The following is a 250,933-nucleotide window of genomic DNA, read 5'->3' on the forward strand; positions in this document are numbered from 1 at the left end:
CCATTGTCTGCCTGTTCTGTTTGTTTAGCTGTTGACTTTTAAGTTGATTCTTTCTAACATGATTCAACTTACTGTGTTCCTCCTGGCTTTGTGTCTCACTGCTGTTGATTACTCATCTGCTTTCCAGCTCTGCATGTCGATATACACATAGTATCAGAAGTTGATGGCTGCTCAAACTAATAGCAAATATGTTTAAAAAAAAAAAAACAGCTAGATAATAACTTTTTTGTGTACTTCTCTGCTTCTATTTTGCTTCCTAAAGTAACATGGAAACTTTTCCACAGCTAAATTTGTCAGTCTCTTTCTGCTGGAGCTTCCAGGCATGGGTTGAAGAAGAGGCATGAAAAAGGGAAGAAATCAAAGGAAATAAGGAACATGCAAGAGCAAAACAAGCCCCCAGAATGCCTGGACTGAGGTGTAGCTCCATTCTGCTTCTGGCCCTGAGGTTATTACTTCTACCATGTAAAGCCAAACTCTGCAGGACCCTTCCACAGCCTTGGCTTGATTCTTGTGTGATGTTTTAGTCTGGGTCTTGTTTTACCTCAAGCCAGTGTACCTCTGTTTTTAAAGAACAGTTCTAAAGCAGTTTGGTCTGGTTTTATAGCTGTTCTTTCTCAAGCTTGGACCGCATGCAGATATTTTCGTATCTTGATTCAGTTTGGTTCTTTTTTGGTGTGGAAGAGAGTTACTGCATGTCAGCTGACAGAGGTGGCTGTGTGGATTTGTGTTTACCCATCACTGTCATCCTGATCATAGCTTCATTTGGGTGTTTTAAAACAATGTCCAGCTCACTGGCTGTCTCACTTCTTTGCTGCCTCTCTCCCATGGCTGTACCAGTACCAGCAGTTACCAAAAATTCAGTTTGTAAAACTGCTCTACTTCCTGCCAGGTTAAACTTTACATCCTTGTGTTGACTGGTGTCCGTCTGAATGAGGGGCCGTTGGCATCGGGCCTAGCTCTGGCTGCCTAGCTTGCTCCAAGCGCGATAGTGATCATTCTGTCTGTTCCTTGTAGCCCCTTTCCCAGCCAGCATCTATTTGCTCAACCAGCCGGCACAGCTTGGCATTTGCATATGCATATCTGAGGGCCAGTTGTCTAATTTCACTGCTGGCCCAGTCTAATCTCCTAAGCTTATTTTCAGTGGTGGTGAATGGGGGGAGGACAGAGAAATAACTGAAATAAATGAAGCTGGATGATGCCTTATTTTGGCTGCTGGAAGTGTCCTGTTTGCAGGGATAAAACTCCTTCATAAGCTGTGAGGGTTTCCACTTGCAAGGAAGAGGCCTATGTGGTGGCAGAGAGTATGAACAGTGGGGAGAATCTCATCTTGGCTTTTTGATGATTTTTTTCTTTTTTTCTTGCTGCTAGGTCTGCACCACTGTTTACTTGACTGGTGTTTAACCTAGTAATGCACTTAGCTGATTCTGCAGTTGTTAAGTATTATGTGGAAACAACAGACTGAGAGGAGCTGTCAGACTGACTGTACTGAATTTCAAAATGTCCATGCAGTTACTCTGATACTTTCCCCTGATGGTGGAAAGGAAAGGTTTTTTCCCTGCTGTCAGTGAGTCCTTCAATTTGTCAAATTCTGTATCACAGATAGACAAATTGGGTGCTTAGCTTCCCTGTGGAAGAAACTAGTTTAGAAGAGGTTGATAGTCGTACTTGTTGCCATAGGCATCTTTCTTAGTGACTCCTCACATTTAAATAAAGATGCTGTTCCCTTATAGTTGACCTTGGAAGCAGGTAAAACTCCCAAACTCTCAAATGTTTCTGTTGTCATGAATTTTAAACTAATAATTTGATTTCTTTGCAGCCCTGAAGGAAGTTGAGTACTTAGAAGATAAGACTTAAGGTCAGGAGATGGGAGTTCTGCTCCTGCTTTGACCATTGTTGAAAAATGGGTTATATGCAACTCTGTCTAGAACTTGCATTGGAAATACTACTTGCATTCATTATCTGGATGTTGTGGTTTAACCCCAGCTGGCAACTAAGCTCCACACAGCCACTCAATCACTCCCCCTGCATTGGGATGAGGGAGATAATCAGAAGGGTAAAAGTGAGAAAACACGTGGGCTGAGATAAAGACAATTTAATAGGTAAAGCAAAAGCCACGCATGCAAGCAAAGCAAAACCAGGAATTCATTCACTGCTTCCCACCTGCCGGTGTTCAGCCATCTCCAGGAAAGCAGGGCTCCTTCACATGTAACAGTGACTTGGGAAGACACATGCCATAACTCTGAACATCCCCCCCTTCCTCCTTCTTCCCCCATCTTTACATACTGAGCATGATGTCACATGGTATGGAATACCCCACTGGACACTTTGGGGTCAGCTGTCCCAGCTGTGTCCCCTCCCAACTTCTCGTGCACCCCCACCCCTTTCACTGGTGGGGTGGTGTGAGAAGCACAAAAGGCCTTAATTCTCTGTAAGCATTGCTCAGCAGTAACTAAAACATCTCAGTATTATCAACACTGTTTCCAGCACAAATCCAAAATGTAACCCCCATACCAGCTATTATGAAGAAAATTAATTCTGTCCCAGCCAAAACCAGCACACTGGAGAAAAGACCTCTCACTCATCCCATGCCTTGTTTGCATGTAGAAAACTGGCATCTTACTACACATTTCTATGGTATTTCAGAGTTGCTTTGTGATTGTGTTTGGGAAGTACTTTGAGATCGCTGAAGGGAGAGAGACGCTGAAGAGAGAGAGATGCAAATTCAAGTATTTTAACTTTCACAAGGGCTGGCTTTTGTTTTATCACTGCCTCACGATGACTGGCCAGAACTCCCTTTGGTGTTTAGTTAATGACAATCCAACTGGATCAGCAGTATGAGGTTTCAGCATCTTTCCTTCCTCTCTCTCCAGGAGTTGGATGTACTACTTCATTCAGTAGACCCATGTTTTTATGGGTGGGGGAATGGGATGGGCAAAATGCACTTGGACAGAGGTTGCAAAAGTTATTTGAACAACTCTTAGTGGTGTGTTTCAGTTGTAGGGGAATACACGTTTCACATCACCATTGCATTGCTACTCAAGAGAGCAGAAGTGAACAGGTAGCTTGGTATCTTTTACCCAGGTTAGTCCAATATGCAACTCTGAATGGGCTTTCTCATTCAAAATGAGTGACTTAGTAAGGAGATTCTGCAAATTAGGAAGAAGGAAGAATCATGGGAGCTAGAGGCCAAGGGCGGACAGCTGAGGCAGCTAGGGAGTGAGGGAGCGTGACTGGTGTAGAAGAGGGGAGGCTGCCAGCATGCTGGTCTCCGGCTTAGTACCTTGCCTAACAGTGATTTCTGGCAGGCTGGCAGGTTTCAGTGAAAATGAACATCAAATTGATGAATCATAGCCAGTGCCTTTAAAACAGTCTACTTGCCTCCAGCTGGAGTACAAGGAGAGTTGTGGTACCTCTGTGCTTCCCTACCTTGCTCGCAGGAAGGTGCTTCATAATTTCCCACCGCTGGCCCCCGCTGACAGCACAGCACTTCAGTCACAGCTCTTTAGGCCATTTTCTGCCCCTGTTTCTCCTCTGTTACTTCCATAGCCAGCTCCCAAACCATGGGCAGTACTTCCCGTAAAGACCTTGGTCTTTCCAGGCCTGTGGCAGCTCCAGGGTTTAGGTTGTGGCTGTGTTTAACTTTGCTTTGGAGAAGGATGCTGCAACTGGGCCACACTGAGTCTTTTCTTCCTGCTCAGGTGTGGTGGAGAGGCGGTCTCTGGTAATGGACCATTAGAGATGTTATCTGTCATGCAGGCAGAGAGAAAACCTGCAGATTTTCTTACAGGGCTGAAGTTTTCAAATGATGCTGAATGCGTCAATGCTAATCCTGCATTGGGCAAGATGCCAGAGTCTGCCTAATGCCGTTGATGGTCTGACATTTGAGCCTCCATCCTAATGGATGCCAAAGTGGATCCTTCCACCTCACAGAGACATTAACTAGAGCTTAATGACTTTTTGAGAGAAAGGCCTCGGAAATGAGATTCCTCACTGATAATGTGTTGCATACATACCAGGTAGGCCTGCTTTGGTCAGACTCTGAGGTCTTTTAAGTCAAATGGCCTGTGCTTCTGTTTACAGTATCTACCTTTTTTCCTGCCACCATCACCTAAACCGCAAAATCTGTCCTGTGTAGAAAGACAGCTTTCCCTACATCTGAAGCCATTTGGGGTCTTCTCTGGGCAGGAAATGAATTTTAAACTCTGCTGATAGTGGCATGGCTCTTAAAGTGAGAACTCTCTTTACACCCTAAAACTCTTTTCAGTCCCAGTTACCTGCCAATAGTGGTTTCTATGAATTTTTGCTTTACCTAAGTTGCCTTTGATTGAACAAATAACCCATTTTTCATGGTTTGGTTTGTTGGTTTTTTGTTTTGTTTTGTTTTTGTTTGTTGGGGTTTTTTTGAGAAAACACCACACCCTTCTTCTTTTTACTACACATTGAATTCCGTGTTCATTTTAAACCAGTTTAACTTTGAACCTCCCATTTTCTTGACAACGAGAATGGGGGAGTCTCCAAAAGGCATTGAGAACAGTTTTTCCTTCTTGATTTTGAATGTATCAGTTTTCTTTCATGTATATTCATTAAGAGTCGTAGGCTTTAACCTCTGGCTGTGAAGTGTACTTGTGTGTTGATGGTGGAATATATGACTATGGAGTATTGTGAGAAGTCTGACCATGATTATGATAGTTGGACACTTCAGTATTTTCAATCTCTTTGTAAGGTGATTGGAAATTCTGAGAAGTTTCAGTGGTACCGGTAGCAATCAAATATATTTTTCCAGTAATTTTCTTGAAACTAGCTGTGTACTCATCTACATAATGCTTTTGTCAGATCTCCATTTGGTGTTGCTACAGTGTGGTTAGTATTGGCTTGCACAAGAGTTGGAGGAAAAAACTCTCTGAATTTTAACTTGTTGGCACGGTCATGTACTTTTGCCAGTGTCACCAGCAGTATTACTAACTTCAAAGTGGTTTTCCAAGGATTTAGGTTCAGTTAATGCAACCAAGCCTTAATGGAGACTTGGTTCCTGAAGCAAGCCTATTCCATTTTGTTTTACTCTGGTTGGGTGTATGTATCAAAGGGCTGGGTACAGTAGTCTCCCTCCTAGAAGGCTATTTAGGACATGTTATATGTCAGCTGCTCTAGCTCTTATACCACCCACCCTCTGTTGAGACTACGTAAGAATTTTGAATGTGTAAGCCTTTTTTATTTTCTATAGTTTAGTGCTTCTACCTGTGTTATTTTTGCCAAGCCAGAATCTTCAGTTTCATTATAAAAGCAAACCAAAGATGAAGAAAATTTGAATTATTATGGCTTTACATTTTTTCATCATAGGATTTTTTAACATGAAAGTTAAAATAAAGTTTTTTTAAATGCTTAGACTTAGACTGAGAGTAAAAAATATTTATTTTGAGCTATTTTGAAAATCCTAGTAAAATCTTACAGTTGGAAAGATGGGTAGGAAAAGAGGAAAACCAGAATGTTTTGCCCTTTTGCAGTGTACTTTACGTTATAGATTGGCGCTAAACTTAAACTCATAAAAGATAGCAAAGCTGTGTAGGAGCCACGGGGCATGCATGTCTGTACGTGTGCAAGCACAAGGCAGGGGGCTGATTTACCTAGAAGCAGAATGGGAGCTTTAACTATCGGTGGGAGGAGACAACATTCTGGGATGTTTCTGAGGGGGTCTGCCACCTCCAAAATCCTTGAGGAAGGACATGGAGATACCAGGGAGTTGTGCCTTCTGCAGCCGAATGGTTCCCAGCATCTAATGCTAGGAGTCCCCCTTCTGCCCCAGCACTGCTTCATGATTGCAAGGCTCAGTTTTACTATCATCTTTTCATCTCACCCACCTATTTCTTCTTTTTTGCATGAACTAACCTCTCATTTTTGAGCTTAGGATGCCATAAATTTACCCGTGTGACTCACAGGATTAATGTCCCTCTTGGTGCTCTAAGGAGAAGAGACTGGCAGTACACAGCTCTAAGGCAGAAGGCTGATCGGACATGACTTCATGGTGCATTTGACAGGATGCTGTGGCCAACCCACTCCAGTGATGGCTCAGCACGTGGCTGACTGGGGAGGGGGCCAGTTCAGTAAGGCCTTCAGTTTCAGGCTTAGGAAGCAGCAGGGGATGTCCAGGCTGTTGCTTGCTCACATGCAAGTTCATTAGTGTCGTGGTTTAACCCCAGCCAGCAGCTAAGCACCACGCAGCTGCTCACTCACTTCCCCCCATCCAGTAGGATGGGGGAGAAAATCAGGAAAAAGAAGTAAAACTTGTGGGTTGAGATAAGAATGGTTTAATAGAACAGAAAAGAAGAAACTAATAATGATAATGATAACATTAATAAAATGACAACAGTAGTAATAAAAGGATTGGAATGTACAAACGATGCGCAGGGCAATTGCTCACCACCCGCCGACCAACACCCCACCAGTCCCCGAGCTGTGATTCTCTCCCCCCCCCCCCGCCCCCTTCCCAGTTCCTATATTAGATGGGACATCCCATGGTATGGAATACACCGTTGGCCAGTTTGGGTCAGGTGCCCTGGCTGTGTCCTGTGCCAACTTCTTGTGCCCTGGCTGGGCATGAGAAGCTGAAAAATCCTTGACTATAGTCTAAACACTACTGAGCACCAACTGAAAACGTTCGTGTTATCAACATTCTTGGCATACTGAACTCAAAACATAGCACTGTACCAGCTACTAGGAAGACAGTTAACTCTATCCCAGCTGAAACCAGGACAATTAGCTACAGTAACCATTTTGCTGGCTGCCGGTTTTGGTAGCGGGTTAGCTTTACTGTTTCTTTGGGCTAGGATAACTTGGTGCTGGAATTAGAACAGCACTTGGTTTTTGGAAGCTGAACTGGTTCTAGGACTGACAAACTGTAAGTTTTGATTTGGTGTGTGTATTTATTAAGGATGGGGGACTGATTATTTGATAAGGGTGGTAGATTGCTTCTTACTGAAGTCCCTGTAGATCTTTCAGAGACCTAAGATGTAAGACATGTAACAGACTGCGCTGTTCTCATTAAAATCCAAGAAATTACTGGGGCTCACTTTTACCACATTGATACTGGGTCTATCTGAAATGCAGTGGTAAGCTGTGTCTGACCTGTGGACTCTGAATTTCTCGCCCATACAACGTGAAAACAGGGGAAAGCTCGAATTTGAGATTTCATGGCCCAGATCTATTTTGATGCAGTGATAGCAGTGGGGGCTGTTGCTGTGCAACATTTTGTTTGGACAGCTAGGAATCAAAATCTTTAAATTCTAACTTCTGGTGGAGGGGAGGGAAGAACAGATTGTTTAAATGTACGATTTTAATCTTGTTGGGAAGTGGTAGGAGAGGAGGTGTTGTAAAACCCCAAACTTTCATATGGTTTCATTTAAAGATTGTAGATTTGACCAAATTTCTCTTTCTTCCTCTTCTCTTAGGTTCTGAAAATAATATTTATTTTTTAACTCCTTTTCATAGCTCATTTTATATTTTTCTTTTTTCCAGCAATCCTTGAAAAAATGTTCAGGTTCTGTTTAAAAATGAATGCCTAATATTATCGCTTTGCTGCATGGTTGTAGAACTACAGATAAAGATGTAAGTCAGATCACTTGGAAGGATTGATGTCAGACTGGAAATCTCTAGTACTTTAGATACTATTTGAGAACCCGGTATAACAGCAAGGCTCTGGTGTCAAGGTTGGTTCCTTGAAGGGCTATGGCTGCAGTATAACTGCTTCCTTCAGGAAACATGAAATAATTCCTTTGAGGAACAGAGAACATGAAATAAGTAGCCTGGGTTTCTTTGGTGTGGGGTGGGAATGGTGGGAACAGTTAACTGCATACATACAAGGCCCTAATTCTTGAACTTTCAAATCCCTTAAGCTCAAGGAAGCTGGAGCAGATCTCATTTTAGAGAAGCATATGAGGGAGCATTCACCAGGGACGACAAGTACAAAAAATTAAAAGTAAACAGGTTGCTGATTCCCCTTTGGAAAGGGCATGGAGGCAGGGGCGGGAGAAAAGTTGAGAGAGTAGAGGATGGCATTAGAACAAGGTGAAAGAAGGCAATACACCAGTCAGCACTTCCCCATCTCCGGAGGCTTGCATTTAAGCACATCCATCCAGTGCAGCTGCAGCTTCATTTTAGGAATCAGGAAATAAGCTGAGTGGCAAAGAAAGATAGGAACTGACAGCTCTCACTGTTCAGGCTCTCCCCTTCACACTGGGAGAGCAAGTAGAGAAGAGCTTTTCTCCTGCGGAAGTGTGTACCATTCACCAGCGGGCATCATTGCTTAGCAGAGAAAATGGTAGAGGGAGAGAAGGGCTTTTGGAAGTGTATGGTCCCAGCTGCCTGAGTGAATTAAGCACGGTGCCTACGCGAGTTTTGCTGACTCTGTGCCTCGCCAGGACTGGGGCTGGGGGTGACACGGGATGGGAGAGCAAAAGACAGGTGTGAATCTGCTGACATACTGTTTCTAGGGGCTTTGCCATTAACAGATAAGCTCGTGCTCTCCACTTTAACAAAACCCTTTTAGAGCCCCATTAGTGCTGCCTTTGTTTTTTATAGCTTGTTTCATATATATAATTGTGTCTCATTTATAGAAAATCCTGAGGTGAAGTGGAAGCAATTTCTCTTCATTCCAGGTGGCAGCAGAGTGGAAGCCAAATCCTGCTCACGCCAAAACCAGTGTGTTCCTGAGCCTTCATGCTTCTTCCTTCTTACCCTCCCATTCTATTCTTGCCAGGACCAAAACCAATACCAGCTTGGTGGGTGGTTTGTCTTGAAATAACTGAAGGTGGCCTATGGGCTCTTTGACACCATTTTGAATTGCACTGCCTTTTGTGGAGCCTGAGGCGAGAGGGGACACCTGTATGCAGGCAGATCATGTCCTTGATTGTGCCACAACAGAGTGCTGCCATCACATCTCTGCTCTTACACTAGAGCTTTTGGCAACTGTATGTACCTATGACCTGAGCGTCTCTCCCAGCAACTTCTGGTCTTCCATGATTACTTGTCAGAAGTTTTAAAAATGATAGTGATGCCACTATCAGCAGCCAAGTCTGATTACAAATTATGTTCCCAATGGGTAACAAGTAGAAGTAAGCGCTCGGTGATATCTGCTCCTTGGCTTCTTAGAGCACATATGTGGGCAGCATTAGCTACCTACTAGCTGTCAGCTAGTCCATAAATAATAAACATGTATGGGGCATTGAATGAGGCATTGAATATGCAAGCTGACTGAAGAGTAACCCCTGCCCTGCTAATGCTTAGTTACAGCAGTAACAGAAGAAATACTAGACCTAACACCTTTTTCTTCCTATGTTACAGGTCATTTAGTTGGATTCTGTTAGGTGGTGCCTGTGTAACTTGTGAGTTACAAGGCTCACATGAGGCCAAAGCAGTGTAGTCTGCTCATCATTTGTGCAGTGGTAGTGGGGTGTCTGTGCTGCTTCACTCACAAACCTATACAATCCTGTAGTTTCTAAGAAGGGTTGTACAGAAATTGGCCTATTGATTAACAGTTTTCAAATCCTGAGTCTCATGAAGCCAAACACTGTACTGAAGTAAATTTTATTTTTAATTGTCCTCATCCCCCCAGATTAGAAACAGAAAAATGTTCATTTGCCCACAATGCAATGTTTCATTTACAACAAAGTATTATTTTTATTTTCAGATAATTACACTAAAAGCCAGTGAAATGTAAAGTTGGTATGTCATAGAATTGCCTTATAAGAGATGATTTCATATCTGGTATCTGAGTTGTTTAGGTATTTTCCCAGAACATAAGAGAGAGAGGTTAAACTTGCTCTTCTGGATCAAGGAGATCTGGACCAAAAATTACATTCCCTCCCTTTCTGCCTCTCTCCTCAGTACTGTGTTTCTAAGTGCCTCTGAGTTACTATTGCTGTACTTCAAAACTTTGGGAGTCTCATCTTCATTTAAATGTGATCTGTGCTGTCAAGAGGCTTGCTGACCCCATCCGAATGGCTAGTTAAAGCCACGGTGCAATGCCTTGCTTGTGTGCTGTTTTTCTTTTTCCTTCTAGATTAGTCAATCAAGAACAGTTTCCCTAGTGACTTCACTGAAGCTAAAATCAGGGGAATGTTAATGTAAAGTGATTGAGGAAGAGTGATGGAATACCCTGCAGTTAATCTACTTTTAAAAACAAATAGTCCTCCCAAACAGCCTCACTGCAGCTACTTCAACATCTACTCGTCACCCTGCTTCCTCTGCATTCCTTTGATTTAGCTCTGTTTGCTTCATATTCTCTTGGACTCTAGGAGCATCTGAAGTAAAAGAAAAAACCCTGGATAAAGCTGTGCCTTCCCTTATTACGTCTTTTGTTCATACCTTGCCACCTCTTGTTGCTGCCTGCCTTAATACATTCCCAGCAGATCTAGCTGGGGGGGCAGCTTACCTTGACAGGTACCCTGATACCCCGTATCAAGTCGTTAAAACCGATTGAACAAGAAACAAAGAAGCTTTCCCGTCTTGGGCAGGGAGCTCTGCAAGTGCCTCTAGGCATCACTAGAATAACTAACCATTTCCAGAGAGAAACTGTGTGCAGAGGATTAAACATTTAGACATATTATGGAGACTCCTATACATTAAAAATTGTGCATAGAATGTATAATGATGTATGTATTTGCATAGAGTATTTGAAGGATAGAAGAACTAACCTCCTTAGGTCAGTTGCAGTGCCGGTATACGGGCAAGCACATGTTACCATGTACCTCACCAGAGAGATGCTAGCAGAAGCAAGCTGTCACATAATGATTTTCATTTTCTTCTTGTGGACAAACTGGCTAAATTATTGATGCTTGACCTTGCCACCAGCAGCTTGCGTTATAGAGATGTAATAGCAGATTCTCCTGCAGGTCACAGAGAAACAGATCAAGTAGCTTCACCCTCAAGAGACGAGTTTACTGTTTCTTTCCTTTCCAGGTTATGGTTTAATTGCTCAATTCATGTAGGTGTCTGGTGTGTGTTCTTCTGTTGTGTCCCTGTTATTCTGTGTATGATTTTGAGGGCTATCTTTAAATTCAAAAAACCAGACTCCTTTTTTTGTTTGTTTTGAGAGGCACATGCAAGAGTGCACGAGCAAGAGTTCTGGCTTTGCAGGAGTGGATTTCCCTGGGTTGGTTTTGCTGTGCGTATAGGTATCATTCTGTATTGCTTGCAAGTACACTGGTGTTTGGCTAGAGAGAAGTGTGTGCTGGCATATTTCCTATACTCAGCTTTGCTTCAGTTTTCTCTTTTTTGTGTGATTTCTGCAGTAGTCCTCCCCTTGACCTCTCATCCCACCCTGTATTCTCCCATGCCTACTTGTTTTGCACAGTCTCCTATCAGTTTCATCTCCCATCACAGGTTCCCCTACTCTTGAAAGACACTCACTCTTTCTGCCCACCTGTCTGGTCTTCTCCACTTATTTTAGCTTAAAAATGACCTCTCCCCCAAATAGTTTTGTCTTAATCTCTTGATTATTATTTTTTATGGCTTCACTTTGGATTTATGTTGTGTTTGCTTGAAGTGTTTATTTTTAGTCTGTAATCCTATTCAAGGTGGAAAATATGCCTGCATTTATAACCCACTGTGTAAATCCATGGTGCTATGTATAGCTGATTTTAAGAATTACACAAAATAATCCATAGATTCAATAAAGGAAGGCAGCACAACCACTAGGGTAAAGGTGGCAAAAGAAGTATTCTGCTTCCAAGGCATATGGGCATAAGGAAAGGGACAAAATTTAGTACCTCTGTGCTTTTTTCTCACTTTCATTTATGTTCCTTGGAAGCTATTTAGATTCATGCTACAGCTGTGCAAGGGAAGGATTCAGATGATATTAACATGGTGGTGGAAAAGCAAAAGGTCTGAAGGCCTCTTTTTGCTGCCTTTTTACCTTTACTAATTCATCACTTAACAGATGCCAACTAAGACCCTACACATCTGCACTGTGGGTTGAATAAGCCTATAGAGGAACCTGTGCATTTTTAGGGAGCAGAACTTCCTTTCTGTAAAAGCTCAAGAGTACCTAGGACAGCATGTGCAAGGGATGGATCAGGGTAAGACAAGACCAAGGCACTTGATCTCATTTGGTGAATGATACTCCTTTAGTTGGAGCTCTCTAAGAATCCCCTACTGTTGGCAGCGTACAGTGCATGACGAAAGTTTTCATAGCTGAAAGTCTGGAGCATGAGCTGGGTTATTTAGGATTTGAAGTCTACTGTACTTCCCATATAAAGTGCCTTTTTTGTGTTGTGGCTTCTTGTACTTTGGGTAACCCATCAGCACTACCCACCTGTTCCTCCAAGGCCGGATGGAAAGGGCTTGTGGTTGTCATTGACCTATCCTGGATGTCAACTCAAAATGAAAAGTGAAAGCCTGATAGCCTGTTAATGATCCCCTGGGATGTCCATTTATCCCGTGCGTCATTTTCTAGTCCTTAAACACTTGGAGTGTCACAGAACAAGTCCTGAATGTGTCACTGGCACCACTCAGAGAGGGTGCAGCAAGAGATGGGTCTGACAATTACTGTGGCATTTGCAGCCCTGTTATTGTGACCTAATCCCATGATAATATGAATCATTTTAATGGAGATGTCATCTGCAGTTTAAGCCCCCACCATCCGGTCTGCCCCATCATTACATCCACCAAGTACAGCAACATAACTCAATGATACTGTTCAAATTACACTAACAAAGAAAGATTGAAATGTTGCTCTTGGTTTCTACATTTATGTACGGTGTATTCACCTCCCGCAGCACAGACGTCAGGCAGAAGAGGATATTGAGGGTGGATGTGCTGCTGTTCAAGAGCAATTCACTTTTCCTGGCCAAATAGTAACGGTTTCCCCTTTCTTAGGGTCTTGCACTGCAATTGAAGGACAGAGTTTCAGCTGTATGGGATTGTAAAATATGAAAATTATATCAAAATGCTGGATGCCACTTCTTTTTTTCAATGAATCATTGTGGGTTTTTTTTGCCTGCTTTGTTAAATCTCCCACTACAGTGGAAACTGCAGCAAGTGTTAAAAGCTGAGTGATTATACACCAGTGATGCATTTAAGGTCTGGAAAAAATAAAATAAATAAATGTGCATCAGATAACAGTAGTTAATGTTTGCAGTACTGGGTGTGTGGCTAGGACCTGAGAAGAGGACAAAGTCAGGCTGGAGGTTCTCTGCAGACAGACAAAAGGAAGGTAGCTTAAAGAAAATGAAAAGCAGGATTTCACTGATCTGTGGCAGAATGAGAGTCTCTCTTTTTCTATGTATATTTATGAGGTTAGTTTTTAAGAAGCTGTTCCTTTTAAGGCAAGAGGGAAGCTATGCTTTGATCAGGGAAGCAGGCAGAGGAGAATTGTTCAGCAACAAAGCAAGTATGTTATTTCTTGGCTATTAAACTTCCTTCTCTGAAAATAAATTGAAGTTCAGTTTAACTTTGTGTTGGTCATGTGTCCAGGGAGCTCTTGGCCCACAGTTTCCACTGATTGGCATTCCCATAGCTAGCCTCAGCACTGATGCTGGCAGCTGAATGGGCCTCATACACCAAGTCCCCTGCTCACAGTTCCTGCAGTTCTTTCCCTTGGTGAGGACTGAGGTGTTTTAACATGAAGCAAAGAAACTTTCTCTGATGATTCCTACTTTTAAGTACATGTAGTGGGCACATGTTTCTTGGGAACATCATACAGGCTAGTGACTTGCTGGATATATAGTAATTGGAGGGCACAGGTGATCTAAGGATGAGGCAGCTCTCTAGGGTTTCAGAGACCTTAAGCTCAGTTACTTACTCCACTACAAGCTGTGTTCCTCTGGACTGCCTTGTAGAAATGTTTTGAAGATGACCACAACAGAGATTGCAAAGCATTCATCCTGCAGAATAAATAGTTACAGTCAGAAGTCTTTTAATTAAGAATTGGTATTAAAGAATTGAAAACTATGTAATACACCTTGTTGTGATCAGCCTGGAACTAATTAAAACTTCTGTCCTAGCATGCACCATTTGTAGTTTATATTCCTCATGACAAAAAAAATCTCCACTTCTCTTAAATGAGTGGTCAGGAATGTTGGGAAAATATTTTCAAGGCATTAGAGCTCGGAAAGAAGGCTTTTTCTAAAGGCTGCCTTCCTTTAGGGCAGGCATGCGTAAACAGTGTTAAACACCTACTTTATTATTACTATTACCATTAGTTGTTTTTCCATTCATCTAGCATAGGACAGCCTGAAAGTTGTCTATCCAAAGACAAAGCATGCTGCTTTTTGTTGGGGTCTTTTGACTGTACTAATTTTTGTAAATAACAAATTTCATATTTCTTCCCATTAGCATGAAAAGCACTTTCTAGAGAGAGTGCAGGTCTTGGAATAAATTTATCTCATTAATTCCAAGAACCTAATAGAGCACACCAGGACTGCATGGATGCTGTGGACTGGCACTGGTATTGAGCTGAACACGGCTTTAGGCTGAGCTGGAGCTGGTGTAGCTCCCTCAGACGTCATTTTGGCTACTCTAACTTAATGTAACCTTGTGTCACAATTGTAGAAGAAACTGTTCTGTATCCTAGAGCAAAATCCTCTTCAGGATTCTGACAGTAGCCTGAAACTTAGCAATATTATTTTCTTTAAATCGGATTATTCTTATTTAATGTCCTCAACTGCTGGAGAAATAAGGTGTGGAAAACCTGGCTGGAATCCTAGAGATACTTGTGAAATGGGGTACCTTACCCTAACTGCTTCTAGCTCCTTCTCCAACAACTTTAAGGTGATTGTAATTTAGAGAGTACATTAGAGGTGGTTCACTTGTCTTTGCATTTTCTTTCTGTTTGGTGCATTGTCAAAAGAGAGGAAAAAGATAGAATTTGTTAACATACATGTTAAATGATCAGGAAATGCCCTCCAATTTTCAGGCATTAACTACACCCAGGCAGTTTAATTTGCATCAGTTTAAATCAGTAATAGTTTCAGATTTAGATAAAGGCTTCAAATTATAAAAAGAAGAGGTTAGGAATAGAAGACAGTGATTTCCCACTGTGATTATCAGTGAATGGGACAATTGTCATGAAGCATGGATATACAAAAGATCTGTTTCCTATAGCTGGAAATGCAGAAGAGAGGGCTCTTAACACCAAAAAAAAAAAAAAAAAAAAAAAAAAAAAAGTCAGGAAGGACAGAATGATAAATAAAGTGAAAGCAGCAGGAATGTGAGACAGAGAATGAGAAAGGAGAAAGTCAGGCTGGCTGCTCTGTACACTCCCTATTGCCTTCTTTCCTTCTCTCTTGGTGCTCCGTGGATAGCAAAGAGAGAAAGAAACAGACAATGTAGCTGAAGACTTGGGGGAACTGGCCTGAATGTTGCGATGTGAGGTGCTTTGCAGGATTTACTTCTTGTCGTTTTGGTATGCTTATCTGCTCATGCAGGACACATTATCTTGAGCTGTGGTGTCCTCTGGAGCAGTAGTGTGTTGAAAATGTCTCAGTTGCTAAGAGTTATCTTAGATAAGATAAACACAGTAGATAATTGATTTAACCTAATCTTCTTTTGCTGTGCTTTATTTATTATTAGTGATCCATTTAATAGAGATGTTTAAAGTAAATAAGGATCTTGAAATAGGCTACTGAATTTTGAGATGACCTCTATTTTTATTGCCCCCCTCTGTGTTGTATGAAGATGGGAAGTCATAAAGTATTTGTCAATCTTGTTCCTTTCCATGATAAGGGGAGAAAGTTCTGATGAGAACAAGGAGAGCTGACAACAAGTCTTATATTTGCCTACAGTCTTCCACAACTTCTTATAATACCCAGCCCGAGGGCTGAAAAGTTAGCATATCCACTCCCAAGTGCAGGAAAAGCTGCAGCCATGGTTTCAGCTCTTACTGGAAAATGACAGATCAGTTTTAGCACCCCAAAAATAAGGAGAAAAAGAAAAAGGTGGCAACACCTCTTTAGCTGTACCACTATCGTCTTCCAGAAGGTGGCAAAAAGGTAATTCAGTTCAGCCCCTGCAGAGAGCTAGCCCCTGTATTTAAGCATTTCTACACTTCTGTTTCTTGGTACACCAAAAAAGCAGCTAGGCCTTGAGCTGCTTGTGGACAAACAGCATATTAAATTCTGCTCTAGCGTTGCTTGTGTAAACTAATTAAGCCCATGAGACTGCGCAAGCTGTGGCTGAGAGTACCATCTGATGTACTGCTAGCGTTGAGGTGGCTGTGTGGATGGATAGGATTTCAGGATGATGAGCAAACTGCAACCCTGAGTGACTCTGTACTTTTTGGAGACAAGAAGGACCCTCCAGGTTATCAGAGTCCATCAATTCCCTGCCTTGTTGGCCATATCTTAGCTATATTATTATGGGGATGAAGTCATCTTTTCTTCCCATAGGCTGTCATGTGGATATTTCTGCCCACAAAGTCCAGCAATAAACCTGGTCCAGCTCCCATGGATGCTAATAGCAAAAGTTGAACAGGTAAGATTAAAGTCATTATAAGCATATAAGAGGCAGTGTGTGACCATCCATCTCAATTTAGGCTGAGAAGTCCTATTTCATTAAATTCAAAGATTGATGCTACTGATCTTGATAACTCGTTTTCAAAATATTTATTATGAGCAAGCTTTCTAACAGATGTTTTCACTTGCATGGCAGGGAAGGCAAGACAAAACAGGATGGTATGCTGCAAGTAAGAAAACATCAAGAAGAGTAGCTCCCTATCAGCATTGCTAATTTACATCCCCATCAACATCCAGTCTGGGTTAATTTCTCAGGTCAAGGGAATCTGAGAAATGACACGGCACATGTAAGGCACAGCTCTACACCTCAGCTGCTGGCTCCAGCTCCTCTGGCAGCTGTTGTTACAGCTTGGATTAGGTGCTAAATGTTTACCTTGACAACCCATCTATTCTCTTCCATTCACTGAGCCTCTTGCTCTAGAGAATAGCAGCAAGTGATGCTTCTGGTGCTTGTGTGACTCAAGGCCAGTTAAAGAATTGCTCTTTACAAGATTCGATTCTCCCTAACAACACAGCAAATACAGAAATAGTAGAAGGGAGAGTGGAAACTATTGTTTCTTATGTTTCCTGGATGCATTAATCTCAGGGAAAGGACTCAGGAGAATAGCTGTCTCCACATCTGTATAGAAAATGGTCCACAGAAGTTTCCACCAAGCTCAGCTGATTGCAGTGATGGTGCTTTCAGCTGTCTGCTTTCTGCCTTGGACCTGTTGTGCCAGTGGAGTGGTCATATACCTCACTGTACTCCATCTTACAGATGGGAGAAGAAGCTGCCTCTCTGCTGGCACTGAGGCCAAGTTTGGGCTGAGAGGGCAATTTGTGCCTCCCATCCCAGAAGCATGGTCTGTCTAGTCTGATCTGTTGCTGCTTAGAGTTCTTGCTGCTGGTTGTCCTGCCTAACTTTGTCTGTAATTGGTAGCATTGGATGAATATTTGGGAAGTATTGCTGCCTTAATTACATTGCACTGAAATTGAACAATTGCATAAGCACTGATCTTCTTAAAATAAAGTATATGATAAAAAGTTAAAGCCTGCAGATGATATAAACATTGACTTTAGAATCAATGTCTCTTTAATGTGATCATCAGAAATATCCCCTGATTTAAAAGATCTTTTACAAATTTTCAGAGAGGCTACATCAATTTTAATTTTCATTTAATTTGATTTTCAAAAGGTCATCATATGCTGTGATTTCCTTCTAACTCACTAAGCTCCACTGTGATTCTTTGTGTGCTTTCAAGACTAATTTTAGCTTAATTACTTTTTGCAGGGGAGTCTATATGGACAGGAAAAGGGTCAGAAGGTAGGCTGAGCTGAGGCTTGCTTAAGTTTCTCAATTTTTCTCATTACAGTTTCCTAAAATTGTTTCAGTTGCCAAGAAAATAAAGGAAACTCGGTTGTGCCTGGGTGAATAAAACTGTTCAGTAATTTATGTGCAGTTTGTGCTCTTACTTAATGGGTTAAAGATCTTCGTGAAGAATTTAACAATTGATACAGCCAGTATTAAATAAAACACATGCTTGAGGAAAGCTCCATTCCTTATAATTAAATAAAACCACTGAGAAATGTCACTGCTCATCCCTCTTTGTCATGAAGATGCCTTTAAGTATTTGGACAAATAGCAGAAATATCTTCTAAAGGGTGAAGTCATACACGTGCCTATGAGAATGTGTCTCTCTGAAGGCAGTTTTAATTGCAGTGTGTAGTAACTCGTTAATTTTAAACCTTTCTGAAGAGTAACTCTTAAATGAGTATACGACAGAAATAATATTTTGATATTTGCTAGGAAGAGTTCATATTTCAAGCCCACAGGAGACAGTCTTTTATGATTAAGAGCTAAAATAACAGCATGCATAACCTTTCAGGTAACAAGACAATTGAGCAGAGCATCATCTTAGAAATACTGGTTTAGGGAGAACCAGTCTTTCATAATAGCTTTTGTCTTTTTTATGTGGAGCTCCACTGTCAAACTAGGCATGATACTCAGTGTACAAGATAATATATCAGTTTTAGCCAGCATTGCAGCAGCAGTTCATGGAGCTAACTGTTTCAGTCTCAAAATGCTAAATTCTTCTTTAATGTAGGGGTGGAAGAATTTTCCTTCCTGGAAGCAGATGTGAGATATGGACCCCTCATGCCTAATCTCTGCTGTATATAACAAGTACTTTTAGCAAATTTTCTTCAAAGGTCCACAGTACTGCCCTGTATTTAAAATGTGCAAAAGATGCAGTGGTCAGCACAAGAAGAAGCTTAAAAAGTAGTTGTCTAGAAGATTTGTGCTTTAAATGAGCAGATGAGAATCTTGTGATTGATTGTTTGATTATGGGCATCTAGGAGTAAATATCAACATGGTAGACTGTACAGCAGCTTAGAAGATGGAAAACCTAATTTATTTGTGTTCTGGACACCAATTTTCCATGTGCCTTTGGGGTAAATGTCAAACTGTGGTGCCTGAACGTGCCCATTGCTCTGAGTTGAACTTCACTTTGTACTGGATAAAGCACTCCTTTTCCAATTCAGAATTTGATATTACTGAGCATGGGACAAATATCAGAGTTTAAGGGTAACTTTCTGCAGGCTGGAACACTCTTAAGGTGTTTTTTTTTTTTTGAGGACTGGTTATTGTGTTTGTTTAGTTTGTGTGATGTGCTTTATTTGATGTCTGTAAGCTATTGAACTGTCTGGTATTTCAGCCTCTTCTACAGACACAAACATTATTGAAAAATAATTTAGTGAAACCCCCTCCCCTACTTGTATGTCTTTTGAATGATGTCTGGTTTCTGGCATTGGAATAGTAGCCACTGTGCTCACCGCTCTGTACTGTACCAGAGAAGCTATTTTTTCATAAATGCTTTAACTGCATTTGACATTGGAAGCTGGTGGCTTGTGGAAAGCCTTAGATTTTGTATATTATATGTAGCATTTTTTTTTCTTTTTTACTTGGGTAAGAAGAACTTCTTTTTGATGAATCTTTTATAAAATGTTGATACAAACGTAATGTTAAAAATTAATTAGCTCCGGTTACAAGTATTTCCTAAGGAAACAGAAACAATGCCACAATTTCAAAGTTTGATGTCCATATTTCAGTAAAGAAAGAGTGATAGTGTACATCTCACTTTGATTAAGTGTGGTTAACTGGATTTTTGAATGCTAGCAGTAAGAATAGGTCTTATTGATTTTAGTAGTTTCACCAGGTGAGCATGTGGTCCAGTATTAATAGTTGTCCTGAAGATAAAAATAAATTTTAAATTAAAGAGATTTTAAGTCCTAATTCCCTATAGTAGTTTCAAAGAAAGGATCTGATTTCATTAGGACTGCTTTTGTTGGTAGGGATTTGCAATCATGTCCAAGATATATGTGACTGAAAAAGTGTCCTCAGGTAGAAATATTATTTTTCAGCTCACAAACTTAGTTTGTAATTTAGTTTGATGTTGAACATTCATAGATTCTGAAAAAGTCGTGCATGAACCGGCAGAAAAACAACTGTCTGCCTGTCTCTGGAGCGCAGACTGTCCACAAGGTATTTTGAGAGATTTGTTATGCAAACCTGTTAATAACTTAAATGAGTCACAGATGAAGTTTTAGGAACTACCATTTAACGCAGACTGATTCTAAGGTAAAAAAAGGGGATTTTTTGCATGAGAAACCATGTCAGCATGTTGTTAAAGATCCATTAAGGTCCATTAAGTTTCTTCAGAGCAATGAGACAACTGAATCTGCATCATTTCTGCTTTAGAGACAAATGCCCAGTAAAATGAGGACTAGTGGGGTAGCAATAATATCAATTGCGCAAAATCCTTGCAATTTAACAGACTTTTAAAAAAGGAAAATGTTCAATGAAGGAAATCATTCTATAATGGTGTTGGACAATCTGGATGTACCTTATACTAATAATCATGTATTTTTGAGAGCTACATTTTTCAAGTAATTTTCACAAAGTTGGTAGATGGTTTCCGTTGTCTCTTCTGAGCTCATAATTGCACACTTCATATGCAAATACTACCCAACAGCAAAAGTCACTGGAAGAGGTATGCATTAAATGAAAAAGGTGGGAGGATTATTTAGAATGATAGATTAAATTTTCAGTTTACCTCCTACTTACTGTGAATGATAATGCTTGTCCTGTGCTTTTCACCTGCAGGTGTCCTCATCTCTGTAAAGCACATTTAGATATTTAAAAGGAAAAAATACCTAAAGTTGCAGGCAGGATAAAGCCAGTTCTTCAAACCTGGATTGCAAAGGTTGATTTAAATGCCTAAGGTTTATAGTCCTCTTGTATATATGACCTTAATATGAATTTCCCACTCAGTGAGGGCTCTGGTGGTTACTTGTTATAGAATGGCACTATATTATTTTATCTTATTTTTTCCCACAAACCTGGTGCTGGCTCTGCACATGCATTTGTCAGAGGGAGGCCTGTCTGGAGGCAAGTGAGGTACCTGTGCTGCCTGGCAACTCTGCCTGTTCCCAGAGGCTTAAATGGTCTCTTGTATACAGTGCATAACATAGTCTACATATAGCCTTTTGGCCCAAGCAGTCTTCTTCCCTCATACCATCCCTAGACCTCTGCCACTTAGGGCTGCTACCACAGTGTTTGCCACCATGCCAGCAGCACACACATCATCTATGGCTGGGATTTTTGTCTCAGAGGTGGTGAAACCAACAAGCTTTGACTTAGGAAACTCTGCAGCCTCCAGTGTATGTTTGTGACTCATGAACATCTGCGTGCTGCAGGTTTCTGGGCCCCTTCCCATGGATTCAGGATCTTACTTTTTTTGACATACTTTATTTTTATTTTTTTTAGTAGCCTGAAGTGTGGAAGCTTCTTATTTGAGCAAGGACTCAAAGCCTTCAGGGATTCTGCTCTAACTGCAGGTTCCAGGGCCCAAATTCCTGGGTCTTGGCTTCAGATGTGATCTTTGATTTGAAACTAAGAAAGAAGGTAGGAAACCAGCTGAAGGATTGGTGATGTTTCCCACATGCATAAAGTGATGCATTTTAAGCCCACAAAGATGGAAAACTGTTTTGTGTTTCTAGGATATTTTTCAGTGCCTATTGATGATGAAGTGATCTGTTGAATCCTTCACCTGTACTAACCACGGTCCTCTTCTTCAGAATCTTCTTTGAGACTGCTGCCGTAATCTCACTGTAGTGTTAGATACCTTGTGTTTGCCTCAATAATTCATTAAAAGAAATGGTCCTAAACCAAACTCTGTGGTCTGGGGATTACCCTGTGGATGGTAGGAAAGGGTACAGGCTCCAATGCCTGTGTGTCACTGAGACAAAGCTGTTAGCATAGCTCTCTTTGGAAGCAGGGGTGTTTTCAAATCAGAGGCTTGAGAAAACAAATAAGTTTAGGCTCTCTGAACAGATTTCCCTTGTCCTTTCCGTTGTGCTACTGTATTCCATTACTCCTATTTTGAGTGTGATTATAAGTGCTAAATGTTTTCTGTGGGACTGAGGCACAAGTACACTTCTCTGTGCTTTGCACTTTCCAGAAGGGGAATCTGGAGAGGCAAAAAGGGGATGTTGTCAAGGGACCATTCCCAGCAGTATTGATCAGCTTTAACACTAACCCTTTCATAGTTTCTTTATCCTAGTTAGGAAGAAACATTGTATGTTTGGTGCGAAGAATTTAAAAGCTTTTTTTTTTTTTTTTTTTTAAATGGGCTATAAACTCACGCTGATTCCCTAGTGAAATTTCTTGACAGTATCTGCCCTATCACACATTTTACTTTGTCTGTGGGCTAACAAAAACATACAAGACTGGTTTTTATTTCTGTCCTCTTGAATGTTAACTACTTTTTAATTATGATGATTAGTAAGGTATTGAATGATGAAAGTTTTCCATATCCTTTCTAAGACCTGTTCCCCACTCCCCCATTTTTTAAAATTGCCTCCAGTTCATTCCTCTTGTTTCATTAGAGTGATTTTATTTTTCAGCAAATATTTTATTCAACAGGGAATATGGTTTAGGTTTCCATAAATATCAGCTCAACTCACTATTTGTCTTTGGTCTATAACAAAAGATCAAAAAACAAAGGTTGGACCAGTCACAAACATAAAAATAAAAAATTAAGCCAGGTAGTCTGGGAGAAGAACTAAGCTTTTCAGGTATTGGAGACCTGAGTTCAGATTCTGTATTTGCCTTTGAAAGTATGACGCTGTCTCCCACAGGAGTGTTGTGACAACCAGACTATGTAATATTTGACTTTGTTTCTTTTATTGTTTCCCTGATAATGTTATTGGGAGGACATAAGCTGTTGCCTCCTCCTCACACGTTCTGTGGCTGTTGCTGAGGATAATACAAAGTACACAAAAAGTTAAGGGAGGTCCAAAATCAAAGCAAAACACTTTTGGAGCTAGTTGTACAAAATGTTTTATGCTTCATAAAACAAAAAAGCTTAAGTTCAGCACTATCCAGAACCAATGTTTTCTTCGATGGGAATTGAGGCGGGGTGGAGAGATATTCTTTCAAACAAAGTTAATTCACTATGATGCACCCTTAGAACCACCTTCCTGTGTATATCTATATTACTGCACTCCACTAACTTTTGGGACTATGTTGGTGCTCTGTTTTTGACCCCCAGTGATGTCTGGGAAAGCTTGGCACTAGACTGGAACCTCAGAGCTGGAGTCCTTCCTTCTGGATGGCTAGCCCTAGGCACCAAACCCAGATATTTCTGCAGTCTGGGAAAATGCAGATAGCTGCATCTGAATGCTGTAGCAATGAAAAGCCCTGGTCTACCAGAAGGGTGCATTTCTGGACTTGTTACACCTGAGAATCCTGTTGCCAGAGAGACAATCTTTGCCAAGAAAGTTCTTTTGCATGCTGCTGGCTTGTTAGTCTCCAGTGGTATTGGAAGCATATCTGTCACAGGTGAATCTCTTAGATGTAAAGTTGACTGGCCTGATCATAAAGACAGGTTTTCCAGGGAGGTATCCACTACTTCTTGATGCAGGTAAAATGGGAAATATCACAAGTACAACATTTCTCACAGTGTTTTGGCATTTTTGCTTCTAAGTGCAAAAGCACGTAAAAATAAAATGAACTTATTTGCAAAGATTAATGGAACTCATCAGAACTTCTACAAATGTTTTGTTTAGGATTTGGGTGAATAAACAGCTTAGGTTCTTACTCCAGCTGAGCATTTCTTAAACAGCGAGCCTAATGATTTGGGGAAGTTATTGTGTTCCTTTTGTTCAACAATGAGAAATTAAGAGAAAGCTGGAGACAGCAGAGAGGTAGAAGAAACCCAGTAATTTTTTTTCCTTGCTGGGTAAGACTTAGTTAGATTCAGCTAAAGTAGAACCATCTGTCATATGCTAAACATTCAGAACATGTGGTTATAATCTTGAGTATTACGTGGAAAATGACCAAGAAATAAATGACCAGATCACCTTTCTCACCTAAAAACAATGCTTATAAACTTTGCACTCCTAATAAAAACCCCTCAAACCCCAAAATATTTCCTTAAACATAAGTTTTATTCCCTATTAGAAAACTATGAAAGACTAAAAATATGACAGGAGCTTTTCCATCTTTCCTGCTATTGCTGCTTTTGCATGGGATCCATGGCAGTAGTAGTAGGCTGGAGGCCGATGCCCAAACAAAGTTAGAGATGGATTTCAGAAGTGTCTGTTTCTATATTCTCTTCACTGTCCTTTTATCAACGGTTATTTGAGCTGGGAAAATTTTTTTATGATCTTTGTGTGGTTTTGTGCCCGTCTATATAAATACATTAAAACTATGTACCTAACTTACATTTTCTAATAGTGCAAAGCTTCCATGAAGTGTGAAGTTTAATAATTTGCAAAGAATATACTTGTACTGCATTGTAGTTACATGGGTTATTTGGCGTACTCCTGCAAGAGAACTTCTTCCCTTCTGCCTCTACTGATGTGAAACAAAACAACTCACAGTCTAATTGTTTCCCTTTACTTCCCATAAAGCCCACTCACAAGAGGAAAAAGGAGGCAGATCTGGTACATGTCTGGTGGTTGTTTTTTTTTATCTTGGAGAAATTGCATCAGAAAGAAATTTGGCCTTAGGAAACCCAGGGGCATGAGGAGTAAAAGCTGCAAAGTGAGTTTGTACAAACTTTTTGTATAACCTTGATTTGCCTTCTTTGATTTATTCACTTATAGACACAGACACATATACAACCACCACCACCAGCCTGAGACTGAAGTGGCTATCAGGAGCCCAAATTTCTGGAGCTTCATTCTAAGTGGTGAGATTTGGATGTGTTATTACAAGAGCTGCTGCAAAAGATGTGAGACTATAATGTGAGAAGAGAAAAGCTTACAGAGTAGAAGCAATAGAAGGAGTTGGGGAGGAAACATGGCCAGCTGTTGAAGCCAATATTTTGGGACCATGTAGCAATTAGGTTTATGGGGACAGAAATCTTATACCAAAGTCAGATTTCAGAATAGAGGCCTTTGGTATGAATAAATCTATACAGTAAGAATAGTCCGTACAAAACAAGATGCAATCCATCCTCAGCATGCATGTAAACACCTTGCTAAAGGGAATTGTTTCTCTGCAACAACAAGGAACCTTGGGTACTGCATGCTGAATCAGATAGTTAACTTCTATAGTTCTGTAAATATTATCCACTGTGGTATCCTTCCATAGCAAATTTTAAGGGATTGCAGGAGTACCTATAGTCTTATGCAGTGAAGCACAATGAATCTTCAGAGAAGCTGATGAGAAGCTTCACTCTTGTTTCAGTTAGTCCTGGATTATGCAGCATCAGAAAAAGTTCTGCAAAGCCATCTCATTTCAGCTAGCTATTGTTGAAAGAAGCTTTGCTGTACCGATGCCCTAGGAGTTTCTGCACTGTTTTCTGTGCTGAGTTGATGTTCTCTCCCTTGTCTTTGTTACTTGACCAAGCTGATACCACCTTTAGTATGTTCCTGCAGCTTTCTTCCTCAGACCTGACCTGGGAGATGGTCTTCAGTGGCTTATGTCCATAGGCAGCAGCTGATGCGACCCCTCAGAATATTGTAGCTTCAGATGCTTTAACTTACAGCTGGGCATACAGGAGATCACTTGGCATTGCTTGAGAGGTGTGGATTTGCTACATATTCAGGTGCCATGGCCACAGATATCTTTTCTGTAGAAAACACTTCCCATTTTTTTGTCTGTATTCCTTGTCTGCTGCCGTTCACTGTGGAGGCGTGTCTTCTGGACAAACTGAAGTCTCAGGAGGGCTTGGCCTTTGTAAGTGATTGCCTAAGTGGTTCTGAATAATTATTTTCTTAACTGGCCTGCAATACAGTGTATTGAAGTATCTTCTAACTTTAGTACCTATACTGTATCTAAACCACCGCCTTTTGCACATGACAAGGTCATCAAGAAGTGATAGGGTGTGGGTGCATGGCAATCAAAATGCTGAAGAAGATATAATCCCAAGCATTTAAGGAAACACTTAACCCAGAGTATTGTACCACTAAGAGGAAATATCATTTAAGCAGATAAATAGAGTTTCTGAGGATATTTCCCAATGACTATTGCTTTTCCTAGCATTTAAGACTTAGAAGACAGCACTGTATTTGCTTATTAATGCATGTGCTTCTCCATCTGACTTACCCACACCAGACAGTTTTTTGAGGTAAAGCTATTGTTTGTGGTTCCTCTGCATGAACGATGGTCTGTTGCTTCCTGTTATTCAGATGGTCACCTTTAGCAAGTACTATTAGTCCATGTGTAAATTCAGTGAAACCAAGCTTGCGCTACAGACCCCTGTAACGTCTGTGGGTATGCAGGAAGTTGCTTTTTAAAAGATGGAGTAGAAGCTGGCTTTGCTTTGAGAGAGAATTCAAGGGAGGCAGTGGGGCAGTGGTGCATGGCCTTGCATTCTTCTGGTCCTCAAAAGAGAACACACAGTAACTCTGTTATAAAGTCAGGATTATGCAAATTTGAAAAATAATTTCTGTTGGCTATAGCTGGAATCTATGCCAAAGCATGTCTTGTGCAAGGCATCTTGCTCTCTGAGGAGATAGATTTGTTGAGTATTTGACTCTTGGCCAAATGATTTCTTGCTTTATATTCACAGCTTTTGAGAAAGACTGGCTGATTATTCTGTGCAAAGCACAAACCAGCCTTAACACACATTTTCTACAATATATCTGAAAATGAAGTTGAATGGAAAATAATGAAAAAACAGAAGTTACAACAGAAGTTGGTCTTATGGCCAGCTACATTTTCTTTTTGACACTTAAGCCTTTTCCTGGCATGCTAGAAAATTCTGGAATTTATTTAATGAGCTTGAGCATCTCATTTTGGTAAAACAAGCATGTAAAATATAAACATATGTCATTATGTTCACCAAGCATTTGAAATATAAGAGTAATTACTGGTGTCTCTCGTAATTCAGGAGAGATGGCAGATTGTTGTAATGACTTACCATAAAAATGTGTTAAAATAATCTGTACTAATAGTCAATTCTCCATGCATTTTCAGGTTTAGGAGAGGTATACAGACAATGTCATTATCTCTGAAACCAGACGCATACAATGGAGGACAACAATGGTCAGTGTTTGCAGCTCACTGGAAGAATGATGGCAATTAGCTTTTGACAAAATGGAAAGTTGATGCAGTATGGAATTATCATGGAGAAGAAGGTTGGTCCCTAAAAGTTTCCACTTTATGAATTGTGTGTTTAAACAAAGACAGATACATGAACTGTCAGTCATTTATATTGCATTACAATCTTTATTTTTATATTTATTTTCAAGAAAGCCTATCCTGTGTTATACACACTTGAACTCAAGAATTGGGATCCACAGGGAATGTATGCTCACATAGGGCAGTTTCTCCCAACCAGAGTAACAGGGCCATGAGGGAGTCTCTAACACAGCATAAAGCTTTGGGAGAGCTTTGACAACACTAAAGTAAGAATTGGCTGAGAAATGATTTAGGATTTCAGGCTTGAAATTGAGTACCTTGCTCTTTCTTGACAGCACATTTAGCATAGACTCGTGATACAGCCTGTAGTTTACTAGGGATTCAGCCTGTAGTTTACTAGCTATGTATCTACAGACTGTCTGCGGTTATAATGTTGTAGTTCATCAAAGGGAAAATGGGTGTCCTCAGTAGCCATGAAAACAGCTCTCGTATGCCAGACTGAAGTTCTATGTCACCCCATGAAAACAGCTATCGTACATCAAACTGAAGTTCTGTGTCGTTCAGTGTAATGTCAATGAAACACTGACAGCTGTGTAACAACCAACCATCAGAAATCTGGTGCAACTCAGTGTAGTGGAGGCATACATGACAAGCTGTACTACATCTGTGGTGGATGCTCCTGGCCTTCGTTTTTGTAGCCTGGGTTTTTTCCCCCCCAGTTTAACACAGCATTGCTTGATGGCTGACTTGCCACTTTTCCCTCTATAAACCAAGCTGTTTCAGCCTACCTGTGTACTGTACAGAACATGGACAGACGGAATGGCAGCAGCTGTTAACTGCTTTTGGCTGCCTTCCTTAGCTTGAAATTATCATGCTGCCCTGCATCATTTTATTCTGCAAACGTTTCTTTAAATCTGTTTCTCTATATGCACTTTTATGCTGGTATAGCGCAGTGTCCAAAACAGGGACTTGTCTCTGTGTCATGTTTTTTCCTGCAGTTCTTAAAAGTCTTCACGCTTTTAACCCAAAATACTCTGTCTAGTTTTTTTGAAGCCTAGTCAGAGTTGCAGGTGCTGCTGTATTGGGATGGGATCATCAAAGGCTAGGTGTAAATCATTATGATGTTTGTTGGTGCAGCAATGCCAGCTAGTACCAGCTAAAGACATTAGACTATGTTCTCTGAAATGCTTATTCCAGAGTGGGCTTTACTTTGTGAAAAATAATGATTAGCCACCTGTGAAGAAGGAAAAATGTCATGATGAAAATGCAGAACCAGCTCTCAAACTGCCTCTAGCTAGAAATTAGGTGTCCCACTCAAAATAAAGGCCAGTAGGAATATTTTAGTGCCTAAATCTTTTTAGGCCTGTATGAAAAGAGCAGGGGTTTTGGTTAAACTTCCTCCTATGGTAGGGGAGACTTGAGAAGATAAAGGCAGTCATGCTTGCCCGGTGTTTTGAGCTCCCTCAGTGGAAAGCACCAAAACCAAGATAGATGATAGAAGGTTACTTTGTAATAATGTAAGAATTTGTTTAAAATATTTCAGAAGAAAAAAGAAGGAATGTGGAAGAGGTTAGGAAACATGTATTAGAGGGAACCGATGACAAAAGCTTAAGAAGTACAAGGAGATATAAAGCTATATAAAAAATGCCAAAAGGAAAGAGGTAGGAAAAAGCTTTCTGTACAGCAGGTAACAGAGCAGAAGCCTAGGGCTCCTCAACACTGTGGTAAAAAACAACAAGAGGAAAAATAATGGGAGAGAAACTGCAAGTTAGAAAAGCCAAGGGAAGGGAACACTAGACAAAAAAATATGCAGGGAAATGAACTGAGCAGGTTATCTATTATTTGCTGTTCAAGCCAGCTTAGCATAATTTTTTTAAGGCTGTTTAAGAGGAATTCTGAGTGCAGAAAACCCAGGGATTGTGCAGGTAGCCTGCAAGAAGGCCTTTGATTCCATTCCAAACTCAAGGAGTGAAAAGCACTGAAAATAGATTTCATTGTAAATAGAATCACTGTTTTTACAGCTTTAACAGTGGTCATGGGAAAGACACATCTTCACCATTCATTATCAGCCTAGCCACCTTTATATCCAGCTGGCATACAAGCTTATGCATAGATAGGCTTCTGCAGCATAACTTTTTTGTTGCTTGAGTTCTGCTATTGTGCACTCTCTTGAAAAGAAATCAGTCTGTGTAAACCATGATCAGCCACCTCTTCTACTCTTAGGTGGTTTTTAGGGACTTCCTTTGACCTGTCTGGTCATGAGGTGAAGCTAAGTAGTCATCCTTTTAACTGTAAAACTTCAAGAAGAAGGTCATGAGCATTGCTCTATCTGGGCTATGAACCTCTATCTGAAACAGAAGAAAAAAAGTACTCCAAGCATCAGTTCTTGGAATTAGAAAGAACGTGGAAGTTCTGATTATCAAAGTGTCTTGGGACTTGCCCAAGACTATGAGAAGTTGAATTAGTTCTACAATCACGAAGACTCTTGTTACTTTGAAGATACTTACTGTGGCAACATTTTCAATGCCAAAGATTGGGACATTCGAAAGTTAAGGGCAAAGACTTCCAACCTATACTCAATGACACCAGTTCATATGATTGTGATAAGAATTAAATAATAAAATACAGGAAGAAGGGAAAAACAATCAGGAGAGGCACTGTGAATAGAAGTAAACAAGAGACAGCAAAAATTGCAGGAGCTAGGTTCCGTGGGATTCCCTTTACTGTGGTGTAGGCCATTTCCAACTCATTTCATGCTGGCTAGTTTGATAATTTCCATTAGGTCACTAGACTTTCTGAGCTAATTAACTAAAAGCATGTTAAATGAAATAGGAAAGAATGGACCAGATAAATCATTAGTGAATGTCTCCCTCATGGGATTGCATTATTTTTTTTTCAAAAATAGTAACAGGATTGCCTCTTTCCCCTGCCCTCTATAAAATAAAGTACTTTACATGTCAGCAGGATAAGATCGGTTTTGCTTGCATTCATGGTATTTGGATTAATCTTGCCCAGTGACATTTTGAGATCTAGTGTTTCTATCAGTTAGAAATGGAAAATAACCTAATACTGTAAATGCATTTTACTCATTGTTGCTTACCTGCTCACATAGCCTAGATACTTAGCTAAGCCCAAGGAGGTCCCGTGTAGCCAAGACCACAGACAGCAAGATCCAAGACCATCTCTGCAAGGGATCAATTCTCAGTGTAGATGAGAGCATTTTCATGACCGTACCAAGGTGAAGGTCACCAGAAACCTCTACAGCCCTTCTAACGCCCCATGTCATTGTTGTAGTTGAAGCAGACAGTTTAGGAACCAAAAGGCAACTCTGTGCTACAAGAGTTATGTGACAGAATACACTGATAAAAATCAGTTGTTTTAAAGGTGACTCTGTGCCAGAATCAAGCGTAAAGCCGCACTTATAGACTGCAAAAATAGCCCTGTGTCCAGTCCTATTTTATGGAAAGTCTGTAAGAGATGAGATGTATTCTATGTACTTGTACCTGTCTGTCTGTATGTGTACATGTATATATAATTTTTTGCTCAGAGGGAATGCAAACAACTTAAAGGATCAGTATAGAATATGGCTTTGAGCTTACTTGAAGAGTGACTGAAATCCATTGATATCTGACGTCTGCTCAGTGCAGACAGCTGCACCTTTTTCCATCCTTTATCTTGTCCCAGGAGATGAGCAGGACACATGATGTAACGGCACAGCTGGATAGGATTTTATTCCCCGCCCCTAAATGCATATTTCCCTGGTTTTAATTTCAGGTTGCAGAGGTGTGCCTTGCATTTAGAATGGAAAGTGTAAAACGTATCTATGACTGATTTAAAATGACAGTAACAACCCAATATATTACAAAAGACCACAGCTTTACAGAGTAGGCAGAGAGAGAGGCCAGTGGTTGGATGGACCTAGAGACTAACCCTGCCAGTCACTCTAACAACGTGCCTTATTATCACAAGAGTCAACAAGTTGTAAGATGCTAGTGTTGTTCGAGGGGTAAATCCTTTTCCAGTCCTAGCAACTCTAGAGAGCTGCTCTCTTCCAGGCTACCAATCCAACACCCTTCAGTTCAAGATCTGGCAGAAGTTGGAAGAAATAGGAGTACTTCCATCAGCTGACAGTAGCAACATCTGAAGGGTCCATTTTCCTTGCTTGCCTTTTCTAAGGCCTAAATCTTATTGATATTAATGGAACCACTTCTGTAAACAGTCATCTGTTTGTCTAGGTGTCTAAATGCCTTTAAAACTTGGTTGTTAATTTCTCTGTGCTTTAGGTTCCTCTTTCTTCTAAGGGGCAAGAAAGAACAATAAGCACTTTCCTACTACACATTTAAACACCAAAGTTCTTGAGGACTATGAATATTTCTTCCTATTGGTGGAATGAGGAGGAAAAGAAACAAAGGAGAAAAGAAAAGATTTTTAAGGACTCTGCACAGAAATTAAATCTTTAAAAATGCTTATTTTTATGTCTATGCGGAGAGTGGGCTTTATGATGTTATTGGGAGGTGACTATTGAGCAGTCTGAGTAGGAACTGTTGTTATGATGGGTGCTTAATATAACAGGTGCGTTAACAAACTCTAGGGGAAAAAGCTTGTGAGGGCTGAGAGGGATGTGTGTATATTACCAAAGCTGCTGAAACAATTTGTTTGAGGCAGGATGTTCTAGAGATCTCTAGCAGCCACCTCAAAGGAACCCTTGAAAGTCTCAATAGTAACAGGCAGGCATCGCTGCTAGACATTTTGCTCTAGCTCAAGAGGTAGAAGTGACAAGGAGCAGGCAAGGGCATGACTAATCCTTGCCCTCGCTGCTTTCTGCTGGGCTTTATGTTGATCCTCAGCAAAGCAAGCTGTGAATACTGATCATCTGCCACATCTACCTCTTGGCACAACTGTGCGCATAATAACGTTGCAGCAGATTGAGTGCTAATGACTCGATTACAAATATTGAGCCACACACCTAAGAATGAAGTGGTTAGTTGTCTCCTCATAGCCCAGAAATGAAATACCAGAAGAATTTCTGGAGGAATTCAGCCATGACAGAGGTTAATAAGTATTCTTTAAAAAAATTTTGGTATCAGCCTTGCTTTCTTAGAACAATGCACAATTACAAGCCACTTAGTCACAGACCAGTTCAAAACAGCAAGTTTATGAAGTCCTTTCTCTCTCCTTCTCATTTTTACTACCATCATCGGAAAGTCCTTTTCTGTCTTTTGGTCCCTGATCAGCAGATGCAAGCAAGAACAGCTCTTCCTTGGACCCCAGTGTGTAAGGGTCAGTCACACTCATGGTTGGTTTTTTTCGGTCACGAGAGGCAGACAGGCAGGTGGACTTATAATCAAGAGGGAGAGAGAGCAAAGACTTTCTGTTGTCTGCCTCCGGGCTGGGCTTGTACACCCTTAGGACCTCAGCCTTCCATGAACCCAGGCACACAGCTACTGTATGTCTGCATTACTGGTGATGCTTTGCTATTGATATTCTCACTGAGAAAGTCTGAACTGATAAAGTTTGTTTTGATCAGCAGCTTAGACTTTTTTACTGCTATCCACTCGTGAATAAGCAGAATTTTGTGGGCTTTTCAGTATAGAAGCTGAATCTCATATGTGTTGCTAGACCTAAAGATTGAGACTAAAACCATGGGCTTTAATAAGACATTTAAGGGTCTTAAAGTCTGAGTTAGCAGTCTACTGAAGGATATGGGACTGATGTGATTTTTTGGCGGAAATAATGAGCAATAAAGGAAACACAGTGCTATATTGTAAAGAGCATTTAAAGGAAATACTAATTCTTGTAGCATAGCATTTATTCTTCAGGTGTTTTATTTTTATTGCCTTCAGGTATAAATATTGAACATATATATTCAAATATAATCTTAAATTTATTATTTAAACTTGTAAATATCAGCTTGAATAAATTTTATCTCTTTTAAAAAACAAATTGCTGAAATTTAACAGAACTAGAATTTGAAAGCAGACTATTAAACTATTTTAAAAAATAAAAAAAAATTGCCAATAATCTTCCATTTAACTTATGTGTCTAACAATGCATTATGTCATAAACTTCAGTGCCTACAAGATCCTTTTCTTCTAATTTTAGGATTGTCTTATCCAATGTTTTTAGCACACTGTGAAAGAAAAATAAAACAATGTTTAAGTCAGCACAGTGTTAACATTTACCAGCCTGGAATTTAGTGGAAACTAATGACTGGTTGATGTGTGGCAAGTGGTGGACATTGTCTACCTGGATTTCTCCAAGGCTTTCAATATGGTTTCCCACAGCTTCTTGCTAGAAAAACCAGTGCGTTATGGTCTAGACAAGTGGTCTGTGCAGTGGGTGGGGAACTGGCTGACAGGCTGCACCCAGCGAGTGGCGGTAAATGGCTCCTCTTCCAATTGGCAACCTGTCACAAGTGGGATCCCCCAGGGATTGATAGTGGGCCCAATGCTGTTTAACATCTTCATAAGTGATCTGGATGACAGGATCAAGTGTACCCTGATGAAGTTTGCTGATGATACCAAACTGAGTGGGGAAGTGGACACTTTGGCAGAGAGCGCCAACCTGCAGGAAGACCTGGATAGGCTGGAATAGTGTGCTATCAAGAACCTTGTGAATTTCAACCAAGACAAATGTAAGGTCTTGCACCTGGGAAAACATAATCCAGGAGTGCAGCAGAGGCTGGGATCTGCCCGGTGGGGAGCAGCTCTGTGGAAAGAGACATGGGGGTCTTGGTAGACAACAAGCTCAATATATGTGAACAGTATGCTGCTGCAGCGAAGAAAGCCAGCAAGATGCTGGGTTACATCAACAAGGGCATTACTAGCAGAGAGAAAGAAGGCATTATCCCACTCAGCGCTTTTCAGGCCACACCTGGAATGCTATGTTCAGTTTTGGTCCCCGCTATGCAAAAAACATGTGGAAAGGCTGGAAAGGATCCAGAGAAGGACCGCAAAGATGATCAAATGACTGGGAAGCCTGCCATATGAGGAAAGGCCAAGAGAACAGGGTTTGTTCAGCCTTGAGAAAAGAAGGCTTAGGGGAGAGCTTATCACCATGTTACAGTATTTAAGAGTGGCTACAATGAAGATGGAGACTGCCTTTTTACAAGAAGTCACATGGAGAAGACAAGTGGTAATGGGTACAAGTTGCTCCTGGGGAGGTTCTGATCGGACACAAGAAGAAAATTTTTCACAGTGAGAACAATCAGCCATTGGAATATTCTTCCCAGGGAAGTAGTGGATTCTGCAACGTTGAGCACTTTTAAGATTTAGCTGGTTGGGGTGCTGGGCCATCTTGTCTAGACCATGCTTTTGCCAAGAAAGGCCGGCCCAGATGAACCTTGATGTCCCTTCCAACCTGGTATTCTATGATTCACTTACCTGCTGAAGTAGTAGCATAAGGAATCAATTCAAGAATACCCAAAGCTGGGACAACAGATAAGCCAAGCCTGCTGGAATGTTGGAAATATGCATAAAACCCCAATAAATTATTAACACAGGAGGGTGATAGTACCACATAATCTGAAACTGTCAAAGATATATGTGAAATACTTGAACAGTAATATGACTGGTTATAGAAATGACTGACTCTGAATATGAGTGAAATTTTGTGACTATATCACAGAGAAAAAAGATGTAATACGAATTCCCTTTGAACTCATTTAACCTGCCTAATCCATACTGTCATTCAACAGGACCACTTGGCTAATGTTGCTAATGAAATGCCAGTTTTGTTTATAGTCACTGCATAGTCACTATCTTCACATTTAAATGGTTTTACATCAGGTCTTAACAGTTTCTTTAAAAAAAAAAAAAGTGAGCACTAGCAGTTAGCATCATCAGTGGAAAAGTCTCTCCATTCTTCATTGCTCTTAAACAACTTAAGAGTTGCAACTAAGCCATATTCGCTCAACATGAAGAAAATACATCTTAATTGCTGAGAAGTATTTCAGTATCTTTTAAACTGCAAGGTATAAAGATTACCATCTGCAGGGACTTGCCTCAACTTCTTCATGTATGTAAGGCTGACAAATTGTAATCTTCTCTAACTCTGACACTCTTTTGGTAAATGAGGAAATATGACATAATATCTCGCTACACAAACTTCAAGAAAAAATGATGGCTTACCTGTTGCTTTGTTTGCATGTATGTCCTAGGCAGTAAACTGAAAGTAATTATTCATTCTCATTTTCCATAAATTTGTAGATTGGTGTTGGATCTTCCACAGATAGAATTAATATTTATTAGTATAAGCCCTAATTCATTGACAACACTAATACAATCTTTTTTTTATCATATTCTTTACATTTTCCTATGTTCTTAATGCAGTTCTGTTGCTGTCTTGAGAACACTCAAGGAGATAATGGATTATTCTATTTCAGCTCTGTGCTGACAAAACAATTAGTGCAAATACTGTGATACTCTGTCCCTTGAGAGATCAGAGACTGAAGACAAAAATACTTCCTTTATGCAAATTCTTTAATTGTTTAATTAACAACAGAAAGAGGAGTCAATCTACTGTCTCTAATATATGAAGGTTTTGATTTATCAGGTATATAATCTTTTTATTGATGAATCTCAGGGGAAAATACATACAATTTCCTGCTACAATAATCTGTATGAATACTTACAGATGATTTTACGGTGAATTTCTTTTACTCTGAAGTGGCTACCAAAAAAAACTTTAGGAAATCTTTGCTTTGCAGCTGTGCAGTAGTTACTGTCATGACCCACTTTGTATCCCATCTTTCATTTGACAGTCCAAAAGGAACAACTAAAAAGTTGTTTTCATGTGGACTATGGTAGGACTTAAAATATTTGTTGCTATCTTAACCACTCCTTGAAAAATAATTTCATCACTCCTGCCAGAAAATGTCAAATCTTATCCTCTTTTTTGCTTGGTATAACTGAATGGTGCACTGAGACACTGTAACGGTAAGCATAAATCAGCTAAGATTGTAAATATAATAGTTAGACTCAACCTTAAGTCACAATTATTCTGTCTTATCTGTACTTCATATGTGTTGGGCCAAGATATCCCAAAAACTGTGCTGCTCACAGCTGGCGTTCATGTCATAGTGAATATGTATTTAAAAAGCGGGGTGTGCAAGGTACTTTCAATAATCTATGGATATTCTAGAACTTTGATAAATTGCACTGATGACTGACATCATCTATATGTAAAGTTTGTAGAGAAAGTTAGGATCCTTTGGTTTTAAAGATACAGCTTAAATATATACTGGTTTTGTTTGGGAGGTGCCACACAAGGTGGCTTAGAGAAATTAAATTGCAGATACCTGAAATCCACTTATTCAGAATCTTACCAGGAAAGTCTATACTGACAGCACATGCCAAAAATAATGTTTGATCAGGCAGAGTCTCAAACATGAAGATCACAATCATGCCTTCTACTTGGGCGTGTAATTCAGCCTCAGAGCATCAGAAAGGAACCGCTTTTTGAGCTTTGTGCTTCATCTTTCTTAACTGGCTGGAGTTCCCCAGGCTGAGTCCTATTGTAAAAATGCAGATTCAGCACTTTACCACTGTCTAACGTTGCTCTGCAATGGTTCGTTTAGTTGATTTAACTTTTTTCTTATTTATGATACAATTCTTAAAATAAGGGATGAGTGAACAGTCAGCATAGAATTCTGTTTTCCCCCTTTATCCTGCTTGCAACACAGTGATGGAGATATTTGCAATGAAATTGCAGACTTGGTTATTTTAATTACATAATAAATATATTCCTCTGTAACAGGACTTCATGGTGGAACTTCTTTTGAGACGGATCCTCCTGTCTCTTTTCATTACCATATGGTAGACATGAGAAGGGTTTTCACACTGTAAGGTTATATTAGAATATCAACTAGAAAATGGTGGTTTTGAGACAGAGAAAAATGAGATGTATTCAATCAGATAGATGAAAATTACTCCTCATCCCCACACAGCCTTTCAGTGCCTTTCCTTCAGACTTTCTCTTAGTCTGGTCATTTTTAGTCAGTTTCTGAATTACAACAAAGTCATCAGAGTTCCCTGGCTTCTTAGTACATACCATTTTGCAGCCATCACTTCTGAGGCTTGCTTGCATAGTTTTTTCAACCTGAGCTTCTTAGGGGTCATCCAGTCTCTCCCTATATCAAAGGCTCACCAGTTTGGGGGTCCGTTTCTTTCTGCCTGGCCTGGAATATAGAAGGTTGCCCAGCTCCTCTGCATGCTCATTTTGAATTTATTTCTCCTTTAAGGTAGGGCAGATTGGGTTTAGTCCTGCAGGCTTGTTAGGTGGCACAAATAGCAATCAAAGTCTGCTAATTTACAACTGGAGTTATCTCATAGACTGGATGTCATCATATGCCAGCTGGTAGCTATGTGAGAGAGTATCCTGTGAAAAACAATGTAAATTTGAAAGAAAGAAGTGATATCTGGACACTGGATGAGACCTCTGCTGCCCTGTGCAAGGAAGGAGAAGGATGTTCAGGAACCAGAATGCAGTTTATGTTGCCTCATGGCTACAGATGAAGTTTGTATGGGTATAAAGACCTTGAACTATTTTGTTTAACTCCACCTTGTTTGGAAGAGACTGTAGTATACTCAGCCAGTTTCCTGTTGCTTCTAAAGGAGAGCTGGTGTCTAGCCCTTAAATGCAGAAAGCTCCATGCAGACATGACAGGAGAGTTTCCCATCTTCTAAAGCAATGCTTCTAAAAAGTGCAGCAAAAATAAGCAAAGTGGAAGAGAGTAGTCAGAGAGACACAGAAACATTTTCTTAAGTGGTACTACTGAAAGAATGAATAAGGTATAGGGCATAAATCAGGCCTGTTTGTGGCTGTTGAATCACTGAAAGGATTCAGTTTCTCAGCCTTAACCTGGAGGGTCAGAAACAGCAGCTGGAAGGAAAGACTTAGTAGGAGGCAAGCAGAAATGGAGCACCTGAAATAGATCACAAAGAAGGGGAAAACGGGTGGGAATGCCAGGTGAAGTGGTGTCCTCGTTTAAGAGAAGGGTAAATATCGGTTCCCATGCCATTCTTTTACCCCCCTTACAGCTCAATGAAAAGTTGTTCTGTGGCCAGGCTGTGGTACCTCACTGACCTCCAGCTATTGCTTATACCCGGTTCCTGTTCTAGGTGACATCGGGCCCTTATAGGAAACACCTATAAGCACCTATAGGAAGCATCTCCTCATGAAGTTGCTGCAAGAGCAGATGGTCCAGCCACTGCTGTGGAAGATGGCTTGTGATTTAAACCCAGGATCCCAGTAAGAAACTGCGAGTCATTCAGGTGGTCTGTGAGCCTAAGGTGCTATTGAAAGAAGAGTGCTTTTGCATCCAAAGGCTTTTACGAAATTGTGGTCATATACGTAGTCAGATGGGCTCATTAATTCTAATTGTACACAGCAGGCACTTCAGAAAGCACCATCTCCTGGGATTGTTACACAGCAACTGACTCACAGGGCGGCCTTTTTCTTTATTGGTTCTCTTGTGTGACACACTCCTGTGACTTTCGAACTGTCTCAGCTGCCATCCTGCTGTTTTGCCTTCACAGTTATGAGCTTTCTGTCTTGGGCAAATGGCAGAAGCTCCAGGTACTCCAAGTAATTTTTGGATTGCTGTTTTTCTTCATCTGTCTCCTTGAATATCTACAGGTCCCTAAGGGCTCTTGACATCCATTTCTAGTAGCACAGCTACTCTAGTTTTCAATTTTCCATTGAATGAAATGTCAGCATATGACAAGCCATGCTTTGCTGGTGCCATGCTCTGGTTTAACAGTGCTGAATGTGGCCTCTATCATTTTTCATTAGTGGGTGCTTTATTATTTTGACACTGCTTTCTACCGACCTGTTGTACTGGAAATAATGGGGACTTGTAGTGACATGCCTCATACGTACTTCACTGCAAACTGCTAAAACTCATGTTCGTTAAAAGTGTCCTGTTGTCAGACATTACTAACACAGGTACTCTAAAATGCAGCAAGGATAGTTCTGACATGCACAAATGACTCCTTAGATATATTTTCTTCTACGCGGCAATGAATTTGATAGTCTGGGACACAAATAAGTTGGTTTTCTCTGAGCCAGCAGTGACAAATCTATGCCTACATTGCTCTAGGGGATAACTTTTTTCTCCCTTACACCACGTACATCTTTATCTCCCCTTCTGGCCTATGCAACAAGCATAACATCAACTTCCTCAAACTTGCTGCTTGTCTGAGCCTGGCGTAAAATGTCATTGGTCCTACTTTTAGATTTGAAATCCCTAGAAGATTCTGTGCATGTCGTTTCTAACACTTTTTTTTTTCCTGATGTCTGAGGATTTCATATGTATTGAAACAAAGTCACATTTAAAAATTAAATTTAACCCTTTGTTACCTACTAGAATTTTAAGGGGTAAAGCCACTCTATTAGCTATTATGCACCATTTGGAGCAAGTAGCGTTATCTGCGGCACTGGCCACAATTACTTTCTGCAGGGGTTTGCCCTCAGCAATGTCTGCAGCAGGATAGATACTGCTTTTAAAGAGCACGTGTGTGTAACAGATTTAAAATATAGTTCTGGATATTTTTGCTTCATAGCTCTTTTGTCAAGTACTCCAGACACCATGTGTCTAACCATCATCAGATCTTGCTTAGTTTTTATGCAACATTGCAATCATATATTTGGAACCAAAATACTTCTGTAGCCTTTTTGCTTGTGGGAAAGGTTAGGCTGAGAATTGCCAGGTCCCTTAGGCTGTAAAGAGTTTTATGATCAGTTTTAGCTCGCACGGTTCTTCCATGCATGAAGACGTGAATCTTTAGTGGCTATGGAGTAAAGCCAAAGCTTCTTTATTTATGTACTCTAACACCCAATTTCTTTTATGGATAAGTGACTGCTCTCCAAGTCTGACTATACAACTTCGAAAAAATTATCAATATTCTCAGTAGAAGAATCCGAGGACAAGTTAATTTTGTGCTTAGATACCATATCTTTGACTGGGCCATCTTTGGTTAATGCCTTCAGATTTCCAGATGGTTTTGTAACAGTGAAATCCTATGTCTGTTAGACTGTTTTGTAGAGCAGCATTCAGGATGCTGAGGCAGGTTGACTGAGCACATATTTCTTTACATACTTTGTGTTTCAAATGAGTCTGTATTCCTTCATCTTAGTGTGGCCAGACTATATCATCTTGCCACATTCACCTTGCTCTGCTGGATATGATTTCCATCGTAAGGAATTTACATGGTATTTGTTTAGCTTTTGCCCTACAGCAAAACCTTGCATGTTTTCCATGCAAGGTTTATGAAGTCTCTGACTGCATTTTTCTCATATTTTTCTTAGATCAAAATGTCACAATACAAACTTTCGTACTGCATATGCTGTCAGAAATGTGCTGCATATTCTATGCAGTGCACAGCCCAGAAGGGAACAATATCTCCCAGAGAAGGTGTTGAAGCTAGGTGAACATTTGCTTTGCTTTGTGTCCCATGTAGAAATGCATTTGGTATCAATCACCCCTTCAGTGCCGCTTTCTTGTATATGGGGAATTTTTTCCACTGTTTAAAATTTTTGTTGCCTGACTGTAGTGAAAACTCCATCTTTTTTTCTGGCAGTGATTAGACCCCCGTTGTGGAGCTCTGCTTGCTGTGTGGGTGAGTGCTTCCACCTCATCTCCCTTCAGTTCTGAGGAATTTTCTCGGTAGCATGGTGGGAACTTGTCTTGCAACCCTGTTCTGAATGTTTTTTGAGATGTTACAAGCTTAGACCGAAGTTCTGTGCTGCCCTCTGTGTAGTGTTTGCAACAGTGGACAATAATGAATGCCCTCAGAAGAACATAAGAATAGGACAAGCATATCTGCTTCCCTCTCCTGGGCTCCAGTAGGCTGTTCCTGAGTTGTATCATTATTTAAGACCAGTGAGTTTTTTCAATAGCTGGTATCCAGACTCTGGCAGTGCTCTAGCTTGTGCATCAGTGCCCAACTTAAAAGCATGTAATTGTCACAGTTGCTTCCAGACTGATAGTTCAGTTCTCTGCTGATGCAGCATTGTCCATTGCTCCCAATTACTTCTACAGAGATTTCCTCAGAATTAGTGGTGTTGCTGTCATTCTCTTGTTGGGTTTTGTCTCTTGCAGTGCATGCTCTTGTACCACTTGCAAATTGTTGGTGAGTGGCATTTGCTTGTAGTTCATGCACCTATTGCCATATGCTGAGCATTGTTCTGACTTCCGTTGTTTTCACATTCTGCAAGTCTTCTTGGGGTTTTCATTGTGAAACATTTGGTTTTTCCGTGTCCTGTCCTTTTATCTTTAAAATCTTTGAGTCCCTAAAGCATCAATTTTTGTCTGGATTGGGTGATTTCCTTGGCTTGACAGATGTGGATTACCTCACCTAGGATTAACTGCAGACCTTCCAGTAGACCAAGGTTTACTTTTCTGAGCCAGGAATTAAACCATCAAAACTGGCTAATGAGCCAGTTGTTCAGAGATTAGTCACCTTCCCCTCTGCTTTTACTCTGCTTAAAAGCATCACGTGCATCTCTTTAATTTTATAGAATGCCTCACATTTCTGTAATGAGCCTCAGAATTCATCTGTCTTGGCCAAACTAACTGAAAACCATGGAAAATATGAACTGCTTTAAAACTGAGTATTGTCAGAAACAGTGTTATTTCATCTGTCTCTGCTGCTGCTACCAGTTCCTTGCAGATACAGATTTTTTACATTTCTGTTCATAGGAGGGAGTATTTAGGCAAGTATAGAAATTCCCGAGGTGCCTCTACTTTTTTACCAATTGGTGGAGTAAAAAATTACCTGCTTTGTAGTCCCAGAACCTCAGCCAAGAAAGTTATTTATGAAGAGATGGAAAGCTGGCAGCCTTTTTTTGGGGGGGGGGGGGGGGGCTTGACACACAGTGTTCTTGGTCTATTACTTTGCTTGGGGGACAGTTTATATAAACTTAGTTAATAAGCAACCAATAACGTCTGTCTGTCTTGCTACCATGCTTTTGTAATTGATGTGGCCATAGAGGAAAGGCTCAGAATGATATTTTCTTCCAAATCATCCAGGTTGCGTTGAGAAATATGCGTCTGTAAATCTGTTGGAAATAGCAATATGTTGCTGAACAAAAAGCAAATTCGGAGATCCAAATATACGGTTATGGTACAAAAGCAAATTCTACCCTTGAGCAGTATGTACTTTTCATAGATACCAGTGGAAGATTCAGAGAAGGTTAAGTAAATCCACTAAATTTTTAGTCTAACCTATGAATGATAATTAAAAATGGAATGCAGGCCTCTGCCTTGAAAGCACCAGACCCACTAGGCCTATCAGGGTTTTAATTCATGTCAGCTCTAAATTTCTCCAGTGCCTACAGCATGAACGATATTTTACTCAAGACTTGGGTACTACCTGTTAAATTCACTGTAGTTTCCAATCTGAATTATTGCAGCCCACAGCCACAACAAATTATGTTAATATGGACTAAGGCACTCCTAATGCAGAGTAAGGGTATCCACATGGAGAATTAATCAGAAAGCATGTATTCTGATTATAAAAAGAACAGCTGTTTTAAAATAAACTCCCTGGGAAGGAAAAAATCCACATGCAAACAAATTGAAGGCAGAGTGAACCAACGTAATATAAATGCTGATGGACCAGAAGAAAAAGGAGTTTAACAAGTAAAGTGATTAAAGGGCAAACGCACAAGCTTGCAGGCAGAGTACCTATGCCTTACTGCGTTGCAGGTCCCAGTCGCGTGTCTCGCCAACTGAGGCAGTCTTGCTCGGGAGTTACGTGGTTAGAAGTGAAGCTAAGGGAGAGAGAGGCGGGTATGTAGGCTGTGTAAACAGGTCTGATTTCTCTCTCTCAGGGCAGTCAGTGCAAGGACTTCCAGGCCAAGGGAATCTTTGCTATCATCTTCAACAGGAGCCGAGTTCGGTCCAGGCAGCGTGTGCGACTCGTGTATGTCATTGAGGCAGCTGCAAGGGAAGACTCAGGAGGGGGAACAACCCAGCAAGATGCTGAATTCGGCTTTTCCTAGTGAATACTAACGCCTAAAAAATTTATAGATGGATGTGCTCGCGTCTGAAGCGACTGCCTTACGGATTTGCTGACGGCGCAGGAGCGGAATGCAAAAAAGGAGGAGGAGGGAAGGCGGGGAGGGTGGCTCTAGGACCCAAGCGAGCCTTCCTGAGCAGGAGGTGGGAATTCTCTCTCCTCCAAGGCAGCAGGAGCCCGAGCCCAGCCTCAGAGCTCCTGCGGAGCCCGCAGGAGGAGCCGGGCAGCTCCCCTCCCGAGCCGTGCACCCGGCTGGGACCGCCTGCACCCCCCGGAGCCATGGACAGGCTCCCGCAGCTGGTGCTGTGGGTCACCGCAGCCGGTAAGGAACTTACTTTTCTGCCCCCGTCTTCTTTCGGTGCAAACTCCCTCTTATGCCCGGGGACTCAGACTTCTTTCGTTGCCCCTTCCCTTTTACCTTTAAAAGCAGTAAAGCATTCTTTTCAAAGCAGTGGGGGGGAAAGGAGGGGGGAGAAAGGACTGGCATGAAACGTACATAAAGTGCGTGACGTGTGGGAAGATAAATCTTGATGGTTATTGATTCTAAGTAAATGTTGTTCACTGGAATGAATAGGTGATCTGTAGTTTCTTTAGAAAGGCTGCTGCTGACCGAGGCTTTTAAGCTGGAAGCAGGCGCTGCCACCGTACGAGGGTTCAGCATGAAATTAATAGCTATACCCCCCAGACCATTCCGCTTCTCTGATTGCTGGATTACTTTCTCTGTGACTGTTTTGGAGAGGTGAGTGAAAGTAATGCTTCAGGAGCAGCGAAGGTTGCTTTACAGGAAAAGGTGTAGCCTGGAGAAGATGCTTTGTCTAAGGAGAGAGGTGAGGGAGACAGATGGAGGGAGAAGAAGGTATTGGGACTATGAAAGATGGAGTTATGAGCATCCACCCACAAAGTGGTGCTCAGGCTGAGTTTTGAAAGGAATCTTTGTGCCACTCTGGCATTGTCAGCTTTGGTTCTGAAACGCAGCAAGAGGAATGAAATAACAGTAAGAGAGAAGGAGGGAGATGTTAGGAGGGAAGCTGCAGTAACAGGAGACAAGTTGGGAAGCAGCAGCAGGCACACAAGCAACGATGGGAGAAGGAGGTAGGAGCGGGACACATTTACTATATGTGCACAGTGGCAAGCAAACTCGTTATGAAAATTAGGAGAGAAAAACCCGCATTAGGACATGCTGAACTTCTCAGAGAGCTGAAGTTACAGTAGTACCCCCAGTGCAGAGACAAGACACACCATCTTGACCCTTAGACAAGGATCAGGAGGCACTTCTGTACTTCTCAGGATAACAAATCTTATTACTTCTAGGCAGAGAAGGAGGTAAGGCAAACAGGTTGTTGGGCACTACAGCTTGCTCTTGCTAGTGCAGTGAAATTCTCTGTCCCCAGCTAAATACTGAACCCGTATATATTTTCTTTTATATGAAGACATGCTGGGACATCAGTTTTTAAGCAGGTTTCATTATTTATTTCTATTTACAACTGAATGCCAAGACATAGCACGGAGTTTTTGATTTTGGGCTTTTTCTGGCCTGTTATTCTTATTGGGAGGAGGCTGCTTTACTGTCAAAGGGTCCCAGGTTAAGTGTACCCCATGCAAGCAGAGCTGTGTGTCCCCACAGCCTCAGTTCTCGTGACGTGTGGTCTCATCAAGAGCTGTGAAGTATCATCCCAGTGTTTTTTGGTGGAGTGACTTTGAACATGCAAGTAAGGTTGGTGTAAGGAATAGCCATTATCTCCAAGTCTGTGATTTGAAGCATGACTGTATTAGGACAGAGATAAAAAAAAAGGTGTGTTTCAGAGAGAGCAAGTAAAGAGCTGAATGAAAACAAACGTACATTTTACAATCTCTGTCCAATTTTCTGCCAAAAATAATCTCAATCACCTAGGGAGAGACTTGGATGCATGAGCATTTAACTGTGTAGCTGCTGTCACAATCTTCATATGGGGATTGCTTGTCTCACTGGGTTATTATGGTCAGCTCTCAGGCTCTGCAGTCAATTATTTTAAAAACCACTTATGTTTCCACTGAGGAAGTTTTCCTGGAGCATATTCTGCGAGTGGCTTTACATTTGCTTCTTTATTTGGAAAGCCCAAGGTCTTGGTGATAAGGGAATTTACAAGTCCACTTTTATCTCTTTTGTTTTACTGGCTGGCATATGCCTTTCTAATGAGCTGTATCCTAAAAGGAGAATTTCAGAGTTCCAATCCATTGAAAACTTTTGGCACACCAAAACACTGGAGGAGGTTGGAACTCCTTTCGGTGCAAAAATTAAGACTCTATGAAAATATTCAGAAAGTTGTATAGAACAACAGCAGTAAAAAAAACCAAACTCAGAAAGAGAACCCCTGAACCAAGAAAGGACTCGGTGCACAAATGTGCATTGTTCAGTGTCAAAGCAACTTCACAGTCATTTGGAGGCTGAGGTCGCACACTGGCCTCAGGTCTCAGGAGATGGCTGGGAGGAAGGTGAAAAAAACCACCAGATGAATGTGTGGGAGAATTTTCTTTCTATTTTAAGCACCAGCATTGCTTTGAGTCTTCATATTGGATGATTTTCCTTTGATTACTTGAGCTTGGTGGAGGGGGCTTGGTGGAGGAGGTAGGTCAGTCCTTTTCTCCTCTGTGAAAAACTGGGTCATGCCTGGCCAGATGTCATGTTCTTGCCTTTGGGTGTGGAGGGCAAACTATATGCAAAATTACAGCACAACGTACGTCCCAACCTCAAACACCTTTTCAAAAGTGCAGTCATATGTCTATGCCGTTTCTCAGAGTTTAGCTATTGAGTATAACCACAGTTCCTGAGATAATATTAGTACAGGCATTTTATCAAGTCTTTCTTTACAGCCCTTTCCACTACTTGTAGTGGAGCTGTCACAGAATAGGATATCTTACGTTTAATTTCGTCTTGAGGAATAGTTATGGTTTTGGGGTTTTTGTTGAATCCTTTCTAAGGCAGTGAGGCATAGGGAGGTTGACGGCAGGTTTAGGAGTAAGACAGCCAGCCTTTTGTTTGTTTGTGGAATGGTATATCAGCATGGCAATGGTGAATGCCCCGTTCCTGGATGCTATTTCCTCCTTGCATTTGTCTAACAAACTGTTTTCAGAAGCCCCGAAGGTTTTCTTCCTCTCCCTGGGTTTTTCTGCCTCTCAAAATTGAGCTGGCCAGTTTCAAAGAGTAACATAAGCTGGTTTAAGTTTAATCAGTCCACACATGCATGAAGATGCTCAAATAGGAGTACCTAATTTTGTTGTAAGCCAACTTAAAATAAACTCGTGCATCTATCTCACTTAGACAAACCTTTACCGCTTCGTGTATCCCTTCTTCTCTCTAAAGAAAAGCATGCCAAGAGTGGAAGGGATGGGGCCCTACATTCTCTTTTGCCTCTTCATTGAAGAGCTTCTCTCATTTCCTTCTTCTTGTGCCTATCTCCGCTCAGTTAAAGTAGTACACAAGTACAGTAGTGGTTTCAGTATTTTCACTTAAATAGTTCCAACCAGGACAGCACCAAATGAGCCTTTAAATTTGTCTTAGGAGTTAGGTCCATGGTCCTTTACTGTGTAAATAACAGCATATCTGCAGGCACTGTGCCCAGCCTGGATATGCAATTCAAGGCACTATGACTGTCACTGGAAGTCAAACATTAGGTGGATGCCTTGAAATGAAGAAAGAGTTCTTTGTAAGTCACAGACATTACAAAGTTGAAGACCCTTTGAAACACAGTGGAAAAGGATAGGATCGATATATGGGTATCCAACAGTAAGGGAGTACATGCAGACAAACACTGGGGATTTGTAAACTACATCAAGTGGGAGGACTAAGGTGGAGGAGGATGAAACCAGGTAGGGAGCCGTGTGTACTGTTACTTTCGAGCTGAAGACAATGTCGTGTGATCAGCCGTAGGAGAAATCCATCTTGCTGTCAGTGTTACATAGTTGCACAGATTCTAATTAGTCCATAAGATCAAAGTTGGCAAAAAGGATGCCCTGCTCCAGCAGTGTTTCAAAAGCATTCCTCTCCCACCCCCCAGAGTCCTGAGCAGATACACAGGAGGGTCCCTGTCTTCAGCCTGCTTGTACGTGTGATGGGGTGTGCACTGGCTGTGCTGGTGTGTTGAAGTGCATCTGTGATGTCTGTGACTAGCGTGGAGAGAAATTTTAATCTTGAATTAATTATGGTGAAGAATGCTGGTGTGGTGACACTAAAATGCTTTATAAAGTGGTCTAGGTTTAGAGCTGTTATGCCTGGAGGTTTGTTTTGTGTGTGCACCAGTCAGTTCATATTGAGACACTCAAGTGAGTCTAGCTGTATCAAGTCTATAAACTTTTGCTTAGAGAAGTCCTTTCTTAGAAAATCTCAAATGTTTATTTAAAAAAACTTCAAACATGATTTAGTATCAAATGTTTAGTTTTGACATGAAATGTTATAGTTCAACACTCCCTGAAATGTGTCAGTCTTTGCAATTTTATAAAACTTCTGAAAAATTTTCAGGTTGGCCTGTGACAGTTTTCTTTTTTAATTTCTTTGGGCTTGCCAGTAACTTGGAAAATCCTGTATTAAAGCTGCCTAGTTATCTTGTAATACCACATACCGATTTGTACCTGGATTTGTGCATGCAGGTGGTTGTCCTCAGGCTGATGTTCATTACTGCACGTATACACAGTGGCTGTTACTGCTGTTTGTAGCTTGGTATTGGATCAAATTCCTCAGAAATAAAGGAAACGAAGATAACCTGAACTTTTTGTAAACCTTTAGGAAAGGCAGAATCACAAAACAACTGCTGAGAGGAGAGGCAGGTGAGCTCTTTCCAGAAATAAATGGAGAGGAAGGAATCTGTGGGGTTCTTAGTTAACGCAAATTGATGGACCTCTATGGGAATACAGTTACAACAGTGCAACATCTTGCCCTCTGTATCTGGAGACTTTTATCCGAGACTCTTACGAGTAAGCATGATTTCTGTATTGAATGCTTAAATCAGAGGAGGAAAATAATGACATTAATTATGTTAATTAATTGGATCAGGCTTATAGTCTTTTCCTGTCTCTCGGCATCAGTCCTTCCTCTTCCAATTCCTCTTCCTCCCATTCCATTATAATTGCTCCCCTGCTTCTCTCCTCTCCTGGCATGTAACAAACCCAGTGCTTTGATGTGGCCTGCTATCAGCAGGACAGGGTGTGCACAAAGATGAAACTCGTGGCAGGTAGCTTGGAAAAATGGTGAGTTGAGATGTTTGGTAAGAGGTGACTTGCAGCTGGTCTGACAGATGTGATCTGAGTGAATAGGGAGAACCAAGATCTCTTGTGAGAGTGGTGACAGACACCAGTGGGTTATATGCACGCAGGAGGAACATGTAGAGCCTTTGGTTCAGATTGTGACTGGTTTGGCGTCATTAGGGGTTGGAGAGGCTATGCCTGGGGAATGCCAGGTTCCTGTCTTTTTTTGTGCTGGATGTGCAAAAGGGGAGCTCAAGGTGTAGGACCTTTACAACTGAGCAAATGTGGCATCAGGACCTCCCCACGTCTCTGCACTGCCTGAAGGACTACAGCTCTCAAGCAAGTGACAGGGTGTCACTGAAGCATTTTGCCTCCCTCAGGTGTGCTGTTTCCAAGAGCTTTCCTCAAGGTGGTGCAACTCTGCACTGCAGCTTCTTGTAGTGAGTATGATACCAGCACAACCGGGCCCATGAGGAGTAATGAAAACAGAGAGAAATGACATAAAAGGAAACAGAGATGACCTTGCAGTTTTCCTCACCTAGAAAAAGCAACTCTGTCGTATGCACTGAGGAAATAAAGAACTCAGAATTTCAGTAAGGTATTCATCCACAGGCCAGGTTTTATCTTTTTAGGAGAATTTCAGGTTGGTTTTCTATATGTGCTCCTTAACATAAATCTGGCTGAAAAAACATGAAACATTACACAATTCTGTACAACCTTGTCTTCCACTTGTTGGTGAAAACTAGTTAAGATTTCTAACTGACTTTACATTTATTTTAGGCAGTTGGACTACATGATCATTGTAGGTCCCTTCAAACTGAACTATTCTATTCTGTTCCGTACAAATGAAAGAAACTCCCTGACAATGGCACTAAGTTTAAAAAAACAGAAGAGACACCTATCGACAACAGCAGGCTCATCAGAGTTAAACATAGTCAAGAACGAGACTGAAATACAGAATTAAAAGCTGAAGTCTTTCCAAAAAGCACAGATCTAGCCTTGCAACTCAGCTTAACTTTTGCCCTATCTAGTGGGAGAGCCATGTCTGTTAATAAGACATCACAGATTTTCAGCTAATTGGTATCTGAAATCCCATAAGGTTTGGCATATCAGCCAAGAATGATGCATTTATTCATGCATTTCAGTTGCTCACTTAGGGGTTTTTTTCCCAGTCTGTAGCACAGCATGTGTTTGAAGGCATGAACAGCCAAGCTTTCTGGGGTTACAGCATCCACACCTCTCCCCTGTGTCTATATTTATGGAGATACATATTTATATATTAAAAACATAGGAGTGATAAAGTAACTGAGCGAGAGCCACACTAGAAAGTGACATGGAGGAATGTGATTGTGTTTTGGTGCACTGAATGAAGTGCAGGAGGTGAGAAGTGTCTGTTTCTTCATTGTCATGGTGAAGAGTTTTTGTGCTGGAGGCAAACAAAACACGAACTGGAACTTTATTCCTGCCTTGAATCGGAACCAACCCAATAATGGCAGTCATATTGGAACTTCAATGAGAAATGAACTCGACAGGTTGCTGGATCAGAGTCACAGTTCACCGAAATCTTGCTTCCCACAGCAGAGATGCTGTTGGCATGGGAGCAACCTCAAACTGCGGTGGGCTTCTGAGCAGTTTTGCATCCAGCTTCCACTTCCCCATGGGACCCTCACAACCGCCTGCTTCCACATACCGATGCAGAGCTGGTTCGAGTGGCTCTGCGGCGGTGACCGAGACCTTCTTCTACATGCTGAGGGTGATCTCGGGGTGCTCGGGCATTCGCCTTTGTAGCTCTGCCTCACAACTTCTGCTCTGCTTTCCTGGCCTTAGGGAGGCAGGAGGAAACTGCAGGGATACACAGAGAGGATGGGAGGTGGCTAGGGCTGGGCAGAGGAGCAGGATGGAGGAAATCTTTTCCAGTGGAGACCATGAGCCCAGCCAGCGTGGTTTGGGATTACCAAAAAAAAGGTTAGCAGCTCTCAGCCTGAACCTGAGAAACCTCAGGCAAAGCTGAATTCAAACTGGAACTGAACTGAAAAACTCCTTTGCTTCACTGGATAGTTCATTTGGCAGTTTTGCAGACCCTGGTGTCTTGATTAATATTTTAGACAATGTAAGGGGCATGGATGATTATCCTTACACACTTCTAATATCTTAGATGTCTTGGGGTTTTTTTCAATTTTCTGCTTCTATTGATATATTTAACTGCAGTTTTAATTTTCCAAGTATCTGCTATTTATAATATCTTTTTCCTGCTGAGCTCTGAGTGATTAATACATATTTGCTACTTTGACTTTGGCAAATAGAATCATAGAAAAGCATGACTGCTTGGAATTTCCTTGGTCTTTAACATGTTTTAGAGTTTGCTTTATGGCATTTTGATGTGTACTGTGCTGGAGTTCAGATCTCTTTACATGAGTAACACTTTTAAAGTATGTAATTCACAACAGGAGCATTTTCTGTGTTTACACTCACTACAGGAGCCCAAATAGTATTTAAAACCTCAGAAAGAAGCTCTCTTTAACCCCATGCAGGCTAACAGTTCAGCCTAGATTTTAATAAGACACTGGACTTGATGAATCTTATAAGCCCTGATAGCACAGTCATTGCAAAATATTTGCTATTACGCATTCTTTTTTTTAACTTCCCTGAAGTCCTGCATGCCTCCTGGCACTTCAGGATCTCTCAGGTTCTTAGAAAAGTTTAAACTTTTCCAGAGTTTGACAGATGGTGTTTGTCAGTCTGTTGCAATCCTAGAGAAGAAATTTGAAATTCAGTAAAATTTGAAAAAAATAACTTTGTGAATTAATTATAAGCAAAATGACGTGAATAAACCAAGCTGGCTTTTATTTAGTTATTTCAAAAGGCCTTGTATTCTGCCTATTCAGGTGGATAGAAAAATGAAAAACTTATGCAGATCTAGCTCTTTTCATCTCATCTAGAGCTGTGCTAGATTGGTCCGATTAGACACAAGGATTTAGCTTCCCCTCTAAAAGCTATTTTCATTTCTTATTTCCTGATAAGTTTTGGACAGGGCATAGCTTTTTTTATTTCTTCTCTCTGCATTGTAATTTCCAAATATTTTTTTTCCTTTCTTGTGTGCCTTCCTGCATAGATATGCATGAAAATTAATGAAAGGAAAAAATATGGAATTTTTTTTATTTTTTTTTCCTGAAGGAGAATAATTTTTTTCACTTATTTTAGGACCCGAAAATATATGGAAGAAAGCTTTACTTTAAACAAGCTGTCTTCCATACTTTCCTCAGTGGATGCAGTTATCCAAAACTGTGCAATACTCAGGGGTTGCTCGTGATTGTTTGTGATAATATTCTAATTATATATTTAATAAGTAGATTACCATTTTGCAGGGACTTACGTGGCATGTGACTGTACAGGCTATCAGCTACGGTAAATCTAGCTTATAGTTATTTTTTAATTAAGCTTCAGCAGAATTTACATTCACTGCCGCACCAGGGTACATGCAGAGTAAGCAGATAAGTTATTTCATTACTGATGGAAACTGCTTTGTGGCTGCAAGAAGGAGGACTGACAAGAAGCAACAGCCCAATTAATAATGTTACTGACATTCTTCCACCGAGAATGGTGGGGGGTGCCTTGTGTCAAGTAAATGTAGAAGTGCTGATTATTCCGCTGGATTTCTTGGGGCTCTTGAGACTGAGTGAACATGAAGCAGGCCAACATTAGCTCAGCTCTACAGCGTTCATGCCCACCTCGACCTCTCCTGCCAACCCCCAAGTGGCAGCATGGTCTTATTTTAGCTGTGTCAGTCAGACCGCAGGGATGCTTTGAAATTACCTAGCTTAAAAGCTAGCTTTCTTTTTTGCAAATCATTTTAATGGTCCAGCTACTGTGTGACACTATACAGCTTGTGTAGGTACAATTGAGGACATGGTGATAGCTGAGGAAGGACCAGAAGGGCGTCAGTCTCCCAGTGGGGCTAGAGGAAGGCAGAGCAAGGCTCGGGAAGGAATTGTTTCGGGAAACTCTTAAGCTGTTGGGCTTTCTCTGAATCTCTGCCCCCAGACATTGAAATAAGTATCTTGTGAAGTTCAGCTGTACGGTTAGATACCTGAACTTAGACTATGTGAATACACCCTTATTGAGCTTAGTGATGTCTGCTTTCCATTCTCTCACAAGGAAGCAAGTGCTTGACGTCAACCTTGTCAGCTAGATGTCAGTGAGCTGACGACCTCCATATCAATTTGTACCACTGTGAAAATACCTACAATCCTGTTGTACTAAATAGAAAAACTTTGTTAGCTATCTAGTTCTGTCTATGACAATTTCTTATTTTTGGACCTTGTTAGTTTTTGGCATCTAGTTATCAAAACTTTTAACAGTTTTAGGGGACACAAAATTCAGACTATTAGTTTGAATCCTATCATTGATGCTACAGTAGTGAGGAATAAGAGATGCAACATGTTGTTGTGTGGCCTTCAAGTGTCCCCTTAGCTCTTCAGACGAAATAGTCTGTTTTCAGCTTTAACCCATACCATGTACAGACTGCTGTTAGAGAAGCTGCTCTGAAACAATTAAAGATAGGACTGAATATGTTCTGAAGGTGGAGAGCTAGGTTTTACATTTATCATCTGAAAGGGAGAGAGTAAAATAGTTTTTGCCCAGGCTTAAATTTTGTATACAAAATGTTTTATACTAGCATGCACAGAAGTGCTCCCATGAGTTTTCAAGAAAAGGTTAGCTACACTTAAGAATATTCTTAAGCATGTCCAAACACACAATGGAGCAAGAAACAAAGCTGGCAAGAAGTGACAGCTGAAAGTACCCTGCTTAGTTTTTCTGAGCTTGGCAAAGGGTCTGTGTATAGCGCGCACCGTTTTTCTAGTACCTAAACTCTCCAAGCTCAGGTTTCACTTCACAAGATAGGGTTAAAAATAATCAAATTAAAACAAACATATTTATGAGCCATCTGGTTTCTGAGTCTTTCCAGTTTGTGTTTGCTATCCTGGGTAACTATTAAGCAATTTTTGTTGCTGTAATTTTGATGTCATTACATAGCTCCAGAAACTACATGTTTAAGAAAAACACTGTAGAGAACTGAATTCAGAATAGAATTATAAGTACTGGCAGCACTGGAGACGTTTGTCATTCTTTCAATTGTCCTAATGTACTACTAAAAGTAAATGTACAGAATAAATCCATTTTTCCTTTTAATCTGACTTTAAGTTAAGCAAAGTGAACTGGAAGGTTGTATTACCTAGCTCTTTTACAATATGCTAAGGGGAGTCAGATTTCCTAGGGCTGGTTTCCAGTTCTGCCACAAGCCTTCTGTATGATTTGGGGAAGGCTCCTTAGTCTTGGTGCCTTAATCCTTGTCCTATTTTACCTATTTTATCTCCCATATTCAGATGTCGTGAGACATAAACCAGTATGTTCTAGTTTCTTGAAACAGATCCAGTGCACAGAAATTGGGGGGCGTGGGGGGTGCTTTTTTAAATGAAATGTAATTAAGGAGAATCTATAACTCAATTTCAGTAGAAATTTAAATGTGTTGCTTTGAAAAAAATAAAAAAGTTTATTCTTTCACATTGAATGTTGGGTTACTGATAAGAGCTTCCTGACAGCATTGGCTTTTCCATTGGTGGAGGAAACAAAAGTGTTCTCCTTAAAGGTGTGCATTTGTATTGCTTTTCCATAATGTATCCTTATCTGCTCCTGAGAAGGCACAGCACTGATGAATAGATGTAAAATTCCCTCTTGTTTCTCTGGTGACATGATTGATATTCTTCATGCTAGCTTGATCATTTGTGACACTGAGTCAATTTTCAGAGTATAGTTTCATCTTGGGAAGAGAGGAGAGAATATAGCTATAATTGCTGGTGTTGGGTTTCTAGGTGCAACCAAATGCTGGTGCTGTTTGAAAGTTAACACGTTTTGTGAATGCTAACTAAAGTACAGTAATCAGCTTCTCTTTCTCCATCTCCCTCATCTTTTTCACAGAGCTGTGTGCTGAAAATTATCAGTTTTTCTAAGTCAAATTTGGTTTTATGGGTCTTGGAACCTTTCTGACTATTTTGCCTGCTGTGCAAAGCTATTCCCGATCTCCTGCACCTCATCAGCCCTACTGCCACATCTTGCTTTTCCTCCTATGGCTTGGTGTCTCTTACACACACTGGGTGGGAGCACCTGGCAGGTTGAGCTCAGTGAAGGATGCGCTGGTGGCTTTAGGTCTTGTAAGAAGTACACAGCTTGTTTCTCTGCTTCTGTTACTCACACCTGGCATGAGCTATAAAAGAATGCAAAGCAATCACTTGGTGTCTCTATGCCTTTAGTTGCAAAGCCCAGATTCTCAGATGCATAAAGAGGAAGAAATAAGTGTATGTAAAGAATAAAGTATACATTTTTCAGGGTGAGTGTGCTGTGGAGGCGAGCATTGCTTACAGCAGCAGAGAACGCTAGCCATGATGCAAGGAAGACATTTGAAATCTTGGCTGCCAAACTGTTGAATACCCTGCTGAAATTTGTGCCCGGTTTCGCATTCCACCTTCTTAGCCTCCTCTGAGTGTTTATTTGACTGCTTTCCTCTTCTGGAGTCCAGCTGGCATTGAGAGCCTCAGCTGTTAGGAAGCCCATTTGGGAGGCTCAGCTGGCACTGGCAGACTCCACACGCTGCTGGAGCACTTGCAGGCAAAGCTGTGGTCCCTATCTTGGAAGCTGGCAACAATTTCTAGTTGAGGCTGTGAGGAAGATGTTTGAAAGGTGTTTGACTCTTGCCTAGAGCTGACAGCGCCGTGCTGGGGAGACGATAGTAGGGGTAGGTGTTTGTTCACCTTCAGTGGCACAGTAACCACATCTCTTCTTCAGAGACACACGCCTGGGCACTGCACTGTGTCTTGGCGTGTTGATGTGGAGGTATAGCAGTGGACACGACTGCCTTCAAGGCCAAGTGCAGGCCTCCCTGTGCCCGACACGCTGCAGCCTGCTCCCTCTCAGGGCCTGATCAATGAAGCCTGCCTTACTAGTGTCCTGGGAACTGAACTGCCTTTGCATCATGCCTCAGGGTAACTTTAAAACCTAGTCTTGCTCTGAGTAGAAGACAGTAAAGTAGGAATTCAGTACCCCAACAGCAACTACTCTTTACCCAGCCCTTCTAAAATATAGAAGGATACAGTAACAGATTCTAGCTTGGATACTTCAGATGTGGGTGTGGCACTATGGCAGGTTACAGGGCTCTCTTTTTCTTAATGCAAGATGAAATTACTTCTTGTCAAAGCCATTCCTAGGTGCAGGGTAATGCAAATAGAACCATAGAATTCTAGAAGCATTTAGGTTGGAAAAGGCCTTTGACATCATCGAGTCCAACCGTTGGTTAACCTAACACTGCTAAGTCCACCACTAAACCACGTCCCCAAGCACCACGTCTACACGTCTTTTAAATATCTCTGGGGATGGTGACTCCACTGCTTCCCTGGGCAGCCTGTTCCAAGGCTTGAAAACCCTTTCAGTGAAGAAATTTTTCCTAATATCCAATCTAAACCTCCCATGGCACAACTTGAAGCCGTTTCCTCTTGTTACTTGGGAGAACAGACCGACACCTACCTTTCTACAACCTCCTTTCAGGTAGTTGTAGAGAGCAACAAGATCCCCCAGTGTGCCTCCTTTTCTCCAGACTAAACTACCCCAGTTCCCTCAGCTGCTCCTCTTAAGGCTTGTTCTCTGGACCCTTCACCAGCTTCGTTGCTCTTCTTGAGACACGCTCCAGAACCTCAGTGTGTTTCTTGGAGTGAAATTCTTCAACATCTGCTTCCAAAAGAATATACTATCTACTATCAACTGTGCAGTTTCCTCAGAGTGCATGTGTTGTGCATGCTCTGTCATGCTTTCTCATTACTGTACATAAAGTGGAATTCATCCTCTGCTTGCGAAGAAACAGTAGCTTTTATTGACCAGGTAGCTGGCTGTTGTGGTGATAGGAATTCTTGGAAGTGCTTGGGACGCTTCTGGTATTTACAGCCTCATTTGCAACTTCCTGATGCAGAGGAGTTGAGGCTTCTTCAGGGGGAGCTGGCACAGAAAGGATGTTTTGAGATGTGTGATTCTGTGAGAGCTCTGGAAGAAGCTCTGTTAAGCACTGATGGGAGAGTGAAATGACACCAATGATTTTTCCATATTGCTGTCCTCCACTGGGATGATATCTAGTGGAGTATGAGGTGGGCAGTGGGAACTCTTGACAGTCATATATAGAAAAGTACAGTGCTACTCAAATATGTATTTGGTCTTTTCCTCTGGATGATAATCTGCTAATTACATCTACAATTTCAGGCTGTTTAGAGCTGAAAAGGTAAAATGAGATGCTGGATGAGCAGTCCAAGAATGATCTAAATGTACAGAAACTGTGACAGGTGTGCTGCATTTGGTGGGCACAATGAGTCCAGGAACGCATGCTTGGTCTGGTAGCTCCTTTCTGGATGTCAGAGGAGTGCGCGCTGAAAGTGTAGGAATTGTGTGGAATTAAAGAACCTTTCAGGCAGTACCTGTGGTAACCCTTAAAAGCTACATGCCACTGTGAGGCATTTTGTCACCTTGCAAGCTGCCTTATGTAAGGGACTCCACATTGATATACTGCGCTGGGGGCAGAGCCAGGTTTGCTTCAGGACTTGTCGTGTTTCAGGCTTTTATTGGGGGCCAGCAGGGAAGAAAACTGCACAAGCTCTTGACCTCATGTTGTTTGCTTTCCTCATTGTGCTGGCTCATGCATGCTGGCTGGTGTCCTGCAAGCAAAGAACGAAGGCTGTCTGGTGTTCGTCTTAGCTTGCTCATTTGAGGGCTGAGGAATAGAAACCTCGTTTTTCTCCCTTGTGTGGATAGGTCTGGAGTGACCCCTTGCCAGCAAAGAAACCCTAGCCACAGGCCGGCAGTAGTCAGGCACTGATCTGTAGGGAGTCTCTACTGGGATATGAAGTCTTTTTCATAATTGTCTAATAAAGGCCTGGTTAAAGTGAGTAGTTACTGAAAGGAGCTATGGTCTCATACCATTTCCCCACTGATCGCTTCCAGAGAGTGAGTGCTCTTCTCGGGATTCTGGAAGAACTTACTATTTCAGAAGGTAAGTGGTGGTGGAGTAGGCCTGGACTCCAGCAGCCACAGAGTTTCATGAATTCACTCTAATGGAAGATGGTTTTATTTTCTCTTAACAAACGTAAGAACTTGAGTTGAGATATCTAGAGAATTCAGCATTCATGTGTTCTGTTCTGTTTGTTTGCATCCAGTGGTTTTTGTGCACTTGTTTCTCGTGCATATTGACACTTTTCAGATATATCCAGAAATGCATCCAGTTGTGTTTCCAAACTGCCTGCAAATGAAATAGCTCAGGACTGGTGGGAAGGACTGTCCCCAGTCATTTTCTTTCAGGCACTATTTTGTTCATTAGCATTTAATCAATTTATCCATGGTCTGAAAGGAAGTCAGAATTTTTCCCAAGAATCTTTGTTTCTTTGCAGACACTCATTCTAGTTTCTTCTGCTTTGATGTTCTTGCACTGATTTCACACTGGGGTGGAGGTTTTTTGTGACATTCTCATCTTCAGCGTGAAGTTTAAGACAGGCTGAAACATCTTTGAAAGGAATGAATGAGAGAGGCCCCCTTGTCTTAAAATGGATCACATCTGTGCTGGTATGGTCTCGCTATCAGTCATTTGGGTTTTCTACTAGTCATTCTCTTCCATAAAGCTGTCTGGATATAAGAGCTGGGGGATATTTTCAAAGCACAGGTTTTGGGTGTTAAGAATATCAGAATAGCCATGATAGTGTTGGCTAAGCCAGTGCGCTAGAGTAATTCATAAAGTTGTCAAACCCTGAAGCTCATCCTTGCAGTAATGAGAGACAGTAACCTGAGGCCCTCTTCCTTGAGAGAAAAGAAATTCCAAATTTCACCATTTCTATTTTGGCACTGATCCTGAAGGGGTCCTTTAAAGGAAAGGAAGGACTCATTATATTTAAGGACTTCCTGTCAGAAGTAAAATAAAAGCCTTCGTATGAAATATGCAACCTTAGCTGCTTTTCAGTTGGTAAGTGTGGTATAGTAGCCCAAAGATCTCCTCTCTAAACCACACTTCACTCTCTAAACCACACCTTACTTTCTTGGAAGCCAAAAATAAAATAAAATGCCAAGATAAGGAAGTATCCTTCTAGTCATAGTTGTTCTTTACAACACAACTGACTGTCTTCTGTTTTATGTGTCCTGAGAACAGTGGGATCATCTGGCTATCATCCCCACTTTCTTCTGTGTTTCTATACTGGAGGGGAAAACAAGTGAAAAAGATCAAATGCAGGTGACCATTCTTCTGTTTGCAAAGTCAGTTTCCTACCAAAAGTGGACTGGAACAATTAATAAATCTTGGTTATGTTGTTTTAGGCCGTGAGCAAAAACTGTGTCGTGTTTTTTCAATCCAAAGGTGATTTTTTTTTTTTTTAATCCAAAAATAAAGTGCAAATCTTGGCACAAATGACAGAAGTGTCTTTGAAAATAAAGAAACAATTTGCCAAACAGCCATAAGGTAGTCTAAGTCATCCCTGACTTTTAGTCCATTCAGGAAGTCCTGAATACCAAACCTCTCCCATCCACTCAGAATCTGTTACACAAAGTTCATTGCTCACAACAGTAATCCCAATGCAGTTTGAAAAAAGATTCTGCACCTCTTACATTGTGCTGGCTGCAAGTTAAGGTATTCATACTGGAGAGTCATCTTGCAGGTGGCAAATATCTTGAACAGTGTGAACAAGCTTAGTCCTAATCCTTTCCATCAGAGGAACGTGCAGATCTTAGGAGACTGCTCAGACTCACCTTCCTCCAAAGGCTTGGCTTTCCTGCTACTCTGAAACAGTAAGCACTGAAAACATTAGTATTTTTAACGTTCAGCATACCATCAGGGCTCCATACTTATTAAATTGTCTCATTATTAAGAAGACTGTTTATATTGGTGCTGTGATTTGAGTTAGCATCCTAGCCCTATCCGCACAGATTGATTTCCTGATGACTACTCCAAGTCTTTCCTTTTTTTTTTCTCAAGGTCCCTGATAGTTCACAGTTTTCTTTACAACAGAGCTTTTGACAGCCTCATACTTACTATACCCTAGAAAGTGCCTTTCTTGCCATGCCACTGTGGCCTGTCAGGCCTCACTGACAAAGGACATCAACTGTGATCTCTAAATCAGTCTCCCACTTTTTTTTTTTTTTGTCCTGTTGCTGTTGAGGAGGCCTTCCTCTTGGTTACTGCTGTCCTTCTCTGAGACACTCTTCCCTCTGGGTGAGATCTGTTGTCTGCCTTACTGGTTTTTGACCTCTTCAGTCTGGAAATGGTGCCTGCCTGCCCCAACACTCTCATTGTCTTCAGTTTTATCTGCATTGCTGTTTGGAGTCTGAGGTTACCTTGTACCTTGGTGCTCCCGTAATTGCTGCCTCTCGCCACTGCTTTCTGTAGCCTGTTTTGTAGCTGTGCACAGACCTGCTCGCTTGCAGACAGTAAACTTGGGTACACAACAAGGCTGTGGCAGCATAGCTTCAGACAGCTTGTGTACCCTGGCACTTCCCTTTTTTAAACTCTCCTGGTTCCACCTTTTTTCCCTTTGGACTGCAGCACACCATGTCCGTGGGGAGCAGCCTCAATACATTGAGCCCACTGGTTTCTGTTCTCTACTTCTAAAAGGGTGTATTGTGATTATACTAAACTATCAACTAGTAGCTCCCCCTGATCCTCATATCTCATTTTGCCTTTTGGTCATTGGTTTCTTGTCTCTCTAGTTATCTGTTGTTTTTGGAGTACCTTTCTCCAATTCTCCCTTGCAGTTAAATCTGCAGCATTTAGGACTAATGTGGCATGGTATGCAATTTATTTGTGGTGCTTTTTTGTCAGTTGTGCTAGACTGTGAAAAATATTCCTCCAGCTTCTTAATTATAATTCACGTAAATGCATCCACTTCTGGAGAGAGGCTGGAGTAGCAGACCATGGTGCTAACATAATTTTGGTCATTAAAAGTGAAAAAAAAAATAAATCCATTCTGACTTTTCCAAGTATTGGGTTGGGATTTAAAGAGATTGTGAACTGTCCTTGTTTGACAATTATATTATTTGCATGTCTTACATTGTTCCATTTGTATCTTTAATTAAACAAACGCGTGTTTATATATATACACACAAAATTGGAAAATTAGTCATTCCTATTAAACTTCAAACATCTCCTCTCTCCCGTTTCCTCCCTTTTTTCTGCTTATCTTCTCAATTTACATATTTTGGTTTAGTCATAGCCTACTTTGTGGGATTCCTTCAGAAATCAATAGGTCTCTGATCTAGGGAGTCTCTAGTCTAATTTTCAGCTTATGCATGTGTGCTTAGCGTTTGCATCTTCGTGTGTCTCTGTTAATTGTCATGACTGGGTTTCATGATCCTGGCTTGTCTCTTCCTTGACATAATTTCCACCTCCTTCTCTTCATTCAATAAGCAGCAATGTCCTGGGCATTAGGTGGTTAGGGGTCAGTGTAGATTAACTTGAAACACTTTTCACTGCAATTAACCTAATGATCTACCTGGTCATATTTCAGTGGATGTTATGTGAGCTATTTTTCTTCCAACTTTGCTAATTCCTTCACTGGAGGCTGTACCAGTACTGATAAACCCCTGCATTTCCCTGGGCTACATGTAGAAATCTTTTTTTTTTTTTTTTAACTTCAAATTACTTCCTAGACATCTATTTCCTCGGAAACCATTCTTTATGCCATATGAATGCTGGACAGGGTCTGGTCCTTCATCTGCATCTTTCATCTTCAGGATTATTCTTCAAAGTTACTAGTTGATGCCAAAGTTCTCACCAGCATAATATAAACATCCTTTCCCTTTTCTGTGTCCTGATTTTTTTTTGTGGGGGAGGAGATGGCATGGAGAAAAAAATACAGGATGTGACCCTGAAGAACTTATAGGAGACACCAAAGAATGAGCAGGATAAAAAGTTCTTCTGCCTTCTTTTTACAGATGGCAGCCTGGGCAGTAACAGAACAGACCCCAGGTAACACAGAGTGTTAGTAATCTACTGAGGAATTTAATGCAGGGTTTTGATCATGAAGAATACAAGGGATACTGGCCAGAAGATTCAGTTTTTAATCTTGTACTTTTCTCCAACCTAGTTTAGCCACTGAAGGGCTGATCCAGGCAGCAGTCTTTCACTGTCATGTCAGAGATTTTTACCACATGTTAAGAGGCACAAAGTGAACTCGTGACAAACCAATTCACTGCGTGGCACTTATAGTAGGATTCCTTTTGGCCAACTTGAGCCATTTAGTAGGTGAGTGGTTTAAGCTAGTCTTCTAGACTCTTCCTGTAACTTTTCTCTCTCTGTTAACTAGCTTAGATTTAACACCTAAGTACCAGGTGGCTGAAGTCATAAATCCCACTTCTATGTATTTACCGGACAATTTATGGTAAGAAATAGTTTAATCTGTTAACAGTACTCTTGTACATCCCACCTTTTCACAACTTCTGCCTATGAAAACTAAATTTTGGCATGGAGCAATTGGAATCTCTCCTTCTGGAAAGGAATTTGGCAGTTACTGAGAGGAGACTTGTGGCAGTACTTCCATATTTTCCTGGCGGTATTGAAGAGAAATTGGAGAAGATGGAATCTTCCATGCTGCTCCATATAGCTGCTGCCAAGGTGCTGGTGGTAGGCATACTGCTAGATGGAGTTTAGCAAAAAAATCCTGTATTCATAGTCTCATATGAAAATGTAATTTGAGAAAGATGGCTCTTTCTGACAAAGGAAAACCACAAGACCACAAGATCTGATACAGCTGCATAAATCTGATCTGTTAACTGGAAAGCTAAATTAAAAATTGAAATACTTGTGGTGTAAGTGAAAAGTAGGATGGAGCAAGTTACTGTGAAAAATAGGCTGGGCACTAGAAGAAAAGTTAGCTGTTTGTAAGGCTGGTATGAGCTGCGCTTCCCTGATGTCAGAATCAATGGCACACCTATTAATAACCTGTGCCTGGCACACAGACTGTAAATGAGAGTACGTAAATGTCAGTGATCAGATTGTTGCAAATATGATGGCAAAGAGTCCTCTCGAAAAAGAAACAGAAAATGTAAAGGTTGTATGCTTCTGAAACCTGCTCTCCATGAATAGACCTAGAAGGTCGCTTCAAAGTACATCAGTTTATTATTCTTTTCTATTACATGCAAAGAAGCTGAATATCACTGTGGAAATCGGGACCTTGCTGCCCTAACACTTCCTGGTCTATTCCCTGGACACCTAGCATGTTCTTTAATATCCGTACCACACAGTGGATTGTAAAGAATGCAATAACAACAAATAAACTTATGAATGCCATTAAAAAGAAAAATCCATGATGGAAGGAAGGATATGTTTTCATACAGATTTAGCCAAAAAGATCTTGGAAGTAATTTGGAAAGCTGATGGAGTATGTCCTTGTCATTAGAAAATCACCAGCTGCAGGTGTGGTTTTAAATTGATGGGTTTGTTGCCACTTTAGGGTGTTGGAAGACTGACAAGAGTTCGGAGCTGTAGGGAATGTTCATGTGGACAATGCCGTTATAGTCTTCAAAGAATAAGGTGGGTTTAAGACAACTTTTTATTCCATGAAACATTGTCTTTTTAACTGTATTCCTATTGTTAATTAATAAAAGGTAATACAATTTTTCCATTATTTTGCTCAAGATTGTGATCAGGATCCAGCATATCATTTGGTTCCCCTTTTACCCTTTTTAAACATCAAGAAAACAGTCGCTTTCTTTTCATACTGAGATGCTTTCAGCATTCTGAGACATTCTAAAGTGAGTGTTATGGCAGAGGTACCCCCAGTGATTTACCCCCAGTGATTTTAAGGACTCTTAGTTTCAAGCTGTCTAGAGCTCTTAATTTTTAAATTGTTTATGCCTGAGGAGGTAGTGCTCTTACGTTCTTATATGGCACACATGTACTGTGTCTTTTTTTTCCCCTCGTAAATACAGAATCTACTCTTAATGGAACAATTTACCTTTTCAGCATCATTATTGACAACCTTATGATTTCTATTTAGTAAATTTCCATGTCTTTATTCCCTCTTGTACTATGTGCTACCTAATATTAAGCCACGTGCATTCAAATCTTGCAGGACTGAGGTAGCAGTGGTGTAATATAGTGTCAATGATTCATCTCTTCTTTTCTCTAATGCAGCCTGTCCTTCCTATGCAGATTTATAATCTCATAGCCACTTCCCTTGTATCTCAAGGGTTCTGGAAAGGTGTGCACCCAGGAGCTAATTACAGAGACAGATACACCAGTTGCTGGTTCATTGGATATCTGTTAATAATTCAATACTTCTAACCTGGCTGAATGACCTCAGATTCTCTTTCTTCTCTGTATTAGAGAACATCTGTTCACTTCTTTTATTTCTGTACTGTGGTTATTTTATTGCTCATCTATACCTTTGTGGTTATCTGATAGGTATCACTGTCATATGAGAGTAAAAACATCAACCATGACTTCTTAAAATCAGGTGAGGAAGTTTTGTGCATACATCAGTAAAGAAAAGGGTAAGGGGTTAATAAAACATGTTGGTAGATTTGAACACATAGTGCTTACAGCTGTTACATATGTGATCAAATAGATATTGGAATTGTGTCACAGCCACTGAGGTGCACCAAAACACCAGGTGTCTGATCACTACGAGCTGTGTGAGATGGAAATGGATGTTAACTCTTGACTGATGTGAAGAGTATGAATGTTGAATTCTGCTCTGTAGCATGCCACCAAAAAAGCTTTAAAGTGACTGGGAATGGTTAGACAGCACCTGCTATACTTTGTGACAGCAATGTTGCAAAAACGATGGAGTTTACATGGAAGCAGCTGAATTAGCAGAAAGACCTTAAAAGGAGGAGACAACAACACAGTGCATGTTAACATCTAGGCACGTTCATTCTTAGGTTACCATAATTGAAATTCCATAGCGAAGGAGTTCAGACAACACAGGAAGGCTTTGATGTGACTGATTAAAGAAAAAAATTAAGTGATCTTTTTATTATTTTTCACAAAACCTGTGGAATGGGGTAATTTTGAAATTAGCGGAAAGCATTGAATAGGTGATAGAGTATTAACTGTTTACTTCTTCATGAAGACCGATTCTTTAAGCATTGACAACAGCAAAATAGGATTGTGACCAGAGTGAGGAAAGAAAGCTTTAGAGGCTAACTGATAAGAGTTTGTTTATGGGTAGAAATCACATAGCAATAAACACTTAAAACCTGTGTTACAGATACTGTAGCAGCATCCACACTTCAGAAAATGAACATAATGTTGCTAAAGTACTTGCTAAGAATAGAGATTGTAAGTTTTCTTGGAGACATGCTTGAAAAGAGATAAGCTATTAAATAATGAAGGGGTTAACACAAGTTTGAACGTGGTGGTTGAAAGGGATTAGGCTGCCGCCTTGCTCCAAAGGCATCATGTTATGAGGTGTGCCCCATCCTCTCCTTCCCAACCCCCAGGCCTGCCTCCCCCTCCCAAAATAAATCTGTCTCTGAATGATGGAAACAAGGAGTTTAAATAGAAGTCTTGGAAATAAGGTTTTTTCCAGTAGTACCCGTTTCTGGAGAAAATGGCAGCATAAGAAAAACAAAATGATCTAATATAGAAGTTTAAGAGAGTATTTTATACAGCCGGCCAAACTTCTAAGCATAAAAATGTAATGTGCATAGCACTATTAAGTTGCTGAATATTTAATAACAACATACATATGATTGTGTGAAAACATAATACAGCATGCAATCAGAAATCTCATATCTCAGCTTCAATGCCCAAGTTATTACTGAGAAAAAGACAGAAACTTCTAACTTTTGTCAGTGGAGCTGTTGCCATTGTAAGTAAATATCAAGGTTAAGAAATATGTAGACAATTTGGGGAGATACATTAAATTCCTAGCAGTGTTAGCCCATAGTGGGTGTTAGTCTACTTGAAATAAACAGGAAAGATTTCTTTTAGTAGCTGTTATTCCAGTTTATTTGCAAGTGAATTGGAATAACTCCTATCCAAATGCATCTGGGTAAATTTTAATTTTCATAAATTAAATGACACACTGAAAAAGTTGAGGGCAAAATTTATTCTCATGTAATTCAGATGAGGCTTTGTCTACTTCCCTCATTTTCTCAGGTACAGTGATAGGACAGTGGTTAAGAGGTTTGTGAACATGCATGTGGGTTTTTTGGGGGTGTTTTGTTTATTTTCAGAGCTGCTAGTAGACAGTATGAATTTGGGTGAGGAATGGAAAGCAATGGTTCAGCTGTGAGTTACGGCTATGAAGATTCTGGGATCCTTTTAAATGAAGTTGGTACTGTCTGTACTGTCCAACCATTACCGCAAAGAAAGGAGGAAAGGAGCATCCTTGACATTGTCTGCTGTTCACCCCAGCTCAGTAATGTTTTGGTAACATTCACCATTGGCTCTTTTGATAGTGTCATTGTCATCAGGGTTCTCTGTGGTGACACAGGCCAAATTTTGAAAGGCAAATGCCAAAGTACTGTGGCTTTGTTGTTTTTAAATGCATTAAAAAAACTCCGTCTAAGGTAGCCAAAAGCATGCATCTTACAAAAGAATTAGACCACACCGGCTATTTCTAGGATGGAGAAGTCACTTAACTCTCCCTGGATTTCTGATGTAAAAGGGTCCCTGAACCCCTGAGTAAGTGGAAGTCCATGCCAGTCCTGATGTTTTTAATTTATTTTTAAGGGAAATAATATGGTTATTAGGAAGAGGGGCTCCTTCTCATGATTCACCAGTCCTATTGAGCAGAAAAATATCTCCAGTTCACTTTTGAGTGGCTGGGAAGTGAAGATACTTCTCCTTGGCTATATCAGTGTAACAGCTCAGTCCTGAAACACTGGGATTCATCCCAGCTAGGCTGTCCGGAGAGGATTCAGTGCTGTCGCTAATCCATGACTGGCAGACATGCAATGAACTGCTGTCTAGAGGTACTTTTCTCAGTGTCTATACGGGGAGCTCCTAGACAGACCATGTCTTTTGGACACCTCTCCATTTAGAGAAGAGTAATCTCATTTGACCACTAGTTTTTGTTTTGTTAACAAGCTACTGCATTGCTTGGTGCCAGTAATCGCAGTCATCTGCATCAAAGCTTCCCAGATGGCAAAGCAAAAAAACCCCCAAACCTAAGTGTCGTTCCCTCTTTCTTTAACCTTGAAGGAAGCAAACTTCCTTGTTTGTTACTCTACAGAATGTGTAGAATATGGGCATGGTTGAAATGGTGGGAAATAATGCTGTTACTAGTTCCCTGCATGTAAATGAGAACTGGATGAGACTTTTTGAAACTAAATAAGCTGGTGAATAAGCGTTATTCAGAACTAGTACTGTGAGTTACCAACTTGTTTCAATAATGACTTCTGTTAAACAGAAGTCATTTGGGGGTTTGTATGCAAGATCAGAAGTAAGACTAGTGGAGTAATAATAGTTTGTGTAACAACAATGTGATACAAGAAAGAAGCTTGCTGCATTCTCTTGAAACTTGTTTAAGGGTTTAAAGTCAGCCTGGAATGTCATGTCCCGCAACAGCTGCACCAAGACCACTGTGCTAGATCGGAACCAAGGAGCAGCTTCAGATCAAAAGAAAACAGCCATCACTTTCAATCTCTTGGTAAAGGATTGATGAAAAGCAATTCTGTCTGTGTTAACCTTGTGATTTGATTTGATTAGCTGATGCATTCATTTGATGATTTCAGAATTTGATTATTTAAGACATCACCATTAACCCATTTGATTTAGTGATCCAAATTCTTTGTGACCTAGACTTGGCTATAGTTAGAATTTAATTTAGAGAATTTAAACCAGTTTTGGCCTAGTGATATCTTGGTTTGTTGTTAATATTTCCTTACTAATTTTTAGAAAGAAAATCTGTGCATAGTATAGATCTATGTTTTGTATATGCTTTGTTCTTTTAAACCCAGAAGCCCTCAGGGAAAAAATGTAATTTAGTGTTGGTATTTGAAAGATATTTGGCTCTCTTTAAATTAAATCCTTTGTTCCTGTGTATTGCACAATACTTCAAGCAGCAGCGAAATAATACCCTGTAAGTTGCAGTTTGCTCATTATAAGATCCAAAATTAACTAATAACAGGTAATTATCCACAAAGTGCTAGTCACTCATTTCAGCAAATCTCTTCAATACATCAGTTCACACACTTAAAACCAGGTCTTTACTGTACTGTGAACTGAGTTAGCAGAAATGTCCATATAAATAGCAAAAGAAGAAAACCTCTAAAACCCCCAAATTTAGTTCCACTGAAATCTCATAATATTGTTCAAAATGACTCATCAAACTCACATATTTGGAGACCTGGTTGGATGTCAAAAGCTTTTATATTTAACAATCTTCTTCAGTGAAAGTCAGTTAATGGTTGTAAGTGAATACAGTGTGCTAAGGAACTAGAATACAGGGAAAGCTACAACATCAAACCGTGGGTGGGAATCTAGACTGGATTTCAGTAGAGAGGTGAAAGGCTCCTACAGATGAAGGTCTGTTCTGCAGGAAGCAGAAATATGTGAAATATCTAAACACAACCCAGGAGGACACCTTGACCCTCTATTGCTTGAGAATGTGCAGAACACTGTTGAAAAACATTGCTGTGTCACTGATGCTAAAGCAGCCTTACAGCCTGATTTCTTTATGGATTTTTCTCTGGTTTGGTGTTCACGCCAGAGTACTTAGACTTATGTAATGGTGTTGTAAACTGCCAAGGCAATGAGGAGTCAAGTATGTGACTTACTGACAGCGGATTCACTTGAGCAGCCAAGCATGCTGCAAACAACAGAGGACTATAGGACCAGTTGGGTACCTTGGGTTATTGAGTACAGCCTGCCACAGTTCTAGGCAGCCCTGTCATGGAAATTTAGATGAGTAAGGACCACAAAACATTTACCCTGTGGTGGGAGTGCTTGAAACGCAAAAAAAGCAAGAGCTGACTGTGATGCTAAACTCTCAAATCTGTGGCAACGGAGCAGAGCCATCTTACAGGCTTTCTGACCCAGGCCAAGTGTAGGAGCCAAGGATTAAGTCTGATCTCTTTTCCATGTGCCAGTTGCATCATTCCACCTGAAAAAGATACTTGCCTCATTAAATGATGGCTTGGTTTGAACTGTATCACAAGGACTACTTGCAGTATTGCAGGAGTATCAAACTAAAGTGGGTAACTGAACATATGCTCTGTCTAATGCTTGTAGGAGCAGCAAAAAGTAATAGTGTAAGTCCTTTTCACTAGCTTGACTTTTCTAAACATCTGAAATCAATTTTGGACAGCTTAAATAACAGTATCCCACATGCTAAGATTCTTCCTGTTTAATGGAATATGCTGAAAGGAAATTACTTTGCTTAATTTCTAAAATGCTGGTTTAAAATTTTGCAAGTAAGTTGCCCTATGTACCAGTCCTACCAGCAAGGAAATGAAGTACTAACAATGCAGCATGCCTGCTGCCCTGATTTTTTGGGGTAATAAAGAAATTGGGATCATCCTTCCTTGCTCCTCTGTAACTCAGTAATTAGACTGATTTCTAAAGAAAGAGCAGAGTTAGGTTCTAACACCAGTAATGATATTTCTTATGGATGTCTCCACTAATGGCATAATGCAATGTAAAGGTAAGATGTGCTTTTAGGGTATTTGCTGATCCCCTTCATATGAGCTGCAAGTTCAATTGGATGTTCACTGACCTGCCTCTTTCCTTCCCAGTCTCAAATAGCCATTTTACTGGGAATGGCAGAAGAAGCATAGGTAGAAGACACTTTATTCAGTCTTGGCTTATTTGTTGAATGCAAAAACCATCAAGACAGGTCATTTTCCACAAAGTCTTACAGACACCAATACATTGTGACTTTCCCAGTTTTGTCTTAAAGGAAGGGGCCTCTCTTGTTTCTAGTCCATCTAACACTGGTGTGCAATTCATGAATTCAGCAGATGTGCAGAAAGCTCTCCATCATGGGCTCCAGGACCTTCTTTCATGGTCATTGCCTTTTCTTCTATGCTGATGCACAATAACAGAGCTCACAAACTGGGTGGGAGGGGGCATCTTTTTGAGAAGATACAGGATACAATGTTGACTCTATTTTTAATTTCTTTCTTTTGCAACACCTGCTACTTTCCCTGTCTTCTGGAAAAAAAAAAAACAACCCACCTAGCTAAATGAGAAATAAAGCTTTTAAGGTTTTCCTAGCTTGCTTGAGGGGTTTTGAGCCTAAGACATAACGCAATGGGTTTTCACACACACGCATGTTGGGAAAGGTAACTAAAGTAATTGTTGAGTGTATATAGATTGTAGAATGACTTTAAAACATGCTTAAGAAAAAGAAGAGAGAAACATGATCAATTAAAAGCATTATGGCTTCAGAGAATGAGGGCAGAATAAGGGCTGCCCTTTTCAGGACAGGGAGAGAGCTTCTTGGCCTGTCAGACATGTGATGGACATTAGCGGCAGGAATTACAGACAGTGCCCTGAAGAAAGAATCAAATTGTCTATTGAAGAGGGGGGTAAAAAGTATATCCTTTCCTTTAACAAAAATAACTGCATTTTTCCTCCAAGAAATCAAGCAAGTCAAGTGGCTTCAGTGCTTTTTTATTATTATACATGGCCTAAACCAAACTTTCACAACTGGGTGTAAAACTGGGAGACATTTTCTCACATGATCTAGGGGAGTGTATCCTGTATATTCCTTCTTCTTTTGTATTCCTGGGGGAGCATTTTCAGTACATAGTGTTGGGCAGATTCTGAATGTGTTTGGTCATGATTTCAGTCAAAAAGAGAAATGTGATTGGTACCTAGGACCACGGTACTTTGCATGCAGGTGATTTTTCCTAAGATTCCTGGTAATGGTATATCCTTTTCTCAGAGCTAGGGTAAAGTATCCCCGGCAAGAGCAAGTCTGTCACACTTCAAAAGTTTGTATAGCCATCAAAACTTCTCTGCTCTCTTTCCCCCTGCACAGTTCTTCTGGACTGTGCTATTCATATTTCTGCTTCATTTCTTACATTTAGCGGTATCTGGGCAAGCTTTTGGCAAAGAAACTTTTTTGGGGGCATATACTATTTCATATAAGGAAATGTTGCAGTCTCTGGCCCTTTCAAAAGAGCAGGTAAGTTCTTTGGAGCAGACAAGAGCAAGAGGTAAGGAGAATATGCAGTAGAAAAAAGAATTATTCTCTCCCCCTTGTGTGTTTACAACTTCTAAAATATGATTTTACAATATAAAAAACTTATCTCACCTGTTAGGATACAAACTTTCTGAAATTCAGTCCTTTCATTACCCTTTGCCATTTCTACGTAGAATTTTTGTCTGCTTTTTTCTGCTTTTGCTTATTTCCTTCAGAGAAGTAAGCTTTTTTTCCTTGTAGATTCAACAGTCTGCCTGTCAGGCACACTGGGGCCACGTGGCAGGTAGAACAGCCAGCAAGAGTGTGTGGGGATTACGCTAGGGTGGTGTGAAAATGTCTGAGGAGATCTGAAGCTGTTACCTGAACTCACAGCAAGACTTAAGTTGTAGTGACGTGTTTAAGGTCTAAGCTTCTGGTCACAAAAATGCCTTTTAGAGTTTTAAAACATGATCAGTAAGGCTTTCCTAACTCCAAAAAAAAGCATTGCATTGCCACAAGAAAAGTCAGTTTTATCAGTTATTGATTGCATGACTGAAATTAGCCTCTGCATAACTGCATAACTTTCTCTTTTGCACAAAGCAAATGTAATCAATAATGTAATGTAATGTAATCACTAATATACGCAGACACACACATATGTATATTTACACACATGCTCAGTGATACCTCTAGATAAAGGCTATAGTATTGTGTGAACTGAAGTATCAGTATATACTCAGATACTGCCGCCTTATGTGGAAGCCCACCATAATTATGGCGTGGTATATTTTTCATTTATCAGTGGGTTTAATAAAGAGTGGTGGGTGGGGCTTCTGAGCAAAATAATTCTGAGGAAGTCAGTATTTTATGGCAAAATACAAGTGCTGCTCCTCTAAAAAGGCATAAGACTTATACTCGCCTACGTGGTTACCCCAAGATCTAGCTAAAGCCTTTGGCTGCTCCCGAAAGGAACCTAAAGAAGTAGCTTTGCTACAATGTAGTAGTAAGTTTTGTTGAGTATACTTTACCACTAACAGTCATGTTATGTTCTGTAGTTTCTAGGAGATACTATATCTAGTTTTCTGCTTGGTAAAGCAGGAACTGACAGCATAGCTTGTGAGAGCTGAATACTCACTTTGGGAGCCCAGTGATGTATTCTCAAAACAATGGGCACTACCTAAGGTTGATAGCTTATTTTTCCAAGTTCTTTAAAAAAAAAAAAAAAAAAAAAAAAAAAAAAAAAAGCATTCTAGTATTTGACTGCAATTCAGTTGTGTCTGTCTCTTCTCTCCCAGCATATGTGTTTATTCCTCTTCTCTCCATGCATCTTTATTTGCTGTGATGTTTCTTAATTGTCTCTTGTCTGAGAATGTGAGGTCTTCTGAGCTGGGATTTTGCCTTCCTCTATATTGGATAGGGCCTGGTCCTATTTATCTGTGTTATCTATGTGGAATGTAGTATTTATCAGAGCTTCTGCTACCTAAACCGTTAATAATCAATGGAAGAGCTGAAAATGGGATGCTGTTCTTCAGGTCTTGAGGGTTTCTCTTCCCACCCTGAATTTCATAAAAGATGTTTCACACAGCTCTAAGAAACCACAGCCTCATATAGCTTAAAAAGAGGTGGCCAGCAGCCAACTTTCAAATAAACACTCTCTGCTCTTTCATTAAAAGAAAACATTATCATAATATTACATTACAAGTCAAATGGTGAAGGTATCTTTCACTGTGTACAAGACATTATCCTTTGAAGTCACAGAACCCAGAGTCATTTTCACATGAGGGTGACCAAGTAGGAAAAAGCGAAAAAGTAAATAAAACAGTAACATTGGTTGTTTTTCACATTCCTCTCCTGGTTATAGAAACACACGTGTTTGGATAACAAGTTTCTCGTTAACCACATCTTTTTTTTTTCACTGAACTTTGGTGCCCCTTATTCTTTATTTGTTGTCTAGGATGTGTTACCTTTCTGGTATGCCTCTCCATGTTGATGAAAAAGGCTAACATTGCCAGCTCTACCTTTGCGAAACATTTTGAAGTCAGATATTTTTTTCAAACTCTTGAAGCTGTTGCGAGAAAGAGTAGGAAGCTTGCCAGTGAATCTAGCTGAGATAAAGGAGAAATTTCATGAAAGAGCTGATAAAAGGCCAATTTTCATCCTCGTCCTAGATTACAAGCCTGTTAGATGAAGAGACTACTAACAACTAATCCTACTGATTATTGCTATTTCACTTCTTTTTAAAACAATGCAAATAAAACTTCTCCCTCATAGACTAGCACACTAGCACTTTGTAGAATGCAGATCTGGATGGTCAAGATGGGAAATCAGGAAAGTGACCAGCATGTGAATCTGCCTTGTTCTACATTTGCGCCAACAACTATCTTTGAACTTTGTGATCACACAGCTTCTTGTGCCCTGACCCCTTCCAACTCAGTTGGGGGCTTGGGGTTTTCTTTGGCAGCTGCTGACTGGCCATCTCTATCACCATGTATCACAATGTATTTAGCATTCTAGATGCTACAAAGAAACCAAAACTTTGTTTCCTCCTTGAGTTTAGTTTGGATTTTTTGGTTCTGAACTCTTAAGGATTCCAGACACTTGCTCTTCACACAAATTGTACAGCTGCCACCCATTAAAGTTTGCTATTAAGTGTCTCTTGGAAATTCTGATGTTCACTTCTGCTAGCTGGGTGACGTTCTTGGTAAAGTCTTGCTGTTCTGGTTTCCTAGCAAGTTAGTGTTTTAAATACTTGCCAGTTCATTTGTCTTTAGGTGTAAAGACATCAAACATAGGCAGTAACAATTGCATTGTCCTCTCTTTTGTGAATCTGAATTGGTAAGTGATGAATGATATGTTGCAATAACTATCATGTCAAACTATTTGCTATTTGTCCAGCTCACTTACCTTGATATGTTTGAACTTCTTCAAATTAATTAACCAAAATGAGAGCTGTAGCCATAACTATAGTAATCAAAATGCAGTTTACAGTGTTTTGCTATATTATTACTGTGAAACTCCACTTCAGAAGAAATGTTGATTGCAGTAGCTCAGTAATAATACGTGTCATTTCTGAATGGATCTAAATCAGCATCAGACCAAGGACAATCAGGAATACCATGGTTCTAGCAAATGTCTCTCATTCTACACTCTATGCTCAGTACATACCGCTGAAAAAGCCTCTGGATTTTTTTTTTTCCAACAAGAGTATTTGTGCTGTGTTAAAATAAGATATTTGAGCCTCATTCTTACACTTTCATACTCAGATCAGTACTTTAAATCACACATCCTGCTTCTGATACCAGACTGCATTTCAATACTAGGAGAACAATAACCAGGAGCTTTACCTGCTGCAAGAATTTTTGCCTTCTTTACAGAGGCTCTTTGTGTACCAGCACAATATTAGAAGTAGCGATGTAACTGTAAGTGTCCTTATATAATTGATGGTTTAACAGCATTTTCCGCAGTCTCCTAGGAAAAAAAATCAAATGGCTGGTACCTATGCATGTTCCCTCCCTTATTAACTACTCTGCTCAAGTTGTATGTGGGTTGTTTGCTTGTTTCTTTTGTTTGTTTTGTTTTGTTTGGTTTGGTTTTTTAAGTTGTTTTGGAGGCAGGAGTGGTATCTTGGGTTTGATTTATTTATTTATTTAATGGTGAATTTGCAATACCTATGGGTTTTCTTTTTGATAGACTTATTTAGACTTTTCCTAATCCTTTGCTCTTCTTTGGGTTGAGATGAACATCATCTCTGGGGCAGTCTCAGAAGTGATGAATAGAGGTGAGTAGAGGCAACTAACTAGCAGGCTCTTTCAGCCTTTTGTCTTTCCATAGGGGTGGTGTAACTTTCTTCTTCCCTCTTTGATTTTCAGTAAAAGGAAGCTGAGAGCAGAGACCGTTTTAAAGAGAATAGGTAAAGGCGAGGATAGCCTGATCTTCTTAACAAAGCAGTCAGTCATTAATAAGGGCGTTGAAAGAAAAGGAGCTAGAGGATGTTCACAGTGTTATATGTTTACTACTGATTCCACAAGAAGGATTTTGTGATTTAGAAGAGAAAATACAGTGTGCCCAATAGCAGGAATTCACAAACAGTGTTCTTAAAAATTGGTATGGTCAAATGACATTATGTGTATTAGACTGTCCTTTTTTGCTTAAACACGATTTTTTTCAGCTTTAAACATGGCACCTGGTGCTTTCCCAAAGTGGTAGTTTCATTTTTTTCTTCTACATTTGTCACTGCCACATCTTGGAAACAACTGTATATATTGAGCTTGCTGGGTTTTTATATCCTCTATTTAATTTAATATCTTAGTGTTTTCTCATTGTTACAAATGGATGTGGCAAAATATTTTTCTTGTTTCGTTGCTGGGCAGACTGTTGTGCAAATGGCTTTGTGTGTGTGAATACTACATTTGTGTGTGAGGGCACAGTGCACAACTGTGCGTGCTCTCTTCAAGGCAAAACTGTATTGAGAAGCACTTTACATGCAGTTTGCATGGGGCTTTAAGTATTAGCATGGAAACCATCTGGGAGCATGCAAGTTTTTAGACTTTTCACAGAATTCACTGGTAGTCAGGTGCTCTTCAGCAGCAAGTGGATTTTGGTAGGTTTTAATGAAACTAGGAGATGAGATTGTTTCTGATATGAAATTGCAAAAGGATGGAATTATCTACCGGGTATGGATTAGTTTCCAATCCCTCGATAATCTCCTAACAGATTCCTACAGAAGCTAAGTGTTGGAGAAAAGCTTGTAGGATTTGATGGCCAAGGGTCCTGGAGAAGGAAATTGGCATTGGCTGTGATGGTTCTTCCTTCTCTTTTAGGTGAACCGAGAGGGTCGATAAGACAATAGTAACCAAGTCTTTGCATCAAACTTTCCCTTCGTTTTGCTAAAAGCACCTTCCCCAAGAGGCTGTGATCCTACAGTGACTCAGAGGGCTAATAGCAGAGTGGAAATGGGAACTCTGTCCTGGGTAGTGTCTCTGCTAGGCACAATGCGGTGGCATGAGTGCCTCTGTTCCTGTCCGGGAAGAGTTACCAGAGAAGGGTGTGTATCTAATAAAGCTGCTCTTAATGATGCATGGAGCTTCCTTATAGCTGACTTCTGCTGCTATGCAAGGGTTAAGTTCTCAAAGGGGAATCCTTAGATGATGAAGAGCTGTTGGCAGTGATCCTTGTGTCAAAAGTAGATCAAAGAAAAAAGAAGTGCAGGAAATGTGCCTTTGTGCTTGGATAGCCTCTGTGAGCAGAGCAGCCCCTGAGGGATTCTTGGAGCAGTGCATACTTTTAGAGCATTCCTAAGGCTGTTCCTAGTAAAACAAGGATGGAAAGGAACATTAAGTAACCTCGAAGATCAAGGGAGCTCAAGGACAGCTTTAAGTCACTTTTGTCCTCTCCACTTAAGTTATGTTGTGTGAAATCAAGTAATTGAAAATAATTTTCTTTCTACTAAATTGAATTCTACAGGATCAATTCCACATTCATTGTAATAATTCAATCAAAACCTGGATCTGAAAATTATATTTCTTTCACTTTCTTGCTGGCACACAATTTCTCTTTTGCTGCAAAGTGTTGCACTGCCGTGCCATGGAATCTGAAGGGCAGGGACACAGAGCTCCTGCCACAGGCCACAAAATGCAGAGGCATCCTGAAGCTGGTAGCTGAACATCTCCTAGAGGGCAACTGTCTAGCAATTATGCCTCCCATTTCTCTTTTGCCTAATTTTATTGGTCGCTCTGGGTAGTTCACAGAGGGGTTTTTTGGCATCTTAGCATATGAGTTTGTTGAAAACTAAATATTCTGTCTCATGGGAAACCAATTTTGGACATCGTTTCATTTCTAGTCATGATGAAGACTCAAAATCTTAACATTCCTTCCTTCCCCCCAAATTGTTCCAAATTTATGCTTTGACTTAATCAAAATGAGTCATTCAGTATGGCAAACAGTCTGTTTTGAAAGCATTGAAGTGCTTCAGCTAGGTATTACACCTAATGGGATGTACTCATGGGAAACACCTAATGCATTTTACTGCATTAATGTTACAAACTCTGAACTCAGAGCAGACTACAGAGTAAAGATGACATGTTTCAACCTTAAAATGCTATAATAGTTTCCATGTGAATATTTGGAAGATACTACTATTTCCCATTAAGTAATGGAACTGGCATTTTCGTATAAAAACATGCCGTGAGAAAATAGTCACTGCTTAGCATTTTATGGTCATCAGCAGAGAGTGAGGCTACAGGTAGTCTTTTGAGGCAGCCCTTCCCTTCTTTCTAACTCTCTCTGCATCTACAGGCTTTATATCTTCCTTCACCTTCCCTTGTGACTAATTATGCCTGTCACATCTACATGTGTGAATTCACACATGCATATCTCCTTTTAAGCTGCAATTGAAAAACCCTATAATGAGTGCTGTTCTGAAGGAATAAAACAATTCTATTTCTTCCTCTAAATTTATGCACAAGAGCACAAGAGTTTTGAAGTGCTGTTCCCTTGGAAGGCAAAATGTATTTCCATCATGTATTCCTTCTTGCTTCTTCTTTGGAGCTGCTTGAAAACCTCTATTAAAAGTTGGACACATCCTCCTTAATTTTATTCATCTTGAACTTATACATTTAATGCAAACCAGTCATCCAAGCTATGCTCCCTCTGTGATGATGGTTCATTGACAGTTTGTTTGAAAACAGGTATCTTAGGGTGCAATTTCACATCCCTTTCCTCTAATGACAAAGCCAGCTTGAAAGGCTTGCATCCTTCCACTTACCCCACCTTGTCACCCTTCTGGTTTTGGCAGTGTAGCCATTTGTATGGCCTGACTGTAAACTAGATCAATAATATTGCAAGGTTAATCTAGAAAATTTAGCTAATGGAAAAGGAAAAATTTTCCTTAAGAATGGACAGTGGTTTTATTGCAGAAAAATGGAAAAGTGTTTTAAGGTTTGAAAAGGGAATAAAAGCTTTCAAAGAATAAATTTTTTTTTACACTTTTTGGTACATTGAACACGTCTGATATTTTTTTCCTCCCCCCCCCCCCCCCCCCCCTTCTTTTTCCACCTCTGTTTTGGCCAGTTTTTAGGAACCCAGAAAGATCAATATTCCTTGTGACAAAAATACAGTTATGCCTCTCTTAATTTATTTTAAATTTTTCTTTCCCCATTAATGTGTATGGAGGAGCAAGGAAAGAAAATGCACAAGATCAAGAGTTCAGGACTTGGATTTCTGCTGTCTCCAACACAGATGCGATATAAGCAGCAAATGTGGTTTTTACATGCCATCACCCCAGGAATGGCCAACTTTCAGATGCAAGGCTGTAGCTCAGACCAATGAAATTCTAGCAAGAAAAACAGAAGTTGATTGCTAGTGAAGCTTTAGGTCATATAGACAAATCTCTCTCGTTCAGAACCAACACCGGTACAACCTGTGTTAGCTGTCAGTATCGTGTCTGTACACAACTAGCAGAAATGGAGTAGATGCCTCTTCTGCAAGCAATCACCCCAGCCTGAACAGAGAAGAGAAAGTAAAAAGTGGAGCAGAATAGAGAAAGCCTTGTGGCTTTCTGTGGAAAGCCTTCGGACAGTTGGGTAGCATATGATTGATTCCTGGCAGCTTTAATACAGGCGAGACGCGATGCAAAACCTAGCCCTTATTATCTGTGAGTAAGAAGCAGTTAGTACTATAAAAATAGACATATGAGTAATGAGCAGCTGTGCTATAAAAAGAGAAATCTTTCAAAGTTAATGTGACAATATGTGCACACATGTGTGTGCGCATGTATACACTACACAATTAGTAGATTAGGAGAAGGCAGTAGATGGCATATTTTGGGATTTCAGTAAGTGGTTTTGGCATTCTATTTCTCAACTGTAATTAAAATAGTCATTCAGATCTATTTCAGTGGATGAACATATACACTGAAAACTGAATAAGAAATCACAATTAGCAAGTTGCTATTCAAAGGCAATATGCCAAGTTAGGGAAGTAGTATCAAGAGGAGGACCCAAGAATTCCATCTTGCATCTTATCTAAGAGGTGAGTTTTGTGAGAAAAATGTAGATGGCATGGGCAAAACTTTTTCTGGGTGAGTTCTGTCTAATAGCTGTAGCACAGTGGTGGAAAGCTGCAATGTACTGTATTTTGTGCCGGAGCTTAAAGAGTCTTTTTTTTTTTTAAGTGCATTGTAGTGATTTTATTAGAAACAAAGATTTGATGCATGAAAGGATGAGCATGCACTCTACAAAGCGCTGGAGAGGATAAAGAGTAGTTGGATAACATGATTCAGGAAACATCACTATCCAGGGAAGGAACTGGCCACTGAGTGACCTAATAGAGAAAGTGAGGAAACGAGAGACAAAGCAACATTTTGTGTAACTAGGGGCAGCCAGGAAACAGGCATGCCGTGAGCAGCAGGAAAGAGGACTGTAGAAATCTTGTACAACTGTAAATGTCTAGTCATTCTGTATGTCATGGAAACTGCAGATGATCTTTGGCAGTCCGAGTGAATATTATAACAGGAAGTTGCTCAGTGTGTGGTTGTGAGAAGCTCTTCAGACTGATCCACTTACTACCCTTCAAGGAAGATTCTTGTCAGCAGTCGGCAGGCGGGCAAGGAGGTGGTGTTCTGTCTCTTGTGGATGGGATACCAGATAGGACTCCAACAGCTGAGTAGGTTCTCTGAAGTAAATAAGCAAGGACCTACCAAAGATAGTCCATACTAGTGCAGAAGACTGGTTTTATTTTTGCTGAATATAACTAATTTTTAGAAATCTTCTAACGGTGCCAAAGAAGGATGTACAAGGTATATTCTTAGATGCCATTCATGTTCTGCACATAAAACAATACAGAAAGTTAAAAAAAAAAAAAAAAGAAAAAAAAAAGAAAAAGAAAATCTGTAAGTATTCTGCTAGCCAGATATGTTGTATAAGGCTTGGGTCTATGAAATGCATGTCTATATCCTCTGGGGAAAAGAGACTGTGTGGTTTGACTGGCCTCCAGCTCACTGGAGGGGAAGCAACCTTCCAGACTTGTTAGGCCAGATTTGTTTGGATGGTGTTAAATTAGCAACCAAGGGAAATGATAGAAAAGCGAGGAATAAAAATCACTTGTTTATCAGAAACTCAAGGTGTCAAGAATAAAATTAATCAAGGCACCAAGGACTGAAAGAGGAGTTCTTTAATTGCGTACTGCCAACGTGATGAGGTTGGCTAATAAACAAGTGGGAATGGAATGGAATTACTGATTTCTAAACCTAAATGCTAATAAGCTTGGATTTCTCAGACTAGGAGGGAGGATTCCTGTGGCTGGAATCAAAGGACCGAACTAGGTTGGGAACAGCATCGCATGGCAAAAATGACATTTCTTCTTTCCCCAACCACTGAACCAAATGATCTTGAAGGCCAAAAGTTTAATTAATACCTAAAATAAATGTTGATCTGCTTGCTGATGACTGCTATAGGCTGTCAAATCCAACTAAAGACCTGGATGAAATACTGACTAGGCTGTTGTGTGTAAAGGGAGAAAAAAAGCTTTTGTTTGTGTGTGTGTGTGTGTGTGTGTGTGAAGCCTTCAATACAAGTGGCATATTGGAGGTTTCATTCTTTCAGCATGAAAGCATCTTTGCAAATGTTGAGCAGATGACAATATCTGAATGCAAATCCTTTTATCACATATTAGGATATTGTCTTACACCTATTCTCAGCAAAAAAAGATTGAAGGTAAGGCAAGAACTGAGCTTAGAACTAAACCCAGATGTTATACAAGTGAAAGCGATTGTGTCCTGAATACCCACTGAAACAGAATAAAATCTGAAGTGATCTGATATGTACTTCAGCCTAGATATTCAAATAAATGGACTTTAGTGCCTAAGTAACATTTGAAGTGCTTGGTACTTCCCTAAGAGTTAAATCTCACAAAGTTTAAAAGAGTGTCACACTAACACAGTTGAAAGAAAGGCTGTGGACAGAAAAACACAGATAATAACTGGCTTGTTTGTGTAAATGGCTAGAAAGCCACAAACCTATAGCTGAAAGGGGAGGCTATGCTGGTATAAAAAATAAGGAAAAAAGTACATTGCTTGCAGTAAAAGGAAGTTGAAAACTCAAAAGTTTAGCAATAGATGAAGGAAGCAAAAGGAATGAATAAGAAACCAGCAGCAGAGTTAGGAAGTCTAAGGAAGTTTTCCAAGTGCATTAGTAGCAAAAACATCTCAGCAATGATATGAATCTGTCATAGATGTGTGTGGTAGGTTTGTCAGTAATAGAGACAAAAAGGAAAAGAGTTCAATAAATATTTCTTTTCTAGGAAAAAGAAACCCAATAATTGATGTTTCACTGTCATGTAGAAATAATGCAATAGCTTTCATAAGATCACAAAGATGTTGTGAAAAAGCAGTTATTAAATTGCCCAGTTTGTAAAGCAACTGGTCAAGACAGCTTGTGTTAAAGAATTTTGAAAGAACTAACTAAGGAACTTTAAAAGACATCCATATTGAATTTTTCAGTAAGTGTTGGGATACTGAAGAAATTCTTGACAACTGGAAGAAAGTTAATGGGTAAATGGAATATGCTGGATGGGTGTATTTAATTACATGTGCTGATATACTCTCTACTCATGTGAATAAGACTGCTTCGTAATACAAAGATTGCTGCCTTAACATCAGTCTGAGTAAAAATATCAAAATACTTGACATAGGATCAAAGAACTAGAAAAGGGTTTATAATTACATGTCAATCTAAAGGGCTTATTTGAAAAGACTTCTTGTTGTGGTGTCATTTTTTTAAAATGAGTTTACAAGTTTGACAAAAGTCATAGTGTGGATGTAGGACATTCTGACTTCAGTCATGTACCTGAATTGGTAACTCTTGATACGTACTTCAGTGTGTGCCTGGGCTGGTATAAATCACTATGTCACATGTAGGTTTAAAATGAAAGTATAAATAGGAATCGTTGTTGATTAACTCTACCTGTAAGTTTCCTCTAAGGGTAAGTTCTGGGCTATGTGCTATTTAACAATTTTAGCAGTAAGTCAGAAGGCCATTTAAAAACTGTGCTGATGATCTGCTGATAGCATAAAGATTAAGATAGAAAAAATAAGGCAGAGTCCTACTCACCAATGCAATAAAACCAGGTATATGAAAGGGAAATAATAGATATGGATGGTTGGGAATACCTGTTCTGGAAGGAAATATGCCAGAGAGAGACTTGATGTCATGGTGGATGATCAGCTAAGAGGATTTATTTTGGTCAAAATGACTGATGAGATTGTTGCACAGATAAACAGGGAGATCTCAGGAGGGAGCAGAATGGCTATTCTGCATAGTATGGCATTATTGTGTGCTGATGTCTGCCCTCCAGCACGAACCCTGAAAAACTGGAGAGGGCTCTAAGAAGATGGTGATGTATCACCTTATATAATAAGCTTTGGCAAAACTACATTTTGTCGTTACCTGCAATCTATCTGGACAGAGTACAAAAAGAGTGATGAAGTAAGCAAGGGACATGGGGACCAACCAACTAATGAGCAAAGAATAAAAGAGTTTAATAGCAAGCAGCAGGAGATCACAGTGACATTTTCAAGGTGAAAGTTTAATAACTTAAAGCTGTAAATACTCATGAAGGAGAGAGATTATTTATTGAGCTGAAAGTGGAAGGTTTAGGAGTAATTGAATAATCCTAGGATAGGTAGTAGACAAAGAGTCTTCTTTTTGCCTTGTCTGACTTCCTGACAGTCAGATCTATTAGTCTGTACATTAGTTTATCTTCTCAGAAAAGTAGTGAGAAATATTGAGCTGCTATTCTGATATTAGATGGGGAAAAACACTAGAAAATGCTCTAAAGGGAAATTTGGCAGGAAGATAGCTTGGCTAACCTGGAATTGATTTCCCATCATGAGTTCTATAAATATTTTCTGCAATTTTCTTCTCTTCTCCAAAGCAACATCAGGATTCAGGAAAAATTTCAGCCCTGCAGGCATCTGAATGCTTTTTTTCTATAAGATAGTGAAAGAAATGGGATTACTTTCTGAGTGCTGGAGGCTTCTGGTTTTACTGTGTTTGATTACAGAAAAAGCGATGGATTTGTGCTGTGCTGTTAAAAGTTCCCATATTTTTGCTGTGACAGTTGAATATTGTTACATTCACTGTTTCTTCCTGAACATTTTGTGTTCCTTAATGGCAGTTAAAATCATGGATCTCCTTTCTCTCCATCTTTTATTTCTTTTTACTTAAATCTTTTTTACAAAATGCCTTTTGCTGATCAAGACAGAGAAATCATGTAGTTGGTAAGCAATCGTCTTTATTAGTTGTTTAATGCTGAAAGTCATGTCATTACATTGAATTACATACAAGCGTGTGTGAGAGGATATGATGTGGGGTTATTGGAAGCATCTCTGCAATTACCAGTTTCAAAAGAAAGTGAAGTTAGTGACTGTGTGCACTAGATTTTCAGTTCAATCAGAGAGGTTGAATGAGTGAGAGAGAAAAATAATTAAGGTATAAAGTAAGAGTGTAGGCTGGACTGGAGTGTTACAAAACCACTATCCAGATCTCGTGCATGGATCATCATTCTGTGAGTCCTCTTCTGCTCAGCCATAGCCAGAAACTCTTTGCTATGAGGAAATAAATGAATGGGGGCATATTTCTACGTGTGCATATGAACAAATTCCTTGCTGTCACTGAGTCTGGGATCTTCTGTCCAAGTATATTTGGTCTGTCAGTGAACTCAGCTGTAATGACTGCCTTTCCTTCCTCTCATATGCCCAGTTCAGTAAGTGGCACCTTCCCAGAGTAGGTGCATAGGGTTGTTACCAGGCATTTGAATGAGCCCGCTCGGCTTTTTGCCAAAATTGAATAGGATGTTGCTGACAGGCTGCACGGTGGATAATGTAATTAGCAGATCAAGTTTCATGCAGTGCTCTTTGTGACAAAGCAGTAGTTAATAGTGAACTTCATAGGCACTTATCTCAATGGTGCAAAAAAACCCTTTTGTACCTTGTTTGTCTCAACCATCACCAATGGCAATGGATTTATTTTTTTTTTCCACACTAAAGCAGTAAATTCATTTTTCAAGTAGCTTAGGCCTCTGTTCATGGTAGTCTGCCACTGGGACTTGTGTTTGCTAATGAGAAAGAAGAGGAAAATCCTAAAGGTGTTTATGTAATTAAGTGGGGAGAGGAGACTGCAAGTCTCTAGCATAACTTCTGCCATGACTGTACTATGCTTTGTGGGTCCCATGATATTCAGGCTAGTTCCAAAATATATGAGCAGCTTGGAGTGTGTGAGGAGATGAGTGGGTGGAACAGACTTTACAGAAAGCCCCGAGGGAGGTAAATACTGAAGCTACAGCAGTGCTTAACAAAGATGGGGAGATAATAGAACTGAGCAACACCTCAATAGACACAGAACATAAGTTGGGAGAAGCAGACTCAAGTTGTCAAAAGGTCTTGTTCTCTTTCCACAGCAGAATTTCTTTTAATATGGTGAAATAGATTTGTTTGCAATATGTGATTGATTTTTAGCATGGATTTTTCATAAGGCTGGCCAAACTTTTGCCAGCTAAGTGCCACATAAGAATTCACATTCTTTTTGAGGATTTCACGCCATTATTGAAGATACCTTACTTAGCAGACCAGTGTCAGTGTCTTGTATACAGCGCAGAATCAGCTTTTCCAACATTAATGTCCCTACATATTTGAACACATAGGAAAAAATGTAGTGTTTGACAGCTGGATTGTGGAGACCACAGGTCTGTCATAAGTACAGCATTTGTCTGCAGTAGCATGATGCTGTTCTGTTCTAAAGTTATCATTTCCTTGGAACCCCATGAAGACTGATGGCTGTCTTTAGTACTATAATAAAAGATGGAAAGATACAGCATTCTCATGCTATGAAACTTTTCACAGCATTTTACTCACTGTCTGATGCACATTGTCATATATATTAAAATGAAAATCATTTCAGCGGTTTTAAATCAGACCAGATATTGCTGAAAAACTAAAAACAGTGGTAAGTTTGAAAAAGTTGAACATATGTTCAAGTTCTGGGGTTTTTTTGGTTTTCTTTTTCTAGATCCTTCTGTATGTTTTCATAATATTACTGTCCAAATTGGTTCTGCTGAGAATATCTTAGCTGTTATCAATGGCGTGTATGCACATCTTTGTCTCAACTGCAATTCATGTGAATAGGATTCCTGTCTCCTCTGACATGTTTTCGCATTTTTATATTGCTGAATTCATAACCCACATGGCTGAGGTTTGAAAGCAATTCATTGTGCATCTTTCTGTCTTTGAACACCTTTTGAAAACAAATATGTTTGTTTTAGTCAACTTGTTTATGATTCCTAGGAAAGGAAAGACCAGGGACAATCTTTAATAAAGATCACTGCATGCTTAGTTTGGGACTTGTGTATTTTCACATGCACAGGTTAAATAAATGAAAAAGCCATTTTTGGTATGAGTTGTTCCAAAGAGAAGTCACAAGGTAGTGAATATTTAATTGTCAGAAATACTACAAGGGATAATAAGTTTGGTAAATTTGTATTACTTTGAATAACAAAAATTTGATCAAGAAGAACACCTTCATTTAAAACCAGCTAATCTTAGCATGCTGGATTTACTATTCATATTGGTGAAGTAGAAAATAATTTCTATGGCCTTTTGTATCTTTTGAGATTTTGGTCTTTTTTTCCACCACAACGATCTCAATAAAAATGATCAAATGTGTGTGTATTAGTGCCATAATTATGATTAGATGTCACAGTTACCAATGAAGGGTTTTATAGATACATGACAAAAGGATCCCTGAGATAGAGCAGTGCACGGGGATTAATAAGAAAGGTATTGGAGAGAGTACGTATTACTAGATATCAGATACAGGAAAGTTACACAGACTATATGCCTGGTGGTAAGAAAGAAATCTGTTCCCTGGATGTGTGCAGTGATGCAAAGGTTTCATTAGTGTTAGTTTCGGATGGGCTGTTCTTGTGTTGTGAAGGTGAGAGCGCTTATGCAGGTCTTCCCATAAGATAAATCCATGTCATGTATTGTATAGATAGCATATATATTACAGTTGAACTCTTATTCTAATCATAGAATGGTTTGGGTCAGAAGGGGCCTTTAAAGATCATCTAGTCCAACCACCCTGCCATGGGCAGGGACAGCTTTCCCTAGATCAGGTTGCTCAAAGCCCCGTCCAACCTGAGTGCTTTAGAGGTGTAGTTGTTGGCAGGCAGCTAGATGTACTGTTACTGCAACATGGGCACTACTGGAATATACAGTGTCTCTTCGGTGGTTATATACTGGTAAAAATGGGAGTGGATAAAGAATAGTAAAGAACATACTATTAAGTAAAATATTTTGTTGTTACATATCTGGGAAGCGGTAGGGCTATTCTGAAACATCATCAGGACAGTACTGCACCAGTACACTGTAACGAGGGTGAGTGTAATATAACAGGGCTTTGTTAAATATATGTTCATGCTTAACAATATGGGAGCATAGTTTTGTATAGAAACATCAAACTCTTCCCCTGTTCTTTTTGTTTTGTTACAGTTGTTGTCTCCTGTTCTGGATCACATGAAGAAAACTCTTCACCAAATCCACCTCAGAAGCTCTCCCTGATAAAAAATAGGATGGTTTCATTGCATCAGCCTTCTAAACCAGGTACCGCAAGCCCTCTTCCTTACAGCCTCTTTATGTCTACTTCAGAATCTATGTGCAAGATATGTGTTGGCAATCACAAGGACCCTTTACTAGAAAGCTGTGCCACTGGATTTCTGACTGGAAATGGAGCAATGACTCAGAAAGGCCAATGTAACCATAAGGGAATCCCTTACTTACTTATTTAAAAAAAAAAAAAAAAAAAAAAGTGAAAAAGAAAAAAAAAGAGATACAACAGTAAAAAAAAAAAAAAAGGTGAAAGAAAAAGAATAATCTTCTCCATCAGCACAGTGAAATCCACCAGATTTGGGGTTGGGAGTTCTTGAAATAAGAGCTGCTTTCCAGCAGCTATAGAATAAACTGCATTTCTTGGTATCAAATGAAGTTTTTCAACTGGAATTTTCTTTTTCTAGGCATTGTAAAAGCCCAGTGAGCAGGAAAAAATGCTTCTGAGATAGGTAGGATGAATTTGGTCTTACTGTGGTGCCAAGATAGGTGTAGCAAACACTGTGCTTTATAAATGCCTAAAAGAAATGAGCCAGTTATCAGTGGTGTGGAAGCTTGGAAATTGAAGTGATGCCTTTTCATTTAGTGAAAAAATCACAGAATGGTTGAGGTTGGAATGGACCTCTTGAGATCATCTAGTCCAACCCCGCTGGCTCAAGTGGAGTCAGGTAGCGCAGGTTGCCCATGACCATGTCCAGATGCTTTTGAATATCTCCACAAATGGAGACTGCACAGCTTCTCTGGGTAACCTGTTCCAGTGTTTGACCACTCTTACAGTAAAAATGTGTTTTCTTGTGTTCAGATTGAATTTCCCATTTTTTAAATTCATGTCCATTGTCTCTTGTCCTGTCAGTGGACACTACTGAGAGGTATCTGGCTTCCTCTTTGTTCCCTCCCATCAGGTGTTTGTATACATTGACAAAATCCCCCTGAGCCTTTGCTTCTACGGTCTGAACAGTCCAGCTCTGTCAACCTCTCCTCTTATGACAGATGCTCCAGTCCTTCAACCATCTTTGTGGACGTATGCTGGATTTGTTCCAGTAAGTCTGCATCTTTTTTGTATGGGGGAGCCCAGAGCTGGGCACGCTACTTCAGAGGTGGTCTCACCAGTGCTGAGTAGAGAGGAAGGATCACATCTCTCAATCTGCTGGCAATGCTCTTCCTAACACGGCCCAGAAAGCTGTTGGTGTTCCTTGTCGCAAGGGTGCATTGCTGGCTCATGGACACCTTGTTGTCCACCAGGACCCCAAAGTCTCGTCAGAGCTGCTTTCCAGCCAGTCAGCCCCCAGCGTGTACTCACGTGAGGGGTTATTCCTCCCAAGGTGCAGGACTTGACATTTCCTTCTGTTGAACTTCAAGAGGTTCCTATTGCCCCATTCTCCAGCCTGTCCAGGCTGCTCTGAATGGCAGCTCAGTCATCTGGTGCATCAGCTGCTCCTCCCTGTTTCGTTACCTCCATGAACTTGCTGAGGGTGCACTCTGCCCCCTTGTCCAGGTCATTAATGAAGATGCTAAACAATAAAGGCAGGCCTGTGCATGTTAAAAAGTCACATACGTTCCTCACAGGAGGTGGCAAGGTGACCTAGCCTTGCCAGAGAGGAGTTCCTTATAGTAACATCTTGGAGACAGTACCTAATTCTTTAAAGGGTGATTCTCCTTTCTGGCATGCCCTGGACTGTCCATGAGCTTTCTTCAATCTAAGCTTCTTCAGAGCACTTTTGTAACATCTTAAAATACATCCTTTGCTGATTGTAGTAATATAGATATATTTCTCCCTCTATTTTACTTTTTTCCTTTTCATTTCTGTCACATTTTGCCTTTCTGAAGTTCTTAGGTGCTAAGCAGAGCTGGATATGAAGCATCTGTAAGGTGGTACACAGTAGTATCAGAAGTTGCAGCTTTCAGTACTCTCTTTCACCGTGACCCCATGAGTGTACCCAGTTCTTTTGCTCTGTGACTTACGCTAAACAACAGTTTCTTGTTGATCAATCTTTCCAACACAAGGCAATGCACGTGATCTGTTGCCAGAAATCTCAGAGTCCTTTTTTTACCGGATGTCAACAACTTCCCTGATCTATTTCAGACTCTTCTTCCAGGCATTCAGATCCTCTCAGGCCTCAGGTTGTGGCAGATAGGCTTTATGCAGCCCGGACAGTACGGGAATTAGGTGCTTTTGAAGGATAATATTGTGTTCTCTTATCTGAGCTGCTAACTGCTTTGTTATGTGAGGCACGTTCAAAGGATTAAGCCTGCATTGGTACAGTCCTTGCTACTGCAAGCAGGGGTATTGGTTAGATTTAATGAAATGATTTTGTCATAAATATTAGTTTCAAGTAACCCTCTATTTAAAAAAAAAAAAAAAAAAGGAATTTTTTCTTTCCTGAGCTCTCACTTTGCTTTCTAGCTCTGTCAGCTGTTGTGAGAGAAATTGCTTTCCGTGTTATATGACCAACTAGATTTTTACCTAATAAAAGTATTACTACTACTGACAATAAGTCTGTGAGTACTGAGTTAACCTGTCAAACTTTAATAAACTTGAAACAGCACAGCAGGTCTGGATCAGGACTATGCTTTGTCTCATAAAGCCATGGAGTTTCTGAGCTATTGAGATCCCTAAACGAGTTTTACTGGATCATAAAACCACAGCCTGAAGCTGTGCACAGACACCTTTCCCTAGATCCAGCAGAGCCAGGAGAGTGGCTGGGGCCCTCCTTCCTGTGCCCTGCTGGAATCACACACACTCACACACACTTAGTTAAAGTATAGCCAGTCTTCTGGAGGCTCTTATGGTTTTATTTCTGCCCCACCTGTGTTGCTTGTGCAACCACCTATCCTTGTTATATCTCTGACCTTAATTCTGTTCTTTATACCTGTCTTTTTTCCTCCCCAGGAATAGGGCTACCAGAGGGATAACATTGTGTCATTCGTGTTTGCAAGGTCTGAATACCGTCTGAACATTAGGATCCCAAATACGAATGTTTAGTCTCTTATTATTTCTCATATGGCCTGGGGGGGTCCTCCAGTTATTACTGTAATATTATTATTACTACCGAAAATAAATATCATGCAAGTTAATATCAGCTTACCCTATCTATTCAGCACCACTCTGTGTGGGAGAGCTTTGTGCAGCTAACATCCCTTCAGGGAGTTTATATTAGATTGATGAGAGAACAGTGAATTACTTCTTGTCTGGTTTCTAATATGCTGATTATGAAAAATTCTGGCCAGGATGATCTAGTGTTCTCAGTGCTGTGAATGGACTCTGGAGTTTGTTAAGAGGGTGTTCTTGTCCATTCTGTTGGAGGAAAGCAGAACTGTTTTAAAAAAATAAATTTTAAAATTAAAAATATAAAGCTTGCATTGCTCAGCAATTCTGCTTGAGAGCCTGTCAAGCTCTTTCTATTGCTGAGAGAGGGTTGACCTTAGAGTTTAAATTGTTCCTCTCTGCCAAAACGCTAAATCCAAGCAGTTTCAATATCCTTGCTGCACTAGGTATTATTCTCATTCAGGGTTTTATGTACATGCGGGCTAGACCTTCCACTGATGTAAATTCACTGTTGATACCAATGGGAGGATGCTATTTACACCTGCCAAGAATTTGCAGGGTTGTTTTTCATTCTGGCATGTTCCTTCACCTGCCCTGGGAGAGACTCTGTTGTTATGGCACAAGACAAACTTTCTTTTTTCCTTTCAACTCTTCCATTTCTTGGAAGGGAGAGCCCCTGTACACTGTACACGTGCCCATTCATGTGCCTGCATCACACCTGCCCCTTGAACTGGGGAAGGCCTCAATGAAACCTTTGGTTTCTCATAACAGAAATCTCTTGTATCATCGGCTCAAGCTGTTCATGGGTGACGTCTACAGACAGTTTTGGAAAACCGGACTGGGTGTTATCTTCAGTTGGTGTCCTGGTGTCTCAGGAGAGGCAGCAGCTGCTTCTGGAAAACAGTTCCTCCCGTGGAGATATTGAAGGTAGGCAGAGTTACAGTTCCCCTCGAATGGACATCTGCTTTCTCCCAGCACCGGTAGCAGCTGCGGGTGGCAGCGACAGGAGCCAGCAGGCTGAGGCCTCAGGCACATATCACTAAAAATACTGCAATATGCTGGTTCTGGTGCACAACTCGTGTGCTGTAGGTGCCCAAGAGTCACTAAGAGCCATATAACGTATGTGTACTGCCTGAGTTGTGTATGTATGTAGCCGGTAAACAGCCAGCTCCTTTATACTCATTTTGTATGCCCCTGTTTTAGGATAAGCTACTTTTGCTTCCAGAGACTGGATTTTTCTTAGGAAATTCAATCCTTTACAAGCCATGGCTGGCTCCACATGTCTGCCGTCTGACTTGCAAAGTCTTTGGCTTTTGTTTTGTTGGACGTGTCTTCACTCTGCTTTGTTTGGTTTCTTCTCTTATCATTCCTTCTACCACTTCTTTACTTATTTCCCCCATTTTTACTTTATTGTCTTTTCTCTACTGTTATTTTTTGGGTTTTGTGCATAGTCCTTTCCTTTCTTCTCATGATTCCTTTCTTCAAACTCCTTATCCATTTTCCTCTGATTATCTGTCTTCCATCCACACTGTGTGTCTCTTCTTTTTTTTTTTTTTTTTTTTTTTTCCTCACAGGGGACATTTTCCTCCTGAACACCAGTAGGCTCCCAGATAGATGTGAGTTCAGCCTGCATAGCCCCATCCTGCCTGGGAGTTTGGACTCTTGCTTGCTGGAACTGGCCATATGTTCACAGGATGCTGTCCCTCTCCTCCAGAGGTTCGCAGTTGAAATCAGATATGTGGAGACAAACAGAAATATAATAATTTCTCTGAGAGTTGGCCATGAGGAGGATGCCGGGTAAGACAATCAATTTGCAGCTGTTTAGACTTTGAATTGCAGGGCAGCGTGGAGTCCTCCAGGCCACTGTTTATCAGTGTCTTCTCCCTTCTTGAGATCATTGCTGCTGTTACAGCAGAAAACGAAGGTAGAACTGAAAGGACTGAAGTGTGCAGCTTCCTGACAGGATGTCTGTAACAGTCCCAGGTTTTGTATGTCCTATTTGCAAAGAACACACTTGCTTAGGCCTCACTCTTTTCCCCTCACATTGGAAGGGTCAGGAGTGGTTGATTCTCTCACTGATGCTAGGACTACAGCTGTAAAATCCACTCAGTCCAAAGACTGCCTTAGCAACATGACTGGTATCTCTAAATATTCAAGGGGTCCTATCATTTTTTAGAAGAGTCACATTTCTCATTTTGAGGTAGGGTTAACATTACCTCTTTTGTAATTTCCTCCTTCTGTCTGCTAAGTTCAGGAGCATCCTCTTTTGCTTTATTTTTAGAGTTCACGGAGGTGAAAAGCAGAGGCTAGAGGTGAAAAGAGGTGAAGACAAAAAAAGAAAGTGCAGCAACCCTGGATCTTGTCCTGTATTCTCTTCTCTTTGATCTTCCCAGTGGTTTACTTTTCCATTCCTGCATGTAGCAGAATGCAGTAAGGAGGAGAAATGGGCAAAAGGAATGAATCACAACAGGAAAAGTAGGAGAAAAGTCCACGTGTCATCTGATTTTGCCACTTTCCATGTGCTTGTTTTTCCTTTGCTGCAATATGCCTTGTAAGAACCTGGGCCAGACACTCAACAGAGCTTTTCATTTCCATCACCTGACTGACTCCCATGGAGAACTTAAGCAATAGATCCCAGTTCTTGTTTTCTTTGAGTCCTTTGGCACTCCCCAGGCTGCCATGGAGATCTGTAGCCAAGACTCCTGGTCAGCCAAAGATAGCAGAGTTTGACTAAAAAAAGGTATTTATTTTCTTTCAGATCCCCTCCCCCCTCCTGCTTTTAGCTATTGCTCACTTCCTTCCTGGCTACTCCTTCCCCTTCTTTTTGCCAATTTCACAAGGAATCTGTTGCATTTTCTGGGATCAGTTTCTAATGTCCTTTTTTACTTATAACTGCCCTTGCTGCTCTGAGTACTTGACAAGCCTCTGCAACTGCAGCCACAGCTCCATTCCCCTCTATAAACTCAAAAAATACTCTTTTGATATATCTAGCTGACCAGACAGGCTTTGATCACAATCACTGCAGCATCTCTGGAATGGATCAGATATGTTGTTTAACAGCTTATTTGAGCACTGTAAAACAATTCTACATGAAATCAAGGATATCATCTCTCTCAAAGTGATGGCATTTAGATTTATTAGAACTGAGTTAGCTTTACTGGAAGTTGGCATAGAGACTGGTATTACTTTTTCTTAGTGAGTGAAATGAAGCACTGGTAAGCCTAGAGGGTTTAGTATTAAGGTTTTAAAGACAGAAGGTGTCTGAGTCCTGTTCTAAATCAAGATGGAAAGGAGGGATAGAAAAGAGACAAAACAAAGTTAGGAACCATGTTAGGCCAAATACCCTTCCTTTTTCCATTCATTACAGGGAAACTTTTAAAATCTCTGCACAATTCCAGAAAAATCTGAGCACACAGGCAGGACAAAAATTTATTTCTAACACAGTGACTGAGCTGCTTCTTACTAGGCAAGTAGTCTGAAATGAACATTCTCTCCATGATTAAGATTTTAACAACATTGGTTGTTAAGAAGAGACACCATCCTGAAGTGTTCCTGCTTTCCAGGGGCTTTCCATAGGGAGTGAGAGTTCTACAAGCTTTTCTGTGTTAACCAAACACTGCTGCACAATTTGGAGCAGAACAAGGAGGAAAATGAGCAAATGACCTTGAGATAGAAACCTACGTGCAGCACATAGTTTAAACATTGACAATTACTACCAAGGGATTGTCTTGAGATCAGAGTAGAAACTTAGATTTAGGAAAAAAGCTAGGTGGCACTTCTTCAGAAAATCCTGCTTCAGTCCCTTTGTCACTCCTCGATTCCAGGATCAAGCTATACTTCATCACAAATTACAGCTGCACCAGACCACTTCAGTGAACTGTCCTCTTTCTGGACCTAGAAATCTTCTCCTGATGGCGTTTCCTCCTTCAGGATGCATCAGCTACATGGCTCCCAAAAGCTTAGATATATGTCATATGTGAGAGAAAGTTGCTGTCCTGTCCACCTCACTAACTACTAGGATTTATCATTAAATTGGTAGAATTGAGGCTGACACTCGTTTTTTCACATAAATACCTTAGTGAAAGAACAAAGAAACAGATGGACCTTCAGATACCATGTCCTCTGAACAAGTAGGGCAAAGTCGCAGTATTTATTGTTATACACCACATGTACAGAGTGTGGGTATTCTGAGTTACTACCATTTGAGGAAGAACCACTGAGGGAGTGAGGTGTTTGAAATTCTATATATTTACAAAAAATACATAACATTATATTTCTCATTATCTCCATAGAGCTTGAACATCAAGAGCTTGTAGCTTTGCTTGCAAGCCTGAGCCTTCTTCATCTGGCACTTGGCTCACAAAGCTGTCTTCATTTTCTCAGGGTTGCAGTTACAGTGCTTGTTTAGGTCACATCTAATGTCTTTTTTACTATTTCGCTTATCCCACCTTTTGCTCTTTACCATGCAGACCCAGAAACAGTCACAGCTGAAAATTCTTCTGAGTCGGTGTGCTTCTGTTTTGAATGGTTTCACATGCTTGTGTTTGTTGTTGACCACAATTATTTCAGTGTTGTCAGCCGAAACTGTTTCAGTAAAGGGTTAGTTTCTTTCACTCTAAGTACTCACACTTCAGTGAAAATAAAAAAGCATCACCTGGGGCAGGGGTAAACTTTTCCCTTTCTGTGGTCGATAAGCCAAGTTGATTTTGTTCTGGGTTTTTTTTTCTGAAATATAAGGCACTGGCCATGGTGGTCTTGGTAGGTCAAAAAGCAAAAAGTTCATGGCCACGTGCACGCATAGGTTTTCAGTTAGCCGACCTCACAAAACAATTATTGCTTAGTTTTCACATCTTCCCCTTTTTGGGGGGAGTGGTGGTGCTAAAATGCCCTGCCATTCTCTGAGACACTTGTAGAAACTTATCATCTTTGACACCTCTGTTCTACTAATGTGGTTGTTTTTTATCCACAAAAGTTATTTAACTCCTACTATCGTACATGGAAACATTGCCATATAGCTAATCTGAATGTCTAGGAACACGTATGGTGATTTGAGTTTCATAAATTAGGTGTCCAACCACATAAGCCTTTGAAAGGTAGTAGTCTGGTAAGCGTCCTCAGAAAATGCCTAATATGTACTGACAACAATGAGCACAGTTATTTCAATTAAAAAATGCAGCTAGAAAAGGAGAGGCTGTCCAGCCATTATGTAAGGCCATGATTTTTGAATGCTAATCTGGGAGTGTTATTTACTGTCCCTCATGCTTCTCTTGAAATTGGACCCAAGAATACACTGGGTCACATAAGAACCCACTAACTGGTTGGTGAAAGCAAGAGGGGTAGGCATGTGTTCTGCTCTCTCATCTATTTCTTTTTAAGTCAAATGTCTAGAAATGGATGTTTGTGAAGACTTGCAGGAAACAGTTCCCTGTATGTAGAAAAGTAATGTAAAGCCTCTAATTTGTATGTTCACTGATTGAGCCTAGAAGCATTTAGCATATATATCTTTGTGCAATAACCCATGCAGTGAGTCCCCCTAATTCAGAAAAGGTTTTAGCTTTCCTGTTCAGCTTTATTGAATTTTTCACTCTTAATGAAGAAATTGTTGTTCTTAATATTAAAAGTCTATCTTAAAATTAACGATCAGTTACCTTTGTTGGATAGGGAAAGGCATGGCATAGAAAGGATTGGTAAGGAGGGGCAGGAAAACTTTTGCTCAGCAGAGGAGATTCAGAGGCTAATGAAAATCAAAAGTTGAAATTATAGGTTTGCAGGGTGAATCTTGAATTCTCTTGCCTTAAGCATCAAGTTGCTTGCAACTCCAAACTTTCTACCCATGCAAATTTTTCAAAATTATGTCAGACTGTGATAGCCCTTCCATATATACAGATCAATTTTAACATCTCTATTTAGAAGAAGAGTAATATTACCTCGTTACTTGAGATCTAGTTTGACATAAAATCAATAGTAAAGGTATTGCCAAGCTTGGCATATCTGAAAGCCTGCTGCAATGATCCATCTTCTGTTAGATCGACAATGGTCTTCGTTCCTGATTCCATTAAGAAAATTAAATTGGCTCTGACTAGCCCCTGTTTGGATAGTGGGACCAAGCAAAGACAGTGTAATTATTTACAGCATTAGAAATCTTGCTGCAGTTGGATCTTGGGGGCGAGGCTTTCTCTGAAGGGGAATACCTTGATGATGATGAGACTCCATACACAGAAGTATTTTGGGTGATGCAAAGCTACTTGTCATTTTTGCAGTCTCTGAATGCTTGCCAGCTTTTGCTGTGGTGCTATAAATGGAGTCAAATTTCAGTACTAGAGATATTTTAGTGCAGAACTAGAATGTTTTATAAGACCTTAGGGCTCTGACTAAGAAGAGCTGCCAGTTCACACAAGTAGTGGTTTAAGATAGTGGCCTTGCTCTTCTACCAGATGCCACCACTCTCCCAGCAGAGATGGCAGAATGGACAGTGTGTCTTTCTCAGTTGTGACATTTCAGAGGTTGGTTTATTGACTGTTCTGGGTTTGTGTGGTGGGGTTTTGGTAGCAGGGGCGGGGGCCGCAGGGCCGGCTCCTGTGAGAAGCTGCCGGAACCTTCCCCGGCTCCAAGTCGGACCCGCCGCTGGCCCAGGCCGAGCCCATCAGTGGCAGCGGTAGAGCCTCTGGGAGAACACATTTAAGAGGGGGGGAACCTGCAGTGAGTAGTGGGGTTGGAATGTGAGAGGAACCCCTCTGCAGACACCGAGGTCAGCGAGGAAGGAGGAGGGTGAGGGGCTGCCCCTGCAGCCCGCGGTGAGGCGGCAGGCTGTCCCCCACAGCCCACAGAGGGGAGCGGGGGAGCAGATGCCCACCTACAGCCCGGGGAGGAGGACACCAGAGCAGGGGGATGACCCCCAAGATGGCCGCGACTCCATGGGAAAGCCTGCGCTAGAGCAGTCTGTGCCTGAAGGGCTGCAGAAAGGACCCATGCCAGGGAAGTTTGTGGAGGAGTGTCTCCCGTGGGAGGGACCCCACACTGGAGCAAGGGAATGGTGAGGAGTCCTGCCCCTGAGGAGGAAGGAGCGGCAGAGACAGCGTGTGACGAACTGACCCCAACCCCCATTCCCCGTCCTCCTGAGCTGCTGGGGTGGGAGGAGGGAGAGAAAATGGGGAGTGGGGTTGAGCCGGGAAGGAGGGAGGGGTAGGGGGAAGGTGTTCTAAGATTTGGATGTACTTCTCATTACCCTTGTTTTGATTTGATTGGTAGTAAATTAAATTGATTTTGGTTTTTCCCCAAGTTGAGTCTGTCTTTTGCCCACGACCATAAGTGGTGAGTGATCCATCCCTGTCCTTGTCTCAACCCACAAGCTTTTCTTTATATTTTCTCCTCCTCATCCCACTGGGGCTGGGGGGGGGACGACTGAGCGAGCGGCTTCATGGTGCTTTGTTGCCAGCTGGGCTTAAACCACGGCATTGACTTAGATCGCCAGTGGTTTTCATTTATTTTGATATACCAGGCTATAAATGGCAAGTTCCAAAGTGTCTGGTTCATAAACCATGGAGGATTCAGGTGCAGCAGCTGAACTAGTCATTGTTTTCAGCTGTGGGGCAGTAATCTCTTTAGTTGCTACTACTAAATATAACACTGGTTGTGAATCAGAGGCTGTGTGCTACAGGTTCCTGCGCTCAGGGGTGTGATAACACTGGTGATACTGTGATGCCTCAGCTGTGGGGTGGGTTGTAACTTGGTGGAGGTACTAGAACTATGTCTCAGTGCTTGAAAGGTCTAGTACACTTAATAGGTAAATTCAAAAGATTTAAAGATTGTTCTTACCTTCAGTGGCTCATTGAACCAATTTGATTAAGGCCCGTTGATTTTTGTGGCCAACAGGATGCAATGGAGTGATGAACAAAGCTGTGTCATGTAGCAGAAGTGATTCAGTTCTGTGTCAGTGCTGAACGGTCTCAGATGCTGTGCCACAGTGTGGCGGGGGGATATATTTCTAAGTGTATTTATAAGATACATCTATAAGTGCCAGACATTCCTGAAGCTGCCCTGTAATACAAAAGAAAAGTAAAGCAGTCATTCTCCTTTGTTGGACAGTAGAGATGGTGCGGTTGTGGTTCAGGGCTGGACATTTCTGAAGCTGACTGAAATTATATTGAACTATTGAATATGATACGATGGGACAGGAAACAGGATAATTAGGGTCATCCTGATGAGAGGAGCTCAACTTCAGATGAGTATAGGGTATCTGTGGGTATTTATGTGTGTGTACAATGGTGAAAGTGGAAGATGGGGGTATGCCATAGAAGAGATAGTAAGAAACTCTCACCAGAAAAAGGTACATAGCTGATTTGTGGAGGGAAGAATGAGTAAGATAACAAATCAGTGGCAAGCAAAAGCAGAAAGGGTGATAAAAAAAATTAAAGTTGCTTTGGGTTTTTTGCAAGTTGCAAAGCAGGTGATCTGTGACTTTTAGGTTGTGTCCAGCAGAGATGTGTTTGTTGTCCGGGTGTTGCCTTCTAATGTGTTTTTGGTGCAGGACAAGGACTAGATGGTCGCTTCATGGCAGCTGAAGGCATTTCCCAAATGAAAAAGTAATACTAGGATCAGAGCCTGAGCCACCTATCTTAACACTGTGGCTTAGTCTCCTTATCATCCCACTGGCACTGACTTAGAGTCACTCATCCAGGGTGGCCCCAGCAAAAATGGTAGCATGTAGCCTGTGGGTAAATTTATCTCTGTCTGGTACTCTTTTCAGAAAAGAGCTTAGAGCAAGGATTCCTTTGTCACTATCCTTGCTACAAACCCTTTACAAAATAATAACATAGTTTTAACTGTATTTTATTGTCTTGTTAACATGAGGTAGTAGGACAGTCTTAAAAAAATAATAATTTTTTAAAAATATATTTATGAATCCTGCTGGATTTTTTTAATGACACCTGGATACCCTGACTTCCATCAGACTGATTTGAATTAAGTACTTTGAAAATTCCTATTTGATATCTCTCTCTAGCTTTCAATGCCTAACAACCATCTTTAATTAGAGTGCGTGGGACCATCTGTCTTTCTCTGAACTGCCACAAGTGCTGCACAACTGAGAAACCTTTGCTGTATAGGGTCTATGGCACTTGTTCAGTGGTGAAATGTAAATTGCCAGAGCAATCTGCATTTTCTGGAACACCACTTCTCTTCTTCCCCTTGCTTTGTGGGTGCACTCTAGTTGTTAAGCCAGGAGATTAGACAGAGAATGCACAGAAAAAGGTCCTCACACTTGACACAACCAAGAAACATTCAGGGCCAGACACTTACTTCCAGGGCATACAATGTCAGTGTTAGCTTGAGTTGATCCAGAGACTTGTGCAGCTGCTTGGTTGATCTGTACTTGCAAGAACAAACAGAACACAACCATGTATGTGGAAGGCACATATTGGGGGCGGGGGTGTCCAAAATTGGTGGTAATTCAAGCCCCATTTTAACCTAAGAATCATTGGGAATGCTTGGATCTTTTCATCATTAGCAATAGGATCTGCAGCAAAGATAAATGAGCATGAGCTTGTTAGACTGAACATCACTTTTTTATATTAATATCTGTTTGTTATGTTGGCGCTTACATTCATCAACCTATTCCTCATGTGGATACTATTACTTCTATTTGGTACAGTGCAAAATCTTTATGCTAGAGACTCCATGGATTCCAGTGTGCTGTGTGTATGTCTGATAGCTCTTTGATGTCTTCTAGGATGAAATGGAAATACCTGATAGCCCAGATTGGCCGAATAGAAAGACCTTTTAAAATCACCTTGCTGTATTCAAACTGTGGAGCACAAGATGTTGCGGTACTAGCAGTGGGCTCCTTGCAACTCAGGAACTGCTTTCATGGTATGTTGCAACAGTCAGGTTTGGAATAACCAAATGCAGTCAGAAAAGAGCAGCATCCTCACCAAATTTGATGAGTGTGATCAGGGAGTTGGACAGATGGGATTTAAATGAAAGCTGAGTCTCCTCTGGGGTTTCTGGCAGTGCTTACCTGTCAAGGCTCACATTTGCCTGTGTTTTATGTGTGTGCACACATATGTACATGCTCCGAAGGCAGGGCTGAAGCTCAGAATTATAGAACTGATTTAAGTCATCCTCTCTGCTTTTCGGCTTTGCTTTGCTTGATCTTTGTATGAGAAAACAACAGGGCTTATGCTGCATCCAGCAACAAGGAGGGAAAAAAAGTCTTTGCCTAGATTATTTTGCCATTTAATATTTTTCTTTCTGAAATAATCAAGAACAAAAGACTACCCTGTGTCACTAAAGCCTTTTCCATACTGGGGCTCTATCTTCCAAATCTATAAAACACCCCAAACATTGATCTACATTGGTCCATGGGGTCTGTTTGCTACTGCCAGGCTGAGAACTTCTGTCTAAAATGAAAATAATTGGCATGTAATTATTCTTTCCAAAGTACTCCGAAATCCTCAGTTTTACCTGGCACTTGCAGTCCTGTTGCGAATGTTGTGCAAATGATCCTCAGTAGCTGTGCAGAACCTTGCTAATATCATTTAGGCTTCTTGGAAGTATAAGAGTCTGTCGGCACAGGCAGCCTGCAGGTTGGAGACATAATCACCTTCACTTCCTGGTTTTCATGCATTAATATAATGCTATTGCCTCCATTTTGCAGACACTGTAGAAATAGGTTGGAATGTAATGTGAAAAGAGAATACTGGTTTCACAGAGCTGTTTCATAATATATCATGAGACTGGTTTTGATCATATTAGAGATTTAATTTTATTGTAGTCATTAATCTTTTAATTTAACAAACATTATCTTTTTAATGTAATGAGTTTTTGACAGTCATGGAGTTTTGAGGAGATGCATACAGCCTGAAGGACTATGCTAAACACTCAGACCCTAAATAAGCTGATGCACGTACCCAGCACAACACAGTGACATGAAGAAATACTATTTCAGACTGTGTACCTGGATTGCTGCAGAAGTGTCCTTTTCTCTTTCTTCTGGAATTGGTTCCCTAACTTTTGCATTTTTTTCCAGAGCAGTAACTATCCCAGTGGAACTTCTGTGCAGAGCTCTGCTTAAGGGGAGCAGGTTCAGAAGAGCCCTACACAAACCTGCAGGTCCGTAACGGACCCATGCGCGCACACATCCACAGGACAGGCTGGGTGCATTAAGAATCATGCTTTTGGGAAATATCAGACTTAAAAATTATGTTCAGCCTGGTCACTGAGTACTTGTGCAGTCAGTCAAATGCTCCCGGATTATAGCTGACTAGACTAGCTAGGGTGCATGAGTAAAGTTTCTGCAAAGCGAGTCGACTTGCTGGGGAAGCAGCTATCATCTTGGGCTGGATGCCGCAGAGCTGGCACAGAAAAGCGTCAGCAGCATGAGTGTTAGTTAAGCCTGAGTCCCAATAGGGCATAGCAATGTGTCTGTCAGGACCAGAGCTAACTGGGTATCTGCCTCCAGCAGCAGAGGGTCATGCAGCATGCCACGGCTGCCTGCCAGGTGCACAGTCATGTGTGCAGAACTGAGGAGCACGCCACAGTAGGAAACTGCAAGGTCCTTCATAAAAAAAAAATCCAAAAAGTGATTATCTAAACACAGCAGAAGACAGTACATGAGAGAAAAAGTAGCAATAAATTTGGTCTCCAAGAGAGCTGAGGTGATCTGCAGGAATGTCATGCTGGATAGACATCTACATGGTAAAAAGCAGAGATAAGTATCATTTGTGACCCAAAGGACACTTTTTGACATCCTACATGTGAAGGCTGATACACGTGAAGGGTCGTACACATTCTGCCAACTCATGTCTGGGTTTCTTTAACTTTTTTCCTTTAGATAAAGAAAACCAAGATCTTTCTATTTATGACAAAGGCTCCACCTTCCCCTGCCTTCATGGAGGCTGTGTCAGCCACCTACAAATCTGTGAATTCCTCAGTGATTGCCCTGCCAAGGAGCAGGAAGGGGTGAGGTGTGGTGAGTATGTGGCATGGCACTTTGTGGGAACCTTCATCCCATTAGAAGAAATAATTTTGAATGAAAAATAAGTTAAATTGATTCCATCTCTAGATTAATTCAATGTTTTGCCTCCTGAATTAATTTAGCCTATTTACATTAATTGGATACCAAGATTCCCTTTGAAAATTCACCCTTTATAGGACAAAATGGATTTGGGATGTTTGGTTTGGGTTTTTTAAGCATTTCAGTAAGGAGCTCAATGACGTGCCTTTCATAGTTGCTGCTACTTCAGAGGAAGGCAAAACCTTATTTACATGTCTGCAGCTGAGTGAGAAATTCCTTCTGGACCCGAGGTCTGAACCTCCCTTCAGTGGAAAGTGCTGGTCATCTTTCTAGTGCCAGCCACAAACACGGTCATAAATCTGTCCCTCCAAGATCCCATTTAAGAGTTCTTCTTGCACTTCAGGACAGAGAAATCCCCTGACTCAGTATAGGTGGTGCTAAGAAGCATTATTTAGCTTTGTTGCAAGTACAGTGGCAGAGATCTAAAGCAATCTGTTGATTGGCCTTCTTTCAAGTGGACACAGAAACTTTGTGATGCCTGCAATTTCACATGCAGCAAGGCCTTTACAAACATATGGCAGTGATTTACCATTCTTTAGATTGTGGGAACTGCAGTTTTGTACAGTATCTAGAGCAGGACAGAACTGCAAAGTCTCCAGAAGCAAAGTGCTGGCTTTCTAATGGTGACTCTGGAAATAAACAAATGAGACATATTACTATTTTGACATTGAAAAACTGTGTAGCATACGTTGGATAGCTTAGACGACCACAATGAGTTTTGAATTCTGCTGCTGTTTGTGTTCTTCTGTAATCAAGTTTCTCCTATTTTCCTGCTTTTTCTTATTCTCCATTGTAGACAGTCTTCCAGAGGGCTCACATTGCTCTTTTGAAGAGGGTCCGTGTGGCTGGACACTGAATGAAACTGCAGCATCTCCTTGGTCTATTCGGGGCTTTACTGATATGACTCAAGATGACTCATTTGTAGGGTCTACCTTGCAAACCACTGGTGGTAGGTTCCTCATAGTTTTCTCTTACTCTGCGTGTGTGTGTGTATGTATATATACAATACCCCTGACTTTAGTTTTTTTAAATTGCTTTAAAATTTTTGCCATCATTGGCAAATGAACTTTAGCATTAGTATTATCTAAAATGACTTTAAATGTAGCTAAAGGTAACTTTTGAACATGGTTCAAAACTTTATATGAAACAAGTTCTGCAACAAAGTTAACACAACTGTTGGAGACTAGGGTTCTCCTTCACGTTAAAAAAAAATATAGAATGAATTCTTTTTTCTCTGTGTATACTTCTTCCTTCCTTCTTCTTCTTATGAGCTATGCAACTGCAGAGTACTTCAGCAGCAACATACCTGCTGCATCACAAAGTAAAAATTGCCAAACAGAACTAGGCAGCTTGTAGAAACAAATCTTTTGCAGACTGTTGCCAGACTCTGCCAGTGGGTTAGGAAGAGCATCACGTGTAAGCGTATCCCAAGACCAAGTGATCATACACATTCTGTGCCATGGAATACCGCAATAAAAAAAAAGTCACATAATTTCCAGAACTGTCAGCTTGGTAAATAAGAAGAAGGGATGCCAGACCCTCACATGTTCAGGTTGAAATTCAGAAGCGTTAGCACAGATCAGTCTTGCCTCACAGTTCTCTGTCAAAATGAAGGGGGTTCATGAGTGTCTTGTTTGTCTCTTGAGAGCTTGTATAAACTGTCCCTGGGAACAAAGACTACAAATAAGCTCTTCCAGCCAAGTGTTTGTCTCAGCAATAGTCATTGATGCTAATGGTGTAAGAATTAGGGCTGATCAAGAGTCCACTGTAGATTGGTGTGAGCCCCTGTGTGGGAAGATACTTGAATGGTGTCTGAGGTTTATGCACTCATGTTGCAGGAAAGGGTTTGGGATGTTGACTTTTGTGCTGCTAAAATCTACCAGAGCGCTTATTACATCCTCACTAATAGATTTGCTCCCAAGCCACGCTTGTCAACTTACTTACATTGTACTTCAGCACAATGATGTTAAATTATTTCAAAAGAGTATAAAAAAAAGCAAAACATCATCTTGTCTTTTCTGACTCACTTTTCCCTTCACAGGACACTTCCTCTACCTGCGAGCAGACAGCAATCAGACAAGCGGTATGGCCAAGGCTTACAGTACCAGTTTGCCAGCCAGTATTGCCACTGAAGACTACCAGGTATATCACTCTGTCTTAGCATCTTTGTGGAGTTAATCAACAGGCTGTAGGCACTGCTTGCACAATTAGCCAATTCTCCTGTGCCTCTAGACTGCACACTCTACAAAACACTGGAAGGCAGGAGAGTTGGCTATATACTGCTTAGCTAGCTACTTGTTGAAAACTGGAAAGGAGACATGAGGTGCATCCCCAGCAAGTGTAAGCAGGAGCTCCAAATCGAACTCCTCAGTATGGAAAACTCCCCAGGCTAACTGTAGCTACTATTCCTCTGAAGGGTACCCAGCACCTGAACTGTATGGGGTGGCCTTGGTTTATAGGAAAGGGACCTGGCTGTCTGGGCTGTTGAGCCATTCAGTATACCTGCTGCTGAGACTTCTCTTCAGAAATTCTGCAATACTTTCATAGGAGTTAACAAACTTGGCAGTTTCACTGAGAACAGGAGTGTGAAGTTATTAGGCATTAGATTTTTCAGGAATAGATGAAGATAATAAACTTCTGTTCACATTCTTTAGGAATTTCAAAAGGTGAGGGCAACCTGGCATGGATAAAATCATATAACCTGCCTTCAGCCCAAATCTCTACCGAGAATGAGGGGAGCTCTGAGGTGCTGGAATTAAAAATATTAAATAATATTGTACTCATAACACTTAGGAAAATTAAGCTGCAAGTTTGAGCTGGAGTCCAGCCCTGCTAGGGGAACACAGAAAACTTTGATGCCTCCTAATTAGAGCTGGCAAAAGAAATACAGTGCAGGTGCCAAAAACGTAACTTCAGCATTTATATTTATTTATAAATGCAGGTCAAGTTTGCTGGGTAGTTCCAACAAAATAAAATGTGCTTGGAGCTAGGTTCACAAAACCAGGAGGAGGAGAAACGGTAACTGTTGGTTATGGTGTACAGGTCACAGGAGATCTGGACCCGTTCTCTCCTCCACTGGCAAGGATTCAACCCATATTTCAGGAGCAAGGAAGTTCCCGTGGTTGTCCTTTGCAGTGCATACATGTGTGTTCTCCCTTTCCTGCTGGTGCTGGTAGTCTCTGTAATATAAAGAGCAGCTGGGCGCTCTAAGCAGTGGTGGAAATAGCAGTTCTCTCTTGCTCTGTGGCAAAGTGGAAGTGGTCACTACAAAGAAAGGGGAATGAGTCCTGCTTCAAAATATTCATTGGCCTGGTGATCAGGTTGCTCACCTGTCATATGGGTGCTATGGTCCAGATGGTGCCTATGACTTGGAGCAAGTATATGGATTGAGGTTTCCTGACTCTAGAGACAGCCTAATTCCTCATTTCAAGTGCATTTGGGGCAGAACAGCTCTCTCCTCAGGGTACTTTTTTTCCCTATGTAGTGCCTGGGTATAGCTTCAGCTATATCAGTGTGACATATTAACCTTGGTAGTTACAATGGAAATCCTTAAAAGATTTAAACTGTGGTTCAAACCCTTTCACAGGAATCTTTAAGTTGGTGAGAACGCTGAAGAGGAATGCAGTTAGGATTGTTTTTCTGCAATAACCTAACTGTAGTAGAAGCATTTAATGATAAAGTATTTCTTGAGTTTAAGCCTGTGTTCCTCTGCTTTACTACTTTTTGCTCCTGAAGGAGATAACAAGGAAACCAGTGCTTTCTCACCCAGATGGTCTCTGGGTCATGGATATTTTTGCCAGTGGTTGAAGAACAGCTGCCCAATGGGAATGTCATTCAGGGTCTCCACCAAGAAAATTCTATGCTAGGAACAGCGATGCATCATACGCAAGCAATGAGGAGGCCCTAGTGGTGTGCGTGCTTACACAGTTTGATCCAAGATCAAAGGTTTGGTGTCTCAAATCCCCAGGGAGGGGAGAAGTGAGTGCCTTTCCCTTTTTACCACAGGATACCATTCTTTTTCTCTTCTTCCTCTATTACAGATCCAATTCTCAGTGCATGTTTTTGGCAGCTACAATGGTACCATCTCCTTCTCAGTCAGGGAAGAGATACAGGAAGCTCCAATCACCTTGCCAATGTGGGAAAGGGCAGGGACCTGGAGTGACCACTGGTTTCTCATCACCTTACCAATGCCAGTGCTTCAGAACCGGTAAGAGCACCACTGGCAGCATCCAGGGTTATCCCTAGAGATTTAGTAAACTGTTACTGTCTTTGTTGTGAAGCATCACTTTCATTCTTGCCTTCTTCCAGGGCCACTTCTACGGAAAAAATTATAGGAGTACTGCAATTCTGCCTGCTGAGGAAATATTGTCATACGTACATATATTCGTACACATACACAGCTTAGCTCAGCACAAGCCCACACTGTGTGTCTTCACTTCCATGCGGCCTCAAACAGTGCTTAGGTATTAGGAATAGCAAGTGTCTGTACTAGAACGATTTTACCAATCTGAGAAAGCTAGTACACTCACAGTGGCAAAGTGCTCCCAGTAGGGAAACAGCTATGTTAGCATAGCTGCACTTTGTACTCCCACAGTAAAAACAGGCATGTGAGTCAAATGAGTGGTAAAACTACAGTTTAGCCAATACAACTCTCTAGTCTAGGATCTATACCAATGCAGCCTAGGCAGCTGGAGATCATTCATTGCCACATCACTGATGCAACAACATCAGGAAAAGACCATTGCCCAAATCTGCCTTGCACTAAAGTTTTCACAGTTTTAGATGTGAAAATACAGCGTGACATTCGTTTTCAAATAAAGTCAAATATTGAAGATTCAAAGAATTTCAACCCAATCTAATTTTAATCTAGTATTTCTCCTCCCTCACCCAGTGTCACTTGATCTCAAGCCAGGTTGTTGGTGTTGGCAGCAAGGTGTTTTGCATGACATAAATGGTTTTTAAATTGCTCCAATCTGGTTTTTTGCATCTTCCTCAGGAAGGCCTATTTCATGTGACACTTAATACAAAAAAAATCTTCAAAGTCTATACAGTGAATATTACAAATGGAAAAATATCGACCTGATATTGGCAATAAATAATGTCTCAAAACTTTACGGATTAGAAGGTGTGAGGGGATTCCTTTTAACTTCAAATATGCTCTGCATCTTTGTATAAAAGGCTAAGTGATTTGAGTCTGGAAGTGATAGCAACTCAGACCCAAGCAGCAGAAAAACTCAGACAGAGAGAATATTGTTCCACCCTCTTTCTAGTTTAATTTCATTATTATCTTTGGTCTCAGCATTATCATGTGTTCACCATACGTACCTTTGCCATGAATTATTCCTTTAGGATAGGCTAGGTCTGCATGCTGGCAGTGTATTCAATATTCATGTCTGACACACTCTGGAGCCCTGTGGATTAGCACCTGTTTAGTTCTACATATGTAAAAAAGTATGACCAGTGTATTTGTCCAGAATAGCTCTTTTCCCCAGGCACTTTCATGTGGACCTAACCACAGCAGAGTCATAGACTCATAGAGTGGTTTGGGTCCTTAAAGATCATCTAGTTCCAACCCCCCTGCCATGGGCAGGGACACCTTCCACTAGAGCAGGTTGCTCCATCCAACCTGGCCTTGAACACTGCCAGGGATGGGGCATCCTAGTCCTAGGGCTCTTCAAGGTTTTTAAGACCTTCTGCCTCCTCTGATACACTGTCCCTTATGCTTGTTCCCTGAAGCCTCTGATTTCGGCATCAGCCCTCAGTTCTGAAGCAAAATGGGTCTTCTGTGGCAGGAGGGAATGGACAGCAAGGGGCTTTAGGGAGCACTAGTCAGCACTGCATGAAAAAAATTGGTATTCAAATACTGTAATGTTTGAAAGAGTTGAGCACTTAGACTAAATGAAAGAAGTATGTAGGTCAGGCATGCATGTATTATGACAGTCTGTTTCAAGTAGTTCCATCTCGTTTCACTTCATGTAACCTTTCTGTATGCCTTTAAAACTGATGCGGCACAACAGTGACAGTCACTGTGGGTGAGGCTGGAACTGTTCAATCTAGCAAGCAGACCTGTGCTACCTGAGCTAGCCAAGTGACTAACAGAAATAACAAGCTGTCATTTGCTGCAGTAATGTATAGCAGAAACAGAAGCAGCACACACTTTACTGGAAGATATTGCAGCTATTTGCCCCACGTGAGGAAACCCTGGTCATTGTGCTCCCAGGACTTAGGCTCCATCCCAGGCCTCTTGCCTTGTTCCTTCCATGCTCTGCTCTTTCTGTTCTGTCTGACCTGCTTCTGTGAGCACTTAGTGCCTTTCTTCCTTGTTTTCATATACTCGGTCTCTCTTCCTTCTCCTTCAAGCTCCCATTTGTGAACCCATTTTATCTGTCTCATGCTTCCAGTTGTAATTTCCCTTTCTGAACTCCTCCCTGCTTCTTGTTTCCATCTCTCTTCGAGCAGGTGCTATGTCTCTGTGTGTTGGGTTTTTTATTAAGTCTGACTCCCTTCCCTGCACTTCCATTCCCTTCTCCTCCTAGTTATCTCTTGTGTGCTTTTATTTCGATGATCCCAGACCTACAGTAAAGGTTTATTCCCAGTCTTCCTGTTTGACTGGCTATTTGTTTCTCTCTGTAGATCTCAGGCCCAAACCCCCTGCACAGCAAGTCAAGCTCCCCTGCTGTAAAGTTCCCAGGGAGCTCCCCAGCCTCTCCAAGATGCCACTTTGTTCACTCTGGATTCAGTTTAGGCAGCTTTTTTCTCCTATTTGGCCAGGATGAGCAAAAGAAAGAAGGGTTGGGGAAGAAAAAGTGTATTCATTAATCTGGAAGCGCAGTTCTCACTTCACATAGCTGAGGCAGGACCTGACACAGTTCATAACAATACTGCCATGGAAAGTACCATTTAACCCCAGACTTGAAGATATCCAGGGAAGAGGAAACTGCAGGATTATAAAAATTCTACCAGCCATGGAAGTGTCAGGGATTTTACATTTTCAAGGACATTTTACTAAAATTTGAATAGATTATCATTCAAATGGGAAAAACCCCTCATCCCTGCCATGTGAGTCTCTGCCTCACAGATGTCAGATCCCACTTCCAATACCTGGTAGCACAGACCAATGAAAAGTTGTCAGCATTTTCGAGCATGGTCAAAATGATGAACTCCTACATTGCCTCATCCTCAACACTGGCAAGACATTTTGACTGCTAGGCAAGTCATACCAAATCACCCAAAATAGAAAAGTTCAGCCTAAATTTGCTTAAGTTTGGTGAAGTTGCAAACAATTGTAAACAGAGGCATATGGTGAACGTTGCTGTACAATCTTAGTACAGTTTGGTATAAAGCTCCATGAATTACTTTTCTGTATATCTGTGGGTGCTGGCAGCTTTCCTTCTTAATGCAAACTCCAGCAATTCTGCGTTTAGGGAATTTTTTAGTACAGAGTTTGGGCTGGCCTGGCATGTCATTTTCCTGTATCCTGAATCTTCAGGAAACTCCTGTCCTTCTCTTGCTAAATGAAAGGGCGGTATTTTTCCCTGGTTCATTGAAACAATGAGAGCCAGTAGCAAAGTAGGTGGGAGGGGACAGATCACACAAGGAGAAGGGGTAGACATGAACTGCAAACGAATAGTTGCTGTAGCAGGACATGAACTGCTTCATGGGCCCAGAAGTAGAGAAGCCTTAGCGGATAGAAGGAGGCAGCCATGGAGGGGATATATAAGTAGTTTTTAGCAACAGCTTTGCCCAGTGAATTTATTTCTTAGGAGAGAAGGAAGACAAACTACACAGTTTGCTGATCAGCCTCCCAGCTGGGCATCTAGCTACTTGGAAAACTGCTTCTGGTGATCAGCTGGCAAATTCACTCACTTGGTTCACACAGGGAAAAAGGTTGCTATCAGAAGAAAATCAGACAGGCAGAAGACCAGACATCAGAGAGCTGGAGAGTGTAATATGCTGAAGTCAGCAAAATGAGCTCAATGAGCAGGAACACTGGAAACCCCCCTGGCTCACACAGCACAGAGTTCAAAAGGCAAATTCCTCCCCCTTTTCTGAAGTTATGAGGAAAGGGAGGCATACAGAGCCCAGAGCTTATGAGATGTCTATTCTCATGCACTGGAAGAGGGGGGTCATTCCCCAGGCTCCCACAGGTACTCCGCTGGAGAAGAAATCTATCTTGTAGCACAGTGCCGTGGGCCTTCTCCTGCTCTGACTCTGTGGATGAGATGCAGCAGATTGACCTGACCAAGGGTACACTGCCACATGGGTGCTTTAACTAAAGGGTAGGCTGTGGTGCTGTATCTATGGCTGTGGGCCCTTGAAGTGCCCTAGTCCTGGGCTCAGGGTGCTGTGACTTTCCCTTCCATCAAAAGGCTGGGGGAATTACTGTCTTGTGTCAGTGGGCTTATGTACAAGGTCTCAAAATGCAAAAGTATTGCTCAACCTGCTAATAAAGAGGCCGGTTTCTGTAGGAAGCGGATCTAATGGCAAATTCCCCTGCTAACCCCATAGCTAAGAGAGTGGTCATTCAAGAGACCCTTGATTTGCATTTGCTGCACCAACATTTACTCCCAGAGTGCTCAGATGCTGTAGGTGTGAATGCTTTCATTTAAGCACGAGGGGCCATTCTCGGATTGAGGTAAAAGAAGCTTATCCCTAAAGATTTTGGTGCAGCTATGCAACATTATATTAAATGTGGATATGGACCAACATTTGGCTGGTGGGTGGAATACGCACATGTACTTTATTGCCACTAATTTGGGACAAGTGTGTTTGTAGGCTGAATGATTAATGTGTTAGGCAGGTCAGTGCTTGATCTCTCATAAATCATTGAGCTTCACCAGTGATAGCAATTGAGGTGCTCTCTATATGCTTTTAATAAGCTCTAAATGGACTGGACATCAGGCATCTGTTTATTTCTGAAATTTAATGAAAAACTATTCAGTCCTATCCATTAGAAGGAGATCCTTCAGTCCATTTTCTTTCTTCCTTGTGAATTCAGAATGTGATAATGCACGTGGGATATGACAGACCTCCTAGATAAGTAGGTAAACACCTGGTCATGGTGGGAAAAGATGAGACACACAGAAAGCGAACACTTCAGGGAGTTATGGATGAAATTTAAAATGTCCTGACCTTCAGCTGAAATAAACTCATGTTACATTGGCTGAGGATCAAGCCCAAGATTCCTGTCCATTTGGATATTGTTGTTCTGTTCAATTTTTATTCTGGCTATCTCTTTGGGGATGGAAAGGAGGAGACTCTTTTTTCCATTCCCTTTTGCACATGTCTAATTCCCTGACTATTTATAGCAATTGAATAAGGATGGTTGTCTATGTATAACTATTAGTGAGGGACTGTAGCTTGTGTTTCTACATGTGTGTGCAGATAGCAGGGGAAGTAGGGCTCTAATTCTTGTTCCCCGTGAAATGTGGCATTATATGAATGTTGGTTGGTCCTTACTAATGGTTGATGTCTGGATAAGATTTCTATCAAGCCCTTTTGGCTGCTCAGCAGGGCTTGTCTAGAGGAAACATTCTAAATATTGATGATCATGATTTGATGATAAGGGAGCATTGTATTTTTAGGTATTGGGGTTTTTTTTCTCCCCTGCCCCTTTGTCTTCTCTAAAATTTCTATCTTATTGCAAAGGTTTCAACTGCAACTCCTGGCAACCTGGGGCTGGAATTCCCAAGCTGATGTTGCTATTGACAACATTACATTTGGCCTTGACTGCTTCACTGAAGGTGAGCTACAAATATTGCAGAATCCGTTAAAGAATTTGGGTAGTGTAAACAGCATCCCACAGATCCAGGACACACACAGTCTGTTCTCCCCACAGAGCGTGCATGGTTCGTTTGTGTTAGCTTTTACAGCACAGTGCCATTTTACCTCGGACTTACTGAAGATTGCAAGTAGAGGCAATTTTGCAGTGTGTCAAAGTCTCACAGTGCTCTTTTTTTTTCTAATGTGGGATATCCTGTATCACAGAGTTGAGACCTGACTGTGTGTCTTGGCAAGAAAAACTAGACTCATTCCTTAGCCCCTAAGTGGAAGGATTACATCACACTGTTCTTCAGCAGTCCCTGCTGACCTGTGCACTCTGGCAATTGATAGCCAAAGGGAATTTGTTGAAATCAAAGGGGGAAGTCACCATATTTTAGAGGAGGAAAGGAATAAAATGAAGGAATAAAGTGACTCTCTGTCAGTAAAGTTTAGATTATTGAGACAAGTTTGTTTTACTCTGCAAGAAGGTACATCAACTGTCACTGCCAGATATATAACAGACTTTATATAACAGACATGCTTTCCTTTGCTTCATTACTGCAAACGTGACTGATGACAATGTATTCCACTGAAAAACAGAGCCAGTGATACCCTCTGAAGCATGTTAGCAAGAGTTGGATTTTCTCAGCAGACAAGTGGAAAGAGGTTGGATACTTGAACCACTTGTAAATATTAGAAATTGCCTTTTTGTCCCTGGGGAAAAGACCTGTATGCACTGTTGTAAAGGAACTGGAGAATATGCAGCACTTGAATTGCAATTTCTGTTGCAGGCAAAATGTGCATCAGTGGTCCTGTACCACTCTTCATGTGTCACCACACCTAGTCTGTCAGCATTTAGGGTAATAACATGTCCCTGCAGAGACTACCTGTAGCCTAACATAACATATGGGAAGGCTTATGTCGGAACAGACATGCGTTAAAAGTTCATCAACAAAAGACCTTGTTCCCTCCCACCTTTGTCTGATTCACTCTCTTGTTCTCTGTCCCTTTGTTCTTTGGGCATTGAAACCACCGTTCTATAAAATGCTGAGCGTGCACATTTTCATTTGAAATTAAGAGGAAGAGATGTTCCTTGGTGGTAATGTCATTTGTTCACTTCAGCTCCTTAACACCCTGGCTCCCAACACTTTGGGACCTCCATGCTAACACTTTGTTTTGAAATCTTTTGAGGAAACTGAAGGAAGTGATTCCAGATGCTCTTGTGCCAGCTGATGGTGCACCCAGCTGCTGGAGTTTACTGCCCTTCTGAGAGCAAATACAGCCTCCAGTTTACCCACAGACATTTTGCTGGCTCTGGTGTAGGGATGTATCCTTTGGCAAATAGGTGGGGCATAAATGCCACTGCAGCAATGTTTCTGGAGCTTGTCCATTAGACTGCCCAAGTTACTCCTCATTTTCAATTAGTATAAATCACACTGATGTCCAGGAGCAGCTGGCACCTATCCCATCTGAATGCGTGACCCAGAGATGTGTGACTCGGGCAGAAGACAGACATCACAAAGGAAACGTATTTCTCGGAAGCTCTGCGCTTGGTGCTGTTCCTTGAATCCTCTTTACAAATTGACGTTTTCTCGCCTCTGAAAGCAACCCCCTTGCATTTGTCTTCTCATGACTTTAATTCAGTTAGGTTGCAGAGAAGCCCAGCAGCTCTGTTGTGTTTTCAGTAATGAAATTATTTCTCCCTGGCAAGGAGAGGTTTCAGATGTCAGAGACGGAGCCAATTAAGATCCAAGCAGTGAATTCTTTGCGTGAGGGCAGCAGGAAGGATATATGGCAGGAAGGAAGAATTTGCTGCTTGCTAGGATGTAAATATTATTTTCTCCATCTATTTCAATCCTGTAGTTCAATTGCTCTACCAAACCCAGCGCAGACTCTGAAAGCACTGCTTGTCTGTATGCAAGCTGGGAAAAAAGGTGAGGTTTTCCATGGACCTCAAAATCAAGAGGAAAGATTCAGTAAGATTTAGGAGGAAAACAAGTGGGTAGTGAGGGCAGCTCAAGGGACATCAATGAGGACAAAAACCAAACAGACCATTCTTTGGATGGCAGCTCCTGGGCAGGGACAGATGTTCTCCCTGCGAAAAAGGTGAGATGAAACAACCTTCTGGTTCATACAATCATCTTGTGTACGACGGTGTCACAGACCGGGTGACATGGGTCTAGTTTGTTGTGAGAACTTTTCGGGGACAAGCATAAAGATATTTTATCGGTTTAGTTAACTAGTGCTTTCATAGGAAGAGGTCTGGATTTTGAGTGTTTAAATATGAAAACGTGGGCTGTCATGGCAAATAGAGTGCTGATTGTTGCCCCCCTCAGTGTTTATGTGCTCACTGCTTTTACTATTACCTTTTGGTGCTCCGAGCATTATGTTTTTCCAATTAAGATCACAGGTCTGCAGTCTATTAAAGTGTACTCTATTGCCCTGGCCTAGGGATTACATTTTGTTCTGTGCATCATTTACAATATCCCAGAAGACTGGTTTATAAATGGCAAGACTGTCCAAAGAGAGCTTTTGTATGGCATATTTCTAGTTCTTGACTTTGAAGTCCCTGACCCAAAAAGGTCTGGTTCTGTTGATCACCAGTCTCATTGCTTGAGGTGAATGGCGGGGGATGGGTCAAGCCTCATTACTGCCTCATTTCCCTGATTTAAGGTGTTGACTGGAAATGCAATAGATCAGCCAAAGGGATGCGGTAGAGGGAAGCTGGTGCAGCTTCCTCATTCTTTGTCCCACTCCAGGACAAGCTGGAGAGGCTTCCAGAGTAGTCAAACCTGCATCAGTAAGGTGGGATCTCTGACGAGACCATGCACACTTTGAGGATCCTGTGGGGCACCCTACTCCGATTAATCCTGGCCACAGGACCACTATATCTTTTTTCATTACAGTCCCAGAGACAGAGAAGTAGGAGTGAGTTACTTCAGCTATTTGCCTGCAGGAGATGCCCCATATTTCTTCTTTACTCTTCCCTCTCTCCCTTTTTAGTGTGGAAATCAACAGCATTAGCGAAATCCTGGAGAAAGAAGTCCTGTGCTCTTCATATTTTTCTGATATAGGTACAACTTAATATGAATTAAGTCTTGTTCCCTTCCGTTCACTTACAGTCAACATGTTGGCTGTCAGAGGAGGAAGTGGAAGCTAAAATAGACTGGAGTACCAGCCCCTGGATCCCAGGGCTACACCATGTTTGTAGAAAACGCCACCTTACAAATTCATGTCTGACAGTGCATAAAACATCAGCCTTCTAAGAGTTAACAGCTCATGTGGACAGGGTGATGCTGAGCCTGTCTTGCAGCTTGTCTGCTGCTGAGCACAGAAGAGACAGAAACTTTCTTCTAGCACGTGAGGGCTTGGGACTGTTTGGACAAGGAGGAAAGATTGTTTGTTTGGAAACGAGGCATTGCCTTAGGATACTCAGTTGGGATGCTGCAAAAAAATCCATGCAGACACACAGACCGATTCTCTATTTCAGAGAGTGATTTACATTCCTTCGTTCTGGCAAACATAACCAGACTTCTTGTACGTCTCTGTATCTGAAACTGTTGTGACCTTTGGGATTTGTAATTCAGTGCAGGCCTTGGGAGACCAAGCATCTTTTCTGGCCATGCGTTGTCTTTTTCATTTGGTTTTCCTTCTTGTCTTTGATCTAGTTCATTTGTTTTGGGTTAATTTCATTTTTCGCTGGCTTGACAACTTCATCCATTGAAGTTCTCTATCTCGGTATGAACAGAGTGTGTCAGTACAAAGCTCCCTTTTACTTCCATCCATCAATGTGCTTTCAGTCAGACCTGGGGGGAATATTCTCAGGAGTAAAAGCTCAGCAAGGTCTCCATGCTTCAATTAGTTATTTGGCCTTTCTGACACAGCTAACAAGGGTGTTAATTATCGCTATTTAGAGCAGTGGCTTTGCAGCAGAGATAATTGTCCAGCTGGAACTGAGTGAGTCTCTTTTGAATAGAGCATCAAACAGCTGTTAGATTCTCACAACTGGAACAAATTGAAATATTTGTAATGTTTTTCAACTGATGAAAAATGCTCAGTATTACATTAACTGAGGGCTCATAAAATGGAAGGAAGTCTCTCCCTTTTCTTATAGACATTTTCTAATCAAAGATCTGCATAAAAATGGGTAATTTAACTATTGAAACAGGATGCCTACAGATTATAAGGAAAGGGTTCAGTTATTACTTTTTCCTGTTGTAAGGCAGCTTTGGTTATGTGGTTCTCAATGCATTCAGATGCTTTGGATCAGCAATTGCTTTGAAGTCCCTCCTCTCTGAGAAAGGGCTGATTTTTAAGGGCCTGTTTCACTGGTCAGAAATGTAGTGGTTTTGCTCTGTGTTTTTCAAAAAGGTTTGTCCAAAGATTTACGGCTTGTGTCAAGGGCATGCAGCTGTTTCTTAGCTGTGTATGTTAGTGAGACGTTTAATTTTATTTAGTATTTTATTCTCTAAGCAAGCTCTGAGGTGCTCAAAGTTGGTCGCTGAGAGGGGAGCGATCTGTAAGGCTGGTTCACTTACCATGACACCATTCAGAACCAAAGATAACAATTTTTGCTATGTCTCTCCTTTACACCTCCACTTGTTTGCCTGTCCAGAATTGTCACCCACCCCTTTGACCAGCAGGGCATCAATACCTGGTATCTGTTCTCCCACACCATGTTTTTCCTAAAGTCTCTTGTAATCACAGCCAGTGCAATTTGCTGGCCAAGGAGCTTATCCTGCAGGTGAGCCTGCATGGGATAACATGGAGAGTGTGAAAACCCACTGACTTCAGCACAGATACAAGTAGCTAACACAAGACATGGGCCCAAAAGAATAATAAAAAATTATGATTGTTTGAAACACCTCTTGTGTCCAAGTTATTGTTTAACTTATTTTAACCAAGTGGTTGTACTTTGTTCATTCATGTGATCTTTAGATTTTTCCATCTCTCTTTTCTACCATCCTCCAATCTCTCTCATCCATTCTACAAACTATTACAGGAAGACAACGAAATCATTTTGGTGGGAAGCGCCAGTACCCACGGGAGATCAGTATCCTCGATGATCATCTTCTGATCCCCCTGGAAGAGCCCTCCCTCCCAGGTACCTGATTCAGTACTGAAAACCTGCCTCTTGGCTATAAAAGGTGGCTCCCTTCCCATGTCCTGTGTGTGATCAGCCTGCCCTATAGCAACAGGGCAACTAAATATAATCCATCCAAAGATGTGGAGACCATGTTAGGTAGTCTCTGTTTGGCTATAGGGCAGCAGTTTGCTGGAGCCCAACTCACCGGTCCTTAAATAGCAGGACCTCTTTAAAGAAAAGCAGAAGCTTTAAGTAAAAGCAAAAGCTGCGTGACTCAGATTTGGAGTGCACAAAAGCCAGCTCAGGAATGAAAGATGTAGACCAGTACAGAAAGATGTGGATGGAAAGAGATTTACTGGCACTTGGTGAGCAGCGAAGCTGAACCTAATGGGTAGAGAATAGGGGTGTAAAGATGAAGATCTAGGCAGGGGAAGTAAGTGAGGATCTGGAAATCCACTGAGGAGAAAAACTGGGTGAAAAAGTAGGAGAACAGGGGACACTGGGGACCAGTTTACTGGTAGCAGTAGAGACTGCCACTCTGGAGGACAGATAACAACTGTGTGGGTGAGAAGAGCTGTCTAAAGGAGGGCCTGAGGAGGGGAGGTTGTGCTTGAGGCTGCTTTGCTGCCACCAAATACCTGTGTGTGACTGCACCACCTCCTGAAGACTGTGTCCACCTGAAATGTGAAAATCTGTGCTGCTGTCAGTTCCTGTTAGCTCAAGTAGCCGTTAGCTACCTTACAGAGATTTCTGTAAGGTAGCTAACACACTTACCCCGGTGATCCATCTGCATGTTTGCAGGATGACATGTTGGAGGTAGTTTTGCTTGCCTTATCCTTTAAATAAGATTAGAATTTTTCTTTTAAAGGTTTATGATTTTTACTGCTATTTTAAGCATTCAGCTCTTAAACGGTTCTACTTCTGACTCTGGCCCTTGTGCATGCACTGCGTCGTACAGTTTTTAGATACATTATTGAATAGTTTTATTTTTAGGTCCCATCTCATTCACTGGAAATGATATATATGTTTGGGTCTTGGACAAGGGTCGTGAAATGGAGGAGATGGTTATCTGCTGCATTATTGTAGAAACAAAAGAATAATTCTTCATGAGAACCAGGAAAAATTTTGCTTGGAGGAAAAGGGCCCCTACTGAAAGTAGTAAGAGGCTGCCCTCCTGCCTGTTGCTGCTGCCACAGGATTCTTCTGTGAGCCTGAGACAAGTCACTTAAAAGTTTCACCATGTTTCATAGATGGTCACTGTAATGGCATCTGTAATGGCAGATGTTTTCAACCTTTATTTCTGTGTATATGCTTCAGTTCTCATCTGGAAAATTGAATAATATCTCATTGCTTCATACTGGCACTGAGAAGAGAAATTTGATAAAGTCTGTGAGATATTTGGATAAACATCTTCTCGAAGTCCTGTTCCCCCCTCCCTGCCCCCCAATTGATGGGGTTTATCTGCAGCCCATGATTTATTAAATATTGTGCAGGAAATAAGGTGAGAGGGGAAAAAACCAAACAGTGACTATATACAGAGCAGTAGTTGTGCTATGACTAGAATAAAGTTGGGATAATGTAAGTACTCTGTGATCTTATAATTACAGGTGGTATCTTAGTGGATTGTATTACAGGGGAGCTGCATTAAAGTTGAACAGATGAAAGCCAGTACATGCTAAAGTTATTTTTAAGTCCTCAACATTGTAAATGCAAGTTTAAGCAATTTTTGTTATGACTATAATAATAAGCATGTGATCAAATAGATGTATTGAGTTTTAAAGCCCTGTAGATAGCATATACTGCTGCAACATCGTCTTTCTCTTGATCATCTGTTTTTTATCTAAAAATCATTCATGTTCTTTGTGAATAATAATAATAATAATGTGAATTTTGTTATCAAGGATCATTAAGGAAAGATATCAACGGGAAAAGTTGTTTGTTTTGATGACACTTGCTCTTTGCTTATACAGTTCTGTGAGTTATTGCGCATGTCTGAGAAATAAAGGGAAGCCCACATCTGCCCTGACTCTTGCTGTTTTGGTCACAGGGGACACATCTGTTGTTCTCTGGTGGTTCACAACATGTGGTGCCAGTGGTCCACACGGGCCAACTCAGGCTCAGTGCGATAGTGCCTATAAGAACAGCAACGTGTCGGTGACTGTGGAGAAAGAGGGCAGGCTTCGGGGAGTGCAAGTCTGGAGAGTGCCAGCCACAAACCGATATAGGTGAGTATCAGTGTGTGCTGGAGAGGCAGCCAAGTTTATCTACTTCTTGTTTGTGGAGCCTCAGCAAGCATAAGTGTGGGACCATCTGTACTGAGTGGGTGGAGGGGGCAGTGAAGTAAGAGCGAAATAGGAGCACTAGCTGTAAGGATCTGTGTCTGAGCTACTGCAAAGCATGGAAGGGTAGAGTGGTGACTTAAGAGATCTGAACAGGAGTGAGTGTGGGCATGCGGTCAAGTGGAAGTGCTGCCATCATTTCAGTCCCGAAGCCTTGGTCTTCTAGATTTGGCTATACCAGCTCATGCTGTTTGCTCCTAAAGTCTCTGTCTCCAGTGGTCTGGTGCAGAGTTGGTTTATCCTCTTGAGCAGCCTAGATACACAGGTCTTGTACAAAGAATAGCTATGAGATGCTGCAGTAGAGGAGCCTGCTCTGAAGCAATGCCTGTTTGGAAGTGCAGGCTGGGGGGAGCTTGAGGATGGAGTTGCTTTGGATGGAGAAGTGTGAGATTTGTCTCTTTAACTACTTAATTTTTTTCTTCCAGGATTTCTGCCTATGGAGCAGCTGGGGGAAAGGGAGCCAAAAACCACAATAAGAGGTCCCATGGGGTCTTCATCTCAGCCACCTTCCAGCTGGAGAAAGATGAACTGCTGTATATCTTAGTGGGGCAGCAGGGGGAGGATGCCTGCCCTGGGGTGAGGGCAGCACAAGCACATGTGGGCAGAGATGTTGCAGATACGATTCAGTGGGTGGCTTGGGGTTTGGTGATGAAAGATGGAAATCCCAGAATCCAGCAATGAAATCTAGTCAGGAGACTGGGAGAACCAATAAACCAAGTTAGAAGGAATCTCAAAACAAATATAAAGAACTCTGAAAAGAAAAACAATCCCAAAATGCACAAACAAATATGAAGCCCACAGGAACTTTGCTTTATGCTCCTGGTGTTTGAAATAAGTTCTTCTCAGCTTTCGTCTGCTTATTTTAAGCAGGGAGCTAGTAGGTGAGAGTTGCATGCTCCCTCTCTTATTTTTCCACAGCCTAGGTTTCTTTCTCTTTGCCAGGATTTCAGATAATTTACTATTATTTATGGAGTATCCAGCAGCATTGTGGCTGCACTGTGTTAGATACTCTCTAAGCTTCGAGGCTAAGGTCTGAATCCAAAGCCTATCAAAACCAGTGGGAATTTTCCCACTAACTACAGTGGCCCCTGGATTAGGCATTTGTAATGACAAAAAACCCACTCATGAGAAACAGAAATTGATGACGTGAATGCTTATTATATATGTGTCCTCTAATGCTAGACCCAATGATTTGAAAGTCCTTTTATCACTTAGGCTCAAAGTTGCCTCTTTTCAGCACGAATTCTTTGGTATTGCCTCTTTCCAGAAATGTGATCTGTCAGCCCTTGCCCAGGAACAAAGCTGTTTTCTCTTTTCCTCAGAGATAGACTGCTGAGTTTTGGAATGCATACACTATTCTTGTAGGCATTCAAAGTTACCATGTACCTTGCCCAGAGCATATGATGCCTTACCCAGATACTGCAACAGATTCTAAAACCAGCCTTTTTTCACTTTAGATAGGACAAGAATTGTATCTATCTAAATAAAACATACATTTGTATATCTGCAGTTCCCTCTCTACTGCACTCTCTAGGCTTAGGTCATAGTCTTCAAAGTTGTCCGTTATTCCCTTGCATTTCATGACTTGTTCTCCAAATTACGAAGTATAATCCAGCACTAACTACCTCCCTCTGGCAGATGCTATTGGAAGAAGTTTCTATGCATTTTTCCCCCGCTTCCAAAGCCCAACTTTCTTTGGCTTTGGAAATCCTGATGAATCTATATGTTGGGTAACTGATTTTTTTTTTCCTTTCTCTGAAGAAGTTCTGCAGCTCCAAACGTGCATTCTCTCTCCTTAGATTTATACCAGTTGCTTTTCCCTGGTTCTCATCTACCTTGTCATCTCTTGTCCTTTTCTTTGAATGAGAGGACACAGGCAGTAAAACTGGCACCACGCTTCTGGCCTGGATATGTGACATGACCCACACAAGTAGGGATTTCACCTGCACTGAGGCAACATAGCAGTTTCTGAAATCATTCAGACTTCATCATCTGAGTGAAGCTGGGCAGATTTACAAAGTCATTGAAACTAATGAAACTCAAGTGTCACCAAAAAAAAATATCCAAGATGGCCAAACAGTCTTCACTTTTTCAGCCTTTTCAGTGTTCTCTAGTATTTAGCAGGAATAGGAAGCTGGGACTCCATATTTCTCTTCTAAGATGTGTCAGTAGGTCACTCTATGTGCAGGTCACCTCTGTCTGCTTTATGCATTTATGACCTTGAGAAATACCTAACAAATACAGTAGTAAGGAAGTTCTGAGAATTAATCTGTAATTCAACACATTTTAGAGTTCTTGGGTATAAGATGTTCTAAATATGCAAAATATGAATTATGTGATATCAATAATGACTTATTGCTGTATTGCTTTGTTTTTCTGCGAGCATTTGTATTTTCACTTGCGTGTGTAATGTGAGTTTGCAAATTGGAAAGAACAAATTTGTCCCTCAGCTGTTTATCCTTGTAGAAGAGTTTACTTTCCACGAAGATAATATATATACTGATCTATATATGCCTGATGTATGTCACAAACAATACAAGATTATTATACTGAGATATACAGACAACCATCAAGAGTTGGACTTTGCTGATATCTGAGTGCATCTCTTGTCTCCTTTCAGGGCAATCCTGAAACCCAGAAGATCTGCTTAGGGGAGTCATCTCTCATTGAAGAAGATTACCAAAAAAAAAAGGACCTGAAGGACTGGGCTGGAGGAGGTGGAGGTGGAGGAGGAGCAACCTACATCTTTAGAGTAAGTATTTCTTCTTTACATCCTGCCTGAGCAGTGTCCAGCAGAACAACTAGGTTTTATGGTCAATCATGGTATATGATACTCGGTTCTTAAAAAAAGGTGATGAAAAAGGAGTGTCTCTCTCCCTCTTCTCTCTTTCCCTCCCTCCCTCCCTCCTTTCCCCCCTATCCTTCTGTCCCTCTTTGTCTTTTTGTCTTTCTAATTTAAATGCTTCATCTCTTTTCATATCCTTGATCATACTGTCACTAAGCTAGCTGAACTGGTTCCTCAGTTCTCGATGGCTCAGGTCTGGGAACCACACCAGGATCCCACTTTAATACTGGCAGCAGTCCTAAAAAAAAATAAATCCCAAAACTTTGGTGTTCAGTTAAACAGTTACTTTTGCACACATGACGCAACATGATGTGAAACATTTTTGTAATGAACTTAGGAGACAATCAGAAGCATTGCCCTGGCCTTCGGCCACTCTTCTTTGGGATGCTTTCGGGCTTTTTGATAAGTTTATGTGAGTTCACATATCCAAGGGATGTGAAGTTTTTCTGATGTTTGATGGGGGGTTTTCCAGCAGAAGGATGGGATTTTCGAACCTTTGCTCATCGCAGCAGGAGGAGGAGGAAAAGCCTACCTGAAGGCTCAGGACAGCTCACTGGATGACGCACCCCTGGAGCAATTTGAGAACAGTACTGCAGTACCTGGAGTCAGTGGGAGGACTGGGGCAGCAGGTGAGACACTAAAACCACACAAGGTCTGAATTAGATGGCTGAATACACACATTGTCCTGCATGCACGAAGTGAGGGGCTTCCTTTTTGATCTTTTGGAATTTTTCTGTGGCAGTAGTTGTTAGAAATATGCTGGTAGTCTACAATGGATGTCGTCTTACATGGTATGTCACCAGATAAAAGAGAATGCATAGGGCAGGTGATGAGTGGTCCAGTAGAGGCTATTCTATAGGACGACTCCTCTCTTCTATAAAACGTCTCAGTGAAAAAGATGTTCAGGGGATGGAGCCCACTCCTTCGCACTGTAACAATGGCCTTTGAAGAGAAGACTTTTTCCCTGTTACTTCCCTGAAACTCTAACAACAAGAATTATATTATGGGAATTATACCAGAAATGGAAGCTTATTTATAGTCTTGTAACAGCTGTGCCTAGAATCCATTCCTAAGAGACAAAAAAATCCAGTGGTTCTCCATCTCCTGCTGGAACAGCCTTATAGAGGGGCCACTAGAGGAAGACAAGGAAATCCAGTTAGTTATTATTTCCTTGGGGAACACAGCATCTCACACGGCTGAAAGCCCTAACCAGTTATCCCGAAGGGGAGTGGTGGACTCGTTTCTCTAATGCCACTGGAAATTGGTGCTAAGGTGCTGGTTATGCAGGGCATACCACAGGCTGTGCATTACATTTCCACTTTCTTATCGCCCATGGCAATAAGGAGCTTGTCTGTATATTCTCTTAACCTTAAAGAAAAAAGTTAATTTGAATGCAGGCACTTAAGAAATTAATAAGGGCCAATCTCTGTCTCTGTATAGTATCTCTCCGGCTTTCTTCTATCTGTGCTTCCCTCACCTGTTCTTGTTTGGTTTTCTCACTCTCTGACTGAAGGTGGAGGTGGTGGCTGGCAAGATGAGAGTCTGCTTCCTCAGGCTGGGAAGTCCCTTCTGGAAGGCGGAGAAGGGGGTCAAGCTTGTCCCCAAGCACTAGCCAAGCTCCAGTGGGCCACCTCCGGTGGCTTTGGGGGGGGAGGAGGAGCTTGTACTTCTGGTGGAGGAGGCGGGGGCTACAGAGGTAAGTCTGCTGGAGGAATAATCATGATGTCTAACTTTGTACCCTTCAGAGCACCTGCAGTTAAGGGCTAGAGCTCTTAGTGCAGAGGTACACTGCTGCGGAAGGTGATTCACAGATACTTCAAAGCTGAAAATTATGAAACCCTCCCTACTCTCCACCATCTCTTTAGTCGGGGAAATCAAGGTTATAGAAGTGTTCCTATTTGATTTAGTATTTGGAAGGTGTGCTGAATCATCCCTTCATTTGTTCCCAAGTTGCCCAGGGAAAATGTTCCATTTCTTTCTTCTGTTTGAAGCAAATGTATTTTTACCTTGCTGAACTGAGAAACCTACGCTGGAATAAGTCACTTCGCTAACCTTGGTACTGGCTGAGTCAAGTGAGCGTTTATCCATCAAGGACATTATATATATTAATATCACTGGAAGGTTGCAGAGTGGCCCCAGGTGATAAGAGCCAGGAATGAATGCAACACTTCAGAGGCATCGCATTTTTTGCAGCATGCAGCACTGATCAGCTAGCCATACTCTTTCTTTCCCCAGGGGGGCATGCCTCTGATAATGATGATATCACAGCTGGTGGGCAGGATGGCATCTCTTTTGTGAACCCCATTGGAGAGATCTTCTTGCATCCCCTAGCAGGTACAATATACTTCTTATTCCTCTTAGTTCTTTTCTTCTTCCTTTCCCCTTCTTCCTCTCTATTCCCTCTTTCCTGTTCCCTCTCCTCCTGTCTTTGCTTTTTATGCATTTCGTTCAGGCATATTTCACTCTGCAGGTCAGATCTTTAGCTGTGGTAATTTCTTTAAATATTTCTATAGTGCTCTGGGACCTTTTTCCTCTCAATCTCTAAAGCAGAAGAGACACCAGTCATCAAGTTCAACTGCCCATCCTCAGTCTCAGACAACTCCAGGTCAATTCACTTCAAGACCTCTCTGTTTGCCTGAGGGACCCAATACCCTCTTCCCTCCTGGCCCCCGTCAGGTTTCTGATATGTCCACACTGTGTTGGACTATCTGCTCTCCTGCAGAGAAGGAGAGAAGTTGTAGGTGCCTGCTGCGTTTGAAGGTTTTTTTCCTTACTGAAACAAGATGGGAAGAACTAAACTAAGCCCACCTGTTGTGTCTGATTCCTTGTTCAGCCATGGAGAGTCACGGTGAGGTAGAGGTTCAGATCTATCTTAACTGCAGCCACTGCCACTCAGACAACTGTAAGCGGGACCCTGACACCAACCTGCCAGTCTGCCAATGTGAGATGGGGGCTGTGCTAGCCAATGACAATGTCACCTGCACTGGTAAGATGTGAAATTTTATCCTCATTGGATAGCATTTGTATTCTTTGTATTGTTTCTTCTCCTGGCTTTTTTGATGGTCAATTCCCCAAGTTACAGCTAGTGGCTCTAGTGAACACAGTGTTATGAGAAATGTCAGTCAAACGTATGACTGAAATTTCCCGATGTCCTTTCCTTACACACTGAGCTGCATCTCTGTCACCATCTCCAACATTCAGGTTTGGATTAGGTAGAAAGTAAAATATCTGTAAAGAGACACAGTGTAAATTTCCTGAATGGGCACAGTGTATCAGATATTAAACGTAAATACCTCTCCGGTATAATGTACCACCTACTGCTGAGTTATTTAAGCCACAAATCACTTCCTACCACAGCAGTTTCCCACTGTGCCTCTTCAGCTTGATGCCTGGTATTCACTGTTATTTCCTGACACAATCTCTTGGAAGTCCAAAGCATGAAGACTGTAGAGAGTTTCCACTTGTGAGCAGTGATGTTACCCATTTATAAAAAAATTGAAGAATGGATACGAAATCTGTGTTTTATCAGTTAGTTTTCTATCTTCACAATGTTTTAAAAATTATTTAGGTATTTTTTTCCACCCCCAGGGCTGTAGAGGGATTTGCTGTAATTTTTGTAAGGCCGTGATCTCTATATTGTTTTCTGAAATAGGAGCAACCTTCAGAGGGACACTTTACAAGCAGCTCTGGTTGCTTTCTGATTAATGCACCTCTATTTTTCTTTTTCCAGTGCCCCAGGGTCCTATCCCAGAGAGACACCTGCCTCTCCCACTCCTCCTAGCTGTGGTGGCTGTGATTGTGGTGCTTGGAATGATCCTCACTTGTGGCAGCCTATCTATCAGTAAGAAACACTTACTCCTTATCAACCTTTGACTTGGCTTTTCCCAGTTAAATTAGACAAAAGGAGACCGCCCAACCACATGCCACTACTTTTAATATTTGGAGACAGAGTGTTGTGGTCTCCCAAGTGGATCAGAGGGACGGGGAGAAAGAAGTGATAGAAAACATCCCCACCCCACTGTTAGGCACAAGCAGAGTCCTAAAGGGTAAGGACTGCTCTGTCCTGGTATTTGCTACAGAGAAAAGAGTTTGGAAAGCCCTTTTAGCAGGCATTTCTTTAGCAGTCACTGCTATATAGGCTGAAGTCACAGTCCGTAATTAAGCATATAATTCATTCAGGGAGATAGTATGCTTTTGGGGACTTGATGCCAGCAGGATGTCTTGTGGAGCACCCTTTCCTTACCCAATGTGCAAAGAAGAAGAGGAAAGCAGAGGAAACCTAAGTTGCTCCCCGGTGATTAGGACTCTGCAGGAATAAGACTGTTTGCATATCCAGTATTAAATCACTACAGAGCATGGAGAATAGTGTGATACTGGCAAGCAAAAGATGTTTCTTAAGCACTTACAATTATGGAGTTGGTGTCTTTCTGTTCTGTGTGGCCAGCATTATCTTTTCTCTCTAGGTATTAATCTTGTTTGTGCATTTTTATTTGCCTCCTCACGTGCAGTTTATCACCTTAAGAAGCAGCAGCTGGAAGGAGCCAGAGCACGACTGCAGAGTCCAGAATATAAACTGAGCAAAATCCGCACATCAGCCATCATGACAGATTACAACCCCAACTACTGCTTTGCAGGGAAGGCTGCCACTCTGAGCGAGCTGAAGGAGATCCCACGGAAGAACATCTCTCTGCTTCGGTAAGACTTGCTGCAGGGGTTGCTCTCTGGCACAGGAGAGGAAAGGCAGCCTGAAGCAAGGGCAGAGGTAGGGCTCCCATGCTTGTTTTACTCAGCATCAGGTATGCAGGACAAGAAAACAAGGGCCACCTGCCTGACTAACTGGAAAGCACCTAGTCCAAGCCAGCCAAAATATGATAGATGTGACACTTACTATGTTCTCTAAGATATTTTGATTCCATAAATTTCTCAAGAAGTAGTACAAGTTCATGAGTCTCCTGTTCCATGTTCCCACACACAGCATAGGGTATTTCACCTCTGTGTTTTTATAGGATGTCCTGGATTACACTTGTCACCTGGCAGTAACTCCCCTCCAAATCTATGGCAGTATTTCTTTTTCAGCATTTCCCGTCACAAGGAAATTTCCTGTTACAAGGAAATGCATGCTAGGTTGCTCTTGGGCTCCACACCATCCAGATGATACTGACCAAAGTTATGTAAACTTTAGAAGGAAAAACTTGATCATTCTTATGTGCGTACACCATCTCCTGAAGACATTAGCTTGCAGCTCCATTATTCTGTTGTTCTCCAGTTCTTTCTTGCCTTGCTATTGCCATACTTGGGGGTAGGACCCTGAGCAGGCTGCTTTATTTGTTCAGAACCATTAAAGATCCAAACTCCCTGCTTTAGTGGCAGTGACAGAAAATATTGAGAAGTTATTTTCAGAAACTTTGAGATGAAAACAAAACTCTGTTGTTGATTCCATCTCTTACAGCAGGTTCTATTCCTGTTCTTGGACTGGATGAAGAAAAGAGCTCAGCCAATGCTGGATCCAGGGACATAGTAACATCTGTTCTCTCTCTTTTTAATTTTTTTTACTTCCAGGGCACTAGGACATGGTGCATTTGGTGAGGTTTATGAGGGAACCGTGGTAGGCATTGCAGGGGATCCCAACCCTCTTCAAGTGGCTATCAAGGTCAGTACCCACAAACTTCTTATACAACAATAATTACTTGTAAGAGCCATATTATATTATTACTATTCCAATTGGAGATTCACGTTTACCACGTGCTTAATGACATATGCATGTGCGTGATGCGGGTTTCCACAAATTGCTGCATCCTGGAATTATAAACTTTGATTTTTAAGCTCTATGGCACTAGCAGCAGTTTGAAGGTAAACCATCTGTCTTATTTGCTGCATGCCTAATGGCTGTAAATTGTGATTGAACTAGGAGGAGAATCTAGAAGTGCAATCTGTTTTGTAAGCCCAATTCCCATTGCTCAGGAGGTATCAGTGCCCTCCGATGGGAAGTTGTGTGAATTAGTCACCTGGAGACTGATTAGTTAAAAAAAAATAACAAATTGTCTATCAACATACATAAATACAGCTCCCTTGAAATCAACACAGAACCATCAGTTCACCCCAGCAGGTAATCTGCCATAATGGCTTTTCTGGCACAATGATTTATAGATCTGAGTAGCCAAGAAAAAAAGAAACTTAAGGGGAAAAAAATAGCAACAAACAGACGTTTTGGGGACATTGCAGACTAGAAGAGGATTTCTAAATCTTGTATAAAGAAAAGAAAGCCTTGGCAAATATTAATATGAAGCATTTATGTGACAGCAAACAGTAAACATTTATAGTAATGTTTATGTATTATTACTTCTGCATTTCAGTGGTTTTGAGTGCTTTCTCCTAAGTTATTCACATGATGTTACTGTATTTAAAAATTTGTATTGTTTCTCAGTTACATTTCCTTTATACTGAGAGTAGTGTTTGTCTACCATATGTGAAACTTCCAGGTAGTCTCTTATTATTGCACAGTGTTAAATATGCTGCTGTGAATATATATTGTGATATCATCCTAATTTCCATGTCATTAATGGCGAGAGATAACAGGCTGGTTTTCTGTGAAATTACTGCTGTTGCCTCAGGATTTGTCAGTTAGCCCTGAACTTAAGGATGTTCATAGCCTGCTTTTGTTCTTTTATAAGCTTGTGACTCAGAGAACCAAATCTACTTCTGTAAGTTCAGCCCAAAACGTAGCCTTCATTAACAAAAAACAGTTCTATTGTTATTCATCCTGTCTTTCAAACGCCTCTTTGAAAAGATCATGCATTATGGCATTTAGTTATGAACTTACCTGTACCACCGAACGAATGTGCGTGAAAACCCAGAACAGACACTAGGAAGCAGTTGTAACTGCCCAATCCAGTTTCACTGTCCAGACTGGAGGAAGCACCACAGCACAGTAGGAAACAGAAGTAGATCGGCATGTTGTTCAGTCGTGATAATCCAGTGAGCATGTCGCCCACTTTGAAAGTCTCAGCAATGATGGCTACTTGTTAGGGCCCTGTCTGCCCACCTGCCCACTTGTTCGCCCAGTTCCCTGTAAAGTGACCCCCCGAACATCACCAAAATGCTGTTCTTCTCCCTGGCTGGAAACTGTAGAGTATCCATGGGGCCCAACCTGTGACCATGCTCACCTTGCTTCGTGATGGAGAGTATCAGGCCTGATCTGAGTTTGCAGAAGAAGCAGGTGCAGGCTGGGAATAAATTAAAAAATATATTTGCAGCGTACTCCACATATTGCTTGTGGGTATTCTGCCAGTTTAATAGATCATCTGCACTGTCCTGTGCGAAGCAATCACTTATTTCAGATAGCAAAATGCATCCCTCTCTTCAGTAGCCCACGCTACTGATGACAAGAACTGTTTCCATGCCAGCCTTGCCACACTGAGCAGTAAACATCCCACTTCTCTGCGTGCAGTTTGGCAGCGGGCACTACACACAGCTGTGGCCAAACCATCCCGTAACGTTAAAACAGAGGGCACAGTAGCAGGTGCTGCTTCTACTGCTGCCTGCACTCTCAGTTCATGTTTATCAGTGGCAGATGCTGTCCAAATCTGCTGGCAGGAAAGCAAGCTATAAGGCCATGTGACACAATTGTTTAAATCGTGTGGCTGTATGTGCCGTTTGACCTGGAAGCGTGTGCTGCAATGTGGACATATAGAAAAGGGAGAATAAATTAACACCTGTCATTTTAAAGTGCTTAGTAGATCTGTAATTCCCCACCTAATACCTTTCTTGATGTATACCTGAAGCTATTTTGCTCCAGAACACTGTATATAGTTAAATGCACACAACAAATCTCCAAGTAGGTCACCAGTTTCCTGTTCTAACTTTAACTACCAAATGGGTCACGTGCAGCCCAATAAACTGGGCACTGAAAAGATGAGCCCCACCTCATAGGTTCCTGGAGTCATTCACATGCTACATACTCATTCTTTTTTGTTTCTTTTTCCTTTGGTGGTCACCTAAACGTTCTCAACTCTTTGGTGGGACGGTCTTCACTGTCTTTACCTCTCAACAGACCCTGCCGGAAGTCTGTTCTGAGCAGGATGAGATGGATTTCCTGATGGAAGCACTGATTATCAGGTATAGTTTAAGGTTTTTATACTGATGGTGGGCAGGGGGGGAAAGAGTAATGCAGGTAATAAGAGTAATTTATCCACTTGCTTGGGTTCAGAAAAGAAATCCAGCCTTATTTTTCACCAGATGGCATTTTAGTAGCATATGAGTTACTGGTTTCGGCTACTTGTTCCTCTCAAGGTAACTGAAGTTCTTCTGTTGCACATTTGTTGTGGTTTAATGCCAGTAGGCAACTCAGCCCCACACAGCAGTGGGACAGGGAAGAGAATCAGAAGGGCAAGAAAACTCATGGGTTGAGATAAAAACAGTGTAATAGGTAAAGCAAAAGCTGCGTGTGCAAGCAAAACAATGTAAAGAATTCATTCACTACTTCCCATTGGCAGGCAGGTGTTTAGCCATTTCTGGAAAATCAGGGCTTCATCATGCATAACAGTTACTTGGGAAGACAAATGCCAAACTCCGAATGACACCCCGCCCTTCCTCCTTCTTCCCCCAACGTTTATTGCTGAGCACAATGTCATATGGTCTGGAATACCCCTTTGGTCAGTTGGGCTCAGCTGTCCTGGCTGTGTCCCCTCCCAACTTCTTGTGCATCCCCAGCCTCCTCGCTGGTGGGGTGGGGTGGGGTGAGGAGCCTTAACGCTGTGTAAGCACTGCTCAGCAATAGCTAAAATATCAATGTGTTACCAACACTGTTTTGATCACAAATCCAAAACATAGCACCATATGAGCTACTGTGGAGACAATTAATTCTATCCCACCCAAAACCAGTACAACATCTCAATAAAAAGTTCTGCTGGTTGGTTTCACCGGTCATGTTCAGAGGAGTAAAAAGGCACAACATTTTTCTACAAATACGTGCTGTGTTTGAAATGTTTTCCTTTTCAAAGAAATCCACTGCCCTTTTACTAAGCATAAATCATGTCCCGAAGCCCTTGCTAAAACAAATTTTCAAGGATGAAATGAAAAGCAATAGGAAAGCTAAAGATGAGAGCCACCTGTGCAGTGACTCAGAAGTTCAGCCTCTGCAAGACCAGCACCAAGGTGGTACAACGCAGGCTCTGAGCCAGGAAGGTAAGTTTTTAGGTTTGGGTGCTAGGGGTTAAACTATAATATCTCTTGCAAATAAGAGTAAAAGTTTTTATAAGAGCATGTTTTGCAGTTGAAGAAGGAGAAAGTGTGAAAAGCTTTTCCCATTGTGGCTTTCAGTCAGTAGCTAAGCATACGGGCAGCCTTTTTGCTTTTCCTATCTGTAGAACCCTTTGCTGTAAGTTAAGCGCTCTTTGCAGTGAAAGTCCTAAGCTTTTACGCTTTCTTTGCACAAAAATAGCTGAGTGAAACACTCTGAAACCTCTGTAGGGATAAAGTAGTGAATATGGCTCTCTGTGTGTAGCTTACACAGATGGAACACAGCCCTTCTCCCTGTGTGGCCACTTCTCTTAGACATGTTCTGGCTTTTGATGCCTTTGCAAGCTTGACAGAACCTTTATAAGGTCTCATCTGCACGACCTTCTGACAGTGAACTATGAGATCTATAAAACCTCCCTGGAAAAGATAAGACAGCCATTCCTATTACGACCTGTACTTTAAGTATTCCAGTCTTGGAATTTACTTCATTAACCCAAATCCATAACCTTAAAACAATAGTATAGTCAAGGGTGACTTTAAAATAATAGTATAGTCAGGGTTGATTGTGATCAGAATTTATGCATTTTTAATTTGTGCAACATGAAATTCCTCTTCTCATTGTCTGGCCCAACTCATATCTGCTATTAAAGCATGAATCTCATGACATAGTGCCACTTCCTAAAGTCTGCAAGAACTTTGGCAGCTGAACAGGAGGTAACACTGATGTATGTTTTTTTTAAAGAGCAATTTCAATCGATTACAGAGTGCTTTGATTCACTTAGTAGCACAGGACTCTTTCTCTTCCACAGCTTCCTTTCCATTTTTAGTTCCTGTATTATCCAGGTAATCACTATCCAAGGGAAGATGCTGCTTTCTAATGACTGAGTCTTACTGAGCTACTTGACAATCTCAGCTTTCTGTTGTAAGAGACAGAAAGCCATCGCATAAGCAGCTGTTGCAGTAGGTATTAGCTGAGTCCCTCTTTGGCAGACTAGATACTGAACTGAGTCCAACAAACTAGAGAGCAGTATATTTAAAATAACCAATGCTGAATTAAAATCCCCACCAGTCAGGATTTTGTTTCACAAATGCCAGTAATTTTTTGCATATTTGAAGTGCTTAGCTTTCACGTCCTTCTCATGTCACCCCTATCTTGCAGTCAGTGCGTCCATTAAATTCTCTCTTCACAGACAGAAGGCTTTGCTTTGCTTTCAGCTTTTCATACATTCTGTTGAGAGCTTTTCATGGGAAAAGCTAGGTATAACCCTCATCTTGGGGCTGTCATAATTCAGAGAGGCATTTTGATATGGCTGAAGTAGGAATTTATTTGGTAACTTGCACTGCATCAGGATTTGCTTCAATCCAGGTTGTCAAAGCTCAAGTCACAGTGAGTGTGATGGATGTTGGCCAGGTACTAATGCTGTCTTTCTCTTCCATATTGTTGTGATCTTGGCTTTCAGTAAGTTCAATCACCAAAATATCGTGCAGTGCATCGGTGTTAGCCTACAGACTCTGCCTCGCTTCATTCTGCTTGAGCTCATGGCTGGAGGAGATATGAAGAGCTTTCTTCGGCAGAATCGACCCAGGGTGGTGAGATAACTTCTCTACTAGGCTTGTGGTTGATTTTAGTATGACTGTGTTTATTATTTTTATGAATTGGATAAAGGCACTGAAGAAGCCAAGCAGGGCGGCGTAGGTGTCCCAGCTCCTATAAACTTCTGGATGCGTACATCTGTTTGCTTGATGTAAGCAGATGTCAGTGAGAGAAAACGAAAGCAGTGCCAGTCGATTAGTAACTGAGGGGGAAAGAGTGAAATCCTGTCCTGCCATTCCAGAGTTCTCTGTCAACTGCACTACAAATCAAGGGGCTTTCTTTCCTCAATGTCTACCTTGTTTTCTGTGCACTGTGATAGTGCGTGAAGAGCTGAAGTTAACACTGATATGCAGTGGAATTTGTAGCACTAGGTCCTCAGCAGGTGTGCATCAGCACCATATGGAGATGCACAGATTTATACTAGTTGAAGAGCTGAGCCTGTATGTAGCAATGTGACTGGGACTTAAAGCAATGCAAATGAAATTATCAAGTCAAATATTTCTGTTTAAAACCCCCTCACCTTTATAAAAAGCTGTTATGAGTTTTTGCAAATTATCTTTGATTTTTAATTCTATATTGATGCCAACCAAGTACAGTGACTATTTGGAATTAATTAGTTTCAATGTTCTTACAATGAATAGCTGATTCCAGATACGTGTTCTTGCTTCTTAACAGTGTGATCCTGGGCACCTGTGTTAAATAAGTGTATCTCTCTGCTTGAGTGGAGACTTAAAAAAAAAAAAAAAAAAAAAACAAACAAAAGAGGCTTGATTCTACGTTATTTCTTGTTGCATTGAGGTGCCTATGCTGGCTGCCTACAGGGGCAGGAGGAGGCTGACTGGTGCCTCATACTTCTATGCCACGTGATGCAGTTACACAGCTTCTCCTCCGCTCACACATGCACCCCAAATAGTTACGGCAATGTAGCTTCATGTGTGTATACTCTTATGCCGGTATTAACATGTTGTTGAAAGATCGAGCTTAATCTCTTCTTCATACAGGAGTAAATATACTAATTAAATGCACTTACAGTGGTATAACAGCACCCAGGCGGAGGAGTTTGTATATCTTTATTTTTGGCATTTATAGTGAAAGTGGTCCAATTTTTGTGAGTAGATGAAGTCTGTGGGCAGCAGAGAATATAATAAGTACTCTTATTTGAATATCAGGTATAGTTGTAATGAAAAGAACAGTTACTTTTTAAATATCACGTGAAAACAAACCTGCTGCTATGTTAGCTGGTATGCTAGCAGATAGCGACTACAATAGTTGAAGTCCCCTTAGTACTCAAAAAAATGTCCCTGTACACCTTTTCTGAGAACAGAACTAGCCTCATCGTTAATGTGTTTCACAACAAGTTTCCCTGGCTGCAGAGAAAACGCATGTCCATCACAGTCTTCTGACAGAGGAATCCCAGAGCAGAGGTCTGGGATTCTGTAATGCTGTTTCTCTTCCTCGCCTTTCATCTCCTCTCCAGAAATGCCTACTTTGTAACTACAATAATTCTCCCTGGCAGATGTCCAAGAGCTTTGTACAATAATTAGCCTAGCCAATAAAAATAGTGCTCAATGGCTGTAGTGTGTGTTATGTGGTTTGAGCATGAGAAATTACAGTGATAACAGCATCCAGAAACAAAAGCAGCTTTAATAAGAACAATTTTTTTGATATCTCTCGGGCTTTTCATCAGCAGTGTAGTTAATTCTCCCCACCCTTCCTGAGAGCAATACAGAAGTTGCTGGAGAAACACCAAGGAAGTTGCCCTATGGGGAAATAAATGATGGGATGAAAATACGCAGGGCTCCTGGAGAAAGACTTCTTTCTTGTTCTTAGTTAGGGAAGTGCAGATGGTGAAGGGCTAGTACCAGTCCCAGAGTCCTGTGGTAAAGCATCCCATTTTTGCATACTGCTCCTGAGGGTAATCTCTGTCCTTCCACAAGAATGGATAAGTTGATGAATGCTGACTGCTGGTGCAGAGATGTGCACTCATGCGTCTTTGCTCTCTCTTTGAGCTCATGTGCTAATTTCTGTTGGTAATTTAACACACTCTTTAAAAGCGGGTGGGTTTTTTTCTCTTCCATCTCACCTTTTAAACCTGCTTGTCTTTTGTTTTCACGAAGTCCAACACCAGTAGGGAATAGTTCTCTCCCACCCCCTTTACTGGGCTATTCAGGCCAGTCCATAAATCTCTTGCCAGCTTGCACTCATGCACTATGCTCAGAAGTAAAATCTTCTGAAAGTTTTGTGGCTTAAATAAGAGTTTACTCATTTTCTAACTCTTTACTTTGATCTGCTTATGTTCCTCTTTGCTCCTGACTCATTTAACCCTTCCCCCACCCTGTATGTAATGTCTCTCCCTTTCCCTTCTTCTGTTCCTTGCTGATTATCCCCTGCCTGAATTATATTCTTCTACTCCACTATTCTTCCCTCACCATTTTCTGTGTGTCCTTTTCTAGAATCAACCATCCACGCTAACAATGCAGGACCTGCTGAACATAGCTAGGGATATTGCCTGCGGCTGTAAATATCTGGAAGAGAATCATTTCATCCACAGGTGAGAAGAAACAGTCCCTTCTGAGGTATCTCAAGGTGTGTGAAGCTCACACAGTTTCTATTTGCAGTGGATTAGACAGAACTAATCTCCGGGAGAGAGACAGAGATCTCCTCTACCAATACAGGCTTGTGCTTAGATGTCAGGGCTGGTCTCACTGGGTTTTGGTAGGAGTTAGGCTCTGCACTGCTCTTTGCACTGCTGGGGAGAAAGGAATCTTCTGCTCAGAGTGACCGTTTCCAAGTGTTAACTTTCAGGTGCCTGCAATGCAGACACATTTGAAATTAGCCCTGTAGTCCACTAGATGGTAGTGTCACTCTGTGTTAGCTTGTAAGACTATAAGGTATCATTTCTCTCTTTTCTGGTGTCCCAGTCTTGACTTAATGCTTTCCCTATCTCGTCAGCACAAGACAGCCCATCATATTTGAGCCATTGAGTACAGAAGTGTAGAACAGGGATAATAGGAGATAAAAACACGACTCTAAGGCTTCCTTCCCAGCTCAGCGGCTGACCTGCTGTGTGGTCTTGGGGAGCCCGTATTTCTCTGTTCACACCTCTTTGTAGAGCAAAAAAATGTTGCTATGGTAGGCTTCAAATAAGAATGAAATATTGTAGAACAGGTAAAGGTGATTATAGGTAGCCTTTTAAAATTCCCAGTTGGGTATCAGACTCCTTTGCTTCTGATTAAGAGTTGTTTCAGTTCATAACGTTCCCAGGTATAGTGTGCAACTGAATTCTTTCCCGAGTATGAACTCCATGCTGAGTTCAGCCCTTGTGTGTAAAGGAAAGAAGAGGCCTGCACACAAGAGGGTCACACAGGCTTTAACTAAACCGACATGCAGCCCGGAGTTACGCAAGTAGACAACTGATTCACCCACATGCACAAGCACGTGTACGTACACATGACATCGCACGGAGCAAAGAGGCAGAGCTAGGCAAGAGTGGGTAGCGACTGGAGAAACTGAGGGAAACAAGTGGCAAGCAGCAATTGGAGCAAAAAAAACATGAGATTGAGATATGAGATATGTTACGGCTTTATGATTAGAGCATGAGAGACAGTTTTCAGTCTCCTTTATATTGGAGCAATAAATAAGTTCCTTTGAAAAAATGATTAGAGTTTTCTGTCATTAAAAAAGAGCAGTAAGAGCGTGCAATAAGTTTTGGCTCTTGGATCTCTTAATAACTACATGAGAGGATCTGTATTCTAATTGGAAACTTCAGAGTTATGCACTACAGCATTATTTTTTAAAAATCCTTACTGTAATAGTAATAGCCTTCATCAACCTCCACCCACCCTGATCTACTGAATTTATGTGAAGGGCCAATTTTTGCTTGTACTGCAAGAAGGCCAATAGAAACTCAACAGAAATTTTCTCCACAAGTGTTTTATAAAACCAATTTTCATATCTCCTGCCAGGTAGCTGTTCCCTGGTTTTCTTATCATATGTCACTGAGCCCAGCAGTCATCACATAAAGCTTCTAACATTTATGTCAACAAATGGGACAGGCCAGCTGTTAGCTGACAGCACAAGACCAGTCTCCATTTCAGGAGAGAAATGGAAGAAACTAGTGTTTGATTCTTTTAACAGCAGCATATCACTTTTAAAAAAACTCTCAGGGTCAGTTTTTGGACTGTTAGATCTCTAGTATAAGCAACCTCGGAATAGACTCATTTTGTTTTAGCCAACAATTCAGGAAATCAGTATAGAGGGAATTTTGTTCAGGTTCCGTATTAGTATTTTGTCAGTGATGCCAGTATTACTTAGAGTGGGTCAGGAAGGGAAGATTATCCTTACAGATAAAAGGTATCCTAGGGGGAAAAGGTAGCGTAGTGTGGTTGTAGAGATGTCATTAAGGGCAGTTCTTGTCATTAGGAGTCACAGCTGATGATGGCAGAGAAAGCTAAGCTTGATTTCCAAATCCTGAGGGATTTTTTTAAGGCTGGCAGTGGGAAGAAACATATGAGTTGTTCAGGGAGCTCATTTTTCTTGGCAGTCAACAGGACCCCCACAGTGCTATGTTTTTTAATTAGTTCCTTTGCAGAATGCGTATTTAAAATGAACGCAAATCCTTCAGTCTTGGCCATGCAGTCATCACTGCCATTTGTCACAAGCTAAACCTGCACCCAGCAAACGGCTGCTCCCATATGTAGCTTTGCTTGGCTCCACAGGAGATACCCAGAAGCAACAAAGCAACAGTTTACTGAATCTGGTCCTACATTGACTTCTCGAGCATTTTACTAAGACCAACCAATAGCATCACATCTGTAACTGGTGGAGACATTGCTGAGTTGCCACTCTTTAGAAAAAATAGAGCAAGAAAGAAATCTATCATAATGTGGTTGAAGCAAAAGCGGTTGGATCTGTCCCTGGTCTGACACTGACCCTGTTTTCTGCCTTAGTGAAAGGAGATGGGAGTGGGGAATTCTTGGAAAACATGGGGAAGAAAATGTAATGTAAATGCAGTTTAAGAATTGTGGTTAATAAAAATGATAATGTAGCTGGCATTATTTCTTATTTTTAATAAGGCTCTTTTCATTTGTGTACAGATGACTCAAGGCTTGCAGGACTAATACTCTCTTTATTCCTTTAGCTACTTAAGAGTTTAGAATTAGAATTAATAATTTTTATTTTTTTTTTAAAGAGATATAGCTGCAAGGAATTGCCTTTTGACCTGCAGTGGAGCAGGAAGAATAGCCAAGATTGGTGACTTTGGGATGGCTAGGGATATTTACAGGTAAGTGAAAGGCCATTTCAGTCCTGTGAATAACTTGATAATCTGTATCATTTTGACCGGTTTGAACTGTCTCATGGAATCTGAAGCAGTGGAACTGTCCATTATGTGTCTGAATTTGATTACCAGTTAACTAACTGGAGTTAACAGACTATAAATTAATAAATCTATGTCTACTAGCCAATACCCTTCAACTGTATTTATTCCAGCCTAGGCCTCAGGGAACACTGCAAACGCATGTGGACACTAAACCAAGCGTAGACAAATTTATTAGCTAGTTCATCATAAATAATGTTAAATTTTAAAAAAAACCCAACCATAATTCTCAGTTTATGATGTCAAGATGATTTGCTGTATCAGCACACTGTGCTAATCGTTGGCAAACACAATATCTTCAGCTGTGCACCTACAACATCCTCAGTTTCCATCCCAGTTGCAAAGAGAGTATAAAATACTGCTTCAATGCACTATTTGTGTTGATGACTTTTCCTTTTTCTCACTTGGCCCCCATTGCCACCTGTAATCCCTAGCTGCTGTTGCTGTGGTGATAAGATCTTTTACATATCTGAGGCCTTTCAGATTGTGTGACATTCTCCATGCTTTTTTGTCTTTCCTAGAGCAAGTTACTACCGCAAGGGAGGAAGAGCCATGCTTCCTGTCAAGTGGATGCCACCAGAAGCTTTTTTAGAGGGCATTTTCACCTCCAAGACTGATACCTGGTAACAGATGTCTTTTAATCACTTCTGCTACTCAGTGGTAGGGGTCAAGGAATGTATTCCTCAAGAAAAAAGTCTGCTCAGCAGGAACCTTAAAAAATGTCATAATTTCCCAGAAAAATATTAGAAGTCTTCCCTTGGCATTCAGTAGAAGCATGGCTAAAGAATTCTGAATAAGAATTTTAAAATCTAATGTAAATGAAGGTAATAAAAATTCACTATACATAAATGCAGAGTATCCCATAAAGGCAATCAAGAAGTGAAAAGAGAAAGCAGTGTAGATTCCCAAGGAGTCTCAGTTAAAAATCCAGACAAATACCATCAGGTGCTTCACTCGACCCTCAGTATCTGCCACTCAGTTTCTATCAGTGACAACGCCTGCTTCTATATTTTGTAAATGACTCTGTACGACCCAGGATTACTCTTTTCTATAATTTTTTCTGTTGTATATAAAATGACAGCAGATTTAATTAGAAGTCCTTGCTGGTTGCTGAGGAAACAATATTTATATGTTGATTCCTCATGTAACTTGATCTTTCTTTAAAATAAGCACCCCCTCAGCAGTAGAACATTCATGCACAGGTGCTGGGGAATGGAAGCTTTCCAGTTGCTTAAGAACGCCTCTCTCTCTGTACAGTAGATTCTTCAATATACTGTACTGAGACATTCCCTTAAATGCCACACTGACCCAGTTTCCTGAAGTTGTTAGTGATGCCGGAAGACAAGGGATTGCTTATCAGCGCCTAACTGTGAGCAGCCAGTACTAAGTATTTTGAAGGAAAGTGCTACAGTTCCTGTAATAGGCTATTATAAGTAACATGCATGTACTGGAAATTTCTTCCACCTTTGCAGCAAATAGTCAATCTTACAAGTCTGACCCTGCTGAAGTCCTGGCAGAACCCTCTTGACTCCCCTGGGTCTAAGTTATACATTATTTTCAATGGCATTGCCTAACTAACCTGTGGATGTAAAAAAGGAGAGCAACCGTATCACGAAAAAAAAAAATGCTGCTGCCTTTCAGTTTCACTGAATGTCTCTTACTTGATTTTATTCTTGAGCATCCTGTTCCCAAATACCGATTCAAACATCTTGAGCCTTCCCAAGTAAGGTAGGCATCACCATGCCAGATCTCACAGTTCTTTTCAGTTAGAACATAGATAGCAAAGGGTGCTCTGGGATTTCCTGCTCTAGAAATAATAAATGCAGCAGAAAAAAACCCTTCAGAGTTATTAAAATATTTTTAAACGTCTGTAAAGCTAGTTTTGGAGCTTGAGCAAAGGCTTTGATTGATTGGTTTATAATATCAAAGTTGACTCATAATCACGCTAATTGCACATTACTGTGGTTGGCCTACAGCTTCGAAAGGTTGTTGCTGTGGTGTTACCTACACAGCTTCATGCGAGCTTTGCGGAGCGCAAACGAAACCTAATTGGTATTGTTGGCTGGTTTCTGACACAGGTCCTTTGGTGTGCTTCTTTGGGAGATTTTCTCTCTAGGCTACATGCCCTACCCTTGCAAAACCAATCAGGAAGTGCTGGAATTTGTCACCAGTGGAGGAAGAATGGATCCACCAAAAAACTGTCCGGGACCGGTGTAAGTATTTCCTTGCTCCCACAAGCCAAGGGATAGTGGGTGTCAAAACAGGTTAGACAAAGGCAACTAGACACTTTTAGTCAGGGAATGGTGATTGCCCCCACTGTTAGGTGGGTATTACTGAATGTCTCTTGAACTACTGTCTCTTGTATACAGCTTAGAGCACTATAGGATTTACTTTAACTAGTGGTCCCTTAATAGCTTAGGATCCAAGGATGCGGAAATGACATGTCTGCTTTTGCTCTCCTCCTTTGGGCCATGTACCAAGTGCAGTCCCTCTGGACCCACGATCACTTCATATTGAAACACATTTTACATAATTATCTTTCTTGATTGATACTTTCCCCCCCCTCCCCCCCTTATTTTAAGGTACCGGATCATGACACAGTGCTGGCAGCACAGCCCAGAGTATCGGCCAAACTTCTCCACCATCCTGGAAAGAATCAAGTATTGCACACAGGTACTGATCTTTGGTATCCAGGTGGATGATAATCCATGGAATGCCAACTATCCAAAGGCACTAGATTTTAGTGCCCAAAACAGGTGAAGAGTCCTGACAGACTGATCTAATTTCCCAATTGTGGTGGTGCCGTTGGCTCATCTGCTCTTTTCATTTGGGTTTTCTGGTTATCCACCCTCACTCTCCCATCTTCAGCCCGACCAAAATGAGGTTATACTGTTCCTGTGCAAGTGGATGCTTTCAGCTCTCAGCTTGTTCAGTAGCAAAATATCCTTCATATTGTGATGGAAAGGTATTTAGAATCTCTTTCAAGGTCCATATTCTGACCTTGCCTAATGTTGCTCGAAAGCCACAGCTGAATTGGTATGGAGCAGAGGGGGGCGAATGAGATGGCACAGTGAGTTCACCATCTGGTAGCATTTTACAGCTACAGGCCTGGATCCAACCTCCCGAGGGAGAAATTATGTGCTAGTGACCCCCAGCTTAGCCACTGATTTCAATAAAGCACAGCCTCTGCTCAAAGGAAGCACGTAAATGAGAAAGCTTTTTTGCAAGTCCTAACAGCATGCGATATCCAGATGGCACATAGCACCTTGTACAACATGCAGGAATATTGCTCAAACCCCATGCCAGCCTCTGCCAAAATCTTTTTCGCTCTGCTAGCTATTTCTCTTAAAATGCGGGTGTGACAGTCACCCTGGAGGTGCTCAGGGTGTAACAGATTCTTGTATCTCTTTTTCAGGACCCTGATGTGATCAACACAGAACTGCCCATGGAGTGTGGCCCCATGCCAGAGGACGAAGGGAGTACAGTCACACGCCCAAACATTTCCAGTGGGATAGTGCCCCTGTTGGTAAGCCCTTCTCTCACACCTCAGACAATGCCTAGAACACTGGACTCCCACAATGCTGGGCACAAACTTGTACAATGCCCACAAGAGCTACTCGTGGAGAATCTGAGCAGCCGGACTGTTCGAGGGCCCAGCCTGCCATGCCTCAGCGATTTCAACAGTGGGTCCTGGTTCCAGCAGACCTCAAACCAGAAGCTGGAGCTCAGCAATCCACCAACCCACAAACTTAAAAACGAAACCAAAAATCTTTGGAACCCAACTTATGGATCGTGGGTGCTAGATAACATCTGTCACTTCAGCCCCAGCTCCAAGCTCAAAGCAACTCCAGAGCGGGAAGATTCGGGCTTTGATGGGAATTGCAGTTCTCCTCCTAGCTCTCGGGCGTCTCCAGCATCTCCGAGTCGAAGCAACTGCCCTCACCTGGATATCAGTGGGATTGAACTGGTGAAACTCCAGACTTTCCCCTGCGGCAATGTAAATTATGCTTATGATGACCTGTGCTATAGCACTGACCACCAGCCATCAGTGTTGGCGGAGGTCAAAGCAGCTGTGCTAAGGAGCTCCAGTCTGCATAGAGATGAAAAGCCTTTTTATAAAGCAGAGAAAACATCGAGAGAGAGGGACTCGGGTCTGTCTTTGTCAGATGACCTGAGTGTTACCCCGGTATAACAGAAACGGTTTTTCCAAAGATCAGGGAATGTGTGTGTCTGGAAGGACTGCTGCTTATTTCACTTACTTCCTCCATTTAAGTTCCTTCAGATGGGTGATGTTTCAACATCAGCAATGTTCTGCTTCCTCCTTCTGTGTGCCAGATCCTCAGATCGTTAAAGACAGTTGCATTTCTATCTCTGTCCATCAAATGTGTCCCACTGAGCCAGCTTAGAGGTGGAGAACAATGGCATTGCTGCTCTGATTCAGAATACAATAGTTAATGAAAGGACTCCTTCTCAATCTGCTCAGGTGAAAAGAAACAGACCTACCATCCAACCGCAGCATTTGGATGGAAATAATGATCAACACAGGTTGTGCTTCTTTCTGACCGAAGAAACCAAAATCACATGCTGTGCCAGCAGCAACCAACTTGCAAAGGCTGCTATATTCCTGAGAGCTTTCTACAGTCCTGATGACTTACTAATGATGCTCATGCACTGTAAGGGAAGCAAATAAATAGCAGCCACATTTGCAGCTGTTTTATTAGCAGACCCTGTGGAAAAACATGAAAACAAAACTACTGCTCAAATTGGAAGCAATAGAACAGATGAAAAAAAAAAAATAAATCCAGGCTCCTCTGAGCATGTGCTTTGAAAACAAGCAATGAAGAGGAAAACAAATTTACTATTAAAAACCAAACAGTTGGTGGAGCTGATAGTATCCCTTTAAATAGCAAAGGAAATGTGCTGCTTGCCTCATGGTGTTGCTTTCCTCACAGCTCCCGGCGTGGAAGGGGCAGGTGGTTTTTTCAAGAAAGGGTGAGCTGCATGGCATGATGAGAAATGGACTGTCTTTATCTTTTAATGGACTTGGGATGAACTTCATTTTTGTAAGTACTTTGATATTCTGCAGTAATTTCCTGTGCTATGTTGGTAAGCATTAAGCTGAGGTTCTCAGGTTACCTTTGGTGCACTGGAGTTCTCCTTGGTTTTGGTACCTACTTCTCTGAGGTAGAAACAAAGTAATCTAAGGGAGGGGCAGAGTGAAGGGAAATACAAACGCTACCTTACAGTGCCCTTTACACAGGAAGGTAGAATATCTCAACCATTTGAGAAAGCTAAAATCATGACTTGGCTTCACGCACCTGAGCAGGTCGTCATTTCTTCTTGTCTTGCAAGCATACAGACTTGCTGGCAAAGGTAGTTGTCGTTTGTTTTGAAGACAGCTCATTTCTAAGACTTTCTTCTGTTGCTTAGGGTCTAAACGGATGTTTACTGGTTAAAGCCTGAAAAATAAGGAGACTGAAAAACTGAGTAATTTGGATTAAGCCTAAACAGTCTCAGAAGCATTTTGTCCACGTCCCACTCCTGAATGTTGCACTGCCAACCTACAGTGGAAAATTATGTGCTGCCTTCATGTGTAATCAAGTTGTATGGTGAGATGTCAGTTGTAGACTCTGGTTCCTTTCTGGGGGAAGAGGTGCCCTGGTACAAGCTTTACCCTTGGTGATCAGCTGCACGTACAGTCTGAAGATGTGGGCTGGCAGGAGAGGGTTGCTTTGACCAGACTTCCTGCCCTCTGCATCATTCGGGGATGGACACTGCTGAGATGTGGTACAGAAAAGCAGAGTGAAGTCTCAATTCATCTTGAGAGAAATGCACCTTCAGCCCAGGCTTATACTTTGTTGGTCTGACTTTGTATCTGTTTGTTCCAAGCTTCTTATAGTTTTAGGCCCTTTGGCTTTAGAATGAATCGTTTTATATACCATCATTTCCAGACTTGAATGGTGATGATGGCCACCTTTCAGCAATGACCCATAGGGTATGGAAATAATTCCAAATCCATGTTGTGAAACGACAGACAGTCAGAACAGAGGGGTCCCCCTGTGCATGGACAAATTCCAGGAGTGATGTGGGGACTGTCGGGCTTAGTGACTAAGGAAGATGGTTGCCCTTGCCTTATGCCCTTCTTCCCGTTTCACCTTTGCTTAAGCTCTCTGGCCTTTCTCATGTTTAGCTCATTGCCTGTCCTATCTTACATCCAGGAGCTGCTACAGCCCAGTTAGATGAGGCAGGAAAGCCCAGTTAGTTAGCAAGAAATTTCTTCATTCTTTCCTCTTGCAGAGGCTAACATTTTTGGTCATGTTTCAGGCTGGCCACCTCTGGAACATGCTAGTCAAGAATAAACACATCTAATCTTAGCTAATTGGAATAACATTGGTTTATCTTCACCACCCTTACCTTTCAGATATGCATAAACCATAGGACTAACGTAGAGTAGTTTTTTCCCCAAAGGTAAGCTATCAAACTCTCCAACAGTTGTGACTGGGCATCAGCAACTCAGGCCCTGCATGTGATAAGGCCACAGGCATATGTGATAAGGCCACAGCAGAGTGTAGCAGCCCTAGTTCAGCTGCAGTGACCTAACACCAGATTGCCTTACAAACCTTGTTTGTAACAGGCTCTACCCTGAGCAGAGCACTGGTGGTCATGACCGTGCTTTTGCAGGCGTATTATGACTCTGCTTTCAATTCTCCTTAGCCATCAGCACAGGTGGGAAATTAGAAGAGTGAAATACTGACCTGTTCAGAAGCCACGGGATGTTAACTATACCACCTTTTCTTCCTGCAGACTTTTTATAGCAGGCACAAGACAGTTCTTCATTTTTTTCATGTGGGAATGACTAGACAATACCCTGAGATTCCAGTGAGAAGCAGGTAAGATCCCTGCTGTCCGTGCAGTTAACCAGCTTGAGCTACAACTGTTTTACCCATACACAGCACTTGCCTCAACATAACCTCACAAATTTTGAAAGGCCAATAGTGATAAAACTAGGTAAGCCACTGAAAAGTGAAGTGAGAGAAGAGCACAGTTCTATAACCAATGCCAAAGGCAGTCTTGGCTGCAGCTATGCCTTCATTCTATAAACAAAATAGAAGTTCTTCAGTCCAGCACTTTGGACAATACTGAATAGCTGCATCAAGGTACTTAGTTACAGGAAGAGCATAGACAAAAGCTGCACTGAGCCAGAATAAAACTCCATCCTTCCCAGTATCTTATCTCATAAGGTAAGACCAATAGTCAGGTGTTGAAGGGCAATTGTAAGAGTAGAGTGAGCATGTAGTGTTTATTTATTTCCTAGACATACTTTGCTGGTTTACAACAGCATATACAGAGCCAGATGCAGTTGTCTTCTAACAAGACAGAACACGGAGCTGCACATACCAAACGGGCACTAAAAGAAAGAGCTGGGAATTTTAAAAGAATCTGCATTAGCAACCTACATTTTACATAAGCTCTCAACTCCCTCAGATGGAACTAAATGTAAATGATCTTCTGTCAGCACAGTTGCCATGAATCTTTGACCTGTAACAGTTTTTCTGTGCATATCTGCTCTCTTAGCTTCTTTTTAAAACCCCTCACAGATAATGAATTTTTAATTAATATCCTGGAGGAAATGATGCTAATATTGCTCCTGTTGTGAAGCTAGAATGCTATATGCTGTCCAAACCATATTATCTAAAAAGAAAAATAACAATCACAATGACACATTCTACAACCTTCAGTCCTACAATTCCAAGACTGAAACTTATTGTTCATACAATCACAGATTTCATAGCGCTCAATTGCTACCATTTCAAAATGTAACTTGCTTGAAACTGTTTTTTAAGGACACACTTTTAGTGCATAATCAATGAGTTGAACCCGTAGTATCAAAATCAGATTACTTTGGCAATTGAAAGCCAAAACCTGGTTTTATTTCCTAGAGGAATGACATGAGCTGGAGATCTGGCATTAATTCAGTCCTGTAATCTATGTGAAAAGCCTTCCACCACTTGCCCACTGGAGAATCAGCCATTTATAGGATTATTATAAATTGTTCTTCCTGAGGGGTGTCCGTCTTTTAACATGTTACCAACTTGTCCTTAGGTTTGTGTGTATATAGTTGTTGGGGTTTTTTTCTTCTGGGCTCAGCATTAGTACTTTATGTTGCTTCATACAACCTCATACCTACATTTTAAAGAGGGAATGAATAACAAAAGATGAAATAATAATGCAAATTTCAATTTGTCTTTCTCTGCTTTCTTTTCATTGATATTTCATTGATATTTCATTGTTGATATTTGTGCTTCAAGATTTTTTTGTTATCTTTTCTCTCCTCAACTGAAGTGTTTTGTATCATCATTTTCCCTTTCAAGAAACAGAATTTTTAACCGCACAGATTTCAGGTGTCCCCCTCATATCAATCCTTTTCCTGAGGTAAGTTCTCCACTGATTTGCCAATGGGCAGGTATGCACTAAGAAAGCTTTACAAGTCTAATGAAACAGTTATGGGCTTCTGCAAGCATACCTTATTCCACCTCCAATACCCCTACTTACCTGAAAGAGAAGAAAACGCTACTGCTGGGAGTACAGTTTTCCCCAATGGATTTGCATCTCCACCGCTGTGTCAGCCAGGGACCACACTTCCTCAGACCCTTGAGCAGCAGAGCTCTGCAAGGCAGTTTCTCCTGTAGACATGGCCATGCTCTCTCCTCCCAGTTGCCCACCCTTTTCAATCTGAGGCAGAGACCTTAGGCATGACATCACTAACATCTTCCCATCTTGTCATGTGACTTTTTCATTTAGTTGAATTTGTTTTGATTTGTCATTACTTCTGACCATGGCAGCAATTCTTGCCAACTTACCTTTCTGGGTGACTACTGTACGTAAATAGATGACACACCTGCTTCTATGCAATTTAAACCTGGACAAGTGTATACTTCTATATTTGCAACACGAAATAAAGAGACACTAACAGTGGCTATTTGTTTCCCTCTCTGCGAAGTACTCTGCACACAGGTAAGAGGACTGTCTCTTGCTTAGAAGTGTTGCCAGTCCTGGAGGGTTGACTGCTTCTTCCCTGGTGCCACACAAAACTGCTGCGTGGAACAGTTAACTGCTGCGAGTCTGCCAAGTGCCTTTTGATGTACAATGTTTTGATAGACTGTAGGCTGTGAACTGAGATTTTTGAGACAGCTTACCTCTAAGGAAGCTTTCAAGCTTCGCGTGGATCAGGTTCTAAAGCAAATGTACCTAATGGGTTTTGGAACCAAGCTCCAACATTAGCTTCTAGATGCCTTGAAACTGGTTTTGGTTTAGGAAATGTTAGATGCTAAAGACTAAAAGTGCAAGAAATAAATAGTTTTTGTCCCTTCTCTAAGGAAATTCTTGGAGAAAAGATATTACTGTCCTGTGACCAAATCACAGTGGATGTGTTTTTTCCTTCAGTCTCATTTATTTAGTAGCATACACACTTCAAAGTAACAAACACTCAACCAGTACAGTCAATGTCAAACGTGACCATGGTCAGCATTGCATTGTAGTGTTCAGAACGGATGCATGTGGATGATACAGGCCATTTGATCTCAGTACCTTAAGAATAACAAATAATAACACCACCAATTTAAAAAAAAAAAAATAGCAAGAGCCCTCTGAGATACTTAAAGGTTTGGTCCAACTCCCATTGAAATCTTTCCCTATAACAGGAAATGGATCAGATGTTAAGTGAATTCCCCCGCTGTGTAAAATTAAGAGGGATTTGATTTTTACCACTTTGGTTAAATTTCATCCATATTTATATTCTTGTGGGGCCCCAACACTCATCATTTTTAAATTTAGCTGATGTATCTCTTTCCTTGTGCATTTCTTTCTATATTGCACCTTCCTCCAAAGAATCTCACAGCATCTTGCAAGCAACAACGAAGGACAGCCTCACACCATTCCTGTGAGGTAAGTAGGTACTACTCCCATCTGTGAAGTAGGAAAAAACTTGAGGCCTAGGCTAGTTGTCCAAGGCCAAAAAAACCAAGTCACTGACAAAGTTGAGGGAGAGAAGTCCTACTGCTAGATTCACACAGGAATGCAGCAGCTACAACAGTAAGCATTGCTCCATCTAACGAACTAGTGAGTTTAAAGACCCTGGTGCCCAAGTCAGAGGTTAGCTGTTCAGCACCAAAGTGCCTCTGGGCCAGCATATCTTACCATGCTGTGGAAACACATGTGCTCTTGGTGTCTCCAGAGTGAGGCAGTATCTCAGCAGGGGCATTAAAGAAAGAACTACATTCTGGACTTGTACGTGAACAAGTACCTTGGTTATCATGCATCAACTCATCTATGTTACATGCCTGTGCAAAGGCATCGTGTTGACTCTCTAGTAAATATAAGCTTATTCAAGGCAACTTACTCCATCGTGAAAGGCAGCGATGCTGCTTCCTCACACTAGCAAGTGAGCATACACAGACAGGCTCTGTTGCAGTCCTACACTTGCAGGTTGCCAATGAAAAGCTGCCTCCTTTTCTCCTTCCCCAGAACAGCAGCAGCCAGTTGTGGCTTCTTCCCTTCTAAGCCCTTAGCAAGCCAAAGGGCCATTTCAAAACTAACTTGCTAGAACTATTTATCATGTAGAATGAGTTTGCAGACCAAGGTCTGCTATAGCAGAGGTTTTCTTTTTTCCCTGACCTTTTCAACTACTGCAGAGGAATGGATTATTCTCTGCATTTCCCCCCCCCCCCCCCCCCGCCAAGACCACGTACTGCAAAACATCCAGGTGCTAGCAGCAGTTGGTTTTTTTGAAGCTACTGGTACCACATTGCTTCTAGTTCCCCTTCAGAAGTGGACAGTCATTCCAGAGGTTTGTCTCAAATTCTCACCCGACATTTGAGCATCAACTTTTACCCTCTAAGTCTCCCCTCTAGAAAATAAGTGCAAAAGATTCACATATGTGGTAAAACAAGAAAGAAATTTAACTCTGAAGACTAATTAGGCAAACTACTAACAAACTCTATCACCTTAACAGTCTCATTTCTAACTTTTCTAATTTTATTACAGTAGGACTGCTTGCAATTGCAGTTTCATAGAAAAGGTATTGTTATTAAAGTCCTCCCCCGTGAGACCTATTTACTTCCTGTTCTCCTTAAGCACTACTAACCAATGGCTTACCTGCTGGCTGCAGGAAAGGAGGAAGACTTTTTTTTTTTTTTTTTTTTTTTTTTTTTAAAATTGTATGGAATTCACCACAGATTAATTTGTCATCTCATAGCAGTTCAAAAGTTAGGAGGCATCTGGAATGATAATATCTATGCACTCTATTGAAGGCTTGCTGTCACTTAAGAAAAAGGTGTAAACTCTCTGAAACATCCAAGTGGAAAACTCATTAACATACTATCATGAAAATAAAACTGAGAGGGACTCTGGGAGGCCACAGAAGAAGTCTGAACTGCAAAAATAATTACCAGTTTCAAACAACTTCTGTTTTAGGATGAAATGTTTCCAAGTGTCATTACTTCCTACAGAATACCCACTCTATGTCATCTTTTAGGTAACAACTAAGCTTGAATTTTTAATACTGCTGTTTTGTTTAGAGATGATGAAAAAAACATTAAATCTGACTGTGTGTTATCTAAAGGAACTCCTTTTAGAAACTATTTTAGGCTCTCCAATTCTAATTACAATTGTTATAGCTAGATTTCATTCCAGATCCAGACTCTACAGTCTTTTTTGGCTCATGATCATGATTATTACTGAAATAGCAGTTTCCCAAAGCATGGAGTCACCTTCATATATCCTAAAGTTCTCAGAATCTCTCCTGAGCACAGGACACGACAGAAAAGATTTCTGATCAATGTGCATTACTAGCTTTAGATGTTGAAAGGGGTATTAACAATCAAATAGTAATATAAGTCTTGTCCTCATTTTGAAAACTGCATCATCACATTATTAATGTTAAAACCTGGAATGCTAGTGAACATGTGAATACTGATAGTATTTATACTGCTAGTATTTAAAGAACTGTTCAAGTGACTAGAGGCAACCAACAGAGAAGGTATGTGAAGTTATTACAAGAAATCACATCAGTCTTTCTTGATTTTCACCAAAACACTGTGAATTTTCTGTGGCTGTGCCTGGGCCACAGCAAAAGAAAAATGAACCACAGGTGGCCCTGTGATTCCAGATGGGGACTCAGGGATGTGATATAGTGACATTCCTTCCCCCAAACTGCCCTGAGTTAACAGCTGATACCATGGAGGAAGGATGCCTGGGAATTATCTCATCATTAGTGTAGTGCTGTGAATGGAGAAACATTACCTTCCCGATTGCTGCACCAGTCTACACACTTAAGTGGCAGCATTGTATTTGGGAACAGGAACATGGCTAAGAAGTCACATGCATTAGGAGACAGTCAAACCATGACCTTAAGAGATCACAGTGGTTGCTGGCTACTAGTGCGTGCACGTGTATAGGGGTTTTATCTTCAAAAATAAACAAACCTTGGAAAAAACCCTTAGTTCCCTGGTCCGCGTGCGAAAGAGTCATTACCGATTTTCAGAACTGCAGTTCAGTTGCAAGAGGCCAAACTTGCCAAGCTAGGCACTTTTCCAACAGCCCACCCAGTCTGAAAGTCAAATGTTTTTGGAGACAATAGGCTGCTATTCTCTCCCTAGAGTATTTGTAATCTCCTGAGAGGCTACATAAAAAGCAAAGGCTGTTCTTGGACAGAAGTGAATCGAGGCTAGGATAGGGAAGAGGAAGAATGGTCAACAGCAGTTACCACATCCAGCCACTACAAATCGCTGTCTCCCTTTGCTCCAGGTTTCTTGTGATTATCACACATTTCCACCTTGTGCACACTGTAACACAATGCAGCAGAAGTTGTTGGTCCAACCTACGGTGTACACAGGAGCAAGGAGACTTGGAATTAGGGGAGAAAAAACCACTCTTGCTGGTTTCAAAACTATGCAGCTCCCTGAAAAATTGTTATTCCTACCCCGAATCCCCAAGCACTTGCTCTGGTTCACTAAGAGGTAATCTGGAGTCCCATCCGTTTGCCAGAAATGAAAATCATTTTGGTTTACCATGTAGACCTCTTGACTCATGCTGGTGTGATTCCTGAGTATGGAGATCTTCATTCTCTGAGGACCAGTCTGAAGTTAGGCTGGTGCAATACAGACCAATCTGGAGTTATTTAGGTTCATAGAGGGCTGATGCAAAGTCATTTTGATCAATAACTGCTGGGTTCTGGATGCAGCTCCCTCTGCACTGATGACCTCAGGAGTTTGGAGGGAGTTAAAGGTTTCTTTCTGAGTGATCCCAGTAGAGCAGAAAGTTACAGAGAAGCCCTGTAAGTTTTGTGCTAATCTCAACTCATCTTTCAGTGATGCTTTCCAAGATTCCAATCAAATTATCCAACCCCAACAAGTACCCATCCTCCCTGTTGCCTTCTTGCCAGGGGATCCTGTGATCCAGTGTCTGCCCATCAGGGAGAAGAGTGGTCTTTCCAAAATCGATCAGCCAGACATTGGCATTCCCACTGCCATCATGTACAAAAAGTAGTGAACTTCCAACAACCTGGAAGACAGATTGAGATGATGTGGTTAAAAACACATCTTTAGCTCTCCCCATCACTTAACACTTCCCACTAAGAAGATGACTTCCTCTAATGACCTTCTCACCTGTGACCCAACAGACTTTTGGGCTGCACTTATACATTGACAATTTACATGCCCCATTTGTATAACCATATCAATCAGTAACGTATAAATAGGCATGTAGATGGGAAAAGGGACCCAGCAAACAAAGGGAAGAAAAGCAGTTCTCCAGCTCACTTGGCAGCAGATCTCAATTTGAGCAATCCAGCAAAAGCCAGTGACTACTTTCAAAGAAAGACCATGACCCATGATTAACAAAAATGCTTCTAGCAACAAGAGGAATTCAACAAGGTAAAAAAAAATGCCTGATCTCAAAATCTTGAGCGGTAACAAGCAGAACTTACAATGCTAGTGATGCCTTCTCCGCAGCAAAGCATACAAGGCGAACATACAGAGCAGAATTATACAGTGTTTCAATGTAAATCCAGTATAACTAATAAAACCTTCATTGTCAAACTATAACTGAATGCTACTGTACCAAATGCAAGCTTCCACTTTACCATTCCTCTGTAAAGATTCCCACTGGAACGCACCAAGATTAGAGAAACCACAGGAAACTGGTAGTAATAAACCATACCCTGCAGTGGCCCAGAGTGCTGGGATGTTACAAAGATGGGAGGATTTATTATTCCTCAACTGGTTTAATTTTCTATATCGTTGTGGTGGAGGGTTTGTGGTATCTGTGTTGTTAACATATATTAGTTTTCTTCTACCGCAAACTCCTTTCTTCTAATACAGCAGGCTATTCCGAGGTACATCTGAATTGCCAAACAAAGCAGCAATGCACCTCCACAGCATTACACTCACTGCTCACCTCATGTCGCTTGAAGAAGTCTGAGGATTCAAGAATGATATGAATTTCCTGCAGACGCCTGAGGTATTTTTTCTGGAGGAAGAGGGAAAAAAAAACCCAACCCATAAACATTTAAGTAAAGAATGAATGAAGTCATATGTTTACAAGAGTCAATATAATGAAGAGATGATGTTAATTTTAGGCTAGAAGTCCTTCAAAACAACAGGTTCATCATTTGAAAGTCAATCTGAAAATACACTTCAACAGGCTTTCATAGGGAATGAACAGACTGGAGTTCCTCTGCTGCCTGTGTTACACCAAGCATACTTCTCTGTCTTGCTTTGGATGCAGTGAGACTTTCTGCATCCCTTTTGCTTTGGATGCAGTGAGACTTTCTGCATTCCCCCCCCCCTTTTTTTTTTCTTTTTAATAAAGAGAAGAAAGTTTCAAGCAATTAAAATTCTTTCAGTTCTCCACAGTGAAAAGAGAATGAAATTGTGTTAGAGAGACAAAGAGCTCCAGCCAGGGCAGGGTGGGGCAGGTGGAGAGATTTAAAAAAAAAAATAAAAATCAAGGCCTAATGCATAAAGCTTTAGTATACATGTTTAATGCTGCCCTGTGTTACCAAGCGTGCTCCTTCTGGAGGGCTAATCTGCCTTCATAACAGCTTTTACACTGCAGCAAAACACTATGGCATCCCTTGAAGTTCCAAAGACAAGGTACATGTTATGCCATCTACCATACGCCTGCTGTGCTACCTGTGAAGCAGCATACAGGAATTGCTCTTTGAGGCAAGTCTCACACATCGGAGCACAGCCAGCCACCGATCTCACTTCCTGCCCCCATGCTCTGGTTTTATCCTCTCCAGACTGAATTCCCAAATCACACGTTTTCCTGCCAACACAATACTTGCTTAGACATCATCATCCCTCTGATTTATCTAACACCCATGGTCGAAGCTGATAACAAGCCATAAATTAGCTTGACTGACATTTTGCTAGCATAAGGAACTTGGGGTGAACTCATGGCAAGAGCTGACAGAACTGGTCTCAGCCAACTACTTCTCACAGCCCAGCGAGTCCCCGTGTCCACTCCATCTGCTGCATGGCCCTGAAGCAAGTTCATAGGGTCAAAGATCAGTGAACCTGAAGAGTTCAGACTCACCAAAATAGTTGTGTTGCCCTCAATGAATTCCACAAAAACCTGTAGAACTTGCTCCTGTGTCTTCGTAGTTTTGAAGTTTGTGTTACATGTTCCATCTGCCTTCTGCACAAAAACGCACAAAGACAGAGACTGTTATACAACACACATATCATTCCCCTCATCAGTCAATCCTCTTGAGCCATCAACAGCTCAGCTCTTGCTAACCAGATGAAAGTGAGCAGTTGCACAGGAAGAGAGTAGATGAACCAAGCAAGAAGTGGAGGAGAAAAGATACAAAAGCTGATTGGATAACTTTAAACGACACTTCCTTTCCTGTTGAGTGCAGTTAGAAAAAACACAACTCATGATATTACCAGCTTGCAGGAGGGTTTTCTCACACAGCAGTACTAGCAGTGCAAAGTTCAATGGGGCAAACCACAGTGACCTCTTTGGTTGTTCTCTCATCTAGCTTGGTGTAGTCAAACCCTGGCTAGGGGGGTAAGAGGACATTTTCAAACCCAATTTTACTAGCTCTTTTTGTTTAGTTTTTATTTGTTGTTGTTTTTCAGTGGGGAAATCAAAGAACTGTGGTTAAGACTCAGTTCCCAATATACCTTTGCACATTAATGTGACCCAGAAGTCACAGAACAGAAAGCTAGTTGCAGACAAGACAACTCGGGATTTGCAATGCTAGCAGTGACACAAATCCTAGCACTGACAAAGCAGGTGTGTGAATTTTGGCAAAGGACAGTGCAGTCATGCTTGTATCCAACTGGGTCCTGGAGAAATTCAGAGTATTTTTGTTCTAGCAGTAAGGCTTAGGACAGAAGCATCCTGCTACTGAAAAAACTAGTCTTTTTACGTGCTAATAGTGACCAGTTCGTGCTTGTGGAGCTACAAGTAAGAACAGTGCATGAATCAGAGGTATCTGTCAACATAGACTATATGAATATGCATTTCTCCAAGAACATCCCTGTTGCTTCAAGAGACACAAATACAAGCTTTCAGGACACGCATGTAAGATACAGCAATTATTGCAGTTGGTAGCCTGTATCCACTAAAAGCCTGCAGGATTATCAAACTGTATTCCTCTCCATTGTATCAGCCCAATGAAATCCCTCATTTCCATTACAAGAGTAAATCAACAGGTCATCAAAATGTGCTCCCTCCTACGTGTTAGAAGTAACTGCACCAAAACTGGGTAAATTCAGCTCCAGTCTCAGCAGGTGAAACACTATTTACTCCACAGCAGAATTCCACTCCTAGTATATACACAAAAAAAAAATCCGATAATGCTAAATTTCCAGATTTATCATGCAAGAGAATGAACTGACTGAATGGCAAAGCCATGCAGAACAGCCTCCCACCTACCAGACTTTCTAGCAGCAGAATAAACAGAATTTTCTTCCAAGGCTGTGGGCCAGATACAAGTGTGGCATGTCAGCCTGATGAGATGTGTAAGTTATGCAAGAGAAGTTCAGCAGGTAGGCAGTGAAAGTTAGGAGCCATCTGATCTGATGTGTGATAATACTCAACAGCACATCGAAATTTGGAACTTAGTCTGATGCCTCGTACCTCTTCACTGGAGTAAGGTTGTTTTAAAAATAGTTTCTCCCCATGCCCCAAATCCCAGAACAAAGTCTGGAATAGCTGCTCTGTGTACCCTTTTCATCCTTTTTTGTCTGGAAAGACCAGTTGCTTGCTTCCCTGTTGTTTACAAACACTTTTATGATTTTTTTCCTTTGCTGCTGCCTGTCTTTACTTGCTGTAAACAACGTCCAGATTTTGAATGACACCACCCCTCATATTCTATCCCAGGTCCCTGCAACAACTCTGGATGTGCCTCATCCCCAGGAGGCGCTTGAAGTTGTACCCTTGTCAAGGCTTCCACATACATTCCTGCCCAGCAGAGCAGTCCATTGCACAGTGCAGCTAGAGGGCCACCTGCAGCACTTCTCATTAGATGTGACAGTGACACAGCTAGCAGGTTTGGTGGCTCCATAAAATAGTGCTACCTATCTTAACCTGTGTGGTCTTGCTCAGATTCCTCTGCAGACTTCCCTTAGAGGGCTCTGGGTTAAGGTTGTGACCTAAATGGATTCACAAAGATTTATGAATCAAATATGTCCTCCTGGGAAAATGGCTATCCCTGATATACAGCTAAAGGAATGGTACCAAAGGAAGAAGTAACTTCCAAACTGCAGAGAGATTCAGTACAGAATGGGAAACCAGAACTCCTGATTCTCAGCCCCATGCATCTCTGCTTTGCAAAACTATTAGCTTAGTGTTGTAGAGACAATGTTTGTGATGCCTAGCCTTTAGACAGCCCCTTCCAGAGAGGAAACCTGCATTCTGGATCTGACAGGCACAAGAGACTGAGTGTCAGGTGCCAGCTGTAATGAATCCCAACAGTTCAAACTATTTTTGATAAGAGGAAGAGTGACAAATCCCAAAAATGAACCTGACTTGATTTCAGAGATATGGAAGCAAGGCAAGGAAAAGAGATGGATCAACCTAAAGAGAAAAGGTACACGAGTGATGAAGAAGGAGTGCATATGGCGAATCAGATCTCATTTATCGGCAGCCACTTCACAGAATGGCTTCTATGATTTCACTGTCTTTGCTTCCGCTTCTTACTCCAGCAGCCACAGGGCAGGAATATTTCTGAATGACCAAACCCAACATATCTGCTCAGCTAACTCCAGGAGTTATCAGTGCACTCAGGGAGAACAACCCCCTTTTCTCATCAACCACTAGCTGGCACCACTGATCCTTACAGGCTCTCCTCTCAAAAGTGGGGTCTCTGCAGCATGGCTTTGCTTTTCTGCAAATACACAGAACTGGATGTACAGTCTAGCTATAGTGAAACAGTGTAGGGAGTACTGACTAGCTGTATTGCTTGAACAACACACTTTGTCACCATTTCTCCATGTAAAAAAATAAGAGAATGACACCTACATCCCTCATAACAGCACATGGAGATAAAGGAAAAGGTAACGTACTGCAGTACTCTACAGCATTTCCTGTGCTTAATCAAGGATTAAGTATTTGTGTCCCGTTTTGCACAGTTAACAGCATTATCTCAACAGAGGGAAATATCATGCAGTCTGTGTGCCATACTGCTCCTACCCACCTCTGATAACCAAACAAACCACAAAGAAAAAGCCAGGAGGTTTTACTGGAGCTCCTCTGCGCTCCCTTAGCTCAGTCACTCTCCATGACTCAACATAAATCTGTACGTCTTCTACCCTGACCAACTAACTATCTTTCCAAGAACATAGGTAAAAGGTCTCAAGATCATCCGAGTTTCTGATTCCATTACACAGGGCATCCAAAGACCTAAGTGGTATAGGAATAAAACAGATATCTTGACAACATCATTAGATGGCTAAAGGGTAAGACAGGAAGTGTCTTGGCTGGATGGGAGCCAGATCATCTACCACCCAGACAGCTCCTGCGTGAGGATGCCTGTGTCTAACAGCCAGGAGTGGGTGGCACAGCGTACAGGGGGCCAGCACAGCATGAGCTGGAAGCCCTAGTTCCTGTGTCACAGCAGGAGAATCTGTGAATGAGGAAGGGAGAAGACAACACAGGGAAGCAGAGAAGAAAGGGGTGTTTAAAGAGCCTCTGCTTGTCAGCGTCACCCTCCTTTACCCCTTCCTTCTTCCTATGTGCTTGAACTATGAAACGGAAGCAAAACTAATCCAGATTATAATTTACAATGTCCTAACATACCTAAATTAAACATATATGCTCTGGAAACATCCCAAAATCGCACAGGGTAACCCACACTAACTTCTTCATAGCTGTCCCATCACGGACTTCAGGTAACAAATACTCATCCAGGGTGTAGGGTGGGTTTGGGCAGCTCTCACCATGCTTGGTGCTGCTACAGGTACACCACTATCTAAACCCAAGCGGACTAGTTCAAGGCTAGCTATGACAGGTCTATGCAAGCAGAAAGCACGCTTCTGGATTCCAGCAAGCGTTAACATTTAAGTAACTGAGTCAGGTGGCTGATATTCTGAGAGTATGGCCTAATGGGCTTCTAGGTAGGTATCTGACATTGCCATGGGGCACAACAAATATAAAGAATTAATGAGTATGAAAGAAAATTGCCAAGGTTCTTCTCTGGCTGTAAGGTAGTATCCTAGGAATGGTATAGGGGCACAGACTTACCTATCGAGAACAGCAGATAGACTTTGTTGACAGAGAAATTTTATTTTTGGTGGTTTTTGCTTTATTCCAGCTCCATCTATACTGGATATTGTCATGTATTTAAAAGGAAAAGGGGTTTCCTCAATCCTAAGACTATCTAAGCTAATACTTTTAACATGCCTTGCAAATAAACATAACTGGAACAAAACCACTTTACTGTGATTGGAATAAATATGTATAGTTCCTGGATAAAAAAAAGTAATTGCATGGGGAGAGGCAGTTATTTCTTCAGCTCTGAATTCTTCCTTATAACAGTCTCATTTTCATTCCATCTATGCTGTGCCCGTGCTTGAGTCCTTCCTGCAATGTCTCTGTGGTTGAACCAAGTATGGCTGATGTGCATTTGATGCTTAATTTCATTGACACTGCTCTATTGTAATTACAATGGATGCTTTAAAAACACAATACACTGAACTCTGTGGTTTCAATTAGTGCATTTTCACATAATCCTTTGGAAAATCCGGCTACTGATGTGCACTAGCCTTTTGATTAATCAACAAATCAAACAAAGCTTGGTCTCCAAGAACAGGCAGAAGTGAAACTATTACCTTAATCCCTTCAATCCTGAAGCCCAGGTTGGCACTAGAGCTGATGGTTTCCCTCCACTGCATGTATCGGGGTTTGGTGACAGCATGCTGAGCGTTCTCTTCAGCTGTGGGAGCAAGAGGATCCACTTCAATCATTTTCTTGTACATGTCCTTACGCAGCTTTGGTTTCTCACGGGCCTTAGTCAACTCTTCCTCCAGGTATGTCCTGCAAAAACATCACATCCCAACAAAACTATAAGGACTCCCCGAACATTTCTTTTTACAACTTATAAACTGGCCTCAAGAAACATCAACCAGGAAAGTGAGTGTTATCATTACCCCAGTTTTGCTTATGGGAAAAATAAAGAACACAGACTAATGACTATGCACGCATATTTAGTGAAACAGACGCAGGAATCGGGAATTGTGTCATTCGTTTCTTGTTCTAACCATACCTTAACTTACTGTTATATGTTATTGTTATGTCCAGTTTACAGAATGGGAGAAAGCTGAATTCCTACTGTATCATGAAATAGAACTGTATTTTAAGAAAACAGTTAAGAGAGATCACTTGCAATGAAATCAAAAGCAAATAAATAGGGCTGCTGAAGTCTTACTGTCTTCTCTCTCAAAAAAACCCCACGTAACGTGAGCCATGTGTGATTTTTTTTTTAGGCCTTAGTATGCAATTAAGGTTTTACTTAATGCATCACAGTGATAGACAGAATCATTCTTCATACAGTAAAAATTAAAGAGTAAAGCAGATTATCTCAGCAGTTCCAAACCAGAAGAGGTTAACTAAGAACAGGAAGGTGAAGGGTGACAAACCTTCCACGTTTTGCTGTTATCACTCAACCTGTTAATCTGGTAACCATTAGAAAGGCACTATGCATGTTCTCTACATTCCACTGGACTCCTAAAGCTTGCACTTTGTCAGGTGCCTGCAATGTACTTTTTTCATCACAGAGTAATAAACCAGGCTGGTGTTTAGGAGATGCTGTCACTCATTACCAGAATGTCACCTACTTTGAATAAAATATGTACTGATGCAAATCCTTCTCGTCTTTCTTCCGGGCATACCAGTGCTGTACGTTTCTACTCTGATTTAGCTGACAATTCATTTAAGGTTTTGCATCTATTTGAAAAGGCATGTCTGCAGTCCTGTAAGTTGAATAACTCATTTATGACAGTAACTTCTGAGAATCTGAGCTGGCAGCCAAAAGATTACTATGACAGTTCATACCTCTCTGTACTGTTACTCCAGGCTCTCAACAGATTCCTTATCTCTTTGTTATGCTTAGATAACATTTTTGAGGTTTTTCTCTTAATCACAGACAAGATAAGGAAAAGAAAGTGAGAATTTGGAGAACAAGGCAATAGCATCATGGAGATGTCAGAGTAGGGAAAAACACAGGTCAGTCCTGAGCAGATGGTCAACTCTTTTCTTTACAGAATAGATCAATACCAGTGAAGACTCATTCAAGCGTTGGAAATGGGCTTTCACACTGCTATTCAGTCATTTGCATTTGGAGATGGGAATTTTACTCTTTGTGAGATTTTTTTGAATCACTGCATACACAAAGATTAAATGAACTGGCAATGAATGAATCATGCAATTTTTTCCCACGTATTATCAGGCCACTGCAGAGAAACTTTGTTTTAAATTGCCCCTGAAAATTTCTTGATGTGGATAGTTTTTGAGGCTATAGATCAGTTAGCTTCCAGAATCCATGTACAATCAGGCTACAGTAGGACATACTCTCCCTCAGGTTGTCCAAGGTGATTGCCATACCAACACCAGGTTGTCTGGAATGAATCCCAAGGCTCCAAAAACATTACCAAACTCCTCCAGACAGATCACATCCCCCCTTCTTTCAAATGCATTTGGGTTAGAAAGCACTTTCTCTTTCATGTACCCCACCTGATCCCCATCTTGCAGTCCATCACACAAGGCCCTTCAAAATCAGTAAGCAAGTCATCCAGCTGAATGTAGCTCTCGCCATCTCTCTCCACCACTCCATGGAAGCAAGGGACGCAGGAGCGTAATGGGTCTTTCATCAATCGCTCAAAACACTCTTTTTCATTCTCTGAGAAGCGTTTGAGAATCTTCCCACTATCAGCTGCCTTGAAACTCCCTAAAAAAGAAAACCAAACACATGCTGACAAGACTGACCTGCAAAAAAGAAAAACACCATCCCCCACCACTCCAGCTTCATCCACCTCGGCCTCATGACACCAGTTAACGATTTCTCCTGAACAGAAAAGATAACATGCCTTTCATAAAAAATAAAATACCCAGGACAAACACAGCCCTTGGCAGTGAAAGTCCGTTTGGATACATTCCCATGTCAGAATTTACAGCTTTAAGGAGTGCAGCTGCTCCAGGCCATCTTTTTTTTTTCCATGCTAAACTCTTTGTTAGGATATTAAAACACTACTATACTTACTAAAATGCACAGGAAGAAGCCACAAGCCAGAATTCATTAATCCTCTGACAGGCTATTTTAAAGCTGCATAACACTGCCAGTGTTGGCTTTGTCCTTAATCCTCACATAGAGTATACCTGCTCAGCGTGTACATACCGAGACAGAACGGTCAATCAGTGATCGTTAAACAGCCATGAACAGGCCAGAAGCCAAGCACTGCCCTTTCTACACACACATACACACACACACACTGTGACTGCGCATGCCTGTACCTCCAGGTACTGCCTCTCCTCCGGAGCCCTGCTAATCTGCAGGTACAGCCTGTAGTGCAATTGGTTTTTTTACAACCCTGTATCTGAATAGTATCCAGTACAAATAACAGCCTGCACAGACCAAGATTGGAAGTAATTAGACTCCAGCTGTCTAGAATCTCCTGCCCAGATGCTCTCCTGTCCTGCAATCTGCCAATAACATCTGAGGAAAGTACACCTTTCATTCAGAGGTACTCTTTAGTCTACATGACACAAAATAGGTGCCAAAGTAGGAGCCTCATTAATCCTGGGGTTAACGCTCAACTTTTACTACAGCAGAATCCTTCAGCCTTTGCAAACTGGTTCTTCTCTGACAAATCCTAGAACCGCCACTGCCTCAGCACAAGGGCAAAGGTGGTGATGACCCAGGTTTTAGGTTAGAAAGAACTTGTCATATCAGAGAAGAACAGCTGCAAAAAATATGGACTAAATGCAACCACAGAAAACTATCTAAAGCAAACTGGAGCAATATCTCTCCTAATCAACTTCTAGTAACCTCTTAATCCTCCTCTTCCACCCTAGTACACAAGCCTCCAGAAGGGTTATGATGACTAGTGCATCACCCCACACAGATCAAGCCAACCCCATACATACTGTGATAAAAACTGCAATAAGACTGGGTCATCTTGGCACTCTGCGTGCTACAAGTCAGCCCCACCAATACCACTGTGCAAAACGCAGCTACTCCATTTCTAGGACTAAATAAGTTTCTCTGCACAGCTTTAAAGTGCACCATATTAGTGCATTAGCATATAGAGAGGTGGTTCAGGTACTGCATTAAAGCACGATGCAGCGTAGGTGCCTGCCCACATGTGTACTAATAAACCCCACACTAGCACTTTAGGAACAAGGACTGCATAGGAATTAAATGAAGCATGAGAGAAGCAAACCTGATGACTTCTCTTTGTTGTTTTTTTTGCCTTACCAATGAAACAAAGCCTACATCAGGAGCACACTTACCAGATTCTATAGACACAAAACTAGAACCAGTTGACTGAGCTGTTCCTTGCACTCATACAGTGAACAATGACAGACTCACAATGCAAACACCTAGTCAGCAAGTCAATTTTCACCAGGTTTGTTTTCCACCCAAGCGTTTACATTCAGATGAGGGGTTTGGGGCTGGTATTTGAAACACTGTCCTTGCCAGGGCTGAGGCACATACAGGTACAGGCAGTAACCCTTCTCTCTAGGGAACTAACACACATTGGCTACTCAGTCAAGAAAGATGATCCCATACCACAACCAATAGCAACAGATGGACTGGGGCTTCAACTCCCCAGTCCCTCTTCTTTCCCTCTAACACATATTTTACATATATCACCTTACAAGGATGCATCAGGAGCCTGGCCCTTCCCCACAGTCTGACCATTGCTTCTTTGCTCATCTCATTATTCAGGTATATTGCTTCCCCTTCCCTATCCCCACCACAACAGAAAGAAAGATGTTCTAGTTCACAGATTTATGTGATACTGCCTGCTTCCTTTTTACGTGAAAGAAGGAAATAGAAAAACACTGAAACACTGTCTCCCTTGCTGTTGCCATCCTGACTCAAGAGACAAACACATTGAAGATATCCATCTCACCTGTATGCCCAGCCAGCTGCACCCATGAGTAGCGTTTCTTGAAGGGGCTGATGACTGGCAAGTTAACCATGGTTTTAATTGTATGCCATGCCTTTTTCTGGAACACAAGGAAAAGAAATATTAAGTTGGGCAAAAGCTGACATCCTGACATGCCACAAACATACCACATAGCTTCATACACAGTGAATTGTTCCTCACTAATTTGTAAGCGCTCAAAGGTGGAACCACAAAACAGATGCTATGATCATCGTTGGAAAAGTATGCACATAAAACCAAGAACAGACAAATAATTAAATATAATGCCCTACCATCCACAAGATAGCTGCCTGCAAGAAATTTAAAAAAAAATTTTTAAAAAATCATACTGCACATCACAGGCCTGTTCTTAGCCACACCTGACCCTCCCCATGTCTGAGTCATGCAGTATGCAGACAGCGGATGCTGAACACACACTTATGCACATTTAAGTTTCCGCGAGACATGAACATGAGCTGTTTGCCACTATCATCAATACTTCCTTCATCATCACCTCATGATTAACTGCTTTCTCCGAGTCAACAGGCGAGTCTTACTGTGAGAGATGCATAGAAAATGGATCTCCAGTTAGACACGGAGGTCACTCAGGTCCCTCAGCACCCATTGACAATGTGCTGTAGAGTCTACTCCAGGTCACAGATTTTCCTGCTCCCTTCCCTCTTTCCCAGTCTTGTTACTTTTTAACAAAGCTGGGCATTGCTCTGGCCACTTTTGGCTGCCCCACAGTGCAGCTGTCTGGGTACCCCTGCAGGCAGATAGGGAAACAGAACAGCTGCTCACAAACAGCAGCTGAGTGCTCTGTCAAAAAGGCAGAAAGGAAAAAAAAAAAAAAAAGTAGAATGTGAAAAAAAGTCTTGTGCTCTGGAACTGAAACCCAGGTAGGAGAGAACCACAGCCCACTGGCGTTCATGTTACACTCAGGGATCCCGAAGTGCTTTACAAACAAGGACAGCAGGCCCATCTCTTCTGTCACTAGAACATGATACCCTGCTGGAGAAAAAAAAAAAATGGAGCTGCATAATATTCATGCACAACGTAGTGCTGAGGCTTTTTTGCTGAGATCAAGTATAGTTGGGGATTAGGCTGCCTTTACAGAAGTGCTTATCAATGGCCTAACTGGGATTCACCAAAATCAATGGGAGGCATTGATTTCACTGAAAATGAATTTAGGTCATGCTCAACACCTGAAAAATCCACCTTCAAAACAACCACATCTTCTCTAGCAGAAATACTAATCTGACAATTTAGGTGCTTAGGATACCCAATTTTTATTGTCTTCTACACTATACTGCTACAGAAGTAAAAAATACAAAAAGTGAAATTGCAGGCAATGATAGACAGGCAATACATAGCTCTCCAGATCACACTCTGCCCTGGCCATGCTTCCCCAAACCTATTCACTTATATCACATTTCTTACAAGGTATCCTCTAGCAACGTTGGTCACTGTGTGAGGGCAAAACCCTGCAACTATCTTAGAATGTATCAAGAGAATACGTGAACTCATGGATGCAAGTGATCTTTCTTTTAAGGATTTGTCTTCACAAGAAAGTTTTAAGTTATGCTGCTGTCATAACAATATAATCACCATATGAGCATACTTACTCTGAAATAAGATTGCTGCTTCCTATTTAACTAACTTTGGTTTTGAACGCAGTTCAAACTGAAATGAAGTCACTCTTAGTCTGATAGAAGTGCCCCCATGCAGCAGTAACACTTTTGAAAACATACTGTGACAGTGAGAGGAAGCATCCAAAGAAAATCCTGGATGTTTGAGACTCATGAAAACTCAGTTGCACTTACTGCAACTCCACAGATGTTACTAACTCTAGCTAAACTCCAGTTTCATAAATACCTTCTACAGGTTTAAATGACCCTTTCATATTCTATATTATTTGCCTTAAGTTGTTCTAAACTGCAACCCTGCAGAGCTAAAAAGTGACTTGGCTCTACCACAGAGCTGGCTGCTGTTTAGTGAGGATGAGACACTCTTGTACACCACTTATAAATGTCCATAGCCTCCTTCTGCAGGAAAGTGCAGTATAAATATTCTTATTCAAGTAGCAAAGATAAATTACATTTGTATAGTCTATTTGCCAGATTTAACTGACAGCAGAAGCCCTTTAGTCTACTCTGCTGCTTCTACTCCAGAGGTACACAGCCCTAAGTTATTTAAAGAACAGTTGAAAGTAAACACTATTCTAAATTAAAATGATCCCTTTGAATGTTAACTCCTGCCAAAGATTTAGTTTTTGAAGATTCCAGCCCAATTTTCAGGGTAACACTGATTTTTTTCCCATCCCTTAACCAGAAGTCAGCATTGCTCCATAACTCTCTCCTAAAGATCCTATACTCTCATTATATACCACTCCTAACAAACTGCATCCTGTCTCCCAACAACTTGTCATACTGCTATATCCAGAAGTGATATGAAGCACAGGCTTTCAAGGAATGGACATCAACTGTTAATGCAACACCACACTCCAGTGGTTTTCCTGCCTCCCAGCTAGCCCTAAGAAGCTGCAGGTTTTATTTGTATTGTGGGTGTGAAGGAGAGACAAAGGGCCAAATTCAGCCCCAGCTCAAGTGGACTTTGGCTGCTTAGGTTACAGCTCCCTTGAATGAATATGTTTGAACTACTCATCCAACAAGCAGACACAGCACTTTTTTTTTTTTTTTTTTTTAATTTTAAATAATCTCTTCTCAAATCTTCCCCCCCCCCAAGACAGGGCAAGCATGAGGCTCAAGCTAGGAGGGAAAGAAGTGCTTCCACAGACCCATCCCATGGGGTGTGCTGCCACCAGCAGGGGTTCAGCAGTTGCATCTTCCTCTACCGAAACTTCCAGTCTCCCAGCTCACTCAACCCCGGATGCAAATTGCCAGGAGGCAAACAGGGCTGCATGCTGTTGGAGCAGTGGTGTGAGTGGGATGATAAAAACTTTGTGTGCCTGCTGTAGGAGGAATCTTTCTCACTTCTATTTCTAAAGCAAGATCTCTTCCCCTTTGTTAGCAATAGTATTATGTGCTTTTCAAATCACTGCTTTATGCTGCAATGGCAAAGAGGACTGCTACCACTGCCCATCAGCATGTGCAGTCCGTATCTCCCTCAGTCCCCGTTTGTTCTAGATTGCTGCTCAGTCTTCCTTGATCTTTTGCTCTGCTTGGGTTTCTCCAAACCCTCAATTTCTTCTAGATTCCCAGCCAGTGTATGCTATTCATATATATGCAGGGAAAACTCAAGATATCTCTGCATCAGGATTGCCTGAATCAGATGCCCTTGACATCACCAGTGTTGGTTTATATGCTTCTTGAGATCAATATACTCAAGAGTTTTCCAGTAGGAAAAAGGAAACCATTCCAAAAGGGCCAAGAGGCAAACGTGAGAAATACTAACATTCTTAGATCCAGCATGTAAGTTACTCAGTGTGAACCGTAACTGACACACTATATATATATCTTCCTAAGAGATAAAAGGTGTGAGATTCTAAAGAGGGGAAAAGCTAGTTCCCTGCCAATGGGTCAGCCTGTGTGATGGGCTGTGCCACGAGTATTGTGTCCCTGGTAGCAGACAAACAAAAATTCAGGGGAAGAGAATGGGAGAACTGATGCCTGCAATACAGCCACAACGCATACAAAGGATTGTGGCTTGGTATCTGACATTGATTTGTGTTATCTGGATTACTCTTTTGAATCACTTTTCTGAATTTGAAGCACAGCACTGAAGAGCAGCACACACATCCATGCAGCAGATGTGGCAGACTTGCTTTGTCTTAGCACTGGCATATGCAGACAAGATGCTGGCCAGATGATGTATTCCCAGCCTACTCAACCCTGGATAAAGGTAGCTGTTGCCATCATATCTATCCATTAAGAAACAGCAAAGACAAGCAGCAACTGAGAGCCACTGGTTCATGCAAGTGCAGCTTTCTCCGGGCCTTTTCTTATGATGAGAGCACAACTTCATACTTTACTATTATGCAGAAGCACAGCCACGATGATCCCTCAAATACACCAGTAGGACTTTGCTGATGAAAACCCACTAAACTCACTGGGAGGCATTTCATCCATTTTAAGGGGTTTTAGCTCAGGTCTCACTGTCCCCAAGAATTAAACCCCAGGAACTACCAGGTTTTCCTGAAACCCTTCCACTTTCAGGACAAGGGCTGTAACATGCTAATAGCCAAGCTCACTGAACATATTAGTGTAGACTCCTCAAATGGGGTGGGGGTTTTTTGGTTGCTGTGGTTGTTTTACAGGCAGTATAGAACAACTGAAATATCTCTCTGAGCGTATGCTGAATCCCTCAGGGACAGGAAAGCCACTCTGACTGCTAAGGGAAACGGGGGATCGGGACCTGAACCTTCCTTCCTCTGCTGTTCTGTAGAAAAATAAGTACAATATCTCCCTTATTCAAGGGTAAAATGAAAACAAAGATTCAGTTCTGTGAACACCTTAAAGACATGTAACTACCCTCAGGCAAGCACTAACAGGTAACATTCACAGGAATCTGCAGAATTGAGTCTGAAGTGCCGCAATTAGAATAATTAAAAACACCAATCACAACTAAACTAGTAAGTATGGAGGGACAGGTGAAATAAGAAAAACGTTTTATTCAGAAAAATCCCATCAGTTTTAATAATCCTAGCATGTTACTTGAAACTATAGTGAGTTAAAGAAAAAAAGTCCACTGAAATATAACAAAAATCAACTAGGTCCCTAAAAAACTGTTCATTCTTCCATCAGCAGCAGAGTGGAGGAGTAGTTTCTTGCCTGAGCTGGTAAATTTTCATGGAAATTCTGCTAGACTATAGTAAAATGATGACCCTTGAATCCTTTTTCCAGGAAAATTTCAGCAGCTGCTTTATCCAAGATCCTGTTGTCTTTTTTTGTGCACTAGTACAAAGCCTACGCAAGCCTACAGAGAGCTATTATGACAGCAAGAAACAAAAGGATAGTGAGAAATTTCTTTGTAATTTTTTTTTTCCCTAAAAGGCTTTAAGAAAGACTACTTAATTGTCAGTCATCATAATCTACTGTTCTCTTAAAGTCTTTACATCATTTAGGCTAAATTCTGCCACTCTGGGACATGGGGGCTGAAATCTGATCTGTAATGCTTGCTGGTTGCCACTGCCTGCCTAGTGTCTCACTAACTCCTAGAAGGAACAAGGTTCCTCCACAGACACTCGCAGGGAATACAGAAAACTATAATTATCAAAAAGTTACTACATGTGTTTCAAAATAATTCTGTAAGAGCCATGTGCCCAAAACACAAAAGCCCTGAGCAATACCTTGCCTGGCCATCTCAACCAACGCAGTGCAAATGAGCAAATGTGAGAAGGTGATGGGTGTTGGCCTCTGTCAGGACACAGTAACCAAACAATAGTGACAGTAAAAGTAACACCTGGGAACCCATCAGACCATTAGCTGGAACTGCCTTCTGCAAGCAGGCCCCAAGCTAACACGAAGCATTACTAAGCTGGGTATCAGCTATGACTTATCCATGCACAGTATTAGTCACTCTCCAGTAGTTCACCTTTCGGCTGTGATCCCCACCACCCTTCTCTTCCTTCTTCCTTTCTGGGTCACACACTAGCACCTGTATTACTCTTTGAATTATACAACAAGTCCTCGTGAGGTCTGTAAGATTATTCACAGAGCTGTCGTAAGTATCAGTGTGAGCAGGTGGTAGGGTCTAGTCCTGCAAATAGCTCTCTGTCAATATTTGTTCCTTCTAAACTCTGGGTATGTTTTATAGTTTTATTATTGTTTCAGTTTTTCTTTTTATAGTATACACATTTACTTAACTCAATAAAATGTTTTTAAAACCCTAGGAGTTAATTTTATCTACAAAATCTTTGACTGTTTTATTTACCTTAGTTTTTTAAAACTGAAATAAACTAGCTTGAAAGCTAGTTTGTTTTCTTAACTCTTTATGCCACTTTACTCAATTATTTAATTCAATTTGGAAAATGAAATTAACATTCAGATTTGTTCTCCATTTTCAGTACTGTTTGTCATTTCATTTGAATTGGCTTTGACCTGACATATTGGACCTGCACAAAGAATTTAAATGTAGGTCCAAAGCTACTAACCGTATTATTTTAATGAACTAAGCCTAGCCTGAACAAAACTTTGTTTTCGTCTGCCTCAATGCAGCCACTACCTGCCATTACCACAAAAAACTTCCATAAGAAATCATTCTGAGTGGACCACAACCAAGACAATTACTAGCCTAATTTAATTACCTTGTAATTAGATATGCTTCTCTTTCTGTGTGAATGTAACCAATAACTAAAGTAGTATAATTACAACCTATTAAAAAAAATAAATCACAAACACTTTAACAAAGAATCTACTGATCTGTCCGAATCACAGTATTCTACCAAGACAGGTTATCAGCGTTATTTCCCCCAAATCATTAAGTTTTGCATGAGTGCAGCTTCACAGCAGCCGGCTTCAATGGTTACTAGATATTTAATTTTTTCAAGGGATTGCAGCTCTGGGACAGCCAACTACATGGTTTCTTCTTGTGGAGAGATCTGGGGATTTGAGTGATGTTATATAAAAAAAATTAATTTTAAAAGATAGCGGGAGTTGCTGAGCAACATGGTATCTTTCCGGTTACAGTCACAGAATTTGCCTACTGAGGGATTCTGGTTTTGAGTTCTTTCAGTTTGAGGCTTAGTGTAGTTGTCTTTGCAGATCTGAAAGAAGCAGGCAGTTGACTTGGTCAGATCCAGATCCTGGAACAAAGGACATTTTAATGCCCAGTATAACCAAATTATAATTATCCTTGTTTTTTCTTCTAGTATATACAGATGTGTATATATATACACACACACATGCACACTTTTAAAATATGTAAAGCAGGTAGTAAAAGCTTTTCATTGCAGTCAATCAAAATTCCATGACTTTTTTTAGTTGTCCAGAATATAACAACTCCTAGGCTTGGGATCATTTGGTGTTTGAAGAAACTTAGAAGACCTAACAAGGCATTGTACTGCAATGGAGAAAGTGAGACATATGTGTCATTTTTCCCTTATTTGCTGGGAGAAATATAACTTAAATATCCACAAAGGCTCTGTGTAGGTAAGCAAGGTGCAAGATTTGCCTATCACTAAAACAAAAATGCCCCAAATAAAAAAATCCCTGAATTTGTCACATAAGGTACTTACTTTATACTTTCAGCAGCCAGTTACTGTGCTTTTGCCCCTTATTAAAGGTTTCTGGAATCCTCAAACTAAGGAGATTCATGCTGCCAAGTCTACTACCCACTTGGCTGAATCAGACATGAATCACAAATCGAGACAAAGATCTCAATGGGTGGGAGGTGAAAGAGCAAGTCAACAAGAAGAATGCTCCCAAGCAAGCTCCAACAGGGGTATGTGAGCAAACTCTCACACAAACCTTTAGAACTAAGTTTCCGAGTACACCACCTGATTCAGCTCCCAAGATGGGATGAGCCTCTTACAGCAACTGACTTAGCCCCTTTATTACCGCATTTCATCTTCTCTTGTCTCTGGGCAGTAAACAGGTTCCTGATGCACACAAACACTAGTCTGTACAGTAGTGATTGTTCATGACTAACAAAAAAGCTATTTAGGGCCAGAATCCAAATGTTGCTCTATGATAACTTACATCAATGGGTAGCACAGCCCAGAGTCTGGAGATTTAAGCATAGGCTTTAAAAAGTCTGTGCACTGACCTGATATGCAACAGCATCATTCTTCAGGCTGTCAGAGGTGCTATGCCAACCAACATCAACTGACAATTTGGCCAAATCACTGCAACTGGCCTTCTGCCAGGGCAGCTGTGTTACTTCAAATGCTGTCAGCTGTCACTCAAGGTATACAAACAGTGTAACCATGTCCCTGATCAAGGAAATCACTGAGAAATCTCCACATGCCAGACGCCTTGGGAGCCTTGACCATCCTTGTATCTGCTTCAGTCCCCAGGGGAACTAACACTCACTGCTTTGTCATGCAGTTGATCCTCCTTTGGTGTACGAGTGCCAGCTGGAGCTGTAAGACTGATGATCAACAGCACGGGGAGAACGCACGCTCCTAAATAATGGCAGTTTGCATGCTAGAGGGGCAACTTCCTGATCAGCACCTCTCATCAGACCTGCCAGGCAAACCGTGACTACACCTTCATCTTTCCCTCCCTCTCTTTCACCATCCAGCCTCCAAACCTTTGAGAAGAAACGGTGCTCAGCCCGTACTTAGCCCTTGATGCTTCCGGCTCTGCACTCAGCCATGGGTGAGGGCCACAGCTGCTCAACCAGCACTTGGCAGGTGTATCCTCTGACTGCAAGGTTTTCGTTTCCTGTTTGTACCACACTCAAGATGGGCTGAGCTAAACCTCCAGGGTCATGAGAAACACTTAATGCAATAAGCAGAAACAACACTGCAAGACAGAAGCCTCAGGTTCCTCTGTTTTCTCCTCTGTCATGCCTCACCACTCAGTGGGATGCATACATCATTTGGCTTCACTGCCCTTTCGGATACTTGGTGAGCTTGCTGGATATTCACTGTGTCTGGACTAAAAGAAGTGAAGGAAAGAGAAATGGATGGTCGTTTTCAGACTGAATTACTAGGAGCACAGAATCCCATGTCCCACTCCACAGTTGGATTCTACTCATAATTCCAGCAGCAGTCCCTCTCCAAATCAGAGGAAAATGAAGTGCAAAGAAGTAAAAGCATTGCTTGCCTTTCTGCAAACAGCATCAAGAGTCAGTCTGCTGACTATTCTGCAGGTATCAACGTTAGCATCCTGTTTCCGATCAAGCGAAATACCTACCTTTATGCCATTCCCAGGCCAAAAGCCAAAAGGACCAAGGAATTAGTGACTGTCACAAGGGTTTCCTTCACTTTTCCCACAGAGATGTTGTAAAAGCCAGTACTGTTGACCGAAAGATTTTATTTTCATAAGAATCAACGTTTTCTGTTTTAAGGGATACCGAAATGTCCACCTTTGATAGCAGGCATTAAACGTGGCCATTATCTCTACCTTCGCAGCTTGTGCTCTGCTCTGAAAGACGCTGGTTCTCTAACAGGATGGAGCTCTGCCACCTGTCCCTACCAAACACAGGAAAACTGAACCAAAGAGGTTCTGCCCCTACCAGGGTTCTGCCAGAATATCAGTCTTGCTGGAAACTGAAATGTTATTATCCAAGAAGTAAATGGAAAGTTCCTCACTATAGGAGAGTTGACTCACTTTCAGAGCCCAGACATTTGAGATTTATCCAGGCTGTCCATCACCCAGAACAATTTAGTGGTAAATCAAACTCGCTTTCACAGATGGTGTGGCAGAAGGAAAGAAATCTTTCTTAACCTCCAAAACAACTGCAGTTTAAGTCTTTGGAAACTTCTTATGCCACGGTTTGGCAATTTGAGAATTCTCTACCCATCCTCCATTTATTCTCCACTTGTCACAGGTCACTGATTGACATTACCAGTCATGAGAAAGGGACATCTAGAAAGACAACACTCTTCAGATGAAGAAATGAGCCCAACATCCTATTAGGTAGGGCACAGAATTACCAGTTCCAAACAGGATGAATATTTGGGAATATTTGAAACCCAAACACATCCACACTTCTCTATACAGAGACCAATAAATAGGTTCAGTCTAAAACATAAGCACAATTTGTTAAGGCACAAACGTGTGATTTGTGAACTGTGTATGACCTCAAATTCAAATGTACTATGACAAGTGCCAATCCATTTAAATCACGTGTAGTTTCTGCATAACATCAAGAGAGACTGTGTTCTGGCAACAAGCCAGGAAATAACTTCAAGAAGCTAATCTGCCCTGAGTGAACTCCAGGCACTTGGGAAGGAAGCTGAGCATGCGCTTCATCTTATTTGCTAAGGTGGTGCAGACTGTTACCTAGACACATAGCTCTATGCTACCTGCCCAACAGTTCAGGGCTAGGCTCACCACCAGCTTAACAGCCAGTGATTCAGTGGCCACAGAAGAATGTCCAGTCTGAACAGATAAAGAGAAATGAAGGAAATTTTAATGCTTATCCTTTATTACACTTCCCCATTCACCACAAACCACTATCGTCAGACAGAAACTGCAAAATTGTCTTCTATTAACTGGTCAAAGACTCCTCTCCTCCTATCCCTATCAGCTTGGGTTAGTGAATGCTTGTTGAAAGCTTACCATGCTTACAACATATCCTCGTGCAAGGGCCCCAGAAGCCATATCCCATGTAACTTTGAGATTCTGCCTGAAAAGAATGTAACACTGTAACAGTGGAAGACTATGGTGCTATAATTCATTTTTTTCCTGTAGGAAAGGATAAGAAACACAAGGACAGAGTTAAGGTTGCTGTAAGAACCTACTGGTTATCCGTGATGATTGTGCTCCATTTTGATCACTATTCCATGAAAGTTTTGGCAAACTGGAGGAAAGTTCAGTGACAAATAACAAATAGCATATCACTGAGGCTGAAAGAATTGTGTTTGTTTATCCCAAGAGGACCAACTATCTTCTAATACACAAGTTTTCATAACTATAAGAGCAGTCAATTGCTCTCCATGTCCACTGGGAAGGACAAGAATAAATGGTTTTAATTTGCAACAAAACCAGAACATTCAGGTGAGATATCACAAAAGGGCTTTCCAGGGCTATCAGTGAATTTTCAAACAGGCTTGACAAATGCCTGTAAAACTGTGGTCTAGCTCAGTCACAGAGGACACCTGCCACCAAGATAGAACTGGGCTGATCCCAGTGTCAATGAGCTATGATACTTTTAAAGGAGTTCTAGCCACAAGCACCAGGCTGGTTCATCATCAATGGTCTAAAGATACTCATCTCCTGCAGGACAGAGAAGAAAGTTACATGATCCCTTTCTGTGCTTTATTTCCATTTCCTAAAAAGTAGTAAAACATTCATTTAAACAATTAAGTCTCTCACACCAACACTTGTCTGCAAACCAGGATTTCTGAAATTACTGTACACATGCATGTACATATACACATACATATAAAGAGATTACTTAAAGATATTTATTTTTAATATGTACTTACATAACTTTTTTCCTTCCTACCATGATAATTCAGCTTCTAACATCCTAAATTTGAATTTGCTCCAGTTCCTACAACTGCAGGCTGTAATAGCTCCACTTCAGAACACTGTTGAACACTAAGTAATTAACGTTTGTAAACTAAAAGCACTCAAATAAGGCATTCAAGTACTCAAATAAATAGCAATATAGTGTTAAGTGGAAAGGATTATTAGAGTTTAAAAATTTGTCGTAAAAAACGGATCAGACATACACTAGTAACAGTTTGCCATCTGCTCTTCTAATCTATCGCAAGACAAGGTCCAGTACTCCGCCTCTTCTCCTTTGTCTCCTCCAAACTCACACCTCCATTTTCCTCTAAAGAAGCGTAAGTAGTTACTGCTTCACCTATCATGTATGCCACTGTTCAAATACGGCCCACCCTTTGCAATGGAATGCAAGTGTCAACATGCGATAGGCACTGTTATTTAGCAGGGTGTGGTATTTACCTAGGGGAAAGCCACATCCTTCAGCAACCACTTTAATAACTCTGAGCTTTAACATAGTAACTGTGAGATTATTCCAAACCACTGTGTTGAAAGGATTTAAAAAAAACAAAAAAACAACACACAACCGAAACACCAAAAAAAAAAACCTCCACAAACAAAAAAAATCCCACACAAACAAGAAACACACTCCTATTTGGGTTAGCATCAGAACAAAACAAGTGAGGCCAGTGTCCCAGATAGGATGCAAGCCCATAAATGGAACATGGCAATGATGGAGAAACCCGGAATTATATGGAAATGGAGACCCTTCACGTTCCCCCAGAGCAGTGAGAGGGCCTTCAGGTTATGAGGTAGCTGTTTGTTTTTGGAGCAAACCTAAGATTAGAGAAACGCTTCCTGCCCCAAGTCAGCACTAGGAACTATGTAAGGAATCTGGAGAAAAGATGACTTCTCCCTTGAGCAAAACTACAGGATCAAAAGAGAATTTCTGTTAACAGAACACCACAAGAAAGGCAAGTTGAATTCCTCCTCCGTATCAGAAGCAGGTAGTCCCAGCAGACAAGGGATTATTTAAGATTTTAATTTCCATAATGTAGCCTTAAGAGAGTCAAATTCAGACCTTACATAAGCAGGAGTGACTCAACGAAAGACTGAAACTGAAACAAGGCATCTGCCTTCCTGAAGAGTTGTGGGTGTTTGAACAATAGTGAATGTGTTGTACAGAGTATGTTTCCTCTACCCTGAAGGTAAACAAATGTGTTTACAATCAAGGTCCTGGAGATCCCACCTTTTTAGAAGCACAAACATCAATTGCCAATTATTAAGACACAAACCCACCTAAAAATAAAATAAAATAAACCAGGGTGTAGTTTATACAGAGACCATTTATCTACCAAAACTTTTATCTCACAGTAAAAGAGACCAAAAAAACCCATAAAACTTAAAAGAATCTCGCACTGTTGCCTCCTAGCAACAGAACTGCAAGCCACACTCCCGTATCTTGCACAACCACCTACACCAGCCTCCTGAAATATGGAGCAAGCAGCAGCTTCTATGCCAGCTTGGACATAGGTAACAGAAGCCAAGTGACCAACACCAATACACCAGGGCTCAGCAGATAAAGAAAAGACAGACATTTGAAATGTCATTTGCAGGTGGTTTCTGGCTTATGCTGCACACAGGGGAACAAGCCATGCAGAGAAGTTACTTCACAAGCCAAGACTGATTTTGCTTCCCTGTCTGCTCTTTTTCTTGAAGAATGCAATGTAAAAAGAAAATTGGCAATTTGACTACATTCATCCTACAGCCATCCCCTGTCCCAGACAGGATCGCTGCCTATACAATCAGAGGACTGAAAAGGCAGACTGGGATCAGACACACAACTACGGCAATGGGAGAGGACATATTTCTAGAGATAATGCAGAAAATCCCAAGGGATAAACAGGGATGGGAAAAAGATAATTAGTTTTCTGTCATTCCAGTTTTAATATTGGAATGGGAAATGATGCTCAGGACATCAGCCAGTCCTGCTGCTGGAAAAAGACTTGGAGGCTGTTGGTGTAGTGATGAGCAAGCACAGGGCTGTTATAGCACAGGACTTCCGTCCTCCCTCATCTCATTGCTGAAGTCACATATCCTCTTTGGTCTTGCTATAAACTTTGGGAAAACAAGTCATGAAACTGTTACAGAGGCCTGATTAGTGCCCAGATTCATGCAGATTATCAGGCCAGAGAGAACTCCAGAGACTCAATTCTTCCTAACTTATTTAGAACATGGCTTCATTATTTTTTCTTCCGAATGCCTTTGCTAGCCATAGTGGCATCATGAGCAAGTGATAGGCAAAAGCTCCTGGAAGTCAGGAATCTCTACTTTAAAATCCTCTCATAGGATTTTCAACAGAATGGCAAGATCTATCCTGAAAGGAGTACCTTGGCATTTAATTGCTTACTCCTTCTGGGTTAATACAAAGAAGGCAAAAAGTGTTCCTTATCTAAATTCCATAGAGCAAGACAATACAAACAGTATCCAATTATCAGCCCCAAATTCTGACACTCAGCATTTTGCACTATGAAAAGTGAAAGCTGGAGCGTAGGAAGGTTTCCTAGTTTCTTCAGATTACATTCTTTTCTGAACAAAGCTGACCCTTCGTGGAACTGGTGCTGCTGTTCCTACAGAAAGTGCATGGGTGGGAATGGCTGAGGAGGGAGCCCACAGCAAGCAGAGCTTATCATGATTAGAACATTCAGGTCAAGTGCACTTAGCCAACAACCCACTCAAACCCAGCAAAAGATAACAAACAGCCAATCTGCACGCACGAACACTGTTCACAGATTTTTATCCTTTCTATCACTGCTACCACGTAAGCATACAAGCAATGGAGAAAAATACAGAGGCCACCTTTTAAGACTTGCTCTAGCTCTGCCTCTTTCAGAAGATCAGGGTCTCAAAACCCAGATTTCCTGTACAGCCACTAAAGCACAAATGCACAAGAAGTCTTTCTGTTTCTGTGTGTCTCTTTTTCCTGAGAATTGCTCAAAGTTACTCACCTCAAAGAAGAGCAAAAACTGTTTGCTTCAGACTGAACAATTCCAACTAAACTTCAGCCATTTCCAAGGCTGGAAAAAGATACAAATTGATCCTACTACAAAATTTCTGACGAATCCTCTGAAAAGCTTTTTAACACTGAGTTTTGAGGAAGGAGCCTGAAATTTGGCAAGAAGAGAGTTTTCAAAGCAGAAGTAGGCCATGGGAAGAGCAGAAGTCAACCTGACCAAATCTGGCAAACTGTAAGATCCTCAAGTTAATTTGCAGTAGACACTTTTTAGTCTTTAGAAGTTACCTTCTGTGGAGATTTCTGGGCACAGCCCACACAAGGGACTGATGGAGCTCGGCTGTGTGGGGTGTGCTCAGCCATCCCACTCTTCAGACACAGGCAAGCTTGAGGAGGCTCAGCTGTGCACAAGGCAGCTGTGACCTAGGTTTGCCCAATGTAAGAGGGCCACCCCTCACTGGGCCTGAAGAGCCTGTCCAAGTACAGCACTCCCTTGAGTGCCCTCTTCAACACAGGCACGTTAAACAAGCCAGCCAGCTCACTCTGCAGCACACACTTTGGAAATGAAGGGAGGATGAGACAGCGTTGCCATGTGTCGGCGCCTTCCACTACTGGAACGTGTTCAGATGCAGAATTATGTTTGCACTGGAATGCAAAACTGAGAACTCAAAGGTTAGAAATTTTCAGAATTAAAGTTTTTGGTGCAAACTTAAGCTATCATCTTTACGGCAAAGCTAACCCTTTTCTGCAGAACTTATGATACAGTCTTTAATTATATAATAACATATTGTAGTTCCTATTCATTCAGTGTAAACAAACAACTCCCAATTCTATAAAAAGCAGGGGGTTTTAATTCTGTCCTCACTGGCTTTACCATTTTTACTTCACTTCCTAGAAATCTACTGTAAACATAATTACTAAGTTGTGTGTGGTAGTTTTAAGACCGCCATCACTGCAGTAGTAGAGTGCTTTCCAAATTTTAATGAATTTGTTTTCACAATCTCTATTATGCAAACTGTTTTTTTCATATCTTATAGGGAAAATACTGAAGGAAAAATAGGCTAATATGAAAAGTACCCACTAATTTTGAAAGCCCAATCTGAGGTGTCAATTTTTGCTTTTCCTAATATCTAGTGTTATACTATACTGTAGAATAGCATAGAACAGCTCCCATTAACTTCGGTTGCGGGTACAAATGTTCAGCATTTCTGCTACTAAGACCCATACTCTCAAGTCAGTCAATAGGAGAATGAGAAAAATACAGTTAGTGGCTATGGTGGAAGTCTGCATAAATAATCTGCCTAGTCTCTCCAAGGGACACTGTGAAAGGCAAGCAGTTCTCCACATCAGCATTCAGCAGCTTTATATCTGGAAATCAGTCTTTCTCTTCCTGTGATCTGCCTGATTGGCTGCATACCTATCTATGAAGAAACAGAGGTCCTGCAACACATGGCATCAGTCACTATGGAACTGTAACTTGTCCTTTGAGTTGATGAGAAATATAAAACAGCTGCTTATTAGTTGACAGACATGCATTCTGTGCATCAAGTACTATACCTGCTCATAATTAAAGACAGTAGAACATTAACATACACACAACGCAATCACTGTAGTTCTTTTATTTCATATATTGTTCAATGCTTGACTGAATGATGATTTCTTAATATAGTTGTCTTATGTTCTCCCGATGTGGTTTTTTTGAGCATACATTTTCCTTAGTTTTTAAAGCAATAGTCTGCTTGCTATTAAGTTTTGATCTTCTGTCTAGTCTTTCCCCTCGCATTTCCAGTGGCATTTCCCAACCAGCTCCAATCACTCCCCCTCCTGTTAGCCTGTACATATCCTGTACCTAACACAACCCTTTTACCTCCCTCATCTTCAAAGTTTTGCTCTTGACTAGCCTGCGTTAGAATCACACAGCTTCCCGTTGCAATGTGCCTGCCCGTTAAGACGGGTCATTTGAAAGCACAAGAGAAGACCACTACCTGTGCTACATGCTCAGGGGTTCTTTGAAGATTTTCAGCAGAGCTGGTGATTTCAGAGCATCTGAACACGTTCCAGTAGTGGAAGGCGCCGACACATGGCAATGCTGTCTCATCCTCCCTTCATTTCCAAAGTGTGTGCTGCAGAGTGAGCTGGCTGGCTTGTTTAACATGCCTGTGTTGAAGAGGGCACTCAAGGGAGCGCTGCACTTGGACAGGCTCTTCAGGCCCAGTGAGGGGTGGCCCTCTTACATTGGACAAACCTAGGTCACAGCTGCCTCGTGCACAGCTGAGCCTCCTCAAGCTTGCCTGTGTCTGAAGAGTGGGATGGCTGAGCACACCCCACACAGCTGAGCTCCATCAGTCCCTTATGTGCACTACATACAGACCTTGACTACCACCAGCACCTCAAAGGTGAGTAGAAACCTACATTTGATTCAGCACTCCACCACAGAAAGCAAAGAAATTATAGCACAGAAATAACATGCTGTCCACAGAGAACATCACTGAGAAGAACCACTGCAGTGTTCTGAACTATATGAAGCTGCTTGAAAAAAGCTAAGACACAAAGAAAGCTGTGTTTTCTGTAGCAGGTCAGAGTAGCAAAGGCAACTAAAGCCAAGAGCAGATCATTTTATGTCAGGACGTGGCAGAGATCAGGGGACAGAATCAGACTAACAATGAACGATGATTTCCTACCATCACTGGAAAACAAAGGCATTCTCTTTCTCTGCAGTGTTCAATGTAATTTACCAGGAGGTATTACCCTTATCATATGAAAGTTGCATGAAGACTACTGTGGTTAGCACCCTCCTCTGATACATCACAAGTGAACTGTGCCATTGCCACTAGCTTTCTTACTCACACAGTTCTGCAAGATCCCAGCTTCCTGCTAAACAGGTAATCATTTAGTGCACTGATGAATCATACACAGTGCCAATTACATGCAGACATAACATGTATCTATACCTATTCTTTATCACCTGTAACCACACCTCTGTTATCAATGTGGCTCAAGTATGGACAAGGTCAGAAGGCTGATGAAGAATGGCAGGTTGAAGTTGAATGTGAGTAAAATAAAGGTGATATCAGTGGGCTGGGGTAAACAGTTTGAAGAGTTTGCATTCACTGCACCACCTTACTTGGGTATTTCAGCCTGTAGATAAGGAGTGTTCCTGGATTCTGGGTTAATGCCAAGCTCCCGCAAAGCAGTGTCTGTGTCATGCTTGCTATAGTCACCAACTGCCTTGGAGATTCTGTCCCAAGCTCTAAATCTGGATCATGCCAGGTCTACGATATTGCTTCAAATGAGCTGCAAATTGATCTTTGAGCTTGCCAAGGAATAGAAGGTTTGGTAACAGGCAATAATAGCCAGGCCTGATGGGTTCAGGGTAGGTTTCTATAGCATCAGTCTCACACTTCCATGTTTTGGAATGTAAAGGCAAATTTCACCCCTTGTGGGAAGCTCAGTGTTTATCATACAAAAACCCACCCAAATGCTGCTGGCTATGTGTTATCCCAGAAAGCATTCTCCATTACTAACAAGAATGGATCAGTTAAGCAGTGGAAACAACACACCAATGTGTTTGCTAGTCTGACACTGGATGAACAGGTAGCCTCTCCCCTTTCCCTATGCTTTTGCTCAGAATGAACTGATGGAGACTAACACCTGCTTTTTTTTTTTCTTGCCCTTTTTTTTTTTCTTTCTTTTTTTTTAAATGATATTTTTCCCCAGGTATGCTATGCTATGGGAAGACAATGCCATCTTGCCCAACTTATGAGCTTTTTAGAGGAAGCTCTGTTGGTAGAGAAGGTTGAGAAGAGCACTTAAAAATGCAATCTAAACCTACGCTATGCAAGTTCCAAATTAACATGGACTGACAAGCCAATTCTTTCTGCCTCAGCCCCCTTTCTCTGCAAAAACTACACTGACAGAGAAGGTAGAAGAGAGACAGTGACTCAACTGGTGCTGTACATAAGACAAGATCACTTTTTCCTTCCAAGATGTGCAAGAATAATATTACCTTTTCTGCCATCACATTTTATAGATAATCACCACAAAGTGCTGTATGATGATCCTTAGTTCTCTCAGTCACTGCTAAACAAAACAACTATCTACCACATAAATATTATGTGCATTCTCAGCTTCCAGAAATATTAGTGGTATTAAATTGCATCACATTGTCAGCATCTAATCAAACTGATTCACTTTAACACATCCCATTTATAATGAACCTTACATGTGATATGAGAAGTTACTTTTGTCTATGATAACTACCACACGTTCAATTAAAAAAATGTTGACCCTCCACAGACCAGTCTAATAGGGCCAGAATGTCAGAACCCAAAAGTATACAGATATGCACAATTTCCAAACTATTGCTCCAGCCACTATCCTTATTCCTTTTGAGACTGGCATGAGTTTTCACAAATAAATCTTCAACTCTGCTGAGTCAATGATAGCTCGAGAAAAATCTGCTTAGGTATGCCCTCTTTAAATATGAATGCATCACCCGATGGTGAGGAGTTGCTGTTACTTTCTTTCCCTCTTTTCAGATGTAATAAGAATTATAAGGAGGTTTGAACTGTAGAACATACAGAGAAGCTTCTGCTTCCAACAGGTCCATAAGAAAAAAATTATAATAGAGCTCTTTCAATTTTAAACTGTACACCCAAGCAATACGTCCTTTAACATAAGTGAAAACTATCAGATGGAAATTGACTCAAAAGAGAAAAATCTTGTAATCTCTAAGTCACCATTTGAGATGTATCCAGGAACAGAAGCTCTTAACTGATACGACATTTAATTGCCCCTCTCAACTGATCTGGTAAGAGCTAAATCATTTCCTACTAGACAAGAATCCACATTACTAATAAACAGTGACCACTAGAACTGATACTGCTGATGTTTTGACATACTCCACCACCACTTGAGTATACAGTGGAGAAGCAGCCATCCTCAAACTGAGAGAAGGCTCCCAATAACTGTGTGGCATGGAAATGTGGAATGTACTCTACTGCTGTTCACCTCATATTTGTTCAGTATACAAAAGAAAGATTTCAGTATACAGGACTGTCATTATAAATCAGCATTTTTTTTAGAACCATGAAACATATTCCATTAAAAGTAGTTGTTCCATGAGCAGCAAACTAATGAAGCCTGGTTTCTACTGTCCTTCATGCTTATCAGAGTAACTACAGCTTGTCACTGTCCTCTATAAACTTGTGCCAAAAAACCTCCAATCCCTCTCATATTTACACACACACCATCCCTCAATTTCCTCACCTTCCTCCCCTGTTCCTCAGCTAGTGCCTTCCACATTCCCTAACCTCACCAGCTCGTAACACTGTATGGTCCCTCCCATACTTTCTCCTAATTATCCTCAGCACAAGAGACACTACCTGCTGCAGCTGGCTCTAGCACATAAGCACTGATCACCCAGCCAATACACACATGCCAATTTGCTAGTTAACAAGCAAAACACAAGACAACTGTTGAACTCATCTTGCACCTTCTCCCCCTGAGAAGAAAAGGTATGCACTTATTTTGGTTTCCTCTCTTCCACCCAGAAGGTGACCTTTGTGGAACTTTAAAGAGCTCTTGAAGAAACTTGCAGATGTCTATGCCGCTGACAAATTCAGCTAAAACCTACTAAAGCTGTTAAAATGGAACTGATAGCGTGATTACACAAGCTTTCTTTCCTTTGGAAAGTAGGCTAAAAACCCATTAACAGTCTTACTTATGTCATCCCTTCGTTCCCATTCTTCACTTAAAAATAACAATTCTATTCTACTGCATTAGCTTATGTAACCCACCCCTGAGCTGAAGTAGTTGAAACTTGCGGTCTGTATTTATTAAGTGTGTGTGCCCCTCTATACGTTTGTCCATTTTAAGGTGCTTGGTATTATGAAAAATAATGGCAAGACGATCAGTGAAACCAAATAAGCCTTACTAACAGCTATCCTCCAAAGTTTCTGGACTGGTATCACTGCAAGCAAGAACTGAACTGCCTTTTCTCTCGCAAGCTGTCAGCTGTTCTCATGGTTACAGATCTAGGAATTTGGAATGACAGGTCACAGTTATGAGAACAAGTAGATTTGGCATGTTTCTATCTAGTAAATAACATTCTCTTATGAAGAGGACAAGAGGCTGCTGTACATTATCACGGTGATTATTCTCTGTGAAAACCACTTTTTAAAGTCTCTGTCCCAACAAAGAAGGTGCTAACCAGACTCACGTATTTCTTAAAATTGCTCACTCACAGAATGAAGACAAAAATATATAACTCTTTCACTCTCTCCATTACTATAAATGGACCACTGGTGCTTTCACTGCAAGATTCAACTGTGTACACACACTTCCCAGATGGCATGAAGCAAGGGTAGAAAAGCACGCTTCCCATTTAAATGCAAGGGAAGGCAAGAATGTTAACGGTTGTCATAGAGTAAAATCTATTCTGTCAATTGGCTAGTTGAAAAATAACCAATAATTTTTTATTAAGTTAACTGCCAAGATTTGTTAAGCTCCAGCTATGGCGTTATGCAAATTACATTAGCACAGCTATGCACAATTGGTTTTCACAGAACCACAAGTTCAGCTAACAGGACAGCAGCAGAACAGGCTTCTCTCACACTTCCAACTCTTCATTGCTGGATGGGTCTTCCTCTAGGAAAGCCAGGGCAGTCCAGTTTCCAAAGCCTCTGTTAATTATTGCAAAATTAAATGCGGAACTTGTGCAGAGGACCTGGAACACCACCCACTGAGCTTCTCTCAAAGGCGGGCTTGCCTAGATGCAAACAAGAAAGAACAAGTGTTTTGTCCCTGCTGAGCCAGGCTGGGACTGTACTGTAATCGTCAGTCATTGGCCCCAAGGTATTCACTCCCCCCAACAGGGACCCTAACACTCCAGGGGCATGCCCACATACTGCACTCAATAAGAAACAAAAATTTAACGCTGTCATGATGTGCCAATTCCTCCAACCCAGAATGCTCTGTGAAACACGTAACTGAATCGCTCATCCTCTTGGAGAGCTCTCCGTTTGCCTAGTCAGCTGTCAGTGAGAACCATCCTTCGGGGGCACAGCTGGAGACAGCACTCCCAGGCTTACCATCCCAGGATTTAAGGCCTGATAACTCCATGGCGACAAGCTCTGTACACAGAGGAAGGGCTCCAGAGTTTTCCATCTCTCATACAGGCCTGCACAGGTAACTTGAGAGCCCACAATATTGCAAAGACCCAACTGGGTCTTGATTTCCGGGTCAACAGTAGAGAGGCCTCCAGCCAAGAGGCCTGGGAGGGCCTTCTTCAGCTTAGGCCTCAAGTTCCTGGGTCTACAGATGGAAGCCTTGAAGCCCTGATAACAGGAACATTATCGGAACTTCTACTCCCACAGTTGAAGACCTGGGCAAGTTTCCAAGGTCCCTGCTAGGCACTGGGGAGTCTGGTAGGCTTGACAGTCCAGCAGTCCTCTGAGCACTGGTCTGAGCTTAGTCATAAGGTGCCAGGCTCCAAATTAATTTCTAACATTTCCGAAAAAAAGTCTAAAGGAAATTCCAATACAAGGAAAATTTAAAAAGTCACCATTTCCCTCAAATCGGGAAACAGCAAGTTTGGCCCACCTCTGATTTCCGTTTTCTTCAGAAAAGTCTCTATGCTTTGTGTTCCACTCTGAGAACAAGCCTTCATCTATTAAAATACATACACTACAACCAATAAATATGAACAAAATATGCCAATTTGCTCCTAAATAGCATCTTCAAAATATAAAACCATTCCTTGGGTTATCCTAAAATTTCTAGTTATTTTCACATGTACATGCCTGCCTTGAACCCAAAGCCTTCCGTTCTAAAACACACTTATTCATCCTGCCTCAAGATGAATTAGTAGAAAGGACACATGCCGTAAAGCTGAACCCACAGAGGTTCAAAGCACAGGCTCCTACTTTGGCATGCTATGTACTCACTGCTTCACTGTCTGTGAAACAGTGTCTGTGAAGACTGGACAGCTGGCCGTAGGGATCACTAGTATCACAGCATTGTCCAGTACCAAAAGACCTCAAACACAAGACCAAGGCTGTCCTGGTCACCTCCAGGTATCAGCAAGCACACAGTGCAGCCACATGAGATGAAGGGCAGTGTGCCTGACCACCAGGAAAAAAGCAGATTCCTGGGATTCAAGCTCTCGGTGGGTAATGCAGCAAGGAAAGGGAGGGACGAACTACCTGAGCACACACATTAAGCAGGTGAAAGACCTGGCCCACTTAATTTATTAGGCAGTGTCATGAAGTTGGTGATACCTAGTTCTGCTGGTTTAGAGTCCTAGATACCAGTCCCAGCTCTGGTTTGCCAACCAGCCACAGAAGTGATTACGAGATAAAGAATATCAGTCAGAATGCAGGCTCTTGGTGGGCAGTTTGCCCCATCCTCCCCTACACTGCAAGTATGGAAAAGTAACTCAGCCTTTAAAAACAAAGTATTTTAGCAGTTAAGTGAATACTTACTTTACCAATGAGACATTAAAAAATCCTGCAGCTGCATTAAACCTGGGAAACGGGCAAAAACTTTTTCAAAAATTGAATTCGCATAATACTATTAAAGTTTTGAATTTCCCACACACCTAAATGAATAGAAAATTCTCTCGGAGTTTAAAACATTCATAATACAGCTATTTTTAGTTTGTCTATAAATCATTGTTAAAGACCTTCTTCTTTACTTTTAAAATTTTCTTTTCTTGTAATTAAAAGGTGACTAAAGCCTTTTCCAATTTTGCAGTGCCTAGAAACTTCATATAATTGAAAAGAAAGTAATACCACTCACATCCACTTATTCTGTAGGGTTTAGAAACATTAGGACTCAATATTGCATACAATACCAATGACTTCAGAGATGCAAAAGCAAAACCTTAAAGGTAGCACGGTTTCTTGTCTGAATTGGTTTTGCTTCAGTCTATATTCACAGACAAGTTAACCAGATGCTACAATGCTACCTCATCATTCTCCATATTACTGAAGTGTTATCACTAAATTCTTGTTCCCTATTAACCACGCAAACAGCCCACTGCAATAGCAGGGATTGAGTCAAACAATCCTATAGCCCTTTTCCATCTTTAATTTCTATTCTTCTGCTACTTTCACAAAATGCCCACTAGCATAGCATGTATTTTAGAAAAGAAAGCAAAACAGTAGTAATTGTTTCCCCTACACACCAGATTCTCTCTCAGGATCAAAAGTACAAATTAAGTAGTATTATTATCAGTTTCTTGATACGCAATATGACAAAGTACAAAACCTCTTTATTTTTTCTCTTCCAAAACCAGGCCGCAAGTTGATGCAAACAAAGCCAATATTGCGCACAGCATTTTAGCTCCTGTACTATGTGTCCTCTAAAGTAGTAAACCCACAATTACCATGAGAAAAGTCCAGCTGGAGGTATCACCTACAAGTTGCATTACTTCTTGCTTATACATTTTTTCAAAACATATGTTCTGCTTGAAAACAATTCAGTGCCAATGAGCTGGCAGCAAAACAACAATTCAAGTTGTGGTCTCAGGAGGGGGAATTTGCTAAAGCAACATACTTCAGTTACAAAACCCCAAGAAGCATACTGTAAGGAGTCAGGCAAATATATATTAAAGATCATGAAAAAACAACTAACTATATGCCTTTTAAAGCGTACTTCATGGATGAAAGCTGCCAAATTACAGAGGGGATTTACTGAGAAGAATGTGTTACTGCCAGAATGGACAAAAGCATGCATTCTACCCATTCCAAGCTCCTCCCCATCTCCTGTCATGCTCACAGCAAGCAGCAGCTCAAAAATTGACAACCACAGACCCCAGGATTGGAAGAGACAAAAAATACCTGCTGGTAAATGCCTGGAAAAAATTTATTTTGAAGATCTGATAAAGGAGACTGGAAGAAAAAAAAAAAAAAAAGAAAATAAAAAAGCCACACACACAAAAAAACCAACCCACTTATGATCAAAACACGTGCCCCCACATTCTTGGGACATCAAGCACAATTTCACTGCAGAAAGGAAACAGCGCACACCTGGCCGGGTTTTAGAAGAGCCGACGTGCAGCAGCAGCGTTTTTCAAACAGGCGCATCAACCTGCACACCGTATCGCACTGCTGCTGGCCCCACGGCAGGAGTTTGCCCGGAGTTTGCGTGGAGTTGGGTCACGGAAACCTCGCTCCAAACGGGAGCGCCTGGTGACCCCGTGGCCCCCGGGGGGGGGGGGGGGGGAACCCAGCAAGCCCGCCTGGCCGCCCCCCGGCCAAGCGCCCGCCGCCAGCTGGCGAACCGCCTCCCCCCCGTCTCCGTACCTGGTTGGTGTCCTCGCCGTGCTCCAGGTGCACGATGCCCTGGCTCCTGCCCTCCGTGTCGCTCAGCACGTCGTCCTCCGAGTCCTCCAGGAGGGACGAGGAGCCGGTGGAGGAGAGCGAGGAGGTGGAAAGCCTGCGGGACTGCAGGTGCAGCGAGCTGTCCGTCCTCAGCCAGCCGCTCTCCGGGTGCGGCGGCTGCGCCTGGGGACTGCCCTGCGCCTCCTCGCTCTCCTCGGCGGTGACGGTGAGCCGGGGGATGACGGGCGGCAGCACCCCGTTGGGGGGCCGGCAGCCCCTTTTCGCCGGGTCGGGCAGCTGCCGGGCGGCTGCGGCGGCGACGGCGGCGCAGCGAGCCTCGAAGAGGGAGCGGAGCTCCCCCACGCTCAGCCGCTTGGCCCGGCTGAGGTCCGGGCTGCTGTGCAGCCCGGCGCGGGGCTCCATGGCGGGGTCGGCGCCGGGCGCCTGCCGGGCAGCGCCCCAGGGCCGGCGGCCGGGGGCGTGCATGGGGGAACGCCGCGCCGCCGCCGCCGCCGCCGGGGAAAGTTCTTTGTGGCTCAGTCTCCGGCCGCTGCTCGGAGCCCGGCGGCGAGGTTCATGTCCAGCCCGCCCTCCCTGGGCAGCTCTGACTCACCCGCGGCGACAGCCGGAGGCGGCTACCGTGCCCGCTGACCCGCCGCCAGGGCCATGAGGGAGCGCTCAGCCCGCTCGCCCGCCGCCACCACCGCCCCGCTCCGCCTCGGCGCTGAGGGGAGGAGCGAGCCGAGCGGCGGGGAGCCCCTGCCCGCCCCTTCGCCGCCGCCGCCGCCGCCGCCTACCGCCCTTTTGGTTTCGCTTTCCCCTCAGGCGGCCCCCGGGCTGCGGCCTCGGGGTGTCCCCGGCGGGGCGCTTCCCGCCTTCCACTCTGCGCGCGCCGCCGCCCGGCTCCAACGGCCGCTGCCTCGCGCCCCCCCCCCCCCCCCCCGCCGGGTAACGGCTCCCCGGGCACGGCGGCTGCGCAGCGCCCGCGGGCCGGAGGGGCGGTGCGGCCCGCCCTAAGCCCCCTACCAGCTCTGAGGGGGGGGGCGGGGGGGGGGGGGGAGAGCGGAGGGGGGGGCGGCTTTTCACGCCCTCACGGCATTTCGACCCCCGCCCCCGTGGCGGTCTGCGGTCCGTGTGTGACACCCTCACCCCCCCCCGGTAGGTGCCCGAGCTGCCATGGCGGGACCCCGGGGGATGCCTGGGGGGTGGCTGAGCTGGCCCCGCGGGGGCTGGTGTGCGAGTTGTCACCGACCCGCCGTGGAGCGGGGTGGATTATTTGCGAGCGACCCGCGTAGCGAGTCGGGACGGCCGAAGTGCGCCGTGAGGGGTGCGGTGCTCCCGCCTCGCTTGCGTGGGCCGCCCTCGGTGCCTCAGGAGCGGCGCAGGAGGTTCCCGCCGACCGCGGCGGTCGGGTTTCACGTCTGGCGTGTGACATCCTCGGGCGGTTTGCGAACGGGCCCGCCTGCCCGTGGCGGAGGCTGCAGGGCAGAGGCGTCCTCCGGTAAAGCCTGGGTTTTCCGTCAGTCAGCGCTTTACCTGCTGAGCTGCGCTTAAGCAGGTCGCCTTAAGCCCCAGGTTGCTGAGATAGCCCGGCCACCCTTACCGAATGGATTTCTGCAAGCAACAGCCCCCACCTCGGGACTTCTTGCCTGCCTAACTCCCACTCTTTACCTAAAACGTACCCCGTGCTGGGCTGCGGCATGTGTTGTAATCGTAGCTATTAAGACCTTTGGAACAGGAAAGGCGTCCTACCGTTGGGTTACATCAGCTGAGATGATTAGTAAAACTAATAATTTTGGAACCAAATGCTAAAGTCTTCAACTTAGTTTTTGCTCTTTTATCTCATTGTTTCTTTGTACTCTCCCATCTGTCTCTCGCCATCTGTTGTCTCTTGCCTGGTACTTGGGCTGCGAGCTCCTTGCAAAAGCGGCTGTGCTCACTCAACACGTAATGCAGCGCAGCCCGGGCCGCAGCTGGGACTCCTTGGTCCTGTGATACTATAAATAATTTGTTAATCTGCCTCGATTCGTTCAGATTATTTGGTTGCAGTTGACTCTTTTACGGCTGGATCGTGCAGGTAGTCTTGAAAAAGTCTGTTTCAACCGGCACCACGTGACATGCCTTCTCGTGAGGCAACTGCCATGCCGCTCGCAAAGCCCACGGCTTGCAAATGCCCGGGAGCAGACACGAAGGCAGCTGGGGAAGTTCATAAATAAAAATTCAGGCACCTTCAGATGCTTTTCTAGAATCTAGTGCCTAGCCAGGAATTTGGGCAGTCTGTATTTCCAGCTTAAACGGCCAAGCCTGTGGTGGATTTAGTTCTTTGTGTAGAAGCAGTTGTGGGAGTTGTCCCAAGGAGCTGCCAAGGTGCATGTGGTGGGTGAGGTACCGCCAAATTATGTAAAAACACTAGCAGTAAAATGCAGAAGAAAATGGCTGGTAGTGCAGCTTTTCACCGACAAGACAGAGAGAAAACCAAATGGCCTCTAGGAGGGTGTTCCTTCATGGTGGACCATAACGGCTTTAAGTTCTTTCTGAGAGAAGATAAGAGTCACCGCTTTTATTACTAACTTTGTAATTAGTTTCAAATTTTATAGCGCAGAAAGGCAGTCTCAAAAATTTTATAGTGCAGAAAGGCAGTCTCAAAACGTGAAGACTGATTAGGCCTAATACATAACTAAAGTCATAACAGTTTAATCAAAAGCATGATTTTATAATTGATGGTTTTATAAAAAGACTCACAGTGATAAATTTACAGAGCAGAAACACAGAGGCCAGGTTTAAACGGGTAGCCAAGATTACACACACACAGGTTGGACCCATTTAACTAATTTGTGCAGCTGTGGCAGCTTCTGTCTGTAGACAAGCTAGATAGAAAAAGAGTATTCACAGGAGAGAGGTTAAGTGCGAGCTTTACAGGCCAAACAGGAACTCCTTCAGGGAGCCCTGCTGCATGTGGAAGGACATTTCGGTTTCCAGCCTCTTTTAACTGTTGCTCTGTCTGCTGATTCCGCAGTTACGGTATTATGTGTGGTCTATGATTAGGAAACCTTATTTAAAATGCTTCCCTATTTAGGAAACCTTAACCTTAGCAATGGTTCTGAGACCACCAACGCACTCCACATACGACTAAGATTAGTTAATAGTTCAGTTATAAGTTTAAAGGTTTTACTTTCAACTAATGAAGATAGAAACAAAATATGTGCAATACGTTTAACTTCAATAAATTAATACGAGTATAAAAACAGAAAAATGTCCTTTTAATAATATTGATTAGTGGTGATTGGTTGGATAAGATTAGATAGGTTTGATTGACTGCTTTTGTAGCATATCAGCTTTAGAGAGCTACTGATCTCTGAAGTTTATGTAAGATTTAACTGGAAGTGTTTCAACACTACCAGGAGAATAAAGAGATTCTTCAGTCAGTTGGGTATCACCACTTTGGCTTGTAAGCGTACAACTGTTTTAACAAAAGGAGTGGTGCTCACGTCCTGGTGAAGTGGTAATGACTAGTACTTTCCACTTGTGAAATCCTGCATTCCTGACAGCAAAGGGCTGTCAGCATCCATTAATGATGCTTGGCAAGAGCTAGATCTGATAAGGTAGAGATATGTGTGTCTCTATTTTACAGATGGGTAAACCGGTGTACAGACAGTACATGAGCTGACTACAGACATACGGTGAGTCAGGGGCAGAAACAGACGCTTCAGATTTGCTCTCTGCTACTGTAACCACCAGATCACGTTCCCACCTCCAGGGGTAAAGAGTTTTGTTTATCGCAGTCATTCTGATTCATATCGGTATTGCTTCTCACTGCCGGGGTTTCACATTTCACACACTTCTGCTACATAAAGAACTTTCTGCCTTTATTTATATTGGCAAAAAAAGAAGACTATTTCATTCCCATGAAATCCCTTTCCAAACATTGTTATCACTAACATGTTGCTTATTTTTACTTCCTTTTGGTTTGCATTCCCATAGGGTGTCTAAGCCTTGACAATACAGAGGCAAAGATGCTATGGAGACTTCTAACATATTTGAAAGTTCTCATGTAGACAACAGTTTAAATATGATCTAGAGGGGAGCTTTGGGGTTAACTTGGCCTGCTTAGCAAATACAAAATACTTCATTGCCCACATGAGACTTCTCAGAGGGCTTAGAGCGTGACAGCTGAGAAACACCGCGTCCTTCACTTCCAACCTGAGCATGACCTAAGAAGAAAAGTAATTGAGAGTTGTGATTCACGTGTCTCTCTTGGATACAAGCAAGATAACGTTTATAAGTAGTTATAATAGCTCTTTCAGGATGTAACTGGGGGAGGAAACGGGTACGATTTCATATAGGAAGGCCCTTTTTCAGAACTCGAAGGGAGGTACGTGGGCCTGAGAGCTGGTCGGGCCCAAGGGAAGATCCCCCGTCGCCCACAGCCCTTCGTGACTAAGACTAAGGTTCCCCCCAGCGGCTGAAATGAAGATCACAGCTCCACCTGGAAAGGGAAAAAGAAAGGCCGCCGGGTGGGCTGGCTCCCCGTCGGGAGCGGCGTCAGTCAGGAGCAACTCTGCGGACAGGGGACGCTTCTCTGCACGGAGAAGGTGGGAGCAGAGCAGGTCCTGGGCTGACCAGCTGGCAAGCCTGGTGTAGCTGGCAGAGTAGCAGTGGCAGTGAGGGTAGACAGCTTCATCGGCTGGCCACCGACTACAAACGGGCTCGGGACCCCACCTGGGTCTTTTAGGTGCTCTCTCTTTGCTGCTCACTCGATTAAGTGAGCAAGTAAGTGCGTGTTACATCCTTTTTGTCATACAGACATAACCAGATCAAATTATCCAAGTACATAGCTACTGCATGCAAGAGGAGAACGACACTCCAAACCTGGGTTATACGATGTGAAAGCTATTGCTGCAACAAATGGGAGCACTTGTTTTTCAGATTAAGTTTTGTAGGCTATTTGCCAAATTCATCTATGCAAGAATTGGAGTCTTTTTGATACAAACTCTGGAAAACTCTCAATGAATGCCATATGAAAAAAAAAGATTTAGGAATCTTCTTCTACCTAAGAAGCAGCATATCTGTAACTCAGGCAGCAGTTTTTAAAATCATACTGTGGCTGGATTATTAAGATGTGCAGTGACACAAACAATGCTTCAGCTGTCCCCTGCCCTGGATCTCTGGCCCAAACTCTGTGGATTAGCACATGCAGAAATCACTTTTTCCATTCCCCAGCCTTGCTGTCAGCTCAGCTGCTAGTACCCCACCCATAGTATTACTTCTGAGCAACCCAGAGACTGTGGAAAGTTGGTGACATGAAAGGGGAATCCAAAGCTGCTGGGGAAATAGGAAAGACACTGTTAGGTTTAAGCAGTGGAATAAAGTTGGGTGGAGATTCCAAGGATATGACAGTTGACTCAGCAGGAGATACTGGGTTTTGAGCAGATCCTCAGCTAGGAGGGAGATGTAGTATGTTGGTGGAAGTGAGCATGGTTGTGTAGATCTCAGTGTATGGATCAGATGAACCTGCAGGAAAGAGACAATAAACTACAAAGGTCCCCTCGTAGCTGGAATTAAAATTATATTTCAACGTCATATACCTGAACAACGGTACCTTGAAATATTCAGCTACCTCACATACTCAGATGCAAGAGCGGGAGCTAGTGGAGGAGACAACATACTTCAAGCACAGCCAGATGCCACTTCCCTCTGGGAAAAGGGGTTGCAAGTGCTTGAGATCATGAGGTGACAGTCATGACAGTGAGAAAAGACACAAGGATAAGGCCGGGGGGAGGGAGGAAGGGTACACAGTACCCCTGCTACCAAAATGACTCACAGTAGTCTGCTAGTATGTAAAGCATAGGGTTACTCCATAGGGAAGGGTAGGAAAGTACTATGGGAAGTAACAGCTACAAAGGAGGTAAAGAGATGGAAGGTTGCAACAGAGGGGAAAACACCTGGGAGAAAAAACACTTTTCTCCCACATCTGCCCCATCTCATGCTGCAGACACTTGCTGTTCTTTCTTATGAAAGGGGAAGAGTAAGGCCTTTTCTTCCCACTTCCCTCTCAGCCTGTCACCACAACTTTTCTCCCCTACAATTTTACTGCTGGCCTGGGGGCTAACATATCCAGGGAGCAGAATAAAATAGGGGAGGAGAAGGGGCCCCGGGTGTGCTATTCCGTGATGGGAAGTGTGTGCTGGAAGGAGCAGCCAGGTAGCAGCATCACTGGCTGCAGGTTGTTAGTTTGACATGTGAATTGTGTGCTCCCTCCTCAAAGTGCCTGCAGCTTTGTAGAAGAGCATCTGAGATACTCTGAATTTCTGTTTGTGTTTTGCCTGTTCTTGGCTCACATAAAAGATTCATCTTCCACGACTGTCATTTTAGCAGAAAATCCACACAGAAATGTTGTAACAAAACAAGAGGAAGTTTTGCTGTCATGCGTTTGAGATGATTACAGGTAACACTTTTCCCTAACAACCATGTTCCTCACAGTTCCCTGTGAGCTGACGGTGAGAACTTCAGTATGAAGAATTGATTTGAAGGTAATTACTCCAGTGAAACTGCTTATTAGCTTTACGCTTTAAGTAAGCACAGCTGTTATTTTTGGCTAGCCATTTATAGCTCCTTAGAACATCAGGACGTATTTGCCTGTGCCTAGAGTGATGCTTACCTTAAATTCTGTGGGTTTACTCCTGTTTTATAAGAGTGTAAAAAAGAGCAGGATATGTCTCACTGTGTATACCGACAGTTTCTAGAAGTTTAATTTCACCTGTTCACCCTGCAATCCGGGAGTGTACTTAAAGAACAGATGATGCTTCTTCCCTATCAGAAGAGATTAAAAGACATCTCAGCAAGAGGCTATTCCACTTTTAAAACACTTAAAAATCTAAATTATAAAACCACCTCCAGATTATGGAGAAAACTGAAAGTCTGAAGTAACTAGTTCAGATTTTAACAAAGATTAAAGCAGAATCTAATGTTTTCCACAGAAACCGTCACTAGTAGTATTTATTACAACAATGAATCTGGCATTGTAGCTGAATTGAAATAGTCTTTTAAATGAAGGATGTTACTACACAAACATGGTCAAAAGTTTATATCCCAACAGTCGCGGGCTTTTATTTCCTTTTTCAAGAGGGATATTTCTGGAAAACTCTTAAAACTTCCTACTGAACAATAGAATAGCTGGGGGCAGTTGGGGGTGGGGGGGTGGGGGTGGAGCAGCGGAGAGAGGTTTAGTGTGTTAAAGATTTATTCGTCCACACAGCTTGCTTTGCCAGTTCATTTGACAGTGCTGCACTAAAAATCAAATACATCCTGGAAAGTCATAGACACACTCTAGTGATATGAGTGATGCCACGTGAGTGCATTTTGAGGAAAAGGTAAGCCATAGTAATTACTAAGCAATGAGCAAGCAGCTTTGTTTTAATGTAAGGGTCTAGTTTGCACTTGTGCAACAAATTACTCAGAATGTTTTTTAGAGTTTTTTAGGATGGCATGACCTAATTGCAAATTAGTGCCGATCTGTCTGTAACAATGCTCACTTTTTCCTGCCTGTTGCCAGCATGCCTGTTGATCCACACACTTGCCCAGCTCTGTAGACTAGATCACAGTACGATGAAGAACTCGACAGGGATTTTTATTCACAGGACTTGATGATTCGTGCTCTGGAAGCAGCTGAAATACAGAGTGAAAATAGGGATACAAGACAGAACTAAAATGAAAACGATTTGCAAAAATATTCAGGAAACGTTTTCCCTGGGAGTTTTTTGTTGTTTCATAAAATTAAACGCCTGGATGCTTTTTATTTATTTGCCTGTGAGAAGTACTTACTGACACACGCCTTCTGTACCCGAAGTGACGGGAAGGACTTTAGCCCCCGATGTCACCGGCGGGCGCTCCCCGCCCCTGCGGCCGCGGCGGGGCCGCCGTTCAGGACCGCGGACAGCTCCCGAGCGGAGGGCGACCCCGCCGGGTCCTGCCGCCCCCCCGCGCCTCGGCAGAACCCCAGGCAGAGCCCCGTCCTCCCGGCCAGTGTCCGTACGAGCCCTGAGTAGCTTCCTTTGGCAGTGCCAGGCATTGCGAGGCTATTGGTACCGCAGCAGCAGCGCTGCAAACCGAAACAGAGCTTAACGTTCCTACTGAGTTACGCTCGTGGTTCCGTCTTCAGAAGGGAGAACACATATGCTCGTGTTGTCCCCACAACTGCTTCTACCAGTAATGCCTCTAAAAAGTGCCTGACAGGGTTCTTAGACAGGCAAGCAAGGATAACGCCGGCTGTGTAACTGATCACAGTGGACAGCCTCTTGCACTAAATATTGCAAGAGTAAATCAGTATAAGAAGTAGATTAAAAAAACATGTAAAAGGTATGCTTGAAGTCTGGTTCTTCCAAGCTTTTCCTGTGGTAATGTGTTTGAAGTTTTAATTACCTTTTTTTCCATATTATTTTGAAAGCAAAGCAGGGAATAGGCTGAGCGGAAAATAGTCTCTGATTTTTGCGTTAAAGAAATATCAACTCTCGATTTCTGCTGAAGTAAATCAATGATGGGGACCATGAGAAGGTCTACTTTCCCTAGGGCCATGGATATGTCTTTTTCATTTGTAACTTTTTTTCATATCAGAATATAAATTGCTCTGCTTTCTTCTTCAGCCTAGTGGATAAATTCTGAGATTTCCTACACCATTGTTCTGATGGGATTCTTTGATTCTGTACATGAACAAACTACCCAGGACCCTGCTGCAAAAGTTAGTGCTGCCATATCCTTGTGCTGAGCTAACGTCTGGCACTTGTCTTTGCTGTTTCTGCCATTGCTAAGAGCACAAAGAGTTCTCTTCTGGGATTGCAGATCATTAGATTGGGTTTCCATCTCTGTTTCTCTTTCCAAGACAGCAGATTGCTGGGAAAAGACACTGAAAGCAAGACAGGATTAAACCATCCGTTCTTCCTCGTGAGGAACTACATTACTGTATTATAAGGCAGGGGTGGTCAACCTTTCAACAAATTCTTCTGATTCCACTGACAGAGTAGGTGGCTCAGCAAACAAGCATTCCTCCAACCTCCTGAACTCATGGTGCTTTCCACTGTTTCATCTTTTTGATGGGACTAGTTGCACAATTTGTCCCAATAAACAAAATAGCCCTGCAAAAGTACAAGGGGAAAAATACTCCACGCTTTTACTGGCATAAAAAAAACTACTAACATGATCTTTAACATTATGGGGAAAATAAGCAAAACAAAGAAAAAATGTCAAGGATATTTTACTCATGCATCCAATACATTGTTGCCTTAGGTAAGTACAATTTCACAAGGCTGCATGATGACCAGAAAAGAAGCAAAGAAAACCACATCCTCTTTGAAATTGCAAGGAGAAGACCTTTTCTTCCTTGGTGGAGTTGTTATCAGCCTGAAGAAACACTCTTGGTTTTGGAGGGGGTTTTTTGTTGTTTTGTTTTGTTTTGTTTTTAATGTTGGCAAGGGTGACTATTAATTAGTTATGATGATTACTAACTAAAACTTAATGGTTTTGTGGTTTTTTCTGTAAATCAGTTGGAGGAGTAATGAATCCTATTTCTCTTATAATGTTATCAAAGTACTTGCCAAAGAGTTTGAGAAATTGCTTTATGAGGACATCAGCACCTTCAGATATGGAAACATGGGGCTAAGCTGATATAGGGACACTGATATCAAGTGTCTAGAGGTTTGTTTGCTAGATTTCATTTTCATTCTAAGAACTGCTTTTCCCTCACAGGCTGTTTTTGGTCATTTTCATTAAATCCTTTCCCTTTGATACATGCACAATGTAGATTCCTGGAAAACAATGTTATCTGCAGATTTCATCATGTAAATACATCAGCAGAATTTTGGCTGAGATTAGTAATAGAGGTATTGAGCTGGACTTTACACAGATAATGCCTAATGGCAGGTCAGATGTTCATACATAAGCATACACCACACCCTGTTTTTCAGATTGTCACATGAAGATCAAACTCATAAAGAGATATTCAAAGAGGGTGAATGGATAAAAGTCTCCCTGAAAAAATGACAGAGATTAATCAAAGCACACAAAAGAAAATGCCTTTTCAAATGCAGGCAACTGAAAATTAACTGTCTTCATAATTCATTTTTATATAACATTGAACCATAAAGTTCAGTTAGAGCTTAATGAGGGTGCTGATAAATCAAATTGATAATGCCATATATTCCTGCCCAGGTGCAGGTCAAAAAAAAAAAAAAAAAAAGAGCTAGTAGGCTTTCACCATGGAACAAGCTAAGTGCAACACAGAAACAAGAAGTTCTTGCTGGAGCAGCACAAGGTAATTTCCAGTGTCAGAAGCTGGACAGTCCTCACATCTTAGCAAGTTAGGGAGGAATGTTTGTGGCAAACTGATGAACAAACTACTGGGACAAGAAAGCCACTAGTGGCCAAGCTGAAACTGAATTCTTGTTCCAGGGAAAGAGGGAGGTAATCAGAGGGAGAGGGGGAGAGAAGCAGAGGGAGAGAAAGTACAGGCATGAGAGTCTGGAGATACAAGACTTCAAGTCAAAAAAAGAATTGAAATACATCAGCCATCAAGTCCCTCTTCGGGTAATCCTCTCTTGCCTAGTCCACACGTAACCACCAGATGGCCCCATATGAACTTGGATGAATAATTGATTACTCCTTCAAAGACATACGGCGTTTAAATCTGTCTAATTTCCAAGCTGCCAAAAGAAAAAAAACAAAAACAAAAAAAAAAAAAAAAAAAAAAAAACAAAACCCGAAACGTCCAGAAGTCTGGCCATATGAGGTTGGAGAGTTTCAACAGCTCGAGGGTCAAAAGCTTGCATTAGAATCCACGTCTCGAGTCCTGGGATGCTTGGATGCAATATCATGGTCCAGTCTTAGAGACACAAGAGGTGAGGCAAGGGTGACACTGAATTCACAGTACAAATGGGAATGTATTATATTGTGACATACCTGAGTTCATGCTTTCAATCCATGCAGCACTTGTAAAGTCACAGGATTGCACCCAGCTTTGGGCATCATGCTTCAGGAGAGGGGGAGGCCACCTGGCACTGGAGAGGATTCAAAGGAGAGCAGCAAAGATGAAAAAAAGTCCTGCGAAACATAACCAGTGCTGAAACAAAATGGCTTGCTAAGCTGTTTGATGAAGAGCTTTGTCGGCCAGTTGCAGGCAGCAGCTGGCATTGTGAGCAGGACCCCGAGACAAATCGGGAAGTTTAGCGGGGAGCTAGGGCTCTGGTGCCATGAGCTAGCAAATGGGAGGTAACAAATCCTGGAACAGACTGCCTCTTGAGGACCCCTTCAGGTTCATTTTCTAAGATGTCTAGGAGATTTCTGTGCAGGGGAATTAACAATTACACAAATCCACATTCAGTGGAAAAGTACTGACCGCTAATTTCAACACCTGCAGGAATTCCACCAAAAACTTTTCTAGAAAAGGTGAAGTACAGTGTATCTGGCACCCCAGGCCTTTAGACAGGGGTAGGTCAGATGAATGTGAGCTTAATTACAGAGTGGAATTTAAGAGGCAAGGAGTCCTTGATGAATCAATGTTGACTGTGATCAGCCCCACTTCAAGTTGCAGCAGTGTTGTGCTGCAGTCCCCTGGGTTCTTGTTCCAAACACTCAATTTCTGGCCCTTACTGGTGTCCCAAAGGTTCTTGCACACTTCAGTAAGAGGATTCAACTCAGCCTTCCCAGTCCTTCTCTTCCAGGTGCAAGGTGTTGTGGAGACCTCTGCTAGCCCTTCATTTCTTGAGAACAAAACACCATTGTTATACTTGGTAGGTAAACACTAGAGATCAAAAGTACAGTTCTTCTAATCTCTCATCTGTATTGTTGGAGCCAAGCATTTCATGAATATATTCTCATAGATGCTTGAATTCCTGCTGTGGTACTTTCCAAGATCTGTATTTTCTCCTGCCTATGACCACTTGAAATCTCCAGGCTGGACAAACCTGAGCTCACAGCCCTTGAGGCTTTCTTGCTGGTCAGTGTGCATAGGATACATCTGTCCCACAGATAAAGGACTGTGATTTTCCTAAAACTCAACAGTCACAGCAACCAAATCCTACTTATCTTTTCAGACTGGAGTATTAGAAAAACTTTCATCTACTGTCCTCTTTAGCCTTGATTCAAATGTGGAAAGCACTACACAAACATAGCTGTAGCATGAGTCATGTTCAGTCCTTGACAGGTTGATATAATGCCGTGTAAGCATCTGAACCAATTTGCTAATGCATACCTTATCAGAAAGTGTTGCCGTGCTTTTCAGAGTTCATGTGTCACCCACCCCAGAACAATGTCCTGTGGAAGTCTCCATAGTCCAGATAGGAACATGAAGCACTGCAGTACAGCCCTGTGAAATATTACCAATAACTGAACAGTACATCCCTTCCTTGCATTCAGATAGAGATGCACACATTGGCTATGCCTTATCCTGAGGGAGACAGCAGGAAATATTCATTGATGTACTGGTTTGTTTTTATATTTTATCCTTCAGCTACCACAAGATCACTATAATCAATGTAGACACCTTCCCCTTCAATGATAAATTTCAATTGTTAATTGTTACTGCAGGGTGTTGTATGTGCCCAAGTTATGGGCCGTGTTAGGTAGACCTGATTACACCTTTGCCTTACAGTGTGCTGCCCTGAAAGGCAGAAAAATATTCTAAACTCACAAAATCCAAGGTGTATTAGAAAACAAATTAGGAAAAAGATAAAGCAAAGCAAACAGGAATTGTAATACATGATCTTTGCTAAGGCTGCAAGACTTAAATGCATATAAAGAATTTATAGAGCAGTTCGCAATTGAAATAAGTGGTTTAAAAAAGCTATTTCAGGGCTATATTTATGTATATTGATACAATTTTAGAGAGACTAAATACTCTCATCAACTCCTAAACCTGCAGTTTGCAGAATGTGGAGGCCAAATCTGTTTCAGATACAAACAAAATCCCTAAACCTGAGTAGAATGAAAAGCCTTGGCAGAGGCTGTAACAAATGCCTGACATGTAGCGCACAGTCAGCTTCCAGCAGTGAGACAGGGTAGTCCTGAGAGTCCCACGGCATGTAAACCACAGCAACCGGAACTTAGGGAACAAATTCAAATTCTGACATGGTATACAGCTAAGTGGGTCTGCTCTGCACAGCAAAAAGAATATTACTACAAATGAAAGCATCGCTGTGACCCTTTGTTTAAAATTACAAAACCTAAAGGGCTGTACCTGTAGCAATAGTTGCTGTGCAGCAAGACCCCTAAAAAGCCAGTCCCATAATCTCAGCCTTCCAGATAGGAATCTGATAAACAAAGACCAAAAAAATGTACGATTCAGTTACTGAATACCAAAAATCTTCAGGATAATAATTTGTTGATATTAATTTAATTGATTTTCCCCCTGTTTTTGTTTCTTACCTGTGCTGTCTTTCTGGAACAGGATGGACCCAGAATCAATTGTTTAATGTTCAGGTGTCAGGTGGATTCTCTCCCAGCTTCACCACTCTACTTTTCCATGCTTATCAAAAGCCAGAAATCTCGAGGGGCTCCTTGGCCAGGTAGGCACTCCTGGGGACAAGTCTTAACATATTGCTGGGGCTAAACAAAATTTAACCCTGCAGAGAATGATGGCCCCTCATGAGAGATGGTTTCCTGTCTCTTTTGGTTTATAATTAACAGGGGCCTCTGAGACTTGATGTTGATGATCCCAAAATTAGCTTTCCCCCTTACCCACTAAACCTATCTGAATGGAAGATGAGTTCATTCTTAGGGAGGAAAATGCCTTCAAAATGTCCTTCATTTTATATTCACATCTCACCCTGTAGTAATATCTCACTCATGGAGCAGGTGTTTGAATGACTGTCTCACACAAAAAGCCTTCTTACAATAGTTGCAATACATCCAGCACCATGCACCTGGTAACAACCTGTGCCTGAATAAGTAGGTGTCTGCAGCATCTGTTTGGTGGCCCCTAACTGTGGGAACTCAGCAGGAGTCCATACATGCAGTTCAGGTGAATACTGAAGAAGGGATCTGGGGAAAAAAGGGGGGACAATGCAATTAGTTGAGGTGGGAGTCTGGATATTAGTCATAGATGTGTAGGTAAAAAGCTTTCCCCGTACTTCTGCTAAATCGTAGAAATATAAACTGGAGTATGCCTACCTGCCTATGGGAAGTTCTTCTCTGAGCTCCAGTAATGGCTGAACGGTTGTACCTTTGGTGGGACACCATGAACAAACAATGTATAATCTCATTAACAATGTCTCTGCAGGGTGGGATGATGGGACTTTTTGAGAAAGTCCTTTCATCTTGCTAAGCTTTGGTACATCTCCAGAAGAAGCTACAAGAAGGATCCTGGTGGTATAAAGAAAGTGTGAGCAAAAGTGAGGCATACATGGATAGTGCTTAAACAGTGTTGAACTGGTTCCTTTTCACAGACCTGATCCTGTAATGTATCACTCATTTTTGATCTGATGATTCATTGGAATTTTAGACTCAGTATACGGACTGAGATTTATGATCACGTGAGCTTTTTCTTTGAAAAATAGTTCTTTTATTATTATTAATAGAAGTGGCATTGTAACTGCACAACCTGTGTACATTCGATACCCAGTCAAAACTTCCAAGAGGACTTCCTGAAATTGCAGGCACTTCTATCGGGTAAATTCTCTGCCTGTTTTGATTTTATTTGGTTTACATTAATTTATGTGCATTATGTAATTGAATAAATTTTTGTTTTACACTAAAGCATGGCCTAGCATATAATTCTGGAAAGAAGGGAGATAAGAAGTGCTGTGACAGGGAGAAATCATGCCAGGCCTACGCCACAATCACAGAGCATTAGTGTCTTTTTCTTTTCTTGTTTCCTTTTTCCTATTGCTTTTCTTCTTCTACCCCTATGACAGACAAGCAAAGAAAACTGGAGACCATAGAGGTAAAAGCTTTTGATGCATTAAGAGTCTGAATACAGAAATAGAATCACCTTCTAGCTGTGATCCATGAGGGCTGCAGTTTGCTCGATGTGTAATGACTTGCACAGGTCGTGTTTCCTCTTCTTCCCCTTGGTCAGAGGACACTTCTGTGGAGCAGCGAACACTCGAAGTTTCGTTGCTCACACCTTTTATTCTGTTCACAGCTGTCCTGCTTTGGGAAGTTCTCTGAACAGGAATCCAGTGTGCTGGTTTTGGCTGGGACAGAGTTAATTTTCTTCACGGTAGCTGGTATGGGGCTATATTTTGGATTTGTGCTGGAAACAGTGTTGATAACCCAGGGGTGTTTTAGTTACTGCTGAGCAGCACTTAGACAGAGCCAAGGCCTCTTCTGCTTCTCACCCCACCCCACCAGCGAGCGGGCTGGGGGTGCACAAGAAGTTGGGAGGGGACACAGCTGGGACAGCTGACCCCAACTGACCCAAGGGATATTCCAGACCATAGGACGTCATGATCAACATATAAAGCTGGGGGAAGGAAGAGGACGAAGGGCAGGACGTTCAGAGTGATGGCATTTGTCTTCCCAAGTAACTGCTACATGTGATAGAGCCCTGCTGTCCTGGAGATGGCTGAACACCTGCCTGCCCATGGGAAGTGGGGAATGAATTCCTGGGTTTGCTTTGCTTGTGTGCGCAGCTTTTGCTTTACCTGTTAAACTGTCTTTATCTCAATCCATGAGTTTTCTCACTTTTACCCTTCTGATTCTCTCCCCCATCCCACCGGGGGAGAGTGAGCGAGCAGCTGTGTGGGGCTTAGTTGCTGGCTGGGGTAAAACCATGATATCCACTAATCACAGTTTACCTGTTAAGACTCACATTCAAAACTGTGTGAAAAATTACAACTGCTTACAGGCAGAATCATCACCTTTAAGTGGAGGAAACGTCTGCTTCAAGGAACAACTGGTGACATGGTCTCCATTGTTGACATACACCGATCAACTATCAGATCTGTTACACTTTCATGAAGAAAGTATGATGTCAGTTTTGCGGACACCTGTCCTGAAAGGATGTGTGTGTGGATATCCATGAGAATGGAAAAATTCTCTCTTAGTTCCTCACTGCTGATTGATAGATTTGTAGGAAAGCTGCAAGCTTGACTTTGCAAGATTTTTTTGGTTTTCCTCCTTTCCCCGCTTAGCTCCATCTTTTCTCCAAACAGGAACACTCATAAGTATTTGCTAATTCTTTCAATTCTTTAAAAGTCCTGTGAGACAGCTTTATATTAACGTACCAAAACAGAGCCAAATGGCTTTGTATTTATTGTTGTCTAATAGAGGGTGGTCTATGTTACAATTTGGTGGAACAGCTCTGAGTCTTGAAGGATGAACAAATAGATTAATGTGTTAACTCACTACAGTTTATTACAGTAATTAGAAATGAAACATAGCAACAGTCATACCACAGGCATATAACAATAAATCAGAAGATTAATTATGGCACCCCCTACCCTTTTAATTCACCCTGGGGCCCGAGCCCCAAGTCAAGCCATGCTGCTTCCACCCCTGCTCCCAACTGCAAGCACCCACTTTCCTCCAAGGAAAACATCACCCAGAGTTAGCACCCAAAGGAGAGAAGCTCCACTGGGGGTTCTTCTCTAGGCAAAGGCAGGAGGGAGGCCAGCTCAGCTTAGAGCCTTTGTTCCGGACAGTACACTTGTAGGGAAGACAGTATAGGAAATCTCTCTCCCAGGCCATGAAGAGACAGTCATCTTATCACTTTCATCATAAAGTTTACAGGTGTTTTGCAGTTCTTGTGGGCTGACTAGGACAAGGTCCAGAGCCTTCATCAACTTTTATTACATTACAAGATCAAGAATGAAATAACAGTAAGTCCTTTCATCAGCAAACTTATAAGGCTGTCCAGTGGAATGAGCCCTGGGTTGACCTGGGGAATAAACAAGGTGGTACAGACCCTACTCTGCTTGGGGCAATGGGCTGTCGCTCACACATTAGGAAGTATTATAGAACAGAGTTTTCTGCAAGCATTGCTGCTTGACAACTACCGCTAAAAAATACAGCCAACTCAGTGCAAATACTAGAGACCTTGCAATTTTCTCCTGCAGACTCATTTTTTCAGCTCAGTCCAAACTTCCACGCCCATCTTCACAAGCTGTGAAAGCTTTTTACAACCTATAGCAAGTCACCATTGTTTTCATTAACTCTGAAACATATTGCAGAGCTCTTATGTATTCCTGCACCACTGCACAGCAGCTCTTGGGTGAGGGTGGTGTTAGGAAGTATTCTCAAGCTCACAGAAATGGAAATGCAGTAAATTGGGTTAAACATGAAAAGATGCCTGCAGGGGAATTTTACAAGATCCTTTATAAGCTAATGTCTGTTTTTTCTCTTTTCTAACAGATATCAACCTGTTATTCTCATTTTGCTAGCGTTGGTAATGCACAACTTATACTGTTCTTGCATGACACTCCTTCCTAAAACTGATGTTATATGTGCACATATGCACATACATGTCCTCTGCAGGTTTTTTTGTTGAGACCCACACCAGCTAAACAGCATTATAGCAGCCAGTGGCTCCAGGCAATGTGCTACTTACAGTTTCTTATAGGCAAATGTCAAATCTGAAAGTCCATTGTGAATAGTTACAGGGATTTTTCTGCATCAACAGACAGCCTTCTGCTACTGACTAGTGCTTGTGATGAATGAATTAGCCATTCGTTTTCTGCCACCACTGTAGGAAGAATATGTAATCCTGTGTGAAAGAGGAAATAAGAATAGAAAGCCACTCACATCTAACAGCAAGAAACTGGAGGGGAGAGTTAACACTAGAATTCTGACAGCAAAGGCACCTATCAAACTCTGCCAGCATAATTTCTTCAGAGTTTTCCTAGGCTGGCTGGTGGTGCCAGAAAGTGGAAGTATTTCTGCTGAAGCTTATAGCTCTACAGGGATCTATCATGTAGAAGCAAGTTATGAAGCAAGGCTTATTCCCCTCTTCCTCTGCATGACCTGGCAAAGAAAGTAGGAGAAGCACATAGCTGGAGAGGGCTCTGAAAGAGGGAGAGAGAGACTGCATCCCTCTGCATAGCCTTAACTTTGATGGGAGTAATTTCCAGCTTCCTCTGCCTCAGCACAATTAAAAAGTTAAAAAAAAAAATCCACGTGAACTCCAGGGTTGCCAGGATGACATGAGCAATCCAGTATCAGGGGATAGTAGGACTGTGGGGACACCAAATATGGTGGTGGTGAGGATAAGATCCAGAACCATGAATCACTCCACATAAAATCACAAGCTATTAAAAACAACAAATAATTGTTTCGCTGTTCTTGCTTGGTCTTCTCATTTTGGACCTCTCCCTGTGCCAAAGCTGCCCCATTTATGGAATAGTCAGCCATGCAGGAGCTGCCAGATGTACTGAATGGTAGTCCTGGCTTTGTGTACCATCTGCCTTCAAGAAGGGACACAGAGAGTGTCTTCCTCTGCCTCCTTCTGTCACCATGGTCTCATCAGTGTCTCCAGCTGATGTCCAATATATCACTGCATCTTGCCTCTGGTGTAGACCACCCCTGCATCCCACTCCCTGCACTGGGAGCTCTCTTCACAGCCCTCATGACTAAAATCTCATTGCATCCATTTTCCCCAGTCTCCTTTTCCCTCTCCCTTGGCCATGCTGCTGGCGGCAATGGCTATACAGATTGGTAGCTGCAGCATGATACTTCATTGCTCCCCTCACCATAATGCTGCAAACTGATTTGCACCCAACCTCCTGTGAGGTGAGAAAGCAACAGGCAGAACAAAGGTATTACCTGAGGTTAACCCAGCTCCACCTAAGTTCCATGCTCCGGTAAGTCCCAAGGGCTCATGTGCTCCAGCAGGCAAAAATGGGGAAAGCCCAAATGTCCCCTCTGTGCTGACTGGCCAGTCAGTTGACTGGGTGGTAAGCGCTTTTGGAGAATGGGTAAGAGTCACCTTTCCACTGAGATTTTAGATCCTGCACCACCCCAGTTGTACAGTTTAGAAGGTATCTCTAACAACTTCTCTAAAAAAAGATACATTTTTCAGACCTTCCCTCTTAAATTAGACCATAATGCTCTCAAAGGTGGTGAAAGTGTTTGCAAAGTCACCATGAACACCAGACCTGCTCACCAGAAGATTTTGAAGAGATACAAGGGAAACCTTGGCTGGTGAACAGATACAAGGGAAACCCTGGCTGGATTGCTGCCACTTATACTGCTTGAGGGATGAGGCCAGTGGACTGTGGTGAGAGCACTGCTAGAGGGGAATATAATCTGGCACTAAGTTCTGTGTAATGCAGCTTCAAGCATTTGAAGTTACTTGCTCCTTTCCTACAAGATTCATGATTGAGGCTCTTGCAGACAAAGAGTGGTTTGACTCTCAAGCAGATTATTTATTGCTTCATATGTCTAACAAAAAATTAAAATCATTTATATAAAAAAATGGTGTTCTAAAAATATTCATTGTGAAAAACAACATTCTTCATCCTTCCCCTAACTCTTATCAACAGACTGAAATCTACAATTTATAAACAGTCTTCCTAAAACAAAGATAGGCCATTAAGGATCAACAGGAAGACAATAATTTCATACAGGTAAAATACTGCACAGTACAACAGATCACACCAGGGATTTGCTATAAGAGTGCTTAGGATGATAAACAATGTCTCCAAACACCAGTAAAATCTCAGCAGCAGTCAGTCACCAACCCATCTATCAAGCACCCATGAGGACAGGTTCAGCCCATTTTGTACAAAGGAAACTGTTCTTTGTTTAACCTACATTAGTCATTCAGAGAAAAATAATCCTCATATTTCATAGTATAGTTGAACAAGAAAAAATCCATTTGATACAATTTTTTTATTTTCTTGATTTGTTCTGAGTTCAACTGTCTGAGATATTCCAAGGTGATATCACCATTAGTTCGTTTCTCTGAGCCATACCTCTTCAAGCTGGGGTAGTGTAGGCTCTCTGGTGCTCCAATGACCTTCAGAACATGCTCAGAATCTAACCCAAGGGTTTCATACTTACCCAAAATATCATAGTGAATGTTGCAAGGATCACAGAGCAAAAACATTGGTTTCCAGTGAATGTCAAGACTACTAGGCGGCTTTGCTATAATGAAGCTGACAAACTCCTGGAAACTTACTTTTTCAGAAGAATTTTTGTTTTTCCTGAACATTGCCTTAATCTCATTAGCGACAGTGATACTGTAGAATGGCTCAGAGTGCAGCAGTTTGTCTCTGTAAGCTGAAACCAGCCGTTCCAAAGGATGTCTGGTGAACATCACTTTGGTGTAATTATTCAGAAATTCCTTTTGTATGGCAGGAGGGTAAGTCCCCAGCTTTTTGATCAGCGAGGTTTGGTGGATGTGATCATGCTCAATTTCAGAAGCTTCTGCATTCAGGTCTGCTTGGAGAAGAAAAATAGTTCTCTTCCAATTGGAGCAACCTACCTTGGGCACCTCACAGTAGATAAATTTATGTTTGTGCTCCACAAAGAGCTGGTTTGCAACATGAGAATCTAATTTGCTTCTCAATTTAAGAAAGTTATTCTTCAGGCAGACAGAAGCCAGCGTGCTTTTGCGATCATTTTGAATTGCCAGCCAATCTACAGTGGGATCAGGAAAAGCACCTACAGCAAAGGAAGAAATTTAAACCATTAGTGTGAAACAGACTTATATAAGTCTCTTTCTTTGTGACAATTGTAGCACTCAATCTATCTCCCTGCATACAAAAGCTAATGAAGATGCTAAAATCAATTTTTTGTTTACTGTCACCGGACTCCACTACGGCAAACATGCAATAAACTATCCTGCTTAGTGCAAAGTTTGTTAAACTAAAACTTTCAACATGTTAGCAATATTACTCTAAGATGGATGTTCTAACACCTCTAATGTCAACTGGCTTTTGTAGTGCTCTTCCTCTCATAGATTGCTAAGATAGCTATCACAGTGACAGGGCCTTGGATATTTTGATAGTACTGTTTTATTGCTTAGGCTCCGTAGTCACTTTCTAATACATTTGGGAAAGGTGTCCCTGGTTCTAGAAAACATTAAGTCTTTCTGTTGGTAAATTCTTTACTCACCTGTTAGGTTTTTTTGTCTCCTACAGAAAAACCCCAAAAGAAATATCCCAAAAATAAAATTTGGGAGAAGGAAAACTAACACCTTCTGGTTCATATTATTTTTACAGGAAGGAGGATGACGTGATCTCTAAAGTGGAAATCTGCCTTTCTGTCAACAAGGAAAGATAGTACAAGTTAGATTTTGTATGACTGATATAACAAAGATAACATGGTATTCTCTTACAGAATTTATGATAGCTGAAAGACCTTTCAAGCCCTATAAAAACAGGCTTTGCTAATAAGTAAAAATTCTCCTATGAAAAAGACTCACTACAATTATACTGTTAAACCAAACAGACAAATAATATGACCATTTCAAAGTATTACAAAATTTCCCCCTTTCTCATAACAATGAACTGTGTATGAGCAAATACTTCTCCTTTCTCCTCATTTAAAGCTGGTCTTCCTGCCAAGCAAACATTCTCTCCCTTCACACTGTGTCATGATTACCTTATTTAGGATTACACAGATGTATTTTTTTTTTACTGAACCTTACTTGGAGTCTGGGAGTACAAAGTTTTTTGTAACCTGCAACAGGCCTATCCATAAGCCTATGATGCGTTCAGGATGAGATTCTTTCCATCTCTTGCCCTGAAGCTTTCCACTTTGTACAAATAAATCAATATTCACTGCAGGAGAAACTCTTCCACATTCCAGCAGAGAATCCTAACTACTAATAATAAATGGATTCTTCCATTCTCTCTCTCCTCAAGACACTGCAATGTATATACGTTTGCTGCCATTGCTGCTGCAGCATAAGAGCCCCCAGATGGTTCACTATGGCAGGAAGCATATAGAAGCAGCAAAGGAAACAACAGAAAAGATGTCCCTTGTTCACAGACAAAAGGAGAGAAGGCCAATGCAACATATTTCCTCTCCTGTGCTCACTCATTCTGTCCTCTTGCACTTCCAGGAGAGAGAGCTCTCTCAGTCCTCTGTGCAATCTTACTGTGTTGCCCCCATTAGAAAGCTCTTCATCAGCATGATTTTAATCACTTTTTATTTGAAGTAGCAAAATTAAGTGCAAAGCCGTAACTACTGGCAAACACGACATTCTATTTCTGTCCTATAAAGTCTGCACCATCAAAAAAGTCAAGCAACACTGTCTTCCTTTTCCACTGTTCAATTTTTCACCCTGAATCTGCTGGCAATAAAAACATCATTGCCTGGATTTCTTGTTTTGTTTTTACAAAGATACAACAGGACCACTCTGGAAGTTACTTGTGGTGCTCGCCACTCCCCAGCAGTGTGGATGTACATAAACCCCAGCTGCCATATGGAAACTGGTCTCCTGTGTGTTCTGAGACAGCAGTAGAGACAGCCCTAGTTAAATTGCTGAAAATGTACTTGCACACAAGGTTTCTTCTTTTCAGAGCTGACGGGTGATTATTATATCACACATCTTTACCAGAATATCTTCAAACTCATACAGTTAACAGCATTACTAATTATTAAACCTCTCTTAGTGTAGGCATGACCTGAGAAATGGAGAGGGATGCCTGTTCACTATCTCTGACCTGTAAACATCGTTATGAACAAATCTGCAGTCACACATATTAACAATTTACTTGTGTTTACATTATACTGTTATGATACTCATTCAAATGAATACAGTATTTTTACACACGATGGCATGTTGCCAATATTTTTGCATTTTCTTGGCTGTGAAGACCATTACAAAGGCTACAAGAAAAAATATGGGTTGATTTTTGGCCTTTAACCATTTCTTCACTGCACGTCAATTCTTCCTTCACTGTGTGATCTATTGACTTCTAACATATCAAAGGCTGTTCTCAAGGCCACCTAAAGTCAGTCAGATTGTTCATTGATCTCATGAGGTCCAAGATTGAGTGATCCCTTTTCATTCTTTTTCAGAAGTGGTTTGAAGACATGATTTCACACTGTGTAGCAATTAAAATAAATATGACACTAAATAATTCTGTGCAGGGACTTCTTGTTAGAGTATGCTTAGGAGAAAGAGGTTGGGCTTAATTTACCTTAAATGCTATCACTTCAGGGTAGTTACTGTTATCATACCTGTCTCAGGAATCAGAAAAGGAACTAAATTAATTTACCCTATTTAGATACTTGTATCATATATATTTGTTAATTAAATTACTGGTACAGAATACAAGGTCTGCCATAATACACATTTCATGTTGAAACATGTCAATGAGTCACCAGAGGGAAATGGAAGAGACTTGCTTCCTTGTTTATGAAGCTGTTTATGAGCCAGTCAAACACAGGAGACAACTCCTCTTCTAAAACATTTGCATATTTGTGGAAGCAAAAGAATCCTCATTTTAATTGAGGAGAATGGTCAGATCATAAGAAGGGATAGACAAGGTCCAAGGTGAAATCTGTCTGGACCCCTTAGAAAACTTCAAAGTGCAGAGTGGCTGTAAGAGCTAAAACATCCATCAAAAAGTGAGGTCAGCATGATGATTCAGAGAAGCTACCTAAAGGTGAAGTCCAAAGGCTTCTTCTGAAGATGTTTTCTGATGGAATACCCCAATACGGAGTTCTGTGTAATACACGTTCTCCAACGATGAAAATCACCTAAGAGCAACCTGAGGAATAAGAGGAAAGAAAATTGAGAGCCATTTTGTCAGAAGAGGGACAAGTCACCTGGAAATTAAAAAGGGGGGAAAAAAATCCAAAACAAACCCACTTTTGTGATACATTCATTGTCAGTAGATCAGATGAGCTTTTTCTTCTATTTCTTCACTTATGTCTTCTCCAGGTATTTGTAATTGTGTTGTCTATTTTAGATGTAATGAATTAATACTTCTATTTGCATTTTACCTCATCCTACCTTGAATAAGTGTGATTCAAAGTGACTTGGTAACTACAAGGCATTCTTCAGTGAAGGTGTGGTGAGTCTATTAACACAACAACTCCATAATAAATAGTTTAGTTCTGCTGTAACCGAAGGGCAGCAGAATGGGGTCCCACAGGCAAGGTGGAAAGACAGTACCACAGGACTCAAAAGAAAGGCAGAAATATCTTCCAGTGAAAAGTAACACAGCAAGGAGTCAGAAAACTAAATGTCTCTTTGGAACTAACATATTCCCAAAGAGAGTAGAAAATACTAAAAATGGGGCATTAATCTGCTTTGTTCTTGTTACACATAGTTGTGGGGGTTTTGTGGACTTTGTTTTTTGCTTTTTTAATTTTTAATGAAGCATAAAATCTAGATAACAGCCTTATACCGCACTGTTGGTTTTTGCTTGTTCTTCAGATCACATCATGATATATCAACCATCATAGCTATGGCTTAATATTTTCAACTCTGCTTGTCTTACTGGATTCTGCAGATTTCATCAGAAATAATTTTATGACTTTTTCTTGGACATTACTAAACAGTAAACCAGGCAGTAAGAGGAAAGATCCTCATAGAACTCTTTCTTGCAGAACCCTTTCAGAAGGATTTCTATCAGGTGATGAGACCTTTTGAGGCCTGACCGTTAACTAGTGTTTAATTCCTTCAATGTTTGTCCAGATGATTTGATGGCTTTCTAGCCTCTTAGCTAAAACATGCTGCAGTATCAAGTTGAATGCTTTATACAATTCTAAATCCACTATATCAATGTTATTACCTTAATCAACCAAACCCAAACAAAAATAGTAAGTTGGTTTGGTGAGATCCATTTCCTGTAACATAATCCAAAGTTTCTATGTGAGAGCAACCAGAGCAATTGCTTAAGCCAGGAGTGGTAGCAAACAGGGAACAGATTATTGGAGAAAGTGGCCAATCATCTCATGTGCATGAGAGATGGGAAAAAGGCCTGAAGCCCTCATTTTATGAGAAATACTTATTGAATTCCAACCTTCTTTGCACTAGTGGTAATTCTACCATCTCCCTCTACCAATCCATTGTTAAGAATCTTTTCTTCCCAATATATACACTCCTTATAACACAACAAAAAAAAGTTGCATCATGTTATTCCTATCTTTGTTCTCAGGTTTGCTGAAGATAAAATGTTCTTTCCATCCTTCTGTTTCCTTCAAGAAATTTATAACAATTTTCTGGTTTTAATTACTTTTAACATCCCCATTTTCTATACGCTACACTGGGTATGGAGGAGTGGCTGGCAACTTACTTGCACATCCCCTGTATGTCAGGCTAGATCATTTGACCATTTTTTTCTGTGAAGTTGCTTTCTCTTGGTTCATTTCTCTCGTACTTGCTGTCCATTTTGTGATACTAGACCTTCTGCAACCATCCCATACATCTGTTAGCAGACCAGACCTTAACTGTTCGTACCATATGTTGCTACACCATGACCACTCACACTTATCCAACCACCAGCTTTGGTTTTGTAATGAGTTCCTTTTCCCCTGACCAAAATGAGGTCTGATACAGAATGTCTAGCACTTTTTCAATTAGGAAATATTTAGAGTGTCCAAAGATGTTTTAATGATAAAGTCATATGAGTACATGACCTAGCACATCACACTCAGATTGAAGTTCTCCCTCCTGCCATGTAGTTTTATTCCTAGCACAGGCACCAAAGGAGTAGATTGCGTTGCCTTGAACAGGTATCATTGGTACATCATTCTGTCCTTGAAGTGCTGAAACAATGATTCATAATACAGCATTCCCTAGTCCTTCTCCTGGAACTGCTGAACCATTGCAATTGAAAAATCTGCAGTGTTTTAAAGAAGTATTAAAAAAATGAGTCTGAAAAAACCAATATTTTGATACTTTTATAAACTATTAGAAGTCCTATAACTGGAAATGTTGAATAATGATAAGTCTTTATGTATGCCACCTATTACCCAAGTACAGAAATACATGTACACACACTTGTGTGTGTGTGTGTATATATGTATATGTATTTCTGATCTATATGCATGTGTACATATATATACACACATATATGTGTAGTTCAGAAACACATTAATATCAGTTACAGCATATTATTTGTTCCAAGTAAACTAAGTAGGTTGATAAGGATTTAAAGTCTCCTGGTGATAAACTTACTAAGGTGTGTCTCAAGCTAATTTTTAGCAAAGACAGACCTTAGTTACAGCTGAGCATATGGAGTGATCGTCTGCACCCTACTTGACGATAAGTGGGACTTTCAGGAGTGAAAGAATGAAATTACAACAATACTTATTTGTGTTCCTGATACATTTGAAGCCAGAAGTAGAAAAAGGTACCAACGGGGCAGCTCAGTGGAAGGTAGGGAAAATCTCTGGAAACAGATAACATTCTCAGTTGCTGAGCGCCATTCTGTACTTAAGGCCTGTTAATCCCTTCAAAAAGACACTGCAAATACATACACACTGATATGTACATAGGTACATAAAAGGTGAGGAGGAGATGACGTGTAGAAACACCCCAGGAACAGCCAGAATAAAAAACGAACAGGAAAAACAAGCTTTGCTGGATGCAGTTCTGAGTGTGCTGTTCTGACAGGGTGAATTGCACCTTTAGAAGCAAGACCCTTGCTCACCCAAATCTGCAGTACCCTTGCTCCGGTACAACTTGCTATGGATGGACAGGAGGGAGGGAGACCCCAGAAACTGGAGTCTCAGGAAGCAGGCTGGCCAGCTCCATGAAGTGGAAAATCATTAGTGGTTTAGGAACCTCCAGCAGGCTGCAGACAGCCAAGGGCTAGAAGGACCATCTGATTTGGGTCATGTTGCCAACAAGAGCCAGGGTCTGACATCACCTCACTTGCAGCAGCAAGGGCTGAAAGGTGTTATGCAAGAACGGGTACAAGCTCAGAAGGGAGACAACATAGGAGCTAAACTGGGGGCTACCGAGACAGAGGCTAACAGATGTCCTACAGAATAGCATACTTCACAGCAGTGAGGTGGGTACAAAGTCACAATTTCCAATGTAGGCACAAGCTAAAACTCTTGTTCCGTGCAGTGGTCATTTCAGCCCTCTATTACTGCATCAGATTTCTTTCTGGTCTCAGCAACTGTAGTGCTACCTTCCTCACTGCCATCATTAAACTGCCTGTTATTCTGATTACACCTTGCCTGTCTTTTATCTTCTCCTTCCCTATTTCATCCCATGTCATCTCTCTATCTTGCTTTTCAAGGTTCTTCTTTACCTGTCATTTCACATGCAGCTCAACTTTACTTTCTGATCGCTGATACTGCTAGCCCCTGCTACCATTAGCCCCTGCTAAAAAACAAATAGCTTCTGCTTTCTCCTCTGCTGCTCCCCTTTTTGGAAGAAGTTTCTGAAGCACCTACAGAGCTATTACATTTTTCACCTAAAATCACTCCTTAAAATCCTACTTTTGGGGAATGCCAACACCAGTTAGCCTGCCAGTGTGCTAAAACTGTTACCAACCAACCCACAAAAGAGCGAGTGAAAGGAAGAGCCAATTTGGAGATGAAAAGAACCAAAGTGAGGAGAAAAAAAAAGGAGTACATGGGAAAAGGCAGCACAGAGTCTGACAGAAAAAATGCCAGAGAGGCAGGGAGCAGCAACCTGAGGACAAGTGGTGGAGATGGGGCCAAGGGAAATAGAAAGGCTGTGTAGCCTGCTGAAATGATACTGTGGGAAAAGGAGTTTGAGAACGGGAATGTAAAAAGACACAAAGTATAATTCAGTGAAGTAAAGGTGGAGAAGAACAAATTCAAGGAAATTAGTATAGAAAGGAATAATGCAAAACTATCCAAAAAAATTACCACAGATGTTTAAAGAGGAATAAGATTAAATACACTGCAGTCACACTCTGGAACGCAACCCTTACTATGTGATCAAACTTCTGTCTGTTTTCCTTCCTGTAGCTGTAGCCAGAAAGGCCACAGCCTTCTGATTTTAAGTATGGCCACTTCGCATTGATATTGTCAGGGAGCAGTGAGGGACAGGTCTTCCCTTTGGGATGGGGAGCTGGTAACCAAGTGCAATAACTACACGGCCAGTGTGGCAGAGGCCTACCAGCCTGGATTCATGACCACCCCTGAAAGGTGAAGACCTGGAGATGGTGGCCAGGTTCAGCCAAGAGACCAGATCATCAGGCAGAGCCATGGTGACATCAGCTCATAGGTGGGCCCAGCCTGGATAAGCCATTGGGATTTGGAGACCAGCCCTGCTGCGGCATCACTGGGGCAGGGACTGATGGCACTGGGGGACTGAAATGGTGTCCTGGGCTGTAGGCAGGGTGGGAGAAGACCCACGGGGCTGGGCAGGGACGGTTGGTGCCCTGTTAGTGCTTTTGGGGCCTGATAGATAATATGAGAACAAAGTACACCCCCTCTGCTTGGTTACCTGGTAATGGGCTGTGGGGCTTTCTTATCTAAATGCTTAATTCAAAATCCAACGCACGTATCAACTGCCATTTAAACCACTGCAAAACCAATCATAGGAGAGCAGCCTTCACCACTTGCTTTTAGGGAATCTAGATTAGCCCAAGAAACTTGGAAAGGAGGAAGAAACAGAGAAAAGGGAGTATGAAAGAAAAGCTCAGAACATGATGCACGCCTACCACGGTGGCAACGAATGACCTCCTCCCAGGCTTGTTTCATGGAAGATGGGGCCTCACAAAATTCCTCTGCTTTTCTTATTATATTGATAACTAGGTCTCTGGGTTTTCATGTGTTTTAGAGTTCCCTCCCATATTTCTCTTCTCAGTTACTGTCGGTAATAGCAATGTTATCCTTGCCATTCAGGTCTACCCACCCTGTCTCAACCCCTGACCGTCTCTGTCCCCTCCTGATTCTCACATGCCTGTGTAAACTTGTTTCTTTCATTCCTGCCATTGCACACCAAATAGCATAGCCAGAACTGTCTGTAAAAGTCCTGGTTGCTTAGCACACAGCCCCCAGGCAACCTCCTGGCTGCTGTTCACCTCGTTACATCCTTTGTGTATTTGCTCCACTAGTACCCCTCCGCCATAACTGATGACAGCCGTGATCTCTCTTTCTCTTTTTACACTCCAGTGCAAACAAAATGTCTCTATTTAAATTCATTTCCTTTTTGCTCCCACCCTCTCCAGCTTCTTCTATCATTCTACGCCAGCTTTTGACCCTCATTTTCAGGATCCAACACCGTTTGGTCCAAAACCATACCTCTACTTTCATTCTCCCCAGTTCTTTCTTTTTTATACTCCTCCAAAGGCTCCTGTACAGGAATCATGAACAAGTCCTTACACCAGTGTTTTGGTGCCTGCTTTTTTAAAGAAATAACCTCTTCACCTGAAACGTCCTGACACTTACTGACAAACTGTGCATATGCATTCTTCTCTCTTCCTACATGAATCTGGACCTATTTTTCCTTTCCTTTCCTTTCTGGTCTCCTCTGTATTGCAGGACAAGCTGTTGGCAGAAATGCTATGTTTAAAGTCTGTTTTTACGAAACATGTTTTTACATCATACTATGGCACATGCAGTATCAAATATTAAGAAGTTAGAAAATAGTAGGATTAAAGTGGTGCGTGAGCTAAATCAGAGAGCATAAGATGAAGTATCTGCTGGCTTTTGAAACTAAAGAGCTGACATTTCAGAGTATTTAACGTTACAGTACATTCTAAGTTTCAAATAATCTTGCTGATTCAGTTACAGATATGAATGCTCAAAAAATCTGCAAATCTGGTTTCCAGAGCCTGCTCAAGTACCAGCAAATGGAGAATGGACAGTCAATGAGAGTCTCTGGAAAGGTGGGCGCCCCACACTATGTGGTATTATTGTGGCAGACAAAGAACCCAAACTCTCATCCTAAAAACTCTTGCCTGATTCACTGCACACCTTCCCTCATCTGCTGTAGATAGTGGACATCCTACTGCACAGCCCTAGAGCATCTCAAGAGCAAGTCCATCCTGTGGGCTGAGTGTCAAGTTGTGTGGAATACCTTGTTTCTTTAAAAACGAAGTGTTGGAAAACTACCAAAAAATGTATTTGTGTGGTATCATAACAACATGCACAAAAAATCAGTCAGTGGTGAAACATTTAGCTCCATTGACTGATCTTATGATACTCACTCTAATGGAATAACCAATAGTGGCAGCGGGCTGTTATCTTCTGAACAAACCCAGCACCAACAACAAGGAGACCCAAGCTCCTCAGACTTACCTGCTGACAGCAACAAAGTGGCAAGACTCAGGCATGTGGGATGCCATTCCTAGCACTAGAGGAGAATGGTCCCTAGCACAGCTTGTCCCTGCTACCCCTGCTCCTACCATCAGCATGGCCTGCCCAGAATCTTGCACTCCTACCCCCAATACCATCTCCTTGCATCCTACTCTCCAGTAGCTCTCCAACACCGAGCTCCCCTCCTGCTGGACATATATTTGCATGGGCATCAGTACTTTTCCCTCAGTGCCCACCCCAGGTGTGACCCCTTTTTTCCGAGTCCCTGCTTCCACTTCTCAGGCAAAATTTTAACCCAGTCTCCAGCAAATCCTCACCTCACCTCCAAAAGCCATCGTATCATTCGCAGTCAGCTTGCCCAGCAAATCCTGTTTTCCAGCTTCCCAAATGCTCATCAGATCTCACCCCGATTCTGCTGTTCAGCCTTCCCCGTGCACAAGCCAGCTCTTTGCTGGCTCCCACTGCCAGACTCCTCCCTTAGTCTCCTCAGTCAGCCTCAGAGCCCACCACACCAACCACGCTTCCGAGCCCTGCTCATCAGATCTGTCTCTCCTTCTTCCAAACCTCCCACGCAGACCCACTGCTTCTTGCTCTCAGCAATGTACTCAGCTAGTCCCAGGCTCTGCACTTCAGCTCCTCTAGCTATTTTAGTATCTCCCAAACTACACTGACACATTTTCCTTTCCTTTCCCTCCCACATCAAATTTCACAGTACTCATCAAGGCACAGTGTCTTCCTGATGATTTCATTCCTTGAATCTGTTTTGCCAGTGATCCCCAACACTTCCCCCCAAAAAATCTTTCTCATGCTTGCCTTGTTATATGAAATGGGTGGTTTACTCCCCTGTGCCACCTCAGTCCAGCAGAGGTTTCAACTGCGAATATACAAGGGGAATCCCCTTAGCCTCATTTTTCAAATGCTTTTTCCAAAGCCTGAAAAGTACCTGAACTTCTTAGAGGAAAGGTCACCAGAACCATTTAAGATGAGAGAAAAGAGCACAGTTTCCAAAACACCCTGTATAAAAAGCTATAAACTATTTTTGCTCAAAGACTTTTAAAAATCATCCTGAGGCAGATATCTAGCATGGAAAACTTCTGCTTAAACACTTGAAATCTGACAAAATCCTGTGCAGCTGCAAACTGTATTGAAATGAGAACAGTGAAGATACTTATTACCCTTAGCAAAGCCAGAAAGTGAATGAAAGCCTCTGTCTCTTCATTGCAGGCACCAGAATCCTTGTAGCATCAACTTTTAGCTGTATGCTAAATTCCCTTGTTCTTAACTGAGGAGAGCTATAGCAGTGAAAAATAGACTGAAAAAAAATCCTCTGTAGAGTCACTTCATCATGGTGTGATTCCAAAAGCTAAATATTATCTCAGGTTATTTCTTGAGAGATTTGATGGCAAGTTCTAAATAGACAAAAAAAAACCAACAAAAAAACAACCAAGTCTCCCCCCAAAAAACCCACAACCCTTGTGACAAAGAAATCTCTCTTTGTGGAGATTTGACTACACTATGAAACTCATGGTAACATTAAAAGCTACTAACAATCCAATTTTATTCACCAATCATACAACCTCAGTGGAGATTTCCCATTCCTCTGAGTGATGGTGAATAGAAAATAAAGATTTAGACAAAGAAAGATCAGTCCAAAGAGACATATTATTTTAATTTTATGTCTAGGTCTGCAAAGGAAATAGGGAAGAGGGTTTTGTCTTTTCCTTACCTGGACTTCAAGGCTGGGCAAAGTGTTTCTGCATCCACACAGATGCTTTCCCACAAGAGCATCTGAAACACTCTGTATACATAGTATTTGTCTTTGTTTTGATTAAATGCCTAGCTAAAAGATGCTAAAAGATGCAAGTGTTTCCCTGTGAATGTTTAGGTGAGCATCTCCAGTTGCACATTACAAAGCAGTGTGCTGTGTCTGTCTCCGGGTATAACAAGCAGCATTTAACCACTCCCTGCCTATGGTCTACAGCAGCTGTCAGAGCCTGCCAAGTACTTCAACAGCAGCCTGCCAAGAGGCTGCCTGCTAAGCAGCCAAGGAGGAGGATGGTTGGGAATATGAGGGTAAAGGTAATTTGGTTGAGAGCAACTGTGATGTGATAATGTACATTATTTTTAGATGAGGAACAAGAGGAAAGATCAATTCAAACCCAATGGACTCTATACAAGACGACTCCAATAAACCCTGGGAACTGGAAGGTAAGTTCTCATGGGAAACATGGCTAAAGCAGAAGGAATTCAGTAGAGTTGGCAGTTTCTTAAAGAAATGATGTTTAGGGTACAAACACAAACAATCCCACACAGTAGGAGGATAGGAAGTATGGTCAGAGATCAACTTGGCTAAGCAACACGGTCTTCAGTGACCTGAAACACAAGAAGGAAATGTACAGAAAATAGAAAGCAGGTCAAACTCCTAAGGACAAGTATGAAAGAATAGCACAAGATGCTGAAACAAAGTCAGAAAGGATAAAGCACAAATTTAACTGCAAAAAGCAATGGACATAAGGGATAGCAAGAAAACAAACCTGTAAGGAAAAGAAAAACCTAGTGATAGCTCACTTGCAGAAGGCTGAAGTACATTTTCCATCACTCTTCATAAAACGGTGATCTGTAATTACATGACTAATAACTAAACTCGTAAGAAAGAATCCATCTAAAATAAGGAAAGAACAGGTCTGAGAATAAATTGCAAATACTGCAGTTCACCTCATCCTCAAGTATGCCTCCACAGCATGTCTCCGGAAGAGTGCTCTATTAGTCATTGACTGTACTAAGTCTCCCTTGACTGTGATAGGAATGTACACCCCTGCACAAATATAGATGGCTATTTTAGAGGCAGCTAAAGTTACATGAAGTGAGTCCTATCCATAGTGACAGCTGGGCCTGAGGAAGTGCACATGAAGATACCTTGAGAACAGAGAAGCAAGTTCAGAGCTGTTGGCTTCCTCTGAAAACTCTCAGAAGTTGTGTGAGAAATGTGTGAAGAGTGAACACAGTGGTCATCTTTAAAAAGCCAAGGAATGAGGAAGAGACCAATTCTGGAAAAATAAGTGAAAAAATAAATTATTCATAAAAGGTTAGAGATAGTTAAAAAAGCTATATTGCTTTACATTTTTAGCACATTGGCTATTAATTTCTGTAAGAGGGCAACACGCCTCATAAATAGAGAAGCAGTAGGTCATGTAATATGTTTTAATTTTAATAACGTTATTGACATTAACTCATAAAATTTTCAAAAGTAAATTAAAGTGAAACTACTTCAGAGTGCAAAACTATCGGGGGGGCATGTGGGGGGGTGGAGGTGGGACAGGACACGAAAACCAACCAAACACACACCACGGACTTTAAGATTAGTTTTTAATCATTCACTATCAAACTCAAAAAATATAGTCAGTGAGATTCTAGCTGGGTCTGTTCTGTGCCAGTTAATGGCCCAAGTCACTAATGACTTGTATAAAGGAACGATCCTTCAACCTTGTAGATAACAATAAGCCCAGATGAACAGCAAACACATTGCATTATACATTAAGTTCAGAATGCTCTTGACAAATAAGAGAAATTATCTGTAGGAGAAAACATATTGCAATGCACTGGTGTTTACAAGTGTGAGGTTCTGGGAATAATAGTTGTAAAGATGTAGGATTGGCAATGACAAATTAGGCAGCCGTTCTGCCAAAAAGGGATAAGAGGGGTAGCAGTCTGTCACAAGCTATACATGAATAAGTAGCATTTTGCCATATGTGTACAAGAATATAAACTGCATATTAGGAAGATAAACTGTTTTGCTTGTACAATACATTAAGGAATACCTCCTATTATATTTCTGGCTAGCACAGCAACCAGTGGCACTGTGTCCTGTTCAAGCAAAACTGTTTAGAGAGAAGGTAGACCAGCTGGAGAGAGTCCAGAGAAGAGCAGAGAAAATGGTCAGTTGTCTGGGGAAAAAAAATCAAGAAAGAAAGATTGAACAAATTGGGGTTGCTCAGTCTAAAGAAAAGAAGGCCAACTGAACACGTGAAAATTATCATCTACGTAAGTTACCTGAAAAGAGGTAAGAAGAGATTAAATTTATTTTATCTGTAGTGGATATAAAGTGATGGGTTTAAACTATGACACTGAAGATTATGTTAATATATTAAGAAAATCTTATTAACAATAAGGATAATTAAATACTTTTTCATTTCTGAGGTACAGTTGATTCTTTCTTGGAGCTTTGAAACACACAAAATGAGGGCTTGAGATCTTTTCCAGACCCCTTTTCTGTAAGTCTGTGATTCATCCTGTTGTATAATTTAGAAGCTCCATCTTACCTCTCTAGCGAAGCTACATTTATCAAAGTTTTCATGCTAAATTATACAAAGCCAGATTGTTGTTTCAGGATAGTGACTTGAAACCAGCAAAGACACTACAGGGCTTACCACAGCCCAGACTGGCACGATGCCACTTTTTTTTTTCTACTGTACATCCTTTTAGCTGTCATAAGAAATGTGAAGAGTTGTGGGAAAAGGACTGCTATTTTCCAGAGACTGGCATATCTGATATTTGATGGTTGTGCACTGCTTTTCCAAATGTCAGAAATGTGCCTGCCTCTTTCCTGGTGATTCCTATTGGAGTCTGTTAAAGAAGTACTCTTATCTGCTGAAGCCTGCCCTTCTCGTGAGCTACTCCACAAACCACTAATAAGACATGGAGCTCATTTGCCTCAGGGGGCACTTATTAAGATGAGATGGAAGAGCACTAAACTGAGTGAAGTGAGATGTGGGCAGAAAATATGGAGACATACTTTGTTAGAGGGCTGCAGAATCAGGTTGCTTCATCTCTGAATTTTTTCATGTGCTTGTTTTTTGTATTAATCAAACTTCAGGATCATATGAATTTAATAAAGTATCCTCACTGGGCAGAAAAGATTCAATTCCTTTTGCGTGCCTGGCAAAAGAACTGTATCATATGGATGACCAGATGAAAGAAAATCTCACAGAGGGGTCTTTGTTGTACTAACGCATTACATGAGTTCCTAGGACACATGAGTCTATTGCCAGCAAATACCAGTGCTGGTCATTACCTACATTGCCTCTGCAATTCACTTATGTAGACATGTTCAGGTGATTTTGTACAGGAACAAACTCCTTAAAACAGTTTTAACCTTGCAGAAAAATCACATTTTTCACATTTTACAAACTATTTCAGCCAGGAAAAATCCACCCGATACTGCTTGCTGGCTTTCTGAACTTCTGTTGAGCACTGCATTTGTCTAAAATACACAAGATAATCTGTTTCTGTGAGACATACTTTTTAAACTGAGAGTAACAACATAGCATGAAATTCATGCTTACCTAATATAGAATACTACAGGAGTTATAAAAAAAATATTGTTTTCACAAGGTCACTATCCTATGATTTTTCTCTGTGTAGGCTTTTCACACTTTGCTGAAGAAAGGTTTTGGTGAGGGCTAGGTATTTTACCTTGAATAAGGCTGAGAAGAAAGTTGTTCAAAGGAACAAATAAACTAAAGCATTCTTTTATTCTACCAGAGTTTAAAAAATTTATAAAAACAGGGAATAGCCTTACATCTGAAGGCAATGTCTGCCTTCCTGCCTGAGCATAGACCTTTCAACTATAACCACATCCATCTAAACCCACTATGCAGTATCAGTGACTGAGCCCCAAAGGTAAATGCCAACAGCTGTGCTCCTGAGCCCATTTTCCAGTGAAATTAAGTGGAAGATATAACACAATGTTTGATAAACTTAAAAAGTCCCAAGGTCCAAGTTCCAGTACCTGAACTATCCTGAGGGAAAAGTCCTGGTCCTTTGAGGATAAAAGATGCCAAAGATATTTTCAGATGCGAAATAGATTTTTATGACACTGTGGGATTGTTGTATAACATCAGTATCCTTATAAGGCTGCAAAGATGAGAGATGTTAATTTAAACCATTTTAATTAGTAGCAAGAGTATCTAAAACTAAGTAATAATTAACACAAACCACAGCTTTCCCACAACTTTCACTCCTCCAAAAAGAAAAGAAGTAATAGTAGCATCTGGATTTAGGATAACTAGTGTAGCCTTGGAAAAGTATATCTGCGTGAAGTCCTGCAATGATACCCTCTAGAAAGATCATCACTTTTTAAACTATTGACTCTTCACTGATTTTTTTTTTTTTCCCCCACCAGATCCTAGTTCAGTAATACATAGTAATACAAAGAAAATATGGCTTTTAATGGCCCTTTTTGCAGTTATTTAAGAAACAGGACATGGTATCATGTTGTATAACCATAATACAGGTTGTACAAATGTGACTGACCATAAATCTGCCCAGCTATGACCTGGGGCTCACTCGCCATAGCAGAATGAAGAATGTCTATATAAATGAGAGAGGAAGACGGCAGAAGTACTTTGTACAGTCACAAATAAACGGCACTTTTAGAGATATCTCTTGCTTCATCCACAGAACACATGGATGATTAAATGTATAAAACTTACATCTGTTTTACATTTACATGCTTGCTCAGAAAATCTGCCAACACAGTTGACAACAATTTCTAACCAGTGGAGCATTCCTAGTAAATGTGAAGGCTGAAGGGAAAAAAACCCAAGGTAATCCTTCATTTCAATTTTCTTTGTTTCAAATTTAGAACTATTAGTATCCTTCAAAAGGCCAAAATTAAAAAAATATAAAAAATAAAGCAGAGTGTGACATAGAAATAAAAGCTAGTAATTAATCTGTATTCTCAATAAGCCTTGGCAGCCCCCATTCAAATGCTGCAAGAGCTGAAAAACAAAGGCAGCTTACTATTTCCAAAACAGTGTAGTAGAACTCATCCTACAGGTAAAAGTGCTCAAAAGTTTAGAAGTTTTATTGTGGAAACATTACCAAAGCAGCTTCAGGTTTTGACACATAAGAATGCAAAAGGAAAGAGTATTCTGGAAATAATCTCAATAATGAAATGACAGTAAAAGAAGACACTTGTGTGCACTCTTGTATTCTCTGTGTGTTTTCATGAACAAGAGTCCTTGCACTAGTATACAAATAGGTTTATGACACCACATTGGTAACTAAAAAAATTTCATAAGTTTGAAAGGGCAAAATTTCTTGTGCCTTAGGAGGATTTTCTAGGGGTTTGCAGCTGAAAGTTTTAGATATCAAAGAATAAACTAAAGATGCTAAATAAGACTGTGTCCTGGTATTAATCAGACAGAAAAAAAATACAGAAAGTGTAGAATGTAATATCCCATGAAGTTTAAAATAGTCTATAAATAACATCAACATTTCTTCTTACTAGTACTTTAAATCTGTTGTCTACAAAATATTTAGCATTTTATCTGATTCGTGCATCTCCTTTACACTGATAATTACACACAATATTTCTCAGCTAATAGGAATTAGTCACTGGACATCTAGCTAAAGTTTTGTGTATTTATTATTTTCTTTTCACTGCAATTAAGGCAATGTAAAAAACCCCCCAAAATCTCATCAAGGCATTAACAACTGCAAAGTTATTTCTGCATCTGAAGAGATCAGTTGAAAAGCCTTTGACATCACTAATCCTAAAGTCAGAACTCAGTATCTTTTAAAACACTAACAGAGAATACAACTGCTTTGATTTACTAGCAAAACACCTAGAAGAAAAAAAAAACCATACTAAAATTCTAAGAGAAATAGAAAAAGAGAAGAGAAAGTACCTCTACAACATTTTCTGCCTCTGGAGCTTCCTGTCTGGGTACAGCCTTGCACAACTCTGACTCCAGTTTGCTTTCTGTTTACTTAATGCCTTAGCTCAAATAAAAAGAAGGTGTACCCTTGAACACCATACGTACAGCACAATCCATTGTGGTCTTCAGCAACAGAGTTTGAATTTTTTTCTTAGCAACATTAGACCCTAGGAAAACTTGGAAAAAATATTTGGGCTGAGTGAATTTTACCTTAATTTTTAACATCTTCTTTGATTTTAAAACTTTTCCTTCATCCATGCGCTATCCCTGCATTATGCAACCTGTCAATTTCTACTTCAAAAAGGGTCTGACTCAAAGCTCACAGAAGTCTGAGATGTTTCAGACACTGCTGTTAAATACATTGATTTCTACCTCTTCTGGAGTGGGTACATATTTGAAGTATTCAAAGGGATGTGTATGAAAGTGTGTGTGTTGGATTCATCCTGAGATTCACATTTGTAGAAGGAGAGAGGGATCTAGGAAGGCAGAAAAAGGAATTCAATACCTTAATACTATGCATCTGGAAATCTTTTTCCAATATCTGTCCTTACCTCTCTTACCTGACTCATTGCCTGCTGACACTAACAACAAGTTGAGCTCACAAAAGCTTTAGGTCTGATTTGGGACATGGTAGCTCCTTGTAGTTCTGCATCAGCAGCTCTGCCTAGGCTTGTCTTTTAGTTCATTTCACACCCTCATTTGTACCTCAAAACTGAGACTCTGCAGTCTGCAGTAGGGTTAGGTGTTTAGTTTGGGAGATGAAAATCAGACCACATTGCTAGACCACACTGACAGCCTAAAGATATGTATCACTGGTATTCACCTATCCAAAGTGAAGGGCAACACTCTAAGAACCAAGTCCACAGCACGAGCCTGATATGTTCAATTCCTGTAAAGCCTAAAAGTGGTATGGTTTCTACTAAAAAATGCAAAAGTGCAAGTGGTTTTCTTGAAAAGTTGCTGATTTTATGCTTTCTGCAGGAATAGCACTATGTTAACTATTGTCCATTTAAACAAAAAGGAAGAAAAGCCACAGAAGTTCACTGGAAGTTGCTCCCCAACACATTTGTTCGTCATCTGTGACTTATTCTGCAATCTATTCATCCTCTGATGGATGATGGACAGTTATTGACTATTTTGGCCAATCACAATTTAATAAGCTTTTAAGATTGAATAATTTCCAGGTAATCTTTGTACTGTACCCTGTTAGGCAGAGCAACACCTTACCAGCTAAATTACAATGGAGCACTGCTGATAAAACAAACAGATCCTGATAGAGTGTGCTAATTATTAGGGAGCCTAAGCAGAAGCCTCCAACATATCAGGATAATTGGCTTTGGTATTAGACAAATAAGGGGTTTTTTCTTCCTTTATCTTACTCTCATGCTTTTATTAAAAGCATGGAGAAATATATTTATGGTGCAGAAAAGGCATAAGCAGATCACAAAAAGGTGTTTTAACAGGCTTCCATTTGCAGATGTGAGAGAGATCAGCAAACGCTGATATTATTGCAGAATAACATGGTGCAAACTGAAGAGAGTTTTTTAATCTCAGTCTTTTAAAAAACTTAGCTGCTCTCTCTGGTAGAACTTTTTTTTCACTTCCATTTCCACCTGTGGTGGAAAAAGGAGAAGGTATAGCAAAGGAAAAAGTGCCCACGTTTTCAATTGTGGTACCCTGTATTTTTCAGGGGTTTTCAAAAAAGCACCCAACCTTGATTAAAATGTTTTTAATGATAAGAAATCCATCCTCAGTTCTTCTATCTTAACTCACCACTGCTAGTGACTTTCCTAATAAAAATGTTCACCTTTTTCTGAGCCTGAATTTGCCTAAACTCAGACACCAGCCCCAGAATCTCGTTAAACATTTCTCCAGCCAGACTGAAGAGGCTTCTGTCATCAAGCATTGTTCTGCAAAGTGGGAAAAGACAGGAATAAAAACAAGCTAAGAGCAGCTGGTGACTTTGAAATGTACTCATTATAAACACATTTCAGGTATTTTGTTATTCTTATGACCCTCCCCAATCTTCAATACCATCTGTAAAGTAAACAGAAGTACTGGAGCTGGTGCCAGGAAAGAGCACATATCAGTAACGCAGAGAAAACATTCAGCTTCATTAAGTCGGTGTTTGAAATGCAGTATTTTCCCAAAATGTAACACACGGGAGCCTAAAGGGCTGGCTTCATGCTCTTTTGTCATACGACGGCTTGTAGCAGGCATTAGTTATTACTCTCTTTTATCCTTCATCTTCTAAAACAGTGACCTGCAACATAATACACTGAACTTGCTTTGGAAATATGATATAAATTCTAGTTTTAATTGCAAAAAGTAACAACTAAAAATCAAACTTGCACATTTTCAATCTGAACACCTGAATTTGGGAAAGATTAGAAGTAACAAACTCTTACAATGGAAAATAGTTGTACAACTTTAAATGTAGAAGTATCTGTACGTGGCACCCTTTACCTCCATACGTGGATAAACATTAACGCATATACTCACGTGGTAGTTCAGAAGCATAATAATATCAGTTACAGGCAAACCAGTGCATTATTTGTCCCAAGTAAACTAATGAAAATGGGTAATAGATATTTAAATCTCCTGGAGATAAATTTGTAAGTGCAGGTGTGTCTCAAACAAACATTTGGCAGGGAGAAATCTTGGCACAGTCACACAGGGTGATGTTCAGCGCTTGATGTGGGGATAAGATTTTCCATATAAAAAATAAAATTACAATAATACCCATATATGTTACTGATATGTTTGAGTGCCAAGGCAAATAGTTGAAGTGACAGGGTTACCTAATAAAAGGCCAGCAAGACCTCTGGAAGCAGATAGCAGGATTAGCGATTGGACTGCATTCTCTGCATAAACTCTGTTAATCTCTGGATGGTTGATATGCCACCCAGTTTTTCCATAATTCAAAACGATTTAAATTTGATAATTTAAATAACCAATGCAAAATAAAGTTTGGTTTGGGTATTTTATAATCAAATTCCTTCAATAGTCTTAAAAGAAACCCCAAACAAACAAAACTGCTGATGCTCTGATCTGGGTTTGGAAGAGATATATTTTCTCTCCTGACAGGGGAAAGGAGGGAAAGTAACATACACTTGCTACACATGAAAAAGCAATATTCAGTAAAGAACATAAAAAAGAAAAGAGAATATGCAGAGAAACCTTCACAGTCCCTCAGTTAATATGACTCAAAAAAAATAAAACTTGTAATTAGATTGTTGCCCTTCACATATCAGTTATTAGCACTGCCTCTTCTCAGGCCTTAATAAATGCAATCTTACCCCACTGTAACCACCAATTCAATAGTCTGTCATGCCCCATCCACTCTCTACATCTCCTCTCCATCCTACATTTCCATACCACATCACACCATACATCAATTGCTTGTTTTTGCTCTGAAGACCCTGTATGTCTTTACTGTGTTCATCAGAAGTGCAGCTCTCAGCTGCAAGATTTTCAAACTGGAACTATATTAAAGGTTGTCCTGAAGTACAGGCAAATTAAATCAACAGCATTTCTCTTAACTAGATCATTTCTTTTATCAAAGTTATCAGATCAGTACAGTGTGCTCTACCTTTGGAAAAATGCATGTTCCATTTTATTGTCCTGCCTTAATTACTGCTTTCCTTTAAAATCTGTTCTAAAGCTTTGCACACTATTGAGTCAGACTAATGGCCCTATTGTTGTGTGGATCAGTTTTACTGCCACTCCTGGTCCGTCTTTAATATGGGTACAATATCTGCTAGAAGAGTAACTGATAGTCCTGTAAAATGCATGATCTGAAGTAGTCCAGACCTGCAGCGGATTGAGCATGGCCCATTCTCCACAAGCACTGAAAGAATTTGTATACTAGGATCTGGGTATCTAACAACCATCCGAATAACCAAGCTGCAGTTTTTCAAAGGCTTATTTGATCAAAGTGAGCAGTTTCCATTCATCACAAAAAAAAAAAGTCAAATCATTCTCCAAAGCCTTGACAGTACTACAGCTGTTCAAAGAAAATTCACTATAACTTTATTTTCAATGTGGGCAAAATGCCTGCATTCCCCAGACTTGCGCTCAAACACTTGAAGCGTTTCGCTGACTTGAAAAGAAAAAATAACGCATTCTTTCTTCTCATTTGAACTATTTAGTATAATCAAAGAGGCTTCTATTTCTGATTTTCTGCTTTATTGATCTTCAAAACAATTTGGTGCGTTGGTTAACTCAGTGATGAATTCACTTAGGGGTAATATACCTATACACAAAGTTCTGCCATTCCCTGTATACACATAGTAAAGGAATTGGCATATGCACTTGACCAATTAGGGATATTTCTCCTTACATGGAATTTGAATTTAGCCTTCTTTAATAGACGCTAAAGTATAAGAATATGTTAACAAAAAAAAGGAACAAAAGGCATTTTTCTTTACAGCCCCAAGAGAGAGGCACAACAAGGTATGTCTGAGGATCTTAGTGCATTTCATATCTTCAGGTGCTAACAGATGATCGGCACCAAAGACTCCAGCCTTGGCAGGTATAGGTAAAACTCTCCTAACTGGTGTTTCCTTTCTCTGGAAGAATTAACACTCTGGATATGGGGCAACTGCAATCTCTGTGGCCTATTTTCTCCTTTGTTGTGTGCTGACAGAGACCAAAACAGCATCAGCAATCAATGGATAAAGCTGAACGTCACAGATTTTCAAAGGAACATTTGTGAAATAGTTTGCTTGCTTACCTATACATAAACTGTGTTTATTAATTGGCATGTAGATTTATAAGCATCTTGTTCAAGCCTGGATATAGAAAACTTACTAAAATTACATCCTGAACAAAAACTTCCCCCTAACTTCAGAAATTCACATCTAAATTTTGTTTCTGTCATTCTGGATATTTATATCATGATCATATACGCAGCTATGACTCTGCTTTATTTGTGCTTCTTAATACATACTTTCCAACATCCATTTGATAAACTCTTTCTAGTTAAATAATGATCTATTCTATTTAAGGTTCCTCTAGAACATTTGTAATACTGTCGCATTAGACATATTTCTGCGTTTAAGTATGTATCCAAAACCTCAGTCCTGAAAGAAGTCATACGTTTTAGGGTAGCCAACAAACAGGTAGAGCAAGAAAGAGTGCCAAACATATAGCAGGAAGTATCAGATAAGCTTACTCTTATGCTAGGGTTTGGTTCAGAAAAAAAGACCAAGAATTTTAAGTTTCAAGAAGTTCTTGATTAAATCCTTACAGGCTAAGCAAACTTGATCAAATCCGTGCTTTACTCATTTTTCTACAGAGAAGAACTGTAAGACTCCACATGGGGTCATTCAATAAACCCCTTGTTTTGTATTCTAATATGATTTTTTTCATGTTTACTTGCAATTAGGGAGAAATACATTTGTTCCTGTACCTTTTCTGTTAGTTTTTAAATATATATATACATATTTATGTGTACTCCAACTCTTTTTTGTACAGTTCAGTTATACTTTGACATTTATTAATCAAAAATTGTACCTGTTCTTTATTTGTTTACTCTTTCTCATGGGGACGTGGCACTAAGAACATCCTATTGATTAAAGAAAAGCTTTCTGCAGAGAAATTTCAAGACATTTTTACTGTCTTTATTCTACTGTCCAAATTCTGAGATTTAGTCATTAGTAATTTTAAGTTGAAAAAAAGAAGCTATACAAAACATAAGAAATCCAAGGTACAATTATCTCAGGGAACTAGCAACACAATACAGAAATGTTTCTCTACAGCTTCTCAGTTCAAATAGCACTCTGGTAATTAATGAGCACCTGTATTATTTTCATAGGCAACAGTCTTCTGACTGCTGACTCCTGATTTAGGTCGGAGCACACAGATTACATATTAAATTCCACCAGCATCTACCAATGTTTGCAGAAACCCTTTAAAGTTTGTCTGAGTGGACTTGCAATAATTTAATACTTTGCTTTTGTTCAAAATGTAATATTTTCAGTGACTTAGTTGAAAAGTGAGACATGTTTTACATTAACGTATTTCACTCTGTGGATTCCTTTATCATGTTTCTCAGGATTATTCACTGAAGTGGTGAAAGAACACACAATAGTCTATTATTCCCATATGGGGTTGGTCATCTCTGGCACAAATAGTTTCCTGTTCCTTCCACAGATCTTTCCAGTGTACCTGAAAGACATTCACATCCACATGGAGCTCTACTCAGTTTCCCTGGATTACAAGTGCCAGACTGCATGCTTAGGAGAAGTCACTGTTCTGCTGCACTGTCTGTATTATTCAGTAATAGTTGGACATTTCTACTAAAAAGCTGATAAAGCAATAAAGTTTGATTAAATTTCAGAGTTGGTCAGTCTAAGCAGCAGGTTTTTTCCTCAGTGATTTTTTTCTGGATGAGTTCACTTTGTGGGCAAAAAACATTTTGTACACTGAGTCTAATAACTAGAAATTTCATGAAACTTTCTTTGGAATTGTAAGGCCACTTCTTGCTCTGCAATGGCGCCTTTGACGTTGGGGAACCCTCGGACACCTTCTCAAATGTAAATCTGAGATGGCAAAAAGGCAATTTCTTAGCTGTTCACAAAAAAGCCATTACAGTATGGTTCAACTGACGTGCATACAGTGCATAAATTTTACAACAAAAGATATTCAAAGACACAGCATGCTAACAGAAATCTTCATTAGCACACATTATACATGACTTCTAGTCATGTAAAATCTTAGCTGTAACACTATAATAGGAACAACCTTCACACAAGAAAGAAAATGTAATTAAGAACAGCAAATATGCTCAAGCTTGTGCGTATCAGGGCATGTGAACAAGCAGCAGTTAAGTGTATCAATATTAGCACAAACGTTCTCTCCTGTTGTTCAGATAAACTAATAATACGGATGTTCATCTGTATCATCATGTGTCATTATCCATAGGAAAAGGAAGCAGACAGGAAAGGGCTATTGAAATAATGATCAGTTCTCCAAAACTTCATACTCCAAGTAGTTCTCACTAATTACAAAATTAACCTTATTTAGTAGTCGCTGCATCTTAGTGTATTTTCTGGATGTTATAGTTATGTTTATTTCTAGACCAAATTTCCTCAGTCTAGATGGGCCAAAGGAGCCACATTCAGTTGCAGAATAGTTTAATGCTTGGCAGCTGTGTCACAAACAAACTGGTACTGAGACAAGATTCAGCTGTTATATTATTAGGCTATACACTGAAGGGTTCGCATTATAATAAAGAGAACCTGACACCATACTCCTCGACTGCGACGTTTGAGGCAACAAGCTGTTTATCCTTGTTGCAGCTGAAAATTGAGAAAAGTTCTGAGAAAAAGAATCTTAAACAGTTTTCCAAACAAAAATAAAGACAGGGTTTGCTGAGATTCTCATATTTTTTGCTCAATTTTGGACACAGCATTTCAGGAAAGACACCATCAAACCAAAGAGGACTCAGGAGAGAGGCGGAAACAATCAGACATCCAAAGACTATGACCTTTGATAAAGAAATGTAAAAGCTGAGGTTATCAGGCTTAAAAATGAGAAGACTGAGATGAAACATAACAGTCTTCAAATATATAAAGGGTACTTCTGTAAAGAAAAGGAACTAATCTCTTGTCATTGGAAAGAATGAGAAGTAATGTGTCTGTACTACAGCAAAGAACTTCAGTTAGATATTAGAAATAAACTTACAGTGATAATGTTGGTAAAATGCAGCAAGAGACTGTCCAAGTAAGCTGTGGATTCTCTGCCTCCTGGAGCTGGGGGTTTGGTAGCTGATCTGCAGGTCTTCCTGCCCTATTTTTCTGTGACTCTCATGATACGGTTTTCTTGGTTCTCAATGCTTCCCCTCCACTAGGACCAGAGTTAATTAGACCCAAACACCTGCATCAGAGGGTCAGCTCCAGCTTTCACTTTCCTGAAGGAGAAAGGGGGCTCTTTTTGCAGAGCATGCTGTTCTCAGCCCCAGCCTATGCCACCATGTAGCTGCAGTATAGCAGCAGCAGAGCTGCCTCTGGAGGACCATCATTACTTCCTCACACAAAGGAGATTTGTTCTGCCCTCTTAACCTACAAGAGGGACCAAAAAATCTGTTCTGTTGTGGAAAGTCTATGCACACCCACACACACCAAGGTTGCTGCTTTTTCATGCTTGACAGTGAATACCACACAACATGCACATCAGTGGCCAGGGGTAGACAAGAGCAATGCCTTCCATCCTTGATGCAATGCTACAACAATGCTTCCAAAAGCCTGAAGTGCACACATTAAGCTCTCAGAAAAAGAAAGCTCTACTTTTTTCCAGCTTTATGAGCATTTGTCAATCAAGTCAGGGGTCATGATTATATCAAAGACCACTTGTCAGCACACTACAATGATTATCTTGTCACATATCTCCACAGATGTGAATATACCAGCACATGTGTAGTATGCAACAGGTGAAGAAAATGCATTTATCAACTGGGCAGAAGATTTGGGACATGCAAGATATGAATGCCAGAGAAAAAGGGATAAATATTCTGTAACTGCCTTGCATCTACCCCTTCAAACTCCACAGAAAGCTTAGTCCGAATCCACTGTAGTGAAGTTACAGTAAGGAATAATTTGATTTCTCTTGTTGCTAAAAAATCAGACCACTCTGAAATTTCCTGGCCTCCAGTGCAAAGGGAGGAGAATTGTTACAGAAAAGCATGGATGCAGTTCAATTCTTAAAGTTCAATCAGCTATGGCTCAACTGCAATAATTAAAATAGTGCTGGCACAAGCCAGTATAATTTTAGAAAGCTTCTGACAGTGCTTTACTAACTGTGACAGAAATGTAGTAATCAATCAGGAATGTGGTTGTCAGAAGTTAGTGTAATCTTTTATTCCCTCATTTTACTTATTTAGTATGAATATAGCATAGATGAACAGTGCTTGGATCCCAGCCTTCAGACCATAATTCTTTATCTACCCACAAAATTGGTTCATTTATTTTTAAAAACAAGTTTCCTCACTGTCTCAACTCTATCCACATTTTTTTTTGTCTAAACAGAGACCAAAGTTTCTTTATAGTCTGTACTCTTTACTTGGAATATTGCATTCTCTGCTCAAATGCTGCCATTGTGCTGACAGGTAATAAGTCAAAGACTATACAATTACAAAAAGAAAAAAAGAAGGAGAGTTGGTTAGAAGGGTCCTCTGGAATTCACCTGGTCCAGCCCCCCACTCAAAGTGGGACAATCACCAATACCAGATCAGATCACCCACAGCTTTGTCAAGTGTCAAAAAACTGAAGCATAGCGAGTTAGAAGGTACCATAGGAGGGTACTGCTACAGCTTGTACAGTGTTTGTGTTCATTTGCTGGGAACATTTCACTGAGATATATTAACGGTAAGAAGGCAAAAGCCCTTGGACACTGTTCTGAACACACATATTTCTACTCTCTAGTCTTTGTAATACAACATAAAGGTGTTATGAGGAAAAGAATCTCTGTTTATCTTTTGCAATACACAATGACCGTTTGTATTAGCTGTATGTTTATCACTTCTTTGACAAAATCCCAGAACAAAGCAGATCATTCAACACAAATATGACATGAAAAACAAGGTTTATTCAGATGAGCAATATTAAACAATAGCTATCTTTTTCTCTGTTTCATAATAAAGTTTTCACTTAAATGATTGTTCCAAGTTAAGAGTTAAAGCCTCATGAAGGATCACAGCTGATGTTTCACTGCTAGTACAAGTGTTAGCAGAGAAAACAGGATAGTGCAGTTGGAAGTGAAATCTGAGATAGGGCTGTCATCTAGAGGGTTTGGAAACTACTAATTGGAAGTTTTCCCTGGCACTTATTCTAATGTATCCCATTGAGAAGGGATCAGTGCACACTCACTACATTCAGGCAAGTTCACGAAGGGATTGTGCCTAACAAACCATACAATAGTTTGGGTTGGAAGGGACCTTTAAAGGTCATCTAGTCTAACCCCCTTGCAATGAGCAGGGACATCTTCAACTAGATCAAGTTGCTCAGAACCTGATCTAATGAAGTCTTCTTTCCAATAACCCTAATACACAAGTAGTGCACCCATACCAACTCTGGTAACAGTCATCCAGGCCTTTACTCCTGACCATCTCCACCTGTCCCCATATGAGAGGACAGGGTTTTTTTCTGAAGTCACCTCTTCAGAAAGTCCCTGTACTGTCCTTAATGCCAGCATGGTCATTACATCCATGTCCTGGTTTTGGCTGGGATAGAGTTAATTGTCTTCCTAGTAGCTGGTATAGTGCAGATGGGTATATGCATATCTGACTCCCCTGGGACCTTTTCCACAGCCTCTTGCTGTACAGCTGGAAACAAACTGATGGGTTAAATTAAATTGTATTTACATTGTGCAGTGCCAGCACTTACGGTCAGCTATGTTGACTGGTTTTCATACAGTGTGTCTTGATTCCTTTCCTCTGCTTTGTAGTAAGAGTAAGTTTACTTCCAGCTTTCTGATGGTATTTCAGTACAATCATGTACGATACAGCCATTGTGCAACCTAGTCTCAGATTTCACTGTACACTTGCAACTAAAATTTTTGATAACTTGGAAAGAGATTTGTACGAAGTTATTAATCTTAGCTACATCCTGCCAAGAGTTATATGGTTTTATAACCTTTTTCAGTGCTTTAACAGCACTGACAATGTGCACTACAGCTCAGGCCTGTCAGCACTTACCATACAAGCAAGCCCTTGCTGCTGGCTTGTCCTAAGCAGCCAAGATCATCCTGCGTGACAGTCTGCTACAACAGTGAGCCTACCCCTGCAGCGTCTAGGGAGGAGCAACCCTCCAAAAGTTTCAGAAAAGTAGTCTTTTTTTTCTGCCACACAGAACACTCCAGCCTTTGCAGAACAGTGGGGAAGATGTGCAAGCACTGCACAGTCTAATACCTAAGCAACTGTCTGAGAAGTTGGAGCAGAAGAAAGTTTATGATTTTTTGTTTAAAGATATCCTCCTACACTAATAATTGAGTAGCTCATAATAAAACAGAATAGGCTGGGCTTTTGCCCACAACTTGGCAAGAATGTATTTGGGGTCTTGAAGATTTGTCAAAGTGATCATTTGTCATGGTTTAAGCCCAGCCAGCAACTAGGCATCACACAGCCACTCGCTCACTCCCCACCCTCCCAGTGCGATGGGGAGGAGAATCAAAGGAAAAGTAAAAGTCTTAGGTTGGGATAAGAATGATTTAATAAAGTAAAAGAAAATGTAAAACTAACAACAACAATAATAAAATAATAATAATAGTAATGAAAAGGAATATAATAAATTTTTTAAAAACCCCAAAGAATAAAAGACAAGTGATACACAATGCAATTGCCTACCACCTGCTGACCGATGCCTGAGTAGCAATCTGTGCCTGCCAGCCAACTCCCCTTAACTTATATACTGAGCATGATGTTCTATGGTATAGAATATCTCTTTGGCTAGTTGGGGTCAGCTGTCCTGGCCATGCTTCTTCCCAGCTTCTTGTGCACCTGCATGCTGGCAGAGCATGTGAAACTGAAAAATCCTTGACTTAGGATAAACACTATTTAGCAATAACTAAAACATCAGCATGTTATCAACATTATTCTCACACTAAATCCAAAACACACTGTACTAGCTACCAAGGAGAAAATTAACTCTATCCCAGCTGAAACCAGGACATCATTAAACCACAGAATCTGCCTGTATATGACTGTTAGGGGCAATCCTTATTCCTGCTTCTCAATTCATCTTCATGTGTTTGAAAAGCATTGAGTCACTTTTAAAACCACATTAAATAAACTGGGAAACTGGGGCCTACAGAAAGATCCAATTACTTACTCTACGTGTTTTTCTGTAACATACAGAAAAGGGTTGGGACATTGCTCAAATGAGCAGAAGTGTCCTGCGCTACATGAGTTGTATTAATCTACTAGTCAAACACATTAGTAAATGCTGTGCATGAAAGTATTAACTGCTGTAATCTTTAACATCACTTTTGTTACTCATCACTGTTTGAGGAACATCCTAAGGAAGAGCCATCTGGGGAAAGCCTCACAGAATAAAAACTGAATTAATATGACCAGGGCAGGAGGTATTTTTCTTTTTGCAGACAGAGTCTCAGGCTGCTGCTTGCATAACATTCTTGCAGATGTGCAAATAAGCTTTGCAAAAAACCTAAAGTCTCTAGTGATTTGGTTTTTTTCAGCTTTTTAAAGATAAAGCTTTCCTTCCAATAGTGAAGCTGATTAAGCATGGCTTTCATCTGCTGTTGCTCTGATGCAAAAAATAAAGTCCTTTTCTGAAGTAGTAAGTGGCACCATCTTCAGCTTAAGAAGTTCCTAACCACTGATTTTTTTGAAACCTAGGTGGCTATACTGCAGAAGCAACTTTTGAAGCAGCTCTATTTCTTTTGTCTTTTTTTTAAAGATCGGCTATTGGTCCTCTTAGGACATGACGCAGAGCTACACGAGCTTTGGTCTGAGCCAGCATGATCATTCTAAGGCTTATGGAAGCAGCACCATTAGCATTAGAGTTTTGCATGCTTTCATTTTGTGTCTCAGATACTCGACTTGTTTGCTCCAAATTCCTTTTTTCGCTGGCAGGATGAGCACCATAGCTGTGTACTGCTTTTGTCATTTTGACTCAATATCACCTTCCTTTTCTTTCACAAAAGCAGAGACTTGTCTTCAAAAACTGCTAGTTCTTTCTTCCAGCACCCTATGTTTGCTTACATTTTTGTGAAAGTAACAACATACTACAGGAAGGTAATGAAATAGCCCTCTAGACACATCTCCCAGTTACATTGAGAGATCCAAGGATGGCCTTCCAAAACTCTAATATTCCCCCACCTAGAGCAACACTTGGACATTCATTGAAGTCCATCATTTCTACTCTGATGCTCACAACAAAGTCTGTAAGATTGGAAAACAAGGCTGCATCTATACTGCTGAGAAGCATTCTGAACTGAGGGTGTCTGCTGTGGTCTGGTGTATACAGCCCAGTAGGAGTTTCACCAGTCCTTGTAGCTGCCAACATCAAGTTCTGCTATAACGGACTTAATGGCCTCTGCAAGAAGAGATCCCGTTTTGCCTCATTTTTCTCCTTGACATCATGACTGCAAGCATACATGGATATCCAGATATTCCTACTACAGTGTGTGCTCTTGATAAAGGTACACTTTAGCATGTCTTTGTCACAGGAATTACTCTTAGTTTCCCTGCCAGAAATCTCAGCAAAATTGAAGAACTAGTGCCAGAGGTGTTCCTAAAGGAGGAAAAACAGATGTGAAGTCCTCAACGGTGAAGGCTGGGACTCCAAAGAGCAAGATAACATGCTAATCACTGTATCTGATATTAAGCACTGTCTCTGTACCATCTTAATTTGAAGCAATGTAGCTAATATAAACAAACTAATGTGGAGGATTTGAGCAATCATCAGATATTTAAGTGTCTAAATACTTGGGAAGCTCTGGGACAATAATTGTAAGTCAGGCTAGACATTGCTGGTTTTAATCCCTGCCATCTCCTTAAGATAGATACCAGGCACCTAAGAAGTTTCCAACCAGAAAAAAATGATAGGAAGTCTGATTGAGATTTCAGACTCTGTTGGAGGGATTTGGCTGAATATTGATTTGGGAAGGCAAATGAAAAATACAGAAACAATGAGCTGAGAAAATCTGCCCTAGACATGGGCCCCCACCCCCTAGGGAAAATCCTGAAGTAGTAAAACACTGGAAGTGCCTACTGAAAAGATGTTAGCTGTGAAAAGGAAAGTTCCCCGAGAGTCTTCCTGTACACACGAATGCAAGACTGATGTCTTTACTCACAGAACTAGGCAATCTTCATATCTGGATCTTCTGCCAGTTTTTATTCCTCCTACATGACTCTTAACTCTGGCATCTGCCTGGAGAAAAAAAAGGGAGAATTTCAGACATCTTGCTTTTCTGAATTTTATACATGTTCAGAAGCTGTAGTTTCTGGGTTTCTCCTGGTCCAGCTATTCCATAAAATTTGAAATTATGCATAACCAAGAAAACTGATACATCATTTTAAAAAGATTTGCACTGTAAATCTTTTGAACCAGTGGACAAAGATGGGTCAGAACTGACTAATGGGACAGTGACTACTGCATATTTTTCCAGTCATGCAGAGCTCTGCACTATATTTTTAGGAGTGAATTAGAGAAGGAGTTGTTACACTCCACTGAGGCCTGCTTTCTGCTGATCACTAATATCAGACAGTCATTTCACCAAGGTTTTCTATAAATAACCTGAGCTGGGTCTTCTGGTATAAGACTGACCAAGGATGGAGATTTTTTTGCAGAATCTAGAGTGTTAGATTTAAAGCATCCCTTATTAATCTAGGGGATATTGGATACTCTTTGGGGAAGAAAGCAAGAAGTTTCTTGTTAAAAGGAACAGAGGAATTTCAGGTAAAGCAGTCTTTCCGTAGTCTCTTGTGAACCACCACCCACCATCACTTAAAAAAGAAGCAGGAAAAAAATCTACATCTTTAAAATACAGTATATGCACGAATTTTACAAATCAAGGCTTTTAACCTAATCTAGGCCAAGAAAGAGCTAAGGGGAGGGAGGGTGTTAAGAGACAGACAGGCAATGACCACAGGCATTTTATCTTCCACAGGCCGAACTGACAGCAGGAAAGAGCTGTGGAGTTCAGGTACTACAAAATACAACCACGAGGCAAAGGTTTGACCTCACTTGTTTAGAAAGAGGGAGTCAAATTAAATACACCACTCACCTGCTTACTTGTTTGTCATAGCATGGCTTTGCGCTAATAATTAGACACTGAAACCACAGCCCTTCCTCAGGGTAGCGTTCCTCAAATGAAGACTGAGCGCACGGAGAAGCTCCTGCCTCCAGGCCAGGGAGCAGCAAAATGGCGCTGCTCCCACAGGGCCAGGTGCAAGGGGATCCCCAGGGTGGCAGGGCCTGTCCCGCCACCCGCAGTCAGAGACCGCGGCTGGGTCTGACCGAGAGGGCCCAGGCTCATGGTGCTGGGGCAGGGCAGGCCAAAAAATCCAACCCACAGGGTTGGGGTCAGCTCCAGGCATGGCCCAGCAGGACCAGAGGAACGGGCCACGCCAGGACATCAGCCCACAGATACAGATGGAGGTCCAGAGCAAGGTACTCCACAGGCACTGCTGGGCTGGAGACCAGCACCCCACCATGCCAGACAGGGGCTGAGGGCCCTGGGCTGAGCTTAAATAGAGCCCCTGGGCCCATGGGTGTGGGGAGGCCCCAGCCGAGGCTGGCCAGGGCCATCAGGGCCCTGTGGTGCCCCCGAGGCCTGGCGCTCCCCGTCTGAGGCGAACCCTCAGCCTGACATGGGTGCTTGCAGCAAGCTGTGGGCCCGAGCCATCGGCCACCTGACAGTCTTGCAACTTCAAAAAATGTCGGCGTTAAGGTTCTTCTCTTTCTGCTTGTTATACTCCTGTATTTCTCTTACACAGTGCTTGTTTTGCATTAGTTTAGTTTGTTCGCTGCGCTTTGTGGAAAACATTTTCAGTGGAGTTCCTTACACTCGATCCTTTGGCTCGGGGTGCTGGGTCCTCCGAGTCAGCGAGATGCCGCGTCCCTCTGGGAGCCACAGCTTCCTAAAGTCTACGGCTGAAAATAACCTATGGACTATTTCTTCCATAGGTCCCCATACACGTGTTGGAGATGAACCACTCCTCCCATCTAAACCCTGGTTAACACGAACTCTCCGGGGCTGCAGCAGTCTTCGCAACGTGCTTGGCACAAGCTCCCCAGCTTCCTCGCAGTGCTGCAGTGACTGTTGCGTTGATGACGTTTACAGGGCTTTGGTTTCCCATGAAATGCCCACGAGTCCTTGTTCTCTTGTGCGTGTGGAGTTAATAATTTTTGGAAAGCAATCTTCCCAACAAAATTTCGTATCTGCTGTTGTAGCTTTAATCTCATTCGCGGGAGAGAGTAAGATAAAGAGTGAATGGAAATAATCATACTGCTGTGCCGTAACTGCATATTTTCTTCTCGTTCAGCTTCTAATAGACTTTCAGTTAATTGTCTGAAATGTTCAGCTTGCAATTCAAATTTAAAATCTTTTTTTTTTGTTGTTCCTTGTCTTGTTTGTTCAGCGCCTCACTCCCACTATTCTACTGGAAAAGAAGAGAGTGTGAGTAACTAAGCCAGAAATAACACATGCACCAAGCTGCTACAATCAATCCACCAGTTCGCAGATAATCTAATTAGACTGACATAGTCTAATTTTAAACTCTGATTTTCTTATTTTATTTTCCGTATAAATCATTGCACTCTCTGTCACACCCTCTGAACTATGAATCAAAAACATATAAGAAAGGCGTATTTTTAACATAGAGTTAAAAGGCTATAGGAGGGAAAAAGGGAGCTTAGGACAGAATGAAGTGTTGACAGAAACTCAGTATATCTTCCACTGCCTCACATCAGCAGCTGATTTGGGTCAATCATGCCAGTTTCAGAAAGGGACAACTATCTCTACAACTCTGTCTTCCATAAGAAAAAAGATTACACAAGGCATTTTCAAACACCAGTTCATGAGTCTCCAAAACAGCTCCTAGGATTTGCTCTTCACAGTGTTTGGGTCACTCCTGTCCCTCAAAGATATCAAATTTTAGCAGCCTGTCCTGTATTTTAACTTAGAAACTACTACTTCTCTTTTTTTTCCCGTTCCCCTTTCTGTGTAAGAATTCAAATGTCCACTATTACTGAATATATACCTGATCATGTTCAATAATCATCTTGCAGGAATCTGATGAAAAATTAGAAAAGCCTCCAGTCTTTTCCACCTTGTTTGCCACTGTCTCAAATCTGCTTTTTTTCTAGAACATTTTCAGTTTTATTTTTCCCTTGTGCAAGTAACAGATCACAGTATTCACATTTTTAATACTGCCCATTATATTGTAAGGAAGTCCAGTTCTCAGCTTATTATTGAAAACTTCCTAGTTTCAAATATTTTTACCTATACCAATTAAGAGTTTGGGCTTAACTCTCTAGTCTTTTAAAATATCTGTATTATTTTCCATAGGAATATTGGATTGTGGATACTCTATACTCAATAGCAAATGGGTACAGTCATATCCTTTTGCAAACATTTGAACTTACAGTAATCAAATTGGGTACTATTTATAAACAGTTATCATATTTAGTATGACATCCCAAACATACCATCTATTATAGTTTTTTTTTAAAACAAGATTACATATTTAGTACTTGAACAGTACTATTTCTATGAATTGAGAAAATAATCCAAATTGGTACAGAACCCCTTTCAAGGACATGCAAGCAAATCTAGGCCGTTTTGAACTGCAGATCTTAAGTTTCTGCAGTTATCATTACAAACTTTTCTGGGCATTTCTGATTTCTTTTTACATATCATATTCTTTGATATACTTGTACATCTACATTCATTTGAGCCTAACAGTATGCAATTTTAGCTATTTTTATATTGCATTAGTCCCTGGAGCTAAAGCTAAGCAAACTTTTACACCTTCATTTTCCATAACAACTACAGAATTAAGCCATTTAATTGGCTTCCCCCCCCCCCCCCCCCCCCTTTCTTTTCTTTGCTGTTCTATTTATCAGATTCCTCTCTACAGTTTTGCTGGAAGACTAAAGAAACATTTGTAGATTTATTTTTCTTGGCAGTACAACTACATCATTTATTAAAGCAATTTCCTTCTCACACCTTTAAAATATTTCTAAATTGATCATCCTGTCTATGAGTACATGTCTACCTAATGTACACATCCTCCTAACAAGCCCTGGCATGTTTACAAGCATGGAATAAATATTTTCTTCTCTAAAACAATCATAAGCTATTTACTTCCAAGACTTTATGTTTATATCTAAATTACTTATGCCTGGGAAATTATTTCCGTGTGGTACATCCTGATTCATGTTTAACAAGAATATATTTTTCTCATTTTTTCTTACTGCACATGAACTTAACCTGTCACTGTCTGATAAATGTGTATTAAGATTTCAGCCCGTAAGTAGACGTCCCAGTCTCTTGATGCAGTTCTCCCTTTAATGTCTTCAGAATAACTCTTTTGTGTTGTGCAAAATACATTTACTTTGTTTCTTGGTAAGCATTTTCAGTCCCTGTCTTTGGGCTTTTGTGAAATAGTTTTGCTCCTGACAGCTGTACTGCCTCTTTACAAATGCTGGGAGCTGCTTCAGCCTCTGTTATTTCCTTGTGCAGCCCTACATACTGCACCCTGTTAGTGCATGCTGCCTTTTGCAGAATCCTCCTTGGACCTTTTAACTTCCATTTTCCTCTGCCCATTTTCATTGTTGTTTTTTCTGGTGTTTATTTAATATCATCCAGGATAAATAAAGGCTTTTTCACTGCAAACACTTGGAGCCTTGTTGGTTTTATTTTGCATCCTGGTGCAGTTTGATTGTTGTTTTCTAAGTTTAAATTGGGAAATTCCACCTATATTGTCCTCAGTTTTGGATGTCAGCATCCTATTGCAAGATGCCCTTGGATAAGATAGCCTCTCCCCAACGTCTTTTTACTCAATTTTATTGTAAGGACTTTAACTGTATTTATTTCTTTCTCAAAATTGTGTTCTTTGGTACTTGATTGACTTTTAACTTGCCATGTATTTTTGACAGATATCTAGCCTCTGTTCCAGCAACTTTTTTACCAGCTGTTTACTCCCTTTCGTGTGGCTCTCTGGGCACTCTGGGTGAGACACAACTCGCACCTGAGCATCTCCAACTTGCCTGCCACACTCCTTCAGAGTTTCAGGCACTGGGGTTTTCCGTTCCCTCTCCTCGTACACAAGCTCATTTGCAGCTTCTTGACACACTCTTTTTCCTACCCTGCTTGTGGTACAATTGCCTGTGCTTGGCTGCTAATAAAGACGATGCTTTTGGTGCCAAGATGATGCTCCTGGTAGCAGAGAGCGCTCTTCCACGGTAGCTAGAATGAAGTCAGAGTTGGTGGCTTAGAATTAAGAGGAGCCCTCAACAAAAAAAATCATCTCCCCTGGAAGGGTGTCCCCGTGTTCCTCTGCCTCTGTGCCCAAGGTTTCCTCTTGGCAGGGCAGGCGGGAGGGCCTGGCAGCAGGGTGATGGTGGCAAGGTGATGAAGCAATCATGGGAACACGGTATGTGCTCCCAGAATATAAAAAAGACTTTCCCCTGCAGGACTGCAAGATGGGCACTGTTCACCCAGCACTATGTTTGCCCAGAGTAAACAGAGGCTAAGCTATTGCAGATTATAACATTAAGAAATCAGGTGGTTGTAGGATTTTAACACCAGGATTTCAGCTTCTCCTGAGTGAAACAAATACTCCTGCAACATCATTTTCCTTCTTTCTGGATCAAATTATTCACGGGTTTAAATCTATTATCGTAAGCCTGGACAACAGACTTTTGAATCCAAAAGGACAGATTTCTGTAGAGGACAGTCATAGTTTTATTTATTCCTCAGTTTTCTGTGAAATTCACATTGTATGTGTCAGAAATATTCAGTCCTAACACATTTAATGTCTTCATTTAAACCATGGGGTGAAACTGAAAGCATGTTCAGGCTTGGAGAGAGAGAGACAGCGGGAGAGATGATGAAACAGCCATTGTGGTATACCATTGTTTTACCACTTGAGAACTGTATGACCTTTGAGTTTATTGAGAAATATTAATAAACATGTGAACATAGCGAACCATTTCTCCTCCCTGAAAGCTTATTGTGTGGTTCAGGTTTTTGGAATAGACTTTTGTATCATTTGTTTTTGTCAAAGATAAAAGACAATTTCTCCTAGCTACTTTTACATAGCACCAATGCACACATTGTGTAGTCTTTCCTGTAGAGCATGAAAAGAAACAGCAATTCTAGTGAGCGTAAATATTCGAGGACAGAATAGAATTTTCTGTCCCTATCATACATTCTTAAAATAAACCTGGTTTCGTTTTGGTTTTCCAGGAGGCAAAAGCAAGTCTGCAGAACAACTATTCTAGAGGATGGAACAGAAACTTTTGTGCATTATGATGGGGAAAGGAGAGAGTTACCAGCAGCCCTGTGAGGGACTGATGAACAGGGGTGACAAGCAAAGGGCCCAGGATGATGTGAATGAAAGGGAACGCAAAATCAACAAAATGGGGTTAAGCAAGGTCACCTCAATTGCTTAGAAGCAACTGCATGTAAGCAAGGAAGTGCCTATAAGGCACCATTCTGGGAAAACCCACCATCATGCCAGTGTGCCCCTCCAAAGTGCCTGTACACTCATGCGTGCAGCATGGGGAATAAACATGAAGAATTAGAGATCTGTGTGCAGTTGCAGGACTATGATCTTTTGGGGATCATGGAGACATGGTGGAATGGCTCGCATGGCTGGAGTGTTCCAATGGAAGGATGCAGGCTCTTAGGAAGGACAGGCTGGGAAGACAAGGAGGAGGAGGAGTTGCCCTTTATGTGACAGAACAACTTGAGCATATGGAGCTTTGCCTGGGAATGGATGATGAGCCAACTGAGTGCCTATGGGTAAGGACTATAGAGCTGACCAGTATGGATGACATCGTAGTGAGTGTCTGCTGTAGGCTACCTGACCAGGAAGAACAAGTAGATGAGGCCTTCAACAGACAGCTAGAAGTAGCTTGACGTTCCCAGCCCCTTGTCCTCTTAAGGGACTTCAACCACCCTGATAAATGCTGGAGGAACAACACAGCAGGGCATAAGCAATCCAGGAGGTTCTTGGAGAACATCGATGGCAAATTCCTGAACAAAGTGACAGCGGAGCGAACAAAGACAAGTGCTCTGCTAGACCTCATACTAACAAACAAGGAATTGCTCACTGGGGACGTAAACTTCAAAGGCAGACTTGGCTGCAGTGACTGTGAGATGGTGGAACTCAGGATCCTGAGAAGGAGTGGAGCAAAAAGCAGAATCACAACCCTGAACTTCAGAACAGACTTTGGCCTCTTCAGGGATCTGCTTGAATGAGTCCCACGGAATAAGGCCCTGGAGAGAGGAGGACTCCAAGAAAGCTGGTTGGTATTCAAGGATCCCCTCCTCTAAGCTCAAGAGCAGTCCATCCTAATGAGCAGGAAGTCGGGAAAAAATGCGAGGAGAGCAGCATGGATAAAGAAGGAGCTCCTGGCAAAAAGTGGCAAAAGGAAGAATAGGGAAAATGTGGGCCTGCTGCTGAATGGGGCAGGGGCCCTGGTGACACAGGACACAGAAAAGGTTGAGGTACTGAATGCTTTTTTCACCTCAGTCTTTACTAGCAAGACCAGCTTCAGAAACCCCAGGCCCCAGAGAACAGGGGGGAAGTCTGGACCAAGGAAGACATACACTTGGTGGAAGAGGATGAGGTTAGAGAATACTTAAGCAAACTGGACGTATATTAGTCCATGGGCCCTGATGGGAAGCACCTGCAAGTGCTAGGGAGCTGACTGATGTCATTGTGAGGCCACTTGCTTATCTTTGAATAATCATTGTGATTGGGAGAGGTGTCTGAGGAGTGGAGGAAAGCAAACATCACTCCTATCTTCAACAAGGGGGAGAAGACCACCTAGGGAACTGCAGACTGGTCAGCATCACCTCGATCCCTGGGAAAGGGATGGAACAACTAATCCTGGAAACCATTTCCAGGCACATGAAGCACAAAGAGGTTATTGGAAGTAGTCATCATGGCTTCACCAAGGGGCAGTCATGCTTGACCAGCCTCATAACCTTCTACAATGCAATGATAGACTTGGTAGATGAGGGCAGAACAGTGGATATTGTTTACTTTGACCTCAGTAAGGCTTTTGACACTGTGTCCCATAAGATCCTCATAGAGAAGCTGATTGAACTGTGGGCTGGATGAGCAGACAGGAAGGTGGACTGAAAACTGACTGAATGGCAAGGCCCAAAGGGTGGTGACCAGTGGCACAACATCTAGTTGGAGGGCCCGTAATTTGCAGTTTATCCAAGGTGTCGATACTGGGTCCAGTACTGATCAACATCTTCATTAATGATCTGGATGATGGAGCAGAGTGTACCCTTGACACAAAACTGGGAGGAGTGACTGATACACCAGGTAGTTGTCTCACTATCCAAGGAACCTCTACAGACTGGAGAAATGGGTTGATGGGAACCTCATGCACCTCAACAAAGGGAAGTGCAAAGTCCTGCACCTGGGGAGGAGCAACCTCAGTTACCAGTACATGCTGGGAGTAAACTGGATGGAAAGCAGCTTCACAGAAAAGGACCTGGGAGTCCTGGTGGACACCAAGTCAAACACACGCCAGAAGCATGCCCCTATGGCAAAAAAATAATTTAAATGCCATGGGCTGCCTTAGGAGGAATGTTGCCAGCACGTTGAGGGAGGTGATCCTTCCTCTCTATTCAGCACTGGTGAGGCCACACCTGGAGTACTGTGTCCGGTTCTGGGCTCCTCCGTGCAAGAGACAGATGGACATACTGGATAGTGTTCAACAAAGGGCCACTAAGATGATTAAGGGGCTGGGGCATCTCCCATATGAGGAAAGGCTGAGAGCTGGGGCTGTTTAGTCTGGAGAAGAGAAGGATCAGGGAGGATCTCATCAATGCATATGAATATGCATTGATCTCTGAAAGGACGGTGTAAAGAAGGTGGAGCCAGGCTCTTTTCAGTGGTGTCCCATGACAGGACAAGAGGCAATGGGCAAAAACTGAAAAAACAGGAGGTTCCCTGTGAACATCAGGAAATACTTTTTTACTGTGAGGGTGAGTGAGGACTGAACCAGGTTGTCAAAGCGAGGTTGTGGAGTCTCCATTAGTGGAGATATTCAAAAGCCATCTGAACATGGTCTTGTGCAACCTGCTGTAGGTGACTCTGCTTGAGCAGAGGGGTTGGACAAGATGACCTCCAGAGGTCACTTCCAGCCTCAACCGTTCTATGGTTTTGTGATTATACAACAAGGACTCTAGCAGCTGACTGAAGATGAGCGTTGACTGGCTAATCCAAGGGGAGTCTTGGCTTTGGTGCAATCCAAAAATAAGTAAATTACAAATTCCATTGGTATGAGTCCTTCCAAACTGCCATCCTATAAAGTCTGGAGATACAATGGGCAATGAACCGTTTTTCTTCATTATAGGAGCAATCTCTGAGCTCTAATCATAACTTAATGATGACTTTTAAACTGTTTCATAGTTTTAATGGAAATGTTACAAGCACTACTGAAAAATAGTGCCTGGAGTTTGAATGGACAGCGCCGTCTTCCAAGGCCACAGAATACCACAGTTAGGTTTAGTTACTGCATTGGACAATATCCTCTGTCCACACAAAGATGCCTATTCAGGATGCTGGAAGCAGGCACAAACATCAAAGCAGCAATGTTTTAAAGACAAAAGTTTTCATTCAAGCTCTATGATTAATGCAAGGAAGTACTGGAATGAATACTTGTAAGTAAGAGCAATCAAACAACTCATAGATTGGATTCACGTAAAATACATTCACATAAGACATTTGCTTTGTCCATTAAGATACACCAGTAAAGATAAATACACCCGTAAAAATTCTCGAGTGTTGAACAGAGTAAAGGGATCCAGTCATGGTACCTTTTCTGTGATACTGATCTGACACTTTTTACAAGAGTTTCTCTATGGGCTAGTTTGTGCTGGTAAGATGCGAGGTAGAAATATTTGTTTGCTCCAAACTGGATTGACACTAGCAGACAAGAGATCAGTATCTTTGAAATTAACCCATGTGTTCATTACCTATTTGAGCGGTATTTGAAAAATTAACTCACCTGATTTACACTACCAGTTCCTAAGCCAATCAGATCCTGAAATTACACATTTTAATTTTTTCTTGTATCCCCTTTAAAAAACATCCTGAGATTTTAGAAAAAAAGAACATTTTTATCAGTTCATCTCTGTACTTAGTTACTCAGAAGAGGAAAAGACAATGAAAGGAGAAGGTGTGCTGCATATAATTTTAAAGTGGAAAAAGAATGTTTCTAACGAACAGCCAAACAGTTGAGCTGGCGAATCTGCTTTTTTTAGCCTTCAGCCCTTTATGTATAGGCTGTGCCAGAGACTCCACAGGTTCTAAGGGATCAGGAAATATTGCTGGATTTGAAAAATCTTTCCTCTCTGCTTTACTTACCAAGGCTTGTCATAGAGGATTAAGTTTTCTGCTTTTTCCCCCATATCTGCTCCTCAAGACAGGTCTGTGCTTTATTTGCTCTATATGACATTCTCTTCTGCATTTGAGCAATGCTCACCTAGCAAATGCATGACTAATCTCTTCTTCTGACCTTATCTTAAAACAGAAAACTAAAGCAAAGGAAAGGAAAAGCTGCACCAGGTATTTTCAAACCAAAGTGGCAGCTGAGCAGCAATGCTCGCCACCTGGCAGGATGAAAAACCAAACGGCAGCAAGTCTGTACCCCGTTCCAGCCTGGAACATGGTTTCCCTTTTCACAGCCTGTTGGAAAATTCTGTCAGTGTCTTGCAGCCCAAAATAAGACTGCTGGAGCCAGTGCTGGCTCAAGAACAGCATGGAAAAATCTCTGCTGCTTGCTCCCTCTGGATGGCTGCAGTCCCTGCTGCCAAGGTGCACTGCCCAGGGCAGAGCTGGGGGAGAAGGCTGAGCCTGGCAGGCTGGGAGGTGAACAGGAGAGGAGGGACCCGTGGCTGGAGATGGCAGGGTGAGGGACTGGGGCTCCGCAGAGGAAACAGAAGGATGATTTGAGACCCTTGAGAGCGTTTGCACAAAACGCCTCCAAAACCTGAGAAGCAGCATGGTAGAAAGCGTGAAGGAGCTTGTCTGAAAGATGTTTAAGTCAGCCATAGAGATTAGAGGCAGGAGTCGGAGTCTCATTAATGATGAAAGATAATTAGTAGGGTGGGGATAAATAGCAGAGAGCCTTAAAAATGAAGGCATACAGCCAGTGTTTGATGTAATTAGAAAAGTATATGCCAGAAAAGGGATCAAAAGAGAGAGAGAGTGGATCATGTGTTGTCAACCCAACTGCAAGAAATAAGATTTTAGGACAAGTCCCCAGCAGAGTTATCTTGTAATTAAATTAAGACAGACAGTAATATCACGGGGACAGCATCTGACAGGCTCTATAACAATTTCCCCACAAGCTTTTCTCAAGACATCACAGGTCAGCCAGCTGAACCCCGGCAGCAGAGGAGATTGTGAGCACAATCACACTCCTCTAGCTACCTGCTAGAGGAATGATGCTCATTCCCCCACACCAGCAAAACCCCTGTACTGGTTCTGCTCACAGCTCAGCAAGGAGCAAATGCCAGGAGCCAGCCAGCCTAGAGGGGTGATGGTTGGGCAATTGCTCTGCTCCTACACTGCTCATGTTGCAGTTTGCTCTTTTGTTCCAAATAAGAAGTGGTGGCTTTGAAAAGTATCACTGACATCTGCTCACCACAAGCGTACCTGTACTACCCAAACTAAAAAGTACTTGAACAGTACCCCTTCACCTATTCGTTGCTTGGGAAAAGAAAAAAAGAAAAAAAAAATATCAAGATCTTTAGCAACAAGTCAGCTACTTTAAAGTCTACAATCACACCCGTACTACACAATTCCTTTGCCAATTTTGGATGCGATGAAGACTATCACGGTTTCTCCTTGACCCTTGCTCCTCCTCCAATAGACTCTTACTTGTGAATCTCAGAGGCTGTTCCTCTCCATATCTCTCAGCTTCTACTGCTTGTGAAAAATGTAGTGGTTTCTGCCACTTTGCTCTTCTCTTGGATCCAAAACAGAGCATGAACAAACCCAAAGAGGCTAGGTCTGCTGGTGGTTACTAATTATAATAGTTTTGAAACAACCTCTGGCTCAGGATACCCCTGAACTGCAGATGTTGAGAAGCTGGGAGAAGATATCAAGAGGAAAGACCACTTTCTTTGTGCCCTATTTCTCATACTGTTGTCCTATTCATCCCATACTGGCTGTTTTCCGAGACAGAATAATGGCCCAAAGGGATATTTGATTCGACTCAGCAGTGCAGCTCTGATGGCAGCCCTTCCCCACCTAGAAGAGGAATGCTGCTTCTCCCTCTAAAGAAGCAATGGAGTGTTCCCTGGCAAAACTTCTGACAGTCTAACTGCCTTCTTGTGGGAGCCCTTCCCCACCCAGCATCTTTGTTTCTCCATTTGACAGATTTGCAGGATTTGTAAGACCCTCCTGTTGGAAAGCTGTTAGAAAACCTACTATATTTCTACCTCACCACACAACTTTACTGTGGGACTTTCAGTCCCTTGATAGAAAAGATATAAATGAATCCCTTATAGCCTGGTCAGAAAAGTAAGAAAGTAAAGCTTATTATAGCTCTATGTCTGTCCCACGCGGGAAATCTTTACTTTTTCAGAGAGACCCTCACAAGCTTTCTGTTTTAAATTAATCCCAAATCAATTTAGAGACCAAAAAGAGACTTCTGCAAAACTCCTGTCCCCCCAGCCTGATTAGCAGATTCAGGAGTTTCCATGTTTAATTTGTGGAAACTGAATACATTGTTCACA

General features: G+C 41.5%; 3 protein-coding genes across 4 annotated transcripts; 1 reads left to right on the plus strand and 2 right to left on the minus strand.

The window, feature by feature from the left end:
- Positions 1 to 43,427: 43,427 nt before the first annotated feature.
- Positions 43,428 to 144,061, plus strand: LTK (leukocyte receptor tyrosine kinase). The gene is made up of 29 exons (XM_049825268.1): positions 43,428 to 43,479; positions 86,061 to 86,171; positions 89,992 to 90,147; positions 90,795 to 91,017; positions 98,948 to 99,087; positions 101,051 to 101,188; positions 102,090 to 102,242; positions 103,335 to 103,435; positions 105,334 to 105,500; positions 110,942 to 111,036; positions 116,058 to 116,159; positions 118,189 to 118,366; positions 118,906 to 119,056; positions 121,101 to 121,232; positions 121,798 to 121,954; positions 122,839 to 123,021; positions 123,561 to 123,659; positions 124,159 to 124,311; positions 125,056 to 125,166; positions 125,834 to 126,020; positions 126,885 to 126,975; positions 129,376 to 129,440; positions 132,023 to 132,152; positions 134,610 to 134,707; positions 137,348 to 137,440; positions 138,055 to 138,156; positions 139,612 to 139,746; positions 140,116 to 140,206; positions 140,949 to 144,061. The coding sequence occupies exons 1-29, from the start codon at positions 43,437 to 43,439 to the stop codon at positions 141,723 to 141,725; spliced, it is 4,362 nt and encodes a 1,453-aa protein (XP_049681225.1). The 5' UTR covers positions 43,428 to 43,436; the 3' UTR covers positions 141,726 to 144,061.
- A 1,746-nt stretch (positions 144,062 to 145,807) lies between these two features.
- On the minus strand, positions 145,808 to 187,286 carry ITPKA (inositol-trisphosphate 3-kinase A). 2 transcript variants are annotated; one of them, XM_049825253.1, is made up of 7 exons: positions 186,594 to 187,282; positions 162,178 to 162,274; positions 159,776 to 159,989; positions 157,876 to 158,080; positions 153,131 to 153,232; positions 151,988 to 152,059; positions 145,808 to 151,093 (listed from the first exon to the last, which is right to left on the minus strand). In XM_049825253.1, exons 1-7 carry the CDS (start codon positions 187,095 to 187,097, stop codon positions 150,890 to 150,892), a joined length of 1,398 nt encoding a protein of 465 aa, XP_049681210.1. In that variant the 5' UTR covers positions 187,098 to 187,282; the 3' UTR covers positions 145,808 to 150,889. The 2 variants fall into 2 exon arrangements, with proteins under 2 accessions (XP_049681210.1, XP_049681211.1); XM_049825254.1 differs by lacking the exon at positions 153,131 to 153,232 and having other exon boundaries at positions 186,594 to 187,286.
- An 18,877-nt stretch (positions 187,287 to 206,163) lies between these two features.
- Positions 206,164 to 217,169, minus strand: LOC126049218 (carbohydrate sulfotransferase 9-like). The gene is made up of 4 exons (XM_049825262.1): positions 217,069 to 217,169; positions 210,149 to 210,259; positions 207,651 to 207,798; positions 206,164 to 207,197 (listed from the first exon to the last, which is right to left on the minus strand). Exons 3-4 carry the CDS (start codon positions 207,742 to 207,744, stop codon positions 206,347 to 206,349), a joined length of 945 nt encoding a protein of 314 aa, XP_049681219.1. The 5' UTR covers positions 207,745 to 207,798; positions 210,149 to 210,259; positions 217,069 to 217,169; the 3' UTR covers positions 206,164 to 206,346.
- Positions 217,170 to 250,933: the final 33,764 nt, after the last annotated feature.

Source organism: Accipiter gentilis, chromosome 22 (assembly GCF_929443795.1).
Source record: "Accipiter gentilis chromosome 22, bAccGen1.1, whole genome shotgun sequence".
Classification (NCBI taxonomy): domain Eukaryota; kingdom Metazoa; phylum Chordata; class Aves; order Accipitriformes; family Accipitridae; genus Astur; species Astur gentilis.

What these genes read in the sequence shown, in the direction of transcription:
- LOC126049218 (XM_049825262.1), bottom strand. Translation starts at nt 207,744, where the DNA reads ATGAACCAGAAGGTGTTAGTTTTCCTTCTCCCAAATTTTATTTTTGGG. An exon ending in GAGACAAAAAAACCTAACAG is followed by an intron (nt 207,198 to 207,650) that starts GTGAGTAAAGAA and finishes CCTTTGCTGTAG; the next exon opens with GTGCTTTTCCTGATCCCACT.
- LTK (XM_049825268.1), top strand. Translation starts at nt 43,437, where the DNA reads ATGGACAGGCTCCCGCAGCTGGTGCTGTGGGTCACCGCAGCCG. An exon ending in TGACAATGTCACCTGCACTG is followed by an intron (nt 124,312 to 125,055) that starts GTAAGATGTGAA and finishes TTCTTTTTCCAG; the next exon opens with TGCCCCAGGGTCCTATCCCA. An exon ending in GAGAATCATTTCATCCACAG is followed by an intron (nt 134,708 to 137,347) that starts GTGAGAAGAAAC and finishes TTTTTTTTAAAG; the next exon opens with AGATATAGCTGCAAGGAATT.
- ITPKA (XM_049825253.1), bottom strand. Translation starts at nt 187,097, where the DNA reads ATGCACGCCCCCGGCCGCCGGCCCTGGGGCGCTGCCCGGCAGGCGCCC. An exon ending in GACTGCAAGATGGGGATCAG is followed by an intron (nt 158,081 to 159,775) that starts GTGGGGTACATG and finishes ATGTTTTTGCAG; the next exon opens with GACATACCTGGAGGAAGAGT. An exon ending in AGGGCAACACAACTATTTTG is followed by an intron (nt 152,060 to 153,130) that starts GTGAGTCTGAAC and finishes CTCTTCCTCCAG; the next exon opens with AAAAAATACCTCAGGCGTCT.